General features: G+C 40.5%; 1 protein-coding gene across 14 annotated transcripts; it reads left to right on the top strand.

The window, feature by feature from the left end:
• Positions 1 to 92943: 92943 nt before the first annotated feature.
• BBX (BBX high mobility group box domain containing) lies at positions 92944 to 274301 on the top strand. 14 transcript variants are annotated; one of them, XM_089512346.1, is made up of 18 exons: positions 96980 to 97056; positions 132627 to 132763; positions 147448 to 147544; positions 151617 to 151727; positions 192858 to 193025; positions 194475 to 194717; positions 200458 to 200656; positions 209367 to 209434; positions 213830 to 213910; positions 217430 to 217510; positions 223127 to 223186; positions 225331 to 225411; positions 240389 to 241301; positions 243521 to 243659; positions 245828 to 245976; positions 254077 to 254196; positions 258706 to 258895; positions 268311 to 274301. In XM_089512346.1, the coding sequence occupies exons 5-18, from the start codon at positions 192867 to 192869 to the stop codon at positions 268396 to 268398; spliced, it is 2571 nt and encodes an 856-aa protein (XP_089368472.1). In that variant the 5' UTR covers positions 96980 to 97056; positions 132627 to 132763; positions 147448 to 147544; positions 151617 to 151727; positions 192858 to 192866; the 3' UTR covers positions 268399 to 274301. The 14 variants fall into 14 exon arrangements, with proteins under 14 accessions (XP_089368466.1, XP_089368465.1, XP_089368462.1 ...); XM_089512343.1 differs by lacking the exon at positions 151617 to 151727 and adding an exon at positions 134421 to 134526; XM_089512336.1 differs by lacking the exons at positions 132627 to 132763; positions 147448 to 147544; positions 151617 to 151727 and adding exons at positions 93084 to 93099; positions 95343 to 95433.
• Positions 274302 to 288358: the final 14057 nt, after the last annotated feature.

Raw genomic sequence — 288358 nt, 5'->3', positions numbered from 1 at the left:
CAACAGAATATTTCCCCAAATGTCTTGAAAACTATCCACTTTAAGGCAAGAGTGATCATCTCTGGCCCTCCAAAACTCCCAATATCCCTCAAGCTTAGCTATGCTGTTTAGGGCTAACAGCAGGGACAGTCAAAGTCATCTAAAGCCACAGTTGCCCACCCTTGCGTTTAAGACAAAATTATATATTTAAACAAGTTCAGAACTTATTCTTTTTAGAGCCAAGCAAACCCGAGTCTCTGTGGGATAGGAATCTTTACCAAAGAAGACTCAGCAGCCTTTCCGTTCCCAGGATTCTCTGTGGAAAATCATCAGAGTGAAACTGATACAGAAACACTCTAACAAGTATGTGCAAAAGCTTAGGTTATCAAACCTCTCTGTACATTCTTCCATGTCTAACAGTCTGCTACTGGTACCACTACCACAGTTCTCTCCTTTCAGATTGCACAAATACACCACAGCTAGATCCACTGTGTCAGTACCTTTATATAAGGGAAAAAGCACAGCTGGTGTGATATTACATGTTCCTCCTTCCCTCACAGCAGGGGCATTTCTGTCAGGAGTTTGCTATTTCAGCTGATTCTTTTGTTACTTCTGCATGGTCCTAGTTCTCCATGCTCTTCTTGTGTACAGTGATTTGGTACAGTTCAGTAGATTGTGGAACAGATAAAATATCTATTCATAGATTCACTATATTTATATATTTTGACATGTAATTTATAGAATCCAATAGAATTAAACAAGTTCATTAAATACAACAAAATAGCCAGTTGTCTTTGAGGTTAAAGAAGAGAGGAGCAACAGAAAACAATTCAACAATGCAGAAAGAAATCAGCTGACAGCCAATAAACATCTTTTTAAAGCAGGAAGATGTAGGTAGGTGACTGTTGGAGGTTTGGAAGCCACAGGTATGCACAGAAAACATTGGAAGGCTATCGATCCCCCACTGATTTCCCCCTAAAATGTTTTACACACACACAGTCTGCTACAGGTTGAATTTCCCACACCACTGTTCTCAATAGAAAGGTCTTTAAAAGGCAGAAAAATATGACATAAGGGGCAATATCCTATGTAGCATACGAAGACACAAGTTGTGTTATGCATATGCAATGTTGGAGGTGGGTTTGATGAAATGGTCATATTCAACAGATGGCATCCAAAATGGAGCAATGCATATGGGACATGCAATAACTCATATACGCATGCAATAACTCACTGAAGTACACAGAGTAGCCTACAAACGTGCAATGCTTCTATGCATTGCTGTTTCCATTGTGCATGTCCATTGCGCAATGGGTTATTAGCTATCCACCATGGTTGTGCTATGTTGGTATTCAGCATAGGGGTCAGGTAATGGAACTCTGCCAGCAGATATTTACACTGCACTGAAGTGGTGTAGGATCTCATTCAACTGAGGTTATGTGGTTATTTTGAGGAAGGGAGCTGCCATGGGGGGGGGGGGGGGGAATGTAGACAAGAGAGAAACTAGTCTCTGTGTGTGGTTTTCTTCCATAAATTATATTGTAGTTGGTGATTTTATTTCGGGGAATAGCACAATTTTTTTTTCTATTCTGTTTTAATCCCAGTTTGGCTGCTCTCATACTGTAAAAAAATCTTATAGTTTATTGCACTTAGTACTTTTAAGACGTTTGTTAGCCACTATCAGAGTACCTTTGCGTTAAACAGTGGCTTACAAAGTTTTGTGGGAAATAAATGAAATGGAACACTACACATGTTTTGACCTATACTTTCAGAGATCTTAAATCAGAAATATCTGCTCAAAGAAACAGCCCTTCAGAGTTCTCTCAATGAATATTAATTAGCAGGGTCCAGTATTACAAAAAGAAGTTATAAATCATTAAGCTGAATACGGTGTACAAGCCAACCTTTTGACAAGTTTGTCAGAAGATATTGAGAGCCAGTGTAGTGTGTTGATTTAGCATTGGACTATGACTCTGGAAATGAGGATTTGAATCCCCACTCAGCCATAGAAAACCACTGGGTAACCTTGGACAAGTTACAATCTCTCAGCCTTTGAGGAAGGCAAAAGCAAACTCCCTCTGAAGAAATCTTGCACAAAAAAACCAACCCATGATAGGGTTCCACCCAGGGTCACCATAAGTCAGAAACAACTTGAAAGCACACAAGGACAATTGACGTTCAACTAACCATACAATTTGAGCTTCCAACATATAGATTAGGATCAAGTAGGAATTGGTGGTGGGGAACAGCAAGTTAAAGTTTTCAGTGTTGAGAAGGAGTTTGTTCTGTTTATGCATTGCTCATACATAGTAAAGCGTTGTAAGAAAAAAGATAAAGAGATTTTATAGTACATGAGTGCCTCTATGGAGCTTGTCTGAAATCAGCTATGGTTCTTCATTTGGTCTAACAGAAAACTGGTTCTAAATGGTTAATGTTGGGATGAATACAGAAGGAACACACTCATAACCCAGTGTAGAGAAATCAATAACCTGAAACCAAGTTTCACTGTAGAATTTGTGGTGTTTCAAGTAAGACTAGATTACAGTGCCCTAAAGTGTATGGGGTCAGCATTTCCCTATGAATGCCTTTTCAGCCTAGTGTTCCATGGCTGTCCCAGGAATTCAAAGAGATTTGAAGACAGCTGAAGGAAAGAATTAAAAAATGGCTCTGGGAACTATTGTTCCCCTTTTACAAGCAAGTCAATTTGGAAACTGTATGGAATGGGCCTTTCTTTTCTTTCGTACAATCTATATTCTCTGGGTTAACAACTTTAGCATCTTTGGTCAAATATTGTTGTTGTTCTTTGTTCCCAAACTCTTCTGTTTAGATGGCCTCCAGTCCCTTTAGGTAAGAATTCATTATTTTAAACTCTGTCACCCGAAAAGCTTCACACCCGCCCTCACTTTGAGATACTTTCTCACCTCCCTGGCCTTTTAGTGATGCTTATCTGTGCATAGAGAGAAGCATATGTGAAGTAATTTTATTTATTTGCCAATCTGCTTGCCCTGAGTAAAGGATATTAGGAAAGCTTATGTAATTGCTCTTGCATGTATCACTGGCTTCATACATGGAAGAGCAATTGCATTTCTAATGACATAATGGCCTGCTTTTTATATCTATTTCACAGCATGATGGAAGAAAGGCTATCAGTGGGATTGTCTGGGCCTAGTGATGACTTCATTCAAGCCCCCTCTGGTTATATTACTAGTTATATGACAGTAAACATACAAGGCCACTACATACTCTTCTACAACTCACAAACTAGGAATGGGCAACTCTGGGCTGCTTTTGGGTTTATGGAACTTTTCAAGCTCTGCACCATTTTTAGGGGGGAATCTAATATTATTGTATTATGTTATATAAGTAATGTAATTCATAATTAATGTTACTTAATTAATTCTAATTAATTATATGGCATTCATTAAAACCAGGAACTGTATGGTTGAAATGAGTACACTTCATTTAACAAAGCAGATGTGTTCTTGAGCACTACTTCTTTAACAGAAAATTTAGCACCTGAGGCAGAGATAACACAAAAAGAAAAGAGATCATTTCTTACATCACAAGAAGAGAAGCAGTCCAACATGTTTCAGCCAACTTTTTATTCAAAACCAACAATATGCACATGTGAAATGAAACAATTATGTTGTGTTAAAATTGCACACACACGCACACACACGCACACACTTTCTAGAAACTACTTGAAGGCTTTCTCCAAAATGCATCCAGGGATAACTTTTTGTTTCACCAGTCTCCACCATTCTTAAGATTTCCATTTTGATGCATGAACTTATAGAGCTATGTTTTTTTTCCAACATGTCCCAGGTAGCTGCTAAAGCAACCTTATCTGCTCTCTCCTTTTGTCTCTATTTTGCTTTTCACACATGCTCAACCTTTGGAGGCTGAGTCTGCTGCCCAGTCAGCCGGGGCAGGGGCTTGGGTGTCGGAGACCCTGCCCCTAGGCCCAACATCTGGGACACAGCTCTGGGCTCCAAAACCCAAGACCCAGCCCTGGTCCTGGCTCCCTCAGAACTTTTGGCCGGATGGAGCTGGGACTAGGGCGTGGGTCTCAGAGCCCAGAGGCTCTGTCTTGGGTGCTGAGCTGGGGACAGGGGCTCAGAGACTCGTCTTGGCCCAGGCCCTAGCCCCAGCCCCAGCCGACTCTGTGTCAGGCTCCACCTCCAAAGCCAAGCCTGGGCAGAAGATAGGGAGGGAGGGGCTTTTCTCCCATTCTCCCTAATAGTGGTACGGCTGTGTGGCTGCACCACCATTAAGGACAATGGGACTTGAACATTCACAGGATTGTGGTATCCATGGGGGGGGGGTGTCCGGATCTCCTGCAGATACCAAGGGCCCACTGTACTAAATATACAGTTCTATAGTCCTTTCAAGAATGGATTGGAAATAAATTGTGGCAATTATTACACTAGCCTGGCCAAGTGGTTTGAGTGTTGGCAGTTCTTTTTGGTTTGTTGGAATTTTTTGTTTGTTAGGGGGGTTGAAATATTTCCTTCACATTAAAGCTTTTTAACTTCTATAAATAGTCACAATGCATATTCCATGGAAGAAATATTTTCTATTTGAACAACAAAAAGTGAGTTATATGTGAGGGGAGAAAGTATCAATTTTAAATAGTTGCAATAGAATTAACAGAATAGCACAGCTTTGTTGGCTGTTAAATTCTACTGGGTTCCCTCACCCCTTTATGGCCATCTGTAGGTGAGGAGTGCCCTCTGCTGGAATAGTGTTATTACTGAGAGTATACTTCATATATCATATATATCTTATACACCATATGAAAGCTTTTGTTAGTAATGAATTAGAGCTCCTCTTATAAGTATTAAACATGATCTTCCATCTTACAAGCTTTCCAGCTTTCGCCATGTAGGCAACTGTGCTGTGTAGGACTCTAAGATATTACATACTGAAAGGAACTGTCCTGGGAAATCCTGGGAAATCAATGAATGGTTAGGGCTGCTTCTATTATTTGGCAGAATGAGGCAGTCACTTCAGGTAGCAGGCTGTAAGAGATAATAATAGTAATAATAATCTTTTTATTTATAGCCCGCCTCTCCCCAAAGGAATGAGGTGGGTAACAATTGTAAAAACAATAATAACAACTATAAAACAACATAATAAAATAACATAATTCCCTTACCTCCAGTTAAAACTAACATAGCATCATAAAATACATACAAATTAAAATTAAACCGAATGAAACATAATTACAATGAGGCAGCATGGGGAAAACCAGGCAGTCACATCTGTATCATGGGGTGTTCAGTCTGTCAGTTAGGGAAGGTCTGCTGGAAGAAATCCGTCTTGATAGCCTTCTTAAAGGCATCAAGGGTTGTAATATGATGGATCTCCTCTGGTAGGTCATTCCATAATTTAGGAGCAGCCTATGAGAAGGTCCTCTCAGTAACTGCAGCAAGCCTAGCCTTCCTTGGCTGCAATAGGTTACTCCCAGAGGACCAGAGTGTGTGGGGCAGATTAGATAGGAGAAGGCGCTCCCACAAGCAAGCTGGGCGTAAGACATATAGGGCTTTAAAGGTTAATATCAACACCTTGTACTGCTCCCAGAAACTAATTGGCAGCCAGTGGAGAGATTTTAAAATTGCTGTTATGTGGTCGCCTCTAGATTTTCCAGTGACCAGTCTGGCTGCCATGTTTTAAATTAACTGGAGTTTCCAAACTAGGTACAAGGGTAGCCCCATGTAAAATGCAACACAGAAGTCGAATCGAGAGATTACCAGCGCATGTACCATTGTTTCTAGATCTCCCAGCTCCAGGTAGGGCCGCAGCTGACATATCTGCTGAAGCTGACAGCAAAAGTGTCAAAAGTGTTCTACGCCCCCGATGACCTTTGCACGGTGGAAGAGGATGTCCTCTCACCACTTCTAGTCTGTTCAGTTATTCTAAATGGAATGGAAAAGGCACCACCTTGTTCTTCACGTCTGGCAGCAAAATATATTGGGCCAGGCTTGTGAATGGTACATCCACTGTCAAAGTAAAATGTCAGCATGAAAATCTCTCTTACAGAATTATCCAAGCCTTGGTATCTTTGCACAAATTTCTGGATTCTGGACTCAGATGGGGGAAAGCCCTATAGATTTCAGTTTTGGAGTGGTAGGCTGACCTGTCTGACATTTTTAACATTAACGCAATCCCATACATCTACTCAGAAATGTGTCCCAATATGTACAGTGAGGCTTATGTGTTTAAGAATTCCAGTCTGAAAGTACATGTTCCTGCTTCGATCTGTAGGTACTGTTGTAATGCTTTTAATATATTGGGACTGGGGGGGGGGGGGTGTTAGAAAATTTAACCTTGATATTTTCCTGCTTTTATGGTTAAAGGTGGGTGGTTTTTGTTTTACAGACTTTATTGTAAGACACTGTTTGGACTAGAATGGAAGCACATAGATTTGAAATAAATGCAGTATCAGCAGAAGGATTACCAAAAGAGTTGTCAGACAGTCCGAGATTCAAGGTATCTGATAGGCAGGTCGATAAGGCAGTCCAAGGTCAAGGTTTCCAGATAATCAAGATAGTCAGCAATCTAGGAAACAAAGATTTGTTCCAAGAAGCCACAGGAGCCAGAGTCTTTCCTATAGAAAAGGCAGATAACCACCGGCAAAGAGCCACACGTGCTCCAGCTGCCTAAATAGGCAAGCAGCAGGCCTTCAGGTGTGTCTGATCACAAACACGCTTCTGATAAAGTCTCCATGATCTCCAAAGGCTCTCTCTTTCGGCTCGACACTCCCTGAAGGTAGGCACACTTCCCAGATCCTCCTCTATGTCCACAGCCTCGGCTCCAGGCAGACTTGGCTGCTGTGAACCTCTGGAGAGGCCACATACTCTGCTCCAGCAGAGCTAGGGCCAGCCTCAGGATCCCCAATTACAGGTTCAGGTCCCAGGGGCTCTGGCTCAACCTCAGAGTCCTCCCAGCCATCCTCCAGGCTGGGCATGACATCATCCATCATTAAAATGTTTTTTAAAGTAATGTGTTGCATTTCTTTTTTTAAAAAAAAACAACTTTTAAACAACCTTTAGGACTGAGAAGAGAATGGTTAGAAACATGGGAAATTTCTATCAAAATGCCTCCAGGTGTGCCTAGGAATCCTCAATGACAGTAATTTTTAACTTAAAAAAACCCTTTTGTAATGTGATAGTAGTTTGGGGGCTATACTACAACTCTAGAGACCAGGGTTCAATTCCCAACTCAGCCTTGGGCAAGTCACATGCTTTCAGCCTCAATGGCAAACTTCCTCTGAACAAATCTTGCCAAGAAAAGCCCATGATAGGTTCACCTTCAGGTTGCCATAAATCAGAAACAACTTGAACATACACAACAGCAACAGCAGTGTAACTTTAGTGTACCCTTATTGCCAGGGGCAAAGTAACTCTGTTAATTGTGACTTACCACTTTCAAGGTGTTCCTTCATGCTTCACAGATGAGATCCAAAGTGTGGAGTATTCAAACTATAAAGCCTGGTGTGCCATTTCACCAATTCCAGTTTATAAATTCCAGATTGGCAAGGTGCTATAGGTCACATTATTCAAGGGATGGCCTGCTGCCAGGAATCAGAGGCAGAACAGATTGTCTACTTTGGGGCGGGTTATACACTGCCCATTTGGGGCGGTCTGGACCCGCCCCTTTCCCCGGAGTATTGGGGCTTCAGTGGCTACACCGGCAGCCGCTGAGGCCCCGATCCGCCGCTTTTCAGGCTGCGGGGAAGCAGCAAAATGCCGCTTCCCCGCAGCCTGAAAAGGCGTGTCCTTGGGGCTTCAAGCCCCAAGGACACCCCGCGGCGGTGGGGAGGGGGAGAAAGGGGCCGCTTGGCCCCTTTCTCCCTTACTTCGCTGGGCGCAGCCGTCTGAAGGCTGTGCCCAGCGAAGCAAAGCGGTGCCGCGGACCAGGAAGGAGCTCCGAAACGGAGCTCCTTCCTGATCCATTGAAAGGGCGCCCTAGGCGCCCTGCCGTGGATTGAGGACGTCATGTCCGCGCCGCCCCGTCTAGAGGCGGTGCGGCCGTGACGTCCTCACGGCGGCGGCCATATGGAAGGGCTGCCGCCGTTTAGTGCGTGACGGGCACGCACTAGGGTTAGGGCGGTGCGGAAGCACCGCCCTTTTGTAACCCTAGTGCGTGCTCGTCACGCACTAAACTGCCGGTTTATAACCGGCCTGTGTTTCTGGTTTCTGTGGTGAGCCTAAAGAAAGAAAAAGAAAGCTAGTGACAATATTCCACTAGGAATGCCCAGAGTCCTCCAACTTGGTTTGGAATCAAACAAATAAGAAAAATTCAGAGAAGGAAGGGGACACAAACAGACATGAAATATCACTGAATATTAGATAGAATCAACCAGGTCCTTTTCACACTAGCAACAGCAGCAATAGCAAGTACATTTCTATACTGCTTACTGATGTACTAACTATTCAATTATAGCACTATGAGTCCCCTTTAATGGCCATCATTCCTTCCTATGGAATCCTGGGCTTTGCAGTTTGGAGGGGATTTTGAATTCTCAACCAGAGAATTCCTGTACTTCACCAAACTAGGGCCCTTTACAGATTGCCAAAATAAGGCTGCTTCGGGTCACTTTGGAGGTATGCTGTTTAAATAATGCATGTGTCCTAAGAGTCCGGAAGCTGCACCAAAGCTGTGCTCAAGTCCTTAGGACTGGATCGTGGCTTTGGCATGGCTTCCAGACTCTTAGGACACATGCATCATTTAAACAGCATACCTCCAAAGTGACTTGAAGCAGCTTTATTTTGGCCTGTCTGTATGGGGCCTAGGATTCTACAGGATATTTCCATGGCACTTAAGATGGAATCACAATCCTAGAACTGTATACCGTATACCTAGTCTCTGTTTTTCAGTTTCTCTCTTTCTCTCTATAAAAGGTTTTGATTCTCCACACAGTGTTAAAGACTGAACAATGAGAGGAAAATCTTCCTTTTCTAAAATAAAGGCTTTATAAACCTGAAAGAGTTTGTAAATTTTTTGGAATGTTGCCAAATATCTCAAACTTTGAGTCTGAGACAAGTCCAGGTGCCTCACATGCAAAATTAGGCTTGACTCATAAAATATTTGAAGCAGACATGTTTCTCAATGGCTTAAGATAATGGCTCTAACAGGTGATGGACAAACCTCCCTCAGCTTGATTTAGATTTAGCATATTAATAACAAATAGCAAATAGACTTGGAACGTTTATTGAAGAAAGTCAAGGCAGGAAGTGCAAATGCAGATTTATAACTGAACATCAAGAAAACAAAAATAACTAGAGATGACTTACATAATTATAAAACAGACTGAAAATATTGAGATAGTTCAAGATTTTCCATACGTTGGTTCAAACATTAGTCAGAGCAGAGACTGTAGCCATAGTCTTCTGGACTATGAGCAGCATATATGAATCAACTAGACAAGATTCCTATGTGTAAAGCTATATCAATGAATACTACTGAAGTTAGGATTACCCATGCCATTGTGTTGTGAAAACTGCAGTGAGGAAACTGATGGGAAGAAATCAACTCATTTGAGCTGTAGTGCTGGGGAAGGGTTCTACGGGTATCATAGATGAATAAATGAACTAATAAATGAAAAAATATGAATAAATGGGATCAGAGCAAATCAACTTCAACTGATGGTGACTCTGTGAACATTCCCTAGAAGCTCAGATGATTAAACTGATGCTGTTGTACTTTGGCAATAACACAAGACATGACTCACTAGAAAAGATAATGATGCCTGTAAATTGGAGGGCAGCAGGAAAAGAGGAAGACCACATTCCAGATAGACAGACACATGAAGGAAGCCAGTGCTCCCCTGAGTCTGCAAGACCTGACCAGGGCAGTGGAGAACAGGGTGACTTGGAAGTCTCTCTTTCACAGAGTCACCATCAGTTGAAGTTGACTTGATGGCAGTTAACAACAGTGATAATAACAAACTTTCTTAATTAGTGTTCAGAAAAGAAGTCAGGACTCATCCTAACATTTATTCACAGCTTGTTAATTCTGTATCTCTAATGTGTTATCTGCTCTCTTCTCTCTCTCTCCATATTTGTTATAATATATCATTTATTTTAGCTTAAATTAAATTAAGAAATATAAATGTGTACCTTAAGTCATTCGTCCTTCTCAGTAAGTGTATATTGTCTGACCTCTAGACGCAAAAACTTTGAAATGTCGACTTCTGTCCATTTCTGCCACTAATGAAGAGTTGGAATTATGGGTATCACAAACACTATTACAAATGCAATAATATTATTGATAATCCTACTAATAAAGCAATAAGATGTGGATATTTGAAAGATGAAAACAGACATTGCTGATTAAATCCTTTGTTTCTATTGCTAGAATTTAAAATATTTAATAAGTGGAACAAGAACAAAACATATTAAATGTACCAATAACAATCTGTCACATAATGATAAAACTATACAATAAAATCATTAAAACTCAGGTCATTCAAAATAGATATACAATAAGCAAATAAGCAACAGCAAGCCTTTTTTGGTTACAAATACAAAGAATTAAAGCAAAGTGTGATGCTAGTCAATTTGAAGTAAGAAAGTACTATTTGTAAATTATACACACACACACACACACACACATATATATATATATATATGGACTGACACATGCAACTCACCTCTTCAAGATGTTCAAGTGCTTTTTGATAATCAGCATAATGAATTGTGCATAGATACAGAATGGAAACTAATCTAATGATTCAGATTTTCACCTTAAACAAACAAAAAAGTTCTCAGAGGGTCACATTATGCATTTCAATTTTTCTCTGTAAATATATAAAAATTACATTCACTAGCCCTTGTATGCAGCATAACTGAGAGTAAGAATGCATTATCAAGCAGTTTCACCTCTGTTGCTTCTGGCTCTATTAAGTTGTTAAGTGAGAAACAGGATAGGGCTCCTATACTTTAAATAGCTGAATAGAAAAAGTTTTAGCAGGTGTTGCTTGTCATACAAGCTCCGCCTGCTGAAATTCCTTCTTATAGTCACCTATTCTATTCAGCTATAAAAGGTACAGGAGCTCTGTCCTGTTTTTCATCTGGCAACCCCAAGCCCTATCCAAAGCCATTCATCAAAAGCCATTATAAAAGACTGCAAACATGCAACTTATCCACATACAGTTCTTCCCCCAGTTAATCAAGGATTCTCCCAAAGAATGGAAACCAAATGCATACTATATAGACTCACACTGGCCTGTTACAGACTGCCAAAATAAAGCTGCTTCAGGTCTCTTTTGAGGTATGCCATTTAAAAAATGCATGGGTCCTACGAGTCCGGAGGCCGTGCCAAAGCCACACTCCATTCCTAAGCATCGGAGTGCAGCTTTTGGTGCAGCTTCCAGATTCTTAGGATGCATGCATCATTTAAATAGCATACCTCCAAAGAGACCCGAAGCAGCTTTATTTTGGCAGTCTGTAACAGGCCACTATAAGCCTAGAAATTTTAGTCCACAAATTTACCCAGAAAACCTGAGTCAACTTATCCATGGGTCAGTGTAAGTACTGCATTTTAACTCTTATCAAATAAAGGAACCATCTCCTTCTCTGAGAAGAGTGGCAAAAGGTGGGAGCTTAGTCCATCCCAGAAGCAATGACTCCTTCTACTCTCTCTGCTGCAGTGCCTCTTCTGCCCTTTCTGAACACCTCAGCAGGAAAATGTCAAGGTTGGCAGTTCTTTGGCACTGCCCCTCAAAGGTGCACCAAGAGGAATCATGGTTTGGAGGATGTGAGGAACACATTTGTGTATGCTTGTCAGCTTCTCTGGATTGAAATCAGGCAAAGCTTAACATTAATGGCTGTAATCACTGCTAATGTAGTTGCCATAATCTTTGCTTTTTCATCCTTTTTGATGTCTGTGCATTTTCTTAGCCCTACCTGTGTCTGGTCACCTACTCCATGCATTTTACAGCCACAGTTTACTGTAGTTACCTCCTCATCCATCCAACCTCTATAGTGAGCCAAACAGATAGGCTTGCTGGAATTTTGTAAGTTCTTTGGCGTGATTTTCCTTTGCTTCATCCTTTACATCTTTTGTTACATGTCCCTAAATTTTACTCTTGACTTAGGCACAGGTTATATCAAAATCCATAATTTTAACCCTGAAACCTGCCCTAGGCTGATACATGTCATTGACTTTTGAGACTAGAGTATATATGGTAGATGCTCTCCTAGTGACTGGCTAACATACATCTTACCTGCACAACTTCATTTTAGGGGCCATTCAGACTACAAAAAAAACCTGGGTTTGAAAGTGATTCTTGCATGTGAAGTTCATATTGGATCCGAATCCATCACAATCCATGTCGGGGCTTGCACAAGGAAATGCCCCATACACCAAGGTATCCAGATTTGGGCTAAAATCCGTCTTTTCCCAAAAGACTCAGGTTGCATGAAATTTGAACTTGCCCTCGATCATGATCGGGGCAAATTAGGGAGGGATTAGGGTCAGGGGGTCGGCAGAGGTCAGAGCATTCCCTCCCATCATCAGAAGGGAGGGGGAGGAGGAGGAGGAGGAGGAAAGAGCCGAAAAAAGGGGAATCGCTGGATGCAAAGGGTGACAGGAGAAAGGGGGAAATCAGGGGTGACTTTGGGCTGCAGAAGGCTGTCAGAGAGAGGTGGGGTGTGGAGAAAGTGATGAAGGAGGAGGAGGAGGAAGAGGAGGAGGAGGAGGAGAAAGGAGCTGTGGGAGGAAGGGAGCCATGGAGGGGATCCTAAAACGGAGCAGGAGGATGAAGGAGCTGGGGGAAAGGGTCAGTGGGCATCCCCGAGGAAGGAGAGGGTCTGAAGGGAGGAGGAGGAGGAGGATTTCCAGGGGGAATTGGGTTGTGGGGCTATGTTGGGGCAGGTAGGGAAATCATGCTGCTTGTTCTACTTTCATCTTGCTCCTGGATTATTGTCAGAGGGAGGTGGGGGGTTGTGGAGAAAGCTCAGTGGGAGGTGAGGGTCGGAAGGAAGCAGGATTGCCCAGGGAAGTAGGGCTGTGGGTCCAAGCTGGGGGATGTAGGGACATCAGCCTCTTTTGACAATTTATGCGCATTATTTTTTGGGTGCTTGCTTGTTCTACTTTCCTGTTGCTCCTGGATGATGATGATGATGATTATTATTATTATTATTATTTGTGTTATATGAGGATGCTACAGGAATGCCTGCGCTGCATTTCCATTTTATTCCCAATTGATTCCATGGGTCTACTTTAGTTGGAACTGACAGGTTACACTCTCTCAGCCTCAGTGGAAGGCAATGGCAAAGCTCCTCTAGCAGGAGGAAGAGGGTCAGGTCAGGTCAGGTCAAAGGCAGGGCACGAACGGAGCTCACATCAGGCACCCCCCCCCCTTTTCATATTTTTTATATATTATTTTTGACCAAATATATGCATGATTTGTTTTCTTGAGGCAGATAGAGCAGGGCTAGCAGCTTGTGCACTTTCCCTTTCATCTGCTCGCTTCCAGAAAAGGGGAATGTTACAAATGTTGCAAAAGGCTAGACTTACAATCAATGTTACATTTTTTGCTCTTGTCAATTAGACAAAATGATACATGCTTTTGCTACTGAATTCAGAGGCAGCCCTGAATTGCTTTTAAAAGCAAAAAAAAAAAAAAAAGGAATGCATGACAATTGCATCCTTTTCTGGCATTTCCAAGGTGAGGAATTTATTATTATTATTATCATTATTATTATTATTTCATGTGTAAGAGGCATTCTGGGGGGCAAGGAGTGGGGGATGCATTAGCTTGCATGGGATTGAAAATGGGGACAGGGGCAGATCTGACCCAAATGCCCACACATACACACAACACACAAAAAAGAGGTTTTTAAAAAATTGACACTTGGGGCATTTTGTGCATGGCTCTTTAAAAAAAAGGAGGGGGAGGACACTTCCAATGCCCCTGCAAAAGTCACCATGACGATTGCTTGATTGACAGCAGGCACCTTTGGCAGCAGGCACAGAATGCATTCAATTTAAAATGCCCCTCTTTTTGTAGTGGGCACTTGCTAACGGAGAGATTCGGGGGAGGGGCATCCGAATCAGCCCAGTTCCTTCCAGATATTTGATGCCAGTCTGCATGGGGCCTTAGATACATAGAGGTTCTGTTCGGTTTTCAGATTGACCTGTGGACACAGAGAGAAATCTTGCTTGCCCTCCTGGATCATAAACTTGGATATATCACATGTACATCCATTTCTGAAATTTGATTTGGGTCGTTGTCCTCCTTCTCCTTCTTTCCAGATGTATATGTTTGAAACCATCAATATTTATAGGAAAAACACAAAATTTAAATATGAAATAGGCATAACAGGTGTTTTTTCTATAACCAAATTGCAGATTATAAAAGTTAACTGCCAACATAAGAAGCACTGCAGTCAACAAATTCCTGACTATCTGAAATAAAACTACAGGAGGCTTATTGAAAGTAATCTAGTTTCTGTGCCCGGTTACATAAAATGTGGTAGATGGAGGATTGTAGAACCTGGCAGGAACATTCACTAGGAAGAAGTTGTGGGACTTTGGAAGAATTTCTTTTTTGAGCTGCAACATCAAATTTGGTCATGGCAAAGCTAAGTATTTTCAATGCAGTTGTTTCAGAATTACAGTAGATCTTGTTCACTCTGCTAGAATACTAATGTCATCCTTGCTGTTCTAGATCTTATCGTGAATGTAGTGGTTTGAGTGTTGGACTGTGACTCTGGAGACCAGGGTTCAGATCCTGTCTCAGCCATGTAAACTCACTGGGTGACCCTGGGCAAGTCACACTCTCTCAGCCTCAGAGGATTGCAATGGCAAACCCCCTCTGAAGAAAACCGCAAAGAAAACCTCGTGACAGGGACACCTTAAGGTTGTTCTGAATTGGAAATGACTTGAAGGCACACAACAACAATACCAACACAGGCTGCTCCAAAAGCCAAGCCCTTATATTTTTATTTTAATTACAATTGAATAGAAATGTATCTGTTCATGAAGATGTTTGATGCCGAACATAGAAGCCAGCAACATGAAGCACTCAAGTGGAGAATTTAGACTCTAATGTGTGCCAAAGCATCTGTTGTTAATACCTCCAGTCACCTTTTTGTTGTTATTGTTGTTGTTGTTCTATGCATTCAAGTCATCATTTTTTACTTATAGCAACCCTAAGGTGAATGTATCATAGGGTTTTCTTGGCAAGTATCTTTACAATGGGTTTGCCATCTGAGGCTGAGAGTGTGTGACTTGTCTAAGGTGGGTTTTTATGCTCAAGTGGGGAATCCAAACCTGATCTCCAGTGTCATAGTCCAGCACTCAAACCACTATGTCACACTGGAATAACCTATGTAAGGAGACTACTTAGATACCTCCTACCAGTGGGGAGGAAGTTAAAATTAAGATACAGTACATTCTTGCTGTACTCTTTGGAGTATCTAAACAGTCAGTGGGAGATGCTAGTGATCCAAGCTAAGACCTTCTACATACAAATAATTTATCCTAGTACTGAGTTATTCTACCATTGAACTATAATTCTTCTTAAAATTGCAAGTGAAGGCCAGCTTTAAAAACCAAAACTGAATTCATTTTTAGTGCAGAACATTATATGAACAGTCAGATTTCTGAGGATTCAGAAAGCTGTCATGATATAGTTTATCAACTGTATATCCTTAGTGCATCAGGTGCACTGCCTTGGAAAGACAGTGCAGGCCAGTTATAGAAAAGGAAGTTTGTTGGATTTGACAGTATGGGGGAAAGATATCTTTTCACATCTTCTGGCACTCATTGCAAGATGAAACACATCTCTTACTTGCAGCAAGAAGAAACACAATGTGCACATTTGAAAATGTGTGGGAAATGTGTATGATTGGGAGGGGGTAGTCAATGGGGAAAATGTGTATATTAAAAGTACAAATAAAGGGTGTGTCCACACTACAGAAATAAAGCAGTTTGATGCTAGTTTTAACTGTCATGATCCTATCCTACACAAACCTAGGACTTGTAGTTTGGTGAGGCACCAATATCTCTAACAGGCTACCTCACTAAACCACAAATCCCAGGATTCCACAGGATGGAGTGGTGCCAAACTGCTTTATTTCTGCAGTATGGAAAACCAGTAAGATGCACCTTAGGAAGTCAGTGTCATTACAAGGGGGGAAAACAAAACAAAATATTGCTAGCTAATAGGAAACAAGGGTGGGGAAAACTGAGTTAGAATTCATTGCATTCAGTAAAATGAAGGCTGAAAAATTTTCAATTCCTATGTGGGGCAAAATTGTAAAATTGTATGAAATGGGTTTTCTCAAGTAAAGGTGACATTACACAGGGTTTAGCCGTGGGCAAGTAGTCAAGTAGTCTTAGTAAAAGTTAATCTATACAATAAACAGGCTTGTCTTTTGATATTCTCCTTTTGAAGAAAACTTCACCAGAGATTTATGTACACTATTTTCTTTCAGAAAAGCTCCTCTGGCTCAGTTAAGTAACTTTTCCCTTAAGACAGTTCTGCTGATAAATTTCCTTGCCACAAGGTGGCAGTCATCTCAATAGCTGTGTAATTTTATAAGTCAAATATCTTAACAACATACTTTGATTTTTTAACAAATCTACAATTGTCCAGCATTTTAACCTTCTTATACGTAAATGGAGAATTAGAAAACACTATTATTATAAAATTAACCTTTTTAAAATATGTGTTAATGATTTGAAGGTAAAGACAAAGAAGGAAGTAGATTGAGTCCACAAAAACTTGTGTTAGGAATTTCATCTTCACGATTAGTCTCAAAGGGGTTATCGGTTTCTTTTATTTCTCTTTGTGCTAATACAAACTAACATGGCTATCTTTTTAAATAAAGAATATCGTATTGCTGATTTCTACCAAATTGCTTAGAGTTTCTGTGGACAACTAGGATACTCTACCTGAAAGCACTGGAAACTGAAACCTATCAGAAGTTTATACATCAGCTCTGCCACACAGCTGTTCTTGAGTAGTTTGATATTTCTTGTTAAGCACCAGGGCTTATTTGAAAAGACCTTTGGCTCAACAATAGAGCACATGTTTTGTATGTAAAACAGCCTAGTTCCCCAGCATTTCTAGTTAAAGATCTTGTGAAGCATGGCTCAGAATGACCCCTGCCATAGTTAGAAGAGACAGAATAGGCTACGTTGACCAGCTGCTCCACCAAAAAAAGAAAAAAGAAAATGACATACATTCATATTTCAGAAAGGAAAAAGCATACATTCATATTTCCATTATTACAAATTGCTTGTTTCTAAAATCATGTTATAACTGGCACTGTCCTGTTCAGTCTTTTTTTGTCTGGGGAGATGCTCAGTAATTTTGTACTCTCAGCTGGGCCTAGATGTAGAACCTTTTATCACCATTTAGAGAGGGGAGTCGTGGTTAAAATGAATAAATGAATAACTTGGTTCTTACCAAACATACTTTACTGTGCAAACCTCAACCCTGTCAGTAGAAAAAGTGCAGTTGGCCCTCCATATCCACGGATTCCTTATCCACACATTCAAGCATCTATGTACTGAAAATATTTTAAATATATATAAGTTCCCAGAGGTAAACTTTGATTTTGCCATTTTACATAAGGCCCCCTTTTTGTTGTTAACTGCCTTCATATCAATTTTGACCCATGTTGACTCTGTGGTGGATGAGACATCTCTAAGACTCCCTGTTCTCCACTGCTCTACTTAGTTACTGGAAACTTATGCCCACGATCTCCTTAACAGAGTCCATCCATCTAGCATGCAGCCTTCCTCTCTTTCTTTCCTAGCATTATTGTTTTTTCCAATGAGCCATGCCTTCTCATGATGTGGTCAATGTACAACAGACTCAGTTTTGTCATCTATGCCATTATATTTAATGGACTTGAGCATCCATGGATCTTGTTATACACAGAGGGTCCTGGAACCAAACCCAATGGATACCGAGGGCCCACTGTACTCATGTTTGATAGCCATTAGGGCTGAAGGGTGGGGTATAAATACCAAATAATAATAATAATAATAATAATAATAATTTTAGCTTTTTAAAATCATTTAATTGTTCCACAGCCTTAAATCATTATTCAAAATGTTTTTATTATACAATACCCTGAGATCTTTGGATAGAAGAATAGATATAAATATTTTAATAAATATATATATAAAATAATCAAACCAGATCAGACAAAAAGAATCTTTTCCCTCTCATCCAACTTCACACACACACACACACACACATACACACACAACCCCAAATGCAAGAGTGTAATAGAAAGCCAATCTGTAGAAGAATACAGAGATGCTTGTTAATAAATGAAGGGCTTTTTAAATCTTTCCTTGGTCTACTGCAAGATCGCCAATATGTATTCCATTCCCAAGATAAAAGGCTATGGTAGCTCCAAAAGTATCAAGTTTGGGTTGTTTATGAGTAAACCTCTTCTCCGGATTGTTTTTGTAGTACACAAATACTGAGCCCAAACAAACAAAGTCTGGTGAGAAGCCTCCATGCATCTCTCAGGAAATTTATATCTCAGTGCAGACAATCAGGAAGCATCATGGGGCAGGCAAACTGCAACTCAACACAAGCTCCTCACAAGACCAGAACTTGGTACGGAAAAAGCTGATCATCCTGATCAATTGTATTCAGCACAGTAGATCCAGGACAAGGCCTTAATGTACTGGACACTAGTGATGTGAATATTTTGTTGGGATGGAGAATTTATTTTTTTTCATTCCTGTTACTCGGAACAAATAATAGACTAACACAGTTTGTTGTTGTTGGATGCCTTCAAGTCATTTCCCATTTATGATGACCCTAAGGCAAAACCTGTCATGGGATTTTCGAGGAAGATTTGTTCAGAGAAGGTTTGCTATCGCCTTTTCCTGAGGCTAGAGCATGTAACTTGCCCAAAATCACCCAGTGAGTTTCATGGCTTTGCTGAGAGAGTCAGGATATTTTCAGACATCAACTCTCAAAAGCCCCAAACTAGCAAAAACACTAGTCAGTGATTCTGGGTGATGCAATTCAACAAGAACCAGTGACCCATCAGGCACACATTTACAGGCTTTTTGCAAGGAGGAGTAATACGATTCTACTTCTGTTTGTTTTACTGCTGCTGTTTTAAGGACTTCTTAATTGGTAGGTTTTTCACTATCATTTTAAATGGCCATTTGGGAAAGGAAGGTGGGTTATAAATAGTTTGTTGTTCTTATTGTGTGTCTTCAAGTTGTTTCTGACTTATGGCAACCCTAAGGTGAACCTATCACTGGGTTTTCTTGGTAAGATTTGTTCAGAGGGTGTTTGCCATTGCCTTCAGCTGAGGCTAAGAAGAGACTGTGATTTGTCTAAGGCCACCCAATGCGTTTCCACAGCCGAGTGGAGATTTGAACCCTGGTCTCATAGTGTCCAAGTCCAACACTCAATCACTAGACCATGCTGGCTCTCAATAACTAGTTTGCATTGATATTTACAGAGAATGGTTCCCTCTTTCTCTCTCTTGACCTCCATCTCTCCTTTCCTCCTTCTCTCATTTAAAAAGCCACAATAATTATATTATGATCACAAAAAATAATACATTTTTATAGTTTTACTAAAACACACATGCAGAGAGAAAGAGAGAATGAGAGAGAGGTCTCTTAACACTTTCAAAGAGTTTGTTAGAAGCACCATCAACTCTTCTTAGCTCTTTTTTAAAATATTCATGCAAAATATTAATAGCAACAAATATAAGAAAAAGAGAATTCAGCAAGACAAGGAGGAGGGGGAGAAGTGAAGAGGAGAAACAAATGCAGTGGTTTGTTTTAATAATGTGTGCTCCAATAGCTATAAGAATTCCTTGTGAATATGTTGTAAAGTTCTCATGTCATAATTGTCGTTATTGCTGTGTGCCGCCAAGACGTTTGTTTTTTGTTTTGTTTTTTACTTATGGAGACCCTGAAGTGACCCTACGATAGGCTTTTCTTGGCAAGTTTGTTCAGAGCAGAAGTGTGATTTAGGAAGAAATCTGCCTCTCCCTTGTAACTGTCCTTTCTTTAGATACACATTTTCACAACTTCAATGAATGTGTAACTGTGTGAGTCAGGATTGCATTTACTCTTCCTGCAATGAACTAGATCTATATGTGTACAAGCTGTAGGCTCCATAGATTCTATTTCAGTCTCTGAACACAGAGAAGCTGGACAGTAAGACAAAAAGAGACCATCATTAAGTCAGTCAATAAGAGAGACACAATCTTGCTTCTGAAAGCATTCACTGCATATGAATATTAAATGAACATAAGCAATAATTTCAATGTCATCTATGCTAACTGCATGGGCTTCCAATATGTTTCAAAGCTCAATTTAAGGTGCAGTGGCCCTTGGTATCCACTGGGTTTGGTTCCAGGACCCCCATTCGATACCAAAACCTGTGGATATTCAAATCCTATTTTTAAAAATGACAGAGTAATACTGTGTCCCTTATACAATGGCAAAATCAAGGTTTGCTTTTTGGAATTTATATATTTTTAAAATATTTTTATACCATAGATACTTGAATCCATAGTTTAAAAAATCTATGAATATGGAGGGCTGACTGTACTGGTTCTGACCTACAAAGCCATAAACAACTTGGGAACAGGATATCTGAAAGAGCACCATGTCCCCTATGATCCTGTCTGGAATTTGGATTGTCACTGAATGTCTTATTATGTGCCCCTAGGATTTCCAGGCCAGGAATAGCCAAAGCTCTGACATTGTAGGACCAAAACCTGAGACCTGAGATGACTCCTTGTAATGTCACAAGTGGTGGGTCTTGGTGATGCTACAAGATTGGTATTAAATGTTAAGGAAAATGCAACATGGGATATACAGTGAATGAAATAAAACATATATGTGAGAGTCAGGGTGACTCAGCAGAATCAATTAGGAGCCACACAGGTGTAAAAGGTAATGGAATTAACAAGTCCTAAATGCCAAGGACAGAAATGTAAAGTGGATAATTGAACACACCTGAGAATTGTTAAGTGGTCAAGGCTGAGATGATGAAATCATTAATTCTGGGTAGAAACAAGAGAACCAATGAGAGTGGATGTACACGCCCACTGGGTGGAAACTGACAAGAGTGGGTGGTATTATCCAAGGACTATAATAATGGCTATGAATCCCAATGTATTTTGTGGGTAGCTGTGGAAGAGTATTGGGTAGTAGTAGTGGGTAGTAGTAGTGAGGAGTATTGTTGTATTTGAGTTGTGTTGGATAGTTTTGGAGCTGTATATAGTAGAATAAAGTAGATCTTTTATATAAGACTACTGAGTTGTCTGGTGTCTTGGGTGAAGGTACAAGAGCCAGCTGGATCCTGAAGAAGTGGGAAGACTTCTGTGGAAGCAAGAGTGAGAAGGCTTGGAGAGTTTGTCAGGGTCTTCAGCCTATTCTCTGTAACTCTGCTGCTTTAGAGCAAAGCTTTAACCACTGACCAAAACTGGTCAGCGCCGGTGCGTAACAAGGTGGTGAGTTCGAGCCAGAGGTGAAGAGCTACAACTCCCATCATCCCTGACATTAAAGGGGCATGCTTATTGTTCAGCATGATAAATCATTCATCTACCACAATTATAAAGAGTACTGCATTTGAATTTAAAAAAAAACCATTAGGAAGAACTTCTTGACAGTAAGATCTGCTTGACAGCGGAACACACTCCCTTGGAGTATGGCAGAGTGTCCTTCTTTGGAAATGTTTAAACAGAGGGTGGATGGCCATCTGTCAGGGGTGCTTTGATTGCATATTCCTCCATGGCAGGGGATTGGACTTGATGGCCCTTCAGCTCTCTTCCAACTCCATAGTTTTATTATTCTAGTATTCTATCATGTGTAATTAATGAGGAAAATATAATAATAATAATAATAATAATAATAATAATACTGTTTATTTATAGCCCGCTTTTCCAAAGAGATCAAAGCAGGTTACAACAAGGGTACTAAACAATGTACAATTTACAACAGTATCTACATTATAAAATCTCAAAGCAAATACATCAAATTTTTAAAACAAGATAAAAATTACAAACATTAAAAACCACAACAACAACTAGCTTAAAAGTGCTAGTGTAACGGAGAGAGAGCAGATATCACAACGCCTAGGGGAAAGCCTGTTGGAAGAGGTAGGTCTTCAGCTTCTTCGTGAACAGGTCAAGGGAGGTAACCAAGTGGAGCTCGCCGGGAAGAGAGTTCCAAAGCTGCGGGGCCGAGTTGGAAAACGCCCTCTGTGCAGTCATGGTGTACTTCATATCAGGAACCCTCAACAATTGCTTCCCGGCCGATCTGAGAGCGCGGGGCGGATTATATGGGGACAGGCGGTCCTCCAAGTACCCTGGGCCCAAGCCATTTAGGGCTTTACAGGTAATAACCAACACCTTGTATTGGGATCGGAAGCGAATGGGCAGCCAATGAAGATCTTGCAGAATAGGTGTTTTGTGGCTAGTCCTGGAGCATCCAGTGACTAACCTAGCTGCCATATTCTGCACTAATTGAAGCTTCCGGGTTTGGTACAAGGGTTTGCTCATGTAGAGCACGTTACAGAAATCCAACCGAGAGGTCACCAGAGCATGTACCACCGTTTCAAGATCCCCCCGGCCCAGGAAGGGTCGCAGCTGGCGTATCAGCCGAAGCTGATAACAAGTGCTCCTGAATATATACAGTCAGCTCTCAGTATCCGTGGGAGATCTGTTCTGGACACCCTCCCCCCAAGAATACCAAAATCTGTGGATGCTTGAGTTCCATTGTCCCCAATGGTAGCATGTGCACATGGCCCTGCTGCCATTATGGACAACAGGACTTCAATGGTGGTGCATGCATGTGGCCATGATGCCATAGAGGGCAACAGGACTTCTGTTGTCCCTAATGGTGGCACAACCATGTTCATGTGCCATCATTGGGAACAACTCGGGCTGCCATCCATGGATGCTTGAATCCACAGATGGCAAGTCCACGGATACTGAGGGCTGACTGTACATACACTTTTCAAATTAATGCTCTTGATGCAAGATTCCTTCTCTTCCTTCTGAGAACTGGAGAAGAGGATCCAGGCCCTGAAATCTGAAAATCATAAATGTCTGACCTGTTATATGTCCTACCACTACATTTACTGTAGGAGGGCATCACTTGTGCAACTTCCTCCCATGGGCTTCATTCCTACTGAGCTTCCATCAGACCAACACTACATTGTTCTGAATTGTCTTTGGTCCTAAGAACTGGGATTGGATTTTAGTACTTTTTTAACCATATGCTTTATAAAACTATATTTTAAATATTATTTTTCTCCACTTTCAAAGATGTTATTTTTACCTGTTAGAGATCCCCTCAGGAGCTCCAGCAGTATAGAGTCAATAAAAGAAAATAAAATTATAGGATCAGTAATCTGCATTTGTTGAACAGTCTTAAAATAGTTGGCACATGCATAGTGTATCACAGTAAACTAACCTGGATGTTACCACAGAGTAGACCACTGAAACTAAGTTGTCCCAGTCCATAGTTGGGCTAAATAGAAAGTGGCAGAAGTTACCCATGCCACTGAGGCCATGTGCTTTTAGTGACAGAAAATGATCCTAAAACTATGAATTCATTCCTTCAATTCCATCTAGGGCAGGATGACTGCTAATGTTGTCTGGAATAAGCATTGATTTAGGGCCTAAACAGATGGCTCCAAAGAGGTGGCTTCATGCTGCCCCTTTGAGAGCTGGATTGGGGCTGCAGCAACTTCCCTATCCAGCAATTTGCCGGCTCGAAAAAGAGCAGCAGAAAGCCATTCCTTTTGGAGCTGGCAAAAAGCTTCTCTTCCTGGGGCGGTGGTGGCTTTTCCCCATTTCTACGGTGCAGCATGTCTACTTGCTGTGCTACAGAAACAGTGTGATGCTGCTCACCATCTGGTTCATCAGGTGGCGTGACTGGCATCAAGCTGGAGTCAGGGCGAGTGGTCACCACACCCCCACTCCACCCCAATGCTGGCTCTTTATGCCTGTCTGTATAGCCTCTTAGTGTCTTTCTTCCAGTGAGTTGTCACCAGCTAGGTAAATTTACCACCTTACTTGTGCAATAGGGAAATTAAAAAGACTTGTATGAACTCCAAAAATGTGTAGTCATCACCTCACTCCACAGTTTCACAAAGTCATTCAACTTAATGGGGGATAGGACCTTTTGGAACCATTTGTGGCTCCCCACCTTTGTTCATTAGACCAAACAACTTCCTGAAAGTACTACCTTCTGGCAATGCCAATGGTGTGCATATTCAGAACAACATGCTACATTTCAAGTATGAATCCCAGCTCATCTTTCACATCCATGTTCAAGGAAAGATACAAAGCATGGCAATTATGTATGTCATGTATATTTATAACAAAATTATGATTTACTTACTCTCAGGCTTGCAAACAGAAAGAAAATGCAAAATATATTGGAATGTAATAAATGCTCTAAGAAATTTAAATAACAAACTGCAAGTTGGTTTTTATAATAAAGAATCATAGAGTTGGAAGAGACCACAAGGGCCATCCAATCCAACACCCTGCCATGCAGAAATTCTCAATCAAAGCATTCCCGATAGATGGCCATCCAGCCATTTAAAGATTTCCAAGGAGGGAGACTCCACCCCTCTCCAAGAGATTGTGTTCCACTGTCAAACAGCCTTTACTGTCGGAAAGTTCCTCCTAATGTTGAGGTGGAATGTCTTTTCCTGGAGCTTGCATCCATTGCTCTGGGTCCTAGTCTCTGGAGCAGCAGAAAACAAGCTTGCTCCCTCCTCAATATGACATCCCATCAAATACACTGTATTTAAACTGGGCTATCATATCACCTCTTAACCTTCTCTTCTCCAGGCTAAACATCCCCAGCTCCCTAAGTCATTCCTCAGTTCAAGCTCATGTAGTTCTACATTCAAACTCTATGCCAGGAGTGGAAAAAAGCAACAAGAAAACAAGACCTATCAAATACTGTACTGTCCTAATGTAAAACAGTGCGATCTCTGCATAATATTGATTTTTCAAAATGTCCTCCACGTAGGAGTGTTATTTCCGAATGCCAGAATGTGTCTCTGGAGAAAGAAAAAGGAGAGAATGAATACAGTCATATTGTAATGTCAGTGTGACTGATGGAAATAATTGATTTCCTTGTTCTCTTTACTTGAAAACAGCAACATGTAGTAATCTCATGCTGGAAAGGGAGCACTGCTGATAAGCACTGAGACAGGATCCAGAATTAAATCTCTCTTCTTTGCAAGATTACCAAAGATCAGTTGCTATCACTTTTTTATTTCACATACTGACATTTCATTTTAAGGCCACCTTGAAACATACCATAGCTGGTGCATACTCTCATTAGAAATTTTTCAAGAAAATATATTTTTTTAGCTATGTGAGATTCTTATCTTTCATTCAAGGAAGGAATGAAATGGAGCTATGCATTATTAACATATGGAACTCCCTACCACAAGATAAGGTAATGGCTGTGACTTTTAAAGGGGGATAATTTTAAGCTTTGTGCAGCAGGATTTTTTTTAACAGGCACAAAGTAAGTTCATAGAATCATAGAATCATAGAGTTGGAAGAGACCACAAGGGCCATCCAGTCCAACCCTCTGCCATGCAGGAAATCCAAATCAAAGTATCCCCGACAGATGGCCATCCAGCCTCCATTTAAAGACCTCCAAGGAAGGAGACTCTATCACCCTCCGAGGGAGTGCATTCCACTGTCGAACAGCCCTTACTGTCAGGAAGTTCCTCCTAATGTTGAGCTGGAATCTCTTTTCCTGTAGCTTGCATCCATTGTTCCAGGTTCTGTTCTCTGGGGCAACAGAAAATAAGCTTGCTCCCTCCTCAACATGACATCCCTTCAAATATTTAAACAGGGCTATCATATCACCTCTTAACCTTCTTTTCTCCAGGCTAAACATCCCCAGCTCCCTAAGTCATTCCTCATAGGACATGGTTTCCAGACCCTTCACCATTTTAGTTGCCTTCCTTTGGACACGCTCCAGTTTCTCAATGTCCTTTCTGAATTGTGGTGCCCAGAACTGGACACAGTATTCTAGGTGGGGCCTGACCAAAGCAGAATACAGTGGCACTATTACTTCTCTTGATCTAGACACTATACTTTTATTGATGCAGCCTAAAATTGCATTGGCCTTTTTAGCTGCCGCATCGCACTGTTCACTCATGTTCAACTTGTGGTCTACTTGGACTCCTAGATTCCTTTCACCCATAGTTTCATTCAGCCAGGTGTCCCCAATCCTATATTTGTGCATTTTATTTTTCCGCCCTAAGTGCAATACCTTACATTTCTCCGTGTTTAATTTCATTTTGTTACCTTTGGCCCAGCTTTCTAGTCTATTCAGGTCATTTTGAATCTTGATCCTGTCCTCTGGGGTATTAGCTATTCCTCCCAATTTGGTGTCATCTGCAAATTTGATAAGTATGCTCCCAATTCTTTTATCCAGGTCATTGATAAAAGTGTTGAATAGCACTGGGCCCAGGACAGAGCCCTGTGGGACCCCACTGGTCACTTCCCTCCAGGATGAAAATGAGCCATTGTTGAGCACCCTTTGCGTTCGGCCGGTCAACCAATTACAAATCCATGTAACAGTTACCTTGTCTATCCCACATTTTACAAGCTTGTTTGCAAGAATGTCATGGGAAACCTTGTCAAAGGCCTTACTGAAATCAAGATATACTATATCAACAGCATTCCCTTCATCTACCAAGCTGGTAATTTTATCAAAGAAAGAGATTAGATTTGTCTGGCATGATTTGTTTCTCTGAAACCCATGTTGACTTTTTGTGATTATGGAATTGTCATCTAATTGTTCACAGACTCTTTGTTTAATTATCTGCTCTAGAATCTTTCCTGGTATTGATGTCAGACTAACTGGACGACAATTGTTGGGTTCCTCTTTTTTTCCCTTTTTGAAGATGGGGACAACATTTGCCCTCCTCCAGTCTGCTGGGATTTCTCCTGATTTCCAGGAGTTTTCAAACATTATTGCCAATGGCTCCGATATTACATTTGCCAGTTCTTTTAATACCCTTGGATGGAGTTCATCTGGTCCTGGAGACTTAAGTTCATTTAGATTAACAAGGTGTTCCTCTACTATCTCTTTACTTATTCTGTGCTGAAATTCCCCTATTCTGTCCTCTGCTCCATTATCCTCAGGTTGAGCACCCTTTTCCTTTTTTGAGAAGACTGAGGCAAAGACGTTGTGAAATATTTTCACACACATACACACACATACTGAGGCTTAACAGTAGGGTTAGCATTGTGGTTAGAATTAGGACTAGCCATAGGATTAATGTACAGGTTTTTAATTTCTTAGACCGCATGTGGAATTCCAGTGCCTCCTTCCCAGGGGCCAGCCTACTGACAATCAGAACATATCACTTCTGCTTCTTAGCAAAGCTGTTTTTGTCCCAATATATTTCATTAGCTGCTGTTCTATTTAAAGGTGGCAGGTTCCCAGCTGTGTGCACCTATAATCCAAGAAAACAGAGGATGCACTATTGCAGTAGAAGGTAATATAAAGTCAGGAAAAAGTAAAATCAAGGCAGTACAAGGTCTAGGCACAAAAGGCAGTCTGAGTTGGACCCAACTCCAGTGAGAAAATAACCAAGGAGAGTAATCCAAAGAGCAAGCTGAAGTCTAGAAATTGACAGAGCAAGAAAAATTAAGCAAAGCAACATTCAGGTTTTGGGCTGTAGTTACCAGTAAAGGAATGGTCTTGATTGTGGAGAAAATATTGATTCCCACATGCCTGCTGACATTTCAGAGATGAAAAGTGGGGCACATGTAGCCAAGCAGCATCAAGAAAGAACATAGAAGCTAGAATAGACTAGAGTTTCAGTTTGCCTGATTTTGCAGGGAATGACAAGATTCTGTTCCTTCCTCTCCTCGTCTTCCTGCTAAGTTAACTGAGGCCCTAAACAGATCGGCACTTAGTGCCGGCCTACGGATGAAAGTAGGGCTAGATAGGGCTGGGCATCCACACACACCCAGCCCTACCTTTGCCACCAGTGCACCATGATGATGCACGGGCTTCAGAGCGTCCAAATGGCGCTCCACGGAAGGGGCATCATCATGGCACGTGAGCACCATTATTGCACCCCTTCCAGGAAGCTGCTTCCAGCAGCTTCTTTTTGCTTCTAAGAGGGAGCGGATCATTGACACGGCATGCGGTTTCCACTGCAATGATGCGGGGCAGAAAGGGGCGGTGTCTTGCCACCCCTTCCTGCCCGGCTGTCAAGCCCCTGAGTTCAAACTGTGTTTGCACTTTGAACTCAGTTTGCAGTAACAAAATGCTGAGAACATTTTGAGAACAAATGGGGAAGTGGAAGAAGAGAGAAACTGGAATATTTAAAAAGCATCTGAAAAAGTGGGATGACAGGGAACTGTCCCTGAAAAATCAGTACAATTGGAAGGTATGTTCACAATTTGAAAAGCAGGTTTCACAACAGTCAAACATCAGGAAGAAAAAAGACCAATAAGAATTTTGTTCAATCTTTGATATCTTGAAGTGGTGCCATGGAATTGTTCAGTGAAGGCAATCACATGGATGGGAGATATATATATATATATATATATATATATATATATATATATATATATATATATCTCCATCCTGTATTCTGTACAGAAAATTGGTCTCCTGCACACACAAAATGTGTTTTTGGTGCAAAAACTCCATATATTTTTCTCCACAGAATAAGTTGTCCACAGTACTTTGGGACATTCAAATACAGGGAGATTATAAAGAAGGAATATTTGTTTACTTACACAATAAAAGAGCAGAATGGTGTAGTGGTTTGAATATTGGACTAGGACTCTAGAAGACCAGAGTCAGAATCCCTGTTCAGCCATGGAAATCTACCAGGTGATCTTGAGCAAGTCACATCCTCAGAGCAGATTATCAGATGGAGGAAAAGCCGGGAATAAAAGGCATACTCCTGGAATAATTGCGCAATCGTGCTGAAGACTTCCCTGTGAATGGTTTGTTGCTAGGACATACCTGGATCTTCATGGGATAAGTCTTGGATGAGCACGATGTGCTTGAAAATCTTCAGTGTGATCATGCGATTATACCAGATTATACCATTTAATCTGTACTTGTGTATTTTTGTATGTTTTTATGGTATATTTTCAATTTGTTGTAAGCCGCCCTGATCGTAGGAATAAAAATAAATAAATAAAAATTTTATTATTATTATTATTATAACCTCCTCAATAGGAAAGCAATGGCAAACCTCCTCTGAACAAATCTTGCCAAGAAAACCACGATAGGATTCCCATCTCTCAGAACCTGACTTGAAGGCACGCAACAAATTTTTGAGGATTAACATCTCTATTGGCTGAGCTTTTTCCTGTTTGAGCTTTAGTCTCTAAGGGGCTCGACAGACGTCACCGAAAGGGTGGGCTGAAGGCGCCCGTTTTTGCTGCTGAGGGATGCTACAGCAGCCAAACCGTGTGGCCTCCCTTCGCACCAAAAAGATCCCACTAAAAGCGGGTTCTTTTTGGTGCGTGCAGTGGATGCCATGAGTGCGCCATTGGCGCACTGTTGCACATCAATGATGCAAGCATAGCACCATGATGTGCAGACACTGCACCACACTTGCATCATCATAGCAGCCTGCCATGATGCTGCTGTCTCCACGTGGGAGGGCTTCGGAGCATGCAGTCGCTCCACAATCCCAAGCCCTAAAATCGGCCCCAGGCTGCCGCTTTCCGGCTGTCTGTATTGGGCCTAATTGTCAAAATGTATCACTTCTGCTTCTTAGCAAGAAGTGATGAAGTGACTCAACATATAACTCCACCTCATGGGCTTCAACAGCTGCATGGGATGATCCAGACTCTATTTACAACACTTACAGGAAAAAGCACCAGCATCATTTGTTCCTGACTGCAGCCTGTTATGTTGGACTCTTTCTTTGTCTGAGGATGCTCCCTCCAGGTAAAATATGTCATAGATGTTACCCCAGTGGCAAAATGCAACAAGCCTTTTTTTTTTTTTTTTGTCTTTAAAAAGAACTGTATATGGCATTAGAATTCAGAGACATGGCCATGTTAGTCTGAAATATCAGTATGCAAAGGGATCTTGTTAGCACACCCTACATATCCCATGTTATATTGGGTTACAAATACTTTGTTATATTTTGTTAACAGGGCAATTACATAGAGGTCAGCAGCATGATCCTGGAAAGGTTATGATGCCCTTTAAGTGAACTTCTTGTAAGTGGACACGTAACCCCTGAGGGCATGTGGAAAGAACCTATGTAACTTAATAGCTATAAGTATTCCTTTTTCCTAGACCCCTGCTATGTGCATTTCCTCTTGAAGGTCAAAGATGAAGAAGTCTGTCAGCCTAAAGTACTAAGGCAATCTCACTGCTAGCTCCATTGTATTTCCCAGAACCTCATCCTGTCCCAGATTCCCTGGGGTTGTCTTGATTTTATCACTGCTTAATTAGATCAGTGTCATCACCATCAACCCAAAATAATCCTTATGTAACTCGGAAGTTAAAACCATCACCAGCTGGGGATTCCATTGTTTCTGGAATTCCTGGAAAATTCATTCAAACTGCCTCAAGTACCTTTTGCCCCATAAATATGCCCACTTTTGCACTCCCACTTTAATCCAGTTTGAAATCAGGAAGAAATTCTGTCCAATTCAGCTGGAGGAAGGAGGTGCCCAACTCACTCTCTGACAGCATCTACAAGCAAGCTGGGTGTCTCCTTCCTCCAACCCCTGAGCTGCCTCCCCCACCTTTAATTCCTTGTTCACTCTGCCCACTGAAATGTGCTCTCCTCCTTTGTCCACCCAGTGAGCCCACATTTTCAACTTTTGAGGACCAGTGTGTCATCCCACATAGGGTGTCATCTGGTGCAGCCCACACACCTTAGTAATGCCACTGTGAAGGAATAGAGTCCATGTTCATCAAAGTGAAAGTGAAAATGTTTTTTGCACCAAAATACCTATATGCTATAATAGTGACACTGAGAGCACATTGATGGGTTTTGCCCATCAATAAAAAGATGTACTACAGTACCAGGGCAGCAGCAAGACAGATACGACATGGCCTGATAAGTATGAAGCAAATATGTTTTTATCCTGTTAAGATTCTGCTTTTTAGCATCGTGTGGTAATGTCGCATGATTCTATGTGTACTACTTTCTGTAGCAGGAAATGTGAGTGTTTTCAGAGGTTCAGTGCAATCTTTGAATGTGTTAGGTCATTTGAGTGAATTCTCCATATATAATTATTCACTTGATTAATTAAAGTCAAAGCTTCAGTTCTATGCCCAATTACACGAAGTAAGCACTACTGTATTTAATGGGGCTTTGTTTTCCATAGATATATACAGAGTTCTGCTGTCAAGTTACAGTCTGAAGCACACTTACGAGGGCATAAGCCCTACTTAATATAATATAAGTCTGAATAAACAGCAGAGAATTGTGCTGCTTGTTAACTGATTTTTTAGATTCTCTTAATCTCTGAAGGAGTTGAATCTTTGCTTTTCTTCATAAGCAACAGTAATACTAACATTTATACCGTAACATAGAATCACAGAATGATAGAGTTGGAAGAGACCTCAAGGGCCATCCAGTCTAAACCCTGTCATGCAGGAATACCCAATCAAACACCCCCAACAGATGTCCATGCAGCCTCTGTTTAAAGACCTCCATAGAAGAAGACTCCACCACTCTTACAGGGAGAGTGTTCCACTGTCGAACACCCTTACTGTCAGGAAGTCCCTCCGAATGTTGTGGTGAATCTTTTTTCCTGTAGTTTGAATCTATTGCTCTGGGTCCTATTCTCTGGACCAGCAAAAAAGAAACTTGCTCCATCTTCAGCATGACACCCTGTCAAATACTCACCTTTTCTTTAAAAGGTACTACCAGTATTGTTGAGTCACTAAGCATATACAGTCACAGTCTCTTCTAAATGTGATAGTTGCAGGGAATGGTCCACTGTGATTGTTTTTGCCTACCAATTCTCATCAGTAAAATGCTCTTGAACTAAGGAATCTTTAGTATTGTTCAAGCTTCTTCCATGAACAAGCATCTAAACAATCTATTGCTTTTACAGTGTGCCTTGCCAAAGTTTTATATACTAATATGTTCTCAGTACTATATCACAATTTCCTTATGGTATTTTTCTTTTTAAACAATTCAGTAATACTGCTGGAAGTAATTAATACTATATTCCACACAGATTTATTACAGCAAGTTCATGTAAGCATGCAGACTTGCTTAGCGGTGGGCCCTTGGTATGCACTGGACTCCCCATGGATACCAAACCCGTGGATGCTCAAATCCCATTATATACAATGTTTCTAGGATGAAGGACCATCGCCTCACAAAAATAGTATTCTACGGTGAACTCACCATGAGTCAGCATAAGAGGGGTGCTCCAAAGAAGAGATACAAGGACACCCTGAAACAACATCTCAGGCTCGGCCAAATCGATCACCAACAATGGTCCACCCTGGCCTCACATCGGAAGGCATGGAGACACACTATCCACAATGCTGCAGCCTTTTTTGAAAGCTCACGCCGAATGAATCTCGAAGAGAAACAACAATGCAGAAAGAACCACAACCCGGAAACATCACCCAAGGAGACTTTCTGCTGTGCTTTTTGCAATCGGACTTATTTATCTCGGATCGGCCTTTTTAGTCATCAACGCACTTGTAGAAAGTGCGGGATGAGTCCTTCCTGAATCTTCGTTCGCGAAGAAAAGCCAGAGACAGGAGAGAGACATTCCATCTATGCTGGGTATATAGATGTTATAGATATCACCAGTCAGATGTAATCCACAGAGAATTTATAGATTATTCTGAGTATAACTTGCGTAGCGAGAAATTGTAAAGTTATGGTTTAGAAACTGCACATTATTGTTGTTATTGTAGAACACACACACAAACAGCCAGTGAGGAATGGCAACAAGGAACAACATGAAGCTCAGGTTGGTATATAGCATGTGTGGTTCTCAAAAATCTTCCAAAGGGACAGAAAATTAATAAATTATAGATTTATCATCAAATTCAGAGAAATATGTATCAGCCTTCACTGTAACAATACCGTCTATCTCACTTTTATTATAACTAAACAGGTGTCTGTTGATCACTGATGTATTTCTTTATATGTCCACTTATATTTCTTATTTTCTATAGTTTTTGAATTATGCCTGCCATCATGAGAAGGCATGACCCACTAGAAAAGACTATAATGCTAGGGAAGATAGAAGGCAGCAGAAAGAGAAGAAGATCTTATGCCAGATGGGTAGACTCAGGGAGGCCACAGGCCTGAATCTACAGGACCTAAGCAGAGCAGTAGAGGATAGAGATTCTGGGAGATGTCTCATCCACAGAGTCACCATGAGTCAGGACCAACTTGAGGGCAGTTAACAACAACAAAAAGATATGTCTATGATTGACCACACCTTGTATGGTTCATATGGCTATGACATGCTTTCATTTAATTGGATGGCACCTATAATTAGGGATTTGCTGACAGTTTTTAAACCAACATTTTTATAATTGGAGAGAAGGAGGCAAATTGTTTCCTGGAACACAGGAAACATATACAGTGCGCCCGCATCATACGCGATGCACCATACGCGGCTTTCAGCATAAGCTGAAAGCTGTGAGGGAGTCCGCAGGAGCCCGCAGGGCACAAGAGGTGGCATGTCCCATTAAGACTAATGGGGTGTGCGCCCATGGCGCACGCGCAACACCGCACCATGCACAATCCCCATTATTTTCAATGGGGCTCAAGCATACGCTTTTTTTACACGGGGGGGGGGGGTCCGGAACGGATCCTTCACGTAAAAAAAGGGCGCACTGTAGTTTGTCCCCACCCAATGATTTCTTTTTTTCATGAAGTGTTTGCCCTTCAATTGCTGCCCAATTGGCAGCTGCTTTTAAATTATTTTTAAAAGGGGTTACCCATTTAGATTTTTTTTTCCTCATCCATGATACTAAAATCTGAAGTCATGAAGGAGTCATGGTGTGAAATTCAAGTGACATAATAAAATTACTTCTTCACAAATTGCACCTTTGAAATTTGCTCCCACAATACGTAGTGATGGACACCAACCTGGCGGGCTTCAAAGGGAAATTAGGGAAATTAATAAAAGAGAAAGCTATCAGCAGCTATTAGTCATGATGGCAATCTTTTATTTCCACTATCATAGGCAATATGCCTGTCTATACTAGTTGCTAGGGAACTAGCAATGGGAGGGTACTGTTTTTCTTGTACCTGGTTTCTGCATTTCCGATAGGAATCTGGTTGGAAGGGAAGAGAGGCCTATATTCAATTGTTAGTCTCAACTAGAGTTTACCCACTGAATCAGTGGGAGCCCACTACGTCAACACTTATGTATATTCCATTTATTCATTGTTACTAAAATTGTACATTATGTTCTTACAATTTTCAGAGAGAAAAGCACATCCTATCTGCTATCAACATTCAAGCAACTGGGACCACTGAAAGGCTGCCTTAGGCCCGAGACAGACCACCTGAATATGACAGTCAGCAGGCACCTGTTTTAACTCCGGAGGGATGCTGTAGCCACCGAACTGTGCGACATCCCTCCAGAGTAAAAAGAAACTGGTTCTTCCAGGTTCTTTTTGCGGTGCCCAGGTTACGTCGCAAGTGCGCCACTGGCACATTCATGATGTAAGTGACGCACAGCGATGTGTGGATGCTGCACGTCCCTTATGTCAAGATGGCGGCGCCCGTGTGGACAGGACACCACCATTAGGCTGCCACCATTACACACTAGAGTTCTGGACCGTGAGGTTGCTGCACGGTCTGGAACCCTAGTATCACTGCCACCACACCGCTTTTGGCCCCTCTGTCTCGGCCTTAGACAACAAGCTGATCCAATGGTGTTTTTTTCCCCCTTCCCTTTTTCTTTTTGTATTGTGTCTATTAGATTATGAGCCTGAAAACATGGGCTGTCTTTGGGTATCTGCACAAAACTAAGAAAATGTTAGGAATTGTTTGTAAATATTGTTGTTGTTTCTGCTTTTGTTATTATGTTTCCTAGCTAGCAAGAAATTACATGACCAGCATGTTGACAATACAGTGAGTCCTTGCCTTATGTGGGGGAACTGTTCCAGACCCCTCCATGTAAGGCAAATAGCACGTATGCTCGAGCCCAACTGAAAATAATGGGGCTTGTGCATGACGTGCTGCGCGCGCACCATTGCAACCCCATTGGCGCGGCTTTCAGCCTAAGCTGAAAGCCATGTAAAAAGCGCCAGCGTATGACGTGGGCGCACTGTACCATGATTTTAGCCAATCAGGTCTGGTTATAATAATAATAATAGGTTTTATTTATATACCGCCCAATCACTGGGAATCCGAGCGGTTTACAACAGAGGGGATAATAGACAGTTCCCTGCCCTCAGGCTTACAATCTAAAAGACACAACACAAAAGGAGAAGAGAATGGTGGGGGGAGGGGATTGGGTCCAGCAGTTATTCTCTCCCTCTGAGGCCTGGACCAAGGCAGATGGACCGGAAGGAGGGCTCTTCTTCTTCAGGCTAGCCCTGGTGGAACTGGGCCAGCCTATTCTCTCCCTAACCGGCCAAAAGATGAGTTATGGAGGGAGGAGCCTCTATTTTCAGGCTAGCCCCTGATGACGCTGGGTCAGCCTGTTCTCTCCCTCACAGGCCGAGGAAAGCAATGGCAAACCACTTCTGAGTACTTCTTGTCTAAAAAAAATCATAGGGTTGCTGTACATCAACAAGCAACTTCAAGGCATGCACACACAGACACACACATTTTTAGCAACGTCACAAAGGCTACTCTTTGGTGGCAGGGAGACTCATCCTGTTTATGTTAAAATGTCTGATACAAACACTTTACGGCCAGTACTTTTCTCAGACCAATGCTTTTGTTAATCATGAAAAAGTGTAAATATATATTTTTAACTTGAGATCAGGTAGTTCTGATTTGTTTAATTGTTTAGAGTTTACCTTAATATGTACATTATATTAGGCACTAATTGTAACACTGGTATTTCCTATTTGATGTTTTAATAATAAAATACTTTAATATCCATTTAAAATGAATTATATATTGATAATAAATAACTGACATAACAACATGAACTGAACATACGGGCTTCATGGGTCAAAACATCATATAATATTGTTAGTGCCATCTGTATAGATATTCTTGGACCAATTATCCTAGCATTTTATATAATCTCTGGATACTTGCCTTTTTCTCTGTTACGTGGTAGATACTGGGGCAGCCCAAGCTCTCCCACTGACTTAGGCAGGAAACAAAATGCCACTCCCCATGCTGTGCTACACTAATAATGGCACACCTCTTCTCCACTAAAGCCACATGTAATAACTCCCCTCTGAAGAGGTGAGGCCAAGGTGGCTGCAGGAGAACAATAGCAGTGCCTACTATCCTTGCTTTTCCCCACAAGTGGAAAGAAATATAAAACCATATGAAATAAAACATCCAGGAACAGCTGTAAAATTCATTACATTTTTTATACCAGGCAACATTTTCCTGATTAAACCTGCCTCATTTGGAGCGCTAGAAAGACTCCAGGTAATCATTTTGCTGGTGTATTTTTGTTTATTTTTGTTAGTTACTTTGTTAGAGTCTCTTTACCAAACATAATGGACTGTACGCATCTCCTATGCACACAATTAAATCAGATTAACTACTGTTCTCAGGTTACTACTTCCTGCATTTTTCACCTGCCTCTGTTAAAAAACAGAGGGTGCAGAGGAGGAGATGGAGTCTCAACTCAACCACCCAAAGGGAAGAGACCATGGTAGAGGTGTCACTCCCTATTCTATCTAGAATAGAGACGTGAAAGCAAAGGCAGGCAATGCTCCAACCATTACTATATGTGAGCTCAGGAGAGTTATATTGAATCCTAAGAAAAAGTGGACACAGCTCTAGCAAGGTCCTGGGGAAGAGAGGGCAAATTTACTCAGGTCCAGGCTATTTGGCAGACTGTGGTCTGGTACACACTGCCTGGAAGCAGTGTCCTGGTGGCAATAGGGTTGCCATAATTCTCTACTAAAAACCGGGACAAAATGTAGGACAAAATTTAGACCAAAATATAGGACAATTGTAGGATAAAATTTAGCCAGAAATGTAGGACATTTAAGAAAAATTGAGGACCTTAAATGTCCTACATTTTGGGCTCAATTTTATCCTATAATTGTCCTATATTTTGGTCTAAATTTTGTCCTACATTTAGTCCTGGTTTTTAGTAGAGAATTATAGCAACCCTAAGCGGCAATAGTAGGGCTCAGAAGTGTGCACCAAGTGCACGCTCCTGGACCCTATGAGGTGCGGGCAGCACCATTATTGAACGGCACCACCCACATGGGGGACATGTAGATGATGTGTGGGCATCTGAGCGGCCACATTTCTCTTACAGGAAGCAGCGTCGTAGGGCTGCATTGCAACGCAGCCCTAAAGGTATCACAAAAAGAAGCTGCTCTAGGCGGCTTCTTTTCTGCTGCACAGCGTTGCCCTGTGGTTTGGTTGCTGCGGCAACACTGCACAGCAAAGAGGGTTAGCGTTTCACTGCCAGTGTGTACTGGGGCTGTATCTCCCTGTATGAACTGGCCCAGGCTCTGAGATCCTCAGGAGAGGCCCTTCTCTCTATCCCACCACCATCACAAGCACAAGAAAGGGTCTTTTCCATGGCTGCCCCTAGACTGTAGAGCTCCCTCCTCAGGGAGATCACAATGCCCCCTTCTTTGTTGTCCTTCACTGGCAGGCTAAGACCTTCCTCTTCAGACAAGCATTTAAAGCATAAGGTTTTTAAAGAACAGGCCAAGTGTTGTAATGTTTTAAAGAATATTTAAACACTTTTATCTTTTTAATTATATTTTATTCTTTTTACATGTAATCCATTTCAATAGTGTAATAATTTAATTCTGCTTTAATGTAACACTTTTCTATGTTTTTAATTGTACTGTTCTTAATCTTGGATGCTGCTCTGAATCCCACTTTTGGGGAAAGGGCATGATATAAATAAATACAATAGTAATGATAATGGTTGTTGTTGCTGCTGCTGCTATTTACTGCTCTCATTGCCCTAAGGGAACTTATTCACTGAGTTAATGGCAGGACCAGTCTTAGCATAGTGTACTTCACTAAATTCCATCCTCAGGGAAGTGTCATACAACAGCAGTAAATAAGGAAATACCTCCCTCGTGTCTTCTTCCCAGCAGTGCTGGTGCTGATATCCCACAGTTGCTCCTGTACCATGTAAGCAATTTCAGGCCACATGGTTAGGTTAGGAGGGAATATGTGGTGAGTAACTCTGTGAGTGATGTCTAGCTCCATTAGAATGCACTTTAAAATCATAAGAAACATCTGCCTCTTTGTCATTTCTCCCATTATTTTGATCTTGAGGCCATCTAAAAGGCCACCAGGAACAATTATAGGCCTCTGGACCACAATATAGCTATTATTATATTATTACTATTCCCTCTACATAGGCAGATCCTATGAGTCTGAGTTCCCATGAAAGGAGTGACACAAGAATGTATAACTGCAGCTTTAGCAGCCCATGCCAATATCTGAGGAGTTAATGTTTCAGAAAGTCAACAGATTAGACTCAGTGTCAATAAAAGGAAATGATCTAAAACAATGTCTAAATCATGAAGAGGAGAAATACACTGAGTAAATTGATTTACAGCAGCAGGGAGAATTGCTCTTGAAAGATGACATTTTTGGAGTCATGTTATACAATGGAACAAATAGTAAGGCTAAAGCTGCAAGTCCAATTGATAATAAAAATAAATAAATCCTGAATTAATTCTTTGTGGTGAAGTATACAGGAATAAAGTATACCAGTATACAGGGATAAAGTGAGCCTCTTTTAAAGTGTGTAAGCTTGCTGTACATGCTGCTTTTCAAATTTAATCTAGATCTGAATATACCACATACAGTAGAATTAAGTGGAAATTTGTGTTGCGGTAAGGAAAGTAGCACCTCAGAATGCAGATAGGATATCACATAGTTGTACAACTACTATTTAACTACCATTCCCTGTAAGTTAAAATCTAGAAATCTGGTTTCTCATTTTTCATGTTTTTATATCCAAGACACAATTCATCTACATGAGAATATGTTGTTCACCCAGCATCTATCTGTCTTACACCACTGCTCCTAATACTGAAAAGACTTTATTAAATGAAGACTTTTTTCCCCTGTGGTTAAACTGTCAAAATATTTATAACAGTAGAAAGTACAAGACAGAGAATTAAAAACATTTAGATGGGTTTCAGGTTTTGTTATTTTTCTTTTTGTCTCATGAGATTACATGATTCCTTGGAAAAGACTTGGGGGGGGGGGGAAGGCCGCCACCACTCTGGACATTCTTGAAGGTATACACACACACACACACACACTATATTTTAAAAATAGTTTTCTCACATAAATAATTATGAGAATTACCCTTAAGAATAAAAACATGTATACTGATATTGAAACATTAATTTCCCTTTCATTTTTTATCCAGTCTTAATCATAACTGTGATTATTGTATCTTAAAGAACAATCCTATACCTGACTACTCAAAAGTAACCCCACTGCATTCAGTGAGACTTACTCCAATTAGCTGTTATGTTCTGTCTACTTAAATCTGCTGCAGTCACCTGCAACTCTTGTGGGATGTTTCTCTTCTTGCCTACAGAAGTGGAGAACTTCACATGCACCAAGTGCAAGTTGGTAGCACTCTTGGAGGAGAAAGTGCAGCAGCTGGAATCCAGAGTAGCTACACTTCAGCAGATTAGGGAACAAGAGGATTTCCTGGACTCAATAGAACTAACCATCTTGGATGAGTACCACGCAGAGGAAGATGCTAGGGTGGAAGAGGTCACTTGCCAAACAGAGGAGGCAGACAGCTGGAGGAATGTCACAAAGAGAAGTAAGCCAAGAAGGATTTGTTCGGGGAGCTTGCAGCTAGAGAATCGATTCAAAGCTCTTTCCCTTATCAAGGAGGATGAAGAAGAGCAGCATGGACAGACTTCTGGGACAGAGCAGGGGAGCCTGAGAGTCCCACCCGAGGGAACAGTCGCTGCTAAGCCTCGGAGGAGGCGTGTGGTCGTAGTGGGGGACTCCTTGCTGAGGGGTACAGAAGCAGTGATTTGTAGGCCTGACAAGATGTCTCGAGAGGTGTGTTGTCTTCCAGGTGCAAAGATCCGTGATGTGACAGAGAGGCTGACAAGACTGGTCAAGCCTACTGACCAATACCCCTTCCTTTTGGTCCACGTGGGAACTAATGATACTGCAAGACACAGCATTCAGAACATCAAAAGGGATTACGAGGCGCTTGGTAGGAAGCTGAAAGGAATGGATGTACAGGTTGTCATCTCGTCTCTTCTGCCAGTTGAAGAGCATGGTCCAGGAAGGGAGAGGAAAATAGCAGATGTGAACAACTGGCTTCGCAGATGGTGCCGCCGAGAAGGATTTGGATTCTTCGATCATGGGCTGCGGTTCCATGAGGAGGGACTTCTTGCAACAGACGGGTTGCATCTCACGCCAGTTGGAAGAAATGTTTTTGCCAACAGTCTCAAGAACTTGATCAGGAGAGCTTTAAACTGAGTTCCGAGGGGAAGGGAGACAATATTAAGGAAGGCGAAAGGGATGGCGAAAATAGTCAAATTGACACAGAGGAAACAAGGCAAACAGTGCAAGGACCCAACAGTGGGAGGCAAAAAAACTTGCACAGGCAGCAAGTAAAAGGGAACCATGGTCTGCGATGTCTCTACACTAATGCACAGAGCATGGGAAATAAGCAGGATGAACTCGAACTCCTAGTACAACAAAGCAAATATGATATAATAGGCATCACTGAAACCTGGTGGGATGAGTCTCATGATTGGAATGTGGAAATAGAGGGGTATAACCTTTTTAAGAGAAATAGGCCAAACAAGAAAGGAGGAGGAATAGCACTATATGTCAGAGATATTTACACCAGTGAAGAGATCCTGGACATCAATCATGGAAGCCAGGTGGAGAGCATCTGGATAAGAATCAAAGGGGAGGGAAACAACAAGGATGTTACAGTGGGAGTCTACTACAGACCCCCAAGTCAGACTGAGGAATTGGATGATGCCTTTCTAGAACAGATGACCACACACTCAGAAAGGAGAGATGTAGTAGTGATGGGCGACTTCAACTACCCTGATATTTGCTGGAAGTCAAACTCAGCAAAATCCTCAAGGTCTAGCAAATTCCTCACTTGCCTGGAAGACAATTTCATGGTCCAAAAGGTGGAAGAGGCAACAAGGGGGTCAGCTATTTTAGATCTGATCCTAACCAACAAGGATGACTTGGCTAATGGGGTGCAAGTGGTGGGATCATTAGGTGGAAGTGACCATGTTCTCCTGGAGTTTGTAATACAGTGGAAAGGAGAAGCCAGGCATAGTCAGACACGCATGCTAGACTTTAGGAGAGCGAATTTCAGTAAACTTAGAGAAGTATTGAGGGCGATTCCATGGTCAGAAATACTAAAAGATAAAGGAGTTCAGGATGGATGGGAGTTTCTCAAAAGAGAGATACTGAAGGCACAATTTCAAACAGTTCCAGTGAGAAAGAAAAACGGGAGGTGTCTCAAGAAACCAGGATGGATGACTAAGGAACTTTCAACTGAGCTAAGTTTGAAACGGAACATGTATAAGAAATGGAAAAAGGGGGAAATCACAAAAAAGGAATTCAAAGAAATAGCAGGCATGTGTAGGGGTAAAGTCAGAAAAGCTAAAGCGCAGAATGAACTCAGGCTTGCTAGAGAGGTTAAGAACAATAAAAAGGGCTTTTTTGGATATGTCCGCAGCAAAAGGAAGAAGAAGGAAATGGTAGGGTCACTGCGTGGAGAAGATGGCAAAATGCTAACAGAAGACAGAGAAAAGGCAGAATTACTCAACACCTTCTTTGCCTCAGTCTTCTCAGAAAAGGCAAAGGGTGCTCAACCTGAGGATAATGGAGCAGAGGACAGAATAGGGGAATTTCAGCACAGAATAAGTAAAGAGATAGTAGAGGAACACCTTATTAATCTAAATGAATTTAAGTCTCCGGGACCAGATGAACTCCATCCAAGGGTATTAAAAGAACTGGCAAATGTAATATCGGAGCCATTGGCAATAATCTTTGAAAACTCCTGGAGAACAGGAGAGATCCCAGCAGACTGGAGGAGGGCAAACATTGTCCCCATCTTCAAAAAGGGGAAAAAAGAGGATCCCAACAATTATCGTCCAGTTAGTCTGACATCAATACCAGGAAAGATTCTGGAGCAGATCATTAAACAGAGAGTCTGTGAACATCTAGAAGGCAATGCCATAATCACAAAAAGTCAACATGGGTTTCAGAGAAACAAGTCATGCCAGACAAACCTAATCTCTTTCTTTGATAAAATTACCAGCTTGGTAGATGAAGGGAATGCTGTGGATATAGTATATCTTGATTTCAGTAAGGCCTTTGACAAGGTTTCCCATGACATTCTTGCAAACAAGCTTGTAAAATGTGGGCTAGACAAAGGAACTGTTAAATGGATCTGTAATTGGTTGACCGGCCGAACCCAAAGGGTGCTCAACAATGGCTCCTTTTCATCCTGGAGAGAAGTGACCAGTGGGGTCCCACAGGGCTCTGTCCTGGGCCCAGTGCTATTCAACATCTTTATCAATGACCTGGATGACAGAATTGGGAGCATACTTATCAAATTTGCAGATGACACCAAATTAGGAGGAATAGCTAATACCCCAGAGGACAGGATCAAGATTCAAAATGACCTGAATAGACTAGAAAGCTGGGCCAAAGCTAACAAAATGAAATTCAACACAGAGAAATGTAAGGTATTGCACTTAGGGCGGAAAAATAAAATGCACAGATATAGGATGGGGGACACCTGGCTGAATGAAACTACGTGTGAAAGGGATCTAGGAGTCCAAGTAGACCACAAGTTGAACATGAGTGAACAGTGTGATGCGGCAGCTAAAAAGGCCAATGCTATTTTAGGCTGCATCAATAGAAGTATAGTGTCTAGATCAAGAGAAGTAATAGTGCCACTGTATTCTGCTTTAGTCAGGCCCCACCTAGAATATTGTGTCCAGTTCTGGGCGCCACAATTCAGAAAGGACATTGAGAAACTGGAGCGTGTCCAAAGGAGGGCGACAAAAATGGTGAAGGGTCTGGAAACCATGCCCTATGAGGAACGACTTAGGGAGCTGGGGATGTTTAGCCTGGAGAAAAGAAGGTTAAGAGGTGATATGATAGCCCTGTTTAAATATTTGAAAGGATGTCATATTGAAGAGGGAGTAAGCTTGTTCTCTGCTGCTCCAGAGAACAGGACCCGGAACAATGGATGCAAGCTACAGGAAAAGAGATTCCACCTGAACATTAGGAGGAACTTCCTGACAGTAAGGGCTGTTCGACAGTGGAATGCACTCCCTCGGAGGATGATAGAGTCTCCTTCCTTGGAGGTCTTTAAACAGAGGCTGGATGGCCATCTGTCAGGGATGCTTTGAATTGGATTTCCTGCATGGCAGGGGGTTGGACTGGATGGCCCTAGTGGTCTCTTCCAACTCTATGATTCTATGATTCTATTCTATGATTCTATGATCTATTATGAAGTAGGAAACATACTATCTACGTCTGGAATATTTAACTGACTTCCTTTTTATAGGTGAACTTACTAAAACAGCCACCAGATGTCAGGATGCTTCCTTTAAGAATACCAACAGAAAAGATGAACCAATTTGGTGTGGTCAGTAATTTGAGACTAATGTCCCAGTAATTATACTTCTATTTCATGTGACTAAAATGGGACCTATGGCACCACTAAAACAAAGGTAGTTAACAAGCATGAATGTTTCATGGCTGGCATCCATAGTTTTTTGTGGGTTTTTCAGGCTATGTGGCCATGTTCTAGAAGAGTTTGTTTCTGACATTTCATCAGCATCTGTGGCTGGCATCTTCAGCATCTTTTCTGAAGATGCCAGCCACAGATGCTGCTGAAATGTCAGAAGCAAACTCTTCTAGGACATCGCCACATAGCCCAAAAAACTCACAAAAATCTAAGAATGATTGAAATCAAGAGATTCTGAGAAGGTACCTTTTCATACAACCACAGCTGAGCTCCATAAATGGGCTAGTTAGCCAAGCTGTAGGGAATGAAACAATTAAATAAGAGCTGATTCCAATGTTCAGGAAAGGCAAGTGTTGCAATCCTTCCCAATAATACAGTTACATAATGCAGTAGGTGACCAAATATTTGTATACTCCAGAAAACTTCCTCAATGGTAAGACTTTTGCTTTTTCCTCTTACAGTTCCAAGTGTGTATGAAAGAGTGCGTGTGTGAGAGTGAGTGAGCGAGCAAGAGAGAGAGAGCATGAGATTACAATTGCTATGCTTTTTAACATCTACATGTAGCCACTGGGAGAGGTCTTCCAGAGTTTTGAAGTAGGGTGTCAGCTGCATGCTGATGATACCCAGCTCTATCACTCCTTTCCACCTAATTCCAAGGAAGCCTTTTCTGTCCTAAACTGATGTCTGGCCATTTTAAAGCACTGGATGAGGGCAAACAAATTGAAGCTTAATCCAGAAAAGACAGAAGTACTCCTGGTCAGTCAAAAGACAGATCCCGGAATAGGGATTCTGCCTGTGTTAGATGGGGTTACACTCCCCCTGAAAACACAGGTTCATAGTTGGGGGGGGGGGCACTTCTGGATTCAGCACTTAGCCTGGAAGCCCAGGTATCAGCAGTGACCAGGAGTGCGTTTGCACAGCTAAAACTTGTACACCAACTGTACACGTTCCTATGTTTACCCATCCAAAGCACACCCATTGAGCACCCACTGACCACCCTAAACTGGCATCAAAGCACAGTTGTACTTTTGCACAGGAAAACATAGTACAACAGGAGCAGGGAAAGAGGTTGTGAACACATGTTTGTGGGGGTGGGGTTTTTAATTTTTTAAAAAGTGTTTAAAACAGTATCTCAGGCTGCATCCACACTGCAGAAGGAATGCTATGGCTCAGGGCATATGGCAAAGACTCATAATCAGAAATAAAATGTTTTCCCTTCTTATGTGGTGTGAGTGCATATGTCAACCTTTTCTGTACACTTCATTACAATGATGTCAACTATATTTTGTGGAATCCACAAAGTATATCTAGTAGCCTCCTATGCTTCATCCTGTTTTGCATTGTTGTAAACAAGTTCTGGGGAATATACCAAAACAAGGCATGTATTGTCCTATGCAAACACACACGGTCTCTCACACACATTGTTGGATGACAATGGTGCAAGAGATTATTCATTTTGTTTATTTAAAAGATTTCTACATAAGTTCAGTACCTTAGTAGCTCATAATCAAACTTCAATACCTAAGTAGCTTATAACCAAAGATAAAATGACAGTAATACAAAATAAATAGTCCAATTACAACGACACAAATGGGGTCCCACCATTTGAGCTTAAATCAAATGTAATTTTAAGAAAGGAAAACAGTGCATTCACAGAGTTCTCATGGCACTTCCAGCTGCACAAGCTGTTGTGAACATCTCCTTGCAGCCCAAAACAAGCTATTGTTTGTAAAATTGTTCAAGCATGCAGTTGTGAAATCAGTTTTGTAACTGGAAACTGTATTGGATTCCCTCCTTGTGCTTTGTTCAGAGCTAAGTGTCCTCAAAAAATTGCAACATTTTATGCTCTAATGGTGGAACACCATTGGATATTGGCTTAAGATGCCTGTTGCTAAATCTTAGCACATACAAATCTTCTATAAAGCAGCAAAATAATCTGCATCTTTATTTATCAAACAGAAAGCCTTTTTTATTTCTTGTCTAGAAGATAAAAAGATGTACAGTGGACCCTTGGTATCAACTAGGGTTTGGTTCCAGGACCCCGCGTGGATACCAAAATCCATAGATGCACAAGTCCCATTAAGTACAATGGCATAGTAAAATGGTATCCCTTATATAAAATGGCAAAATCAAGGTTTTTGAAATTTATATTTTTTGTAATATTTTTAAACCATGGATGGTTGAATCTATGGATAAAGAATCCATAGATTGTAGTGTAGTGCTGTAGGCCAACTGTAGTGCTAAGCAAATCTCTATTGCCATAATACTGTCCTGTTAAAGCAGTGGAAGATGGAAGGTCAGCAAACCTATGGAATAAAGCCTGTAATGATAAGCTTAGGAAGCAATTAAGTTTATATGGAGGAGATTTAGATCAAACCAGCACTTTGATTTGTGCATGGAAAAAATCTGGAAGCCAGTGAAGTGTTTATTTTAAACACCAGCAAGATATGTTTCATTTGACCAGTGTTAGTCAGTGAATTTTGAACAGGTTGACATTTCCATAAGCAATGCAAAGGCAGGTCTGTTTATAATGCATTGTGGCAAGTAACCCAACCTGAATATTATCAGAGCATGGATAACTATCAAGATTGGCATTTCTTGGGAGCTTCACAGCTGACATCTGTCCATCTGAGCTGGTAAGTATTTGTCTGGGTCAAGATCAAAGTTGAGGTTCACATCACTGAAAATATTCCGCCAATAAATAAATGAATACAGTAATAAGTAGAATCCCTGCATATAGAAGACTTCAGGGAGAACACTCCCTGTTTTTCTTTGTTTTCTACACAAAGAGGCTTCTGCATAAAGGGTATTCAGTGATGTAACCCCAGACAACTCAGTCTGAAATAGTGCTGCTCAGACCTTTCAGTAAGATCTAGGCCACTGTGAACAAGAAGATCCCAGAAGCTCTGTACAGAGTACATCTGTGCACACTGGGGACTAGACATTTTGTTTCAGGGATCTGTGACTTCGAAGAATCTAAATTACTCAGATATGAAATTGCATTCTTTTCTTACTTTTCCTACTTCCTACACCTTTCCAAATTAATCAGCATGAGGAACTGAGCAAAGGCCCCTCCTCCCTGTCATAAATTTATGAGTCAGCAATAAGGCAAGTAAATTGGGTCACAGCTCATTCTTTCCTATTCTTTCTACATATCATGTGGCAGCAACCAACATTGTTACCCAGACTTTATTCACAGATACTCAATTTCTCCATTTCAATAGTTCCAGAGTGTCACAAGCTAATGATGACTGAGATTTCCAGTTCAAGGACTTACCCTACTGCTTAAAGAAGGAATTTACTCTAGAGGTGGATGAAAATAGAGTGGGGAGGGAAACCTAAGCAAAAGTGAAACTCAGTTTTGAAAAGAAAGCCTTTTATTTACTGTTCTTGAGCTGTCATGACCATTCTGTAAGGATTTTGCATGTATCAAGTGAAATTTTCTTATAGGTTCTAAACTGGAATAAGAATGGTGCTGGTGAGGGGATCATAGATCCTTTTTATTTCTAGATTCTTCTTCAAATCAGGCTTTATCTTTATTTATCTATTCTTATTACAGTCAACAAGGGATGGAAAACACCAATTCAAATCCATAGCACAAGGCAGAACAATCCAACCGTTAGGCCATAATGTTCCAAAAGAAGAAAGTAGCTCTACCAGAAGAGGGCCTTGGAGGACAAACAGGTTCAGGTTTTTATAGCAAGCATTTGTTTTATATACTGCCTGTCACATACAATATATGCAAGCAAGGTACAATGATAAAATTATAATCCAAAAATGCATTATAGTTAAAACAATATAAGTAGTCATGGGTGAAAAATCAAAATGGCAGGTATCCATCTGTAAATGCCAGGGTATTTTATTTTTAAAATGCAAGCAGCAGTATACCAGCCGTATCTAAGGAGAAGATCTAAACAGACAGTGAATACAACAATGGAAAAAGCCCTCTTCCTGGTAATTTTCAGATGGTGATTTTCTAGGCCGACACAGGGGGGCTTCTGATGATGATTGTAGGTGTTGAGCAGTTGTTTATGGGAAAATACATTTCTCTTAAGTACCCGCAGTCCAAAGATGTTCAGAATGTTCTAGCTTTAGGCCTTTGGGGATGGCCAGTGTCAAGATCTGGACACGGAGAGTGTGTCCCTCTTGGTTCTGCTAGATCTCTCAATAGCTTTCAGTATCATCAATGAAGGTATTCTTCTGGGCCACCTGGCTGAGATGGGACATGGATGCACTGTTTTGCCGTGGCTATATTCCTTCCTGAAAGGAGAACCGAGAAGGTATTGCTTGGGGACTACTGTTCAACTTCTTGCCCATGGGCTTGTGGGATCCTTTGGTTGTATTTTGCTACCCATGTAATTTAACATATGTTTGAAATTGCTAAAAGAGTTTGTCCAGAGTTTGGGGGTCTGGAGTCATCAATATGCAGATACCCCTGGTCTACTATTCCTTTTCACTTCAATTCAAGGAAGCTGTATTGATTGTGAATTAGTAGTTATCATCAGCAATTGAGTGGATGGGGGGGAACAGGGACATCGCTGGAGAGGGTTGTGTGTGGACTGTACCAGGTGCTACCTCAGAGAAGGGGTAAAAAGCTGGAGCCCAGGAGGACAGCTAAGGCAGTGCATGGGACCTCCTTTTACTCCTTGGCTACATGAGGGGGAGGTGGCAGCTCTGGGAACATATTGAGTTCTCCCCTTCACTGGAGCAGGAGCAGCAGTGCAGCCCTGGTTGAGTAGCTGCAGAATAAATAAGAGGAGGATGTTTTGACAGTGAAGCCCTGCCCCTTGGACAGCTTCTTTATGGAGACACTGCCTCCTGGAGCTACTGCTGCTGCTTGTGCACAGAAAAAGAGATGGTGGATAGATAGGCTTGCCATATCCCGCCTGGGGGCGGGACTTTCCCGGTTTGGATTGGGTCCACACGGTCCCGCCCCAGTTTGGCCCTGCCCCCGGGATTCCCCCCCAGCGAGGCCCTGGAGGCGGCTCTGCGATCGCGGAGTCCTCCAAGGCCTTGCTGGGGCTTGGGAGAGGCTGTCTCCCAGGCCCCAGGGAGGCCTTGGACAAGGTTTTAAAATGTAGGACCTTTTTTTTTAATTTCCTAGCAAGGAAATTTTTTTTAAAGGTCCTACATTTTAAAACCTTGTCCTACATTTTTCCCAGTTTGGAGGTCCTCGGGGATGGCAACCCTATGGATGGAGAGGTGAGGCTCTAGGCCAGGGTGCAGTGACTGAACTGGGTGCATCCCTGTGAAGAAGAGGGCATGGCAGAGCAGCAGCTTCAACAACTGGTTAGCAGAGGAATGTCATGTGGCTTGCCTGAGTATAAGTTAGAGGTGTGGCTGTCACCAAAGATGCACTGCTGCCTCCTCCTGCTCCTCTGCTACCTCCAATGAGTAGCCCTGGTGGCGCAGTGGTTAAATGCCTGTACTGCAGCCACTCACTCACAAACCATAAGGTTGCGAGTTCAATACCAGCAAAAGGGCTCAAGCTCGACTCAGGCTTGCATCCTTCCGAGATCGCTAAAATGAGTACCTGGATTGTTGGGGGCAATTAGCTTATACTTTGTAAACTGCTTAGGGAGTGCTTAAGTGCACTGATAAGCGGTATAGAAATGTCCTTGCTATTGCTAGGAAGAAAGGGCCAGCTAGTGCTGCCACCACATCTCCTCCTCTGCCAAGGCACCTTGTTTTCACCTAGTTTTCAGTTTTACATTGCCCAGATTTTGAATAGGTACTAAAGGGACAAAGGGGAAACACATTTCCATTGCTGAAGCAGCTCGGCAAATGTGCCCCACCATGCTATACCGCAGAGCTTTGTTCACCCTCTGTGTTGTCAGCCATTGTTGTCCAGGTAACTAGACCCATGTCTTCTTTTTTTATACCCTGGAAGCACATCATCGAATTCTTTCCCACATATAGTTTCACCCCTTTTGATAGTCCTCCTGAAGAATTGCTGGAAGTGGGATGATTTCTGCCAGTGGATAACTTGTTCATAATCACCTCAGCCACAGTCTAATGTTGTCTAAAGCCTGAAACAGATGGGCCAAACAAACCTGCAGTGGGGCCATGCTGGTACCATCTGCAGCAGAGCCACGGCAACCACATGCCCCCAGCCCCGACCCAGGCCATCACTGTGGTGCTGAATCAGTCCACCAAAAAGGATTGGCTTTTTCAGGGGGGTTTTTTTGGGCTCAGTTATTTTCTAAAGATATGGCATCAGTGTGAATTCCTATCTCATTCAGGGTGTGCGTCATCTAAAAGCTATGATGCAAACATGTTGAGAAACCACATCATTTGGCCTGTCTGTTTCGGGCCGATGATGATGATGATGATGATGATGATGATGATGATGATGATGATGATGATGATGATAAATGTTCCTTATTCTTTGAGTACATAGAACATGTTGGACATAGAATATGTTGAAGTATGTGTTTCATAAACGAATGGTGTTTTATTTATGAACATAGAATCTAGATTGATAGCCAATGAATGTCACAGTCATATTTGTGGTAATAGATTTTATTTATCGTTTGGAAATGCACATCTCTCCCATTCACTCAGTTTAATTCAAAAAGTGCAGGGAAGCATTTGAGTCATGATACAAGGACTTTGTAAAGCAGCTTGTGAAGTCCCCTTCTTATACTGTTTTCAATGTTAGGAGAGCTTTCAAATTATTCATACATTCAAAAGCAGACCCATGTTAGAGAAACTGGAACAAACTGAAGGGAGAAGAGAGTAATAGTATTAGTAATAATAATAATAATAATAATAATAATAATAATAATTTATTTATATACCACCTTTCCAATAAGATCAAAGAGTACCCAAAATGAAGCTCTTTCTCTGACAACAGGTGATCAGCACAGTGTCTTGATCAGGTATTAACATATATTGCTATTCTATTGCAGGGTCAATCTCTCCTTCTTCTCACCATGCAGCCCAGTCCTTAGAAGTAGAACTACGTGTTTTGTGAAATTGGCAAGACAGATATGGGAAACAAAGGCTGCTGTCTTGCACACAATATTCTTAATTGTTATGGCCTAACACTGAATCCACATGCAGAGAGCATTTTAGGAACTCCCTAGGGATCCTCACTACCCCCGACGTCTTCAACATCCTGAAAAATAAATGGATGGCTCAGCTGGAAACGGCTTCAAAATACTTCAGAAGTGTTTGGAAGGCTGTTGGGAGGCTCTCTCATCTCAAAAGACCCTAAACCCTGTTAAAAGGCCCTAAAGTTGGTGAAGAGTGATGAGATGTCACTTCCAGTTTCCCAGAATGTTAGGAATAACTTTGTGGGGTGGTCCCCCAGAGTACCAAAGGCAGTCAAAATGGGATACACTGGCTCTCTATGCTCTGGAGCATGCCTATCCTGGTACATTTAGACCATGAACATGGGTTTTCTAGAAAACATAAATCAAAATGATTTCCAATGGCCTCAGTAATGTTATCTAACATGTTTTATTTATTATATGCAAACACATTCAAAGCTTTATGTAGAAATTATTTATTGGATAAAAATAAAGGTAAAGATAAAGGTATTCTCCTTTGACAAGGTTGTCAAGTCATGTCGACTGTAGGAAGAAGTGCTCATCTTTGTTACTAAGCCAAAGAGCCAGCGTTGTCAAATATGACTGTGATTATGTGACCAGCATGACTTCACAGAACACTCTTACCTTCCCACCAAAGTGGTACCTATTTATCTACTTGCACTTTTACATGCTTTTGAATTGCTAGGTTTTTATTTTATTTCATTAGGGTATTTGTAATAATGTAAGGAGAAGAGCATATATTTCTCTTATTATTGTGTGCTTTCAAGTCATATCCATATTATGGAGATCTTAAGGCAAGTGTATCTTGGAGTTTTATTGGAAAGGTTTGTTCGGAGGGGGTTTGTCTTTGTCCTCATTTATGGATGAGAGAGTGTGACTTGTCCAAAGTCACCCAGTGGTTTTCCATGGCCAAGTGGGGATTCAAACACTGGTTTTTAGAGTTGTAGTCCAGCATTTAAGCCACTACATCACACTGGCTCTACGTACTTCCATATATACAGTGTGTGTGTGTGTGTGTGTGTGTGTGTGTGTAGTTGGCCCTTCTTATACATAGATTCAAGCATCACGGTTTGAAAATGTTCAAAAAATTATAAATTTCAAATATCAAACCTAGATTAAAGCCCTAGATGGCTTGGGCCCGAGTTACTTGAAGGAACACCTTTCCCTACACGATCTGCCCCGCACTCTCAGAACTACTGGGAAGAATCTATTGGATTGTCCAAAGACTAGATTAAGATCTACTTCCCACAGGGCATTCACTGTGATGGCTCTCAAGCTGTGGAATGGCTTGCCGGAGGAGATCTGTCTTATTACCACCTTAGATGCCTTTAAGAAGGCAATTAAGACGGATCTCTTCCGGCGAGCCTATCCCCCAGACCTGCTGTAACAGTGTAAGATGATACTCCAATTGGAACATTGATGAGGAATTGGATATGATATTGCACATGTACAGTTTTTTTACTGTGTTTTTAAGGTTTGTTTGTTTTTTGTTTTTTTGTCTTTTGCATAATGAGAATGTGTTTTCCAGCATTATATTTTTGTTAATTTTGTTTTTAATTGACTGTAGATCCTGGAAAATACCCTTATCTTTAGGATTTTTCTTGGCCTCTTGTTCTTTTTCTTTCAGCATTTTCAATAGTTCTTGCTCTTTTTTCCTAGTCTTTCTTTTCTTAATCATATGCTATTGCATTAATATCCCCCTAAAAACCACTTTACCTGCGTCCCAAATTACGTGCATCGGCATTCCCTCTTTAATATTTTCTTGAAAAAATAATTTTATTTGTTTCTTAACTTTGTTAATTACTTGTAATTTTATATTTGTGTTGTTCTTCCGCCTCGATCCACAGGGAGAGGTGGGATGTGTGTGTGTGTGTGTGATTGATTTACCATTTTTTATAAGGGACATTATTTTGCTATGTCATAATATTTAATGGGGCTTGAGCATCCACAGATTTTGTTATCCACAGGGGATCTTGGAACCAAACCCCAGCGTATAACAAGGGTCCACTGTATATACATACACATAGACATATATAATTACGATATCTGAAAGAACACGTTTTTGAAAAGGTCATACACCTAAACAGAGCTGTAGCTGATATAGTTTATATCAACAGTTTAACTTTCTTTCTTTTGCTGAGGTTGTAACTGTAGTGCCTTTAGTCACTCACTTTTTCTACTACTTATCAGTTACATTTCAAATTGAGAAAAAAATTGATTCAGTGTAACTAGTTATAACATTTTATAAATTCACTAAAGGAGGTATGTAAATCTGTGGGCACAGGCAACATATCACGTTTGGCTTGACTACTTGTACTTTTAACTGATTGAGAAGCAAGAAATTTTGTATAATGAAAACAAGCTTAGCAGTGCGTTAATTTGTCAGTCTGTTCTTTTGAACAGTTTGGTTTGTCAATGCTTGTCTCATTAGAAAAAAAGCACTAGAACTTCATATCCTATACTTAGCCCATTTAGCATGATCGACTGCAGTACAACAGGCTATGTTTGATATTATAATTTCCCATGGAAAATTTTCCACATCGTATTCTAGGCGCCCTGACAATAACAATATTGAGGATGCTCAAAGCATTCCAGTGCAATAATGTGAAGGACTTTTCCCCAGCTGCTTCAACAATGAAAAAGACAAATAAAAGTGGATAGTAGAATTTTTTCCACAGAAAAATATAGCACAGGAAAATTCTCCATGGAAAAAAGTCTACTCCACATTTCTGAGTCATAATATCTTAAATCTAGATCACTTTTCTGGAAGGCATGTAATACATAGGGACCAAAATCCCAGGTCAGAATCAGAGCTAGAAAGTAACAAGGTACAAATAAAAATGTTACCTATAACAAGTTAATTTTTGGTAACCAGGCTATGACAAAATTACATTTCAATATGGCATCACAAATAGGAACTACTTTTTCTGCAAAAAGTAGAATTTTCTAGTTACTTTTTAAAAGTTATTTTAAAGACATTGTAGATGCTTCAGAGAATTTTTACAGGGATTGTTTGAGTGTTAAGGCATTTATTTATCAAAGTAAAAGGCTTTGTTAGAAAAATCTAAGCTAAAAATCAATTCAAGTTTAACAGTTTGTCACTGTAATGAATGATGACTACAACTTAATTTTTAAAAAACACGGTGATGAGCAATGGGAATGAACTACTTCTTAAAAGTTACTTTCCAAGGTCTGGGGAAAATACCCATACACATTACTCCATGTCTTCCATCAAATGTCCATGTGAACATGCATCTGTACACATGTGCTTAAACCACTTGAATCTTTGGTGCACATGTGGTAAACAATGTGGTGTGTTGGTTAAAAAACCAACAAAGAATTTTGATTTCATAATAAATATTTTCAGAAAGAAGATTAAGAGCATAGAAAACTGCCTTATACTGGTTAGATCATTGGTTCATGTAGGCCAGCATTATCAACTCTGGCTGACAGCAGCTCTCCATAGGATTATTTTTATGAGTCCTGCTTGCAGAAACTAGGTATTTCCTTGTGATCCCCCATCCAAGGTATGACTCTGCTCTGCTTAGTTTCTGTAGGCAGCCAAGATCAGGTGTGCTCAGGGTGGCATCGGGGGATATGATAGATTGGTTAACACATCTTCCCTTATCTTGGACTAGTACACCATTCCTAATAACAGTGACAGAACAAGAAAAGATGGAAGTGACAGAGCAAGAAAACACGGGGAAGTATGATTTGTCAAAGAGAGAGAGAGAGAGAGAGAAAGGAAGAAAAATGAGAAAGTGGTGAGACAGTGCTTGGAGGACTGAGCACAATGGAGAAAACTTGCATTTCAACACAGAAGGGTTACATTTTGCAGGATATTGGGAGAAATAGAGCAAGTATAGTAACTTCTTACAGAGGAGAAGGAAAACAAAGGGATTCACTTCTTGTTTAGTCAAAGTCAGGTGGAAATTACAGTGAGCTTTCCTTAATCCTCAGGGTTTTTTTACTTTCCTGAATCCTCAGGGTTTCTCTTCACCAGTTCATAACTGGATATCGGGCCAGTTTTCTGTACTGAATGCATAACCACAGTGTCTATGGTGAGCATTGTTTCAAGCAGACAAGGCTGATGCAGCTGATCATGAAAGAACTGTGGTAGGCTGGGACATATTTAGGAATAACTGAGACCCAAAAAGGAGAGAACAGTTAAAAATACATATAATTTAAGGTGGAGTGCAATATTGCTGTGTGTCTCCCCAGAACCTGATTGAAAAATAACACATATGAAGGGAGGAAAGAGGAAGATGCCCAAGGGGACAAAGGAAGGAACTCAGATATCTGTTGGGCCTGCCTTAGGACTCAGCAAAATCATTACAAGTGTCTGTGGAACAGAATCCTAACTAATCAATTAAATATTAATTCATTATTCATAATTCGTTACAATTTTTTTACATTTCAGGAGTCATTTCAATTGCTCAGTTGTCAATGATATTAATTGTCTAAATGAAAGCTAACATTTAATATTACTTTAATTCATTGCTCCTAGGGAGTGAAGACCATTTTTACTCATTTTAATTGAGTGCATAACTTTAAAAAATGAATCACCGGTACATTATCCACAATTAATATAATGTATTCATTTTTTAAAAAAATATTCAATATGAGGATCGATGGTAATGAATTAATTTTTCAATTAACATTAAAGCATTAGTTTTACACAGATGTTCACAAGCTTTGTTCCGCTAAGAGGCAGACTGATGCCATCGCCTCATTTCAGTTCCCTCCCAAAAAAATTCACTTCTCCTCTTTTGTCAAAAATACCTCTCTAGACTGAAACTACAAAGTGAAAGAAAATTAGCCTATCTAGAATTAAAAGAGATTTAACACTCCCCTGCAGCTGCCCATGTGTAATGCAAAGGCTATTTTTCAAGGAAATTAGGGATAGTCGATCTATCAGTTATCTATGTATGTATGCACATATTTATTTATTGAAATATTTACCTCTTGCCCTATATCACAGAATATCAGCAAACAGCCTTGCTACAATGGGTAGATTAACAATGTACATAAATGATAATTCAATTCAAAATTATGAAACAAAATGGAAAAAAGTAATCAAATTGTGGGGAAAGTAAAAGAAAAAAGAAAAGTTAAGGGATTTATATAATAGAATTCAGAAAGAAGGACATGAAGCAGAAAACTAGTAAAAACAGATATACGCCTTTCCTAAATGAAGCTAAGGAGAAAACAAGTAAGTTTGTTTGTTTGTTTGTTTCTGATGATAAAATTAATATAGCAACTGGTGAAGAAATAAGAAGCAAGAACAATTGTTCATTGCCTTAGGAAATGGTATGGAAGATTGTAAAAAGATGAATGGGAGACAATGAGTGTTGGGTGGAAAGGAGGTGATGGGGTTTAAAAGAATGAATGTAAGTATGTGTAAGTTTGTATATATGGAATGTTTGCCTTTTTAAGGTACATTATGGATAAGTGAAATAAATAGAATAGAATAAAATAGAATGACACCCTACAAGTAAAATAAGCAGTTTAATAGATTTGAAAATTTAAAACCACAAAAAACAATGTACAGACTTAAAGCATATTAAACAGTTAACAAGTTAACATAAGTTTAAAAGGTTAAAACAGTTTAAAAACCATATGTATGCCCATTTGGGGATAAATCAATTCAGTATCAATTCTTTAATGGAAACAAATGGTTATATTCAGAGCTGGAATGAAGTCAGCTTGAATTCCAAACAGGCCTCCAAGGAGAAGATGTTCCACAATTGAGGTGCCACAGCTGAGAAGGCACCTGTTCTTTGTCCTCACACAGAGGAAGAAAGACTTGTCCCCAAGCATATTTACAGTATATAGGGAGAAGCAACCCTTTAGTTATCAAGGTTTAGGGGTGAAACAGATGTGTATGAAGGGATGGCTTGAAGCAGCCCTGTCCAAGACACCTTGGCTCCAGGGTGGCTATGTCCTAAAAATGTCTTGAAGCCACCCCTGATTGACTGGGCAGCTTCAAGAAGTCTTGGAGGGTTTGGCATCTAAATGCCACACCCTCAAGCCACCAGGAAATCAGCGTTTAGTTATCAAGGTGTTTAGGGCTGTAAAGTAACCACAAGCAGAAGCAGCTTAATGTTCCCTTCAAACTCTATATGGCCCAAAACAGGTGGGCAGGCCGGAGGGGGGGGGGGTTCAGGCCACTCCATGGTATTTACACAATGCATGCCTCTAGAGCACCCAGAAGCTGCCCCGGGGCCATACCACAGCCATCTGACATAGCCCAAAAATGGCCCCAAAAGAAGCTCCTTCTTTCCGCTCCTTGCCTTTGGGATTGTGGCAAGAGGTGCCCTTGGGACCAGGGTGTGTATTTGCCATGGCCCCAAGGTGATCAGGCTGGAAGTGGTTTCTGACTGCTCCTGGATGCCCATCTTTTTCATTCCTAAGTCTATGAATTCATACCAGAAGCATACTGACATTTCACTTCCTCCCTTCCCATTTTTCTTTTAGTCTTATATTCACCCGCTCCTATCTCTACATCTCAACAACCTAACCGTTTTTTATCTTTCAAATTATCCTGAGCAAAAATTGCATTCTTGTCCATATTTTTCTAAGAGGTCATTCCCACTGGCAGGATGAATTGCTTCCTGATTTGCCCTTGACCCAGTTTGGAAAGCAATTCTAAAAAGTCCCCTGTTCCCACCATTAAAGGGGATCTTTTCCTTACTGGAGTGGAATTGTTTTTTGGTGTGGTTTTTTTTTGGCACAATTGTCGTCCCCACTGGCATCTCTTCTTCAGAACCACCTGTCAATCATCTGTGATGTAAGCGACAGCCCGGCTTGCAAATTTGGGGGGGTGGGGGTGGGGTGGAGGCTGAGAGAGTGTGAAGCTCAGCGAGTAGGCTGGGGAGGATGCAGGCAAGGCAGAGAGGAGGGGGACCCCTGGGGTCCCCAAAAGATCCCTGCCATGTCTGGATCACTTGATCCAGGCATGGTAGAAAGGAGGGGGACCCCCACCATTTTTGGATCGCTCAATCCAGGCATGGCAGGGGTCTTTAAAAAATAGAAATTAATCAAAAAATCGATAGATCGGTCAAGTAACCACCTGCCTTCACAAGTAGTTGCTTGACCAATCTATCGATTTTTGATCACTTTTAATTCATTTATTATGGCACACAGCCAGCACAGCGAGATCACTTTTAATTTAAAAAAACCCAGCATGTGGTGTGACATCTCTGATGGGTACACCCCCTCTGCCATTTGTCCCTCCCCTCAGAAAAAAATTGATTCTGATGTGGCGTTCCCACTTATTGGACACAAGTCAAAATCAATTCTTCAGAAAAGAACCTCTTTGAAAGTACTATCAAGAAACCCCGGGGTTTTTGCATTTGCCCCACTTCATCCCAACTGGAATCAATCCAATGTGGATCGGAAGCAGGTTCAAGTGGGAATGAGGATCATATAGCCCAGATCAGGATTCGCTTCAAATTGTAGTGGGAACGACCCCTAAGTTATGTATTATTGCAACACATGCTTTAAAGCTTTTTCCTAAAAAATAATGGGTTTTATTTATTTTTTACAATATATATATTAGTGTACATAAAGAGACCCAATCATAGTATCCTATATATACATATATTTAATTCTACACTAAAAGAACATCATGAACACTATGAAATATCAATGTAAGTTGTAAACAGATGCAGAGAAAATGTATTCAATAAATATTTCATATTGACACATTGTACATGTTTGTATATCAAGGAAATGCTATAGCCAAAGGGATGCTTACACAAGACTTATGCAAAAGGGAAACTGCTATATTTGTGGTTTTCAAAACATGTTCATGTTGTGGACAATTTAGCTAATGTTTGAGCAGCCTCAGCATCAAAGTCATTGGTGCAACAGAGCACATGCCTTAGCATCTAACATCTTAGTCCTTAAAATGCTTAACAAAGTATGGACTGGGGATTCAGAATGGGGATGTATTAACAGGGCTTTATATTCAAAGAAGTACCCAACATTTGCAATTAAGAGTAGCAATGGAAAAGGTCACTGATGGGCTAATGTGGCATATACATGTAAGTGTGTGTGTGTGTGTGTATTGTCTTCTGCTGGTGGCAAGATTAGTTCTACATTGGCTTGTGACTACTATATATACTCAACTATAAGTCAAAAAAGTTATGCCCAAAAATTGAACCTAAAATCCAGGGTTGATTTATATACAGGTCAATACAGTCTCCATAGGTCCAGATCAACTAGAGGGCAGTTAGCAACAACAACAACAACAAACAGTAATACTACTTAGAAAGGTCCTGAAAAAAGCAGCCCCGATGTCCTACTCTTCATGCCACGGCAGTGATTTCTGAAAGAGTGGCAGAGGCAGGAATATGAATCTGAGTGAGTGTGTGAGAGTGTGTGGTGATTCCTTTGTCAATCTGATGTTAAAACCTCATCTCCCCATCCTCCTCCAGATCTCTCTGACCACCAAACAACCGCATTTCCCTCCACTTCCTTCCTTCTCAATCTGATGTTAAAACCTTCTCCTCCCCTAGGTTTTACCCTCGACTTATCCATGGATCATATCAAACTCCATGATTTTGGCCCTAAATCTTCCCTAGATTTATACATGAGGTCAGTTTGTGCACATACATATGGTAGTATTTTATTTATTTATTTATTTATTTATTTATTTAAGATGATATCAGTTAGATTCTGACTTAGGCCTGGAACAGACAGGCAGGAAAACGCAGCTGGAACCTGCATTTTTCGGAAGCAAGGTGGCCCAAATGCACACAGCCTCAGTGTACAGCACAGTGTCAAGACATGCTGCTGGGTAATTATTTTTTGTTGCCTCCTCAACATACATACACACATACACACCATTGCACAAACACACCACTGGTGACTGCCTGCTGCCTAGATGCCATCCCATTGTGAGGCTGCCGTATTGATCAGCCACACAGTCCCACCTGCAATCCTCCACCAGTACATTGGAGCATCGGTGTGCCCAGCAAAGCACAGTCATGTCCACACCTCATGCCCCCTTTTGGACTGTCTGTTTTGTGTATGTTGTACTTATATCTATTGGTGATGTCACACTTTCACTTTTTGGCATTGCCACCCTTACCACTTGGATATGCCGGCTCTGACGTTTTTTTAATGTGCACTTGCACCGGTGTATTTATATGCAGTTTTAGGGTTAGGGTTAGGTTGGATCACTCCTTCAGAACTACTCTCACATCGGGGCGCTTATATGCAGGGTCAAAGGGGCACATTTTCCATCTTGAGTTGGACTATTGAGGCTTCTTTTTGCTCTGGTATTTAACTATGGAGCACGTCTTCAATCTGGTTTCTGCCCACTTTGGAGGCATGTGTCATCTAAATGCCCCACCTTCAAAGCAGGTGGAAACCGCTTTATTTGACCTGTCTGTTTCACCCCTTAGTCATATTTATCTGATATTTGATATTATATTTTATATTTGATGTTTTTAATTTGTTGCCTACTTATTTTATCTAATTCTATCTTGTATTATTATTTATTGTTTTATATGTATTTTGTTATTATCCTGTAAAATGTACACCATTGGCAGGTTTTATTTTTATTGATTTTACTGATTGTATGTACAGTGCTGTGTAAATCTAGAGGTGTATAAATAAATAAATAAATAATAATAATAATAATAATAATAATAATTAGATTATACCCACTGAAATTAATGGACTTGCATTTGTGGCAACTAATTTTAATACCATTTATTTCAATATGTCTTCTCTGTGTATGATTAAATTTGAATCTAAATCATTGTGTGCTTTGATGTTCTTTGCTTTCTTTCCTCCTCCTTTTCCTCCTCTGGTGTTTTTTTCTTTCTTTAAAGCCTTAATTATTTATTGTTTATGTATTGATTTAAAGATTTTAATATATTACTGAAAGTTATGAACAGTATTATATAATGCCTAGTTAATTAATTTATAATTTCTGATATAGCACTTTTGCTACAGTAAAACCAAACTGCAATTCTTAGTTCAGTGTCCTGTCTCTCTGAAAAACAACCATCCCCATGAACTGAATACTCAACACAAATAATTATACTGAGAAGATAAAGGCTTGGTTTGGATATGCCACAAATTCTCTATTGACTGCCCTTCTCTGTCTTTGCTCTAGAGAAAAGCAAGTCTGTCAGAGGGCAAGTGTGAGAACATGCATTTCATGAACATCACTGCAGAATAGTGATGACCATATTAACTTCCAACCATAAAATGACCAAATGCCCCCTCAAAAACCCCATCTTTTAAGTTTCAAAGCTGCCAACACAACAATTGCCAGGTTGTCAGAGAGCAACGGGATCAGTGGTGACACGTCAATCTATTTTCTTTTAGTGGGATGAGCTGGAGGTTCCTGCTAGTGCCTATCCCAGTGCATCTAACTAAAAGAAAACAATGCCCACCAATCTTCTTACTCTTTGACAACCCAGATACGACTGTATTGGGGGCCTGTGTGGTTGACAAGGTGGGTTTGGAAGGATAACATCAGGAGACACAGCTACATGACAGACACATGTTTCATGATGCAGCATCTTGGTCATGATTCTAATAAGAATAAAAAATTAAAATATTTTTAAAATTTTTTTCTTTAAAAAAAATATTGTTATCAACCCTGATTTTTAACAACAAAATTGCTTTAATTGTAGCACCAGTATATTTGTGACAGGGGTGCTGCTAAAATAATATCATAATCTGGAGAAAATGCAGGTTGCACGCATGCATAACATTTTGTAACCTTCATATGGTGCTGGTTTTTGAAGTTTTAAGGATACGTATATAGTTTTATTTTTATTGTTTTAATGTGTTTTAGTATTTTAACTGTTTTAATGTGTACTGTTCATAATTGCTTTATTCTTTTGACTGCATTTTATTCTTTTCATGAATGATATTTTAATATTGGAATAGTTCAATTCTATTTTAATGTGCACTTTTGTATGTTTTTAATTGTACTGTTTTAATTTGTAAGCCACTTTGTGTCCCAATTTGGGGGGGGGGGGGGGAACAGCAGGAAAAGAGGAAGAAGAAGGGGAAAAAAAGAAAAGAAGAAGAAGAAGAAGAAGAAGAAGAAGAAGAAGAAGAAGAAGTTGCTGTTGTTGTTGTTGTTGTTAGTTCCATAGCTAACATTTCAGAATAAAGTATCTATAGAAAAATTTGAGTCCATCCACAGGTTTTCAGATTCGTTTTACATATAACCCTGAACACAGACCAATGCTATGAAATATGTTTATTCTCCCAACCATGGCACCACAACCGCTAGAGCTGCAAACATCTAATATGGTGAATAGCTAGTATTAGATGTAGTCATGGTGTGGCAAGGGATACCTGTCATCTCTGAACAAGTGAGCACAACAAAGCCACTTTGCTTTTCTCTCCCCACAGTATCAGTTACCTATAGCTGAGAGTGCTGGAAACGATAGCAAAAGAAAGAGGAGGCAATCATTAATACTATCCCAGAGAGATTCAATTTATAGCTAAATCACTATCATTGCCCAGCTTGTCAGGAATTGGTCATGTTAACAGGATCACAGTATGTGAAGGTTTTGTTATGAACTGCAGAGGATGACATTGTAGATAAGGAAGGGAGAGATGCTAGACACACCAGTGATACATCAGTTCCCTGAGGTCCTCTGCTGTTTGAAACATTCCTGATGCACAAGATATCACCTTTCTTATTGCACATGAAAAATCTGATTCTATAATTCCACTTACATTTTAAAAATCAAGATGCCCCTTCCCCACCACCACTCCCTTCTCCTTTTGTGTTGTGTCTTTTTAGATTGTAAGCCTGAGGGCAGGGAACCTTCCAATTAAAAAGATTGTATGTACAGCGCTGTGTAAATTTACAGCGCTTTATAAATAAAGGTTAATAATAATAATAATAATAATAATAATAATAATAATAATAAAAGCTACCTTGTTTTGTAAGAGCAACTAAAGTTATTTTTAGTGGTTTCTTTTAAAAAGTGACATGTTACCAGATTGTGCAAGCCTTTGGTACAAAACACACTTGCTGTCCACCTTTTCATTGCCTTAGCCCTCACAACAAAAAAGTACTTGAAAGGTTACAACTAAATTATGACAATTATAAGAAATATAAATTATATTGTAGTAGTGTGTTTGGAGTGCTGCTTTTTAAACTTTTTATTAGTAGTTATGTTTTAAATGTGTTTTTAACCGTTTTAACCATGGTTTTTAAAATGATAAAGATAATTTTAATTATAAAGGCCTGAAACCTGTCCTGATTAGAGTATACCCATTCAATCAATGAGATTTACTTATGGCTTGACTCATTATTTAGCAAATGATTGAATTTGAATAGATTCTGGAGACCAAGGTCCAAATCTCTGCTCAGACATGGAAATCAAGAAAATCTCTCATCCTCAGAGGAATGCAAAGACAAACTGCCTCTGAAGAAGTTTTGCCAAGCAAACCCTGTGACAGGTTTTCCTTAGGATTGCTGTAAGTCAGAAATGTCTTGAAGGCACGCAACAACAATCAACAGGATGCCAGCCATTATTATTTAATTCTTTTTTTTAACTTGTGTAAAATAAGATTTTAATTTATTTTTTTAATTTTTGTTTAATCTGCCTTGGTTCCGATTCCAGGGGGGATCCTGTCCTGTTGGAACAGTGGGATAGAATAATTCAATTATTATATTATTAAATTAATACAGCGATACCACAAAAAACAAAAAAGCCTCAAAATTAGCCTGAATTAACAAAAGGGGATGAGACTTTAAGGGCTTTCTGAGAGGTCCTAAGTTGCAATTTGCCCACCCCTGTTGTAATGGAAATATGTTTATTCTGGGGGAAAAGAAACTAATTACACATACCTACACATTTTTAACTAGGTCCATCAAAGTTTTAGACATACTAGTGTTGTTATAGAGACCTGGCGGCCGATACAGCAGCCACAACATTGTGAGTTCGATCCCAGGGGTCCAAGGTTGACTCAGCCTTCCATCTTTCCATCCTGGTAAAATGAGTACCCAGCTTATTGGGAGCAATTGGCTTACAGATTGTAAACTGCTTAGAGAGTGCTTAGTTCACTATTAACCTGTATAGAAATGTAAATGCTAAATGCTATTGTATACTGTTACACTGTTACACGCAAAAACCAAAGAAAGTGCTGCAACCTTAATATTGCAAAATTAAAAATGAAAGAAGCTAGTAAAGCCGTGTGAGTTTCACACTTGCCATCAGCCAGAGTTCTGTATTCTACAACCCAATGCAAAAATATTTAGGAATAAACCATGTTCCATGCGGAAGAACATACCTTCAAGTGACCAGCCGTAACATACTGTGTTGATAGTCTGTGGGCATTTGTTGATATGGCACTCAAATTTATTGCTTTATGATTTATCCCACATTTTCAACACTTACATGGACTCAGGATGGCTTACAACTTTGGCTCATCCCAACCAAGTATTACATTTTAGGTAAGGGACTAGTATATCCTTGTAAGATAAAGAAAACAGGTCTTTGGACAGCCTTTAAACAATTGGTTGAACTTCAGCAGTTAGATCATGCATTAAAAGGCAATTCTAACCTCTGTTTTTATTTCTGATTTAGTAATATTTTAGCCATCTTTATTCATGTTGGTTTACGAACTGTGTTTATTATTTAACACAAAAGCAATCTGAGGTCCAGTTGTAGGAAAAAGCAGGCTACAAATCCAATAAATAAATATATGTCATGATATGTTACTCTGATTGTTAACAGGTTCCTGTGCCCACACACGAGATGTCAAGGCCATTAAGGTCAGCCAGCCAAGATGGTTTCACTTTTACATTCAAGATAACTCTACCTTGATGTGCTTGCATTTTGAATGCTTATGTGTTCTACTTTTCTTAGCAATTTCTTGTACTTGTCCCCATTTTACTCTGGTTCTTTTGGTATAGTATTTATTTATTCAAAAAGGTGTGAGATGTTATATTTGAATACTGATAACACACACACATATTCATATATACCATCTTACACATTTTGGGTATGCCCCATGTCATATCTTGGTAGCTTAGGTTTTGTTTTCCTAGCAACTTGGCATTTAGCATTGAGGTTGACTTCAGTGATTGTTTTTCAATAGTGTATGTGTGTGAAAATCATCTGTCAGCTTATGCTGACCTCATGAATTTCATAGGGTTTTCCTATGAAAGGAATACTCAGAGGTGGTTTTACCAGTTACTTCCTCTAAAATATAGCTTATAGCACTTGGTATTCATTTATGGGCTCCCATCCAAGTATTAACCATGGCTGACCTGCTTAGCTTCCAAGATCAGATGGGCTCTAGTGCCTTTAGAAGCAGAAATTTCTTTTTTTCATAAGTCTTTATTGAATATTGTGAAAATTATACAGTAACCGATGGTGAAAGAAAAACCATTACCTACAATATAAAACTTGTAAATTATATTATAAACATCCATATGAATCTATCTTGTTCAACAGTCTTCAGATCTGGACTATATTAATCCAAACCCTTCCTTATCAGTGTTATAGATACCACTTAGTCCGAATATCCTGATTTTGTTTATCTTAAGGTATCTATATTTGGTGTTAAACCTTACATTTCTTTATTTGCTTGTCTAATTCCCCCTCCGAACATACCTTGCTATCAGTATACCGTTTCCTTACAGTTCCATTTCCCATCTTGTGGCTAAATGCTTTTTAACTGGGTCCCATTCTTTTTTCCTTTCAGTTATTTCCTTAGAATCATCATTAAGTAATGCCGTTAAACAGTCCATACCTTTAACTTCTAAAACCTTTAGAAACCAATCGTCAGTAGTGGATATATAAGATGATTTCCAGTTCTTTGCCAACAGAATTCTGGCGCAAGTTACTAAATTCAGTATTATCCTCCAATAATGTTTCTCATTCACAGTATCAATGATCGAGGTCATGTTAAATACAGTTCAGTTGCAAAAGAGTAGTCAATTTTTAGAATTTGTTTGATATTTTTATGTATTTTCAACCAATTTGTTTTATATTTTTATGTATTTTCAACCAATAATTTTTTATTACTGGACATGTCCACCACATGTGAAAGTAAGATCCTTTTTCTTTTTGACATTTCCAGTAGTTGCTATTTCCCAATTTATATAATTTGGCAATTCTTGCTGGCGTGTAGTACCACCTGTTCATAACCTTTCTCTTGATCACAGAAGCAGAAATTTCACCCACTGGTTGTTAAGTAATGTCAAAACAGCTTGGTTGAATGAGCAATAGAAAGAGAAGGTGGAAGAGGAAAAGAAGCAAGGAAGAGAAAAATGGAACGCTATGGAAAGTGGGAAGGGAAGGATGGTACACATTTCCTTTCAGCACTGTAACTTCACAGTTTCATCCAGTTTCTGGAATTCTCTTCCTAGAGAAGTTACTGACACCCTCTGTACTTTTCTTTCACAGACAAGCAAATACTTTTGGGTGACTATATAAGGCCCTTCTCACCAAAACAATGTGCTAAACCCTGTTAATTGTTGGGCTGGTGTGTGTGTATGTATGTGTGAGATGATATATGTTTTAATCTGGTGTTAGCAACACTGAGATATTCTGAGATTTTGGTGTTTGTAATTTTCCACATGACCCCAGATGTACCCTGCCACAGTCCACCATAATCACCAAAGCGAGGAGACATGTACACACCACACCCAGGCAAGGTCAACCTATTGTGACCTTTTGGGAACAATGCCGCTAGGACAGGTTCAGCAGGTAGTTTGAGAGTTTCTAAATGGGACAGTAACACTTCCATGATCAGAAGGATGTCTCACCAGATGAGTCTGACGGGCTTAATCAAGCACCCATTCCCATTTTGAATAATGCCAGACCATGACTTCACCCACCGATGTGGAATCACTTTTGAGCAGAGGCTAGATTTGGCCTATATAATGTCCCTGAAACCCTTGCTTAGTGTGTTAATTTGCATTCTATGGAAACACTCTGTCTCTGTGAACCCCAACTAGCTCCAGCGCACTCATTCATCTCTGCTCATTGGAATGGCCGTGTTCCACTCCACATCAACCAAATGAATCCAGAAGCAAGCCTCGTGTTTGCCGCTAGTTCAGCCTCCAAACTTTTCCAAGCTAATTCCTGATTTCCCGAGCCTTGTCTGAATTTGTGTGTGTGTAAGTAATTTGCTGTGTGATTTCCCCCAATAAAGAAACTTTTAATTATAAGAATTCTGCCTCTGCACAATTCCTTCGAATCTACCTTTCCCTTGGTATACAAAAGGGAGACGGTCTCAAGGTTTATTTGTAGCCTAACCCACTTTGAGCTAAAGTAAAATTCCCCTACATAGATTTTGGGCTACACTGGTTTTAAATTTGTTGATTATTTAATCTTGTTTTAACTTTTGCATTTTGTGAATTTGAAATGATGTGTTTTTAAAAGAATTTGTCAGCTGTTTTGAGTCTCAAACTGAGAATAAGGTGACATGAAAATTAAAAATAGTAACAACTCAGAAGGTCAGGTCCCCCCTAATGGTGGCCACAATTATTTCCCATACTCCACACATCAGTGTGACCACCCAAATGATTATCAATCCATGTGAAGCACTATTACATGTTTCCTACATTATATGAGTATATTGGTGGTTAATTCCATTACAATATTTCCATGATGACTGCATTTTGAGGCTCAGAGGTGTATGTATCTCCCTGTTGGTCTGTGCACAACAAAGAAAGAAAGAAAGAAAAGCAGAGAGGTATATGGGGGAGCATGAACTAAAAAAAATGCAGATAGGAGTCCTCTGGTGGTTGAAGGGAGTAGTAATTCCTCTTCTGCAGCTGCTGCAGCTCACTGGGGTAAGAGTCCTTATTGAGAAAGACCTCTTATGCCCCCGGTGTTACTGATACAGAATTACATTAGGGTTAGACTCAGATATGGAGAGAGGCTTACTTGGTATTGTCATAGCCAATCTGTCTGCATTTTCCCTCAGCTACAGTATTCACATCTGTTCAAATGCTATGCAGTTGTTGCATGTCTATTACTATCACACTGGGCTTGAGACAAGCAGCAGACCACTCTCCCAAACCTGCAATACTTTACGAACTTCAAACAGCAACAAGGTTTGTTGTATACTTTCCAGTTATGGGAAACCTGAATTGTAGTTCTCATCCTGCCCCACCCCCTCAGTCTCTTGCCATTTTATGAAGCATCATTTGCAAGGCAATAAATTATTCCCTGTCTCTGTAGACATTTTCCAGTGTGTAATTCAAGGACTGCTGTGTGTATCCTGCTTTTGTTATATAAAAAAACAAGTTCTTATACTAGTATTAATTATCCTGTCCTGTGCAGCAAGGTTACCTACTACTGTGAGATATACATGAAAGGAAGATGCTTGATTAAGGAGGGAGAAAACTATTTAGAGCAAAGGGTTCTTTTATAGGATCTTCATCCAAAGCAGGATTTCTTTACCTGGGCTCCATGGACCACAGACGTGAAATAGTCCATGGATATATTTCAGCCGTGCATGAACCTGAAAAAAAAGCTACTTTCTTCTGTTTCCTCCCTGTTACTTTGCATGTTTCCTTTCAGTGGAATTTTAAGGTAAAAATTTAGTATTTTCAAGTGTTCATTGTAACATTTCTTTCCAGACTAGCATGTGTGAAAGAAATCAATGTTCTGTACACTTTATGCAAAATTTTGTGTTTATGTGCATTTTTCTGAGAAAGAGTCCACAGCTTTAACTGGATTCTCAGAGGTCCATGATGCAAATAAAATAAAATAAATTATGAACCACTGATCTAGAGCCGGAAAGATTACTTGCAGGACTATTGCTAGGAGAGAGAGAAAAGGGGAGTGAAATGAAGTAATCCCCAGGAACATTAGTTTAGTTGTAATGAGGAGACCAATCACACAAGACAAGACCTAGCTAGTGCAACTTATCTGTCTCAACCACCAATTATCCTTTGGTGACAAATAATTTTTTGGACCTTTCTCCACATCTCGAAACCACCACCTGGGATTTAGAGCTATTTATTAGTGCTGGTTCACCTACATAATACTAAAGGGGAAATCGTTTTGTTGCTTTAAAAATAAACAGTCTGTAAAGGCCTTAGATCTTTTCTGTGAAGCTATGGCTTTACTGTCATTGTCAACTGGTACATTTTTGTCATTTCTTTCTTGCTACTGTCTTCAGGAGACAATTATGTCTGTCAGAGTGCTACTGAATCAAGAACACAATTAAGACTATGTTCTCATATATATATATATATATATATATATATATATATATATATATATATTTAAATATTTTCAAGTCATGGATGATTGAATCCTTGGATAAAGAATCCATGGATATGGATGTCCTACCATATATGCTGTAGCAAGGATTCTTTTATTAATGTAAGCAACGTGCCATGAAACTATCAACTTTGTTCATATTTCTGCTAATAGACTGGAATCTGTGAATATAATTCAATTCCACTGTTTCTCTTCCATTACAATTTCCTTGTTCAAGGACTGCAATCTGTAAATTCCTTACTGTGTTCACTAACAAAGGTAAAGAATCTGTGGATACAGAGGACCAACAGTATGTACAAACATAACATGGATTGGAAACAAACGGATCTGATCATTACTAACTTTGTAATAACTTTGGCTCTGACCATCATCTCAAAGTGGTTAAATTCAGATGTTTGAAGAATTACTTTTTATTTATTTAGTTGATTTTTATCTCACTTTTCTCCCAAAGTGAGACCCAAAGCACAGTGGTATTACTAGGGTTGGCATCACCCAGTGCAGTAACAAAAACAAAACAAAAAACAAATTGCTTCATTTATATTCTGCTTCATACTGAACTAACAGTGTCTAAGTGGTTTACAACTGTAAGCTAAAGGTGTCATCCCCCCTCCCTCAACTGACCTCATATAATACCACACCATACAGAGTCCTTAGCAATGTCTTTTTTTACAAATATTACCCATAAGTTGTAATTCCCATATATCACTGAATATAATGGTAATAGTTGTGACATAAACAACTAAAAAATTAAAATTACATATTTTAATTATAATATCATATACACAAACTACGTGCATTTACATGTACATTTACATGGTAAGATGTGACTTTTTAAAAGAAAATTTTAAAATAATATTTTTTAAAAATTAAAAATATAATTTAAAAATCAAAATTTTAAATTTTATTTTTTTAAAAAACAAAAACCTGGAGCTTCTCCTTTTTCCTTCCACTGAGCCTCATCCCACTCCCATAATCTCTTGGTGTATTAAAGGGATGCAAATGAATGCAACAGCCCATTTCTGCTAAAAGGCAGAAGAATATATGATGTTACCTCCCGCTTTAGGGTGTCACCTGAGGCGACCCACACACTCTGCAGCCCCTAGTGATGACCCTGCCAAAGCAGCTTATAATGTTAAAATAGCATTAAACAAGCAATCCAATTAAAACATTAATAAAATATTAATTTAAAAAGAATTAAAATGTAAAATACATATTACATATTAAAACAACATACCTATGCAAGTTTTTTTTTTGGGGGGGGGGGGCAATACAACTCACAGCATACATTCCCCATTCATGTTAGATGAGGGAATTAAAAAAAACTTTCCCAAACTTTGATTAATTGGCCAGATGATTTATTCATAGATCAAGATAGTAACAAAATCCAAATTCACAAGCACATATATCAGCTGGAGGCACTTATTTTGACTAATTTGGGGAATCGTTAAACTTTTGTTAAAAAATAGGGATCTGACACAGATTGTTTTTAATGTGTACACTAAAAACTAAAATATATTAACAAGTGCACAAGTAAACTAAGTGTGTGGGTTCCAGCTGAGAATTTCTGGTTGTGAAAGGCCACTGTACTGACAGTGGGCAAAGGAAAGTATTACAGGTCAGGGAAACAAGCAAGACTGTGGATATGTCACATAAGGGGAAGAAAACATTGTAAAGATAAAACATGTGTTCCTCTAGCAGCCTTATAGCGTTCCTTCTCCAAGAACACAATGGCTCTTAATGTAGCTGGCCATGGCAGCAGCTCATATACAAGGCCTGCAGGCTCAGCAGCAGCTGTGCAGCTAATGCTACACATCTCTCATCGTAAAGCATGCAGCACTACCCTAAAAGTTCATGGCACTACAGAGCCACCAATGGCCACCTCTGCCCCAGGCAATGTGCTGAAAGGATAGAATAATAAAGCATCTCATAAATGCCTTAGTGAATTTAATAAACTTTAATCTGTGAGGATTTTTCCTTTAAAAAATAATCATGTTTATTTCTAAAGGAAATTGATATAATAGAGAAAGAAAGATACTGGAAAGGACAGAAATTAAAATGAAAACAGGAAGTGGGATGTTGTCTGCCATTACACTGGCAACATCTTCTCCATGTGAATTTCCTTAGTATCTAATAGTTATAGATGGGTTATATAATCAGGATTACAGTGTTTCAAGTCTCTGAAATAGGAATTCCAAATTAAAAGCAAGCATCTGGAATTAAATGTTACTAAAAAGAACCCCAGCATCCCCCCCCCCCCAACCTTTAGATGATTTGGATTACAATTTCTATCATCCCCAACTACTGAGCATGCTGGAGGGAGACAATAATACTTATAGCCCAAAATATCTGGAAAAAAGGTAAAGACTGCAGCCTGTGTGCTATTGCTACCTGGCTCTGACTAAAACTGCCATAGCCCTTACCCTTAAACATATTTCGTGTCAAAACTAATTAGGTATGAAGAACTAGGTGGTTCTGCTCTTCTTGGTAACCATCTCCCTTTGTTTCCCTTTGTCTCCTGGTCATTTATGGTGGATCTGGATTGGACATTTCTTTTAAAGGTCCAAAATACTGGCCAGATAGAATAATCAAGTCAATTCACAACAGATGTTTTAAGAAAACAGTATTACAGATGGGATCATCAATAATGCAGATATAATGTGTATACTCATGTATAAGTCTAGAAATTTAGGTTAAAAATTGACCCCAAAAACCTGAGTCAACTTATCCACGGGTCAACATAAATGCTGTATTTTAATCCATATATATTAGAGTTCAATCTGTTCTGGAAGCACTGACCTCTTTCTATTCTCTCATCCATCCAGCCTTTGGTATGTGTACAAGTAAGTTATGCCTGCTGGAATCTTGTAAATTCTTTGGAATTGTTTTCCTTTATTTTGTCCTTTACATTTGCCAAAACTCTGGTCCATGCCCTAGTGGTTTCACGACTAGATTATTGTAACCTTCTTCTGACAGGGCTTCCTTTTTCACACCTGCATCCTTTAATCTCTGTCCAGCATTCAGCTACCCTTACTGTCACATCCGCTCGCTGCTTTGACCATGTTTCTCCTCTTTTGTCCTCCCTTCATTGGCTCCCCTTCCCCTCCCACATCTGGTACAAGCATTTATTATTGACTTTCAAAGCCCTCCGTGGATTGCCCCCCCCCCCTATTTATCTGACCTTCTTTCTCCTTACATTCCTACTCACACCCTCCGCTCTGGTAGTCAAGGTCTCCTTTCCCAGTGTAGGATTACCACTGCCCCCTCCCGAATTCGTCCCTTCTCACTTGCTACCCCTTACTCATGGAACCTTCTTCCCCCACATGCACACCTCATCACTTCTCTACCCAGTTTCAAAACTGAGTTAAAGACTATATTGTTTAGAGAAGCATTCCCAGGGGCAAGCCCCTCTCTGACCCAGGATGCCTCCTTTTAACCATCCATTAAGAAGCCAAGCCCTTTCTCTAGTCCATCTGCCTTGGTCCAGGCCTCTGAAGTGGAGAAAAACTGCTGGACATGATCCCCTTCCCCACAACCATTCCTTCTTCTTTTGTGTCGTGTCTTTTTAGATTGTAAGCCTGAGGGCAGGGAACCATCTAACTAAAAGATTGTATGTACAGTGCTGTGTAAATTTACAGCGCTTTATAAATAAAGGTTAATAATAATAATAATAATAATAACAATACATCGTTCATTAAATGCCTCTAAGTGTCACCCTCAATTTATCCACAGGTCATATTAAAATCCATAATTTTGGCCCCCAAACTTGATCTCAACTTATATATGAGGTCAACTTATAATCAAGTATATACGGCATATGTCTGCCATAATAAAGCTTACCAAGGGGCTGAGCAGACAGTCCTCAGATTTTCTGGATTCAGCTTGAATCCTCACTGTCCACACAGCCTGCTCCAAAGGCAGGCCAAACACCCATGGGCATCATCCAGCGTCAAGCTACGCCACTCAGGTTTTTTTTGCTTCCCCCCATGCATGCACTATTGCAGTCAAAGGCTTTGGTATAGTCTACACCATCTGTTACTGCCAATTACCTCCCTTGTCCCACCCATCTACCATCCCACTGGACATCCTATGTGACTGGCCACACAGTCAGATGAGCTATAAAATATCTGTACAGTGCATTGATGACACATTGGCAAAGCACAATCATAGAGGCCCCCCATCAATGCCCTTTCCACCCTTCATCCCTGTTGGACTGGCCAGTTTGTGTATGTTAGTATTACATACATTGCATTATTGGCTACCTGTGGTGTATGTTGTAATTTTGCTTCGTGGCGTGTGTGGTGGCTCGTTGGTGTGATGGCTTGATGGTGCATCTGGCCACTCGTGCACCTGTAGCTCAGCAAAAGAGAAACAGAGTATGGTGAGCAATGGTGCCGGAAGCTGCATTTCGCTGGGTCAAGGGTGCATGCTCCAGACTGCTTCCTTAAGCTGCTTGGGCCTTCCCACCCTTGTGTCATTCTTTTTATATGCCAGTGTGATAATGCACACTTTCTGAGTGGTGCAAAATGGCTTTATTTTCCTCTGGTTTTTCACCCCAGAGTGCAGCTTCATCCCAGTTTCACCCCGTTTCGGTCTTGCATGTCATATAAAGAGCTGAGACTCGAAACAGGATGAAACTGCATTTTTTTTTCTTTTTTTGCCAGTGCAGACAGGCCCGAGTATGCTTAAACTTAGCACCATTGACTTCATGATCTTAGCAGGACTAAGTCTACATCTAACCCTACATTAAAAAATTTTTAAATAAATATAATATAAATATAATTTTAATTCTGTGACAATGAATGGAGAAAATTCTAACTCTTGAAACTGAAAACAAGGCAAGATTCTTACAACGATAATTCTCCTTAACTTTTTACTGCCAAAAGAAGAGATTTAGGTTTCTCACTAAAACATTGTAATCATTTTTCTTCAACCCACAGCATTCAGTGGTACAAGGTCATTTTATAAGATGGATATAATGGTGTGGGGGGAGGGCTTTATAGACAGCCATTTGTATTACACTAATTAGCATTTTGTTGGATGAATACTAGTTCTTGAAGCCTGATAATGTGGACAGGATGTTTGGTGGAATGTTGTGTGCCACAAGTATATTTTGTACTTTATTTAGACCTAGATCATCTTTATATGAAGATGAACCCCAAATTCTAAAAACTGAGGTACAAGCTGCAATACAGGAAATGGCAAAAAACAAGACTCCAGGGACAGATGATATTCCAATAGAACTGTTGCAATCTACATTGACACAGTCAACTCTAGTGCTAAGTTAACCAACATCTGTCAACAGATATGGAAAACAAAACAGTGGCCAACAGATTGAAAGCAATCCATATACATCCCCATCCATACAAAAAAGAGACACAACAGACTGCAGCCACTATAGAACCATAGCACTAATTTCTCATGCAAGCAAAATCATGCTCAAAATGCAACATCGGCTCCAACCATACATGGAGAGAGAAATCCCAGAGGTCCAAGCAGGGTTCAGGAAAGGAAGAGGCACCAGGATCACATTGCAAATAAAAGATGGCTAATGGAGTGTAGCAGGAAATTCCAAAAGAAAATCAGCATGTGCTTTGTAGACTATACCAAAGCCTTTGACTGCATAGATCATGGAATGCCCTTAAAGACATGGGAGTGCCAACACATGATAGTCCTGATATGGAATCTGTACTCAGGACAAGAGGCTACTGTCAGACAGAACATGGAGAAACAGAATGGTTCCCAATTTGCAAAGGAGGCAGACAAGGCTGCATCCTATCACCCTACCTATTCAACTTATATGCAGTACATATTGTAAGGAAAGCAGGCTTGTACATGGAAGAGGGAGGAGTGAAAATAGAAGGAAGAAATATCAATAATTTGAGATATGCTGACGACACCATAATACTAGCAGAGAACCTCACAGGCCTGGAGCAAGTACTAAGGAAGATCAAAGAAGAAATACTGAACATACTGAATATAATGAAAACAAAAATAATGACCACAGAGAACTTAATTCAAACTAGACAATGAGGAAATAGAAACAGTAAGAGTTCTCACATCTGGGATTAAACATTGATCAGAATGGGGACTGCAGCCAGGAAATCAGAAGATTCAGAATGGGGAGGGTGGCTATGAAAGAACTAGAAAAGATCCTAAAATGCAAAGACATACAACTCAGCACAAAAGTTAGAATCATACAAGACATTGTATTCCCTATTACCATGTATGGATGTGAGAACTGGACAGTCAAGAAAGAAGATAGGAGGAGTATCAGCTCATTTGAGATGTGGTGCTGGAGAAGAGTGCTGAGAATTCCATGGACAGCCAAAAGGACAAACAAATGAGTCCTAGAGCAGATCAAGCCAGAAATATCCCCAGAATCCAATATAACAAGTCTTAGACTGTCACACTTTGGACACATCATGAGAAGACATGAATTGCTGGAAAAGACAATAATGGTAGGAAAGGTGGAGGGAAGTAGAAAGAGAGGAAGGCTACATGCTAGACAGATAGAATTTACTAAAGTGACCACAAATATGAGTTTGCAGGAGCTGGGCAGAGCAGTAGAGTACAGGAGGGCCTGGAAATGTCTCATCCATAGGAGCAGGTTAGGGAAAGTGGGCGAGGGGGAGGCGTGGCTGTGGTCCATAAAAGCCACATCATCTTGACCAGGAATCTGGTTCAGAAACTGAGACACATCGAGTGCATTTACCTGACTCTGAAGGCCAAGGACAGTCTCCTGGCCGAGCTGACACAGCTGGTCTCGGAGCTGGTGTTGGAGTCCCCTAGGCTCCTTGTTCTGGGGGACCTCAACATCCCCTCCGAGGCCAGCGCATTAGATCTAACAGGTGCGGCTCGGCTGTTCATGGATTCCATGACAGCCATGGGCCTGTCCCAATTGGTCTCGGGTCCTACACATTGTGCTGGTAATACACTCGATGTGGTCTTCAGCACGGACCGTGAACATCCGTGGGTGGAAATAAATGATATTTCCCCCCTGTCATGGATGGATCATTCTCTGGTCAAGGTAGGACTGAAAGCCACGACCCAAAAACCCCTCGGGGGTGGAGGACCCATTAAAATGGTCCGCCCTCAAAAGCTGATGGAACCCAAAAGGTTCCAAGAAGCCCTAGACCAGTGATGGTGAACCTTTTAGAGGCCGAGTGCCCAAATTGCAACCCAAAACCCACATATTTATTGCAAAGTGCCGTGTCCCTCTGGCTTTCCAGTAACAAACTCTGGAAAACTCTGTGTTGGGGCTACGGCACATGTGCCCACAGAGAAGGCTCTGAGTGCCACCTCTGGCACGCGTGCTATAGGTTCGCCATCACTGCCCTAGAGGGTGCTATGTTTGGGAACGATGGCGATTCTGCCAAAACCCTGATTGAGAATTGGAATATGAACCTCACCGGGGCAATAGACAGTATCGCCCCCGAGCATCCTTATCAGCCCACTCCAAATAAAAGACCCTGGTACACTAAAGATCTTCACCAGATGAAGCGGGCTGTGCAACGACTAGAGTGCCACTGGCAGAAACTTCAGAACTTATCTGACAAGACACTCCATGAGAAGATATTATGTTCCTACGGAGTGGCAATTGATGCAGCAAAGAACTCGTTCTGTGCTGCATGGATTGAGTTGGCAGAGTCTCGTCCAGCAGAGCTGTTCAGGGTGGTTAGGGAATTAACTCAACTCCCGGCCACCCTGAACCCTTTATAAGAGCCAACTACAGCCTGTTGTGACGCTTTTAATGACTTTTTTGCTGATAAAATCTCTCAGATAAGGGCTGATCTTGATGCCGGCTTTTCGACAGAACCTACAGTAGAGGCATCCAGTGACTCTGGAAACAAGGTTATTCTGGATCGTTTTGAGTTTGTCAATACCAAGGACGTGGACAAGCTTCTTGGTCGAGTGAAAAGGACGACCTGTCCTCTCGACCCTTGCCCTTCTTGGCTGACCGTTCAGGGAGGAGATGTTATAAAAATAGCATTACATCTTATAGTAAACATATCTCTTCGGGAGGGTAAATTTCCATCGGCCTTAAAACAGGCAATAGTTAAACCACTTTTAAAGAAACCCTCCCTTGATCCCCTGTTGATGTGTAATTATAGACCGGTCTCTTTATTACTATTCTTGGGCAAGGTGATTGAGAGGGCAGTCACCTTTCAATTCCAAGCAGTCTTGGATGAAGCTGATTATCTGGACCCATTTCAAATTGGCTTCAGAGCGGGACACGGAGTCGAGACTGCCATGGTCGCCTTAGTCGATGATCTCCGTCTGGGCATTGACTGGGGAAGTGTAACCCTGTTGGTGCTCTTGGACATCTCTGTGGCCTTTGATACCATCGACCATGGTATCCTTCTGGAACGCTAGGTATTGGGGGCACTGCACTCCAGTGGTTCCGATCCTACCACTCGGGAAGGTTCCAGATGGTGAGGCTGGGGGACAGCTGCTCTCGGAAAAGAGAGCTTACATCTGGCATCCCTCAAGGCGCCATTCTGTCCCCCATGCTGTTTAACATTTACATGAAACCGCTGGGAGAGATCATCCTGAACCATGGAGCACAGTGTTATCAGTACGCTGATGACACCCAGATCTATCTCTCCATGGCTCCGAATGATACAGTGACTAAGGATGGCACCTCCCCTCTGGATGCCTGCCTGAGGTCAGTAATGGGCTGGATGAGGGAAAACAAACTCAAGCTGAATCCAGAGAAAACAAATGTACTCGTGATAGGTACCCCAAGTCCAGACAGGGAAATTTGTCATCCTATCCTTGATGGGGTCACGCTCCCCCTAAAGGACAAAGTACACAGTTTGGGAGTACTCCTGGACTCATCTCTGCAGTTATCATCTCAAGTAGATGCGATGGCCAGGAGTGCTTGGTACCAGCTTCGGCTGATACGCCAACTGCGTCCCTGTCTGGACCAAAAAGACCTTGAAACAGTAGCACTGGTAATCTCTCACTTGGATTTCTGTAATGCGCTCTACATGGGGCTACCTTTGTACCAAGTTCGGAAGCTTCAACTGGTCCAAAATGCTGCAGCCAGATTGATCACGGGAACTTCAAGATCTGACCATATAACACCTGTACTAAGATCTCTCCACTGGCTGCCAATTAGCTTCCGGGCGCAATACAAAGTGTTGGTCATCAGCTATAAAGCCCTATATGGCTTGGGCCTGAGTTACTTGAAGGAACGCCTCTCCCTACATAATCCGCCCCGCACTCTCAGAATAAAGGGGAAATATTTACTCGAACAACCCAGAGTAAGATTGACATCAACTTACCAGAGAGCCTACATGGCAATAGCTCCATCCCACTAGAATGCACTCCCGGAAGAGATCAGACTCAGTCCCACATCGGAAGCCTTTAAAAAGGCACTGAAAACCCATCTTTTTCAGTTAGCATATCCTTCCAACTCTATATAGAGACATAACACCCCAATAAGACCAGGATGCCTAGCCAAAACTGATAGCGTGACTGTTTGATATATTGTTTTTAAAGTTTTTAATCTGTATGAAATTTTTGATGTATTGTACTGCATTGTATTGTAATATGTTATAGCTATGATATATGAACCGCTTTGATCTGGAGGAAAGGTGGTATACAAATAAAAAAGTTTTATTATTATTATTTAATACATTTTGTTGAACCTGTACATGAATCTAGTGAGTGAGATCATCCAGATGTTTAGAATGAGATGCTATCAGATGTAATACACTGATAATACTGAGTGCTATACCTGCTCTTTTCATGTAATTTAGATTATAATGCAAGGCTCTATCTGAATCCACCAGGGTCTTGTGAGAGGGCTTTCTCTCAGTCCCACCACCATTGCAGGTCCCTTTGACAAGGTCATAGGATGTAGCCTTTCTGATGGCTGCTCCCAGGGTGTGGAATTCCCTTTAATAGGAGGTTGGGCTGACCCCCTTTTCTCTTAGAACAAGTGGGAAGAATTTGTTGGAAATACCAGCATCCAAACATGTTTCTACTTCCCTGAAGGCATTCAGTATAGCTGCCCCAAGACTTTGGAATGGGCTCCCAGAGGAGACCCGCCTTGCTACATCCTTAGAAACCTTCAAGAAGGCGGTAAAGACAGAGCTCTTTTGCCGCACTTATCCTCCTGACCTTCTGGAAGACCACTAGCATGGAAGGAGACCAGCTAACCCCATGATTGATTGTTGTAAATGTTTTCAGGTTTTTATGTTCTTATGCTTTTATTCTTTTAATTGTGATTTTAATGGTACAGTAACTAATGCTGCTATACTGTAATTGTAATTTAACCTTGTTGTGATCCCGCTTTGATCCATTGGGAGAGGCGGGAAGATAGAAATAAAAATTATTATTATTAATATAATTATTATTCTGCTTTACTTTCACCAGCACACAAATAAATAACTTTTCATTCAAACAGGCTTTGATGATTAATAGTTGCAAAGTGTCTTTTTATGGTGGGTAGGTGGGAATTGTATTTTTAATCTGTGCTGTTATGTTTTAAAATGATTTCACACTTTTACAAATGTAATAGTGTTTTAATATGACAACTTGTTTAATTGTGTTTAACTTCATTATTATCAGATTTCTTAGCTTATCTTGTTTTAGCCTTTTTTGAAGCTGCTTTGGGTCTCATACCAGTAGAAAGAAACCATATTAAATAAACAAATAATGCTTATTGTTTATTTTTTTATTGAACTTATATCCCACCTTTTTCTCAAAATGGGATCCATATTATTGTTGTTCTTAACTGGAGTTTAACGCCATCAGCTTCTCTTACGTGACTGATACAATTCCATATAAGATACTGAAATTTACAATATTTCTGCTACATGCATACTTTTAAATATTAAAAGGTATGTTGTATAAGGCATCTCACCACTAAAACACTTGTTTCGAATGTATGAAAGTTCATTTTTAGTCTTCTATGTCAGTGATTAAGGGACAGTATACAGCACACATGCCAAATCCTTTTTTTGCAGCCTGAGAATGTCATGGGAAGTCAAGATTGATATGGCTAGCCTAGATGGATCATTTGTCTGTTCACAATAAGGGAGCTCTGTATGTCTAAAATTATGACATTAAGATGTATAAATGTGCTTTTTGGATTCTAGGGAAATGTCTGAAGTTAATGTTTCAGAAATTATTCGGCTGTGCGTGTCACCAATTCCCATGGAGATGGCTCATTTATTTGGCTTGTTCACTAACAAAAAATGAACTTTTTTTTATTACTACAGAAGCACACGGTTTTCTTTTGTCAAATGTCACAAAGTATGTAAAATAGTGGGCTGATTCAGATGTATCTATCATTTAGCATTACAGAAACAAGCTTACACAAACCTTGGACTGGCACAGTGTTCCCTTCTTCTCCTTCACATATTAAGGGTTCACGTCTCAATATGTCAAGGTGCTTCAAGGAACATTTGAGGCTCGCTGTGTTCTTTTGATTATCATGTGCTACTAATGCTCCTGAGGTGATGCATTTTCAGCTAAGGCTTAAGGAAAGACTTCCATTGTGTTAGGGGTTCCAACATAGGGATGGAACCTTGGCCAAAATATTCCTGTTTGGGAAACACTAGGCACAGTGGAGGCACCACCTTTACACTCAGCCAACTGTTCCCTCGACAACTGGATGATCTTGTGACACCTGAACTCAGGAACTATGGTACATTTCAAACACTGTTAGCTAAAGAAAACAAAAAATAATAATAAAATAATAATAACATTTATTTTTATCCTGCTCCTCTACACAATGCAATCGGGGGCTTACAGCATTAATATATACATGCCAAATCCCCAAATCCCCCCTTAAAATACTATTAAATGGTTTACAATATAAAGCATGATTTAAAAGTAATAAAACAACAACAGTGAGTGCAGTGAAAAATCAGGGTCCGACAAATGATATTTTTTTTAAAGGTTGCAATAGGTTCCTCCCAGAGGACCTGAATGTGTGGGGTGGATTGTGTGGAAGGAGGCGGTCCAGACGATAAGTTGGACCCAAGCCATTTCGGGCTTTAAAGGTGATAACCAACACCTTGTACTGGGCCTGGAAACTGATGGGTAGCCAGTGTAGTGATCTTAAGATTGGTGTTATATGGGCTCTTCTAGATGTCAAAACCCTTTTTATATCCTGGGCTACTAAGCTTATTTGAAAGGTCCTTCTCAGTGACTGTCCGCAGATCCTCAAACTCCTCTTCTAGGGAAGTTAGGGGTGCATGTATACTGCAAAAAATAAAGCCGTTTGACACCACTTTAACTGTCATGACTCTGCCTTACAGAATACTGGAATCTGTAGTTTGTTGACGCACCAGAGTTCTCTGATAGATGAGGATGAAGACTTCATCAAACTACTAATTACAGGATTCTACTGGATTGAGCCATGACAGTTAAAATGGTGTCAAATTGCTTTATTTCTGCAGTGTAGAAGAACTATAGAATGGCCCCTTTATTTAGCCAGTGTAGGCTACCCCTATAAGGAGTATTTTTCTCCTACAAAAAAGAATTTTACAAAATTTTACAAAGGATAATTTTGACTTATTTTTTCAATAAAGGTTTGCTTGTTGAAATATATCTATGATTCACATTGGTGCAAATATATATGAAGAAATCAAAAAGCAAACAAACCAGGCTTCTTCTTCCTACCACTAATCAACTTCAAATAATCACATACTTACTATTTATGTAGTCAAATCTGAGAGATTTTTGGAATCTTATTTTCTCCTATGCATTAAATTGATCCACAAAAATTAGTTGAAAATATAATTAAGTATATAATATAAATATAAGTTAAAATGTATTTAGATGAGTCATAGATTCTAAAATGTCAAGCTAAAGTTTCAGAACAGATCAGCCATTTTGGGGTGCCTGGTCTTCTGTATGTCCAGCATGGAAATCTTACACAGGTTTAATTTTCAGAATGCTGATATCTCACTATTTTTGATTAATTTGTTTCTTCTGAAAGTTAAGAATGAAAAATTCAGATTAGATAAATATATTTTAGATTTGCTTTTTTCTTTTCTGTTTCTTATCCCATATTAGTGATCCCAGACTAAATGCATTTCTAACATTTTCTTCTCCAAAATAACACATTTAAAATTCATATACAAACTATATGATCTATTGGTACAATATATATGTCTTGAAATTAAAATAATATTGTATTTACTTGTAATTTAATATATTTATCACATTTAATATACTTGGAGAGGTATACATGTGATATCAAGTTAGACTGATAGTGTAATATGCAACATATACATGTTCACTTACTGAACATAATAATTTTTCTAAGTTACACTGAAGATAAAATCGGTATGACATATTCCATAAAATCCTAGGAACACTAGGTACATTCTCACTGCAGAAATAACCCAGTTTGACACCCTTTTAATTGTCATGGCTGAATGCTATGGAATTCTGGGAGTTGTAGTGTGTTGTGGCATCCAAGCTCTCTGACAGAGAAGGCTAAGTGTCTCACAAAACTAAAATTCCATAACACTGAGCCATGGCAATTAAAACGATGTCAAACTGGGTCATGTCTGCATTGGAGATGCAGGCACGGAGAACAGACCACTGAGTTAATATTACTTTGCTCTCCAGCTGATAAGAAAGATATTAATTTTAGAGGAGAATCTATATTATTTATTTATTATTTTATTTATTTCATTTCTATTCCTCCTTTCTCCCAGAAAGGGATCTAAGGCAAATCACAAATAAAATATTTTTAAAACTTTACTTTAATTTAAAAAAAACAATTAAAATAATCTAGCTAAAACAGTATAAAAGTGCATGAAACATAACTGGAATGCACAGCCAGTATAAAAGCCTCCCTGACAATGATTAAATACTAAAAATTGATTGACTGCTTGCTTGATTTTATATCCCGCCTTTCTCCCAGGCCAGGACTGAAGGCAACTTCCATATCACATTAAAATGTTTACAAAAACTTAAGTCTGCTACAATATATTAGTCTTCTACAGAAAAAGAGTCACCTTTAAATATTATTGTGGTATCATATTTTGTGGACAAGAATCCATCTTTAAATCTTTAAGTATCACATGTTTCTTTCTACAAAATCTTCAAATAAAAATGGTGTGCAGTGCTATGTAGATTTTGTCATACTTAATGTGTGTGAGTCAAAACAGCAACCTGGACCTAGGCTTGCTGTTTTTTCTTTTCTTTTGATCAACCTGCTCCTAACAGAAAAAAATAGTAGGTTATGTTTTTGCCATGACTCTACCTAAGATTTCACTTGCACTATTCCTACCAGTTAATTTTTTTTAAAAAAATACCACTAGTGTTTACTATTTCAGGTACTATCTCAAAACGAGCCGAAATCACGCCTCGCCAACCATGGTTTTGTAATATAAGAAAACCTATTGATAAGCACTTTGCACTACGGCTCCCAAAGTCCTATATCATTGGCAATGTTGGATCAGTTTGATGGGTACAAAACATCTGGACCAAAGGTACTCTATCCGGATATATGACAGCCCTCTTTAAATGTCAGCATGTGGATCTTAAGCAGTTGTAAAGTGACATGCATTTATCTTTAACCTTCCTTTCTTTCTAGCCTCCATTACTGTGTAGATACAAAGGAAAAACAGTTGGACATTTTTAAAAGCAAATGGTCTGGATAAGTTTTCATTGTGCAGTAGGATGTTCTTATTCCAAATTGGAACGACTGAAGGAGTACTTAGAAGGGGAGACGTTCTGTAAATTTGGCTTGTAACTTAACATTATTATAGGACATTGCTGGAAAGTGTACATTTAAAGATATGAAGAACAACTTAAGGTATGTCCAATAGGTTATTTTTTCCCTTTAAAAAAAACAAATCCCTTGGAAAAATCATGAACTAACAACCAGTAGATTTCAAAAGCACTTTCCAGGTTACACCGGGAGCTTCTGTTGAAGAAATATTGGCAGCTAATGTACCTTTGGGGTTGGACTCTGTCAACTCTAGCACAAATGTGACAAACACATGTGTTGGTTTTGTCAGTTGTGTACAGATGAGGGAACTAGGATTAGCTCCTTGAAACAGATACAGTCAGTGGCAAAACAACTGTTTCTGGGGCTTAATTTGTGAAGTGGCCTATAATGTGGCAAAGATGAGAAAAGCCATGGATGTGAGGCCTTCAGGGATCCCTATTTCTTCTACTCTTCCTTATCTCTCAGAGTAGAAAAGAAACAAATTGCTACACACTCTTACATGCTTCCAGTTTCCATCCAGAATGCAATACCAAATCTAATGTTTACAGCCAAGCCCAAATTCCTCTGCTCAGACCCTCAAGACAGGGAGTGGTCTAAAAAACACTGCAGAAATAATCCAGTTTCAGACCGCTTTAAATGCCCTGGCTCAATGCTGGGGAATTCTGGGAACTGTAGTTCTGTGAGACATTTAGCCTTCTCTGGCACAGAACTCTGGTGCCAAAATAAACCACAAATCCCAGGATCAGGGCAGTTAAAGCAGTTTCAAACTGGATCATTTCTGCAGTGTGGTTTTGACCAGAGATTCAAAATTCTTGGATTTACAACAGGCGATTCGCAAACTACAATACCTGCCTAAGGAGGCGAGGAAACAAAAATTGACAATACAAGAGTAATACCAGGAACCATTTACTACAAGAAAGACCAAAAGCACAAAATAACAGAACTCCCTTAGTAGTCACCTACAGTCCCAAACTGAGACCAATCAAACACATCATCAAACACATCTGGAGAATAGCACAATCCTCTCAAAAGTGCTATCTCCCTTGCTACTAGACTCTTGGGATCATCTGGAGAGGCCCTTCTTTCTGTTCTACCACCCTCTTAGGCTCATTTGGTGGGAACAAATGAGAGGGCCTTCTTGATGGCCGCGCCTTAGCTCCCTGAGAGGCCAGGATAGCTCCATCCCTGCTCTCCTTTCAGTGGCGGATAAGAAGATTTTTGTGCCATCAGGCTATTTCAGACTGACAAAGGTTTAAATGCTGTGTAATTCAGATTTACCAGTAAGTTTTATTTAGAGTTTTTAATACATTTTAAATTTTAAAGCATAATTGTTTTAACTTTTAAAATTGTTCAATTGCTTTTTTTTAATTTTACATTTATACATTTTTAATGTTAGTGTATGGTTTTAAATTGTGTTGTTTTAGACTGGCTACACGCATTGAGTCTCTCTATATTGGGAGAAAGTCAGGATATAAGTAAATAATAATAATAAATAATAAAAGCTCTGGGAGGCAGACCTTTATTTGCCTACAGACAGCCTCCAAATCTTAAACAATTACAGTGGTTCCTCCACATTCACAGGGGTTAGGGGTGAAGGACCATTGTGAATGTGGAAAAACTACAAATAAAAAAACACTATTCTTTTTACCTGAGACAACACTTCTCTAGGAATCTCCCAGTCCTCCAATGCACTTTGTGGTCAACATCTGCCAGAAGTGATCTTGGGCGCGTTCCGGACGGGCCCTATGGGGCGCCGTCGTTACGCGCGAGGGGCTGCGCTTCCTGATGCGCCTTGTCCCTTGCGCGTAATGAGTAGGTCAAAATGGCGCTGCCACATACAGATGGGCGCCGACATTTTGACGTCGCGGACGTGCAGCGTCTGGATGTCACGCGCCGGAAGTGCGTGCCTCACACCTCGCAGCGCCTCTTCCGGGGCGCTGGAAGAAGCGCCATTTTGGCGCTTCTTTCTTGCTGTGCTCGGGAACTGCGCAGTTTGGCTGCTGCAGTTCCCAGATGCAGCAAGCGGCAGCGGCGCAAGACCACCCGTTTTGGGCGGTCTGTAACGCACCATAGAATCATGCTGGGGGACCTACAGATGTCTAAGCGCTTTCTCTAGGAACATCTAGGTTCTCCAGCACAATTCTCTGGTCAGCTTTTGGCAGAGTTGTGCTGGAGGACCTAGAGATTCCAAGAGAAAACATATTATAATTGGCCCTCCCTATCTATGGATTTGCTATCCATGGATTCAAGTATCCATGGCTTAAAAATATTTTAAAAATATAAAACTTCCAATAAACAAACCTTGATTTTTGCTATTTTATATAAGGGACACCATTTTACTATACCATTGTATTTAATGGGACTTGAGCATCCATGGATTTTGGTATCAATGGAGGGTCCTGGAGCCAATACCCGGTGGAAAGATCCCACTGTAATCAAAACCACAAATAATCAAGTCTAGAAAAGTCAAAGCTTCAAATGTTGCGGGCCAACTGTACTCACTTACAACAGGCTACATAACATGGATAGTAGGATAAGACCCTGCTACAGACACAGATGCCAAAGCTGCACCCACATCTCCTCTGGGAGCAATATTACAGGGTCTAATAACATCACTTGCAACCTCAGAGGTACATTTTCTTGCCCTTCCTCCAATGTGAACTATACCATCCTATTCCACTACACTCTAAATGGGACAAACAGGACAGTCCCTATGCAAGAGGATTAATGGACACAAATCTGACGTTAGAAACTGCAATACCCAAAAACCAGTTGCAGAACATTTCAGACTTTATGGACACACAGTAAGGAATTTATAGGTTGTGGTCCTTCAACAAGGAACTTAGAATGGGAGACTAAAATGAGAAATAGTTGAGTTGAATTAGATTCACAAATGCCAATCTATTAGAAGAGGTATGAACAGAGATAGTGGCTTCATGGCACACTACATACATTAATAGAAAAGTCCTTGCCACATACACTACATACAGTCAGACCTCCATATCCACAGATTATTTATCCATGCATTCAATCACCCACATCTTGAAAATATTTTTTAAGATATATAAATTCCAAGTATCAAACCTTGATTTTTGCTATTTTACTGTGCCATTATATTCAATTGACTTGAGTGTCCATGGATCTTGGTATCCACGTTAGGGGGAACAAAACCCCAGTAGATATCAAGAGCTCAAAAGGAATAACAAAAGTATGGTATAACAAAAGGAATCTTCTCAGAGAGTTTTGGATCCTGGGAAACTGACATTTGATAAGCAGGTTTGTTGCTTTTACACATCAACCCTAACTAACCACTGTAGAGATTTGAAAGACCTGTATCACCTCACATAGCTTTTTGAAAATTTAGGGTAAGGGTCACAATTTGCATATTTCCGGATCCCATTAAATTCTATCCCACTCCCACAACTGTTTATGTTTTATAACTGTAGCCTTAATATCACCTAGTACTGTACCTGAAGAAATGGGTTTACAGTGGACCCTTGTTATACGCTGGGGTTTGGTTCCAAGATCTCCCGTGTATAACAAAATCCGTGTATGCTCAAGTCCCATTAAATATAATGACATAGCAAAATGGTGTCCCTTATAAAAATGGAAAATCAACGTTTGATATATGAAATTTATATTTTTTTGGAACATTTTCAAACCGTGGATGCTTGAATCCGTGTATAAAAAATCCGTGTATAAGAAGGGCTGACTGTATATTCATGAAAGCTCACACAAAAATAAAAACCAGTTACTCTTAAAGGTGCTGCCACATTTCTTTTTCTCTCACCATTCTTTCCTCCTTTTCAAAAGCCACAACATTTGGTATTCTGGACAAAAAAAAAAAAACAAAAAACCTTAAATGTGCAACTGAGCAAATTGTATAAGGCATACACTGTGTAATTTTAGAAACAGAAAACACTTTCTGTGAAGAGAATTGCCTCTCACACCCCAAGATGCAGATGTACTTTTGCAAGCTGAAAGTATATGAAGTGGAAATGAAGAACCAATACATCAGTTCCTAGGCCTACTGCTGGTGCATGTTGATGTTACCTGACAATATTTTTGAGAATATCTACATTCTACAGGTTTTGGAGAGAGAACACATGGCATGTTTAAAATAAGAGAAGCTATGGTTTAATTGCTTCTAGTTATGCTTTTGGATGCTTTTCTTTGGCTTAAAAATTGATTCAATGGATCTACTCTAGTTCTGAGTCTAACAAATGGTTTTAAGTTAAGACCATTTGTTAGTCAGACTCAGAACTAGAGTAGATCCATTGAATCAATTGCTGTATGGTTAATCAACAGTTATGTAAATTCCATTGATTGAAATGGGCTAGTACAGTTAGGAACTAGCAAATGTATTTAGGTCTGTATTGTATTTTAAATGTTTAATTGTATATATTTTAATTTGATTTTACCTTTATTAACTGCCTTGAGTGCCATTTGTTGGCAAAAGTTAGGCTGTAAATCAAATAAATAAATGGATTAGCTTTGTAAACTGGTTATGAACTAATTACTCAGTGTGTTTATCCACGGATTCACCAAAATCCATGAAAGTCCCATTAAAAACAATGGCATAATAAAATGGTGTTTCTGCTACAAAACGGCAAAATCAAGGTTTGCTTTTTTGAATTTATATATTTTACAAATATTTTCGAGCTGTGGATGCTTCACTCTGTGGATATAAAATATTTTAGAGGCAAATATTATTTATACAGTTTATTACTACCACTCTGGTACCTGTGAAATATACAAGGCTATCTCCAATATCACACTACACTGTTATAGAACTATTTATTCCAACTTTAACTGCTATGGCTGCCTCCTGTGGAATTCTGGGATTTGTAGTTTAGGGAGGGGCATTTATAATTCCCAACCTAAGTACTGTTAGGTAGGCCTCATAAAACTACAAACCCCATGGCACGCATATGTTTGGTATGATAAAGCATCAGTTCACAGTGAATTTAGATATCATACCATTAAAAGATCTCTCTTACAAATCTGGGAAAAATTAAGAAGAAATTCCTTTATGGGTCTCTCCTCATGAGGCTGTTTTAGGCAGATTGAAATCTCTTGATACTTGTCTTACTTATAAAGATATCGTAATCAAAACTGACTCCAATAAATACGAAATGAGACCGGTAGAAGAGTTTACCCAACTGGATTCCAAAATGCATTGTCTTTTATATATACAATTAAAAGAGAGATTTAAGATGGATCAGAAATTCAGAGAATTTGGGGACAAACAGTCTGAATTTGACAAAATATGGTTTAGTTCAGATTGCAAATGAGTAACAAAAATCTATAAGCTTCTCTGTAAATACAAACAAGGAGAAGAAGTAATGATCAAATGGGTGACAGATTGTGGCAGACGTATTGATTTAGAAAACTGGAAATATGCCCAGACTAAAACCCAAAAATTTGCAAAATCACAAAATTTGAAAGAAAACTATTGGAAAATGGAACAGAGATGGCATCTGACCCCTCACAAAATGGCGGAGATTTATAAAGCTGTCCCAAATACATGTTGGAAATGCCAATCTGCGATCAGTACATCATTTCATGTTTGGTGGCGTTGTCAGAAACTTATAAGATTTTGGAAGCAAATACATATGAATATTGAAAGTATGTTTCAGGTTAAGTTTGAATTGAGACAAGAAATTTATCTTCTGAACATGGTGAATAAAGTCCCAACCCAAACTGAAAGGAAATATTGGCGTATTTTACTCTATCTGATAACTGCGGCAAGAATGATATTAGCAAAGAACTGGAAAAGCAAAGAAACTCCAAGTGTAGATGACTGGCTTATGAAGTTGTCAGAAATGACAAATCGATAAACTTACTAACCTTCTGAATTATAAAGATATAAGGCAGACTGAGGAAGAGTGGTCTCCGATTATAAAATTTTGTAGACTGAGGTGGCAATAAGGTGCGTGATAGACATGAAGCTTAAGTGAGTTTATAGGCTCCTTGAGATCTGTGTTTGTAAGGTATAACCTCCAATTTCTGTATTGTTTCTTTTCTTTTCCTTTCTTTTTTATTAATGGAAATCAAGATTGTATGATGACAAGATGTTATAGGACCTGCTATTGTGGTGACATAGGGAAGTTAAATAATGTGATATTTTGATTTGAGGGTTAGTCTATGTAATAATCTTTTTATTATGTATCTGAAGAATTGGTTATTTTATGTTTTGATATTATAAAAATAAAGATAAAAAAGAACCCTACAAACCCCAGAATTCCACAGGAGGCGAACACAGCCGTTAAAGTGGAACAATAGTGCTTTAGCAGTAGAGCATTAAATATATAAAAGCATTAAATATATGATCGCATTAAAGGAACTAGTATAGTAGCTGATTTTTACGCTTAGTATTATTGCATTGTATGGGATCCCATAGGCCAGTGAGTCCAAACTGAATATTTTAGCATATGGTGCAGAAAAATAGATAGCACAGAAGTATCTTCCATCTAATGTACAAACCACATATAACACTGGCATACATACAAACCCAAGAGAAGGAGCTTATTGGAGATATGCATAAATTGCACCCAAATTGTTAGCTGCATTTTAAACCTCAGTTTTATTTAATTTAATTTTATTTATTTATACGCTGTCTTTCTCCAGAGACAGGACCCAAGGTGGCTTCCAGGACAACAAATTAAAAACATTTACAAAAAGTTTTAAAACCAATTTACAACCAGATTGGTATGGAGAGATTTGGCAAATAGCAATTAATGATAAGTTAACTAGTGAAATTAAGTTTAGAAGAGGAATAATCAAGAGAAATGATTTCGAAGCAATATGGAAAACATTTGTACAAAAAGTTTTAAGAAAAGAAGGAGGTGTTTTACCACCAGAGGAAGAGTTACAATTCTGGAGATAGAGTAATAAGAAGATAAGCTCGGGTGATGGGGAGCACTTGGGGGAAGGGGGGAATTATGAAAAATATATGATGAAAAGAAATATGAATTAAAGTTAGATAAAGTAGTAAAGAATGGAATATAAAGGGATATATTATATGTATGGGGAATATAATGTAAAAGTCTTTTTTATATATTATTGTAAGGTGAATTTAATCAATATTTTATCAATTTCATTCTACCAATAAAATAATTTAAAAAAAAAACCAATTTACAACCAAGTTATTAAAACATAAAATGGGTTAAAATCATTAAAAAAGTTAAAACATATAAAACATACGTCTATATTAAGAGCCTTCCCTACTTAAGCATTAAAAAGTTGCTTAAATAAAAATGTTGTTTGCCAGCAAAAGGAAAGCAGGGAAGGAGCCAACCTAGCCTCAAAGTATATTTGTATAATATACATGCCAGTGTATAAATAAAAATCACTACACATCATCCACAACTTAGTTCACAATAAACCAAGTTTTACAGAACTCCAAAACATGTTCCGGAAGGGATACCAAGCATGGGCCATATCATACTGTCACTACTGAATGGAAATATATATAAAAATAAAAATAGTAAATATATTTCCATTCAGTAGTGACAGTATGATATGGCCCATGCTTGGTATCCCTTCAGGAACATGCTTGGTATCCCTTCCGGAACATACATACATACATATACATAGCAGACCCTTGATATCCCCAAGGGTTCAGTTCCAGGATCAACCATAGATACTCAAATCCATGGATGCTCAAATCCCATTAAATAGAATGGCATAATAAAATGGTGTCCCTTATATTAACAGGCGAAATCGAGCTTTTTTGAATTTATATATTTTAAAAATATTTTCAAGCAGTGGATGCTTGAAGCCGTGGATAAAAAAACCCCCTGTGAATATGGAAGGCTGAATTTTTCAGCATGTTAGTCTATACAGAAACAACAGACCCCTTCCCTTGAGGCCACTTTAACTGCCCTGGCTCAGTGCTAGGGAATCCTGGGAATTGTAGTTTGTTGTCAGAGCTCTCTGACAGAGAGAAGGCTAAATGATTCACAAAATTACAGTCCCCCAAATTCCCTACCATTGAGCCAGAGCAGTTAAAGCATCTCAAACTAGATTATTTCTGCTGTGTGTTTTGGACCATATAGTCACAGCCATCTTGCTCATTGGAAGTTCTTGGGAATCGTGGGAATTGTAGTTTTTTGTGCCCTCAGGGCTTTCTGACATAATGGAGAAGGTTAAAATGTCTCACAAAAAAACTACAGCCCCCCAAATCCCCTAGCACTGAGCCAGGGCAGTTAAAGTGGCCTCAAGATGGATTATTTCTGCTGTGGGGAAGCATTTTGGGGCGTCCTCAGCTCCTCTTTTAGGCTTTCTTGGCCTCTTAAAAGCCGCCTCAGGAGCAGCCACTGAAATCTTGCCCCGTGGCAATGCGTGACCATTGGTTTTTTATTGACAAACGATGACACAAAGCCTTGTTTTTCTGTGGGGCAGGAAGCCTCAGGAGCCCAACTGCCCCATTTTGGGGTCCAGGGGACTTGGGGAGTTTGGGGCCACACACAAAACACCCGCAAAAAGTGTCAGTTAACGGACACCGCCAGTTGGGAGCTGCTCTCTCCTTCCTCGTTTTTAAACCTGAGTTTGCTTTTTATTCCTTCCCAACATAATACACAGACACACACACACACTACACAAAATGGGGGGGGGGGGGGAGACAAGACGTGAGGAATGCCGACAGGTTTTGGGAAACCACGATTTAAAAAGCTATTACAATACGTGATAACATTTGCCACTGTGTTGTTTCATTGTGTTTGTGTTAATATCTATGCGTGCGCTAATTTTTGCGTGTACATAGATATAGATATATAGATGTGTGTGTGTCTATGTGGGGGGTGTTGCGTTCTCTTCTCTCCGGCTGTAACAGGCCCTCTGTATGGCTGGCCGAGCTGTCACTCAAGGCCGCGGGCCAATGGCAGGCGGCCTTTTATAAAAACGAAGGCTGTCGGCGCTCTCTCTCTCTCTCTCTGGGTTACTGTATGGGAAGGAGAAGGAGAAGGAAAAGAGGGTACAGCGAGAAAGAGAGAGAAGAGTGGGGCTTCGGCTGGGAGCTTCGCTTTGGCATCCCAGGAGACGCTGGGCACTGCTTTTGGCCAACACACAACACAACACCACCACCACACACAACCACACACACACAGTGGGAGGTAAGTGGACACACAGCCCACTTTCCTTTCCCTCCCCTCCCATCTCTGCCTGCCTTCGCCTCAAACTTTGGCTCGTCTTCGGAGGGGGAGGCGAGGAGAGGAGGAAGGAGACGCCGAGGAGGAAGGCGGCCAGAGGTGAGTTGTAGTGCAGCAACGCCATGCCTTTTCATAAAGGGGAGAGGGGCACACTCACAAACAGATACACACAAATATATACATAGGGCGATGTGATGGAGGAGGAGGGAAGAGGTGAGTTGTGCAACGCCATGAAGTCTGATGGGGGAAGACACACACACACATATATGTGTGTCTGTGTGCATATGTGGTGGAGGGGGAAAGAGGTGAGTTGTAGTGCAACGCCATGGATTGTAGTGGGAAGTGGAGCTAGAGGGATGAGGTGAGTTGTGCAACGCCATGCATTCTGAAGGGGAAAGATATATATACACACACGTAGGGAGATGTGGAGGGGGAAAGAAGTGAGTTGTAGTGCAACGCAATGCCCTCTGAGGGGGAGAGACACACACAGGGCCATGTGGTGGAAGGAAGGTGAGTTGTAGTGCAACGCAGTTATTTCTGGGGGGGGGGGAAGGAGAGACACAAGGGAGGGTGATGGAGTGGGGAGGGAGGGAGAGGTGGGTTGTAGGGCAACGCAGTGCTTTCTGGGGGGGAGAGGAAGACAAGACGAGTTATAGTGCAACGCAATTCATACACACACACAAATGCATACATCCACAGAGGGCGAGGTGGTTGGTGGAAGAGGCGAGTTGTAGTGCAACGCAGTGCATCCAGAGGGGGAAAGAGAGACATAATACACACACAGAGAGAGACACACAACATCCAGAGTAGGCCAGCCGGTGCCAGGCTGAAACCACCACCTCTCTCTTTGCAAAGAGCAGCCGAGGCTGGTGTGTTGGGCATGGGGTGTGTGTGTATATATGTGAAGATGTGGGGTGTGTTAATGGGAAAGTACCCCCCTCCAAAGTGCCTTGGGGGACAGTAATGCCCCCTATACCCATCCTGGCATAGAGGGCGAGAAACGAAACTTCATTGTAAAGAGTGGCTGGGGTTGGGCTCTTGTTTTCAGTTTTACACCGAAGTGGGCCAGGGAGGGGGCTGTTGGAGGGTGTGGGAAGGCTATGGGGTGTGTAAGTGTTGCGTAGCAAGCCCCCCCCCCCCACACACACACACCCGGGTCGCTTTAACCAGACGGACCAGTTGGGAATTTAAAGAGAGAGAGAAAAGATGTCTTGCAATGCACTTTCCCCTCTGCTTCCCTTTTTATTTCCACCCAAACAACAACAACAACACAAATGTGCCTTTAGGAGAGGGGAGAGAGAGAAAGAGGGTAGGGACAGTGCAAGGAAGAAGAAAAAGAGATGGAGGTGGGGGGGGGGGGAAGAGAGAGAGAGAGAGGGAGGGACGGAGGAGGAGGAGGAGGAGGAGGAGAGAGGCTGTGTCAGGATTTTGCATGAATGTGGGATTATGTTGTGTCAATAAGTTTAAGGTGGAGAGAGAGCGAGGCTGGGGGAAAGAGAAGGCCTTGGCAGTTTAAAGTCCTGTTTCTGGAGGTAAGGGGGGCATTGAAGGGTCGCGATGACAGAAAACTTCCCCATTATCCACTTGGGGAGGAGGAGGTGCCTCTTTGGGGAGGGTTTTTTCTGACCCTCCAGCCAGCAGATGGGTCCTAAAACTGTTCATTTCCTATTTTATTGTAGATCGCGTCGCTGGTTTAAAAAAAAAAATACACAGCTTTTCCTCCTCCCTTTTGGTGGCTTTTTATTCCCAGAAATGTATGAAACTTGGCCATGGCTGGATCAGGCGCTGGAGCTGCCTTCCTAGGCTTGGTTTTCCTAAAAAATAATCCCTTTTTTAAAAGAAAAGAGTACAATTTTGCAAAGAAGTGGGGGGAAGGGAAGGGAGGAGGGTGAAGCAGAGAAACGTCTCATTAATCCCAGGATCTGGAAAAAGCACTCGGTTTTATGTTAGGAGAATATATATATATGTATATATATATATATATTCTATAGATATCTCTGTAACAATCCATTGCTGCTGCTGAGAGAGGGAGGTAAAGTGAAACGATGCAAAAAGAAGCTGAGACAACATGTACGACAGAGAACAGGGGGAGGAGGTGGAAGCTGGAAAGGAGAGAGAGAGAGCCATAGATAAGCTATTTTTTAACCCTATATTTATATTTTCCAGTTGGAGGAACTAAAATAAGTGGTGGTGATGGTTGTGATGGTGGAGGCGTGTTAAGGGAATGGCCAACTTGGGGACACTCTTGGCTGCTGCTACGGCCCACCACCATCACCATCCTCTCTTCTTGCTCCGGCTGTCTTTCATTCCTCCTTTCTCTTTCTCTGTTTTTTCCCTAAAAGTGTGAGAGGCAAAATTAGAGACTTCTCGCCAGTCGACCCTGTTGGAAAGTTTGTCACACAACAGAGAGAAAAGGGATCTACGCCTGTATGCGTATGTATTATCTATCTTATAGGGAAGGGAAGAGCCAGGATGGTCACTTGGCCTGGGGCTTTTTCTGAAACCATTGCCAGCCCTGCTCACCACACGTTCCTGGTGGGGAAGAGAGAGAGAGCAGGCTTGGCACCCATTTGGGTGGCTTGTTGTTGTTGTTGTTGGGATGACAGTGGGGATTTTCCTCTGTGCCAAACCTTTCCCACTTCCCCCACCCCAAAGCTAGAAGATGGAGCAGCCACAAGGATTCTGGGCTTCCATGTGGCTCCAGCAGCGCCTCCTTCTCCTCCTCTTCTTCAGTGGCAACAGCCGCGGGATCATGGCTGGGGCCCACGCGAGATGGAGGGCAGAGGAAGAAGGGGGGCACAAGGGAGGCAGGAAGGGAGATATGTATGCTTGCTGCCGGTCCTGATTCACCAGATCTTGCAAAAGGTGTGGAGGAAGGAGTGGGGCAGCGCCTTCAATAACAACCCCCACCTCTCCAAATTCCTTCCCCATCCTCCTCCTCCTCCTCCTTCCTCCTTCTCTACAAGGTGTTGTGCAGACTTTTCCCTCGAGGAGGTTGTGATTTCTACATTGCTGCTCTCCTCCCACTGACAATCCCCCCCCTTTTTGCCCAGCAAGATGGACTCTCTCTCTCTCTCTTTCTGTCAGTCTTAAAGATCGACATTTTTGTAACTAAGATGCAAACTTGGTGGTGACCAGAGGAAAAAATAAAGGTGGGGGGGGGGAGAAGAAGTGGGGGTGGGGGAACTCTGCTCTTCCTTCCTTCTTGTGTGTATGTACTCCATGTTTAATAACCTTCTCGTTCACCCCCAGACCTCGGGAGCCCTGCCTCCTCTTCTTCCTCCACTTTGCATCGTGGGGGTGGGTGGGTGGTTTGCAGCAAGCAAAGGCTCGCTTCCTGATTCCCCCATGTACTAGAGGCAGGCAGACAGGTTTGTCTAATGTATATATTTTCCTCCCTCTTGGGTTGCAATGGAGGAGGGGGAAGAATCTTATCAGGGAGGATCTGCAGCTGGGGGATTACCTGAAACTAAGCTACAAGGTTTCAGGGTCTCATGCAAGACTATTCTCATCTGCAGGCTGGGTCTCCAGGTTTTTATTTGGAGTGAGGTTGCTGAAATTGTTCCTCCCTACCCATTGAGCGATTGCATGTGCACACCAAAGGGGCTTCCTGTTTTGATTCCCATTTGCAGTTTGAATTCAGCTTTTGCACTATTTGCCTTCTTGGGTCTATTATTATACCTAAAAGGGAGAGAGATAGAAAGAGATAGAAGCCCACCCTTCTGGTGCCTCCCCCCATGATTTGTTCCACTTGCTCAGTCCCAGTGTTAACATGGGTGCTATCTTTTTGTTTGCCTTTTCAACTTCTTAAGGAAGGGCTAACGTTTTAATAAGAACTTGCTGGTGGATAGTTTGAAGGGGGGAGGCAAAATTAAGTTGCAAGTCTGGGATTCCTCTGGCCTCACTGCAGTTATGGGCCAGTTGCAATAATGTAAAATTATGGTGTCCTGATGATATGCCTTTATTTGATATTTTATAGGTCACTATCACATGACAAACGCTTGGAGACAGCTTAATTTTCCTCTGCCTGCCTGCAATTTCCATTTGCCTTTCTGGGTAAGTTTGTAAACTGTACACACACACAGGCAAAGAGTGTCATTGTTATTAATAGGGGACACCCTGCTTTGGGTCTGATGGGAGCTGATTCTTCTCCTTTTAGCCCTTCCAGAGAACATGTCTACCTGGTACTTTCAGGAAATGTGACAGTATGCAGTGTTTGTGTGCGTACAAACACATATGTAGGGAGTGATGCCCTGTTGATATGTGTGGCTTGTTAATGAAGAGATGAGAAGCCTTAAAACTGTGCAGTGCTTGTTGCCAACATTTGGTGTGTTAACATTTGTTAATCATTGCACTCCCCACTCAACAAAAAATTATGATTAACATCTTACAAAAGGAACTATAGTTTTATAAAATGTGCAAATGAATTTGTGGTGTATAGAATACTGTCCAACCTTTGTTAGAAGAGATGAGACTAAGCTAAGAGTAATGTGTTTTTAAAATAGTAGATAATAGCAGAGGCACTTTTCAGAAGTTGAGTACAAAGTCCATCTTACTTGAACTTTGAAGATACTTAAAGTTTTTCCAGTTCTCGTTGAAAGATCTCCTTATATTTATTTCTCTCTAAATATTGAACATAGCTAAACTAAATAGTAACTAAGCTCTGTGTATTCTCATAATAATTTTAATATTGTAGATTTTTAGGTCAACCATGGAGAGATTTTGGGGGGAAAATTATATACTGTGAAATTTAACATTAGAATTTGTGGGTGCAAGACCATTTAGGTTAAACATATTGATAATGTTTGTTGTTGCTGTGTGAGTTCAAGTCATTTCCAGATTTGGGGGATCCGAAGGCAAACCTATTACAGGGGTTTCATGACAAGATTTGTTCAGAGGAGGTTTTGACTTTGCCTTCTTCAGAGGCTGAGAGAGTGTGACTTGCCCAGGGTCACCCAATGGGTTTGATGGGTGAGTGGGGATTCAAACCCTGTTCCACATAGTCTGATGCTCAAACCACAACACCACACTGACTCTCATGTATTTAAGCACCAGTGCTGCAAAACAAACAGAACTGTCCTACGAGTTAGAAAATAACATGCAGTTAATATATGTGTGTGTGTCTTGTGAATTTTACTGTTTACATCTTATTCGCAGTACTCACAAAAATTAGTGATAATTTATAATTGACAAATAGCTATGTAGGAATAGAATCTTCTGGGGCTTTTTTGTGATTTGTGTAATGGCTTGAGAACTTATCCAGATGAACTTGATAATTAAAAAGCCCTTCCATGAGGGCTTAGAAAGAGTGAGGGGCTGGCCTCATGCTGAGGCTGATGCAGCCTATGTGTGTTAACGTTCCAGTTAGACAGTACAAACCTGCATACTCTTATTAAACTAGGAGGCAGGAAATCCTCCCAACTTCTTTCCCTAGCAGAGATCATTCTTTATATCTGTTTTATTAAGACATGAGATTCACAGAAAATATCTTGAGTCCTGAACTGTTAGAACTGTGCTTAATACAAAGCTATATATTATATATTAAGGGTCAGTTGTGGCAGAAGTATAGGTCTCCAAAAGTAGCAGGTGTGGATATAAATGGCCTGCCGGATATTGTTTAACTGCAGTTCCCATGATACCTCATCATTGGCTGTGCTGTTTGGTTGCTGGGAGTTAAAGACTAACAGCGCTACATGTTTCCTTGCCCCTTTTTAAGGACATCGTTGGCCCTCCTTATATACAGACTTTTTATACACGGATTCAAGCATCCACGGCTTGAAAATATTCCAAAAAAGTATAACTTTTAAGTATCAAACCTTGATTTTTCCATTTTATATAAGGGACACCATTTTGCTATGCCATTGTATTTAATGGGACTTGAGCATACATGGATTTTGTTATTCACAGGGGTTCCTGGAACCAAACTCCAGCAGATAACAAGGGTCCACTGTACTTTTTAGATTCAAAAGAGTGCTGATTAAAACCTATGAGATTGTATTAACAGTAGAAATTTAATCAGAGCATCTATATACCAATATTTATACCATGCAGCATGATGGCGTTTAATGCATAAAAGACTGAGTTACATGCTAGGAATCTTACCTCTGCACTCAGTAGGATTAACCACTTCCTCAGTGTTTTATCTGCAATATTGGAACAAGAACAGATCTACTTTATAGGGTTGTTGTAAGGATTACAAGGAGAAATATGTGAGGAACTTGTATAAATGTATGTCAAGCACATTGTATCAAGCCCTTGTTTTTAGGTTACTTGTTAGGGGAGGCAAATTGAGATTATCAGCTCTGCCCAGAACTACTGTGACGATGAAATTGTTTACATAATTTTTCAGAATAGAGTTGAATTTTAATTGTATGGTTTAGGTTTGACATAGTTGCATGGTAGGAAAAGTTGTTTTCTGTGGGTGAGTCTAGGTATGTGTGTTTTTTGTATAGAGTGCATTAGTTAAACTTTTCATAAAGTGCTAAGCACTGAAAACTATTACAGTGAAATACTGTCTACTATCTGAATCTAGATTGCAGTGGTATAAAGATACAAAAATTATGATTATTATGTATCATTAATGACATGTGCCTTACATGGAAAGATTTTTTAAAAAATAAAATAAAATATGTTCAACGTTGTAGAGTAAATTTAGAATTTAAAGTTAGCTTGGTTCCTACTAATATCAACACCTAAAATGACGAGGAGGAAACAAAATAAAATTTCCAGGAGAGAAAATAATAATAATAAACCTTTAAATAAAGCACAAGAATAATTTACTTTAAAAATGCAGGTGTATTAGGAAAATGCACCTGCCCCCCTCCAGTTCTTACCATACACAGGTACAAACATACAGAGAGGGATAACTTTGTGTCATGTTTCTAGGTCGTAATTGAAATATAGTTTTTAATCTAATGAGCTTGTTTTTAAAAGCAAAACCTTCAGATAAAGTATCCAGTCCTTTTGACTTTTCTACATTTTATTGTGTTACAACCTGAAATTTAAGGGGATTTAATAGGGATTGTTACCATTTGATGTACAAGATAATCAGCACTGTGAAGGTACAAAATATTTTTGTAGCACAAACATGAAGTAAAAAAACTTGACACTTGTTAGTTGCATAAGAATTTACCTCTTGCTCGGACATGGTATGCAGACTCTAGTGCTGCCCACTGTTTCCAGGATTCATGTATGTAGTTGAATGTCATCTCTCTGTGTGCAGGTCCAGTGCTACCTGATCTCAGATGAAGTACAAATATTTCTGGAAGTCTCCAGAGTTTGTGGCACAACATATCTAAACAAACAGCATGAAATATCAAGGATATATCAAAACAATGTAAAGTTGTGCAGTAGCGCCAATCATGATAGGGTTATTAAAAAGGTCAGAAACTATGAACATTTTCTGGACCACTGTTAAATTCATTATTATAAAATAGAAAGAATATGGTTCTGCCTAGAGGAGACTATCCAGCAAAATTCCATAAGGGCAATAGTGAGAGAAGCAACCAAGAGGTCAGTGGTAGCTCTGAAAAAGTTAGAGAGATTTGTGACTGAGATGGCAGAAGCTATCCATGCGACAGGTATCATGCAGTTGCTCCACAAAGCTAGACATGTAAGGAGATTATCACACTAGGCTCATTTTTGGCACAATTCCGCATTTATACTGTTAACGATACAATTTGTGCAGTGGTGCCATATCTTTTCACACATTGGCATAATGATGCAACAACAATAATATTGCGCGATCACATTTCACATCATGTTGGTATTTCGCACGATTCTTTCGTGACTGGCCAGATTTGTGCATGTGTACATGGAATCAGAGTGGTTTTCTCTCTGGTGTCCCCAGTGTCAACAGTTATGTAATTGATTATGTGCAGTCTCGCATCTGATCTAAAACATAATCTGGCAGTATACTTTTCCCATGGATCTACAGTGGGCCCTCGGTATCCATGGGGGATTTCTTCTGGATCCCCCCCCCCCCCCGGATACCAAAATCTGTGGATGCTCAAGTCCCATTATCCTTAATGGTGGCATTGTTGTGCTGCCATTAGGGAGAATGGGACTGGATTTCCTCCTTCCTTCCTTCCTTCCTTCCTCCCTCCAGCCAACAGCGCTTTGGGGGCAGTGCTTGGCTTCAGAGCCCCATTGGCTGGAGGGAGCCAGGGCCTGGGCTTGGGTCTATCCTGTATGCTGGGCTTGGGGACAGGGGCTCCAAGACTCAAATCCTGACTCCGGCCCCGGCTAGCTGGGCACCAGACTCCACCCCCAAAGCCAAGCAAAGGCAAAAGTCTCGGAGGTGGAGAGAGGAAGAAAGGAAGGAAGGAAGGAGAAAGACTTTTGTCCAATTGTCCCCACTGGTGGAGTGGCAGTGTGCACACCACCATTGGGGTCAGTGTGGGCTTGCCATCCCCAGATGCTCAAATCTGCAGATGGCAAGTCCGCAGAGAAGGAGGGCCCACTGTACATGTAAACAGCATAAATCTCAGGTGAAAGTAATGATCTCATGAGTCCTTGGCCCGGCCATTAAACATTCTGTGGAAGTCCCACTCCAAACACATACCAGTGTCGTAGTATCCACCCCCCATTAGAAAAATATGAGGGGGAAATCAGGAGATAGACTGGAATAAAAAAGAAATTATCTGAAAGAAACACCAGGGAACACAACAAGAAAGACCCTCATGGCAGCTACTGTGAAGTAATGCTCTTGGGACAGCGAAGCGACACAGGAAGTTAAGATGCCGAACAACACCCTGGGATTTTGGTTTTTTTCCCCCCCAAAAATGATGACAGCACAGCAGTTGCATGATTTCATCGGTGTGACGTTTCGCACTTTTGCAGTTGCACGATTATTGTGCTGTCGTGAAACCATTCACAGGATTTTCCTATCAATCGTTTGTTGCTGGAGCATTCCTGAATCTTCACGGGATAAATCCTGGATGAGCGTGATGTCTGAAAATCTTCAGTATGATCGCACAATTATGCCGGGATTATGTCTTTAACTCCCGGCTTTTCCCCCGTGGTGAGAAGAAAGCCATTCCTGAAACAAAGACAAACTAATGTCCATTTGGAGTTTGCAAAAAGGCTTGTGGGAGACAACAGTAAACATGGGAAAAGTTTCTATGGTCTAATGGGACTGAAATTAAACTTTTGGACGTTGCTGAAAATTGTTGTGTGGAGTGTAAAAGGTGAATGTGTTCTCTGCAGTGGACCATTATGCGGTGAGAGTGCTTTTCTTTAGCTGGCATTGGTTAGGATTGAGGGCAAGATGGATGGAGAAACATAGGAGTTTCTCACATGAAGGAGATGGGGAGTTTATCCAGTGAATATCCTGGAAAAATAGTGCAATTATGCAAAATGATTTCACCTGATGTCGCACAAAATGCGCTGTTAAAGTGGTCATAAAGAAGCATTAACGTGCATCTTTGTACTTCGGAATTTTAGTGACAATGAATTTCTAATAACACTTTATTTGTGCAATTGCATGTGATAATCATTCGCGCAATTACTCGCCATTGTCGCTTTATTTTCAGGATGCTTTAAATGTGCTTTTATCTTCTTTAATACTGAAATTAGCCCCAGTGTGATAAGCTCCATACAAGATAACTGTAAAGAAAAATGTATTCAGTCTGCAAGGGACCTGGGACAGAAGCTCACTTTCCATATACACAGTGACCCTAAACACACAGGTAGAGGAACAGTGGTTTAAAAGCAAACAAACAATCAAATGTCCCCCTCCCCATATATTTTAGAATTGATTACGTGTCTCTGACAAGACTTGGAAATTACAGTTCACCAGCAGTTCCATCCAATTTGACATAGCTGGATCAGTTTTGCTAAAAACAGTGTGCCCAAATAACAAAATCCAGATGTGTGAAGCTAATAGAAAGTTAGTTAAGAAGAATAACAGCTATTATTATTGCCAAAAGTGCCTCTATCAAGTATTGACCGGGGAGCAGGGAAGAATACCTGTGAAACCAATAAGTTCCAGTTGGATTTTGTTTCCTTTGCATTTGTCTCACAATAAAAATGATTTGCACATTTCCAGTGGTGAAAATCTTGTACAATCAGGTGGTGGTAATATAAGTTAAATCCACTTAAATTTCAGGTTGTGATACAACTAAATGTGGAAGGGTGTGTACTTGGTAGTATTTCTGGAAAGCACTGTAAATCTCACAGTTACCTCAGTTCTTGACAACTTTTACATTTAGTTCATAAATGGATATGAATTTTATAGTGTCACATCTACTGGAATAAATGCAGAGAGGATTAAGGATACTTAGGGTCAGTACAGACCACCCCGAAACAGCGAACTGGATTCACCTGTTTTAACTGCAGAAGGATGTCACAGCTGCCAAACCGTACATTGCCCTTCTGCAGTAAAAATAACCCAGTTATTCCAGATTCTTTTTGTGGTGTGTTGTGTACGTCACGAGTGCGCCATAGGCGCACTCGTGACGTACGTGATGTACAGATGCTGCACGGTGGCAGCATCATCATGGCGGCGCCCGTGTGGACAGGACACCACCATGATGCTGCTTTTTGGTCTGTCCCGCTCCATGGGCTGTTTTTGAAATGGACGCCAGGGGTTTTGGAAATGGGACCAAGGGTCTTATTCTATAATACTGTGTCTAATTAACAGAAAGAGCTGCTAGATAGTACTTAAGTGCTACAGGCAAGAAGGTAGCACTACAGCTGTATGCTCAGTGGTGGTTAGATATACAAGAAACCAATAGGGTTACACCTGCTTGTGGGACATAATCAGTCTGGGCCTTTCTTCTTATTCAGAATAGCTTGAATCAGCACCCGCCTGCCCTCAAGACAGTACCGACCAGTCTTTGTGTCGGTACTGTTCTGCTTGTGCAGAGCTATCTGCTTACTGCCACCATCCTTAACAATAGCACTGGCGGGATACAAACCGCCGCTTTGCGGCGCTTCCCCGCCGCCGCCGTTTGCTCTGCGCGGGAGCTGCAGCAGCCAAACCGCGCGGCTTCCGCGCGGAGCAAAAAAGAAGCTCCATTTTGGAGCTTCTTCTTGCGGCGCACTGATGACGTCGCAAAGCGCCGCTGGCGCATTCGCGATGTCATAGGCGCCGCGACACGTCTGGATTCTATGCGTCCAGTACGTAAAGATGGCGGTGCCCATGTGGAAGGGGCGCCGCCATCTTGTACGTATAGGATACGTACTAGGGTTATGGGGGTGCGGAAGCACCGCCCCTTCCTAACCCTAGTACGTATCCTATACGTACTATATGGCGGTTTGTATCCCGCCTCTGTCTGTTACACATATGAAAGAACTTCAAGAGTCATGTCCAATCTGTGGCAAAAAAAGTAGAAAATAATGTATGAATATTGGTACACTGGGTGTGAAGAACCAAGGGGGAAGCTAGTTATTTGTTTTCCTGCTTTAAAAATACAGCCTATTCTTAGTTTTTTGTGGGTCTTTTGGGCTTTGTGGCCATGTTCTAGCAGAGTTTCTTTCTGACGTTTTGCCAGCATCTGTGGCTGACTTCTTCAGAGAATGAAGCCTATTCTGCTAGGCCAAATGGGTATTGAGTGATAGCAAAGGCCATTCGACCACCACAGAAGTGTAAATTTAATGTGCTACATTGATGAAGCAAATTATGCAGGGTCTTGCAGTGAAGTATAAGTAGGGATGGTTTGAGCAGATGTAGGCAGAGAGGAGTGTGTGCCAGCCATAAAAGATAGACTGAGGATGCAAAGTGTAGTCCTACTCCTGTGGAAGGGACTGTTAATTCTTCTGAGGCAGTATGACAGCTGCAGTACATGAGCACTTACAGTAGAAAATGCAAACAGTACTCATAGAGCAACAACGAACAGTTGTGACAGTGATGTGAAGCAGATTTACTGCATATACAGTCGACCCCCCTTATCCACAGATTTTTTTATACACAGATTTGAGCATCCACGGCTTGAAAATATTCCAAAAAAGTATAAATTCTAAATAGCAAAGCTTGATTTTCTGTTTTATATAAGGGACACCATTTTGTTGTGTCATTATGTTTAATGGGACTTGAGCATCCACAGATTTTATTATCCATAGGAGGTCCTGGAACCAAACCCTAGCGGATAACAAGGGCCCACTGTATTTTACATTTTAGAGAGTCCTGGTGGTGCAAGTGGTTAAATGCCAGTACTGCAACCACAAAGTTGTGAGCTTGAACCTAAGGGCTCCAAGGTTGACTCAGCCTTCCATCATTTCGTACGTCAGTAAAGTGAATAACTAGCTTGTTGGGCACAATTAGTTTACAGATTATAAACTTAGGCGGGTTACAGACCGCCCGTTTGGGGCGGTCTGCACCCGCCCCTTTCCCCGGTGTATCGGGGGCTCAGTGGCTAGACCAGCAGCCGCTGAGGCCCCGATCCGCCACTTTCCGGGCTGCGGGGAAGCGGCAAAAGGCTGCTTCCCGGCAGCCTGGAAAGGGGTGTCCTTGGGGCTTCAAGCCCCAAGGACACCCCGTGGCGGCGGGGAGGAGGAGAAAGGGGCCACTTGGCCCCTTTCTCCTTTGTGCCACTGGGTGCAGCCGTGTGAAGGCTGCGCCCAGCGGCGCAAACCAGGAAGGAGCTCCGAAACAGAGCTCCTTCCTGCTCTGCGCTAAGGGCGCACTAAGCGCCCTGGCGTGGAACAACGATGTCATGTCCGTGCCGCCCCGTATAGAGGTGGCGCGGTCGTGACATTGTCATGGCGGCGGCCGTGTGGAACGGCCGCCGCCATTTTGTGCGCGCGGAGCGCACACTAGGGTTAGGGGGTGCGGAAGCACCGCCCCTTCCTAACCCTAGTACGCGCTCTGCGCGTACTATATGGCCCGTCTGTAACGAGCCTTCAAAAGTGTTAAGTTCACTGATAAGCAGTATAGAAATGTACATGCTATTGCTATATATTTTTAAATTTTATTCATCTACAGCTTGTAGATATATAGCCAGGTATATAAATATTTGTAGTGATAAATATTTATGGTGATGGTTGTTGTGTGTCTTCCAAGTCTTTTCTGACATGGCAACCCGAAGACAAACCTATCACTGGGGGTTCTTGGTAGGATTAGTTTGTTTAGATTTGCTTTAATTAATTAATTTGTTTTATTTATATACCGCTATTCCAAAGATCATAGCGGTGAACAGCAAGTAAGCTAATTCTTTTGAGGCTGAGAGATTCTGTTTTGCCAAGAGTCACCCAGTGAATTTCCATGGCCAAAGGGTTTTGAACCCTGGTCCCCAGAGTTGTGGTCCAACAATCAAACCACTACATCACACTGACCCTCCTTTAGAGTGATAGTGATACATAAATATTTGCCACTAAAGAAATAAGAATGCATCAGTTGCGCAGCTGACTGACATAATCAGGCATAGACCCCTAGTGGAGCAAGTATTCCCAGGGACTTAAAAATGCAGGGCAGCAAACAGTGGAATAATACACTGGCTGTTGCAGCAGCAGCCTTTGGTAACCAATAACAGATTGTGCTGTTAATATAATTACTCCTAGATTTGTAACAAGTATTCTTCAGTTATATTATTTTATTCTGTTTCTTCTGTATTTGTGATAAATGATTTTCAGGCACTTTTGGAAGCTGTGACTTTAATTGAGCTAGTATTAAAATCTTCAACTAAATTGTGGATTACTACTGTTGGCTTTGTAGTTACAGATATTTCATGCTTCAGGTGTCTTTGGGCAAAATCCCTTAAAGATGGGCACGGATTACACTCTTGCCTACCTAGACTTCTTAAACGATTCCACAGTTCTCTCTATAACATTCCTTCTCCATTATCTATGGATTTGTAGCTTATGTATGTGAACTTCCTGAACTTGCCTGTTAAATTAAGTATAATGGGTTTTGGATATTTATTTTATTAATACTGATCATCTAGGCATTTTTGGTGCTTTTTGCTTGTATGATTTAGTGCTTTCCACATCATTTTATCCCATCTTTGGGGCATTTGGCCATTTGTTACACTGGCATCCTTCCATGAAACAGTAGCCCCAATGCTAGAAGAGGAGATTTCTGTGGTATATAAGCATATATTTGGTATGCATGCTATTGCTTGAAGATGTCATAGTCCTGTGGAGCCTCAGGGGATTCTCCCATCTTTCATAAACAGGTTACACACTTTAAATCAGTCAACATTATAGCATTTTTAAAAAAGGAGTGCAATAGCTTCCCCCCTCTGACCATGCACTAATGTAGTGATGCCATTGTTCCTCAGACTCCATTTGATTTTAATTTGTTGTGCCATGATTGTAAAGTGCTTTGTGCATGTGAGTGGTAGGACAGTGTGAAAATGAAAGCATGCTGCCACTATTGGAACTAGCAATACTATTGCTTCCCCCTCCCCAGTTTCTTTTCTTTTCCTTACCTTTCTTTTCTTTCCCCTTCCTTCCTTCCTTCCTTCCTTCCTTCCTTCCTTCCTTCCTTCCTTTTTTTTTTTTTTTTTTTTTGAGGCATGGCTTTAAAAATGTAAATCTCTGGAAAAATTTAATCATTTTTGCGGTAAAAGGAAAGCAGGAGTCCTGCAACAAGTTTTATGCTAATGTAACTAACTGAATTTTTGATGAAGTCCTTTCCATTGCACTGTGTAGGCAATGCTTCAGGGCAGCCAGAAATTTCAAAAGTCCTATAAACCTACTGACACAGTATGGGTGCAAACATGAGCAAATGAAGCTTGACTGAGTCCCACTGAAATAAGTGAGATTTAACATAAAATAAGGTTACCAATGAATAAGGTTGGGGTCCTATGTACCATCCTATGGAAGGAAGTAGTTCAAAACTCAGTCGTAGCCCACTTTTCTAAAATATGATATATGCATATAAAATAACCGAATTGTATCTACTGTAGGTATGTATATTATTTATATACGAATATATATGGATTCATAGAGACATCTTTGAGGTGTGTTTAGGTAAGATACAATTTAAGATTAAGAGTGGTTTAGTGAAGAGAATGGTAAGATTTCAGATTATGTAAGATTTATGTTCAAGGCAAGCACTGCTGCCCGGTATAAATTCTATGGCATAGCTGAGAAAATTTCAGAAGGGCACTTTACTGACAGCTGACTTAACTTTTCGCTGGACAGCACTGAAAAACTTGTCTTTATTTTATTTCTGGGTTGAATCCACACTAAGGCTGCAATCTTATATCAATTTATCTGAAAGTCTCTTGGAATTTGTTGTTGTTGTGTACTTTCAGGACATTTCTGACTTTAGTGGGGCTTATTTATGAATAAACATATCTAGGATAGAGTGTAAATTAGCTGAGTTTAATACCCATTGAAATCAGTGGGACATAACTTGAGTCATGACTAATTTTTCATATTAAATTCATTATGACCTGAGATAGTAAAATCACATACGGAACCTAGGAGATCATCTAGCTGTGTTGTCCTGTTGTCACTGATTTTCTTCCTGTCATTTAGAATTTTAGTGGCAAATCAAAGGTATGACAGCAAAACCTCTGGCAGTTTTGCTTTAAAACAAAGCATGCCGGAGACACGGACCTTGTTTTAAATTTATTTGTACTCCTGGAAACTTTCTGGGGCAGCAACATTAATACTGTGGTTGGTGAATACAGCTCCTTCTGGGTTCAAGGTGGCAGTATGTTTCTCCTTAATCCTCTGCTTAATTCAGATGTACATCCAGCATCCCTATAGCTAGCATCTTGCTTTTCCTTAAATAGTTCAAGTAAAATAGAAAACCACATTTAGAGATGATCTGTGGTTGAACAACACTTACTGTGAGGGAGCTCTCCTCATTAGCTGAAATTTGCTTGCATGTAGTTTTCACCCACTGTTTCCAGTCTTGCTCTCTCAAACAACAGCTATCAGCTTCATTTTCTGTAGTCTTTCCGATATTTGTAGATTACTTTTGTGTATCATCAGATTCTTCTTTTCTCCAGGCTAGAGAAATCCAGTTCTTTCAACCATTCATCATAGGTCTTGGTTTTCAAATCCCTCACCATTCTGTTTGCCCCTCTCTGGATATTCTCTAATTTGTCAATGTCTATTACAAAATGAGGTATCAGAATTTGACCAGTATTCCACATACAGCATAATGTAGGATAGGTTGGAAATATTTTTTCCTGTCACCTAGACATTATGTTTCTATTAATGCATTGCAAGATTGCTTTCGTTTCTTCAGCTAAGGAATTGAGAGCCATTGCCCTGGCTCATAATCCGTTTGGGACCCACTGTGAGACTCTTGGGCCTGTTACAGACAGCCAAAATAAAGCTGCTTCGAGTCACTTTGGAGTTATGGTATTTCAATGATACATGCGTCCTAAGAGTCCAAAGGCCGCACCAAAGCCACGCTCCAGTCCTAAGGACTGGAGTGCAGCTTTGGTGAAGCTTCCAGACTCTTAGGACTCATGCATCATTGAAATACCATACCTCCAAAGTGACTCAAAGCAGCTTTATTTTGGCTGTCTGTAACAGGCCTGGGATCTTCATCATATGTACTACTCCTAAGGCAGGTCTCTCACATCCTTTAATTGTGTCTTCAATTTTTATACCTTAATGCAAAATTTTACATTTATCTCTGTAGCATCTGGTTTTGTTAGTTTCAGCTAACAGTTCCAACCTGCATAAATCCTTTTAGATTTTGATTCTTTCTTCTGTGTTGGCTGTTTCTTCTACCTTTATTTCATGTGCAAATTCCACAGACATAATCTGGGTCCAATCCTATAGATGTAACAGTGAAAAGTCAATTCTTAAGTCTCTAATCCTACATATACCTGTACGTTTCATTGAATTAATTGAGCAGGTAAGTATATATTTGTATTATAAGTTATGCAGTACACCCTTTTTTTACGCAGGGGATCCATTCCGGACCTCCCTCGTAAAAAAAATGCATATGCTCAAGCCCCATTGAAAGTAATGGGGCTTGTGCGTGCGCCGGTGGCGCAATGGAGCAATGGTGAGCACACGCCACCAGTGCGCACCCATTGATCTAAATGGGACATGCCGCCCCTTGCGCCCCGCACGCTCCCTTAGTGCATCCACGTATGATGCGGGCGCACTGTAGTAGCAGTTCATGGGTGCAATGGAGCTATTTGATAAGATTCACATTATTTTAGTGACCACACGCACTAGCCCCCCTCCCAAATATGGTTTTTTCCTTTTATCAACTGTAGTTCATAATTTACATAGTTGCTTTCTATTAAGAGCTTTGGGTCCTTGATTCCTGATTAATCTCACTCCCCAGTAAATTCCATGAAACCTACACAACTCACACTCGTTTTCTTTGCAAGAATTCCTTAATATTTATTTTCCCTTAATACCATTTCTCACACTTTAAGACAATTCCATTTAAGAATATGAGAGAAACCTGTCAGATCAAGACAAAAGTTCCATCTAGAAGCTATTTCTCTTGGCGTCTCCGCATTTTGTGTTCACATATTATTGAGGAATCCATATTGACCCTCCAAGTCACCGTGTCTGTTCATTACTTTACATTTAGTTGCATTAAACTGTATTTCCCTTTGGGTGGAGGGGGGGCTGTTCATATATAAAAAAAAATCCTTTTTTGATTTCCTTTAGACTGCTTTGGTTTTCACTAAATGAATCCTCTCAATTATGGACCGCTTGCTCCTCATCCCTTATTCCAGTGCATTTATGGGTCAGTTTAAAAAGCTGTACACAGTGTGTCTTTTTGGAGGATTCCTCTTCTTAACCTCCTGTACAGAGAGAAATGTCCATTTATTTCTAATTTGTTTTTTAAACAGGTACTGATTGAAAAGGGATTGACCCACAAGTTTTATCCCGTATGCCTCCTAGGTTTGCTTAGAAGCCTTTAATGAGGAACTTAACAACAACAACAACAACAACAACAACGATAATAAATTTATTTATATCCCGCCTCTCTAAGCAGATTGAAGTGGCTAACAATAATAAAACATTAAAATACAGTAAAACATCATATCCCATAAACCCTCCCATCCACAATAAAAATACATTTTAATTATAAACTAAGCAGAGTCAATTCAGGGGCAATTGATGGGAGGCCACTGAGAGGCTAGTCTGGGAAAGCCTACAGGAAGAGATACATCTTGACTCCCTTTTTAAGTAAAAAATATTTTGAATGTACGTAGAAGTATGTTGTGTCTGCTGGACTGTCTCTTTCAACATGCTTGATGATAAACTGAAAAAAATCTAAAATATTAATAAGATAGGATTTACTTTTGCCAAAGGTCATCTTCTTCAATAACTGTTTTTTCTATTCATGAGAGTCTTATCATAAATAATTATTTCTATCACATTTACCCAAAACTGATGTTAAGGTTATTGGCCTTTTAATTTACATTGGCTTCATTTGATTTTTTGAAGTGGGTTTGGTTGGGTACACTTTGGTATTAGTAATCCCTTCATTTATAGTTGTTAATAAATTAGAATTTAGCCCCTAAAAAGTCAATTGAGTAGACAGATGCAAAGGTGCACTGATCTTTAGCTTCTGTAATACATCCTGTCAAATCACATTTCAATTTTATTTTGCTTTGCTTTTTGCCATGGTATGTTTCACATTAACATTATGATATAGTTTATTTTGTATTTTATATCACTTCGCCTCTATTACCTCTTCTGGTTTGTCAATGATAATTTATAGGAGCACTTGTTATAAACACATTATTTACAATCATTAAAGTCAAAGATAGTATGTCAGTGCCACTAATTGCATTTCTAAGGCTTTTCCTGGTTGCCTGGTGCAATATATAGGCAGCTTGACAATGTTCTTACAAAGACTGTAATTGTATAACTGCTGTGAAGATACTGGTAAAATCTGATGAGTTTTAACTTATAGGATGCTTCTTTTTTTAAGAAATTGGGACAGTATCTTGGTATATTGGCCCAGTGAACTATTATAAGAAGAAATTAAGTAATACAGCATAAATAATGGAAATAATATGAGGCATAGTGATTTAGGAAGCACAAAGAAGAGAAATACCCAAATAGAATAATTGATTATATAGTTCAACAGTGTCTTTTGGGCTGGATTCAGAGCTTGGGAGATAATTTTAAAAGTACAATTACCCCTCCCTTTTTGTGGACTTGAAATCCGTATCCCTTGCCCATTTGTGGGTGGCAAATGGAGAGGGACAAAATGGGTCAATAATACGGCTTAGTATACTTTGACAAGGAATCAAAGCAGATTCCAACAGTATAAATCAAACATCAAACAATTAAAAATTACAATTTAAACACCCCCAACCCTCCCCCAGTGATAAAAACAGTAACCAACCTATAAAAAAGATTAAACATCAAAAATTTTTTTAAAACTATCCAATAGGAATACATTAAAAATTTCAGGCAGATTAACATAAGAAATGAATCTTCCTCTAGAGGAGGGGGTGATGGGGGTGATGATATCAATCAATTTTGGTGTCAGTATTAATAGAAGATGGAGGCAAGTCTAATGGATCTAATGAATCTAACCTAGTCTCAGAAGGCCTGCTGGAAGAGATCCGTCTTAATAGCCTTTTTAAAGACTTTTAAGGTGGTAATATGGTGGATCTTGTTCGGCTGATGAGAAAGTCCTCTGGGTCTAGTCTTCTTAGGTTGTTCCAGACTCTTCCCAGAGGACCAGAGTGTGTGGGAAGGATTGTATGGAAGGAGGTGCTCACGCAAGTAGTCAGGACCCAAGCCTTGAGCTCCCTCTTGGCCGAACAACTGTCCCCAAGCGACACCATCTGTAGGGCTTTAAAGGTTAAAACGAACACCTTGTACCTTGCCCAGAAGCTGATTGGCAGCCAGTGGAGAGATTTTAGAACCGATATAATATGGGCAGTTCTACATGTGCCCGTGACCAGCATGGCTGCCATGTTTTGTACCAGTTGAAGTTTCTGAACTTGGCATAAGGATAGCCCCATGTAGAGTGCATTGCAGAAATTGAGTCGAGAGGTTACCAGCGCATGTACTACTGTTTCAAGGTCTCCTGGCTCCAGGCAGGGTTGCAGCTGGCGTATCAGCCGAAGCTGATAGCAAGTGCTCCTGACTGTCACATCCACCTGAGCTGTCAGTTGAAGTTACGAGTCCAGGAGCACCCCAAGCTGATATAACTTCATTCCCAAATCAGGGGTCCCTATTTCAAGCTTACCTGGATCCAGCTTGAGTTTGTTTTCCCTCATTCAGTCAATTATTGAATTAAGACAGGCATTCAGAGGAGAGACGCCATCCTTAGCACTGCATCAGTCTGAGACATAGAGAAATATATTAGGGTGTCATCAGCTACTGATAACACCCCGCCCCATGTCTCCGGATGATCTCACCCAGCGGCTTCATGTAAATGTTGAACAGCTTTGGGGATAGAATCACGCCTTGAGGGACACCCGACTTGAGCTCCCTCTTGGCCGAACAACTGTCCCCAAGCGACACCATCTGGAATCTGCCCGAGAGGTAGGAATGGAACCACTGGAGTACAGTACCTCCGATTTCCAACTCTCTCAGGCATTCCAGAAGAATACTGTGGTCATTGGTATTGAAGGCCGCTGAGAAGTCTAAGAGCACTAGCAGGGTCACACTTCCCCTGTCGATTCCTAGACAGGGATCATCGACTAAGGCAACCATGGCAGTCTTAACTCCGTATCCCATCCTAAATCTGGTTTGAAATGGATCTAGAAAATCCGTTTCTTATAAGACTGTTTGGAGGTGAATGGTAACTGTCTTCTCGATTACCTTGCCTAAGAATGGTAAAAGCGAGACTGGCCTGTAATTGTTTCTGTCCAAGAGGTCAAGGGAAGGCTTTTTTAGCAGTGGTTTAACCGCAGCCTGTTTAAGGCAGGATGGAAGACAGCCTTCCCTAAAGGATGGATTGATTAAGTTTTTTAACAACATCTTGATGGTATCTCCCCCCTGGACGGCAAGCCAAGATGGACAAGGGTCGAGTTTCATACTACAGTCCGCCCTTCTCTTACGCGGGGGATCCGTTCCGGACCCCCTCCCCCGCATAAGAAAAAACGCGGATTCTCAAGCCCCATTCAAACAAATGGGGCTTGGGCCTGCAGTGGTGTGCGGGGTGCGCGCCATGGGAGCGCACCCCATTCATGCGAATGGGATTCGCCGCCCTGTGCGCTTCTGCATGGCTTTGAGCATATGCTCAAAGCCGCGTATAGCACACCCACTTATAACGTGGGCACACTGTACCAAGGAGCTTGTCCACATCCTCAGTACTAACCGACTCAAATTGATCCAGAATAACAGTATAGGCAGAGGCGCTGGATACCTCTACTATCACCTCTGTCATAATGCCAGCGTCCAAGTCAGCTCTTATCTGAGAGATTTTGTCGGCAAAGTGGTCCATCTTTATATTTGTTAGCTACATATTCTCTCTAACACTGAAATGAATAGAATGAATTTTAATTCTGATGTTAGTAGTAGCATAGAAGTCGTATAGTTGGAATCAGTCTTTATCTTAATTACTTTTTAATTTCTTTTTCTTTTTATGGAATACGTAAAACATGGTGGCGTGGTTAATTAGATTCCATGTTGGGAAACTTTGTTGATGGATTTTTATCTAACTGATTTGCGTTGTTGATGACTTAGGAAAGAATCTTGATCTTTACTTTTACTGATCGTGTTCCCTGAAGGACACATTTTATCTTGCTGAACTTATTCATTGTTCTACAATATTATTTGATTTGATACCCTATAATCAGTCTTGCTTATGGTGTGCATGATCATAGACTACAGTCGTAGAATGATTGTCTTCCCTACAGTTTTGATTATTGTCATTTGACAAATTTCAAGTGCTGGAGGTGCCCATAACCCTTTAAATGTAGAGTATGGACTCTGAAATTAATTAGATTACAAACCTAACCACATTTACTAGGGAGGAAATGTAATTGAAAACAGCAGAATTTATTTATAAATAGAGATGCACAAGATTGCATTGTTAATCTTATAGTTTACCTATACACATAGATAGTGTGGGCATCAGAGCCCATATTTTCCTGAAAAATGTGTTATGCACAGGATGAAACAAAATACAGTCGGCCCTTCATTTTTGTGGATACTCGCCAATATTCAAGCCATAGGCTTGAATAGGGCAGTGTGCACCCCTTTGACAAGAACAGAGGTCACCCCTCCATTAATATCCAGCACTGCGGATCTCAAGTCCACAAGAAAGGAGGGGTGTCTGTAACAGCAATGTTTGGTAAAAAAAAAATTCCCCTCAATATTGTACATTTGACTGTTGCAAAATTATCTCTTTAAACAATCACCCTCTGTTTCAACGATTAATTTATTCACGTAGGCCATTAAAGTGAAAGCTATAATACTGAACTATCCTTAACACCAACAAAACCATCACCCCAACATCTTTGTAGAGTGAGGCTCTGAGAAAGTTTTTTGTTCGCTAGTGATCGGAGCTAATAAAGACAGTAGATTTTATCCTTATTTTAAATACTTCATTAAAATTTACTTATACTTTAGTTAGGGTTGCCATATCCCGGCGGGGGGGACTTTCCCGCTTTTGGACCGTTCTGCACGGTCCCGCCACGGTTCTGGGCGCCCCCTGGGTTTTGTTAGGGTGCCGCGGCGGTGGCGCCTTTGGCTGCTCTTACCCACGGCCACCAATGTGGCTGCTCCTTTGGCTGCTCTTGCGGCCGCTGCCTCCGCCACCAATGTGGCTGCTTATTTGGCTGCTTTTGTGGTGGCGGCCACCGCCACTACCACCGGCACCAAGCAAGCCCCCAGAGATCCGCGTGGGCACGCGCAGGGCTCAATTAGAGGCTGGAGCTCCTCTGGCAGGCTGGCCAATAGCGGAACAGCCTGCCCCCTGCTTCAGGAGTCTGTGACTCCTGGCAGGGGGCGGGGCTGTTCCAGCTCTCTGCCCCCATTGGCCGCCCAGCTTAAAGAGTAGGAGCTCTCCTCTGTTTGCTCCCTGCGGGCCGGCGAGGAACTTCTGAGGAGGTGGGAGGGCAGCAGCGGGCAAGCGGGGGTAAGGGAGGGCAAGCGGGGGTAAGGGAGGGCAAGCGGGGGTAAGGGAGGGCAAGCGGGGGCAAGGGGGAGCAAGCGAGGGCAATATTATTGTTATTAGCACCCAAAGACCTAGCTGTGTGACGTCTGTTTGCAAAGGGACCTTCCATGGTTATCAGTATTATTGTTATTAGCACCCAAAGACCTAGCTGTGTGACGTCTGTTTGCAAAGGGACCTTCCATGGTTATCAGTATTATTGTTATTAGCACCCAAAGACCTAGCTGTGTGACGTCAGTTTGCAAAGGGACCTTCCATGATTATTGTTGTTATTATTATTATTATTATTATTATTCAAAGACCTAGCTGTGTGAGTCTAGACTAGAGCAGGGCTGCCCAGCAGATGGGCAGGCCTGGTTGTGGCCCAGGGGACTGGTCACCCTGCAAGAGGTGGATTGGGGAGAAATCTGTGTGTGTGGATGATGGCTGTGGTGTGTTTGTATAACTTGATGGCTGTGGTGTGTCTGTGTTGTTGCATGCTTTCCAGTTGTTCAGGACTCATGTCACACTCTCTCAGCCTCACAGAAATGGGGATTCAAAAATGGGTTTTTTCTTTGCAAGATTTCGCTTTGCCATCTTTCTGTGAGGCTAAGACAGTGTGACATGGTCAAGGTCACCCTCTGGATTTCATAGCTGAGTTTTCATTCAAACCCTGATCTCCATAGTCATGGTTCAGTGCTCAAACCATACATGACACTGTATGGCAAGAGGCCATGTTAAATAAAGCCATGTTAAATGCCCAAATGTGTGTCGTGTGTGTTTTGGAATGGAGGGGGGAGGTTTGGCCAGAAAGGGAAGTACATTTCTGCCATCTGTCTAGGAATAATGCCAAAATGTCCTCCATTTTGATCATGCCTAAGAAACATGCATTTCTATTAACATTTTTTTAAAAACAGCAATTTTTTCGTGTGTCCTCCATGTTTTAAAAGTGTCCTCCATTTGAAAATCTTGTCCTACATTTGACCCGGTTTGGAGGTCCTGACTTATGGCAACCCTAACTTTAGTATTTACTTAAAGTTCTCAGGGCAGAGTACAGATAGCAAAACAGTTGGACACAATATGAATCTATTTAAAAGTTAAATTAATGTTTTCAAGTGGTGTTTTTAATAATCACTGCTTTACAAACCTAAATCAGCACTGTTAAGCAGCCCTCAGGACTATGCAGCAGCAGTTTTTAGCCTTGATAAATTGCAGCAGTTTAGGCCAAACTTCTCTAACCAGATAGTCAGTGCAGAATACCGTGGTCCCTCCACATTCACTGGGGTTAGGGGTGAAGAGCCCCCCCGCCAAATGTGGAAAAACCGCAAATAAAAAAAAAATTTTTTTAACCTAAGAGAACACCTCTCTAGGAATCTCCAGGTCCTCCAGTGCAACTTTGTGGCCAATATCTGCCAGAGGTTGATCACAGAATCAAGCTGGAGGACCTACAAATGTTTAGAGAAGCGTTTTCTCTAGGAACTTCTAGGTTTGCCAGCAGAACTCTGTTGTGGTCTGCCTCTGGCAGAGTTGCGCTGGAGGACCTAGAGATTCCTAGAGAGCACATATTAATCAAAACCGCGAATCAAATCTGTAAAAGTCAAAGCTGCAAATGTGGAGGGCCAACTGTAGTCTCACCTGAGTCTTAGTAAAATGTGTGAGCCAGCCAGCAATAATGACATAGAAGACTTTCTGTGATACATTGTAAAATAATAACATAAAAAATCTCACTCTTCACACATTTGCCTCCTTGAAGCAGGAGGGATAACTCATGTTTGTTAAAAGTTTCCACGAGAAACCTGTTTTGATGTGTATAGAACATTCCAACCACCTTTGGGAGCAAAATTATCCTTGCTAGAATGGCCTTTAAAGCTACTTAATCCGCAAACGTGAATATCAAATCTGGCCAAACTGTTTCAGTTGCTATTGATTTTTTTAAAAAATTCCCATTGTGCCTTCAAAAATCCTTGGCCCTTGTGAATGGCCTATTGAAATTTTCAACTGTTGACATGTGCAATAAAATTTTATTTGTGTTCAAAAATATACTTTTAGAGAAAGGTTTATTCATTCTTGATGTGTGTTGATTTACAGTTTGTGAACCGCCTTAGGGGGGCCCTATACTAAGAGAAGAGAAGCATATAAATACAATAAATAAATAAATCACACATAGAGTGAAACACAGTCTTAATTTACAGATGTGTGTTTTTGTATTTTAATACGTGCTTGCTTTTATTTGTCGAGACCTGCGTTCTTGCTTTTGTACAGTGGAGCACCATAGTGGTTAACTAGTCTAGGTAAAGGTATTTCCCCTTTGACAAAGTTGTCAAGTCATGTTCGACTGCAGGAGATGGTGCTTATCTCCGTTACTAAGCTGAAGAGCCAGCGTTGTCTGAAGATGACTCCGGTAGTCATGTGGCCAGCAAACTGTACAGAAAACTGTTACCTTCCCACCAAAGTGGTACCTATTTATCTACTTGCACGTTGACATATGTTCAAACTGCTAGTTAGCAGAAACTGGAACTAATGATGGGAGCTAAGTCTGTCTTGCAGCATTGGGCCTTGAATTGCAAACTTGCCGATCTTGCAGTCGTCAGAGTCAGCCTCTTAACTGCCGAGCCACCTCAATGTCACAGATGTATTGTTGTTAATACAGTTTATTTATAGTTTCTCATATGTTTTTGGGTCCTAAGTCCAGCTGGAAAATTGAATTAATGATAAAGCCTTCCCAAGTCAGTTTGTCAGCTGAGGTGAAGAATAGGCTAATTCCCTCTCTGTCCTTTGTACAGAAACCAACATGTAGGGCCTGTACCCACAAGCCAAAAGGCCCATGCTTCTCCCTGGCCTGGTGTTGTCCTGTATGCCGATCTTCAGTTCCGGCTCAATCCCGGCTCAAAGACACCCACTGTTTGCTCTAATCCAGCATTGATGGTACCAGTATGTGTCACATGAACAGAGCAATACATGAACACTGTGGATACCTGCTAGGATACATGACTTAGAGGGTGATACAGGCGAGCAGAAAAGGATGGCGAGACCATATGTCACTGCAACGATGCGCCCAGAAAAAGGAGCCGTGTGTGCGCCAAAATGGTGCCTGGACAGTGCGGTAGGGCTCGGGAGCATGCGGACGCTCCACTCTCCCAAGTCCTAAAATCTGCCCCAGGCCAGCGCATAACACCAGTCTGTACCGGGCCATAGTCTAACTACCTTTCTGCATGATTGCTTCATGGTGCTTTTGGTGATGTTTTGGGAGAATGGAATGCCGACAAATACACTCGTCCCTCCACATTTGAATGTGGAAAAACTGCAAATAACAAAAACACTCTGTGATCAACATCTGTCAGACATTGGCCATAGAATTATGCTGGAGGAGCAACAAATGCCTAGTGGAGTGTTCTCTCTAGGAATTTCTAGGTCCTTCAATGCAAATTTTGGTTAAAGTTGTGCTGGAGGAGCTAGATAAACCTAGAGAGAACAAATTAATAAAATACATGAATAATCAAATCCGCAAAAGTCAAAGCTGCAAATGTGGAGGGATGAGTATAGACTAAATTATTGCTACTGTAAAGAGGCTTGAAATATATGGTGGTGGAGGCTCAGAGGGAGGAGCGGTGTCTGGATCTTCCAGGTATGGTCTTTCAGATTCAAAACACAGCAAAAAGTACTCAGAATTTAGGGATGGAAATGTTTACTAATGTTATTGTCAGAGTAATTTTAGTAATTTTTTTTTCTCCGAGAAAGTCCTGGAAGGTTTATTTATTTATTTGTGCAAGTTAAAAGTACTTGTTTGGAACTTTTCTACACAAAAAACTCAGAAAATTTGTTTGCTGCACAGAAAACCAAGCAACTATTTCTTCCACCCAAAGTTAAATCACAAACACAAAAATTATCTTTAAAATCATGTTATCCCATTTCATTGGCAGTGTGGCTGGTACAGAAAGCTTTGTAGCTTCTCTTTGCTTAGTTAAGTTTGAGTGGAAAATATATGGTATTCAAAAGAAGAAAAAGAGAAACAGTTGTTCCTCTGTATCCACAGATTCAACTATCCATGGCTTGATTTAAAAAAAATCCAAAAAAGAAACCTCAATTTTACTATAAGGGACAACATTTTACTGTGCCATTGTATATAACTGAACTTGAACATCCATGGATCTTGGTATCCATGGGGGGTTCAGGAACCAACCCCCAGTGGATATTAAGGGCCCACTGTATGTTCCAAATTATCATAGATTTGAAAAATCTAAACTTTTGTCCTAAAGAATACTACAGTCACTCTCCCCCCCCTACTGTTTTTATGAGGGATCCGTTCCAGACCCACAGAAACGAAAAATTGCCCCATTGGTTTGAATGGTGGTGCATAACCCATTTTGTCCTCTTCCGTCTGCTGCTCATAAATGGGCAAGGGACGCCCATTCCAAGTCTGCGAAAACTGAGGGGCAACTGTATTTGCAGCTAAACCATAGGTAAGGAAAATGTGCAAGATGGGGATGTGAATTGGCAGTGCGCCACATAATCTGGTCTCTTGCTTTCCTTGTAGCATAGTCCAATTTCAAATCAATTAGATTCCCAATTCAGTCATGTCCCATTTTGAAGAAAGGCTTGTGCGGTGGGGACTGAACACCCTGAAAATGGTGAAATGACTAATAGCACCTGCCAGAGGTGGGGTAGAGAACTATTGACAATGGACCAGATTATTTCTGCAGTGTGGATGTAGTCATTAGTAAGCAAATGATAGGCTAGAGATGGGATTGTTAGTTCTGATGGGACAGTCTTTCATTGGATCGAGGGGGACACAGTATATGAATATGTGTATATTGGTTTTGGTGGTGTCACTATCCTATATTCATTGGAATGCCTGGGAAGGCAACTTGTATCTCCAGTAGAAACAGCAGTTTAGGAAAGATTTCCTTGGTTTCTCGAGTTTATTCTAGCCTGGAGGAATTGAAAATAAAGTAATACTTTCTCATATAAAGTCTCTTTAAGTCAAAAGTATGTTTTGAAATGAAGCTGCTGTATGAGCATATGTAAGTTCTATGTAAATTGATACCTGCTGATTTCCTTTGGTTAAATACCACATTTAAATACTTGAAAGAATAGTTATATACTTAATACATATTTCTGCAAGAAACTAATGAACTGCCATATTTGATGACACTAGTGGTTTATCCAGTCTGATATCCTGTCCAGAACAGCAGCAGGTATTGAATGCTCCAGAGAACGAAACCAGGGCAGTTAGGAAATGACTCATGCATTGTTGTTCATTTCTAGCTTCTTGCAATCAGCAGTTAAGTGTTTGGGGATGCCTTGAAAGTGAGCCTACAGTCTCTCTGCAATGTGTAATATCCAACACCTATTGGTATATTTCAGGAATTGGTATAATTTTTTTTAGATCTCAATTTTGTTTTTACCCATCACAATACATTGTGTATAAAAATAATTCTGTTCATTTGCCTGCTACTTTATAAATTTCTTCAAATGACTCATTCTTTCTGTAAGTAGACAAATCTTACCTATATCTGTTTTGAATTTCATTGATTTTCTTCATTCATTGCTTTATAAAGTATGGTATGGTAAAAATTACACAAAATTTGCTGAACTACAAAGAGAATGGCTGTGGAAGAATTATACACAATTTTTAAAAAAAGGCACTTTAGATTAAATCAATATTAACTGTCATATTTTATTAAAAGTATTCTTTGTAATGCCAAATAGTGACTTGCTCTACCACTGAAGTTTCCATAGGCATTGATCACTGCTAAAGCTAACATTATCTGTAGAAATCACCATGTAAAGTTGTTTTGGGGGCTTTGTTACTAGAACATATGTGAAACACAAAGCCTATATCCCAACTAGAGTAATATCATTGAATCAGTAGAACTTAAATAACCATAAAGTTATCAAGTTCTCAGTGATTTGATCCTGTTTTTGTTAACAATTCGATTTAAGCCAAAGTCCACATGGGTGTATCTTTAGGTGATAATTTAAATTGTTGCATTGCATTGGCCCTGCTCTGTCTCCTGTTTTACAGGATGACAAATGAGCATGTTGAAAATTACCCTGGCAAGCTTACTGTTCATTCTTTTGTCATATACTCCTTATGTTAAGGGGCATCATGTATTTCAGGGGTAGGCAACTGACAGAGGAGCCATAGTGGCCCGCTGCAGGAATTTGGAGGAAGGAACACAAACTTCACTTCAACCCCAACTCCTTGGGGGGTGTTGGTGTTGGTGAAAAGATACATTGTCCAGGCCATAAAAAAGGTGAACCCCCCTCCCCCACAAAAGGGGTGAATGAAATGCCTCATAACCCCCCTGGGACTTTATGAGTGGCATTGGTATTTGAAAGACAAAACAAAAACCAGGAGTAAGAAGACTTGGAAACCATGGTAAGGACAGAAATGTCCTTGTGGGGAAATGCTTTCAAAACAAGGATCACATTTTCTCCGTCTATCTTATTTGAAAGTGTTTCACCTCTATTTCAGACCATTGCTTCCTCTGAGAACATAATGAATCCTTTTAATGGTGCCAGAAGATAGTTTAAGAGGGTTCTGTATAATAGACATCACAGTTCCACAATGTCCAGTATGTTTGTTATGTTGATCTGGTGGAAACACAACTTTATTGTGCATATTACAGCAGTGGTGCTTTATGAGAGAAGTGGTCACCAAAGATGGGACATAATGAATAACAGCAATTACATTTTCAAAGGCAAGGAAGTGAGTATACTTGGTATTTAAAGAATGTGAACTGACTTACTCCCTGAGGGATGTTGTCTCTTCCATCAAATATTTTCAAGGCTTTCAGTGACTTAGAAGATCTCAATCCATCAAGCAACTATATTTTAGGGATTTATGCAGTATCCTTCAGTATTAGTTTATTCAGTTTCAAAACACATCAAAAGCATAATATTAAAACAGAATATACATTTATTAAAATCACTAGGAGCACCATAAAACAAGAACCCAATCAAGATACAGTATGTCAAATAAAATTTAAAAGCCTAAGAAAGTAAAAAGGCTTTTATAAGGAAATTACATGAGAGGAACCTCACTCAGGAAAGCATTGTTTGCTGAGTTACTAGGGAACCTCATATATGGGTGAAAACAGGAAAGATGACATGTGGAGATACCCACACCACATGTTTAACAAGGTACATGTGTAGATTTGAATCCTGTTGGTTGTACCAACTAAATTAGTGCTATTGATGGGATGTACAGAATTATTGAATTATCATTCAGCAATTGATTCAGTGGATTTAGTCTATTTGGGACTACTGAAAAGATTTAGGCTTTATAGGATTTATATTATGAGTTCACATAGGTCAGTAGTTGTGTACTTGGATAGCCCATCATTTCTCAGCAGCAGCTCTTTGAAATTCAAATACGAAGATGATTGTCATGCCAATCATGATTATTATAAAATGAGCTAGATAATGATTTAAAGTACCTTATACATTTAATGTATTACAGTGGTACCCCGGGATACAAAAGCACCGCCTTACGAAATTCCCGGGATACGAAAAAATCCCAAAGAAAAAAACTGTTCCGGGTTACGTTTTTTTTTCGGCTTACGAAAACATTTTTTGGTGCTTTTTGGCGCTATTTCGCACGAAATCGCGGCTTTTAGCGCTAGCGCCTATGGCATTTTGGCTTGCGAAGGCTTTTCGGGTTACGAACGGCGCCGCGGAACGGATTAAATTCGTAACCCGGGGTACCACTGTACATATGTCAATATTTTTGTAAGTATTCCTAATAGATATAGGCAAAGAATAGAAGGGCTACATACAGTAGTTTCCAAAAGAAAGAATAGTAATCATTTGTACAGTGGGCCCTTAGTATCTGCTGGGGTTTGGTTCCAGGTCAATTGTGGAGACAAAATCCATGGATACTCTAGTCCAGTGATGGTGAACCTTTTAGAGGCCGAGTGCCCAAACTGCAACCCAAAACCCACTTATTTATTGCAAAGTGCCATGTCCCTCTGGCTTTCTAGTAACAAACTGTGGCAAACTCTGTGCTGCGGCGACGGCACACGTGCCCACAGAGAGGGCTCTGAGTGCCACCTCTGGCACACGTGCCATAGGTTTGCCATCACTGCTCTAGTCCCATTATAAATACAATGGCATAGTAAATGGTATGAATAAATGCCCTTATATAAAATGGCTAAATCAAGGTTTGCTTTATGGAATTTATTATATATATTTAAAATATTTTCAAGGTGTGGAAGGTTAAATCTGTAGATTAACAATCTGTGGATATGGAGGGCTAACAGTACATGCTATACATCATTCTCATATTATCAGTGTTGTTAATAACTAGCATTCTGTAACTGGGAGATGTTGTAAACACCAGCTCTTGTAGAATCACAGTGCTGGAAGAGATTTTTGGGTTAATGTATTGTTGTATGGCTTCAAGTCATTTTTGACTTCTGGCAATACTAAAACAAACCTATCATAGAATTTTCTTAGTAAGATTTGTTTGAGGGAGCTTGCCTTTGCCTTTCTCAGGGGCTGAAAGAGTGTGATTTCCCCAAGGTCACCCAGTGGGTTTCCATGATAAATAAATAAATAATAAAACTTTAATTAATATCCCACTTTTTGTTACCACAATCAAAGCAGCGTACAACCTTTAAAAAATACAATATATACAATTCCCCCCTTAAAAAAGGATTAAACAATTCTATCCATTAAAATTACAAACGATAAAATCTAAAAACAATAATACGATAATAAAATAACGGTGGGCAGAGTCTTTGCTTATATATGTCTGTGGGGGGAGCGTTACATGGCCAGGTTCTATTCCGGGAAGGCCTACCGGAAGAGATCCGTCTTGATAGCTTTCTTGAAGCTCTCTAGGTTGGCAATTTGATGGATCTCATCCGGCAGGCCATTCCATCAAGTGGGAGCGATTGCGGAAAAAGTCCTCTGGGAGGTTGCCGTCAATCTAGTCTTTGTGGACTGCAACAAATTCCTCCCAGAGAATCTAAGGGTGCGGGGCGGATTATACGGAAGGAGGCGATCCCTTAAGTAGGTTGGGCCCAAGCCATGGAGGGATTTAAAGGTAATGACCAACACCTTGTACTGTGCCCATGAATGAATAGGCAGCCAGTGGACTGATTTCAATATACACTGGTGCCTCGGGATACGAAATGATCGGGTTACGAAATTTCCGGGATACGAAAAAGTTGGATTGGCAAAAACTGTTTCGGGTTACGAAATATTTTTCGGGTTACGAAATTCATTTCGGCGCGAAATTCAAATGCTGCAAAGTGCAGCTATAGGCTTTCCAGTGCTAACGGATTATTTTTCGGGTTACGAAATTTTCGGGTTACGAAAGGAATGGCGGAACGAATTAATTTCGTAACCCGAGGCACCAGTGTAGGTGTAATATGGTCACTCCTAGTTGTTCCTGTAATCAATCTGGCTGCCATATTCTGTACCAGTTGAAGCTTCCGGACTAGGCACAAGGCCCCATGTAGAGCGCATTGCAAAAATCAAGTCTTGAGGTTACCAGTGCATGTACTACAGTTTCAAGGTCACCCCGTTCCAGGAAAGGGCGCAGCTGATGTATCAGCCGGAGCTGATAGCAGGCACTCTTGACCGTTGCATTCACCTGATCTAGCAGGGATATGAACACTGGCGTCCTGGAGGGCTAGGCCAACTGCTACACAATGCTGGCTCTTAGTTTAAATTATCTAGGTTAATATCCAGCTAAATCTGCCTCAATAGATGGTGTCAAGACTCTTTAAAAATCGTTAGTGAGAGAGTGATTTCTCCTCAGGTAATTTGTTCCATTATCAAATTCTGATGTTCAACTGTAATCTATCCTCTTGAAATTTAAACCCATTAGATTAATCCTGCCTTCTTCAGTGTGACATCCTTCAGGAATTTGAAGAGTGGTGTCATGTTCTTCCTCAGTCTCATACTTCCCAGCCTTTTTCTCATAGAACATGTTTTCCATATTCCTTGCCATTTTCATTGCTTTCTCCTGTTCCAGTTAATATTTTATATGTTTAAATATATATGTTTATATATGTCTGTGTGTTTCAATTTATACTTCAGAATGTGATGCTTAATGAAACATAGTATTCCAGATGCAGTTTAATTATTAGGAATAAAGTGTAAACTTTACTTCTTGTGACCTGGAGAGGATGATTTGTTTAATGCTGGTTAAAATCACATTAACTTTTTTGGTAACCACATCATATTGTCCTGTTTTTAGCCTGAAATTGGAGTACTGAAGTAATTTTCTCATATACTACTGCCAAATTAAATATTCCAATATCCTGAATCTTTGTCTCTGATTATGCATTCAGTTTTCCCAATTTAAGGTAATGCTAGTTGTCTTCTGACATTTATGAAATTTCATGTGTGTAACTATACTTATAATGTCCATATTAATATTTTTAAATGAGATGAATTTCAAGTTTCTCTTGCCCCTCCCCAAAAGTTGAAAGTTATGCTCCTAGAATTTAAAAGAAATTCCAGACAGATAGAATATTTAAATCTAATGAAACATTGGCAAACTAAGCCTTTATCTTCTGGGTAATCAAGATGGTTTGTTTTAATGGTGTCTCTCTCACTCCTACATATGGGATCTTCCTTCACCTGTGCAGAACATTTGGAGCAATGTAGAGCTGAACTAGTGTCATCTATCCAAAATTCATCTGTCCATTTCTTTCAGCCTCTACTGCCAAGACTCTGATCCATGTCTTAGTGGTCTCGCAACTAGATTATTGTAATCTTCTTCTGACAGGGCTTCCTCCCTCTCACCTTCGTCCTTTAATTTCTGTCCAGCATTCAGCTGCACGTATTATTACATCCACCCGCCACTTTGACCATGTTTCTCCTCTATTATCTCCTCTCCATTGGCTCCCCTTCCCCATCCGCATTCAGTATAAGCTTTTGTTGTTGACATTTAAAGCCCTGCACGGGCTGGCCCCTCCTTATCTATCTGAATTTCTCTCGCTTTACATTCGTACTCATTCCCTCTGTTCTGGTAGTCAAAGTCTCCTGTCCCAGCCTAGGATTTCCACTGCCCCATCCCGGATTCGTCCTCTCTCACTTGCTGCCTCTCACTCATGGGGCAGCAAGTGAGAAACCTTCTTCCCCCATGAGTGCGGCTCATCACTTCTCTAAACAGTTTTAAAACTCAGTTAAAGACTATATTATTCAGGGAAGTATTTCCAGGTAGTGTGTGACTGTTTTTGTTTGACATCTGATATTTGACCTGATGTCTGTTGTTTGATGTTTTTAACCTGTTGTTTGCTTATCTTATTCCAGCTTGTATTACTATTTACTGTTATATGCATTTGTTATTTTTTACATTGTACACCACTGGCAGGTTTTATTAGTTTTATGATTTTTATCCATTCTGTATACAGTGCTGTGCAAATTTACAGCACTTTATAAATAAAATATAATAATCATAATTATTATCTAAGTGGAGTTATGCACCTTCTAACAGGAACTCTGCATGTCAGTGCCTTTTTTCTCCACTTCACCTCACTTCCCTTTTGTCTGCCAGTTAACAGCATTCAAGCACCTTCTCTGTCTTCATGACTGTCCGAGATTTTCTCAGTACGTTCTCTTCTTTGATTTTCCAGTACATAGGCCTTCTCTGTCCTGGGTTCCTACTCTCTTTCACTCATCAGAATTATTAATAGAACCTAGTTTTGTTGTTGTTGTTGTTGGAGCGCCCCCCCCCCCCCCTGTTTTTTGCTGGTTGCATTTATTTAATCCATGTCAGGGCTTGTGAATTTGAAGTATTTGTTCAAGAATTGCTTCTCTTGAAAAGTTAAAGTCTCACCCATAGATGTACAGTCCCAGTGTTTACTCTGTTTAGGAGAAACAGTTGACATAGATATCTTTGAGCACTATCAGAGCCAAAAGAACAGAGTATTCTGCCTTCACATTTTATTTTGGACAGATTTGGTGTTTCATTGGAAAACTTCAGCATAGTCAAAGGCCTTGAAAACAGTTGCCATCTTCTGAAGCCTTCTACCCTTGCCCATATTACTGAGGACAAACAAAGGCAGGCTCTCTCTCGCTGAACAGCTAGACTCAGTTGTCAGTATTCATCTTCTGTCAGTATTGATGACTGACTGACTTGATACCAAATGTCTGTGCTAGCTCAGTGCCACAAGAAGGGATCATAAACAGCATAAATGAAGAGGAGATTCCACTTCAGAGGTGTCCAATAAGTGATAGAGGATCTTGAAACATGAACCTAAGAAGTCAAAAAATGTTATCCATATGAAAGAACCTAGGGAAAGAAAAGTAGCTAAGTAAAGGTGTGTGTGTGTGTGTGACTGAAACCATGGTGGGGCAGACCGACAAGATTTCTTGACCCAATACATAAAGTAACCCTAAGGTTTGTGAGAATTTTGTACAGCATTTTGAGTAACCAGTGGTTCACAAATCTGTCATCTTCCGGCCTGAGAGGGAGTGATCAGGCAGACCCAGCTCCACCAGGGCTAGCCTGAAGGAAGAGACTCCTCTCTCCATAACTGTCATCTTCCGGCCTGAGAGGGAGTGATCAGGCAGGCCCAGGTCCACCAGGGATAGCCTGAAGGAAGAGGCTCCTCCCTCCTTAACTGTCTTCTCGCCTCCTATTCCCCTCCATCCATGCTCTGGCTGTGTGGGGGAGAGGCTTGCATACCCTAATGAAGTTGTGAGTTATGCTGGCGGTGGTATAATAGTCACCAGCAGGGCCTCCCACGCCAGACAGGTCACAACCGAAGGGTCTGACCAAGAACGCCAAAGGGCAGGATGGGCTCTCTAGCCTTAGGGCAACCATCCTAGGAGAAGGAAAACTCTAATCCCAAACCTGGGCAGATGATGCTTGTCTAACCCTGTAAGGTCAACCATCTAAGAGAAGGAAACTCTACGACCCGAGGACCTCACTGCCACCATCCATGCTTGTCAAGGCCTCAGCAGTTGAACCTCTGGTTTAAAGGGTGAGGCCAGTTTTGTGCACGCTGCGCTCCACCAGAAAAATCCATTGCACAGGCTCGAAGGATACATCCAACGTCATCAATGCGCTTGTAGAAAGCACGGGTGAGTCCTTCCTGAATCTTCGTTTGCGAAGTAAAGCCAAGAAGAAGAAGAAGAAGAAGAAGAAGAAGAAGAAGGTTCACAAATCAACATAATGCATTGGGGTTTTTTTCCAAGTAACAATGAATTTAATAGTAAGATGGTCAAAGTTTAATGTTTATTCAAGTGTACGAAACATGAAGTGAAATTATTGCCTTAAGATGAAATGTTCTGATAAAGTTGAAGCATAGCAAGTATTATATAGAGAGAATAAGTCTGTTTTATTTGTTATTAATTACTATTGAGCCTACTTTGACTTATGGTGACCTTGTGAATGTGTCATGTCAGCTTGTAATGTGGCCGAAGTACAATAGCCTCATTTTGATCATTTTTGCTTCTAAACAACTATAGTATAATAGAAATAATATAAATAATTATTTCCTGAATGAAATGGTTTTTTAATTGTATAGTTCTTGAGTCTGTATTCCCAAATTGGCAAAGCCCCCTCAATACTTTAGAAAATAATACTAATAATCCCAGAATGATGAGGCTAGGGAAGCAACAAGCTTATCCAATAATGATTTCAAAATGTACTGTAATTCACTTTCTAAGTTTTTATGCAGTGATTTATTACTCTTTGCCTTCTCTGTCCTTGCATATCTTAGCCAATGACTCTTTCCTTTGGAAAAGAATATAACTGAAAATTCTCCACTGGGGATTCCTAGCAGTTCTTTTCCTTCTGTGTTACTGCAAATTCAGAGCTTTCTGATAACTTTTTAACTAACATTTCAAAACTAAATCTTAATTTATGTTATATATCTTTTATACTGAAGTAAGAAATACAATGATTTTATAGCAGCATTGTCATATACCACATATACTCGACTATAAGTCAACCTCATATATACGTCAAGGGCAGGTTATGGGTTTTGATATGACCTGTGGATAAGTTGAAGGTAAAATTTAGGGACATGTAACAAAGGATGCAAAGGATAAAGTAAAGGAAAACAGTGCCAAAGAACTTGGTGCACATACTAAAGGCTGGATGGATGAGAGAGTAGAAAGGGGTCAGTGCTTCCAGGACAGATTAAACTCTTGCCTTTCACCATATATGTGTGTGTGTTTTAAAATACAGTACTTACATCGATCTGTGGATAAGTCGACTCAAGTTTTTTTGGGTGAGTTTTTTAACCTAAATTTCTAAACTTATACATGGGTATATCCAGTAGCTTACATCACCACTAACAAAAGGAATTGATGTCAGCTATGTACTAGCTGAGCGTCTGTTGTAGTGATTTGGGATTGCCACTTAGCATTCTGGAGAGATGTGCCCAATTGTGTTTTGGTACCTACATTCTGGTCAGTACTATGGTCAGTGGTTCTAGAGAGCAATTATTTTTTTAGGGTGTTTAGCAATTTTCCTTCTTTGTCATGATCTAAACATGGATTTATGCACTAACCAACATGGTGCAGTGGTTTGAGCATTGAACTATGACTCTGGGGGATCAAGGTTCAATTTCCCGCTCTGCCATGGAAACCCACTGGGTGTCTTTGGGTGAGTCACACACTCTCAGCCCCAGGAAACTCCTTAGGTTCACCATAAGTCAGAAACTACTTGAAGGCACAAAACAACAGCAACAACATATGAGTGTACTGAAGTTACTTGTTACTGAAAAACATGTTCCTTTGAGTTCCTCCTTATAACATTTCCTGTGATGGCATGTCCCTAGCATTAAACTATTTAGCATTAAGCTATTTATTGATACTGTCAGCAATAGTCAAAGTATGAGAGAGACCACCTCTTACGGGGATTCTAGTACAGAGACAAGCAGAAGGTAGAACAAGCTCTAATGTAAATTTCTAGGTGATTTCATTATATCCGGAAAGAACCCTGACTCTCAGTGGTTGAATGATTGTGATAACAAAAGAAAGATGTTTTCTTCCTAACTAAGACTTCTGAAATCAGCAAAGCAGGAAAGCAGCAGAGACAAAAATTGATTTGTATAGAAGAATATATTGGTAAACAGAAGTGCTAGTAATAAAAACAAAGCCCTGGATTGAACCTGGGGTCAGAGGCACCTTCCTCAGTTCTGTGTCCCCCTTTTGAGCCACTGTTTTTGGCAGTTGTTCTGTCTGTTGGGTATCAGGTTTAATAAAAAACAAAAGTAGGTACTACATGTCTAGTATTCTATCAGACTTTCTTTTCTTTTTTCCCCATGGTTTCTGGGTGTAAGGTACAAGGGATATTGGCCCAAGAATGCTCTTTACCGTCCTTACTTTTTGGGGGAGAGTGTCACATTTTAAAGGCATATACTGGACACACACTCCCTATTTTAAAAGAAGACCCATAGAAGGTTTTAAAAAGTGAGTAAAGGCCAGAAAATGTCCTCAGTTGCCGAGGAATGGCCAATAACATCCCCAAATGTTTTGGAGATGCTATTGGTTATTTCAAGAGGATGAAATGGATGAGCTGAAAATGTGAGCCCTCTGAGACCTTCCAGAATCTTTAAAGGTGGCAGTGTCGCCTCCCAGTCTTGCTGTCAATTTTCCACTACTGTTTTAAATAATAACTGATGTTTCTCCCTGTAATATTACACCCATTTCCCTGGTTGTAAGATCCATTGGAGAGCCAGTGTGGTGTAGTGGTTTGAATGTTAAATCGGGAAACTGGGAGACCAGGGTTCAAATCCCTGCTTAGAAATTTGTAGGGTGATCTTAGGCAAGTTACATTCTCTCAGGCTCAGTAAAAGGCAAAGAAACCTTAGGATCATTGTAAATCAGAAATTAAGTCAATATATTTATTTATATCTTGCCTTTCTCTTGATCCATGTACTCAAGGTGGCTACCAAGAAATTTAAAACAGTATAAATTAAAAACAAAACAAAATCATTAAAAGGTATACATATAAAATTAAAAAATTAAAACATTACATATTAAGAATATTAAATATATTAAAAATTATATACAAAATTTGACATCTGAATTGCATGGCATTTAAAAGCCCAGCCCTCAACAGTTTGAAAACAAACAAAGCTCCATTAAGCTCACATGTAGTTCTGCACATGTTTATAAGATTGCTCTGTTAATCTTTAAAAAACAAAACAAAACCCTGAAATCTGGTAATACTGGTATACAAAAATAACTGTTGCCAAGTGTGCCTCATGGTGTAGTTTTAGTTATGGTCTAGTCTTTTGTGGGTCTTATCATAATGTGAGGTTACTACTATGTCCTCCTTTTCCCTTCCGTATTCTCTTTTTCAGAGCTAAAATTTCTGTCCAGGGAGATTTTTAAAATGTCTGGTTTTTCTTACAAGGTCCCCTCCCCCCACCTCTGAATCTCAGAAATTAGCAGCTTTTGTAATTATTGCAAATCTACAGGAGAAATTGAATCACTGCGTAAAGAATATCCTATCATTAGGGTTGGAAAAGATGATAGCTTGAGAATTTAATGTCTTCACTCTGCATCAGTGGGACTCACAGAGGAAGACAGAAAGGGGAAAGGAGAAGGGTAGTGTCAGCAGTTCTTGGCAAGGAAGGCGTTGCGTGAGGTGGTTCTGGGTATCTTCCCTGTTTTCGGGAATACTTAGATATTTGTCTCCTCGCTCATCTTCTCAAGACCCTCCATCTGTTGTCCATTTTGTCATCCATAGCTCTTCTTTTTGGTCCTCCTGGGAGTGTCTCCTGCTGCCACCCTATTTATTGTGGGAACCTGCAATGATGGAGTAGTGGAAGAGCAGATACAAGGGATTGGCCTCTAAACTCAAGGTTGTGTGGGAATATTGCTGAGGTAACCAATTTTTGGTATTATTAAATATCACTAAATAACCACTTAAAATATAATTTGAATACAGTGAAGGTTAGCAATATTTTAGTAGCACTTGTCACAGCTCATCATGTGTGTGCGTGCCATTAAGGTGCCTGTCAACTTATGGTGACTTAATGAATTTCATATGGCTTTCTTAGGCAAGGAACACTAAGAGATGGTTTTGCCATTTCCTTCTTGATATTTGTGGGCGGTCTCGTCAAAGTGCTAACAATGGCTGACCCTACTTAGCTTCCAGGATCAAACAATCTGGTACCTTTAGGGTATTTAGACCTACCTTACATAGTAGGGATATTTAAAATGAGAGTGGTTTGAATATGCAGTCACTAAATGTGCCCCCCCATCCAATAGGTAACCCTATCATAATGCCTGGGCCTGAGAACTAGGCTGTTAACTGTGAATTTTAAAGTTAATTTTAAACCTAGCCAAATGTGGAGGGAATGATTCACTGGGAAAGAATACATCAGGCCTCTGTATGAAATCATGCATTTTGCCTGAAACAGACAAGTGGGTCTAAAGCAGTTCTCAACCTGTGGGTTGCAGCCCCTTTGGGGGTTAAATGACCCTTTCACAGGAGTTGCCTAAGACCATCGGAAAACACATATTTTATATTATTATATTAATAATTTTATTGTTGGAAGGTCACCACAACATGTGGAACTGTATTAAAAGGTCGCGGTATTAGGAAGGTCAAGAACCACTAGTCTAAAGGATATAGAAGTCCATTTCTGATTTTTAAAACGCACCTTTATTACCTAACCACAGTATTGCCAATCAGCCCTCCATATCCATGGATTTTTTTATCACGAATTCAAGCATCCACAGTTTGAAAATATTTTAAAATGCATGAATTCCAAAATTCCAAAAAGTAAACCTTGATTTTGCCATTTTATTTACAAGGGACACACTTTTACTGTGCCATTGTATTTAGTGGAACTTGAGCATCCACTGATTTTCGTATCCATGGGAGGGTCCTGGAACCAAAACCCAGTGGAGACAAGGGGCCCACTGTATTAGTGTTAATAGTAGGTTTACCATATGCTAAGTACAGTATATGCTAAGTAAATGCTAGGTTCATAACTCTGAGTGGTCTAGTATTCATATTATGCAAGTTGTGCAATATTTATTCAGAGAGTGCAAGTTTTAGACATTTAAAAATGCCTCTTCTCTGTAGCAGATCAGTAGGGTTGGTGCATGTGCAACTGAGCACTGGATTTGGACATAGGAAATAACTGGAGTGGACTTGTGTACCATAAGGGTTGTTTGGGGATGGGATGGGAACAGAAATCCAGACCTTCCTTAGCCTTCCTTGGATGTCAAAAGTGCACTGTTTCTCAGAGCTGTTGTAAGCTGCTGTTTTTGAGCTGCATTTTCTCTCCCAAACTTGCAATATGGAGGAAATAAAACTATATTTATTTAATTACACACACATTTTCATAAATTGTGTCATTTTCTTAAATGATGCTGAGGCTAGTTACCAATGATGCAGATAAAGTACATCAGAACAAAACAGCAGCAAAACAAAATGTAAATAAAAAACAACAACAAACAAACCATGTGAATAAAACACAGGAAGTTTATAACAGAAACTCTTTTCATTTATCTTAATTTCCATTATCAGAAACCTCAACTGGACCCAAGAACCTTCCTTCAATAGAGGGACACTGTTTAGATTCAGTTGCATGTTGTTGTTGCTGCCATTTTTGCCAAGGGGGAGTACTACAGAGGTATGGCAAAAGCTTTAATTCAATCATTCATTTCTCTGAGCAGCTCTCACATTCACATTGGTAGAGCAGAGGGAACGCTTCAAAAGGCAGTTCTGTCACCAAACAGTTAAATTGTGACTTGTGTTTTCTTCTCTTTGTGAATATCACTGGTCCATTGCATGTCAGTTACAGCAGTGATTTCCAAACTTGGCTATAATAATGAGACATGGGAGGATGTCTATTTCTAATAAAACAGCAGCTTCAACATGTTGCTTTTTTATTTTTGGTTTTCTATGAACTGTATACTTACCACAATAGTAAAGCCTAGGAATCTTGGCCAGATGGTGGTGTGGACAGGATCTAGGCAAAACCCAGCTGAGCCATATGGCAGCACTATTTAATAGTTAATAAGGCAACATTTTATTATGTTTTTGTATAGCTTCAGAAGAGGAATGTTTAATGCAAATAGAAGAAAAAACAATGTATCTCCTAAACTTTTTCAAGTTTCCCCCCACATCTCTATATGTAACAAACATAAAATTTCATTTAATGAACAGTGGGATGAACAGACACCGAGGGCTAGGTGTGGCCACCAGATCCTCAGTATCTGTCCATTTTTGCATTAGATAAATGTAATTGTATGCCCCACTGTGCCTTCCCCCAGCCTCAACAGGCACCCAATCCTCCTGCTTTTTAAAGAACCAGATGGATGTGAACGGCTATTTGAGGCCTAAAACAGAATAGTGTAGGAAGAATAGCATTTAAATGTGCAGTATTGCCTCATGAAGGTTTTTTTCCGGGGAATGGTGTTGGTCATTTTTAGGCTGAAAAAGGTTTGCAGTGGGTGGCATGTGGATTGTGGGGGTTACACTTGGGGTTCTATCACGTTGCATATACCTGGCAGCTTACACATTTCTCACACCTGAATAAACACATCAGTAGGGCTTCAGTCTTTTCTAAGGAGGAATGAATTTGTGGCACCATAAACCATGTGAATCAGGGTCAGAATTCATCTTTGTTGCAGCTACGCACAATTGCTTATGTTACAGGTGCAGGGCATTTTCTCATATTTGATAAGAAAACTCAATTGCTTATGCGAATAAGGGAACCAGAGTTTCAAAGCTTCATGGGATTCTTGTTTGCCTAAAGATATAAAGTCTTGTAGTACAACACAGTAGTTTGATTTTTCTTCACGTGACTTCTGGTATGCCATTGTCTTACTGGTATGCCTTTGTCTGGGATGACAGAGTTTCAGACCTTGTTCTGTATTGAAATACTTTGTTCTTTCCTCTTGCCTGGAAACAAAATATTTTGTTATGAATTTTCTTTAATGTACAAATTTTTAATCATATTTTTAAAATGTATACATGTGTTTTATGTGTTTTCTCCATTGGCTAAAGCATGTGAGTCTGCATTTTTTCAAAGGTACACCTTTCTGGTTGTGCACCTTTATTTTCATATAATTTGAACTGCAACACAAGTATCATTAAAATAAATCTGACCATCACAGTTTCCTCCCAGTGATGAGAAACCTAAAGATCTGCACACATTTTCTTTATTAGTCTTTCAGACTATTTATTGGACAAATTCATTAAAAAAAATTGTGAATACAAATTTCTTTTCCATTCATAATTCCATAATTAAAGATTTTTACTTTTAGACTAAAAATGTCAAAATAATCAAGTCAAATAGAAATGTGCTTGCTGCCTTATATTCTGTTTCTCAGCCAGGATTTACACCCTTGTTTGGTACTACTAACAACTGATTATGTAGCCACATTTCCTTCGGTTGTGAAAGTGTAACAGAATTTATTATTAAACTTATATCACATTTTCTCACCACAAGCTGTGCTCTTATACACTTTTTTAAAATTTTAAACCAGTTGAGCAATCAAATCAGCTTAAAACCAAAAATACAACTTCACCTGTTGACAGAAAGACACAAAAGATGGATCTTACCTTGTCTTCCTTTGCAAAGAATACTACAATAAAGTTGCAATAGCAGAACACTGGCCTGTCTCAGTAGAATATTGTTTTTACAATGTGATAATACTGTTATGTCTTTTTAGGCTGCAATGCACATTTCCCTGGGAGAGGGGTCCAGAGAACTTAGTGAAATTTAGGATATAATTGTACTTTACATGAAGCTGTACAATACTTTCCACTCAATCCATAAAACAGTTAGAATATTTTTGCTATACAGATCGTAAATTAGTCTAAGGTGGATCCAATCTAAGTTTTATCTCTAAATGGTTTGTAGATGACAGTGAATAGTGGCTTGCCTAATATTTTAGAGAAAGTACAGCTAGCATGCTATAGAGGTTTGAGGGTTTGACTAGGATTTTGGAGACCAGGATTATTTTTTTTTATTGTATTTTTCACACTTACAAATCTTACAAAAATTGTAACAGATTATAACACGCAAATATTAAAATTTACACTAAAGATGAAATAGCTACCTATTAAATATACCTATCTTTTCTCATTACTCATATTTCCTATTAATAAAACTATCAATCATCCTCAGTATATATCCTCTAAAATCACTTCCACGGGCTAAATTTCCCCAAAACGTACGGTTATCCATTTCTTCTTTTCTTACTAACTATTTTTATATTATAGTATATTTCATCCGTTATCTCCTATATATTAACTCCCTTATAAATACCTTAGCTTATTTCCTATATATCAACGATATTGTCTCCATTCCTTTCACATCCCTTCCCTTCTATAAGTGTATGTGCATTTTATATCATATTATATATACTCTAGTATCCCTTTTTCTTCCTGTATATATTTTTTCCATGGTCTCCAGATATCGTTAAATTTCTTAATAGTATTTTTATTTTTACTCATCAACGCTGTCAATTTTTCCATTTCACATATCTCCATCACTTTCAGTCTCCATTCTTCCAATTCCGGTGTTTCTTCTTTCTTCCAGTATCGAGCCAAAACCATTCTCGCCGCAACGATCAGGGAGGACAGTAGTTTGTCAGTGTTATTATCTAAATTTAGGGTATCCGAGATGTTTAAAAGATACAGTTTCGGGTCTACTTTTCCCGTCTCTTCTATTATTTTCGTAATTTCTTTATGTATATTCTTCCAATATTGTTCTACTTTTTTACAACGCCACCAACAATGCAAATATGTCCCTACTTCCACTTTACATTTCCAGCACTTGTTACTATTTTGCTTATACATTTTGGATATTTTATATGGTGTTAAATGCCATCTATATAACATTTTATATATATTCTCTCTTATTAAGACACAAGGGGAGTAGTTAATTTTTCCCCCCACAATTTTTCCCATGTTTCTAACTGTATCGATTCATTCAAATCTCTTGCCCACTTTATCATAAATTCTTTCACTGTTTCTTTTTCCATTTCCAAATTCCTAATTAAATTATGCAATCTCGTAATTTGTTTTCTGGGATTTTTCCAGCCCTTCCTCCATCGCGGCAATTCCTCTTTCCTTCCTATCTACTAAAAATCTCTCCTTTATCTGTCTGTAAGTGAACCAATTGCAGGATAATCCTTTCCTATTCAGTTCACTCTGGGATTTTAGCATTCTTTCTCCTTTGGTCATAGATAACAAATCTTCATAGGTCACCCAATAATTTGTTTTTAATACTTCCCTCTTGTATATAGCTTCATTCGGAGAGGCCCAAAGTGGTATATGCGGACACCAATTTTTTAAAAATTTAATCCATATCCTAAACATATTTTTCCTTATTAGGTGGTCGTTAAATTTCCTATCCAGTTTAACTTTGTCATAGAATAAGTACCCATGGATGCCAAATTTTAAATTAATTTTCTCTAAATTTATAATTCTTTTCTTTTGTAATTTTACCCAATCTATAATCCAATCCATAACACATGCCTGGTAGTACCACCTGAGATTAGGTAGGGCTAAACCCCCTCTCTCTCCTGAATCTTGCAACACATTCATTTTTATTCTTGCTCTTTTGCTATTCCAAATAAATTTGCTGATATCCTTCTCCCATTTTTTGAAGGGAGAGTCGTTATTAATTATGGGAAGATTCTGGAACAGGTAAAGAATCTTAGGTAGTATTGCCATCTTAATTATTGCTATTTTCCCCATCCACGAGATTTTCAGTTTATCCCATCTTTGTAAATCCACTTTTATTTTTTTCCACAGTATTTCGTAATTATCTTTGAATAATTTCGTTTGTTTTTTTTAGATAGTGAGATACCTAGATACTTTACTTTATTTACTAATTGGAATCCCGACTTCTTTTTTAAGCATTCTTTTTCTTCCTTTCCCAAATTTAACGTCATAATGTTAGATTTCTCTGTGTTAATTTGACTAGGATTTTGGAGACCAGGATTTTAATGCCTGCTTAGTCATGGAAACTCACTGGGTGACCTTGAGCAAGTCACACTCTCTCAGAGTAAGGCAAAAGCAAACCCTCCCTGTGCAAATCTTGCCAAGAAAACCCATAAGTCAGAAATTATTTGAAGGCACACAACAAGAACAAAGATTCTTAAGGCTTACAGAGGTGGGTTACAGACGGGCAAAAAGGGGTGTGTTCATGACGTCATGAAGGTATAGCCTTTAGACGGCCCTTACCTGAATGCCGTCATGAACGCGCCACCTGCACACCCCAAGCGGGAAGAAGCGGCATTAAAAAGGTGCCGCTTTTTTCCGCTTCTTTTTGATAAGCGGCGTACGTGCGCATCTCCGTATATAAGCTGCTGCACCGGTACGCCACAATTGTCACGCCGCAAATTTAAGTTGCCCATTTAAAAGCTCCGTGTCTGCTGCGTCTCATAATGTGTCGGGGTCCCGGGACATGCGCGGTTTGCAGTCAGGCTTTAATTGCAGCGTCAGATGCCATGCAGCTGTGGAAGCTGCGGCGCAGATGCACTCTATTTTAATGCTCGTAACCCTAACCCTAGAGCAACATGTACGCATGCGCTGCTAGAATCGTGGAAAGTTGTAAGTTTTGCTGGTGGATGTTTTGGCTGGAGAAAGTGATAAGGGAAAGTTTGGAATTTAAAGTGAACCCCTACACACATTCCTGCGCCATTTTCACCTAACAATAAAAAAACGCTAAAACTTTAAATATTTACATATGTACAAGGGAGGTGATGGGGGATGGCAGGGGGACAGCGGTGGCAGTGGCGACAGCTGTGGCTGTGCATTGCAGATTCAGCAAGAGCACGGGGATCAAAGGAGAGGAGGCATCCATGATGCTGGTGACACTGGCAATGCGCACGCGGACAAGGATGCCAACACCAGCTGATCACCAGCTGGCAGGAGGCCACCTTTGTTCTTGGGTAGGGCGGGGGAAAAAGTTTAAAGGGGCCTGGGCGCTTTAAATGTGCACATACGCTTTCTGCCGCCGGTGCTGACCGGCGCAGCTGTGCATCCGCCAGCCGGCAAAAGAAAAAAAGCCGCGTTTGCGGCCGCCCATGCGGAAGCTGCCTCTCTCTTTGCAGCATCCTGCGAGGCAGCGGTATGGAAGCTGCGGGTAAGAAACGGCCCCAGGTGAGGCATCTTCACTGCCCCCGGTGTGGAAGCCCCATACACCTGAGCCACACCCCCGGGGCGGGCGGTCTGGAGGCTCCGTATTCAGGGGAAGACACCTTCAAGACGTCTTCCCCTGCCCGTCTGTAACCCGTCTACGTGTTCTTTTTATTACCCTTCTTTGACCAGAAACATATAGCTGAGTGATCACAAGAAGACAGTACAGTGGACCCTTGTTATACGCTGGGGTTTGGTTCCAAGATTCCCCATGTATAACAAAATCCGTGTATGCTCAAGTCCCATTAAATATAATGACATAGCAAAATGGTGTCCCTTATAAAAACTGGAAAATCAAGGTAAATTTACACTTTTTTGGAACATTTTCAAACCGTGTATGCTTGAATCCGTGTATAAAAAATCAGTGTATAAGAAGGGCCGACTGTATTTCTAAGCACATGTTAGTTATATGCTGCATGATGAGCCTTGTATCATGCTGTAAGACTTCTGTCACCACAGATATGCTGATCCCAAATAACTGATCATCAGAAGTTATTAGCTAGCTCCCATTCCGATAATAATGATAATAATAATAATAATTCCCATTATAAGGGAAACCCCTACGAAAAAAGAACTTCTGTTTATATAAATTTCTGGTCATATCAGTGTTTTGGATAATCCAGCCTGGCCTTACATACCCACCTTCCAACAGTTTTATTGCATGAATGTCTCCTTATTCCATTGCTAAAGATTCTTTCTTAGGGCTTTTAAATAACTAAACAACAAACCTTCTATTTTTCAAAAAGTTAGCCAGTGATAGAGAAGGCACTTGTATTTTTCTGTAATTTACCTGGAAGTATATTTGTTATGCCCAGATTTTAAGGGCAACCTGTTTATCCTGAGAGCGTGTAGTGGAAATCTCCCTCCCAGTAAATTTATCCACGACAGGGCTGACACAGACAAAGAGACACCAAATTTGGTTTTAGGCACTATGTATGTAACATTTATTGAAATACACAGACATAGACAGATACAAGTACCAAGAGAGCTCTCACACACACCATTCACACAATATCGATGTAAAATGACTACATATAGAATATACCTTCAGTTTTACTTGTGAAATGATGTTTGTCCTTGCTTAGCTATGGAACTCACTAGTTAGCCTTGGGCAGGTTATTTGGATAGATGTGATGTGTAGAGATTCACCTCTGAGATCCTTGGAAGCAGGCAGGAATATTGACACAATAAATAATATTTTATTACTCTTTACAAACCAACATTATGTCCTAATGATATTTATACTGGAGACAGAAACAAATTTATTTCAGAGAGCTGAAGATTTCATAAAATGGTCATAATTGTCTATCATGTGCACTATAATTTTTATCTCCCACTTGTCATCTTAAATTAAACATTGTGAAACCTTGCAAAACCTGTCTTCCAGAGACAGTGGTGCCCTCTACCATACCACCTTCAATGCTAAAACAACTACGAGGAAAACGAGTGTATTTTGGATTCTTCGATCATGGGCTGCAGTTCCACGAGGAGGGACTTCTGGCAACAGACGGGTTGCATCTTACACCAGTTGGAAGAAATGTTTTTGCTAACAGTCTCAAGAATTTGATCAGGAGGATTTTAAACTGAGTTGCGTGGGGGAGGGAGACAATATTAAGGAAGGCAAAAAGGCTGGAGAAAAAATAGTCAAACTGACATATAGGAAACAAGACAAATACTGCGAGGCCCCAACAGTGGAAGGCAAAAAAACTTGCACAGGCAGCAAGTAAAGGGGACCCATGGTCTGCGATGTCTCTACACTAATGCGCAGAGAATGGAAAATAAGCAAGATGAACTCGAATTCCTAGTTCAACAAAGCAAATATGATATAATAGGCATCACTGAAACATGGTGGGATGAGTCTCATAATTGGAATGTATTTTAAGAGAAATAGACCAAACAAGAAAGGAGGAGGAATAGCACTATATGTCAGAGATATTTACACTAGTGAAGAGATCCAGGACATCAATACTGGCAGCCAGGTGGAGAGCATCTGGATAAAAATTAAAGGTGAGGGAAACAACAAGGATGTTATTGTGGGAGTCTACTACAGACTCCCCAGTCAGATGGAGGAATTGGATGACGCCTTTCTAGAACAGATGACTACACACTCAGAAAGAGAGGTAGTAGTAATGGGTGACTTCAACTATACTGATATTTGCTGGAATTCAAACTCAGCCAAATCCTCAAGGTCTAGCAAATTCCTCACTTGCCTTGAAGACAATTTCCTTGTCCAAAAGGTGGAAGAGGCAACAAGGGGGTCAGCTATTTTATATCTGATCCTAACCAGCAAAGATGACTTGGTTAATGGGGTGCAAGTGGTGGGCTCACTAGGTGGAAGTAACCATGTTCTCTTGGAGTTTGTTATACAATGGAAAGGAGAAGCCAGGCATAGTCAGACACACATTCTAGACTTTAGGTGAGCAGATTTCAGTAAACTTAGAGACGTAGTGGGGATGATCCCATGGTCAGAAATACTAAAAGAGAAGGGTGTTCAGGATGGATGGGATTTTCTCAAAAGGGAGATAGTGTAGGAACAATTTCAAACAATTCCATTGAGAAAGAAAAATGGGAGGTGTCTCAAGAAACCAGGATGGATTACTAAGGAACTTTCAACTGAGCTAAGTTTCAAATGGAACATGTATAAGAAATGGAAAAAGGGGGAAATTACAAAAAAGGAATTCAAAGAAATAGCAGGCATGTGTAGGGGTAAAGTCAGAAAAGCTAAACTGCAGAATGAACTCAGGCTTGCTAGAGAGGTTAAAAACAATAAAAAGGGCTTTTGGGATATGTCCACAGCAGATATGTCCGCAGCAAAAGGAAGAAGAAGGAAATGGTAGGGCCAGTGTGTGGAGAAGATGGCAAAATGCTAACGGGGGACAGAGAAAAGGAAGAATTACTCAACACCTTCTTTGTCTCAGTCTTCTCAGAAAAGACAAAGGGTGCTCAACTTGAGGATACTGGAGCAGAGGGCAGAATAGGGGAATTTCAACACAGAATAAGTAAAGAGATAGTACAAGAATATCTGGTTAATCTAAATGAATTTAAGTCTCCGGGACCAGATGAACTACATCCAAGGGTATTAAAAGAACTGGCAAATGTAATATCGGAGCCATTGGCAATAATCTTTGAGAACTCCTGGAGAACAGGAGAAGTGCCAGCAGACTGGAGGAGGGCAAATGTTGTCCTCATCTTCAAAAGGGGAAAAAGAGAGGATCCCAACAATTATCATCCAGTTAGTTTGACATCAGTACCAGGAAAGATTGTAGAGCAGATCATTGAACAGAGAGTCTGTGAACATCTAGATGGCAATTCCATAATCACAAAAAGTAAACATGCTTTTCAGCGAAACAAGTCATGCCAGACAAATCTGATCAATTTCTTTGATAAAATTACCAGCTTGGTAGATGAAGAGAATGCTGTGAATATAGTATATCTTGATTTCAGTAAGGCCTTTGACAAGGTTTCCCATAACATTCTTGCAAACAAACTTGTAAAATGTGGGCTAGACAAGGTAACTTACATGGATTTGTAATTGGTTGACTGGCCAAACCCAAAGGGTGCTCAGCAATGGTTGTTTTTCATCCTGGAGAGAAGTGACCAGTGGGGTCCCACAAGGCTCTGTCCTGGGCCCAGTGCTATTCAACATCTTTATCAATGACTTGGATGACAGAATTGGGGGCATACTTATCAAATTTGCAGATGACACAAAATTAGGAGGAATAGCTAATACTCCAGAGGACAGGATCAAAATTCAAAATGACCTGAATAGACTAGAAAGCTGGGCCAAAGCTAACAAAATGAAATTGAACACGGAGAAATGTAAGATACTGCACTTACGGCGGAAAAATAAAATCCACAGATACAGGCTGGGTGACACCTGGCTGAATGAGACTACATGTGAAAGGGATCTAGGAGTCCAAGTAGACCACAAGTTGAACATGAGTCAACAATGTGATGCGGTAGCTAAAAAGGCCAATGCAATTTTAGGCTGCATCAATAAAAGTATAGTGTCTAAATAGTGCCACTATATTCTGCTTTGGTCAGGCCCCACCTGAAATACTGTGTCCAGTTCTGGTCGCCACAATTCTATAAGGACATTGAGAAACTGGAGCATGTCCAAAGGAGGGTGACTAAAATGGTGAAGGGTCTGGAAACTATGCCCTGTGAGAAACGACTTAGGGAGCTGGGGATGTTTAGCCTGGAGAAGAGAAGGTTAAGAGGTGATATGATAGCCCTGTTTAAATATTTGAAGGGATGTCATATTGAGGAGGGAGCAAGCTTGTTTTCTGCTGCTCCACAGACTAGGACCCGGAAGCTACTGGAAAAAAGATTCCACAGGAGGAACGTCTTGACAGTAAGGGCTGTTCGACAGTGGAACAAACTCGCTCAGAGTGTAGTGGAGTCTCCTTCCTTAGAGGTCTTGAAGCAGAGGCTAGATGGCCATCTGTAGGAGATGCTTTGATTTAGATTTCCTGCATGGCATGGGGTTGGACTGGATGGCCTTTGTGGTCTCTTCCAACTCAACGGTTCTATGATTCTAACCTACATATCTGAGGCAGAAGCCCTGATCAATATAAGAAGAGTGTCTTCAACAGGACATTTTCAAGAGTTACCAGCAGAATGTGTTTTTTATGAGCAACAAAAATTTACTGTCAAATGAAAGGACTGGTGGGTTATTTTTGTTTATGTTAGCAGTAGTACTGGTATGCCAGCAATGTAGGTCTGTTCGATTGTGCAGCTAAGCATAGACTACAAGTGTTGAGTCTTGTTCCTGCTTCATTCTTTCTTTAGTCAGTTGCTTCTTGCTCCACCCCATTCTTCTCTGTGTGGCTGAGATCACTTTCCTGCGTTTCATGAAAGCCGTAGTCGGAAGTTTCCACTTCTGAAATGATTATTTCCATAGTTCTAGCAGCTATTTTTTTCGTATTGGGCTGGTCTCTCTCTTTTTCTTTCAAAATATATCAGGATTGGGAAGCTGTTCTTATGACATTGAGTGTGATAGTGATCAGATCTGTAGAACTGTGCACCAAAATATTTTAAAAGGTTATGCATCTGAAAGATAGATAGACGGGCAACTTGTTGATTTTGTATTTATTCAGAGATCGTAATGTGGTTATGTCTGCAATCCACTTACTACAGAATAAGCCCTAATGAACTCAGTGGAACTTATTTTTGGATAGGCATATATAGGATTGTCTCATATGAAAAGAAAGTGAGCTGTTCGTGGTTTTATATCATTAATATAAAGATTAACATTGATCTTTTGAGCTTCAGCACATCTCTACTAAAACATACTTACGATAGTTCAAGCTTTTGTCTTCTGTTGGTATTTAGCTTTTTATTTAGCTTTATTAATGTGGTATTCACTGTTAAGTACACACTTTACAGTGGTAACTATCTCTGGCTTGATAAAAGAGTAACACATTTGCTCATGTGTAGGATTTTGTCCTTAGCTTCACAAATAGCACAACTCACCCACAAAGTGCATTGTGGAATAAGCTGCTTAAACACATATGAGTGTTTTGGTTTGTTTTTTTTAAAGAGAAATAAAGGGTTTTTTGTTCAGTTGGTAGTGGTATGTTATATGCAGTCTGCCACAAGCATATCTGGATTGTGATCACTGTAGTTAAGCTGCAGTCCTATATACATTTACTGAGAAGTAAAACCTATTGAACTCGGTGCACTTATTTCTGGGTAGACATATATACGATTGTTCATATAACAGTTCTACCCTAATCATGTTGAAGTATTCTCTGGTTAAGCTACTGTTGTCTCAGCCTCAACCTCTGCTATCAAATAAGGAGATAGTATTACTGACACACAGTATAGTTGTTGTACATCATCACTACCATTATCTCTGTCACTACTACTGCTCTACCACCACCACCACCACCACTCCTATTACATAGCAAATGTTCAATCCATTTTATTTATAGTAATAATACAGATTCTATACTTGAAATATGTTAATTAAGTATTGTTATTGTTATTACATATACATCAATGGTACTATATAAAGTAATATTAATTATTATTTTATATTAAGTGCACACTTTAGTGGTAACTGTCTCTGGTTTGATAAAAGAGTAACACATTTGCTCATGTGTAGGATTTTGTCCTTAGTTTCACAAATAGCACAACTCACCCACAAGGTGCATTGTGGAGTAAGTTGCTTAAACAGATATGAGTGTTTTTTTAAAGGGAACTAAAGGGGTTTTTGTTCAGCCACAGATGCTGGCGAAATGTCAGAAATAAACTCTTCTAGAATATGGCCACATAGCCCGAAAAGCCCACAAAAAATTATGGATGATGGCCATGAAAGCCTTTGACTTCCTCATTAATACTAATTATGTTTAAGAGAACTGTTTCAATAGTTTGTAGTATAGTAGAGAGAAAATAAAGAAAAACATCTGGGTAGTCACGTTACTAAGAGATAGAAATGTAAAATTTTGTGATTTGGAGAGAAAGCTAACTTGACATTTTTGCTGAGGTGGAATTATTGAGTGTACAGAGCAATCCTGAGTGTGAGGGAGATTACCCACTGTTACAAAAGCCCTATGGGCTCATCACAGACAGTATAGAAGATAAAGGGACAGCTTTACCAGACCCAAAATAATGGGGAGAGTCTAACTGTATAACCAGTATACCAATGTAGCAGAGGAACTAGATTCAGAGGCCTCTTGATATGGACTCACTTTCGGGTCTTCCACCAGCAAGAATGATGTATCCATGCAGGAATGATCTGTCCATGCTGAGTTTTTAACAAATCTCACTGCTGCTGATGGAAGGACACCACACCTCCAGTCCACAGATTGTGCTGTAGTTACTGTGATTTTAGAACATTGATTTGTTAGTTTAAAGTAGTAAAATGTTTTAATTTAATGCCTTTTTAAAATCAAGTTACTCAATCAGTGACAGTTGCAATATTCTGTGATTTTACATTGTGACGAGCTGCTCTTAAAAAAAGGTTTCTGGCAAAGTGAATAATTGGTAACTACTTATCAAATATAAATTGGATGAAAATGTATAAGAGAATGGGCACAACTCAAACAATGTTAAATGTCAAGTAATGCCTTGATGATTTCAGTAAGAGAACTAAAAAAAATATTAAAATTATCCCGTTGAATATTCCTGGATTTTAAAAGCCCTTAACATAGGTTGTATCATTTTCTAGTAGAGGTGTATTGCTGTTCAGTGCTCTTTTGAAAGTATAGAACTGCATATTATTTCAGAGTGGGCAAATTCAATGTATGCATAATGAGGGAGATGGGATTTGGGTTCTTCCCTGATTACCTAACTATTTTTAAAAGATTCTTTAAAATCCCATTCTGAAATTATTAGCTTAAACTTTATTCTTTACCAAGGACAGATATTAACAGTAAGAACTTTCCAGGGTAGTGAACTGTAATGTTTGGAAGAAGGAGACTGAAGGTGAGAGGATGCTTCAGTAGAAGAGAGGATAATGATTGTGATCCCAAATCCATATGCCTGTAAGTATTTGATATTTATTTCATTAAAAGGTGTTCATATGCAGTTCTTTTTAGGGCTGGAGAAATATTCTGTCTATAAACTATTCCCAATGTTACAGGTCAATAATTTGGAAAGCAAGGCTCTCACAAAAGGTCACTTGTAAAAGAATATTAGGGATGAAAATCTTTGCTTGTCTCATTACTGCATATGATAACAAGAAACCAGAACATTTCCCCCAAAACTGAATTTATTCTTTCTGTTCTGCCCACAAGGCCTGCTAGCACCAATTCTTTCTGGGCTTCCCTCTTAAAGTGGCAGTACAGACTGTTTACTTCTGATGAAACATACTGAGTGAGCAGGTCCTGGCATGTTTAGTAGGCCCCTTCCTGTGGTTAAGCATATTGGAGAATTGAATCTTTGTTGTATGTTATATGTCACATTGTTGTCAGTATGTAGGTAATATGTTGATGGTATCCATTGTAAAAGAAAAGGGCAGGGAATACAAATTGTGAAATTTTAAAAACCAACAAATTCTTTGCAGCATAACTTTTATAGACCATATCTCATTTTCAAACCCAAAAGACTCTGTGTTGTTTTTGTTGCAAGTGACTAAAGCAGCTACCCCCTTGGGAAGTTGGAACAGTACACTAGTGATGATATCACTGAAATATTAAGTTAAATGTTTTTCCCCCACCTTCTTATTCAGTGTTCACTAATTGTTAATTATTCCAGCTGTTGCCTACCTTTCTTTAACCTCCTTTAGAGCTTACAATGCAGTTTTGTATCGCTGTGTTTTTTAAAATATATATATGTAATTTAGGCAGCATGCCTTCTTAGAAGTATACCTATTGACTGTAGTGGGACCTTCCATGTAGAGCTTCAGTTTTAGTGCTTTAAAATGTATGTACTGCATAATTTTGATAACTTATACTAATATTCTTGTGTCTGTTATTTATTCATTCAAAAATGTTGATCCTGCTTTTGAGACATTTAGTCCCTCTCAAGATGATGTAATATAAAGTTTTAAAATATATAAATCAACAAGCAAACAAACAAACAAGCTTCATTTATATACCGCTTCATAGTGTCTAAGCAGTTTACAACTGTAAGCTAATTTGCCCCCAACAATCTGGGTACTCATTTTAGCAACCTCAGTAGGATGCAAGCCTGAGTCCTTTTGCTGGTCTTGAACTCGCAGCCTTGTGGTTTTGAGTGAGTGGCTGCAGTACAGGCATTTAACCACTGCGCCACTAGGGCTCCTTGTGCCAACTGCATGCTTGCCATTTGTGGTTTGACCTTCTATGGATGGCAAGCCCCGGTCTTTTCAATGAGTGTGTGCACATGCGGTGGGAATTAGGGTCCCACATTTTTTGCTATCTGTGGGGGAGGGTCTGGAACAGATCCCCCCGGGGATAGCAAGGGACAGCTATATAATAACAGTTGCAGTTTAACCATTAGTTTAGACACATTTACTTTAACATTCACACTGTTTGGAGTTAAGAACTGCTCATTAATAATTCATATGCAGCCTGGGGTGTAGCCACACTGTAGAATTAAAGTGGTTTGACACCCACTTTTAAAGCCATGATTCTATCCTACAGAATCCTGTGATTTGTAGTTTAGTGAGGCATCAGAGATTTCTGACAGACCAGGCCGAATACATCACCAAACTATAAGTACCAGGATTCTGTAGGATAGAGTCATTCCAGTTAAAGTGGTGTCAAACTACTTTAATTCTGGACACCCTGAAATGTAAAAGTCTGTAAGGTTTTTTTGTAAAGCACTAGCGGCAATGAGAGCCAGAATGATGTATGGTTTGAGCACTGGACTGTGACTCTGGAAACCTGACTTTGAATCCTGGCTCAGCCATGTAAACCACTTGGGCAAGTCACACACACTCAGCCTCAGAAGGATGGCAATGGCAAACCTCATTTGGTCAAAATGTTCCAAGAAAACCACATGATAGGTTTGCCAGGAGGCTGCCACATGTTGGAAACGATTTGAAGGCACACAACAACAATAGCACAACTAGTGACAAAGCTATACATGAATCTGGGAAGAGGGAATTCCAAGGCTGTGGAGTCACCACATTTAATAATATATTACAGAAGTTAGGAAAGTGCTTTTCCAGCTGTTAATGAAATAATGTTAGAATTGGTAATTCTGATTTTTCTTGATCTACATTATGTATCAACAAGTTCAGCTTATCTATATGTCATATGTAATAAACACTATTTCAAAAGAGCTTGGAAAAATTAAGAGTACTGATGGCTACTTAAACATGTAGAGAGGGCTGGAGAGACCATCTTTGGATGGCTGATGCTCTGTCTCTAGAAAGTAGTATCTAAAACCAGTGATCATGTGACTGATCCAAATTCCAAAGAGGTGCAAGCACTAAGTTGCATCATACACTTGCATCATGACATCTTTATAAATTGCCATGTTTTTTCCTTTTAAATACACAAAAGTAGGGCCCAATCCTTTGATACTTTGCTTGTGTGTATTTTAAAGGGGAAAATGGGAATATATATAAAAATATGATACCTATATGTATGCTTCTGTATTTGATGTTGAATTAGGATTCTAAAAGAACAAAGTTTTGAATTCTTCCTAAGCTGTGGAAACACACTGAGTGACCTTGTGCAAGTTGCATTCTCTCAGTTTTAGAGAAGGGCAATGGCACTGCTCCGCCCGTACAAATCTTGCCAAGAAAACCCTGGGTCAATTTTCCTTAGGATTCCCATTAGTCAGAAATGACTTGAATGAACATAAGAACAACAATTGGAACTTTAAAAATGCTTTCATAATTTTATTGGATTTTACAAAATAGAAATACAAAAAAGAGTGTGAGGAGATAGAAAAAGATAAGGAGAGAGAAATATATAGAATATGACTAGGGACTAGCATATTTCTTTAAATAAGATAAATCTATCTCCAAAAATATTTTGAGTTGCCATTTGTTTATAGCTAAAGCAGAAAGATATTGTGGTCACTCTGTGATGAATGGTGACTATTTGTTTTTCTAGCCTTCATGCACGGGTCTTTCAGATACAACGAGCATGCGGGATTCAGTCATTTAGACTGTCAGTTAAATCCCAAGTTCTGTGAACATAGTTAAGAGTACATCTACACATATAAATATCAAAGATTTTTCTAATATAAACTTCATATACAGTGAGATAGCAATCACTACTCGACATTTCCACATCATATGCCCCAGTGAAAGGTTATCTGTATTAGATCATCAGCACTGGTTTCTTCCCTTCTTTCTTTTTGATATGTGTTATTGAGCCCTGAGACTTCAATTTTGCTGAATAGGCTAAATAAATTCCAGATATTGAACTAGGCGATTTTCCATTGGTTGATCTGCATAAAGCAGTAGCGGCTCAGGGCCACTGTTAAGTGGGCAGAGGGCAAAGTGAATTGGTCATCAAAGACAAAACCAAGTAGTCCTAATTTTGTATTTTGTCTTATCCTGGGATCATGTCTTGAGATCTCTCTCTCTTGAAATTAAACAGTTACTATGAGAGTATACTTTAACTTTGGAATAAATTCTTTCAGTCAGCAACTTGTAATTGAGAAGCAAAAATGTCCTTTCATTTGCTAGGCATGTTTATTTATTTTTTCTTCACCTGTACCTCATTTTAAAGAAAAGTACAAAGAAAACATTAAGGCCTTATCTCTAGAAGAAGCCATTATTGGCACACATGAATGAAAATATATTAGAATATGTGGGAAACTTTTAGGCTTATGCTGCATTTGAAGGTATAGAGAACAATAAAACTTGAAAAGTTTTCCAGTGGAAAATTAATTCTATTGTCTTGCAAGTCAGTCTAGCACTAATCAGCACAATCTCTCGTAGTTTGGGTGAATTGATTCTTAGCCTTGGAATGGTTCCCTAGATAATTAATTCAAAGCTAGGTTTTTGACACATGATTCAGTGAAATTCTTATGTAAATGCAATAGTAAAATGTCTAGCCAACATGTGTTGTTGTGGTGTAGAGGCAGAAAACATTTCTTTGAGGATATAACATTAAAAAATGCAATGCAACACTTGAGTAAATCACCACTACACATCCACTCTCCATCCAGGGAGATTCAAGCAATTAGAAGCAATAAACAGTCCTACAGCTTGGAAGAGGTCTAACTACATTGAAAGCATCAGATCCCATTTGATCTCAGAAACTAAGCCCATCGTGCCAGGTTAGTATTTGGAAGGGGGATTGGCAGGGAATATCAAGTGTTTTGTGCTTTATACATAGGACGGCAATGGCAGATCACCTCAGCACATTCCTTACCTAAGAAAACCCTATGAAATCCATGAGGTTACCATAAGTCAAAAGGTAGCCTGAAGGGACATGTTTCAGTTTGCTTTCTCAATTAACAGTAGATTAATATGTTTCAACTTCCCTCTCTTCTTTCCCAGTTCAGAATTCTCCCAGTCTTTTTCCCTGTGCAAAATACACACAGAGAAGTGTAGAGCAGAGCCATGATTGGAACATTGCAGAGCTGTGTGATTTTTGTGGGAATCCTGCACCCATACCCTTGCAGTTCCTACCAAGCTATCTTCCCTTTGTTTTTGTTTTTTTCCTGCTGTTTGTGCAGCATAAAAAAGAACATTCTGCATACTTAAGTTCTCAGAGCTGAATGATTGTAATATTTGCTGTACAGTCAGGCCACCCAGCTGCCATCTGTGCATTGGATGGATTTGCCCCATTCTCCTGAATGGCAGTGCATGCACATGACCACACCAGCTCAGCCATGCACACAGCGTGCCACCATGAAAACCAATGGAACTTGAGGTCCTGTGGTTTTTGGCATTTTCTGGGAGGTCCGAAACGGAACCCCTGCAGATACAAACAGCTGACTATATATAGCTCCAAAGATAGTATTTAACTATAACAGTTGTTATAGTTTTTCACCAGTCTTTGAATATTGTAGAATTTGATGTGTGTTGATGGCTTCACGCTGAAGGAGTACGTATGGCATTTACACCATTATTCAAACTTTGTAGCTCCTTGGGAATAAAACTGTTCCCCCACTTAGGCATTCCAACTGCTTGTTCTATCTGGGAGAGGAACATAAAGTATGATTCTGGCCCAAAACAGATGGGCTGGGAGTGCACATGATGGACAAGCTGCATGAAGAGCATACATGAGTCTGGGAAAAGCCAGATGAAAAAGAAGCAGCAAAAAGCCGCTCCTTGCTGGTGGTATATTCAGGGCTGCCGGCTTCAGGACCGCAGCGCCCGGTCACCACAGTCCCATGCAGATCCAGGTCCAACTGGTGCTGGAGCAGCCAAAGGCCACTCCAAGTTGCCAGTCTGCGTGACCCTTCTGTATGATTGTGTAGGTTTTACTAAGCAAAGCCTTAAATTAAATTAAAATGACATGGCCATTTTTGAAGAGACACTGAATTCTATAGATTTAGTAACAAGGAACCATTCCTTGAATACTACTAGCCTTAGAATTAATAAAAGATAATCATCTGCATCATCTTCTAATGATACAGTGTTGGAGCCACTGGCAGATTCAGTATTGATCCTGATGGCTTGCACCATTTGAGGGACAATATCTAATTCCACCTTATCAACTGGACCTGTACCACTGGCTGTGTCTTTGGTTTCAACAGCATCTCTGTGGTCAGAGACCTGATAACATTCTCCATTCATCTTCAGGGCATTAAACACCACCATCAGTTCCAGATGAATACCTTGAGAAGTTGAATAAGCATTCTTCTAACAAGAATAGTCTACTTACTACTTTGCTTCGGGTTAGAACGACAAAGGGCCCGAACAGACAGGCCAAAATAAAGCTGCTTTGGTCACTTTGGAGGTATGCTGTTTAAATGACGCATGTATCCTAAGAGGCCGGAGGCCATGCCAAAGCCATGCTCTAGTTCTAAGGATTAGAATGCAGCTTTGGCGACACTTCTGGCCTCTTAAGATGCATGTGTCCTGTCTGTTCGGACCCTAAGTCCCTAGCACCAGTCTCAAACTTGGTAACAACTGAATTTCTATCATACTTCAAGATCAGGTTTAATAGGCAAATCCTCCAATTAAACTTAATGACATTTATATTGTTTCTTTTGATTACTGTTGCTACATATCCTGGACAGCAAGAAATTACCAAATTTGTATATAGAATATTTCCCCTTGGCATCAAGTTGCTTCTGCTCAGTAGTGAGAGATTGAATATTCCCCACATCTATACAGATGTCATAGAAACATTTCAGGTGAATTTTCAACTTTCTTCATGTACTCTGACACTGGCATCAATAACAATAGGCATGCTCAGGGGGTAAATACTGAGGATGTGCAGCTAGATTCTTGCTGCAGTTACTTAGCTTTGGAATGTTCTGATTGTGGTTTTTCACAAATGCATGACTCATTTCTGTGAGTTCACAAATGACTACTCTAAGGACCACAATTACATGTAAGCAAACCTGTTCATATTGCCATACTATGCCAGCCACTGCAGTATTGAAAAAAGAGAAAGGCTTGATCTTGCCTTATCAGTTGATGTAGCCTATAAATCCCAGTCAGTCCATTTCTTCCATAAAAATTGTTACACAGTTTTCAAATTAGGCTTAACCCATACAGTTATATAGGGATGAATGTAGCAATCCTGTTGTAGTCGAGAACTCGTGTGTCAGACCAGCTTGGCTGAAAAAATTTCAAGGAATGTTATCCCTTTCTTCTCAAAATTGATGTAACTCAAGGGAGTCGCAACAAAAAGTGGTACTAGATAGGTTTCATTCAAAAACTTCTCATGGAGGCATGTTGTATTGACACTGATCACGTGTCCCTGCAACCTTTCCCACTCTAGGTTTCCCAGATCTTGTAGGACTACCTCCAGAAACATGCAGAAATAATAAGTAGAAGATAGTAAAACAAGTGGAAAATCACCATTCTGCGCAAACACTTTTAAAATGAATATACTGTACTAAGAACCTGTAGGATAACAATATGGACTGTTGGGGTTTTTTAAAATGAAAATAATGGATCTACACAAACCTTGGAAGTGAATTTTACATGATGTAAGACTACCACATTTGTGCCTACTAATTTGAATTTGAATGTATAAGTAAAACTGAGTTAACTGTATTTCATTTCACCCCCAGAATGTTTTGAAAACGGGAAAGGTTAAACTCATAGCTTGAACTAACATCCTCCCCCAACAGAGTTGTAAATTTTGCTACTAAACATTGGATTAGTTTACAGAAGCACACTCCTCTGTCCCATCTCATCCCACTGTCTCTCCATTCATCCTCAGCGGTACACAGAAGGTTGGCAGTCTTGTTGAATAGAGTCAAATATGATGATGGGTGGGACCTTGCAAAAAAAAAAAAACAAAAAAAACCTCTGTTCCCAGCACCTGTTTTTGGAACTGTTCATCTTTTTAAACATACAGTAATCTCAAATGGCTATGATACCCTACTGCTCTTCATTGAGGCACATAAACAAGTCACATTTATTAACTTCTAATGCACAGAATGTAATGAAAATAAAATAACATCTATATTCAGAATTACTAGATAGGTGTCACTACATTTATGTTCTGTAGGCAGAACATATATAAGAAAGGTAGCTGTATTAACCTGAAGATAAAACCACAGCATTGTGGTATCTTTGAGACTATGTTATGTGTTAGGATGTCAGCTGTCACAGTCCCTACTTTATGAAATTTCACAAAATCAGAAGGGAAACTAAATGGGCAGCAATAGTTTCTTTGGCCACTAGAGGGCCTTTCTTCCCTTCTGTTCTGGAGAACTGAAGAACATGCCGATTTCTGCCCACACAGAAAGGAATTATGCTGGTTAAGCCTGATACCATTGCTTTCTTGGGAATCTCAATTCAGTCAGGCAGTTTGGACTGCATAACTTCCCTTTCTTTAGCATCTTGGCTGGGAGAACTAATGCATCTCTGTACTAGATGTGCCTGGTTAAAAACTGTCTTGTGTCTTTGTACTAGCTGTCCAGAACATATAAAACTCTCCACTAAATATAACATCCCAACTGATAAATTCTCCTGAGTGTGATTGTTTACGCAAATCCAGTTGAAGAGCTTTTACAGAGCCTGGGTGATGGTTGAATATGCATTGTGGATGGTAATTTTTTTGTCTTGACATATCAGTTGACACTTAAGTATATATTACAGCAGTTGAACACAAACACACACATGTATTTGTATACACACACACACACACACGATTTTGCAATTCCAATCCTTCCGCCTGAGTACCCTTGTTAGCTTTGCTTCATTCTTTTCTTTCTTCCATTTTTCCTTTTCTTTCCAAAGTATCTCCATGGGAGAAGGATTAGTCTGTCTGTCTGTCTGTCTGTCTGTCTCTCTCTCTCTTCTTTCTTTCTTTCTTTCTTTCTTTCTTTTTTGGTGGCATGTGCTTATTTTATCCCATAAATCATGGTGCGGGGGGGGGGGGGGAGATTTGCAGTGTATTTCAGAAAATCACAGGGAGCCAGTATGGCGTAATGGTTTGAGCACTGGAATACGAATCTGGAGACCAGGGTTCGAATCCTGACTTGCCCTTGAAACCCGCTGGGTGACTTTGGGCAAGTCAGACTCTCTTAGCCTCAGAGGATGACAATGGCAAACCCCCTCTGTAGAAACTTGCCAAGAAAACCCCATGATAGCTTCACCTTAGGGTAACCATAAGTCAGAAACCACTTGAAAGCCCACAGCAACAACCAACAACAACAACAGTACTGCTACTGTTATTATTTAGTTTGATGTTTTGTTTGCATTTTAGCAGAAGGAGGGAGGGCTAGGGGATTGGGATTATGTTACTACTGTTTTAAAATGTTAAATTGGACTGTTGTTACCCGCCTAGATCCTCGAAAGGGAAAGGTGGGATATAAATAAATATTTTACTATTATTTATTATTGACAACAACAAGCAGAAAATTGCAGATGCCACATTTAGATTAGAAAATGAAAAGAAAGCTAAAAAAGTTTAGTAAGTCATAAATGCATAAAATAACACCAAGTATCCCTGCTTACCATTTCACCCCTAGAGACTTGCCTGGCGCCTGGCACCCTGCTGTGTCTGCTTTCCTCCTCTCCAGCTACGTCCAGTACTATAAGGCTCGGCATGCCATGTGATGACATTACAAAAGCAGTGCTTCACTTGTGTTCCTTAGCCTATAGACATATGAATATAATAATATTTCCCACTTCTCCCTTCGGATCAAAGTGGGATTACAGCAGTAAAAACATCATAAAATACATACATAATTCAAAAACATCAAAGAAATAAAAATAAAAGGGAAAAGGAGAAAGTTGTTACAGTGTTGCTCAGTCGTAAGGATCGAGTCATATATTCAGATGTACAAATCAGATTAGAGGAAATCAGTTGGATAGGCCCGCTGGAAGAGATCCGTCTTCAGTGCCTTTTTGAAGGCTTCCAAGGAAGGAATAAGATGGACCTTTTCCGGTAAATTGTTCCAAACAATATGTACGTTCCTCTACCAATGTTAATATTACTCCCTATTGACTCTTACTTCTGAATTCTAGATTTTTGTTTTTTGTTTTTTTGGAAGTGTTTCAGTAGTCTTCTTTCAGGTGAATTTATAAGTTACTTATTGAGTATGTGTTGAAAGGGAAGGGAAGGATGATGTTTTAGTGTTCTTTGTAATTTTCCATCAAGTGTCTTTGGAAGTATTTGGATATCGTTCTCAACAATATTCTTAATATTTAGCAATTTGATATACACTTTTAAAGTTCCTGAAGTTAATTGGTTAAGGACAGATCTTCTACCCTTAGTAGTGGTTAGCAGTATTGCAGTCTGCTGGCTTTATGTTTGTTGCTTGACTGTGAACCAGCAAGGGAGACAGTTTTAAGAATTCCCATTCTGTAAGGGCATCGCTTCCATATTTTGGTGCTTTTGAGTCAGAGGTCTCCTTTTGCAATCAAATAAAAATGTTGACTCTAACCAGCAGACATTAATCTGGGAATTTCAATAAAAGTTAGCTGTCCCAGTGGTGCTTTGCATACAGTATTGTGATTGCTTCACAGTGAAGGAAGGCAAAACATTCTGTAAAATGTGCACACTGTGCCTGAATTTGGTGAGTTGTTAACGCAAGGAATATCTGTATTAAAAGATTGAAGCAACAAACCTATAGATACATACTTAGAAGCCAGTCCTATTGAAAACAAAGGAATTGACTTCTGAGTAGACATGCAGAGGGTTGCATTATAAGAGCCTTAGACTTTTTATGGTGGGTCCAGCATCATAGGGGGAACAATACTAGAAAACCTGTTCTGTGTATCTGCACCTTCAGCCCAAATGTAACAGTTGTGTAGACTGAATATGGAGAGAGTATTGTACCTGTTGCCCTGTGTCTGATCATCAAAGGTCATGGGTCTTGAGCATGCACATATTGGGCAATCAATAGCCACAATCATTTACTTACAATTATATTCATTGGGAACCAAACTATGCACAGAAAGCTCTTGATATGCAGCAAGAATAATCAAAGTCTTTAAACACATAGCTGTAGAGGGAGAAGTAAGCAAGAATTTGCAGAGGTAACCAAAGCACATTTCTAGTATAGCTTGGGATCAAAAGAACCTTCTTTAGGGACACAGTTAAAATTTTGCTTACAGAAGTGGAGTCTATTCCAAAATATTTCTGGGCACTTTCGAAAATGATCTGACAATTTCTAAAACAGGGTCAGGACACTATTCATTGTTACCTTGTCAGTTATTTACTTTGTTTTTAAAGCTTCAAGCAGCTTGCTAAGTTGCATTTTCCTTTACTGAGGAATCTCTACATACAGCAAAGCCAGGCTTGGAAAAATTACTTTTTTAGACTGTGTCCTAGGGCCTGGACTAGACTGGCCATACCGGCTGGACAGCACAGGTAATTATAGTCCAGCAAAGTAACCTTCTCTAGTTCTGGAGCAAAATAAGCATTTTTAGTGATATGTCCGATACTTTATTTTATACACATGGAGGTATTCCTTAGAAATCGGTGCTCTTAATGGGGGAAGAAAGGGTCAGACTTGAATTACAGAATGCACATCACATTCCCCAGAGTGAATTTGAAAGCATATCATTGACAAGGGTCCCCAAAACATATTGCAGAAATCATCCAGTTTCAGACTGCTTTGACTGCCCTGGCTCAGTGCTAGGAAATCCTGGGAATTTTAGTTTATCATGGCACTAAAGCTCTCTGACAGAGAAGGCTAAATGTCTCACAAAACTACCCAGAGTTCCCGAGTATTGAGTCAGGGCAGTTAAAGTGATCTCAAACTGGATTATTTCTGCAGTGTGTTTTGGACCAAGAGTGAGATGTATTACCAAAACTGGGTGGGTGGAAATGGTGGAGAGATTGCAGTCCCTGAATCAGCTCTTCCTAACCCGGTGGCCTTGAGATATTTTGGACTGCATCTCCCATCAGCTACAGTCAGTATAGACAGTGGTCAGGATTATCTCAGTATATGCAAAATATTATGCAACAGTTCTGAAATAACTGAGCTGTCATATCCTATGAACTCAGTTGATCTTTCGTACCAAAGCCTGAAACAGGAATAATAAAACTGATATGGCAAATTTGAAACACAGTTTTCAAAGGAGAAATGATTGCTACAGAAGAAAAGCATGTCTCTTTTTGAGAAACATTTAAGTGTAAAATGATAAATAATGGGAGGACATTTTTATATCTCAACTATTGATTGAGATCACAGTTCTTTGGCTGATAAATCTGCAGATAATTTTAGATGGTTGACCACAAAGTTATTGATTTTGTTAACAGTAACAAGTCATTGAACACTTGCACATGAAATCTGTGAACTTGGAACTGATTCAGATCTAACAGTCCTGATCTTGGAATGAACTGTATTCCTCCATGCTCTTTCATTGTTCTTATTCCATTTTTCTTTGCATGACTGAATTCCCTGTCTACTTTATTAGGAGAGAATAAACCACAGCTTCTATTGATCTGCACTGGAAAGCTAGTTTAAGAGATCTCAACAACTAGATCAAAATACAGTGGACCCGTTTTGGATCCCCCGCATAAGGGAAAATCTGCCTATGCTCAAGCCCCATAGGAAATAATGGGGCTCATGCATGTGGGCACGCTGTATATATACTGTATATAATTGTGTACAAGTCGACTTCATGTATAAGTTGAGGGAAGGTTTTAGGGCCAAAATCATGGATTTTGATATGACCCATGGATAAGTCAAGGGTAGAGGAGAAGGTTTTAATATCAGATTGAGAAGGAAGGAAGTGGAGGGAAATGGGGTTGTTTGGTGGTCAGAGGAAGTCTGGATGAGGAGGAGGATGGGAAGAAAAAGTTTTAACATTGGGTTGGAAAGTGAAGGGAAATGAGGTGTTTGGTAGTCAGGAGGATCTGGAGGAGGATGAGGAGCGAAAGTTTTAACATCGGATTGAGAACACGCACACACTCTTGCCTTGGTAGCTCTTTCAGAAATAGCGTGGGGCATCAGGGCTGCTTTTTAAGGAGCTTTCTAAGCAGTATTAGTGTTTATTGTTGTTAATGCTGTTAACTGCTCTCCAGTCGATCTCAATCCATGGCAACTGTATTGACCCAGATATAAGTTGACCCTGGATTTTACGGTCAATTTTGGGGCATAGTTGTTGTTGTTTTCGAGTATATACAGTATGAGTTGTTTATTTAGTTTTTCCATGCATTCAAAAGTGGTATATGGCTGTTACTTATGTTTTCCGTGACCAAAGTTCATTTATAAGCTGAATAAAACCTGGGTTCCACTTTTCAACCAATTCCACTTTCTGACAGTGCTCTGGTCCCTAACCCATCAGATAAGCAGGAGCTTACTCTCTCTATATATTTTTTTTAAAAAATTAACTGGATAACAGTGCAGTCCAAAATAACTTTACTCAGAAGTAAAGCTCAGTGGCGGTTACATTTACTCTGTTAATATGAGGGGATGCTGAAAAGTTCTTGGTCTGGACCAAAATCCAAATGTAATGTTGTCATTTTAGCATAAACGGGTATGTTTTGGGGTTGGTAAATTGCTAGTTTGCAGAATTGCAGTTCAGATTTTAAAAAATCAGATTATTGATGGAACCATGTCAATGAAAGTGTGGAATTTTATTTTTTCTTTATTTTTATAAAACACAAATCTTAAAATACATAAATAAAGCATCATACAAAACATCTTCCAATGTTCTTAGTTAGTATTCTTTGTTGTTCATTTTAATACACATTCTATTATCTACCTAGTTTTAAATTTGTACTTCCTTTGGTTTATCTGATTTTTAAAAACATCTTTCATTTATTTTTATTTTTTTTATTTCAGCTGTAGTTTAGAATGTTTCAAGAAGTCTCTCTGGTTTGTTACTTACTTCTTAGCATTACTGACAACATTGTACATAGGTCCCTCTCCCTACGCGGGGGATCCATTCCGGATCCCCTCGTGTAAAGGAAAATCTGCCTATGCTCGAACCCCATAAGAAATAATGGGGCGCATGCATGTGGGCTCTAGGGCTGACGAAATTCAAGACTCAAAGGTCAGTAGGAAAGGTCATGGCCACAGTTTTGGGATAAGGAAGGTATTTTGATGACTGGTGATCTTCAGAAAGGCCAAACAGTTAATGCAGAATACTACTCTAAGTTGCCATGCTGGTTAATGGAAACTTTGAAATAAAAAGAGCAAAGGAAACTGGAAAGTTGTTATCTTTTTGCAAGACAATACACTTGCTCACAGAGCTGGCAAAGACGATGGATATTTTGAAGAATTTCCAGTTTGAGTGCATAGACCATCCACCCTACTCATCAGATCTTGCTCCATCCGACTATTTTCTGTTTTCAGACCTTAGAAAGAGTTTGAAAGGAAGGAAATTTTCGAATTATTTAGAGGTGATAGCAGCCCCAGAGCACTTTTTCAGTGATCTAACATCAGAATTGGGGGTGGGGGGGGGGGGAAGGATGTTAAAGAAATTTGAAAAACAATGTGCCAAGTGTGTCACACTTTGGGGTGAATATGTGGAATAGCCTATACGTTTCATGGCTCTAGGTCGTTCCCTTCTTGATTGGGCTGAGAACTTTTTAGCACCCCCCCCCCCCCCCCCAATGCTTACTGTGTGGATGCTAACCTTGGGCACATTTATCTAGAGGACAGTTCTGTTGAAAATCAGCTGAAAGCACTTTTGAGAAAATGAAAAAGATGCTGCTATCATTCATTTGGAAGCATCCTGTGTTTTTGAAAATAACACTAGAGGGCAGGCTGGAACTTAATTTAGTAATTATAGTTACAGACTAGAACAGTGTTGGAGCAATTGATATAAAATGTAAAGTACATTGATGCATGACTAGAGTAGCTGCTAGTTTGAATTTTAATGGGCCCAGTTATAAGCTTTTCCATTTAGGTAAGTTTTTAAAAAACCAACCCTATGCAAATCACCCTAGAAGTAAATGCTGCTTTGGTGAGACTCACTCCCAGATAAATCTGCATAGCATTGGATGTTGTAATTTGATGTTTAAAATATTGTTTTCAATCAAAACTAATAACATTTACTGTTGCTGGCTATTTTAATCCTTGAGGGAAGATCCATACTCTAGGAATCCTGGAATAAGATTTGTTAGGTGGTTTTAGTTTTAATTTCACTGTCTTATTTCAACAATCTGTGGATGTATAATGGCACTACTACTTATCTCACTGCTGTGATCCATCATGCAGCTCATTTTATTCAATTCTAAGATGAGTGGAAATAAGAACAAATCCTGACAACTTAGGTGATGGTGATGACAGTGTTTGTATCTCTCCCCCCCCCCACCCCCCATCTAAAACCAGCAGAAGGTCAGAGTGCTGTAAATGATTCCATTACTTGATAAAGTCTGAATTTCCGGAACTCATCTGTCTGCTGTACTGTGGAATTGATGCTGCTGTTTTAATGTCAGGCATCAACTCTTCTTAATTAGAAACAAACGTAGCAGGAGGTAGCGAATGACGCCTAAGTAGTGAAAATGGTATTAAGGGGCTAATTCACTTTCAGAAACAAGTTCAAGGACTTCCCCTGACTTCAGCAAACTACCACTTTTAAGTATAATCCTAAGTACCCTGAATTAGAAATAAAGGATTAATGTCTGCTAATTGGTGATCATTATCTGCTGGGAAAGCCCCTGACTCATTGGACTATGACTTTGGTTTAGATCCTAGCACTGCCATGGAAACCCACTGGGTAACCTTGGGCAAGTCACATTTTCTCAGCCTCAGAGGAAGGCAAAGGCAAATCACCTCTGAACCAACCTTAATAAGAAAATCACATGTTAAGGTTGGCTTAGGGTAGCCATAAATTGGAAATGATTTGAAGACACACATCTGTCTGATTTGTAAGTAACAGCTTTGAGATTTTTAAACCCAGTGGTGCTTATCCAAAAGGTGGACTTCAAGCTTTGCTTTTTAAAAGCCAGTTAAATAGTATTTCTGTCTTCTTCTTTTGGAAACTACAACAGTCATTCTTTAAAATTCTTAGCCTGTTTGTCTCAAAGCCATGCTTCTTTTTCCTAAGAACAGATTTATTATTAAAATATGATAATGGGAATTGATTTTCCCAACTGTGTCCTTTGACCATAAAAGAGGGCCTGATTTATTGTATGTTACTTCAGAATTTTAAAAGAAGCAGATCAGCCTGTACATATAGTGAAGGAAACTCATTTCGCAAAATTAGACTTGAGGGGGGGAAATGATGAAAAAAAATATTTTTTCTGGCTTTTGACATAGTTGGTACAGCTCCGAAATTAAGTCATTTGTCTAATTGGCATAAATCTAGCGGCTAGTTCCAACTAGAGTAGATCCATTGAGTCATTGGGAATTGCATAAGTATTTACTGTCATTTAGCAGTTGAGTAGATGGCTTTCCTGTATGTGGTACCAGGAATTGGATTTTGACTAGTAAGTTCAGTTCACAATAATTAAATAATAAGCTTTACAGGATGCCTTTAATTTAATTTGTAGTGTCTTTTTCTTATAGAAATGTGTCTTTATTTCCTCTTGGAATAGTTGAGATAAAACTGAGATTTCACTAGAGGTATGCCTCACTTAAACAAAGTAGATGTGTTCCTGGGCATTATTTCTTTAACAGAGGTAGAAGTAACCTGGAAAGAATAGGGTGAGGTTTCTGTACCACAGAGAATAAAAATATTGAAAACTTTCCAGCTGACATTTTATTCAAAACTAACCATATGTATGTGTGAAATGAAACAAGCAGATCAGATAAGCTAAAGTGCATTCAAGGATGACCTATACATTTCTCAGCCTCTATTTTCTTGCAATTGATTTATAGGTTTGTGCACTTTCCATTGTTGGGGTACCACTTCTCCCATTCCTCTCTGTTTTCCTGTGCATTTATACTCAGTAAGGGATTCTGAAGGCAGCTACTGTTTGCCTTTCCTGTTGGAGGCAGGGTCACCAAACTACAATTGGATGGGCTAGAGTAAAATCCTATTCTTTCCTAACTCTTACTTTGTTGCACTGATTGATGCAGACACACTGTCAATTCCTGATATCAAAAGTCTGTGTTTCTCTAGCTGCCTTTCATCATCTTTCCAGTGCAGATGCTGCTACACCAGTACCCAAATGTTGGTTGTCCAGATGTTTTAGGATTTTAACTTCCAGAAGCCCCAGCCAGGCTTGCCAGCTGTCATAAATTCTGGGAGCTAAAGTCCAAACATTTGAGTGACAAAAGTTTGGGAATTGCTGTGCAAAAAACCCCCTGCAGAATGAGGTGGAAAAGGGCCTCTGCATGCATAAGGATTTAAAGAGAGAGAGAGAGAGAATACTCCTCCATCAGGGAATTTGTTAATTAAGGTGTACTTATAGTTATATTAATAAAATATTTAAACCCTAGAATGGTTTGTTCCTCAGATGCTTTTGGTACATCAGAGAGGAATATTATACCCCCATTGTCTTAGTCATTTTCCTTGTACAGTAAATACATTTTCTCAATGTAGCATGTTCAGTCTGTGTTGTATTGGTGAGTGTAGCATACAGTACAACTGGAGAACACCAGTAGGATCCAAGGGTCATTATTTTTTTAGTAAGTACATTTTAATCCTGTCACTCCATTGTACTTGCAGTAGCATACATAGGCCTTTTCTGCACTGACCAGGATAGTCTAGGAGCAACCTGAAGTATCCTTACATCACAGCTTCCCTGACTTGTCTCTTTACCTGACCCTCTGGTGCATCTGTGGCTGTCTGCATGGGCATCTCACTGAACTACCTAGCATATCTGTCACCCTTATTCTGACCTCAGAATGAGCAATCCACTATGACGGTGGATGTGCTGGGAGGACAGGCGGGAAATGGAGGGCTCCAGATCTTCCTGGGAGATCTTTAGTAACAGGTAAAAAGGAGACACAAAAGACTGCAGCAGTTATAGGACCAAATTATGCTCAAAATTCTGCAGCATAGACTCCAATCATATATTGGGAGAGAATAACAAGATGTCCAAGCAGTGTTTACAAAAGGACTAGGAACCATATTGCAAATATACAATGGATAAGGGAGCAAGACAAAGAATTCCAGAAGAAAATTAGTATGTGCTTTATAGACTATAGCAAGGTCTTTGATTGCATAGATCATGAAAAGCTATGGCATATTCTTAAAGAAATGAGAGTGCCACTACATCTCCTAGTCCTGATAAAGAATCTGTACTTAGAACAAGAGGCTACTGTAAGAACAGAACATGGACAAACAAAATAGTTCCCATTTGGCAAAGGGGTCAGGCAAGGCTGCATCCTTTCACCCTATCTATTCAACTTGTATGCAGAAAATATCATACGAGAAGCAGGCTTGGATACAGAAGAAGGAGTGAAGATAGGAGAAAGGAATATCAACAACCTCAGATATGCAGATGACACCATACAACTAGCAGAAAACATCACAGAAATGGAACAGTCACTAAAGAAGGTCAAAGAAGAAAGTGCTAAACTTAAAAGAAAAATAGTGACTACAGGGGATTTACATAAATTGAACCATATATTGAGAAATTAATTTACTCTTATGTATAGTATGCCAGCACATATGGCCAATTCAACAGTTAATTTAGATTTAGAATAATTTTAGTAGCTTTTATATACATTTCATATTTATTATTTATGGTGATGAAACACACTGCTTAAAAACAACAAAAAGCATTCCGAAACCTTGCAAAATGACTAATGTGGACACAGACATTTCAGTGGTTTAAACATACTTTAAAACTCTTTAAGTACACTTAGTGCGCCTATAGTAAATTTTTCTAGGTATGTTCTTCATGCTGCTTTTACTTTAAAAACAATCAGTTAGAACTTATATTTTGAGTAAAACCACTGAAGAATTTATGGCTGTGTTTTAAAAATATTGGCACTCTTACTTTTCTCTCTTTGATCAGATAAGGTGGTGTTCTAGAATATTGAATCTGAAGTATTCTAGATCACAATGTGCAGGGCAGTGAGGGTTCCTGTTACATTTACCTGACTAGATTCCTCCAGACAAGCAACAGATCAAGGCCTCTGGTTCATGAGTATTGACGGGATGAGTCAATATCATATGAGGAGAAGAAGGAGTGAAGATAGGAGGAAGGAATTGATATTGACTTCATGAGGATTGATGGGATCCCAGAGCAGATTTTTTAAACTGCTAATCCTGCTGAAATATACTTTGTAGCATTAGGATTTTAAGAGGTATTGCTTATTTCCTTTATTTGAATATTTTCTGTCCAGAAGGTATGACTCTTTGCTGTCTTTATGAACAGCATTGTAAAAAGAAAAATTAGTAGGTTATAAGTTCTGCTTTTATGTTTTTCTTGCTGAAATAGAATAACAAGCCCACTGAACTTCAGAATAAACATGCATAGGATTTGCTATAGGGTATGTGTGTGACAGAGGGAGAAATACTGTGAAGATAATGAAGTTTTAATAATAGAAGATTTGATTTCAAATTTCTGCTCCGCCCTGAGGCCTCCCTGTATAGTCCACTTCTCACTAGTTTGGTAATCCTTTTCAAGGGTACATAAGAATTATAAAGAATTCTGAGAGGAGCTACAGAAATTATTGTTGTGACTGACAGATGGATTCTGAACAAAAACAAAATGCCATTTGTGAAACCCCCTGAATGTTTAGAAATCCATCTGAAATAAATTCAGCGAAACCATTTCTACATTACTGACCCAGGGGGATAGGAGTGTAAACTCAAATCTTTTTATATCTGTACATGGAAAATGAAAAGGATATTTGTTGTTCAAATATCTCCCCTTAAAAAAAAATTATGTAAGACTTCAGAAACATACATTTGTTTCTGAAGTGTAAATACCTAAGTAGGTAATTAGAATGTAAAGAACCAGAATAACACAATAAGCAGTGGCGTTTTTAAACTAACAGATGCATTGTAAAATAACATCTCCCACTCTGTCAAATACAACTGACAAAGTGTGTGCTTGTGTGTTAACATGCAATTTTTAAAGGATCAAACAATTTCCTGAATTCCAGAAAGGATGCAGATAATTATTTAAAACATCTATTTATTAGGTTGACTAACAAGACAAAGTATTATAGCATGATATTTTAGCTTTCATCTTTTTCAGCTGCTCTGAATCAGTGTGCTGTAGTCAAGGTGGCAATTACAGAGCCACTGCTGTAACACATTTTGTTTTTACTTAAACTTGCTGCCTCTAAAAATTCATAGCAGCACTAGTGTAGCAGCCTAGAAGGTGCTACTTAAAATGTTAACTTTCTTTGCTGTGATTCACAGGCTGTGCACTGCTATGAAGGGAAAGATAGAGTGTGTTGCATTAACTCCAGTGTCCTCCTGAATTGGTGCATGAAAATGGGCAGAGCAACCCTAAACAGAACCAATGGGGAGTGACAGGGAGATTACCACCTCATGATTATACCTGTCAGCTCATACCAGCCCTGAGAGAAAAATATTTTGGGTGAGAGAGTACTCAATGGACTTTTCAGCTCAGCAGAACTAGGATTGTTGTTGTTGATGTTTTATCATTTTCCTCCCTTTGGTAGAAAAGAGGAGGAATTTGCTATGTCAGCTCCAGGGCTGGCATAGCTGTTCAGCCCGTATTGGGCCCAACTGTGGGAATGGAGTGGCTTTCACTGATGGAGCACTCTGTTTTGCAGCTTTCTATCTGTTACTGCTTGCCAGTGTGCCATTCTAACACTCGCTGCATCCACACTGCACAAATAGTCTGGTTTGACACCATGTTAATTGCCATGGCTGAATGCTGTGGAATTCTGGGAAGTATAGTTTGTTGTGACACAAGAGCAGAGCTCCGGTGCTACCACAAACTACACTTTCCAGAATTCTATATCATTCAGCCATGGCAATAATGTGGAGTCAAACCAGATTATTTCTGCAGTGTGGATGCAGCCACTGTCTAGTCATCAACTGGGGTGGCAACTGTGGATTTTGATAGGATTGTGGTCAAATTTCCTTATTTCCTTTGTGGTGAATAATTCATCTTTTCTTAAGGTTTTGACATCTAGGATAACGTTTTCATACGCTCTGTTAAATGTTTTGGAAGGGGGGAAAAGCTACTGTAAACTTTGAAATGCTAGTCCTGGATTAAATATAAAGACGTTTTAAATACCTTGTTTAAGATTGCTATGAGTCTGAAAATTATGTCAAACATTGTGGTTAGACATTTGTTTGACTAGACTGCAGTAACAACCTCTGTAATCAACTCTCCTGTTTGCAGCTTGTTCACCATTTGGCACAGCTGATACTCCTGTTTTTCCTTTGCCCATTGTAGCACGTAGTACTGTAAATCTCAGCCATTCTTGTTTAACTGCTTTGCAGGTGTATTAATTTAGTTGTTTGTTTAGTCTTGCAGATTTAGTTCAATTCTTTTTTTTTTTTTTTTTTGGTTTTTTTTTTTTTTTTGGCACAAATAGGTTTGGAACTGCTGAAGTGTATATATTTGCAAATATTACCTATTCCCTCCTTGGATTCTGCCTTTGCTATTTTGAGGAAGTGATTCAGTTTGCTGGTTCAACATTCTCTGTTCATTTATTCATTTATTTGATGTGATAATCCTTTTCTTCTTTTCATAGAGCCTTAGAATTCAGTACTTATATTTGGAGTAAATAGTAGTTCTATACAACCAGTCACCTATTTTGGAGGTGGATATATAATGACCATTATCTACCAGCAGACACACACGCACACAAACAATGAAAAACACTGAAATGAAAATTTCACAAAAATATTACAAGATAAAAATTTGGGAAATGAAAGGATTTTATTTTATTAAAAGGAACTCAGTGAAACTAAAACAAAAATAGGATATTGTCAGCAGATTGTGGAAAGCTAATAGCTGTATAGTACAGTTTTTCATAGACCTACTGGTAACTTTCCTTCCTATTAATTCAGAATCTGAATTTCAGTTCAGTTAAACTGAAGCATGTGGACTTAAGCCACTTCACATAAAATTAGAAGGTTACAGGAAGGTTGCATTTATTTACGTATGTGTGACCAGGTTGTGACTGATATTTTCTCTAAACAACCATCTGCCCTACTCAATTAGAGAAAGCTAAATAGATCTGAGATCAGGGGTGGGCAAAATGCAGCCCAGGGGCATATGGACTTACCCATATCCATCCTTGTGCCTCCCAAGGCTGCTCCTCCTCCTCCTCAAAAAAAAAAGTTTGCCATAAAATACTCCCACGAGTCTAGGGTATGCAGGGGAGGTATTTTTGCTACATTCTCCCCCCCCCCCGGGGGGGGGGCATTAAAAAAAAAAAGACAGGAAAAGAAAGATACATGAAGTGACAGTTTTATTAGGAAAATTCTGGTGGTGGGGATGCAGCCCTCCAAGTTCTCCTGGGAGCTAATGCAGCCTCCTGGTCGCTCACAGTTCTGTACCCCTGCCTTGGAATGTTTTCCCAAAAACAGCTTCCATCATTGTGCTATCCTGCAACAATGTGGGTCAGTTACAGGTATAACCACTGTGTCAGTCATGTGCAATTAATACAATATTGGTATTGCCTACAGGTGGTCTGACTGGGATTGGTTTCCAGTGGTGATTTTGCTTGTAAGATACTATGCAGGAAACTGCCTTCTCTGTATTTTTACTTGGGACCACTACACTCTTAAAGTGTTGCTATTCCGCTTTAACTGCTCTGACTACCTCCTGCTGTATTCTGGGATTTCCAGTTTAAGGAGGGGCATTTAGAATATTCAGCCAAAGAGTTCTTAGGCCGCACTGAACTACAAATCCTAAATGTTGTATATGTTTTTGGTAGTTGCCACCAGCCTGGCAACGTTAAGCCAGCTAAATCCTGGGTTGCTTTGCAGTATCAGAATAGTTCAAAGGATGAACAAACCAGTAAGAATTCTGCTGTCCCAAGTAATTAAGATCACTTTGCACCAGAGCTGGGGAGTAGTGGTGATTTTGGGGTTGCTCCTTGTCCTAGTCTGGAGTAAGATATTTCTTTTTAATGTTATTCCTGCTCGTACTCCTGTAAAAAACCTCTTACTCCTTGCTCCTTACTCCTACTCCCCAGCCCTGGGGAAAAGCCCCAGTTGCTTTGCAAGGCTGGTGTGTGTGTGTGTGTCTTTGCCTCCCAGTCCCTTCCCCAGTGCAATATAATAAAATTGTTTTTTGGTGTTTGCATGTACAATATAATAACAGGAATAAGGAGTAACAAATATATTTTGTTACTACTTGCTCCTACTTCTACTCGTACTCCTGTAAAAACCACTTACTCCTACTTCCCAGCCCTGCTTTACACATGCACATAAATCTTTTGGTCATAATTTCTGGCTCACTTGGAAAATGTTGTGTTTGGTTTTAACCTCTACATCTTTCTGACTTGAGATAACTTTCTTGATACTGCTTTCATAGTCATAAACATGAATATGTGAAACAAGGCAACCTTTTTAAATAGCATTTGCCTTTCAGTTAGACTGAGTAGTAGATACCTATGTAGGCGAAAGCTATGGCAGATTGTTTTATGTTGAGGAATAAGCTTCAGATTTTCTGTTTGCATCTGACAACATTACAAATAAATCCAAGAAGTTACAGTGATATTTGTTACGTGATTAATTAGATAATTAACCTACAAAGAAACAAGTCCTATAAAACTTTCCTTCTATATGTGACTCTACCAGGAAAGTGTCGTAAAAGCAGATGAATTGTAAATAATCTCTCAGTGATGGGTGATACATACTTCAGAACCATCTCACATATTAACTGGAAACATAAGGGCTTGAACCCTACAATGTCATGGGTGGAATTCCAACATTGGATACTCATTCTGGTAGAATATGGAATAGCTTTTCCCTTGATGTTCCAGTGCCTCCATAAAATCTGCTCTGGAGGGAGTTAGGTTTTCCTCCAGAACAGGATGGGAGTAGCATTGGACCTAGCATGGGGCAAGTAGGATCAGCAAAAACAGTAGCCTTTCCCCTGCCCTTCTTCTGCCCTGGGAAGCACTATAATGACCAGTGTTGCCAACAAGCCTCGAAAATAATTCCCGAAAATGTTTGTCCAAAACACACTGAATCCCCCCCACATCACACGGAATATTCAGTCACAATTCCCGGAAAATTCCCATAATGTTAAAATGGCGGATGTTTTGCAAATAAACGTAAACATAATTGAATAAAAATAATTGTAACTTATTTCAACTCTCAAAATCACCATTGAACCAAACAAAGAATCTTTCAGTCCTTTTAAGATATTTATTTTGACATGAAGGGGGTTCAGGAAGCTTTGTGCCAAATAGAAACGTGTTCGGCTGCAACCGCACTTCAGAAATAAATCCAGTTTGACACCCTTTTAATTGCCATGGCTCAGTGGTAGAGAATCCTGGGAATTCTAGTTTTCGGAGACATTTAACCTTCTCTCTCAGCAAACTCTGGTGTGACAACAAACTACAATTCCCAGGATTTCATAGCACTGGGCCATGGCAGTAAAAACGGTATGAAACTGGATTGTCTCTGGAGTCTGGGGTGAAGATGCAGCCTGAGTTGGGTCCAAGACACACTGCACAAATAATCCAGTTTGAGACTGCGTTAACTGCCCTGGCTCAGTGCTAGGGAACCCTGGGAAGTGTAGTTTTGTGAGACATTGAGCCTTCTTTATCAAAAAGAGCTCTGGTGCCACAACAAACTACAATTCCCAGGATTCCCTAGCACTGAGCCAGGAGAGTTAAATCGGTCACAAACTGGATTATTTCTGCAGTGTTTTGGACCTTTGTTATTAAAAATGCTCAAGGTCCAATCCGTACTGCAAAAATAATCCAGTTTGAGACCGCTTTAACTGCCCTGGCTCAGTGCTAGGGAACCCTGGGAATTGTAGTTTTGTGAGAAAGAGCTCTGGTGCCACAATGAACTACAATTCCCATGCATCTGAGGAAATAAGCTTAAGTCTAGGAAAGCTCATGCTGCCAACTTTTCTTTCAGTGAGACTCAAAGGTGCTACAAGATCTATCTCTCTATCATCATCACCATTATTATTATCATTATTAAATCCAAATGTAGCTGAAGAAGTGGACTTAAATTGACTATTTCTCTGGGGCTGTGATCTGGAAGCGTGGAGGCAATTCCCTTGTCAAACCAGGGAATCCTGGGAATTGTAGTTTGTTGTGACATGTTGAGACACTGCTTTTACTGGCAGCCAGGGCTCCATGCATGAAATTCTGGGCTTGGTGGTTTGTTGTGCCCAGAATCCCATCATCGCAGGGAGCCTTGCAGTTAGAAGCAGTGCCAAACTGGATTATTTCTGCAGTATGGATGGCAATGGAAAAGAGAACGAAAAAGAGAGCCACAAAACAAAATTCTTGGAAAACAGGGCAGGGATGCCAACTTACCAGGTGCTCTGCCCATGCTCAGAGGCATATTTAATCACTAACACACACACACACACACACACACTCTCAGGGACATCACATGCAGCCCATGGAAGGGAGGGAAGATTGAGATAAACATCTATTTTTCTACCCAGGTGCTCAGCCCATGCTCAGAAGCACCTTTCCACCTCTTTTTCTCACATCTCCTCTATTCTTCTACTTTTCTCCTCCACTAGATTCTCCTCCCGTCAACCCAAATGGTCCACCTCACAGTACAACAACGACCCTGAGAGGTAGGCTTGGGTCACTCTGCCCAAGCTCAGGAATTCAGAAATTCAGATGTCACTCTAAGGCACACACAGCAGTCCACAACGTCAAGTCATGATACCATTATCAACTATTGCCTTTGTGTGCCTTAAAACTTATTTCTTACTTGGAAATCCAAGGCAATTGGGAAGCCAGCCAAGATCCCTCACTCCTCCTGGGCAACATTTTGTGCCTGGTTGCCTGCCTCCTTGTCTCCCCTCCCGCCACTTTGCTTTGCCCTGGAGAGCCTGGGGGGGGGGGGCAATCACTGTCCTCTCTCTAATTGGCTGAAAACTGTTAGTGTGATTCCTCCAAACAGTTGGTTGGTTGGTTTGCTCTTGCTCCGTCTTCGCTCTCAGAGGGAGTCAGGAGAGAGAGAGAGAGAGAGAGTTTTTTCTCCAGCCCTCTCTCTGATTGGCTGAAAACTGTTACACTCCAAAGGGTTGGTTGCTCTGCAGCCGTCTCAGGCTGGAGCTGAAATGGGCCAAAGTCGCCGAAAATGCACTGAAATAGAGCCAGGCACGAAAATCACACGAAAAGCTCTGAAAAGTCGCCGTTTTCGTGTGAAAGTCGTGAAATTGGCAACACTGATAATGACCCAGGGAAGCACTAAACATATACACTGATTCAACTGGTATGTCATGACAAGGCAGTGTTCTCTAGAATCCTGGCTTGTTATTCACAAGCAGTGTGTGTGGGCATGTGGTGTCTGATCCCTTCTGTTTGTGGTGGGAGCGGCTAAACAAACCTATCTTGAAGTCTATGCCCAGCAGGTATTGGTGCTCTGATTAGTTTCACTCCCACCAAGCCACAGCTCCGTTAGATTCATTGACATGAAAAACATTTTACTTGTTTAGATGCAACTGTGCACAGTGGTGGCAGGAACCAGCACACTTCTTCATCATGATAAGCCTCAGTTACTAAAGACCCTTGGCTTGGTGCACTAGCCAAATATGTTCAGTTGCTTCAATTTGCAAAAAAGACTACAACAAAAGGACTTTTCCTGTTTACAGCAGAGACTGGATCAGAGTTGAATCAGTGTATGTGTTTGAAGGATGTACAGTGCATCAGGGTGTCCACAAACACTGGCTTGATTTATTGCTCATCTTGATTGTGCAGTCATCACCCGTTCTTCCCTTTCTGCAAGTTCTCTGGTTTGTGCAGAAAGCTTAGAAGTGAATCAGGCATTTCTCTTGTTTCTCTTCCAGTTGTAAGGTAACACAATATATGACAAAACGTAGGGCCAAAAAACACTGCTGAAATAATCCTGTTTGAGGCCATTTTAATTGTCCTGGCTCAGTGCTAGTGAATCCTGGGAATTGTAGTTTACTGTAATAATAAATAATAATAAAACTTATTTATATCCCGCTTTTTGTGAAAACAATCAAAGCGGCTTATTTTTACAAAAAGCGGAATATAAATAAGTTTTATTATTATTTATTATTACAATAAACTACAATTCCCAGGATTCACTAGCATTGTGGCACTAGAGCTTTCTGACAGAGAAGGTTAAATGTCTCACAAAACTACAGTTCCCAGAGTTCCCTAGCATTGAGCCAGGGCAGTTAAAGCGGTCTGAAACTGGATTATTTCTGCAGTGTCTTTTGGCCTTAATTTCCAGTTTCCCTACTTTTTAGAGTATAAGTGTGTTATAACTGTTGCCTTTAACCTGGAGGGTTTTTTTTATTCCTTGAATGTGTTACTTTGTTCAAATGCATCAGGAATGCTCAGTGTTTGTTAATGCAGTTTATGTACACAGGGGAAAAATGCTTTTGGGGTTGGTCATGTGGATGGATATTGCTTTCTTTGGTTTTGTGCTCAGCCTTTCTAGATTTTATTGTCGTCACTGTTATTATGTTGTCGTTCGTAGTTAACAGAGATATTTACTCTGAGAATTTAATAGCATGTTCTGCCAAGTTTATTATTAATATTAAGTGTCTGCTGTTGCTGTAGGAGTTTCTGCTGGATATTCATTTTCAGACTGGCAATTTTTTGAAAAAAGATGGATGTTATTTTGGTTCCCTTTGTTGAGTTTGGATCCTGGAAAGGTAAATGGGTTATTTTTTATATTTATAACCTGTTGTTCAGATTCTTAAAGATAATTAAAATCAAGTAGTGTAGTAGAATAGCCATAAAAGCTGCTTACTAAATTATTTTAAAAAGGAATAAAAAGGCATATAAAAGCAGTAGAAATCGATCTTCTTTGTCAGCATACTATTAAAAAAACCTAATGGCATCAAATTGTTGGGTTTTTTTTTATTAGCCTTGTAAAAATCCCAGCAGAGCAGGACAAATGAGTAAACTATTGAAGGTAAGTCAAAAGAAATGTACCATGGTACATAACTTTTTGCTCCTTGTTAATATTGGCCTATGTCTGTGTTGATGGAGAGATTTAACAAGGCCATAACTTAACTATTCCTAAACTGGAAGTCTCTAGGTTTGTTGTACTACATCCTGACATGGCCATGCTATCTGTAGGTGAGGGATGCTATTGTCCAACACATCTGGCAGGTGCTTGGTTGGAGAAAATGAATACTTTAATTGAAAATACATGTATATAAAGGTAGGGATGCTTCAGGAGTTGAGCACTTTTTTTCCAGAACAAATTTACCTGCTCTACATCTATTGAACTTCCCACTTCCATCTCACTTATCCTTTGCGCTTCACCAAAAAATTGTTGGAGAAAGGTGGGATATAAATACAAAAAAGTGAATTTGATAGAACTGAAAAGAACACATTAATTGCCCCACATTTCAGCAGTCACATTTCTGGCACTTTCTTATTTTTGACATTTTAATCTTATAGAAGACCACTATCACCAAATAAACTGCTGGATCTTTTTATTGAATTACGGCAGTGGCCAGAAGTGCATTTTCACATTTAAAACTAGTGCACCAGCTGCACATATTCCTTGTGATGTTAGATCTAGCTATGGTGATGCATACCTTGATTACATCTCGTTTAGACTACTGTCACACACTCTACGTTAGAATGCAATTGGAAACTATTCAGAAACTTGAGGGGATCCAAAACACTACAGCCAGAAAGCAGAAAGTCTGGGGTCAGTTACAGGGAGCATATAACTTCCTTGTTAAAACAGTTTCACTCGCTATAGGTTTGTTTCTGGGCACAATTCAAAGTGCAGGTTATGACCTATAAAACCCTATACGGCTTAGGTCCGGACTATTTAGGTACTCATATGGACCTACCAGAACTCTAAGATTTTAAGAGTACAGTGGTACCCCGGGATACGAATTGATCGCGTTACGAAATTTCCGGGGTACGAAAAAGTTAGATTGGAAAAAACTGTTCCGGGTAACGAAAGATTTTTCGGGTTACGAAATTCATTTCGGCGCGAAATTTAAATGCGAAGCGCGGCTAGCGGCTTTCCAGCGCTAACGGAAAGCCTTTTCGGGTTGCGAAATGTATCGGGTTACGAACGGCGCCGCGGAACAAATTAATTTCGTAACCCGAGGTAGCACTGTACATCTTTCAGTCCCTCTAGTATCACTGGCTCATTGATGTGAGGACATGAGAGAGAGCCTTCTCAGTGGCTGCTCCCACCCATTGGAACGCCCTCCCATGAAAAACCAGGCTGACCTCCATGCTTTCTCTACCTTTCGCTAACAGGGAGAAACTTTTATTTTCAAGAAAACTTTTAATATGTAATTGCACACAGGGAAGATTCTTAGTAGTTTGTTTGCTTTTATATGTTTTAAATGGTTTTATATTTTAAATTTGTTATATTAATATAACAATACTAATAATGTTACATTATTAATGTGCTGTTTTTAATTCTGTTTTACAATTGTAGTTCTTAAATTATATTTTGCGAGCAGCTTAGGGTCCAATTTAGTGAAAGGATGACATATAAGTAAATGAAATAAAAGTCCTTTTTTATTGGAAGGATTTTAATGTATTTATTTATTTTTGTCCATACTTTATTCAGCTGTAATTAGTGAGGCTAAAACTTTATTTATTTGGAAGCAAGTCCTTCTGAGCTCAACAGGACATGGCTTGTTAGTATGATGTGCTTGAAGGGTCCTATAGATGTTCGCTCCTGGGAAGTCATTGACCTGTTATTTGTTTGTAAAAGTGAGGTATCAATTGAGTTTCCCAGTAGTGTGGGAAACCCCATGTTGGGAATCACAGAATAAGTCCAATGTGGAATGAACATTTTAACAGGGTCCAAAGTTAAGACTTCATAGAGAATAAATGGAAGGCCATGGTAGAAATTGAATGGAGTGTGTTGGGGAGGGTTGTAGTGGCTATCTGAAACACTGAAGTGGAATGCTCCACAATGTAATGCTTTATTGCAACCCCCACTTTTCTTACTATTTTCAAATTACCTTCATCATATGATGGCTTGATTCAGTGTTAGCAAATTAGCATGGGAGTTGCATGTCAAACGAATTCAAGCATAAATGAGAGATCACTATATCTCACAAAAATAACCACTAGGTGGCATTAAATTGTCAGTTAATGAAATGGATTTGCTTTTATCTTTTCTTTCTACTGTTACATTAACAAAGGAATTTTCTTGGGCTGTAAGAAATTGTTGGAGATGGAATACTATTTTTAAAAATCTGTATTGCATGCTTTTCTATTATTCCTCCTTTGAGCAACCAATGTATAGCTTTCTGGAATAATTTGCAGTCACTAAAAATAAAAACAAAAAACACCAGAGTGTCACACACTTTTACTACAGTTTAGTACAAAACAGTGTTTAAGTATATTAATTTATTTAAAATATTTGTATATAGCTTTTCTGTACCCCAAGGCCCTCATAATGATGTACTACAATAAATTATTGTAAATAATTAAATTAAATTAAATTATGTAATGTTTAATTCTTCTGTAAGTTCATTGCCTACAGCCTTGCAGCCCTCTTGTTCCATCAAGAGTAGGGTTGCCTTAACCCGGCTGCAACTGGGTTTTTCCTGGTTTTGGCGGCACCTGCCCGCTCCCGGCACGGGTGCCATCCAAAAACCGGGTAAAGCCCGGTTGCAGCGGGGTTGCGGAGCAACCTGGGGGGCCTCGCTGCCCTCCTCCTCCTCCACCGTGCATGGCCGCGCAGAGGAAGAGGAGGGCAGCGAGGCCTGGGGCGGAGGAGGCTGCAGCGAGGTGGCGCCTCCTGTGCGCAGCCGTGCCAACCTCCCCGCCTCCCTGCAGCCTCCTCCCTCCTTCCTGGCCTCCGCGGAGGCCAGGAAGGAGGTGAGGCCCCGGCGATCACGGGCAGCCTCGCGCCTTCCTCCGCAGCCTCTGCGGAGGCCGGGGAAGGAAGGGAGGCCTCGGCGATCGCCCGAGGCCTGGCCCTTTCTCCGCGGCCTCCGATCGTGGCGAGGCCCGGGGCCCAGGCGGGGAGGGAAAGCCTCCTTAAGTGGAGGCTTTACCTCGCCGCTTGGCCTCCACTCCCCTCCGTGGCAAAATGTAGGACACAATTTTCAAATGTAGGACACATTTTTCCCGTTTTGGAGGTCCGGAGTTATGGCAACCCTAATCAAGAACAAATATTTTGGTGTGGCAAGTCAGGGTCCCCAAAGCTAGATAACAGTGGATTCAGGAAGAACTAAGATCCCAGTAGAATGCGATGCTGTAGTGCCCTTCCTCAAGCCCTTGGATTACTGTACATGCTGCCCTAGCCCTAGCCCTAGCCCTAAATAGGAATTACCCAGTGCCTCCTGGGTGCAATTTCACCCAGTTTTTTGCCTTCTCTAGATTATTTTATGCTCAGGAGAGGGCTTTTTTAACAAGAAGTGATACAGAATTTGGTAGAAATTTTTTAAAAATCCAGAAAATGTGGGGAACCCATAGGCAACAAAATATACCTGGGGGGGGGGGGACATGTAGCCCATGGGCTGCACTTTTTTACCTATGATTTAGCACTCAAAGGAAAGGGGGTTTTATTTTATAGTTTGACTACGTTAAAGAGAAGATTAGAGTAGAATGGGGAGAAGGCTTTACGTATGACTTTGGATTGAATGTATCTATTTTCATTTTCATTAAAGAGGAAGGGAATCCTTGATCATGTCCTTGTGCTGATTTGCACTTGGTGAGAAGGAGAAAAAGTCTGTAATATAAGAGAAACAAAAGCAGAAGGAAAATATTTTTTTAAAGCACCCCAAAATGTGTTTGCTCTAAATTAGGAGGGAAATAAAGATTGTGTTAGATGTATGGGGAACTCTAAAGATGAGGTAGACATGATGGCAAACAGAGAAGTCAAAAGTGTTTTATGTTACCCATAGAATAGTAGGGGGAAAGGTTTGCTGATGTTATAGTCTGGCAGCAGCAGGAATGAGAACCTGAAGAACAAGATTTTTGCTGCATCTGGGATTGGATCACAAGGATATAGAGTGGTATGCTCAAGATGTGGTTATGTGCTATCAGGTTGACTTTTACTTATGGTGAGCCTGGCAATGAAAGACCTCCAGAGGAACTTCTTATTAACAGCCCTGTTCAGATGTTGCAAATGCATGTGGTGAGAGTTGAGTGACATGGTGGGAGTACAGTGGGCCCTTGGGCGGGGTTTTGGTTCCAGTACTCCCTGTGCATACCAAAATCTGTAGATGCTCAAGTCACATTATATACAATGGAATAGTAAAATGGTGTCCCTGATTTTTAAAAATTGCAAAATCAAAGTAAACTTATGGACATTTATGAGTATTAAAGCTGTGGATGGTGTAATCCATGGGTACAAAATCATGGTTTAGGAGGGCCAGCTGTTTTACAACTTAAGATCTGCTTAACAACTGGATTAAACTGTGTTCCTCCACATTTCCATGCCCAACTCTCCTTTCATAACTGTCCTCATCACACATAGTATGTGCTGAAAATTGTCAGACTGCCGAACAGATGAAGAAATGTTTAAAGTCTAGGCGCATAGCAAAAAAACAAAACAAAAACCTATTATGCGTAAGTTCTCTCTATCTTTCCTCTTCCTCAACCATACCTGCGCATGTTTTCTCACCAGAAATCTCAGGGGAGCTTACTCGCAAGTATGTGTATCTCACAAAGGAGCTGGTGTCAAAGTCTTTTGTGAATGAATTTTGTGGGGGAAAGGCAGAGTATAAATTGAATGAATGAATGAATATTGTTGGATAATTTGTAGGGTGTCTGCAAGTGGATGAAGTTCCTGTGTTTGTTTATGTGTCATGTATAGCATAACTTCCACTGGTTCCACAGGTTTGGTGTCCTTTGAAAATTTAGGGAAAATGCTGTACAAATGGAGTAATAGAATAATAGAGGGCCATCCAGTCCAACCCCCTGCCATGCAGAAACTTTCAGTCAAAGCATCCCCAACAGATGGCTATCCAGCCTCTGTTTAAAAACTTCCAAGGAAGGAAATTCCACTACACTCCGAGGGAGTTTGTTCCACTGTCGAACAGCCCTTACTGTCAGGAAGTTCCTCCTAATGTTGAGGTGGAATCTCTTTTCCTTTAGCTTGCATCCATTGCTCCAGCTCCTAGTCTCTGGAGCAGCAGGAAAAACGCTAGCTCCCTCCTCAATATGACATCCCTTCAAATATTTAAACAGAGCTATCATATCTCCTCTTAGCCTTCTCTTTTCCAGGCTAAGCATCCCCAGCTCCCTAAGTCATTCCTCATAGGGCTTGGGTTCCAGACCCTTCACCATTTTGGTTGCCTTCCTTTGGACACGGTCTAGTTTCTCCACATCCTTTTTAAATTGTGGTGCTTCTGTTTTCTTTTAGATGGCTTCTTCCCATAGTTTCAAGTCATAGGACTGAAATCATGTCAGTGGTGAATACTAACTGTGGCTTGTATGGATGAGGTATGAGCCAAAAGGACTTTTTGTGATGCATTCATTTGATCCTTTTGTCGCAAGGCACTTACTGTTTCTGTCTTGCACTGTGATGCTCTGGATTATGTAGATCAAGGGTTCCCAACCTTTTTGACTTGTGGAGCCCTTATTTCTATGGTGTTGCCTTTAAGAGGCCTACCCTGTGTCTTACAAGTTAATGGTGTTTAGGAGTACAGTATATATAAGAATATGTTTGCACTCTTTAATTTCATTCCATTTTTATTTCTTTCATTAAGGGTTCCTTGGAGCATAGGCTGAGAACCCCTGATGTAGACCATTGGGATAATGATGAGGAAATTATCCACCTCCTGATGAGATAATACAGGTTTACCTTTGTTAGCCAAGTAAATGTGTTCCTGGCCATTATTTCTTTGACAGAAAATTTATTAGCAGAGGCAGAAATAACATGAAACAAATAGGGATAGGTTCCTACACCACAAAAAGGAGTTTCACATGTTTCATTAATAAATAAATAAATTGTAAAACCAACAATACAATATGCACATGTGAAATGAAACAACCAGATTAGGTAAACCTTGCATAAGTCAACAAAAGCATTTTGAGTATACTAGAGAACAATTGAAAGTTTTCCCCAAAATTTACTCATGGATTCTTTTTTCCAGAAAAATAATATTTTTCTTATGATTACCATTTTAGTAGCCACCCCTACACATCTGTGCTTTTTTAACATGTTAGGGGCAGCTTGTGAGGCAGTCCAATCTGTATTCTCCCTTTCTTTCTGTTTTGTTGTTCAAGTACTGTATGCTCAATATGGGATTGTGGAGGTAGCTGCTGTTTATCTTGCCTGACAGGAACAAAGAACTACAGTTTGCTAGAACAGAATCACATTCGTTCCCAGTTCAAAATTTCCCAGCTGCTGCAAACTTGCACTGAAATTCTGTGTTTCTGCAGCATTCTTTCACCATCGTCCCAAATGCAGATGCTGCTTAAAAGATTCTCACTAGACAGAGGACAAAGGGGAAAGGGTGTAAAAAGACCATTAAAAGGAGTTTATTGGTCAGCACCTTTGTTAACGGAGGTATGCCTATACTTTAAAATGTTTGTTCAGTCATACTAATTGATATTTTTCACTGAGAAATGGAATTTTCCTGGATAGTGACTGTGCTCCTAAGTTCTGTTTGTTTTTCTTAATGGAGATGTGATGGCTTGATTTCCCTGTGTACTATATACCATGATTGATATAAGTGTCACAATTTTTACACAGATTCAAGCTTGAAGTCATTGCTTACATGAAAACAGTTTGTTACAATGTTACCCTAAAAGGTGGGGGCATGGGAGTTCCCACCAGCAGTGGCAGTGTCTTCTTGAAATTTTGGGGAAATTACAACTCAAAAGGAGGCCTGCAAGAGGAGGGTAACTTTGGAGATCTTTTCACCTGTGTATACCAGAAGTAAGAGCAGAGAGACTTCAGTTTCATTGAATAGAAGGGTTTTTACTTAGAAATGTGAAAGAGTGTGTACAAACATACAAAACCAGTGCAGGCTTATGAACCATAAATGTCTAGCAGAAAGAAATGTATTTATATTCTATTTCATATTCTATTTTATATTCTATTTCATACCCCTCAAGGAGTTGATGTTACCACATGGTGTAACAACGGCTTTGGTAATTTTCCAATGCAATTGACAAAAGGTGCTGGATCGGCTGGTGCCTTTAACTCCAGAGTGATAAAACATTGGTTCAGTTTGAAGTCAATCATTGGAAAATTGGACAGGAAGGGTGAATAGTGACACAGCATGAGGTCAGGTGGCAGTTATGGTCTTTGAGTATTTTTGTGATAGGACTTCCTTTGTCTCCATTGCAAAAGGAAATGCAAAGAGTCGGGGGGAGTGATCAGCATACCCATTTAGTGTTTGTTTTAGTCCTATCTAGTTCTCCCACATGTTCTTAGCACGACTCCTTACATGTGTAACTTCCTAGTCCTCACAGGTCATCATGACCTCTCAAAATATACCTGATGCTAGATAATAATTATGAAACCCTATATCCAGAAGGACGGGTGTAGGGTATGCTGACAATAATGAGGTGTACTGACATGTCCAGCACACTGAATTAATTTCGTTCAGGCCAAATAGTGCATTCCTATTTATCTCCTGAAGAGTAAGTCCTGTGGAGTTCAGTAGGAGTTACTCTTAATGTGTGCATGTATAAGATTGTAGCTCAAGGCCTAGTTTCTGTTTTAATTACCTCTTCTATCAACTTAGCCTTACAGTACCCATATAAGAATAAATTAACAGAATGGATAGGCTGTCTGTCTCTTTGTCATGGGTAAAATAAATCCTCCAAAGCATGAATTGATCTAATTCTGTATCTTTAACAAGAATGTAAAATACACTGTAATTAAAAGCACATTAGAAACTACTTACAAACAAACCTAAACGTTGGGTGACATTAAGCAATATCTGAGTTTTCTTTCAGTACAACAGTGAAATTTATTACAAACTTTCTTTGCATTAACTTTGTGGATTTTATTTCAAATGTCTGTCTGTCTTTTTTGGCCTCACAGCTTTTCAGGGTCCATGTCACCCTTAGTGGGCATATTCCAGAAATGAGCACCTCTCGATCAATACTCTGTGGCAATTCTTAAATAATTAAGAGTTTTCTTGTGAGCATGTTATTTAGAAGACAAAAATAAATAAATAAAAATTGGTGGCATATACTTGTGGCCTTGGTAACTATCTGGAGTGGAATTTATCTGGAAATCCCATTATGCTATTCTGAGCTGTTAAGTTGGAATGAAAATTAAATGCAGTTCATGAAAACAGCGCATAGAGAATTCGATAGCAGCTCCTAAGATTGGGATTATTTGATCACCTACTGAGATGTTTCATCCTTTATGAAAGGCCCATTGGAATATCAAGTGAACAAATCACCCTTTTTGACTTTCATTTGTTAAGAGGAATGAAAGCAATAATACCCTGTCTGTGGAAATGAGAAACAAGACTTGGAGAAGGGGGGAAAAATCAAGGGAGAGTTTTGCTCAGCTGTTAGTTACTTGTGACAGTACAATTTATAGTAAATCTCTGCTAGCAAATTGTATTCCATTTGCTCACAGCATGTTCCCCATTAGACCACTAATTCTGTGAAAGTTAGAAATGCTCATTACTAGCTCTCTGCTGTGAAATAGTACAGAATTGATTCACTATCTGACCAGTAATTAGTGCCAAGTAAATGAGCTTTTTTCCTTTCATATTTCATAGGTTAAAATTCTATAACCCAGTTATCCAAGAGCCAAGAACCCAATTAAAATTCTAAGCTATCTAAAGTTTAAATATCTCTTTTCCCCACTAATCAAAACAGCAAGGGAAACCACATGTCAAATCATCAATCCAAAAGATGGACAGCTCAGAGATCTTGCATTTTGCTACTAGCACATTATTTCTCCCAGTCTTTTGGGGAGATACTTAAGTACAGTATCACTGCATTGGTCACACCATCCCTTACTACTTTTGCCCCCAGTCAGTCCCTTCCTCATTGTAACCCGGTTCTGGGTCACTTCTCAGCAGAGTGCCACCTGGTGGTCCTCTTGAAGAATGGTGGTCCTATGGAACAGATTGGGGACCACATGGAGATGAAGTGGGCAATATAGCAAAAGGAAGTCTACTTGTGGTGCTGGATAAAATCCAGTGTTAGTGGTTCAGTCCGCATACTGTTGTCACTAATGGATAAACTCTGTATTTATTTTTATGGAATTGTTTTGTGCTTGTGTCAGCAGATAAGTGCAGAAGTACATAATTCATCTGCTTGATAGTCACTGGTATAATTTCAAGTATCAAGTATAATCTGTATATTTTTAAAGAATTCTGTCACATTTCACCCTGAAAGTCTCTCTTTTGACAACTTTAGAGAGTGTCTGTCCTAGACTAATCCTCTGGTGATGTTTCACAGTGCTTAGTTTATTATAATATCTGCCTCGTTTTATTGATATCTTCCAGTGTAAGAAGAGTATGAAACAAAAGCAACAACAACAAAAAACCCTAGTTTTGCAAAATATGACTTACACACTTCTGATATAAGTAATGCAGGAATCTTAAAAATTTAATAAACAATGTTTGTTTAGTTTAGTTTAGAGAATATTATCCATACTTTTGTATGTTAGAAAAGTTTTTCTTTTCATCCTTGTGTATATTACTTATTATGTATGCCCTTGACAGTTCCTTGATCTTTAAAAAGATTCCAGGGAGAATATGTTGCTTCTAATTTCCTCTCAGTCAGCATATCAAAATGGCTGATAAATCTGATCAAGTCTTTTCAGACTTATGAGTTGGAGCAAGTATAGGAATTCTGCTATTACTGTGCAAGTTTTTCTTCTTTTGTCATTTGCATGTATTAGAGTAATTTATATTTTCTTATATACATGCCTTTTTTAAAGTCAAGTGATAGATTGCATAGAGCTGACATTGTTTCATATTCTTAGCAAAATCCATCTGGTTAATGTATTCACAATTCAGATTCTATATAAGAAGAGCACATCAGTGCTGCTTCCTAAGACCCAAGACTAAGGTCCAAAACACACTGCAGAAATAATACAGTTTGAGACCGCTTTAACTGCCCTGGCTAAATGTTAGGGAATTCTGGAACTGTAGTTTTGTGAGACATTTAGCCTTCTCTTTCAGAGAGCTCTGGTGCCACAATAAACTGTAACTCCCAGGATTCCTTAGCACTTAGCCAGGGCAGTTAAAGCTGTCTCAAACTGGATTATTTGTGCATTGTGTTTTGGACCTAAGTCTCCCTTCCCCTGTCTGTAGACTCAATGGGAGGAAATTGAGTTGGACAAACACTTTGCCCAGAAGCTGGCAGTCATCTTTTCCCGCAGCTTTGGAAGCTATGACTTAGCATCATCCTGACAGGAATGTCTTGAGGCGGAGGTGCTGTTCTTCCCTTCCCCTGCCTCTGTAGTCCCATAAAATGATGCAGTCTTGTGACATAGTAGGATTCTTGACAGCTTGGAGGTGGAGGGAGAGAAGCTGGGGAAAAGACAGTGAGTTTGCCCACTGTGAATTTTATCCCAGTGTCCCTGGATTAAGTGTTGGGAAAGTGAACCCATCCAGATGTTGCTGAACTGTACCTCATACCTATCTAAACCAGTAAAGCCAATATTGAGGGATGAAGGAGTTGTAGCCCACTGTCATCTGAGAAGCAACACATCCCTCCTCATCCCTGTTCTTGTGGCAAAATTAAAATAAAAACAAATTCAGAATCAATAAGATGTCATATTTAGATACTAGAATGAGAGAATGAAAATAAAGTGTTTAGTTCCCACTCAGACTTAAAACTTTCTGGATGACATGACTCTATCAGCCTGATTTATACTGTTATGAGCATAAATTGGAGGGGGAGAGTTCACTGTCTTACCCTCCCCGGGAGAAGAGGCAGAATTTAAACATAACAGGTTTTTTTGATGTCATGTACTTTGGCTGATAACACATATACTCAGTAAAGGCATAATAGATTGCATAAGGTTCTGTTCAGGTGTAAATCCCATGTTGTGTCATGTGTGCTACAATGTTTAGAAGCTTACCAGTAGGCTGCAGAAATAATCCAGGTTGACATCTCTTTAACTGCCATGGCTCAATGATATGGAATTTTGGGATTTGTAGTTTGTTGTGGCACCAGCACTCACTGACAGAGAAGGCTAAATGTCTCACAGAACTACAAATCCCAGAATCCCAGCATTGAGCCATGGAAGCTAATGTGGTGTCAACCTGGATTATTTCTGCAGTTCTAGTTTGGCTCAAGACTTGAGTTCAGTTTCTCACTTGCATGAAGCTCACTGAATAAGTCAGTCATTCTTTCTTCTTGTACTTAGTAACAATTATTAAGCAGATTTTATAGTTTTTGTGGGGTTTTCAGGCTATGTTGCTGTGTTCTGGAAGTGTTTATTCCTGATGTTTTACCAGCATCAGTAATAAACTCTTCCAGAACACAGCCACATAGCCCAAAAACCCAACAAAAAAATCTGGATTCTGCTGTGAAAGCCTTCACACAGAACAATTTAGTTGAAGCACAGTTGCTCACATGTGGAAGCTGTGGACAGAGAAGTAACAGGAAACAACAACAGAAAGTAAGATGTGGTAAAGATTAAAAGGCATAACTGAAAAAGTAAAAAAAAAAAATTACATAAAAAGTTTAAAAAAAAAAACCCAAGGATATGGATGGTTTTAGGAAGGCATTATAGGGGGTTGAGGATGGGTAGCAAGTAATCTGGAAATGAAGAAGGGGAATGATTCTGACAAAATATATGTGAGCAGACGTTATAGTCAAAGTATGATAATTTATGCTTGCTTACAACTGAGAAACCTGCTTATTTATTACTGACAGTGTATGGTAGGGAACAGTAAAAAATCAAGAAGTTAAAAAGGGAAATAGATTACTCATATTAATACCTATGAATAAATTCTAGTTTGCCATCATAACACATCGTTTAACCTATCTCTCTCCTGAATTAAAGTTTGTACATTAGTGAAATCCTTTCCCCTCCATTCTGTCATAACCGTAGTGAGAAAAATGGATATAATTCTATATTGAATAGCGCTTAAGTTCATATTGCAGGCATTTACCTCCTTTTGATTGAACTGCCTTATTAAAACACTCTAGATAATGAACTGTAAGGGCAACATAAATCACATTTTTATAAAACTAATGAACTAAATAAATTTCAGAAAATATAATTTGCATATTTTGCCCATTCAGTGAAGTGGAGTAAAATATTTTACTCAGTTAATTGGATAATTAGGTAATTCACATTCAGTCAACCTGGAGACAAACATAAACAGTCATTCATAAGGCAGAGAGTATCAAATAAAGACGATGTCATTGTAAATATCTTCCTTTTGGATTTGAGGAGTACTATTAAATTTCCATTTCCACTTGGTTTTAAGCAGCATGTCATTCTGGAAAATTCTCAAGTACAATAGAGTGCTTAGAATCATGCTGGGGGATTACTTATATTCCTTGAAGATTGTCTTAATCCTATTAAAGCTGTGGGTAACAGAATGGTGCCAGTTCTAGTTGGTTGCAAAATAGTAACAAGTTCAGAATGTGTGCCTGCTTGTGTGTGTGCATGCATGTGCACACACACAAATTGCACTCTAGTTCTTAAACATTTCTCTTCAAACCATTCAATATTCCTTCAGAATAGTTGGATATTTTATAACAACTGCTATATTGACAACAGAAGTGTGATTATAAACATAAATAAAACATGGGGGCTAAGCTATTTGTCAAGTGATAAATATCCAGTCCATAACGAAGTAATCTGGCTGTGCTGTGATCATAGTATTCTATATTTGATTTTTGATATTTCCTTTTCATCTGTATTCTGTATACCTGCCTTGTCCCCAAAAATGTCCTTAGTATCTTACTGTTCTTTCAACTCTTTCCAGTCGTGCACATCTTTTCATTCCACAACATATGAGAAAAGAAAAGAAAAAAAATCTAGGGATCTGATTGTAAACTTGTGCCGTACAAGAGTTTATACTAAGGCTACAACAAAACAAAACAAAGCAGAGCCATATGAAACAAATCCAAGAATAGAAGCACACATCTTGACACTGACAGACTTTCTAGAAGATGAGGTTAGGTTCTTTAGTTGTACTCTCATCTGACCATAATGTATGACAATCTGTCACTGAACAGATTGTGTTGGATCTGTATGGAAGGTCTCCACATTGTGAAGAGTTGGTTCACTTGGAGGGCAGTCATCAAATATCTCTGTTGCATCTCATCTCCGATCTTTTTTCACATGGCAACTGTAATAAGGATACAGAGATGTTCTACAAAGTTAGTCTTAGTCAGCATATTCTTATTATAGTGTACCTACTGGGGAAACTGTTCCTCCAAAAAATGTGGGTGTGATTAGTCTCACTCCTTCTTAAACCACTCCTGCTACACATTTCCATCTGTTCTCCCATACAAAGTTCCTACCTCCTTGACCCTTTCTTTAGTTGTCATAACTAATGGGTGTTTCCATCTTCAATAGTAGTATCCATATCAGATGTTGGAAATTACACCAGTGGAACAGTATCTGAGTAAGAATGGGCTCCAGACATCAAAGCCTTCACATTAGTTCGCCTTCAGTTAATTAACCCCCAAATATTTAGATCTGAACCAGAGCCCCTAAAACAATTTCCTTTCAGTTACTGAACCAATTTCATTGGCTACTATTATAATTTTGGACTAATGCAAGTTCCTTGTTTTGTCCCAGTGATGACTCATTGCAGCCCCAGTGCAAAACATCAAGTGAAAGAAAGTGAAGCAAACATTTAACATCCATGCACGTTTAGCAACAGAGTACAGATCCCTTCCCAAGCTTCTGTGGTTAGAAGACTTAGGGCTTGTCTATACTTGCCCCTGGAGCATTCTGGCCCTAGAATTCCCCTGAATTCACTCTTTATCTTGGGCTCTCTTCCCCAGTGACCATGGGTGGCTACTTTCCCACATAGTTACATGGCAGTTCTGCTGAGGTAGGAATGATGTACCCAGCCACGCTATCAATGCTAGGCACCTCATTCTTGCCTCCGAGTGACTTGTGTCCACAGTAGCAGCACTAGGCAATGAAAAGGGACCACAAATGAAAAGTGGATGAAATTAGAGGAAGTGAAGACGTAATCCAAGGGTATAAAATTAAGCATGATGTAGAGAAAGTGAACAAGGAGAATTTATTCTTCCTCTCTAGGCTGGCCATATGTACTGTTTAAACTGGTCAGTACCATTTTTTCATAACTTCAGACTGTCCCATCATTTTAGTATTAATGTCAATTTAGTCCCATTTTCAATAAAAAAAATGTCATGTTACATTGCAAAAATGGTTTGAAGATCCCAGTGGTTGTCAAAAAAAATGTGTCATGGAATGTGAGAAACTGTTGAAAGACTGAAATTTGCTGTGTAAGATTACTTCATTGGAGGACTATTTATGGTATAGTTGTGGTGAAATACAGTTCTGCTCTATATCTACCTAAATTTTTGTATCTGTTCTGTCACTGAAGAATAATTGTTAGCTCAATAAGTTCACATAATAAAATTTCTGTTTCTATTCTCCTTTTTTAATGAATATGGAATATTACATAACCCTATCATGTTTTTACCATCCCATTGTCCCTTTTTTGTCTTACTAAAATATAGTCAGCCTATTCCTCTCTCTAAATATGAAGGCTGAATGATTGGAGATTCAGGACAGATAAATGTGATGTTCTCCTGACCAAAATGTTGACAGTCTTGCTATTCTTTAGTTGAAAAGCAAAGCCAAAGAGGCATCCAAAGAAGGAAGCATTGTAGCTAAAGGGTAACATCAACTATCTGTACATAGATTGATTACATGCATAATCTCAGTACAACAAAGTTGCACATTTTAGTACTCTCTGTAACTTCATAATTGAACAGCTAGTCACTGAACTGACTAGTAGTGGTGTGCCTTCAAGTAGTTTCTCACTTAAAGTGACCTTAAAGCAAACCTATCCTGGACTTACTCATAGGTGCTGCTGGCCAGAACTTAGTGCAAAATATGAGCACTGTTTAACCCAGGGGTAGGCAGCCCACGGGCCGGATGCGGCCCGGCGAGGCCTTGGGACCGGGACCGGCCCCAGCCCTGTCCAGCTGCCGATTACCGCCGGGGCCTTTGGCCTCTCGCGCGCGGGGGCAATTGTCTATAGACGCCTCAGAAACATGCATTTATATTAACATTTTTTAAAAAATCAGCAAACTTTTTTGCGTGTCCTCCACTTTTTTTAAAAAAGTGTCGACCATTTGAAAATGTTGTCCTACATTTGTCCCGGTTTATTTATTTATTTAGTTTTTAGTTTATCACACGTGAGGAATTTCTCTTAATTTCAAATGAAAAGAAAGTGGGGCCAGAACGCATTTACGTGAATTTGCTAGTTCAGCGAATTTACATTAATGCGAATTGCGTTCAAACTGGCTTCCCATTGCCCGAAATTAGCATGCCATTGTCCAAATTTGCATGTGATCACCTCTCACGCAATAACGTGAAACCCCATGATTGCGCTCGGACTGACTTCCCGTTGCCCAAAATTGCATGTGGTAGTCTATCACACAATAACATTAAACCCCATGATTGCGTTCGGATTGCCATTGGATTATACTTCCAATTTCCCTTGTCTGATAACGTCCATAGAGGTTTTGTATTACCTCTATCAAGCCTCTGTACACAGCTTCTGGAAAACACAAGCTGAGGAATGCTGTTGCCCTTCTTGTGGTATCTAGAAGCAACTGGCTGGTCACTGTATGAGCCCAAGCATAAACAAGATAGGCCTTTAATAAATCTAATTGTTTTGTCCTCTTAACAGCTTCAGTTAGCAGAATAGGAAGAGGACATTCCTCTACTCCTTGTTGCCCCCTCAAAATCTGATCCAATGTGTTGAAAGATTGTGGGAGGGGAACTTTCAGGGCATTCCAGAAGGCAGAGTCCTTGTGCAAATCTACTTTTATGATTTTGAATTTGATAGAAAACCAGAGTATTCAAAGAAGTACCCAGAGGTTAGCCAGTGTTAACTGTGTTAACACTGCCAAACTGAAAAATTATATTACTGTTACACTTACCATTTTACTAATCAGGTGTGCTTTTTTCCCCTTATTTTTGAGAAAGGCATGAATGCATGCACTTGCATACACACAAATCCGGCTTATAGGCTAAACAGGCAGTTTTAAAAGACACAGTATGTGCTACAGATAATTAATAGTTTTATGGTAATATAATGTTAATATGTCAAAAGGCTTTCAATTAAAATTGCATAGGCAATTAAATGGTACAAAAATAAAGGTGGTAGTACAAGGTGGAGACAGTTCCTAGGCAACAGAAGCGAGAAAGTGTTTCCCTTGTTTCTATCTGAGAGTTTAAAAATGAGTTTTCTAATACTCATTTATGAAAGCACCAACTTCCCAAATTCTTGGTGCTAAGGAACTGGCAAAACCACCTCTGAGCATTCCTTGCCTAAGGAAACCCTATGAAGTTAATGGAATAACCATAAGTCGACAGGTGACTAGAAGGCACATACACATTACTTTGTGACCTGTTTTTTCTGAACGAGCTCTGTTATGTATCTTTGCTGAAAGTTTTTGCAGGAATACTTAATCAGTTGTTCATGTCTTAAATCATATGTTGATATCTAATGCCAAAGGTCCTGAGGGGACATGGACTGTGATTTCCCTAATGCCATTAACAAGGTCAGTAGGTACTGAGGTTCTTCGCTCCACAGGGATGAATTACAACAGCCAAAAAAGTAACAAAAATAACAATCAGCTGTGCACAGGTGTTATCTGTGAAACAGTATAAATAAATCAGAAATGCCAAATATTAAAATATTTATTTTGTTGTTTACATGCAATATTAAAGTGTTAGATTTTTACTGAGAATGATTGTCCCAGTTCCTGTGTTGCATAAAGTGGCATTTGCTATACTTCTTAATGTATGAATCCAAACCAAACTATCAAATGCCATTATCTGACAAAAGCCATTTCCACTTTAAATAACAAGACAGTGTTATTTGCAAAACAACAAAAAAGGGAGTTTAACTGAAAGGTAACATTGTAAAGTTTGACATATATCTTTCAGAGAACTTTCATTTCCTTTGTAGCTGACTGAAATTTGAGTATTCCTTTGAATAAAACTATAGTGCAAACACCTTTCATCTAGTCCAGGAAGTGCAGCTGCAAAGGGTGTGGAGGATCTTTCCCCCCTGTGCCTCCCCAGAGGAGGTGCTGGTCTTCCTTCCACAATTGGAAGTAATGTGACATAATTCCCAGTTGCATTTGGTGGGTTTTTAGATGATGGGGGAGAAATGGTTAGAGGTCATAATGAAGCGTAGAGATTCAGGGCTGTTTGGAGTAAAAAAAAAAAGTTGCCTGTGAACAAAACATTTTTAAAAATGGAGAGCTTGGGAGGGCACAAGACGGGGTGTTGCTATACTATCTACCTTATATATATCTACTAACATAGAAGCATACTGTGGCCTGCAGGATTTATCCATTCATACATCATAGTAGAATTACATCTTTCAGTATCTTTTTTGTGGCCTACTGAAAATGGAGCCCTGGTGGCACAGTGGTTAAATGCCAGTACTGCAGCCACAATGTTGTGAGATTGATCCGAGGGATCCTAGGTTGACTCAGCCTTCCATCCTTTTGTAGGTTGGTAAAATGGGAACCCAGCTTATTGGGGATAGTAACTTTACAGATTGTAAACCGCTTAAAGAGTGCTGAGTTCACTATTAAGTGGTATAGAAATAGAAATGTTATTGCTATGCTACTGTCTATTGAGGATACAGATTAAAAGCATCACTTACAGATATTACTTGGAAAATTGGTCAGAAATATATGTGTTTTTAATATAAGCAGTTTTAAATGTTTAGTAATTCTCTGCCGCCCCCCCCCCCCCCCCAGGTCACAGTAATGAAAGGCAGCAGTAGGAATAAAGACCATTCAACAGACGGAGAGGGGACTGGAAAGCGACCAAAGAGAAAGTGTCTCCAGTGGCATCCGCTACTTGCAAAGAAGATTATTGACTTTTCTGAAGAGGAGGAGGAAGACGAGGAAGAAGAAGATATTAAGGTAGATGTATCACATCAAAAAATATGATATCTCGTAGAAAATTGTGTGCTGTACAGGCCTTTCCAAAACACTTGTGGCTATCAAGTCCATGAATTACAAAAGGCTATTCTAAAACCTAGGTAACAAAGCAGTGGCATATGCAAAAGGTTTTTCTAATCTATACAGTTGTATAGTGCCTTAAGGATGAAAGAAGGTGGCTCATACTCTGTGTCCTTGCAGTCCAGCATCTTCTTTTTAGCACTAGCCAGCCAGATGTTTCAAACATCCACAAGCAGATCATGAAAGCTCCCATTTAGCTATGCAGAAGCTGGTATTCAGAGGCATGTTTCTTCTCATCATGGAGGACCCTAGCTATCATAGTGGTATACTAGGGTAGGCAACAGCGATTCACAGTCTGCATGTAGACCCTCAGGAACAATAACTGTAGCCCCACTACTACCAATGGCTAAAATCAGTTGAATAAGTTCCATCTACTCTTAAAGGACCATGACAGATAATTTTGAAGACTTTTCTTCCATCCTACAGCTATTCAAAACCTGAAGGGACTCCCCTCCCCCCCTACACACACACAATGGAATTGACTTCCAGGTGGCAAATGACTTCTTGGTTTGAAATAGCCAGAGCAGCCCAAAACCTGGTGAATGTCTACTCTCCACGGTCACTAGAGAGTCTAGGGGTACTTTTTCATTTTTTAAAAAATATATAGGGGTGACGACTTTCCTGTGGAAGACGTGTAATCCTCATACCTGAGAACTTGCCAATCTTGGTACAGGTAAAACCATAGGTAAGATCTGTTCATGCCATATTAGTTAGTAGCCAATGCCATACATCTCTGCAGCAAATCTCAAAAGTTAATTATATTTTGTGGAAATTAACATAATTTATATTGCTTTTTATTTTTAAATTCCTTCTGTTTATTTAATACCTTCCTTCATTGCTCAAGGCTACAAACACTAATAAACTAAAATAAATAAACTACAGGTGTACATCCTGGAAAGGAAATAAAGCCACTTGAGTATGGCAAGTTTAAACACAAATTAGTACAGATCCATAAAGCCATGTCCCAAAAGCCATTCCAAACAGGTAAATTTTTATCAACTAATGGAAGGACATTAATTTGAGTTTGTGTGCATATGCTCACTTGTATGAGAACGAGGAAGACAGAAGGAGACTTTTGCAGGGTAGGGCACTCGATGTGGCCTGATTTGTTTAGCTAATTCTTGTATATTGATAGATAATTTTCTCAATAGAATCTGTCATTTTTCCTGTGCCTGGTTGTTTCTGAGTTTAAATGATGATTGATGTGCTCAAAGATTCTACTAAACAAACCACTCCCAATACAGAGTATTTGCAAGTTTTATGCTGAATCTCAATTTAGATTTTGGAATGATTAGCTAGTGGGTGTGACAAGAAGTACTTGTCAGTGACATTCTCTGTATATGTAAATAGGTCCATCTTCTTAGCACTGATGGTCTTGAGCACGATGCAGACGAAACAGAAGATGAAGAATCTTCAGAGCAACGAGCTCGCAGGCCAATGAATGCATTCCTTCTCTTTTGCAAACGTCACCGCTCCCTTGTACGGCAAGAACACCCCCGTCTGGACAACCGTGGCGCTACCAAGATACTGGCAGACTGGTGGTCTGTTCTAGACCCTAAAGAAAAACAAAAATACACAGACATGGCCAAGGAGGTATATAGTGACATTATCACTTATAGACTTGATGTTGCTTCTCTTATATATGTTTTATTGCTCGTACTTTATGTTTAAAAACACCATAGTACTCTATGTTTCTCCTCCTGTTCTTTCTTCATTAGTTTGTTTATGATTACCATGATTATTTGTCCACTTCTTTGTCTTTCCAAACATTTCTGGGAATTCCTCCACCCTCCATTCTGGATTAATCAGGCTGTCATGGAATAGAGGTTGGTGAAGGAGGAAGGATTTGGGCTCAGATAAAACTGTGTAAAAGTATACAGTGTGTGTGGGGGGCTCAACCTTGGCCAGTTTGTAGAAAAATAAAAAAATTCTTGTTATTATAGCAATAATACAATAATTGCTATGTTCTCCATTATATGTTACATTAAATGTCTTAGTTATTAATACTTATTATGTGCTCTTTCTTAATTCTCAAGGCTTAAATAATTCTATTTAAATAAAAAGTAGGAATAGCAAAGTTTTGGTTGAGAAAAATCAATATAGCCTCCTACTTTCAGGAGAACAACTGCTCCCATTTTAAAACCAGATGATAGGGTGGCAAATGTGCTATTTCAGAAGCAGAACTATTTTACTTTCTAAGATTTTAAATTCAAAATGACTACCACTGAATGAAATAGACCGGGAGGGTGGATATATTTTAATTAAGGAATTCTTTGAGGATTGCTATTTGCTGATAATACACTCTAAATTCTAACTAGCTTTTTCTTTTTAAAATATTATAAAACACCACCAAGTTTAGGAAGTTACCCTTTTAACTCCTTGTGATTTGACCTGTACAGCAAATCAGTGACTCAATGAATAGGCTGCCAGAGATTCAGCTAAAAACTAAAATAGAATGCTCTTTCAGTAAGCTATTTAAACACTGCAGTTTTACAGATTTAAATCTAGACCTTCAAAGAATCAAACAAGAATCCAGACATCCATGTTTTATTAAATTAGACACTACCATCTATAGTTATATGAAGATAACACCTATCACAAGCATCACTGTGGTGTGATACTGGTTTTCAGCTTCAGCTCTCTGAAGAGATTATAAATATGCATACAGTTGTATTTATCTTATCTGTCAGAGCTTGGAAACATTGCGTTTTTTGGACTACTCTCCAATTCCCATAGCTAGGTGGGATATTACAGGAGCTGTGGTCCAAAACATTTTCATGCTTTAATGCTCTCCCCCCACCCCACCCCAGTGCATACTATGATGCCCAACCTTTTTGGATCAGTGAACACACACAGAAAATACAGTCCAGTGTAGTGATTAGCATTTAGGTGGCGTGATCTGGGTTCCCATCCTTGATACAACTTAAATTTACACTATGGCTTTATGAAAGTCACAGTTTAAGGCCTACCTTACAAGAGTATTATTAGTATAATATGTGGGTATATTGGGCATAGGCCAAACCCATGTATTCCCCCCTGAACTCAGTGGAGAATACAGATGTCCCATTCAGTTATACAGCTATTGTTTTTAAAGACAAAGGGGACTCATTTTAAGCAATTTTTGTACCACTGTGTTACTTGGTCGTAACATATGGCCTTCCAGGTATTGTTGCACTACAAGTTCCAGCATCCCCTAGCTGGTGTAGCCAATGTTGAGAAATGCCAGGAGCTACAGTACAACAACATCTGAATCATGGAAGCTGTGCTACTTGAAGGTACACCTACACACACACACACCTTGCAATCTCTTTAGCTCCTGGAGCTTATGATCTAAGATGGCCCCAGAAAGCACCAGGCAGGCTAGACCACCAAAACCCACTGGGTGACCTTGGGCACTGTCTCAACTTCAGAGGAAGGCAAAGGCAAATTCCCTCTGAACAAATCTTGTCAAGAAAACCCTGTGATAAGTTTGCATTAAGGTTGTCATAAGTCAGAAATGACTTGAAGGCACACAACAACAACAAAGCTAAACTCATGTGAGAGACAGGCTCAACTGCACTCCCTGCTGTTTAAATACTCAGCTTAGTATTAGAGCAATAAAACCATCCAGAACATAAAATTTCCAATGGATGTTACTGCCCTGTTAGTTCATTTGCAAATAAACCATCTGAAGATTCCCACACCTGGCCTGAGAAGGTGGCAAATTTCTCAGCTCGTAAATAGAAATTTAACGGGTGCAAGAAAACAAAAATCTATGTTTACCAAACTTCAAGGAATGTTTGTCACATCCCTATTCACAACTATGCTAACAGGTGTTTTTTTTTTTTTTTGCCTTATTAGCATCATGTTGTAAGTTAAATTAAGTCAAATTAAACAGTACAAAAGCAGTAAATAAGACCCAAAATCAATTAATTAAAATATCCTCGCCCCTAGCATCTAAAAGATAGCAGTGCTGGGATCAGGTGAACCTCTCTGAAGGAGAACATTCTGTACTAGGGGCGCCACAACTACAAAGCACTGCAGATGCATCCAGAATGGCAATATGGGATAACATCTATCAGACTTTAATATGATTCCTTGCTAACTGAGAATAATCAGAGGGTTTTCTTTAATTTGATAGCAAAGTAAAATGAAATACAATAGATAACTAGAAAGTAGAATTACATATAATTTTATAAATTATACATAATTTTTAACTTTTGCTCGTGATGAATTAAACTTTAGTTCAAGATGGAAATTTTAAAAATCCCCAGATACATTTCCCCTCTTTTAAGTAATAACTCAGCTATGTTCACAGCAGAAGAAGAAGAATGGTTGCATAGCACTCCTGTGAAAAATGACAGATCAGGAACAGCTAATAGTAGTGTGTTCAAAACCCTGCCTATAATGTTATAGTACCATTTTCTTAGTTCCTGAAAGCAAGACTTGCATTCTCTGTTGAAAAGAAACAATATAGCCAAGCATGTTCATAGAACCATTCATTCCAAGAAGGTATGTGAGACATGCAATTAAGTATATAATTTTTATTCTTTCTGTAGTTTGGGGTTGTAGCAGCAGTAATTAGCAATATAACCTTAGCACTGGGCCTCTTTATCACACTTCTTGAAGAAGTGGTGAAGAAAATACATATAAATAATACTTTTATTTTCATTTTATGAAATGCTTCATTTTAATAATAATATAACTTTATTACAGTTGTCCAGACATAACATGTAGCTTAGTGCAGCTCCCATATAATGTGCATCTAAACTAGTTCTCACATTCAGCATATCTGCCAACGAAAAGATCTCGGAACCTTTCCTGGCTTTTCAGACTTTGCCAGTGGGAGACAGTCACATATTACACAGTTTCGTCCGATGATTATAAGCCTTTGGTCCAAAACACACTGTAGAAATAATTCAGTTTGAGACCATTTTAACTGCCCTGGCTCATTGCCAAGGAATCTTGGGAATTGTTTCACAAAACCACAATTCCTAGAATTCCCTAGCAGTTAAAGTGGTCTCAAACTTAATTATTTCTACAATGTGTTTTGGACCTTTATCTTTAAATATCATTGTGAAATTATGATAATTAATTAATTGTTGGTTAATCTAATGTAACATAAAATTGTAATAGAGAAAGAAAAAGTTTCATACCAATAGACCAAAAAAAACTGGATGTATATTAGACTAGAGAGAGATAAAAAGAAACAGGAACAGCTCCATTATGCCTTGGTCCAGCAGCTGAAGAAAGCCATTGCTGTGGCCTCTAGAGGGAGAGAAGAACAGACAGACAAAGTTCTATCAAGCCTAGATCCACCCTCCAAATGATGATGAAAGGCCCTTGTTCCATATTCCAGCTACCAGTTATGTGTCCTCAGAACAGCAATCAGCATCTATGGAACGTAATCCCTTTGCCCATTGACATCTCGTTTTCCTTCTGTATCATGTTGTTTTTTTAGAACCTAAAATGCTGTGTGCACTGATGGTGCTACATAAATTGATGATGATGATGATGATGATGATGATGATGATGATGATGACGACACCCAGAATCTTGTATCGGCTACTTAGCTAATACTAAGTAACTTCTTCTTCCATGTCCCTCCCCCCTCCGAACCTGGCAGAAATGTCATTGAACCTTGCTCTGATTCCTGTTAAAGTAGATTGTGGAGGGAGCTATGATTGTGGCAGTAGTGTCAAAATTGTGACTGAGTAGTGTTTGTGAACATGAATCAGTTACCTAGGTTTATTAATCTCTTTAACTGTTTCATATTTGTAATTACCACTTAAACATGATTTTAACACTGGTACAGGATTCTGGCTAATAATAACAATAGTGATGGTGATGATACACTCTGTTCAATTGCCCTCTTCAATAAAAATACGAATTTTGTCTGAATTTTGAAGTTTCTGATGGTATTTCGTAGTAGTATTATCCAGATTTTCTAGCCCACATTTTCATTTGTTTAGTATGAAGTTAATATTCACTCTCAATACATAAGTAAAAGTTGAGTCACTGATCCCTTATGTTTCTGTAACTTCTCAATCTTTGTAGTTGGTCCATAGAGTCATACATTGCCATACATAGAGGATGTGGTAAAATGTTACAATTTATATTCTTGTAACTACTATGATTGTATTCAGTGACTGGTGTGACCAAGATAGTATAAGGTCTAGAAGCTGAGCCCTGTGTGGAATAGCTTAATGAGTTGGGTATGTTTAGCTTTGGTGAAGAGAAGGTAGAGAGTTGACATGATAGCCATCTCTATACGAAGGGATGTCATGTAGATAGAAGACGGGATGTGCTTGTTTTCTGCTGCTCCAGAAACTGGTGCTGCATCCGCACTGCAGAAATAATCTAGTTTGACACCACTTTAATTGCCATGGCTTAGTGGGAACTGTAATTTTGGGAGACATTTACGTCTTCTCTGTCAGAGCTCTGGTGCCATAACAAACTACAAATCCCAAATTTCCATAGCATTAAGCCGTGGCAGTTTCTTCCGTGCAGATGCAGCCTGGAACACAAACCAATGGATTCAAATTACAAGTAAAGAAATTTCACCTAAAAATTAGGAAGAACATGTTCACTGTAAAAGCTATTTGAGAGTGGAATAGACTATCTTGAAGAGTGGTGTACTCTCCCCTTTTGGAAGTCTTTAAACAGAGGTTAGATGGGCATCTTTTGGGAATATTTTAATATGTATTTCTGCACAGCAGGAGGTTACACTTGATGACACTTGTGGTTCTTTCAATTCTATGATTCTGCTTATTTTACATACATTTTTTGTTTAACCTGTGCTTATACAGTTTGAAACATAGTTAAACTGGAATGTGATTTATCTAATCTAGATGCATCTTTTTCTTCCCCTTTTCATTATCTGCATTGCTCATTCTTATATCCTTTTGTTCAGCAACGTCTATTTGTATGGACATAAAACTGAACATGTAGGGTATAATATGTCACAGTGAAACACTGAAAATTGTGAGCTGCATACAACACTAAATGTGGTGCAGTGGAATCCTCTTCCAGCTGCAGCCTCCCCAACATCCAAAAAATCTGCTGTGGAGGGCTGAGAAACATTTTGGGTGCTGTTAGGGTTTTGCAGCAGACAAGGGAAGAGGGAAAATCCATAATGTGCACCAGATTCACACTGGACTTAGGCCAGTGCCTGGAATCCAGTGAACATTTAACTGAGAATAATCCCAAGTGAATGTGGGGAGATGTGCTTTTGAATGAGTAGACATTCTTTGAGATTGCACTCATAGATTTAAATTCATATGTAATAGAAATATATTCCTGTGGTTTCATACAAAATAAAGTTGTGCTTTAATATCACTTTCCATCTTTATAGTACAAGGATGCATTTATGAAAGCAAATCCTGGCTACAAGTGGTGCCCACCTACAAGCAAACCTGTGAAAACCCAGTCATCCACTGTTACTAACCGAAAGAAGCTGTGGGCATTCCCATCAGAATCTGCAAAAGATTTGCCAAGTCCCAAAAAGTTGGTGAAGAAAGAAGAAATGCCTCAGCTGAACTTTGCAATGGCAGGTGAGTTTGAGATCTCTGTTGGCATAATTCTCGCAGTTTCTGTGAGTGCTTCTTAGTGAGGATTTTTATTATTATGTAAACAATCTGCTTCATTCATTGAATTTAGATGGATAAAATAATAATAAGAGAAGTAAAGTTCCTGAAGGCAGGGCACTTTTTGTTTTTACAATTTGGAGGAAATCAACAGCATAAAATCATAGGAGGCTCCTGTAATCGTATTACCAGATGCTGGAAAGGCTATGCTCTGATAAGACCATTGACCATTTCCCTGTAACATTTCACTTGGCCCCCACCACATATCAGTGTGTATCTGAGGAAGTGGATTTTAAACCATAAAAAGTTTCTGCTAAAATAAATGTTAGTTATAAATGCACTGCTAGACTTTTTTTACCCCAAACTTTCTTTACTTTTGTGCTGAAATAGACACAGATATTTCTTTGAAAACCATCTTCCATTTCTAATTCTCCCATTTTGCCCGCCATTTCTGTCATCTATCTTTTATTATTTTTGAAAATCCATTAAGGAGAAAAAGCCAGAATACCAGCACTATTACGTTTAATTTTTTTAAAAAGGGGGAGGGGGTAAATACTGTATTGTATATGCATCGTGTATTGTATATTGGTATTGTTTTAACATGTAAGCCGCTTTGATTGCCCTTCAGCAAAAAAGTGGGATATAAATAAAAGTTTTATTCATTAATTTATTATTTATCTTTTGGTTGGTAACAGTAGTAGTTGCACACCCAACATTGCTGAATAAGGCCTAGATATCACTAGATCTGTTTAGGCGAGACTGTACTGTAGTTCATTGTAATATTAGTTGTGTAACATCAGTGGGCTATTCGATTGATTCCCAAAATAATTTTATAATGGAACACGATAAGGTTATAGAAACATGGACATTATTTGACCTGCTATGTTACCTTTTTATAACATTTGCATTCCACAAATATGATCCAGCAGGATGCTGTAGCACCTTTGAGACTAAGGAGTTTATCAGACAAGGGAAATTGGAAGTATAATCCAATGGCAATCGGAACGCAATCATGAGGTTTAACATTATTGCGTGATAGACTACCACACGCAATTTCAGGCAATGGCAAGCTATTTTCGGGCAATAGGAAGTCAGTTCGAACGCAATTTGAATTCACGTAAATTTGCTGAACTAGCAAATTCATGTGAATGCGTTCTGGCTCCACTTAAGAGAAATTCCTCCTGTGTGATAAACTCCTAACTGAGAGAAATAAGTTTTTAGCATAAGTTTTCATAGATTGAGTGTACTTCATCTAGCCTCAAAGAGGCTATGGGATCCCTTTGCATACAGATAAAGACTGATGCGGCTGTATCTTTGTACACAAATATGACGTCTCCTAGTTACAAATGGAACATTTCTATGTAAACACTTGATTTTGCACATTTATGTAAATGATGATCACAGGTTTAATATTCCTAGGAAATGATTCAAAATTTACTATTTTTCCTGAAGTAAAATTTTAAACTGTAGTGCACAAGCAATGCACATTGTATTTCTGTGTATTCCAGCCTTAGCTACTGTACTTGATCTCCTCAGGAATGCTTACACATTATATTTGCACAGATACAGTCTGTGTATTTGTTTACATAGATTATTGATCTTTAATCATATGAAAATGTTCACATGTAACTTTCAACACATTTCCACTGTATCCAGATACAGGGCTGGTATTCGTGTGTAATAGAATGTACATGGATTTATACTCGGCTGTCTGGATTTACATCCCTGTTCCAATAGTTAAGCTTCGTGATTAACAGATAGAAATAAGAAAATTGAGGAGGTCTTGTGTAAGTTGACTTTTTAAAAAATAAATAAAAATTAAGCAGTTATTCATAAATGTGCTGCTGCTACCCTACCTGTAAAAATAAGTCTAGAATGTTCAGTGGGGCTTGATCTCTGAAAAAGTTGCTATTTCTACCGAAATGATTATAAATATGAGTACTGTAGTTCAGTTGTTTAGAGTGCTTTTTTAATTTTTCCTACTTTCAGAATGCTGTTACAATGCTCTGAAAAATAAAATATTAAAGTAAAAATACTTGCTGGTAAGAATTTATTAAGGAAGAAAAAAATAGGAAGAAAGTTCAGATCTGAACATCATAACTCTCAAAACAAAACAGAATTGAATCTGATAAAGCACACATTCACCTTGGGTCTCACTCCTGTCTCATACCATAGAAGACCCATGTTTGTTTCTGAAAACAATGGGATTTGTGCATAAATTGTGTTTTTGTGCAAACTCTCATTAGTTGTACAAAAAATATTGGAAGTTTGGTGCAAAACTCTTGTTTTGGTGATAAGGACTCATTTCTATCCCCCCTCCCCCCCAAAAAAAAAATTATTCTAGAAACGTGTGGGATTTTTCTCAAAAATTGCACAGGGTTTGCACAAACAAACCCCACAATTTTTGCACCCACATCCTTTGTTTCTGGGGGTGGGGCGTGGGGGCTGGAAAATAAATTTTCTGTATGCAAATTGTTTTTCATACAAACGTATTATTAGTCCTAACTAGAACAAACCCATTGATGCAGCTGGATTTACCTACATGTATATTCTCCAATTAAGAATAGCTTTAATGGATCTGCACTTGTCCCTTAATATCCGTGGGGAATCTGTTCCAGACCCCACCCCTGACAGATAAGAAAAAAGTGCAGGACCTCAAGTCCCATTGTTTCCTGTGGTGGCATGACATGTGCATTGCCACTGGCACAGCCACATGTATACACGTACATTAAAAACAATGGGGCTTGCCATCAGCGGAAGCTCAAATCTGCAGATGTCAAGCTCACGGATAAAAAAGAGCTCACTATACTTTAGATAGGACCGACTTAAAAGATTTAGACCAGCGCATCCTACTCTGATCCCACAGATCCAATAAAAAAGAATACAGTGGGACCTTGTTACCCACTGAGGTTTGGTTCCAGCATTCCCCATGGTGCTCACATCTCATTAAATATAATGGCAGAGCAAAATAGTATCCCTTTTATAAAATGGAAAATCAAGGTTTGCTATTTGGAATTTATATTTTTTGGAATAATTTCAAGCCGTGGATGCTTGAATCTGTGGATAAAAAAAATCCATGGATATGGAGGGCCGATTGTACCTTGATTAGCAGTATCACAAGCCACTGAGAAGAGCAGGAGGAGCAATAATACAATGCTTCTATTGTTTTTCATCCAGACATTATTATTAGTCCAAACTATACGATATCCTCATATGAAACCAGAATGAAATAGACCCAGATAATCCATTCCCTCCAAGAATGTTTGAAATTACTTAGCCACCAAATACACTATAACCTTGCTCCCCCTCCAAAAAAAGAGAGATATCACTGAGGGAGATGGTTCATCACAGCCTTCTTCAATACTGTAGGTACCTTCCTCTGACATAGTGAAGTATTAACACCCCCACCAACTGACCTAGTTAGCCCCCATCTACTGGATCTTAAGAGCCTAAATCAACAAGGGTCATGTTTACACAAGGAGGGAAGGACTTATTCAAGCATCTTGCCCATATCATCAGGCTATAACTAAAACTTTCCCAAAAACCTGACCAGGTGGAAATCTTGATAGTTCTTTCAGGCACTATGATAATGGCAGCATCAAGTTTTGTGTGAGTACAAGCAATTTCCTAGCAGACAGATTAGTAACATCCTGAAGTCTGAGTAGTTCCTCCTTTTTGCTCCTATAGACAGGAAAAACAAAAGCAGACAACTCGATGCCCAATAGGGAGGAGCTAGCCCCCCTTGGAAGCCAGTCATTTTCCTACCTACACTCATAGCAGGATGCGTTTGTGAGCCAGCAAACTTTTTTCTAGTCTCAATGTTTTTGGTACTTTGTGGGGGAAGCGTTTTTGCGAACCTTTCTCCTTGCTCAGCGTTCCTGAAGTGACTCCCCTGCCTTCCTAGCCTACTATGTCTCCTTCAGGTGGTTATTTCAAGGGAAGAGCCCAAGAGTCCATATCCTCAGCGCCCCCCCCCCCCCCTTTTGCCTTAGGACTGCGACAGCCAAAGCCACAAGAGACAACGTCTGTGAGAGTTCTCCGGCACACAGATGGTTAACTGGTTCAGCCAGGGGAGGGGTTCACCCTCTGAGTTGCTGATGAGATCCCTTCCCTCCACCAACCTATTCAGGGCCAGGGTTCTGGGAGGTGAACCCGCCGACAGTCATCCCCATGGAGACAGTGAGTACTTTGAGTGAGCTCGCCAATGCTACCAGGGCTCTTTTGCTCAGGAGGCATTTCTTGGGGGGGGGGGGACAGAGGCATTCCCAGGGAGGTATATGAGAGACCTCCTTCCCAGCCTCCCCCAACCCCACTCCAGCACGTAACTAACCTGAGGACGTCTAGGGTGATGCCAGAGCTCCCTCCTCCCCAGGGAGCTCCCATTTGGGGAGAGACTTAGGGGCCTTCTCCTTTTCAGCCTCAGCCCTCGTTTGGTTGCGGAAACAGCCTAGACCTGACCACTGGGGCAAGTGAGGGCTGGGCTTGCCTGCCCTTAGCAGCATCAGCCCTGGAGTCAGGCTGAATGACCTCCTCCCTATGCCTTGGCATGGCCAGGGAGGGCTCGTTGTTTGCTGGCATGTAAGGCAACTGGTATGTGGGCCACCATCTTGAACACATGGATGGGAGCTGCCATCTTGAACCACTGAGAGGGCCGCTATTTTGACTCAAGCTATAGGGGATACCATCTTGGAAAGCGTTTTGCCCAGCACATCATAGTGGCCAAAGCTTAATCTTGAATGCTTAATCATATATGTTTAAAAACCCTAATAAAATAATAATATTAATGATGATGATAATAAAGATAATGTTAAGGTTGGTAACAAAAAACAAGAGGTTCCAGATGGAGACTCTCCCACCATCCCAGATAGAGCTCAGCCTGGGGATGGTGTCTCTCTCCATTGGGCCCTAGCAATGTGCTCGTCACTTTCAGTCTCACCTGGGTTGTAACCGAGGCCTGGGCTTCACCATTGGCATCAGGCTCCGCCAGTTTGAGCCTTACTTTGTGGCTACCAGTGGACTCTTAGATGTTTGTCAAGTGTATGGTATCACTGGTGGTTTACTAGATTAAGAGGGGTCTCCACATCCGTCTCCTGCCTGGTTAACCTCCAGTTGAGTCAACATCGAGACACCAGGTATAGATGGAAGGTGCTTCAGCCACAGAGGCAGCATGGCTTCTTTGTGATCCTTCACAGTCGACTCCCTGTCTCTTTCTCCGGGCTTCTAGGGGATGTGAGTGCCATTTGCCACAAGAGGGGTCCCCCCCCCCAGTCGCTAGATTGACTCAACTATCTCCACGTCAACTTTTATAATCCTCGGACAGCCAGGACCAAGGTCCGTTCGTGTCAGTAGCCTTCCTCTGGGATTTGGATGAAGTGATACTCAGCCTCCTCCGGACCAACTTCTGTGTCAGATTTTTACAGGACCTCTCCTGTCTCACCAGAAGGCCATCCCACTAAATACCTGTCACTTAACCCCAGTCCCCCCCGTCCCCCCCGGGATACAGAGTCTTTGAGCTTCTGGACCTCCCTGTGCATCCTTAACGGACATCTGATTGGGGACGAGGAAGAGCCCAGATCTCACCAGACACAAACATGATATGGGGGGTGAGTGTGGCCTTCACCTGGCTCAGGTCAGATGGCCTCAGTGAAACATCTAGTGACAACTGTCTATCTGTGGTCAGTCAGGAGGGTCCTACTTCTCTATGTCTGGGGTTCCTGGTCTAAGCTTTCTGAGTCCTTTCCTTTCCAGGCGGATGGCCAGGATCCTGAGAGTCATTTTAAGTGTGATCCTGGTGGTGGTGGCACACTTGGCTCTACCACCTCGCCAGAACTTCTTGGCTCAGGACCCGATTCTTCATCCAGACCCGGAGTGACTTCATCATCGCTCATACAGATTAACAGATGCCAATACTTCTCAGAGGTGGTGGATTCCATCTTAGCTTCTAGGTCCTTCCACCAATCTCACCTGTGGATACACTTCAGATTGTCCAAATAACATTACATTCAAGCAGATAAAATGTCTCTACTTTTGGTCTCCAGCCTCATACAATTCTTCCAAGATGGCATCAAGCGTGGTGATCCAAGACAACTGACAACCAAATGGCGACTATCTCATCCATTCTGCCTCAAAGAGGGCAGCTAGGTTCTCTTCCCACCCTCACATCAAGAGTTGGCTTAAGGGCATTTTTCCATCAGGACCCCACCGACTGGACTTTGTTCCCTCCGGTGGGTTTCATTCAGTCCTCAAGGTCTGGACGGTCAAGCTTTTCCGGCCTCCTCGTGAGGCTTTGTTCAGACGTCTGTCTTTGAAGGCTCCTTTTTTCTGACAGCCGCTACTTCTGCTGCCACGTTTGGGAGCTCGGCACACAACCTTACATCTTCAGACCAGACTTGGCAGTGCTTCACCCGGATCCTTCCATTGTCCCAAAGGTTAACTCAGCATTCCTTGTTATGCAGAATATCTTGCTTTTGGCATTTTTTACCTTGACCAACTAAAGGGCTACAAAGATATGGCACATGCTGGATGTACACAGAGCGCTATAAATATACATTAAATAGACTTCCACTTTTAAGACCTCAGAGGTCTTGCTTGTCTTATTCCACCAGGGGACCCTGAGACAGTTTTGCCATCTACCCTGAGTAGATGGATCATATAATTCATATGAGAGTGTTACCAGGTTCTAGGTTTGACTTCTAAAGGATGATGACTCACTCCACCGAGAGCACAGCTACTTCAGTACCTTGGACATGAGTGCCTCTCTGGCAGAGATCTGCAGAGCAGCCACTTGGAAGTCTCTTTTCACCTTCTTAAGAGGTTTTAAGCTGGACATAGTTCAGTCCGCAGAGGCAGCCTTTGCTCCAAGAGCCCTACAGGAGGTGGTGCCAGACACTTCTGTCACCTTAGCAGCACATTCTTCCCTATCCTAGAGGGTGCTTTGGTTAATCTCAAACTTCATAATGTTTCAATCCTGTCTGCTGGGAAAAGAAACGTTGGTACTTACCTGTGATATGTTCATTTCCAGCAGAAAGGGTCCTAACATCCTACCCACCCTTGGGTGCTGACTGTGTGATCTGGCTCCACCTGATGGATATCCTTTGGAGTTCTCCAATGAGATATGTGTTCTTGATTCTAGTTTATAGGTCAGTTAGTTATTTGTTTTAATAACTGATGGTACTTTGATATGGATGGCTATTGCCTTTCTTTACATTGGCTGGCTAACGACTGGCTTCCAAGGGGGCTAGCTCCTCCCTATAGGGGACCGGGTTGTTGCTTTTGTTTTTCCTACTTATAGGAGCAAATGGGAGGAGCTACCCAAACCTCGGTTAGGACCCTGACTGCTGGAAATGAGTGTATCACAGGTAAGTATCAACATTTCTATTTCTCCTTGAAGCGCCCAACAGATTTATCACAGTAGGTAACCAAGGATTGTACTTTTAGTATCTCTGATCCTGACTCCAACAGGACACTCACCACTTGGAACATCTCTGCTAGGGAATATGTCTTTTGCCATCAGTAGGACCATTCTTATGGACTGGCCTTGTCCATCATGTACCCTGGAGACATATTTTCCCCTCCCCAATTGGGAGTGGCAGATATGAAAGGATAAAAGCCCTGATCTCTGTAGGGTAGGAGTGGGGAAAGTATATGCAAACTCCACTTTTCTTTCCTTCACCTTTACAATAACCTTCCTTCCAATTTAATTTGCTGTTTGGCATCTTCTTTAGTCACTGTTTGTTCCAAAAGTGCATGTAAGTGTGATAGTTTAACTCCCCCTCAAAAAATATTTGTTTTGTCTGAAAAATAGTCCAAAATGGCAACCAGAAGTGATAAGATAGCAGTTCCAGCAGACAGGAATGTGTGTGTGGTCCATCGTGGGGTGGGGATGGGGTTGCAGTGTAAAGTTTCACACTTAAGATACAGTTCCAGATCATCTAAATCAGGAATAGGTCTACAATCACAGCTCAGTTCCATTCCTCTAAGGGCCCTCCCTCCAGTCCATATGCCATGGTCCAGACTTCAGAGGGAGTGAAGATCTGCTGGACTTCCCCCCTTTCCCACTGCCATTCTCTTTGCCTTTTGTGTCTTGTCTCTTTAGATTGTAAGCCTGAGGGCAGGGAAATGTCTAATTAACAATTTGTAAGCCACTCTGATAGCCTTTTGGCTGAAGAGTGAGGTATAAGTAAATAAATGTTATTATTATTATTATGTAGAAAAAATTGATGGATGGCATTTCAAACCAGTCATATGTATTTTTTGCTTTTTATTGTAATATTTAAAGCTCTTAGTAGTAGAATAGTTTTATGAATAGCTTATTGTTGTAGTATGATCAAGTTTTCCCTCCAGTGAGGCATCCACTGTTGGAATTGTTCATGTATTCTGTTTACCCGTTGGTATTATTTGTGCCTCCCCCCCCCCACACACAGTTTTAATGGAACAAGGTGGATCAAATTGCAGTAGAAAAATATACAATTTTTGGAAAATAGTAAATAGGTGTTTAGGAAAAGGCAGAAGCATTTTCCTGCAATATGATTCAAAACACATTCTTTTCAAGAACTGCAGTCTTTATCTTCAGTGTTGAGGGCCAGTACACTTAAGGCATTAAAACGTGCACAAGCCCACTTCTCAAAATAAACATTTTGACTGAGATGTTTGCATATCTATTTTTCTTTCTCAACAGATCCTACACAAATGGGAGGCCTCAGTATGCTACTGTTAGCAGGAGAACATGCCTTGACTGCACAAGAAGTAAGCCATTATCTTTCCCACTTAATCCTTTCATTAAAGGAAAGAATGTTTCACAGATAGAAAGGAGAGTGATATAACTTTTCTTGGCAACTATTTGATAGGTTATTTATCTGGAGAAAGTGACATAATTCTACCATCTAAGAGAAATAAAAACTTACATTTTATGTCAATTGAGAGGCATGAAATACTTTCACAATTTGAAATGGTTTCTCCATAATGAACTAGGAAATAACCGATCCAGACTGATAGTTTTGTTTATCCTTTTTATCTCTGCGTTCCTCTACATTGTCCAACCACTTCGTTGCATTCCTTCTCCTACCCAATTGTATTTTCTTCTGTCACAGCCTGTCGATATTCATTTCATAGACTACTAGTGGTTCAGAGTTGTGGCATTAATTTTATCCCACTGAGTTACTATTAGACTTTATTGGGAAGAGAGTTATTCATAGACAGTGTGTGTTTTAGTGACCTTCTCATAAGCACATGGAAATGTGGACCAATGAATTTACAAACTTTTTTTTAATTTTTAAAAGCACTTAAAATGTTTTTATATATACTATTAGATCCTAATTTCCTAATCAATACAAGGATCTCAATGCAAATAGATACATTCAAGAGCAACTCTTCTGACTGATTATTTAATAAAAAGTTTATTTCTGTGGCCTGAACCAAGAAAATAGACTTTCAAGTGTTAACTGCTTATGATGTTTAAAAGTGTCTGGTGCCACCCCAAAGAAAAATGAATGTATAATAACACAGGCTTTCAGGAATTATTATTACAGGATCTACTTTCATAAACTAGACCCAATTCATTAAACACAGACCTTACATTTTGTATAAAAGGCCTTGTATAGGAACAAATTTGTTATTCTTTAAGGTTCCCTAATATAGACCAAAATGTCAACCCTATAGAAATTGTTACAATACCAGTTTACAGTACTGTTTTGTGAATGTTTATTAACAATGGATGAATTTAAAATTTACTGTAACATCTGACAATCTTTCTCTCTTGCATTTGTTTCATCTGTAACCTTAATGTTCACCCAGCTCTACAAGTGTGTGTATGTGCATGTGTGTATACGCATACACATGTACTAACTTTACGTATGTCAGTTGGATTCTGGCCTGCATTGTTTATACCATGATAAATACTGTATGTTCGATTCTGTGGGTAGCAGTACAATTTTTTCCCCACACTTAGCATCATATGCAATAATGTACTGTTGGGTGTGAGGGGAAGAATTTGGGAAGCTTAACCCTAACTCTTAAGCATTTGTGCAATCCAAATTACCAGCAGTGCTAGTTTAAGATGAAATCCTGTTGGTGTATTGTACTAGTATATGCACTTTTCCAGTGTTGCAAACAACAGCAAGAGAGAAGGCATCTAAAATCGTCTTGTTCTAATAAGCTTATTTCTCCAAGGCGTCAACCGCAGAATGTTATTAGCAGAAAGGCCCAATTTGGCATTCCTGATTTGCATTTAATAATCCATTGAGAAGAATTATGTAGTATTCTGTTTTATTGAGAGCATATTTCTTGAACATTGATTGGTCATAGTAGTTATTCATCTAATAAACAGTTGTTAAATTCGAAATTCAGAATGAAGACTCATTCACTTATTTATTGGAATTATTATTATGGGAAAGTTGCTTGCTTAAACAAATGCTCTGAGTAGGTTGCCATGCTTTTATAACATTATAGCCACGAAGGGAAAGTGGAGTATCAGTGTTGGCATTTACAATTTTTTTAAATTTGTAGCGTGCATGTTGCGCATGACTTGACTTCAGTAAGGCCTTTGACAAAGTCCCCCAAATAAGGTAATATAATGTGGGCTAAACCATGCTACTGTTAGGTGAATTTGTAATTGGTTGAGAGTACTCAACAATGGCTCCTTTTCCTGGAGATACATGGCTAGCAGCATGCCACAGAGCTCTGTCATAGGCCCTTTGTTACACAATATCTGTATCAATGACTTGAATAAAGGAATAGAGGGCATGCTTATCAAATTTGCAGATGATGCTAAATTAGGAAGGAAGCCAATAGCCCAGAGGACAGGATCAAAATTCAAAATGATCTTAACAGATAAGGAAGCTGGGTCAAAACTTAACAAAATGAATTTCAACGGGGAAAATGTAAGATTTGGCAGTAAAAATGAAATGCACAGATCTAGGATGGGTGATACTTGGCTTGAAACCAGTACATGTGAAAAGAGTCTAGGAGTCAGCAATGTGAACATGAGTCAGCAATGTGATGCAACAGTTAAGAAAGCCAACGCAATCCTAGGCTGCGTCAATCAGAGTATAGTGTCTAGATTGAGGGAAATAGTAGTACCACTCTGTTCTGCTTTGGTCAAACCTCAGCTGGAATACAGTCCACCCTCCATATCTGCGGACTTGAGCGTACGTGGATAGCAAGCCCGCGGGGGGTGGTGTTGACAGAGGAGGAGGAAGGAGAAGGAGAACGAGGAAGAGTGGAGAAGAGGAGGAGGAGGAAGCAAAGGAGGACAAGTGGCGGCAGGGCAACAAGGGGGTAAGAGGAGGAGGAGAATGTGGAGGATGTGGGGAGGAGGAGGAGGAAGGAAAAGAGGACGAACAGCAACAAGGCAACGGGGGGTAAGAGGAAGACAAAGAAGGTGGAGATGGCAAGGTAAGAGGAGCAGGAGGAGGAGCAGCAGCGGTGATGGGGAAGAAGGAGAAGAGGAAGAAGAGCGAAGAAAAGGAAGAGGAGGAGGAGAAAGAGAAAGATCCGAGGCAGCGATGACAGGAGAAGAAGAGGAGAGGGAGGAGGCAGGGAAAGGAGGAAGAAGAGGTACCCCCGTGCTGTCTGCCACAGTGAGAATAGCAAGGCTGGCACCCGGGATGAGGCGATGGCAAAGTGCCATTGTCCTCAATGATGGCGTGCCATCATTGAGTACTATGGGATTTGAGCATCCACGGATTTTGGTATCCGCGGGGGGGGGGGTCTGGAATGGATCCCCCACAGATACCAAGGGCCCGTTTTATTGTGTCCAGTTGTGGACACCACAATTCAAGAAGGATGTGGGCAAGGTAGTGTGTCTAGGTATGTGAAAGGTTTGGAAAACATGCTTTTTGAGGAGATGTTTAGGGAGCTGGTTATATTTAGCCTGGAGAAGAGAAGGTGATGAAATGATGTGAGCCATGTTTAAATATTTGAAGAGATGTCTTACTGACGATGGAGCAAGCATGTTTTTTGCTGCTCCAGGGACTAGAACGTGGAGCAATGGTTTCAAGATACATGAAAAGAGATTCCACTTGAAGGACTTCCTGATTGTAGAGCTGTTCCACAGTGGAGCATGGTGCCTCAGAGAGTGGTGGATTCTCCTTCTTGGAGCTTTTTAAGCAGAGGCAGGATAGCCATCTATTGGGAATACTTTGATAGTGTCTTCCTGCATGGCAGGAGGTTGGACTTGGCAGGAGGTTGGACAGGATGGCCCTTGTGGTCTTTTCCAACTCTCTGATTTTATATATTGGTGAAGTCTACCTCTGTTCCAAGCTGCTTACCTTGTTTCTTTTTCATACACTAGCTAATCATTGGAAAACGTTACTCTGTACACCACCCCATTCTAAATGATATCTGCATCCTTGTATCCACTGTACAGAGAACTGCACAGGATTTTAGACCTTTTTCATTTTTCCACACTTAGATTTGAATCCATTCCATTATTTTCACTATATGGTAGATGAATGGAAGGTGATCTTGTATGTACATTTTTTGTTTCACTCTTTCCTCTGTGGTGTTATAGTGTTGCATATGATTTTTTTCAACTGGCAGTATTCAGTTGGCACTTTTTTAAAAACTCATAATAGTTCCTTTGCATATGAAGCTTTCTATTCAAAGTTTTCAGAGTTGAGCATCTAATGCCTTTTTATCTAGCCTTCCAATGTCTTATCTTATATCTTTGTTTTATTTTAAACTCGTTAGTTCTCATAGCCTATTCTAGACCTCATATTTTATGTTTCTTTATCCCCTTTTCTGTTAAATTGGTTTCCATTTCTCTATAGAATTCAATTTAATTTTTTTCTCTTGACTTAAAAATGTTTTCATACTCTTTTTCCTTCTTACTTTCCAGTTCTTTTGTTTCTTTCCGCTTCTTTTATTCATCGTATAATTCTTACCAAACCACATTTTCCATTCTCTCCTCCCCTTATTTTGGTTGGATATTCTTAGCCTCCAGCAGTAATTTCTTTTATCTCTCCTGTAACATTTTGATTTGAAAGTACATTGCAGATGATGATGGTGATGATAGGGGAAGGGAAGGAGGAACATACTACTTAGCAGTAGCTACATACAGCTGTACATGAATTACAGACAGGTTTCAACATTCTGTTCGAGTTTTAACCCCTAATGTTATTTTTCTGCTAACTTTTGTCTTAGGTTTCTTCAAGTACCTGCTGTTCTGATTCATCTAACTCTACTGAAGGATGTATAAAGTCTCCGTTGTTTCAGTTTGCAGAGGTGAACATTAAAAAAAAACCTTAAAAGCTTTAAAATGAATTCTAATGTTTTAGATAATTTATTATCCATTTGAATAGAAGTAAGATATGTATTTCCTACTCTACTTTATTCAGCTACATTTAGAGATGTGAAGGCTGGAGGTTGAATTGAATGGAGGCTCCCCACACACACATCTGCATTTTCCAAAGATTCTGGGCTCCTGATGGGCAGGAAACCAAAAAGGAGATCCTAAAATATTTTAGAAAGAAAAATACAATGTTTAAAATAAGATGCTCATTTATCACTGCCTTGCCTTTAACTACTATTCTTGTTACATGCCTTCAAGTTGACTGATATATTGGGAAGATTTATTTAAAAGTGGCTTCCCATTGTTTTCCTCTAATACTGAGAGACTGGGACACTCGGTGTATTTCCATGGCTGAGTGAGTAATCAAACCCTGGACTCCCAGTCCTAGTCCAAAACTGAGACCAATGCACCTCAGTGGCTCTCATATCTTTCCTGTGCCAAAATAATTTCTAAGCACATGTAAAAACTGATGTTCAAAAGGAACTTTCAAGTATTGTAAAATACAGAACTTTCATAAGTATTTGGTCCAGGAATGCAGTCTGACGTTCTTCCAAGCATATCATCTTCACCATTGCTTTTGCATGAAACATCTGTTGACTCCTCTTGTTTTTCACTTGCTTCACATGTCCTTTAGCACACACAATTAATTTGCCTATATTTGGAAGCACATGAAATCAAAAATTAAACTGAAATGAGAAAAGAAAGAGACTATCAATAGTGGCTGTATTCCAACCACAGTAGAGCTGCATTCTGCCATCCCCATCTTAGACCGCTGGTTATCAGTAAAGGCACTTGTTTCATTTCATGCATACTTTTAATTTTTAGACATTCATGAAGGTGATTAAAAAGTATAGCTCAGAAGAAGCAGAAACTGGTGACATGCTGAGACTAATAACTATGGCGCTAAACAGACCAGCTTGAAGCACTGACAGGGACACATGACATTCTGATGCCGGCATCACACCACATGCCCAACGACATAGATATGCTGTGCTAAAGGAGCACTGTAAAGCCACCGTGGTAAAGGTGCCTTTTTGCTGGTGCTAAAAGCAGCAGCGTTTTGCCATTCTTTTTATCGCTGACAAGGCACCGGATCAGGGCTGCAGCATGCATTTAAGTTACAGATAAATATATTTTATATTCCTTAAGTAACTTCAGATCTCTGAAAAGCACTAAAAGATAAGGAGCCCTGGTGGCTCAATGGATAAATGCCGGTACTGCAACCACAATATTGTGAGTTCGATCCCAGAGCTCCAAGGTTGACGCAGGCTTCCATCTTTTCGTAGAACAGAAAATGAGTACCCAGCTTGTTGGGGGCAATTGGCTCATAGATTGTAAATTGCTTAGAGAGTGCTAAGTTCACTATTAAGTGGTGTAGAAATGTAAATGCTATTGCCATTTCAGCCAGAATTCTCTGCCACAGTTTGAATTGCATAGTTTTCTATGTAGTTAGCAATGTAGTAGAATTACTAAGGAACCCTGCCTGAATTGCAAAAATGTGTAACAGGACATTGGCAAGGCTGTACCAATGCACATAGGCACTAGCTAGTCTCCTGTTGTGCATTAGTCTTGATGCCCAGTGAACCCATTGTACATTGGTTACGATGTGCAGTGATCACTTTTCTGGCTTTCCTACATAGAAACATATTTGCTGAATACAGTCATTGTGAAACTGCTACATTCTGTTTCCTGCAGATTTAGTGCATTTCTTCAGATTTTCCAAAATGATCTGGAACAAAATATATTACTCCCTGTCTTTACCATTGCTTCACAATTTCCAGACAGTGTATATTTCTTAGTACATTATATGATCTTACATAATTATAGAAAACATGTCTTTCATACATTATTTTAAAAGGCAGAAAACAGTGCCAGCTAAAGAAACATAGGCGGGATACAGACCGCCCAAAACGGATGGTCCCCGGCTGCCCTGGTTTGCTCCGTGGGGAAGCTGCAGCCTCCAGACTGCGGGGCTTCCCCACGAAGCAAAAAGAACCCTTAAAAAGCGGGTTCCAATGGCACACTTGCAGCGTCACAAACACGCTGGGACGTGCAGATGCTAAGCATCTGTCGCATCAAAATGACGGTGCCCATGTGTACAGGGCGCCGCCATTTTGACGCCTCTGTCACGTGCTAGGGGTGAGGCCAGTATGGGCAGTGCACCCCTGGCCAACCCCTAGCACGTGACGGGTGCACTTTAGGCCTGCCTGTAGAGGGCCATAGTTAATTAATTAAATGCTAAAACAGAAGCTCTGTTCTATTTTATACTATAGTATTCTATTCTATTATGTTATTTATTCATTTGCATCCTGCTTTTTCCCCTAACCTCGGACTCAAGGCAGCTTGCCCATGCATCAAATCCTGACAGGACTGGCATTATTTTGAAGAGGTTACTCTTGAAGTTGAAATGTGTGAACACCCCTTCAATGCTCTATCATAAGGGCTAGTCTCTATCGTCTTTGTATGTTAAAATCTAAGACCCACTTTTAAAATTCTGCTTTAACCATAGTTTTAGAGAATCATATCCCAGATGATTCTGATTCTGGAAGACTAGATAGAATTTGAGAGCTTACTTTGTTTTTATTTTCAGGTCATATGATAGCACCAAAAATGTTAGAAATGTGTGCTATCAAGGTGCTAAAACTGAACTACCCAAATAATTTATTTGGATGTACTTGTGTTGTTAGACTGGCCATTTTAAAATCACCATTTACTTCAATAGGAAAGTGTGTAACTTTAAGCCCCACTGATTTTATTTTAAATGTTGAGCATGTACTTAAATCTTACTTGTTGAAATCAGTGGAATTTACAAATGTTTAACTTTGGTAGAATCATGTTCATTATTGCCTTAAAAGTATTTCAGAAATTCATTATCTTCCAAATGAGTTTTTCCTAGACTGCAAAGATTGCTATTAATTATGCGGTAGGATATAGATTCCAGCAAGCACACCTAAGCTTTCTAGTGCTGAAAAATCATAAGGTTCTACTTGAATATGGGTTCCTTTGTAGCCGATGAGGTTTACTTCCAACTAATTGATTTTGAAATAATATTGCACATTTTAGCCTAGAAATGTTGATTCCTTCATTTAGCATAGCATTTTAGTGCATTACCTTGTTAGTTAAAAATCTTAATTTAAATTCTGGAAACAAAAAGAATAAAAGCCTTTGGCTTAGTTGCAAGCAATGTGATACTTTCTTTGGAATTACCTTTGTGGCTTTTCTTTCTTTTGTTACATTGATTCTAGCAAAGGTTTGCATGCAAAATGTGGTGTTGATATTTTTACAGTTTGCCATTTACTAGTCCCTTAAGAAAGTGGCTTTTTCATACTCTTTTGTGTCCTGAGGAGGCACAGATACAAATAGAATTTCCCCATATTTCAAAGGAATACTGATACTGGTTGTGTTGTCATTTGATATTCAAATGTTTGCCTTTTTTAATGTATTTCCTGTAGATTTCGTCTAGCCCATCACAGCTAGATGCCCCTGCGGATTCAAAAGAAAATGATGAATCAGCTCTGTTTCATTTTTCAGAGGTACAAAAGTTTTAACTTTTTAAAAGAAGAGTATAGTGTAGTGTGACACTACAGCCATCACGGCAGACTGGATTCAGGTGCTACTTCTGACAATGAAGTCCTCAATCCTCCTAGACAGTCCCAACCATAGGTTATTACTCTAATTGTGATGAGCAATAGGATTTAAACCATAATGTGCTAGAGCTGTGTCTATATGCATACAAATTCTAAGATAAGAGTTAGATAAAATGGACTCTTTTGGTACTATCCTGACCTTTTTTGTGAGCCGTACCTTGATATGGTGTGTATGTGTGGAGGGAGAGAGAATTTTATTGTCTCCTTACATTCTTTTCCCACATAATTGTCTCCCTTATCATCCATTTTGCTATTTCAACATTCATTATTCCCTAACAACTTTCTTTGTTCTTCTTTTATGTAACTGATTTGTAAATTTGCAACTAATGTAATGTTCTTTCATTTAATGTGGTAACATAGCCATTTCTTCTTATTATAACAGTTTTAATTTGGCCCCTGTGGACCAGTTCCTATGTGACTGTGGTAGAAATGGGTAGATGCAGAAACATAACTTGATATTGAAGTTTGTTTTGAGAATGAAATAATTTCTACTTCCTATCAGTCATTCTTTCCTGTTACTTTCTCTCTCCACATAACTACTTAGAATCTATCCCCTTTGGGGATATTTCCCAACAATATTAATAAAACTCAAGGATCAGAGAGCCAAACCTAATTTAAAACTGCCCCTGTAATTGTTTTATACAATGTGCTCCCTATATTTCCAGGTTTTATCCAGATTAGAAAGCACCAAAATGAAAATTTCAAAATGAAAGACTTCACACACACACACACACACACACACACACACACATCCATCCTCCTGCATTTGCCATTTCTCTTCCACAGGTCTATTACTCACCACTGATCACATCTGAATTGAAACAGTGAGGCATCATATAAACTTGTGATGCTTCATAATTTTAATTCAGATGTGATTGGTGGTGAGCGATAGATTTATGGGAGAGAAATGGCAAATGCAGGAGGAAATATATAACCCTTCATTTTGAAATTTTTATTGTTTGCCTTATAACATATAGTCTTACTTTGAGATGCTAGCTGAATTGAACTACTCTTAAAGATTGGTCAGTAGCAGTAGCCCACTGTAGAGGCTGAAAGGATTAAGTTAACTGAAAATTAAAATTATGTTTATTTCATCCTATAATTGGAAAATAACTTTAAGTCACCTCTTGATAATATGAAATTACAAATGGTACCGTCTCAAAATTGCTTTGTAGCCTGGAGCACTAAGCTCGTTCGTCACTAAACTAAAAAGATTCTTTATGAGCTGCTTCAAGGTTAATTAATACAACACAAATAAGTAGTCCAACTGCTGTCACAGGACTTTATCCTAAGTCAGGAAGAGTTAGAGAGAAAATGGTTTCTTGTACAGACTACTGTGAGTGGTCTTGAGGCCAGAGGATTTACTTTCTTAGTGGTTGTACTGGCAGGTGGCAGCAGCCAACTGAAAGAGAAAGCTGCCACCTATGTGCTTCCTGTTTCTTGAGTGCCAGCCTTTGGGGTGCTGGGAGAATGAAGCTATGGCAGTACGGGAGAGGTGGTTTGGACAATTTTCTGTTTCATGATTACAGTGGGCCCTTAAGTTTGGTTCCAGACCCCCCTATTGATACCAAAATCCATGGATGCTTATATACAGCAGAGTAGTAAAATGGCAAAATTATGGTTTGCTCTTTGGATTTTAAATATATGTGTGTATATAATAGGTATATTTAAACTGTGGATGGTTGAATCAGTGGATGCAGAATCTGTGGATACAGAGGGCCTACTGCATTGATCTTCTTGTCAAGGAAGTTCAGTTTTTCAAGGAACATCTGCAAGCACTGTGTAAAATCCTTTAACCATGAATACTCAGCATTTTTCTTTTTAAATTAATTTCCCCATGATATTCTTGCAAACAAGCTTGTAAAATGTGGGCTAGACAAAGTAACTGTTACATGGATTTGTAATTGGTTGACTGGCCGAAGCCAAAGAGTGCTCAACAATGGCTCCTTTTCATCCTGGAAAGAAGTGACCAGTGGGGTCCCACAGGGCTCTGTCCTGGGCCCAGTGCTATTCAACATCTTTATCAATGACTTGGAGGACAAAATTGGGGGCATACTTATCAAATTTGCAGATGACACCAAATTAGGGGGAATAGCTAATACCCTAAAGGACAGGATCAAGATTCAAAATGACCTGGACAGACTAGAAAACTGGGCCATAGCTAACAAAATGAAATTAAACACAGAGAAATGTAAGGTACTGCACTTAGGGCGGAAAAACGAAAAGCAAAGATATAGGATGGAGGACACCTGGCTGAATGAAACTACGTGTGAAAGGGATCTAGGAGTCCAAGTAGACCACAAGTTGAACATGAGTCAACAGTGCGATGCGGCAGCTAACAAGGCCAATGCGATTTTAGGCTGCATCAATAGAAGTATAGTGTCTAGATCAAGGAAAGTCATAGTGCCACTATATTCTGCTCTGGTCAGGCCCCACCTGGAATATTGTGTCCAGTTCTGGGCACCACAATTCAAAAAGGACATTGAGAAACTGGAGCATGTCCAAAGGAGGGCGACTAAAATGGTGAAAGGTCTGGAAACCATGCCCTACGAGGAACGACTTAGGGAGCTGGGGATGTTTAGCCTGGAGAAGAGAAGATTAAGAGGTGATATGATAGCCCTGTTCAAATATTTGAAGGGATGTCATATTGAGGAGGGAGCAAGCTTGTGTTCTGCTGCTCCAGAGACTAGGACCCAAAGCAATGGATGCAAACTGCAGGAAAAGAGATTCCACCTCAACATTAGGAGGAACTTCCTGACAGTGAGGGCTGTTCGACAGTGGAACAAACTCCCTCGGCGTGTAGTGGAGTCTCTTTCCTTGGAGGTCTTCAAGCAGAGGCTGGATGGCCATCTGTCGGAGATGCTTTGATTGTGATTTCCTGCACGGCAGGGGGTTGGACTGGATGGCCCCTGTGGTCTCTTCCAACTCTATGATTCTATGATTTTATTTATTTTAAATAGTTTAATACAGAACAATGGGCCTACCCAGAGCCTGAGAAATTACTTCTTAAAAATAGTCTATAGTGTAGTTCATTATATGAACATACCTTCCCAATAATTCATTAATATATTGTATGTGATCTCTTTACATTATTTAGTACTTTTTATTTCTTGCTTATTGGGGGGGGGGGGGGGATCTAAAAAATAAAGCAATGGCCTGAAGAAAGCAAGCAAACATTAAGTAGTATATGAAAAAAGTTGGTATTGTGAGTCATTATGTTATTTTGCTGAAGGACCATTGTTATGTATTTTTAATTCCAAAAGTAATGCAGTATAGGTCACATAATTACTGTATTACCTGCAAGATCTTGTCCTACTAACACTGAGTTCTCTTCAGAGCTTTGAAGTACAACAAGCAGCAGAAAGCAGTGAATATGCTTAGAAAAATTAGAGGTCATCATATATATATATATATATATATATATATATATATATATATATACATACATACACACACAACGCTTCTGTTGGAATGTTGAGTTTATAAGGTATTTTCTATTGTGGAGCACTAAAGGACTATTTCATAATGAAGGAGAATCCTTTTGTGCCAAGTTCAGTTCTCTTTGGAAGTAGAAAACAATAATTTTCTCCAGATTAGAGCATTCAGAGGAGTGTGTCGCAATGCTTAAATGCTAAAAACAATGTGAAGTCGAAAGCTTTCATGACCGGCATCCATAGTTTTTTGTGGGTTTTTTGGGCTATGTGGCCATGTTCTAGAAGAGTTTCTTCCTGACGTTTCTCCAGCATCTGTGCCAGCCACAGATGCTGGCGAAACGTCAGGAAGAAACTCTTCTAGAACATGGCCACATAGCCCAAAAAACGCACAAAAAAGCTAAAAATAATCTTGAACTTCCTTACCAGAGCTATTCCTTTTTTTTTTTTTTTTTTTGGGGGGGGGGGGGGCTGGCACCTATGCATCATTAAGCACACTAGACTCACACTCTCATCTTTCTTTGCTGGAGAAGAGGTTGTTTTTACCCTGAATATGATACAGGATATTGAGGTAGACGAAATTTTAGCTACAATAGATTTATAGAAAGATGGAGTCAGTTTGGTCACTAGAATTATGTATTTTGAATTGAGGCCTGGAAAATGTAAACAGGAAAGTAAAGCAGTAAAGGGCACAGGCTGACCTCAAGTGAAGGACCTGGAATTCTCTGGTGCCTGGAGCTAGCTGGGAGACATAACTCATGATAAGGTTGGGGGGGGGGGGGGGCTAAAAGTAAGGAGGGTGTGGGATGTAGCTTAAATGGTATTTTAATGTATGCATGTATCTTTGCCCTGATTGAATGAAAGTTTTTGTACGTTTGCACTTTGAACCAGCAAATAGAATACATTGTTAGGGACCTCATTGTTGGAATTACCTATATGAACAGCCATTTTCTTTGCTTCTGGGCCTCAGTTTTTGGAACTTTGAATTCCACTGAGGACATTTTTCCTTTGCCGGCAAATTGGAATAAACTTTGAATTCTCAGCACATTTTCTGGATCCTCTGTCACCTTGCTTCGTCAGATCTGTGACTTAGTGAGAGAAAATCTTGGTTCCTGAGATTTCTATAACAATATGTACTTTTAGATCATTTGAGAAAAATACTCAAATTTTTAAATAGTATCTTATGTATTTATTTTATCTAGTAGCACCCATGTTACTTCTTTAGAGCAAACATATTGTTTCTTCCCAAAAGCTTTGGCAGATTTCCCTATGCCAAAATTATGTTTTCCTCTTGGTTGTTTTCCTACCCCCTCCCACCCTCCCAACAAAAAAGTTGTTGTTTTTTTGTTGCTGTTGTTATACACTTTACAAATGTCATACTGAGAAAAGTATTGCTTACATTGCGAGACGTAAGCAGCCAGTAGCAGTCACTCAGTGAAAAATACCCAGTGCCTGTAAATATTCAACTATCCAGTAGCACAACAGTCTTGTGTGATGATGATGCTCATTGCACTAGAGTCCATGATGCCTGGGGATTCTTGGCAAGCATCCCAGACAGCTTTTCCTTTCAGCCTGGGTGTTCTTCATATGTTCCCTTTCTTTTTATTCCTTTCACAGCAGGAGAGAATAATATTGAATCTTTGTGAAAGGAATGATACCATCAAGTGTATGTATCATTCATAATGGCCAGCCTTTAGCCCAGGCACAAAAGTCCCCTGTTATTCAGACACAATTCATTATAGAGCATAACACTCTTCACTGTAGACCTACTATGTTTATCACTTCTTTGTTTATTGTTTTTCTTAGTTTGAAACAAATTATGCGACTAATGGAGAAGGTGTTCATTCTTCTCTTTTTGAAACATGACTAGTTCAAGCAGCAGAGTACTGTGCACTGATGCCTGTCTCCTGTGAAATCTCAGAATCCACAGTAAATCCATACTAAAATCCCAGGACATTTAGGATAACCGTGGCAGCAACTGTATGGGTTAGTTGGTACTGACTAATTGAAATCTCCCAAAAGGCTACCACTCCCTTCATTAGTCTAAAAAGTATTATCTCTTGCATCATAGCTGGGGAGTCCTGAACATTTGAAGCACTGCAGGAAATCAGCACTCTTCCAATTGGCTGAGGTAAGGTCCCCTTCTTATTTCAAAAATGTGTATTTTTATTGTATTTTTCAAATGCAGATTGCAGAAACTTGGCATCAGAAATGTCAACAGCAAACATGTAATAGAACTAGGAGTTATACAGTGAAGCATGGAAATGCCCACTTTAACTGTCCTGGCTCAGTGCTAGGCAATCCTGGGAACTGTAGTTTATCGTGGCACCAGAGCCTTCTGACAGAGAAAGCTAAATGTATCACAAAACTGCAGTCCCTAAAATTCCCTAGCACCAAACCAGGGCAGTTAAAGCTGCCTCAAACTGGATTATTTCTACAGTATGTTTTGGACCATTGTCACTAATAAACTAAGTTGTATAAGAAGTCTGAAAAATTAAATGTTTGTCAGATGATTTTGTATATGATAGGAAATACCAGGCTTCCACATTGTCACAACTTATCATACTGATTTTCTTCTGTAAATTTGCAAAGGAGCTAGGCGGAGAGCAGCCTTCCATGACATAATACCCTCCAGGTCTGTTGGCCATGCTGACATTGAGATGAGGGCAACTGTTGTCCAACGTATTTGAATGGTACCAAATTAAAGAAGAAAACTGTACAAAGATTGGCACCTTGTAGTCTTTTTCTGACTACAGCTCAAACTACATATGTTTCATGCCTTTTGTTCTGTACACTGTGTATAAATGATAGAGAAAAGAATTTATTGAACATGCTGTCAAAATACAGAGAGTCATCTTCTCTGCAGCATGTGAGGCAATCCCACACATTTGATAGGACATACATTTTCTGTATGGTCTCCTTCATGTTCCTGGAAGTCACACAGGGACAATAATGCAGAACTATTTTGATGTGACAACCATGCTGAAGTGTTAGTCTTCAAACAAGGACTTATTGCAATAGTTATTGAATAATTAAAGAGTTGATTAAGGGCAAACTATCTATTTGGTCTGGGAACTTTGGATGCCTCTTCTATATTGAGAAGTGTAGGAAGATGTCTGTTCTTCACAGACACAGATTCAAATTATTACACTCACTCACAACGCTTTCACTCTTTTTTTCTCCTCAAGCTAGGCTGTACAGATGCCTGCTGTTTCAATTTAGAAAAGTAGCAGAGATTTAGTGTAGGCTCTATATAGAAGGGAGAATCTGGTTTATTCTGCTGAATGTCTACACAGCATTGAATTAAAAATGCATAAATTGAGGCAAGCTCTGTCACCCTCATTTTACTTTTCTGTGGTGAAAACATGACATCTGGCAAACCTGTAAGTGGTCACAGTAAAAATCAGCTCATTTGTATACCACATTTTCCACAACACACTCAAAGCGGTCCATTTTTTAAAAAATGCAACAACCATAGTTACAGTTGTAATACATCATAATGTTAACTTAAGTTCAATTCACTTAAAACATTTCAAGTGTTTAAGTAAAAGCAACACGTGTCAACAGAACAGTTAACAGTATCAAATACCAGCAATATTAACAATATATGTATGTCACATAATATGCTTAACAATTCATGGAATTCAATTAAGAGTTCATTAGGGACAGATCTTGGAAAAGTTACTTTTTTCTGCTATAACTTCCAGATTCCTTGTTGGCTGAAGGAGTGCGCAAGAAGTAATTTTAAAAATTACATTTTGATGGTCTGATTAATTAGTCAAGGGCATATTCTCGTGCTCAGCAAAAGAATAAACGTGATGAAAATGTTGCAAAATCATACTTGTCATTTAGCTCTTTAATATCCTTTTTACCTTCAAGTACAAATGAGACAATTTAAATTGGTTGTCATTAAAATGTAAATAATGTGGTCAAGATTTTCTTTAAACTGACACAGCTCTTTCTTGCTAAAATAGTCAGTGATCAATTATCTGTTTATATCTTGAGAAACATTTGTTCTATATTTTAACAGTCTCCTTAGAGATGGTGTGGTTCATTTAAGTTTAACCCAGAAACTGAATACCGCATCTGAAAGCCAACTGACAGTTATTTTTTTATACAATACTCATCTGGCTGTCCAGTAGTTTAATTGCTTTTCCAAATGTAATAATATGAAATTTCCTTTGACATTTTGTGTTAAGCTTGAAGCCACAACTTTATCAGTGACATTGTGATATTATCTTCCACCACCCTTTACTTTCTTTCTTTCTACTTTAGATTTCGTCTAGTACATCCCATTCAGGTCCTCCTGAATTAACAAAGCATTGTGGGACATCGGCATTGTTTCAGTTGGCAGAGGTAGTATTAAAATCCTGTGGCTTAATTACTACTGGCACATATGGGGAAGAGTAACTGAATGATGCTGGTTGCCAAGGTCTGGGGAAAAGAGCAGTAATACAGTCATAATTAGCATTGTTGTTTATAGAACCATAAATTATCACATTGGTGCCAAGGATCGAGATATACCTTGTCTAACCATTAAGCACATAGTATTTCTATGATAAAGCCAACAAGTTTAGAATAACTGACTTGCACAACCACAGAGAAAACATAAATAACTCAATTTTAATTAAAAGATATTCAGACTGTAGCCATGTTGACCATACAGCAAGTACAGACATATCCAGACTTCACAAAACAGTGATACCTTTATTGGGGGGGATGCACAAAATAAATGAAACAAGTTTTGAAGTTCCACTGACTTCTTCATCAGGCAAAAGTGTTAAAAATCATACAAGAGGAAGGAAAAAATGGTGTTGGAATCACAGACTTACATTTTATCAAGATGTCTGTTAAGATGGTGTGGTATATCCATGTAGGCAGAGTGCATTCCTCTCTTTTGCCATGTAGGCTCTGGGAGTTAAAGGTCCAAAACACACTGCAGAAATAATCCTGTCTAAGATGGCTTTAACTGCCCTGGCTCAGTGCTAGGGAATCCTGGCAGTTGTAGTTTATTGTTGCACCAGAGCACAGACAGAGAAGGCTAAATGTCTTACAGAACTACAGCTGCCAGAATTCCCTTGCATTGAGCCTGGGCAGTTAAAGCAGGTTCAAACTGGGTTATTTCTGCAATGTGTTTTGGACCAAGGAACCAAGAAAACCAAAGAAATAAAATTTAAACTCCTTTAGTAACACAAAAAGAAACCTTCTTTGAGATCCAACGGTCTGTGTCCTATGCAATGCTACCCATTTTAAAAAGTTTGTATCGTAAGTGGTAAAATGCAAAAATATGATAAGTTGCTTGCTTGCTAGTGGTTTGGTGAGGCTGTGACAGATATAACATACATGAGCATAGCATATCTGTTCTGCATGCAGAACTCTGCTACAAATCCCTATCATAACCCCAGGACTCGCAGTTGCAACACACATAGACCTGAGCTATTCTTCTGCTGATGCAGATCAGGGGATGGAATCAGAGAGGTATCTAGCTATGTCCCTGTAGCCTGTCACAGACTGGAGGACATCCGTTGGAGTTCTTCAGTGGCCTCTGTGGATGAGGTCATCAGTCTGCACCTGGCAATGGGATCTCCTGCCCCTTCTGCTGTCAGGTAGTGCTCACTCTCTTCAGTTCAGTAAACCAGTCTTCTCATAGAATCATAGAGTTGGAAGAGACCACAAGGGCCATCCAGTCCAACCCCCTGCCATGCAGGAACTCTCAATCAAAGCATCCCCAACAGATACAGATGGCCATCCAGCCTCTGCTTTAAGACCTCCAAAGATGGAGACTCCACCACTCTCTGAGGGAGTGTGTTCCACCGTCAAACAGCCCTTACTGTCAGGAAGTTCCTCCTAATGTTGAGGTGGAATCTCTTTTCCTGTAGCTTGCATCCATTGTTCCAGGTCCTGTTCTCTGGGGCACCAGAAAACAAACTTGTTCCCTCCTCAATATGACATCCCTTCAAATATTTAAACAGGGCTATCATATCACCACTTAACCTTCTCTTCTCCAGGCTAAATATCCCCAGCTCCCTAAGTCGTTCTTCATAGGATATGGTTTCCAGACCCTTCACCATTTTAGTCACCCTCCTTTGGACATGCTCCAGTTTCTCCACATCCTTTTTAAATTGTGGTGCCCAGAACTGGACACAGTATTCCAGGTGAGGCCTGACCAAAGCAGAATAGAGTGGGACTATTACTTCTTTTGATGTAGACACTATACTTTTATTGATGCAACCTAAAATCGCATTGGTCTTTTTAGCTGCCGCATCACACTGTTGACTCATGTTCAACTTGTGGTCTACCTGGACTCCTAGATCCCTTTCACATGTAGTCTCGTTCAGCCAGGTGTCCCCAATCCTATATCTGTGCATTTTATTTTTCTGCCCTAAGTGCAGTACCTTACATTTCTCCATGTTGAATTTCATTTTGTTAGCTTTGGCCCAGCTTTCTAGTCTATTCAGGTCGTTTTGAATTTTGATCCTGTCCTCTGGAGTATTAGGTATTCCTCCTAATTTCGTGTCATCTGCAAATTTGATAAGTATGCCCCCAAGTTTTTCATCCAAGTCATTGATAAAGATATTGAATAGCACTGGGCCCAGGACAGAGCCTTGTGGGGACCACACTGGTCACTTCTGTCCCAGATGAAAAGGAGCCATTGTTGAGCACCCTTTGGGTTTGGCTGGTCAACCAATTACAAATCCATGTAACAGTTACCTTGTGTAGCCCACATTTTACAAGTTTGTTTGCAAGAATGTCATGGGGAACCTTGTCAAAGGCCTTAATGAAATCAAGATATACTATATCCACAGCATTCCCTTCATCTACCAAGCTGTTATCAAAGGAATTTTATCAAAGGAAGTAATTTTATCAAAGGAAGAGATACGATTAAACTCTAGGAGAACATGGTCACTCCCACCTAAGGATCCCACCACTTGCACCCCATTAACTAAGTCATCCCTGTCGGTTAGGATCAGATTTAAAATAGCTGACCCCCTTGTTGCCTCTTCCACCTTTTGGACAATGAAATTGTCTTCAAGGCAAGTGCTAGACCTTGAGGATTTTGCTGAGTTTGAATTCCAGCAAATATCAGAGTAGTTGAAGTCAACCATCACTACTACATCTCTCCTTTCTGAGTGTGAGGTCATCTGTTCTAGAAAGGCATCATCCAGTTCCTCCATCTGACTTGGGGGTCTGTAGTAGACTCTCACAATAACATCCTTGTTGTTTCCCTTCCCTTTAATTTTTATCCAGATGCTCTCCACCTGGCTTCCATGATTGATGTCCTGGATCTCTTCACTGGTGTAAATGTCTCTGACATATAATGCTATTCCTCCTCCCTGTTTGGCCTATTTCTCTTGAAAAGGTTATACCCCTTTATTCCTACATTCCAATCATGAGACCTACCCCACCAGGTTTCAGTAATGCCTATTATATCATATTTGCTTTGCTGTGCTAGGAGTTCAAGTTCATCTTGCTTATTTCCCATGCTCTGTGCATTAGTGTAGAGACATCAATGCTGCCTGTGCAAGTTTTTTTGCCTCCCATTGTTGGGTCATTGCACGGTTTGCCTTCTTCCCTCTATAACATTTGACTATTTTCTCCAGCCCTTTTGCCTTTCAGAATTCTGTCTCCCTCCCCCACATAACTCAGTTTAAAGCCCTCCTGATTAAATTTTTGAGATTATTGGTAAAAACGTTTCTGCCAACTGGTGTGAGATGCAACCCATCCCTTGCCAGAAGTCCCCCCTCATGGAACCGCAACCCATGATCCAAGAATCCAAACCGTTCTTGGCGACACCATCTACAGAGCCAGTTGTTTACATCCGCTGTTTTCTTCTCCCTTCCTAGACCATGCCCTTCAGCTGGGAGAAAAGATGAGATGACAACCTGTACATCCATTTCTTTCAGCTTCCTACCCAGAGCCTCATAGTCCCTTATGGTATTCTGACGGCTGTGCCTTGCAGTATCATTGGTTCCCACATGGACCAATAGAAAGGGGTAACAGTCAGTAGACTTGCCAAGTCTTGTCAGCCTTTCTGTTACATCATGGATCCTTGCCCCAGGGAGACAACATACCTCCCAAGACATCTTGTCAGGTCCACAAACCACTGCTTCAGGACCGCTCAGCAAAGAGTCCCCACCACCACCACACGTCTCCTTCTGAGGCTTAGTAGCAGCTGTTCCCTTTGGTGGTACTCTCAGGCTTCCCTGCTCTGTCCCTGAAGTCTGTCCCTGCTGTTGTTGTTCTTCATCATCCCTGATAACAGAGAGAAGTTCAAATCGATCCTGTAGCTGCAAGCTCACAGAACGATCCCTGGTTTCCCTGCTTCAGTGTATGACATTCCTCCAACCATCTACCTCTGTTGTATGTGAAGTGAACTCCTCCTCCCCAGCAACTTTTCTCTGTGCGTTTCCCCTCCAAGACCATCCAGTCCGTTCTGGTCAGGAAAACCTCTTGCTCCTTATGATGCTGAAGTGTAGACCAGTTCTCTTACAGAAAAGGCTAAATATCTCATAAAACTACAGCTCTCCCAAAGGATAGGACCATTTCTGATGGTTTGAAGTTACAGGAGAGTAGATTTCAATCATGTATTAGAAGGAACATCTTGACAGTATGAGTGGTTTGGCAGTGGGAACCAATTGTCTAGAGACATGTATGTCATCTTTGAACATCTTCAAATGGCATGGCATACAAGGCATGTCAGCGCAACGCCCCAGGGCACAAATGGTGCCTTGGCAGTGGCGCAGGAAAAAACCTCCATTTCAGAGCTCCTTTTTCCAGCGAATCATTGTCGCAGCTGTACAGTTGCTGCGGCCACCCCTTTCTACTAATCTATACCGGTCTTCAGTTTCCTCTTTGCTGGCTCTCCAAAAACAGAAACAAGGCTGAACAAGCAAGTTCAGCAAGAATTTTTTTTTTTTTTTAAAAATTAATATGTGTTTTTGAATTATTGGTGAGAAATAATGGTTTTCTGTCCAGAACCCTGGTGGTGCTCTGGAGAACAGCAGAACCACTTGAAGTGATGAAAGGTATTTATTTTCTGTGGTAACATTTAAAGATGGTTAGCTAACCCAAGATGTACATGGACAAGGGAGTTTGCTGTTGATTCTGATACAATGTATGCTGCACCAGGTGACAGTGACATTATGTAACTGTCTTCCATGCAAAATTTTCTCAGAATTTAATTTTTGAAAGTCTATTATCTTTTTAACTTGTTTTTTTTTTTTAATATTTTACTTTCATTTCTTTTCTTCAACTTTCTTATTAGCCATTCCATCTTGGGTAGGTAGACAGAGTGTAAATCCAGTGAATATATAATAAATAAATGCATAGTAGTACTTTTTCTAGGGAAATGAAATCTCTATTGAGCTAGCAATAAAACATAGCTTGAAGACTTGAGAAATGAAATGTTGTATCATCTCAAGTAAATGCTATCATAAGAGAAGCTGGTTGGATCCTATGCAAGAAATGAGTTGTGTAATGAAAACCTGATTAATGCACAGCCTTATTTCTTTTCCTATAAACAGTATGAGGAGATTTTCAAGATACCAAACTGCTACTCGTTGCCATTGTCCACTTAGTTTGTCTCTTTTTTTTTTTCTTATGATAGTGCCTATTCAAATAGTTTACCTTGGTTGAAGCAGAGCTTTAGACAAATAAAAATCACTTACTTTGTACACTTGTACACTTTCTTTTTGGGACTGTCACAACACCAACATCCCTCTAAACCAAACTGATTATTTAGTTGAGCACTGATGTGCAGCAAGCTGAATATGTTCCAGAAATAATGGTGACTGCTCAGTATCTGTTCAGTGTATTAAAGTCAGAGTTCTTATATTAAGAAACAAGAAAAGACACATTCCAAGCAGACTGAAAGAGCTCTATTTCCAGGTATACATTTTTAGTTTTTCAAAGAACTTAGATTCACCCACTCTAGACTGAAATATATTATAAGTTGCCCCTACACATTTCAATAAATGTGGTATAAAGTTGGTACAGAAGAAAGTGCATATGTCATTCTCCACAGTGAGTCTAGTGCTGAACAGCCCAATCTAGTACTTTAGTAGGTCTCTCTGTGTTTTGCTTACTTATTTATCACATTTATACCCTGATCTTCCACAAAGTTCTGGTTAGTCAACATTGTGTTACCCTTTCTTAGAAAATAAAAATATGATTTACCCCCCCCCCCCCCCCACAGCTCTAGTAATGGCATTACAGATGCATGTTCTATACATGCAGAAGAACTGCCAAAAGGCAGAGGAAGTTTTCTTACTTATAAAATTCTTACTGCAACTTTTTCCAAGATTAGCAAGTTCCCAAGTTGTGTTCCTACTGCAATCCTTTGGCTAGAAACATGACTAATGTCAGTTGAGTCTTGTATTTGGCTGCGTAAATTAAATATCTGGCTAAAGATGCTCTTTGAGCCAGTTGGTTTATCACTGTTAATACTAACTGACACTTACCAATCCAACTGGAAGAAATCTTTAATTAAAAAATTATCTGCTATAGGTTTTTTGTTTACTTATGTTATAATGCTGGGCTAAAATAAAGCAAAGGCAGTCATTTCCCAACGTATTAAAGATATCAACCTTCAAAATCATAAAAGTCAGATAGCTTCTTCTTCTTCGTGGTCTCTGCGAATCATACAAATGGGTTGTACTGCGCCTGCGCAGTGCCTTCAGAAACTTCTGGAATCACTAGGCAAAGTACACTTTGCAACATGCTGAAACTTTTTGGCGGTAACCCCGCCCATCCCCTATAAAACCTCCGTTCCCGCTCTTTTCCCCAGTTCCTTTTTTCCGCCGCGTTTGCTGCCACTAGGAACTTCGCTCTCTATTTTAGAAAGGAATCACTGGAAAAATTGACCTCGGACCGTTTTTTGACTCTTCTCTGCCTAGCCCTCGAATTGACTTTGGATATTTAGACCCCGGACTGTGTTTTGACCTCGCACTTGTCTCTCCCTCGGACTTGTTTCCTCGCTCGTTGCCAAACCGGACCGTCTGACCTCGCTCTTCGGATCATGCCATCAGTGCCCTTTAAGAAGTGCTCCGTCTGTGGGGGTAAGATTCCCGGCCAGGATCCCCATTCCTCCTGCCTTCTGTGCTTGGGAGAGACTCACGTTCCGGCCTCTTGCGCCTTGTGTAAGTCTCTAACCCCTCAAGCGAGGAAAAATCGGGAGACCAGGTTGAAGGCTGCTATTTATACTAAAGTCTTCACCTCGGGGGCAATGTCTTCCGTGGGAGCTTCGTCTTCGGCCGCGGCCCCCCTGCCGACCCTTGCCGAGACTCCAATTCAGCCGCCACCGGTTGACCCGCCGGCCCTCTCCGGGGATGGTCCATCTGAACCCCAGGGCCCGACTGAACACATCCCCAAGCCTCCCAAGAAGGACAAGAAGCATAAGAAGGGTCCTAAGGAGAGCCGGACCATTGATAAGGACTCGAGCTCCCATAAGGGTTCTGCCTCGAGCTCCTCTGTCCCGAAGGCACCCACTTCTACCACTCCGAAGTCGGGTTCCGCTTCGAGGCCTTCGTCTGCTAAGACTTTGAAGTCTCCGGGAGCGGCTAAGTCTCCATCTCTAACTGGAGTCCACGTTTCATCTAAAAGACCCCGATCTTCTTCTTTGGACGACGACCATCAGCCGTCTAGACGACATCTTTCCTTGGACCGAGGCCAGGAGGGCACTCCACAGGTTCGCCCAGAAGTCCGCTCCGACACCGTACGCAGGCACTCGGATGCCGACCGCAGGCCGTCGGATGCCGACTCCCGACCATCAGACCCGCGCCTGGCGGCTAAGAGGGCAAAGACCTCGACCTCCGGGACACACGGCACAGATACCAGCCGTGGGGACCGTCCTCTTGATCTGGCCTCAGGATCCCGACCTCTGCCTACCTTCCGTCACGCTTCCGAGGAGGCTGTTCAACTCCTCTCGGAACCGGCTTCTCCTGCGGGCTCCAGGGATGACCGTCGCTCCCCGACTCCGATGCCTACCCGCACACGTCGGGTTGTGTCACCGTCCCCACCCAGAGACCCTCAGCCGGAGTATTACTACGACTCTGAAACGGGGAGGTACTACAAACTAATCACTCAAGAGGATGTAGAGCCCTTCCTCGAGCATCGAGATCGGAGACCCAGACCAAGAGCCTCTTCCAGACCCTCTAGGGTGTCTACATTTTCACCCCACCGAGTGGAGGCCGTCGCCGACCCGGATGTCGTGAACCTCGAGTCGGATGAGGAGACAGCTTCCCAAGTCCGTTATCGCCCGAGACACGACTCACTCTCTTCCCGGGAAGATGACTATCAGTCGGTCAACCAGGACTTTGCCCAACCGGGTGCAGTTTCCCCGTCCGACGACGTCCGAACCTTTGCGGAGCACGTCATCAAAATGAGCAATGCTCTGGACATCAAGATCTCTCAAACTGAAGAGGAAGCCTCGGACCCGATCGAGAGACGAGTCCATGGTAGATTGCCTACCCCGCCAGCAATACCTCTTCTTCCCTCCTTGGAGAAGTTGGCCAGGCGCTCTTGGGAGGCCCCTGCATCCACGGCATCCAACAACAGGAAGGTCGAGTCCCTCTATAGGATCTCACCGTCGACTCCGTCTTGGCTGTTTGGACACCCCAAACAAAATTCAGCCATCGTAGAGGGCTCGCAACGTGCGTCCACCCCGAAGGCTTCCTTGATGCCCTCCGACAAGGAGGCTAAGAAGATCGACGCCTTGGCCAAAAAGGCTTACTTCTCTTCGGCGTTGGGCATGAGAGTGGCAAATTACAACGCATGCATGGGCGCGTACATACAGTGGCTCATGGAAAAAGTGTCCCCTCTCATTCCGGACTTACCTGATGAGTCCCAGGCTATCCTCTCGGAAGTCCGCGACGAGGCCCACTCGATTGGAGGATGGCTCATCACTTCAGCGAGACATGCCACTGACTGTTCCGCTAAGTCTATGGCGGCTGCCATAGCACTCCGCAGACACGCCTGGCTAAGGTCTTCGGACCTAAACCAGAATGCTCGCTCGACCATCGAGGACATGCCCTTTGACGAGGACGGCCTCTTCCATCGCGAGACTGACGAAAAACTTAATTTCAAGTATAGGATGAGGACCGCTGCTAAGAAGCACGGTATGTCTTCTTCCCCCCAGTCGTCTTCTCGCAAGCGCTTCACTGCTGTACGCCAGTGGTATGGCCAGGGCCAGAGGCCCTACCAACAGGATCGGCCTTTCCAGCGGGATCAAGCCAGACAGCGCTTCCCGTCCCAGTCTTCCTCCTCCTCGGGCCGTCGGTCGGGTCCCAAATACAAAAAGAATTACAGGAGGCAAGATTCGGACCCGACTAAGAAGAGGAACTGATGGGACGCAGCGTACTCCGTCGCTTCTCCTGTTCCTTCCTTCCTGGACAGACTGAGGCCCTTTTCTAACACCTGGGCCGCAATCACCACCAATTCTTGGGCCCTCACCATCGTCTGTAGGGGTTATGCCCTTGAATTTGAAGAGCTCCCACCAACTGGAGCTATCCTGTCCACTCCCCCCTCAGACACCCTTCTCGACGAAGTACGCACCCTTCTCGCCAAAGGCGCCATCTCCACTGTCGATCCTGTCGACGTCCCTAGATGCTTCTTCTCCCGTTATTTTACGGTCCCGAAGCCTGATGGGGGAATCAGGCCCATACTGGACCTTAGACAATTGAATGCTTACCTGTCTTATCGCCGTTTTCGGATGGTAACGCTTGCTTCTATTTTACCTCTGTTGCAGCAGGACCTGTGGTTTGCAACGATCGACTTAAAGGACGCTTACTTCCATGTCAGCATCCGGGAGTCCCACCGCAGGTTTCTGGCGTTCGCAGTCGGGACGGACGTCTACAGATACAACGTCCTCCCCTTCGGCCTATCTACCGCTCCTCGCATCTTCACCAAGTGCATGGCGCCCGTGGTTGCTCACCTACATCGCCGCGGCATGAGAGTCTTCCCATACCTCGACGACTGGCTCCTCGTGGCCCCTTCACGTCAAGAGCTACAACGACACACCTCAGAGACACTCGAGCTCTTATGGGACCTGGGCCTAGTGGTCAATCTCGAGAAATCCCAGTTGCCCCCCACCAGGCAGATAAGGTTCATCGGGTCCATCCTCGACTCAGACAGTTGTATGGCATTCCTGCCTCCGGACCGTTTCCAGGCCTTGGCCCGAGCCGTCAGCAGGTGCACCACTCGAAGGCGGGTTATGGCCAGGGACGTCCAGGTGGCGTTGGGCCACATGGCGTCGACAACATTTGTCACTCCGTGGTCAAGACTTCGTGCTCGACCACTGCAGTCATGGTTCCTGTCAGTCTTCGATCTGGAAAGAGACCCCCCTTCCCGCAGACTTACCGTACCAAGACCAGTCATACGCTCCCTCCGTTGGTGGCTCGACTGCCAGAACGTCTGCGCCGGCATGCCTTTTTCGCCGCCTCAGCCAGAGTTGGTGTTGACCACGGATGCATCGGAAGACGGTTGGGGTGCCCACGCCTTAGACCTATGGGCCAAAGGCATCTGGTCCCTGGACGAGAAGACACTCCACATCAACGCACTAGAACTGTTGGCGGTGGAAAAGGCGTTAAAAGCTTTCGAGTCCTCACTGTCGGGAAAAGTTGTCCAGCTCAGGACAGACAACACCACGGTGATGTACTACCTGAACAAGCAAGGAGGCACCAGGTCACGCACCCTCCTAGACATCACGCTCTGACTTTGGGACTGGTGCATTGCCCGGGACATTTTACTTCAAGCAGTGCACTTGCCGGGCACCGAAAACTCTCAGGCGGACCTACTAAGCAGGTCCCCCTCGTCATGCCACGAGTGGAGGCTCCACCCAGAGACTGTACACGACCTCTTTGCTCGATGGGGAACCCCAGAGATAGACCTGTTCGCGACCGTGTACAACTCCCATTGTCCCCAGTTCTGCTCCCGGACGCCGGACGACCACTCCCTCGGGGATGCGTTCGGGTTTCGATGGTCGGGGATAGCACTCTACGCCTTTCCCCCCTTCCCATTGATCACCAGGACGGTCTCCAAGATGATCTCAGAGGCGGCGGACGCGATCCTGATCACGCCTTGGTGGCCGGGACAGCCCTGGTTTCCTTGCCTTCTTCACCTCTCTTGAGCCAACTTTCTCCGGCTCGAACCCAGGCCGGATCTCCTCACGGTTCAAGGAGGTCGGGTTCGACACCCGGACATCGAGACCCTTCCCCTGGTGGCATGGAAAATCCATCCCTAGCCCAGCTACCGGCCTCGGTACGGAAGGTCATCTTGGCTGCCCGGAAGCCGGCCACCCAAAAATCCTACAGACTTAAGTGGAACAGGTTTCTGCGATTCCTGTCTGACAGACGCCTCTCCCTGGCCCAGGTGAACACACCGGTGGTCCTGGAATTCCTGATGTCTCTAATTGATGCGGGCCTCTGTATCACATCTGTTAAATGCTACCTATCGGCTATCTGCTCTTCCTTCCAGTTTGATGGTAAGCCCTCCTTTTTTAAGGACCCCCTAGTCAAGGGATTCCTAAGGGGCTGCAATAACTTACACCCCCAGGTATCTTTGCCGACTCCGGCCTGGAGTCTCGCGACGGTGTTGGGGGCCTTACAGTCTAAACCATTTGAACCTCTAGCCACCACTGACATTAGACTTTTAACTTGGAAAACGGTGTTTCTGGTGGCTATCACCTCTGCCCGCCGTGCGGGTGAACTTTGTGCCTTACGTCGGGACCAACCCTTCCTTAGGTTCCACTTGGACAAGGTAGTTCTCAGGACAGATATTTCCTTTTTACCCAAGGTTGTTTCCCCTTTCCATATGTGCCAGGATATTGTTTTACCGACCCTGGCACCGAGCCCGACTACCGATACCGAGCGGGCCCTTCACTCCCTGGACGTTCGTAGGGCTTTAGCCTTTTACCTGGACAGAACTAGGGACTCGAGTCGCTCTGAGAGATTGTTCCAGTGCTACTCGGGACCGAAGAGAGGACTGCCCGTGTCCGCCCAGAGACTCTCTAAGTGGGTTTCGAGTACTATTGCCCTATCTTATGAGCTCGTGGGCAAGCCCTTGCCGACCAGGATTCGCTCCCATGCCACAAGGGCGGTAGCGGCCTCTTCTGCTTTCCTGTCTGGTATCCCTTTGGACGATATTTGCAAGGCTGCCGTTTGGTCTCAACCTTTAACTTTTATTAAACATTACAGGTTGGACACTAGGGCCAAAAAGGACGCAGCTTTCGGGAGGGCTGTCTTGGTATCAGGACTACATTGATTATGTTTGGCTGTCGACTGTGTTCCATACCGGCAGCTTACGCCTGAGTGTTCTTGAAGGACTCAATGTTTGGTTTCGAGGTCCTCGTTGGGCATGTTTTATGAGGTGGGATTTCTTTGCAAGTATATAAACAAACCATTTATTCTTATACTTGTATTCAGTTATCTTTATTGACCATTATTTATTGGTTTACTGAGGTGTCATGACACTCCCGCCTCCACTGACCTTAGCTTGCCAGTCTCAACCCATTTGTATGATTCGCAGAGACCACGAAGAAGAAGGACAGGTTGCTTACCTGTAACAGTATTTCTTCGAGTGGTCATCTGCGAATACATACAAATCCCGCCCATCCTCCCCTCAGTGTCCTGCTCTGATTGGCTCTGTTTTTGTCGCCTACACGGCGGAAAATTGCGGAACTGGGGAAAAGAGCGGGAACGGAGGTTTTATAGGGGATGGGCGGGGTTACCGCCAAAAAGTTTCAGCATGTTGCAAAGTGTACTTTGCCTAGTGATTCCAGAAGTTTCCGAAGGCACTGCGCAGGCGCAGTACAACCCATTTGTATGTATTCGCAGATGACCACTCGAAGAAATACTGTTACAGGTAAGCAACCTGTCCTTATCCTATATGCGAAGAAGTTGGAAGAGTATTCACATGCACTAAGTATTTTAACAACTTGAGTATACCCAAATTAAGAAGATCCTTCATGCTAGCCAGATTGAATACCCTTCCATCTGCTGTATTGGATGGCAGATATAAAAAGGTACCTTACTTGAGCCGGTTTTGTCCCTGAGGCTCAGATGAAGTTGAGTCAGTTAGCCATGTTCTTCTTTACTGCTCCTTGTATGAAGATATCAGAGCTTCATTTATAACTCCCCTTATTCAACATTTTCCAGATAAAGATAAAGATTTTCCAGACAAGATAAATTTTATGTTGAATATATTCTTCCAGACCTAAATGGACAGGTAACTGACAAAGTTGCCAGATTTTGTGCAGCTGCTGTTGCTTGTCATAGAAATGCACTGAAATAATACTGTCAGTCATTTTGGTCATCTGTCCTTACATAATTTATTTTTATTGTGGTTGAAGTGATTTTATTTATTTAGTGTATATCACCTCTGGCCGATTGTTTTCTTTTACATGATTAAACAGGTAATTGCAGAAGAGTCCATATGGGACGACCCTATAAAATGGGCACATGTTGCAGTCTGCTAATTGCATAAATGAGTTTACATTTTTAAGTAGGGGATGTCAAATCAGGTTTTAGCTTACTAAATGATTCTGCAAAAGCTATTAGTTCTTAGTCTTTAATCGAATTGTTATTAGAGATCTCTGGGGTAATATTTAGTTGTGAGGTTTAAGATTTAAAACCATGAATGGATGCTTTCCTTCTTTTTGGAACATAATTTACTTGTATTGATGCCATGTAACACATGTATTCTTTTTTCTATTCTGGCTATGTGTCATAATAAATCAAATCAAGCAAATAGGAAAGTGACTTCATATTTTGTGTTTTTTTTTTGTGGGTTTTTCAGGCTATGTGGCCATGTTCTAGAAAATTTTCTTCCTGACGTTTCACCAGCATCTGTGGCTGGCATCTTCAGAGAATGCTTTGCCTGGAAAAAGTTGGGTGTATATATACTGTGTGAGCCTGGGAATGTAGGACTGATTTGCATATATATTGTTCTGTGCTGATGGCCAGCCTCAGGCTGGGAGGCTAATGCAAAAGAGGATTAATGTCTGCTAATTGGTGATCATTATCTGCTGGGAAAGCCCCTGACTCTGAATGGTTTCCCATTTGCATTTGCTCAGTCCTTATTTTGCTATTCCTCAGGACTGGTAGCCAAATTATTATTATTATTATTAACCTTTATTTATGAAGCGCTGTAAATTTACACAGCGCTGTACATACAAATTTTGTTCACTTCAAGGGTTTCTTCTTTCCAGTTGAAATTATCCAGATATTTGTGGATTTCAGTGGCTTCCCTGTGCATCCTGACATGGTAGTGGTTGGCATGGTCCAGAATTTCAGTGTTTTTAAACAGTATTTTATGCCCAGGATGGTTTGTGGCATGTTCTACTACTGCTGATTTTTCTGGCTGGCCCAGTCTGCAGTGTCTCTCGTGTTCCTTGATTCTTGTTTGCACACTGCGTTTGGTGGTCCCTATGTAGACTTGTCCACAGCTGCATGGTATGTGGTAAACTCCTGCGGCTGTAAGAGGTCTTTGGCTGAGCGAAGCATTTGCTGGATTTTCTTCGTCGGTTTGTAAACCATGTTCAGGTTATGCTTCCTCACCACTTTGCCTATTCTGTCTGTGACTCCTTTGATGTATGGTAAAAAATACCTTCCCTTTGGGTAGCTGCTTATCTTCACTTCTCTGGGTTTTCCTGGGCCTGGCAGCCCTTCTGATGTCTGAGCTGGAATAACCATTAGCCTGTAGACCCTGGTCCAAGTGCTTCAGTTCATTTTCCAAGAAGTGGGGTTCGCAGATGTGTTTTGCCCGGTCTACCAGTGTTTTGATTGTGCTTCTTTTTTCTCCTGGGTGATGGTTGGAGTTTTTGTGCAGGTATCGGTCTGTATGTGTGGGTTTTCTGTATACTGTGTGACCCAAACGTTGGTTCGGTTTGTGGACAAACATCTGCATAATTTCAACTGGAAAGAAGAAACCCTTAAAGTGAACAAAATTTGGCTACCAGTCCTGAGGAATAGCAAAATAAGGACTCAGCAAATGCAAATGGGAAACCACTCAGAGTCAGGGGCTTTCTCAGCAGATAATGATCACCAATTAGCAGACATTAATCCTCTTTTGCATTAGCCTCCCAGCCTGAGGCCGGCCATCAGCACAAAACAATACATATGCAAATCAGTCCTGCATTCCCAGGCTCACACAGTATATATACACCCAACTTTTTCCAAGCAAAGCATTCTCTGAAGATGCCAGCCACAGATGCTGGCAAAACATCAGGAAGAAAATTTTCTAGAACATGGCCACATAGCCCAAAAAACCCACAAAAAAACATGGATGCCGGCCATGAAAGGCTTCAACTTTACTACTTAATATTTTACCCTTGTTTCAGATGTGCCTTGCATCCGAGGAAGTAAAGGTGAGAGAACCTGGGATAGTTAAACTAGAAGCATCTAGGATCATCAAGGCCTTTGAATCACCTGAGCAGATAAAAGTTGAAGAACCAGAAAAGGTCAAAGTAAAAATAGAAAAATCTCTGAAGACAGAGGGCCATGAACATGAAAAGACAAACACTGAAGTGTTGGAGGAGATGGCAAGATGCTGCCTGGCTACAGATCCTGCACTGGACAACACAACACTAGTTGCACGTGACAGCTCAACTGCCAAGGACCCTGCATGCTGTTCCCAAGAGCTTGCAATGGCCAACATCAGCACCTTAGGATTAAGCAAGCCAGAAAAGCTAAAAAAGAAAAAAAAGAAAAATAAACTGGACCGACAAGAACTTGAAAAATGTACCTCTAAGAAAGCTTGCAAAAAAAGGCAGTCTTCTGAATCAGACATTGAGAGTGTCATTTATACTATTGAAGCAGTTGCAAAAGGGGACTGGGGAGCAGAGAGACTCATAGAAGTGCCCCATAAGAAAATCCGTCCTCCTTCAACAGTGAAGGGGAACATCTTGGACACAAAGTCACCAAAGAAAAAAGTGAAGTCAAAACAGAAGAAAGCACTGAAGGAAAAATGTGTAGATACCACCAAAGAATCAAAGCCCCATGATGTTAACATTACAGAAAACAAGGAGCTGCTATGTGAGGCACCTGAAAACATCAAAACAGAACGGCTAACACCAATGGAGGATGTAATGCCACAGGGTTTACCAGAGCAAGTCAAAATTGAGGATAGTGACTGTAACAAAAAGGCAGAGACATGTGGCGCTAGAAAATCAGAGAGAGCTTGCAAGGGTGCTCTGTATAAAACTCTGGTGTCAGAGGGCATGCTTACATCCCTCCGTGCCAATGTTGATAGAGGTATGTAACCTTTAACATGTCCATATGCTAAACAAAGAGGAGGGGCTGAAAAAGGACATGCAGTTACTATTAGCTGGTTGTTACCATTTATGGTTCAGAATTGGCATCACCCTCACTTTCCAAACCCCAGCTTTCAGCTGCAAATGTCCCATTCCAACATGGGTATTACCTTACCAGTGAAGAGAGGGGGCAAAGGGTACAGAACAGCACCCATCTGTATTATTGTCACACCACCTCCTCCCCACTTTCCACTGGTGAGGCAACAGTTGTGCTGGAAATGAATGATTCTGGCTGAAAGTTGGGGTTTGGAAGGTAAGATAGGATAGATACCTTGAACCCACTCAGTGGAGCTTTAGGGTACCTCATCCTGCTCCACAATCTATTAAAGATTGGAAGTTACAAGACTCCCATCCCATATCTAACCTAAAAACCCTATTCATAATTGTTTGCAGTTTTAGCATGTGTACTGTGCAGTGCTATGCACAGGTACTCGGAAATAAATCCATCCTTCTGGGGTTTGCTTCATATCAAGGAAATCTAAGATCTCAGCTGTAATCACATCTATCCAAGGCTTCATCTGCATTGCAGAAATAATCCAGGATGACACTGCTTTAACTATCTTGACTCAATGCTGTACCATTCTGGGATCTGTAGTTTGTTGTGACACCAGAGCTCTGAGAGAGACAGCTACATATCTCAAAACTACAGATCCAAAAATTCAATAGCATTGAGCAAAGGCAGTTAAAGCAGTGTCAGACTGAATTAATTTTACCATGTGATTGCAGCCCCCGACATCATTCAGTAGAATATGTTTATTTCAGTTATACCCCCAGTTTTGTATTTCATGAACTCAAGTCATATCCATGGAGTTTGCCTTTGAGAAACTGATGAGATCCGCATCTACTTAGTTTCAGTCCTGTATCAAATCATGTTCCTTTTCAGCTGTATTGTGGCCTGGAGGTAGGAAAAGATCCTCGTAGCCATTTGACTGAAATGATGGAAGGTCAATCTTAAATTACACACATTTGTTGATCATTCTTGCTTATTTTCAATCTCAGTGGGGAAGACAGTTCATAGCTTTACTTTTTGTTTGCTTTTTTTTTTGTATCTGCTCAATGAATTTCATAGGGGGATTGATGTGAAGAAGAAATACAACTTTTTAAATGTACCTTTCCATTGTTTTATATATGATTACAGTGAATACACAAGAAATTTCACAGAATTTGAATTGAAGTCTCAGATATGTAACACCGAAAACATGAATGATTTTTAAAAATTCTGAAGCTATCAGGTTGTTTCACTCTGATATTTTAGGAGATCTGGGACACTGTTCTGTTAACAAGGGCCCTGTATAGACGGGCCTTTAAGTACGTCCTGGCGACGTACTAGGGTTGCCTTGGGGCGTTGCTTATATATGCCCCGCAACCCTAGTATGTCGCCAGGATGTCAAAATGGCTGCACCCTGTCTACATGGGCGACACCATTTTGACGTAACAGCCACGTCGCATCCAAATGGTGCGGCGCAGCCGTTATGTCTAGACACCACTTCAGGGCGCTTGTGGCGTCCTTTCAGCGGCGCCGGAAGGAGCTCCAAAACGGAGCTCCTTCCACCGCTTGTGTCACTGGTGCAGCCTTTACACAGCTGCACCAGCGACACAAAAGAGAAAGGGGCCAAGCGGCCCCTTTCTCTCTTTCCCTGCCGCTGTTGGGGTGTCCTTGGGGCATGAAGCCCCAAGGACACCCCTTTCCAGGTCACGGGGAAGTGGTGTTTTGCTGCTTCCCCGCAGCCTGGAAAAGCGGCGGATCGGGGCTTCTGGGGCTGCCGCTGTGGCAGCTCAGGCCTCGATCCGTCAGGGAAAGGGGTGGGTGCAGGCAGCCCCAAAGGGGTGGTCTGTATCCCGCCATAGTTGCATTCTTTTGGCGATTTGGCTAATTTAATTTCACTACTTTTGCAAATATGTAGAAATTTTGCAGTTTTAAATAGTGGTATAACAAGAGGTGGTTTGTGGTCCAAACAAGAATGAGCCTCTCTGTAGTCTAGTCCATCAGATACTGTTAACTTAGAAGAGTTTTGTGACTCCTGCCATAGTTGTCCACATACTGTAGCATACCTGAGTTAGTTCGTTCCCAACATAACTAACTATTTTCAGATTTCCTACCAGTTTCCCAGTAAAAAGCCAAATATCTTTCCCCTGTTTTCCTTCTAATATTCTTCCCAGGGAAACGAAGCTCAGGAAAAGGTAGCAACTCTGATCATGAAGGATGCTGGAATGAAGAAAACTGGGCATTTTCCCCAGTGGGAACAAGTGGGAACAAAAAGCTTAAAAAACCTAAGCCAAAGGAAGAAATTGTTTTGGGGTAAGTGACATAACTTGTAAGTGTTTAATTATGGGTTCACCATTCTCTTTCAAACTGTATCTATGTATGTGTATAATATATGCGTTTTACCAAATACATATTCATAATTTATATGTCCCTTCTGTAATTTTAGGGGAAAAAATCTGCTACGCAGTCCTGCAGTGAAATTGCCTAATCAGAATTCAGTTTTGATTCCATATTAGTCATAACCCATACAAGAAATACTGAACAAAATACATAAGATGATCAATGATAAAATCCATGTCTTACAGTTAGTATAGTGGACATTAATTGTCATTACTGCAGTCATTATAACAGCTCACAACATAGAGTTCAATCAACATCAATAAGAGAGCTAGATAGTGCTAGTGCATTTGATGGTGGCCAAAGGTTCCCTCTTTGGCACCTGTTTGTCTTTTGCAGAGCTGATCAACTTCAGTAAAGTTCAGATACTTGAATTAGGTTTAGTTTCAGTCTACTGAGGATATAGATGTCTTGTTCTTTAAAAGCAACAACCCACAAGAACAGCAGAAGGCTTCATATACACAGCTACATATTGGATAAACATCTAGCTGGTAATACACAAATACTTGGATAAGGAATCCCTGCAGAATTAAACAGCAGCTGAAAGTACCAGAATGCGGGTGTGGTCTTTTTTTGTTACCTCCATTGTATTATCTTTTTCACAGCTGATACAGTAGAATTTCTATTCCTTCATGGGAATTGCTGGATTGGAGCTAATTAATCTTTGTATTTAAACATTATTACTGAGTTCACAATATGTATATCTTGACAATTGTAGTGAGATCCAGTAATATATAACCTCACTTGAATAGATAATATTGATTAATTTGATTTGATTTGATTGCTATTCCTTTTTTCCTCAAAAAATGGGATTCAAGGTGCATCATATCCAGATTTAACAAACTGAAATACAATTAAAACACTGACACATCAGTAAGGAAAGGAAAGGAAAGCATGCAATGCCCACTTCATAACCACATGCTCTTTCTCAGCAAGTAGTGAATATCTCAAAGTGAGCCTGATTAAAAAGCCTTAAATAAAAAGAATTAAATGGGGACATTGATCCAGAATCATAGAGTTGGAAGAGACCACAAGGGCCATTCAGTCCATCCCCCTGCCATGCAGGAAATCTAAATCAAAGCATCCCCGACAGATGGCCATCCAGCCTCTGTTTGAAGACCTCTAAGGAAGAAGACTCCATCATACTCGGAGAGAGTTTGTTCCACTGTCGAACAGCCTTTATTGTCAGAAAGTTCCTCCTAATGTTGAGGTGGAATCTCTTTTCCTGCAGTTTGCATCCATTGTTCTGTGTTCTAGTCTCTGTGCATTTCATTTTTCCGCCCTAAGTGCAGTACCTTACATTTCTCCGTGTTGAATTTCATTTTGTTATCCTTGGCCCAGCTTTCTAGTCCGTTCAGGTCACTTTGAATCTTGTTCCTGTCCTCTGGGGTATTAGCGACTCCTCCTAATTTGGTGTCATCTGCAAATTTGATACGTATGCCCCCAATTTAATGGAGCAGGCTCTTAGATGTACTTCTTTGTGAGGAAGATTTCATTTCCGAAACATATGTCAAGTCTGTTAAATTAAAGGTAAGCAACATTTCCCTCTCCTGAACTTCTAACGGTTTTGATAAGGGATTTTGATTCTACCTTACTCTCAAATACCTCAGTTGCCAGCAATTGGCGACCTTCTGTTGAAAAGAGAAAGAATCTATTCAGCAGTGTTTTACTGCCATTTTCTGTATGAAGAACAGTAAAATACAGACATCGGTTTCTTATTTCCTCAAATCAGTATTACTGTGTACATTTTAATAATCTGCAAGAATATTCCAGAGCCTTTGTAATCCTAAAGGTTTCTACTATATTAATGACATGTCATTTGCATTTACCATGTCTTAAAAATGAATTTTATTTTAAAGGTTGTGAGCTTCAAATTGTCCATTGCTTTCCATGAAAGCTCCATATGTACTTCTGGACTGAGATCTATTCATCTTCTTCTGTGCATATAGGCTGTTTTTGCTCCAAGTATCCTGTCAGGGAGAGGGCATAAAAGTCTTGTGGCAGGCTATCACCCTAATTATGTGGGTTTTCAATCCATTTATTTTAATTTATTCTGTGTTGATTTTCTGCCTTCTGTTTTCTAGCTTAGCAAAGCTGGAAGAAGAATTTGAGAAAAAATTCAACAGCCTTCCTCAATTCAGTCCTGTCACATTTGACCGGAAGAGTGTGTCTGTACCAAGAAAAAAGAAAAAGGTTGGGAGCTACTCAGCAGACCAACCAAAATCTAACAAAGGTAAGAGGCCCTCATCATTCACATCCACTTGGTATCAAATACTGTGCAAGGTCAGAAGCTTTTACTGTCTCACTTAGCTTAATGCTTTCCAATGTAGTATTGTTGGGGGGGGGGGTGTGTGCGTGCATTCTTGAGCATGTAAGAATTTTAACATGTTCTGTTCAATGCTTTTCCATTACCATTTCTAAAGGATGAAGAGAGGCAAATTTTATACCTGAAAACTAGGGCTGTTGTTTTATTTAATGTATGTCTGTTGAGTGGCTCTTAAAAACAGCATTGTGTAAAACTACCAGTAGTAGCAAATTTTATTTTATTTTATTAGTAGCACTTTAAAAGACATCTTTCTTTTCATGCAAGGGTAAGAAAGTACCAAGCTCGGCTTTGGCTTTATTGTGTGGTCTTCAACAAACAGTTATCTCTCATCTTGAGATTTTATTTATGAATTATAAACAAATAGTTCTTCTTCGTGGTCTCTGCGAATCATACAAATGGGTTTTACTGCGCCTGCGCAGTGCTGTTCGGAACCTTCTGGAATCACTGGGCAAAGTTTACTTTGCAACATATAGAAACTTTTTGGCGGTAACTCCGCCCACCCGTTATAAGGCCCCTGCCTTCCCGCTCTTTCCCCAGTTCCTTTTTCCGCCGCGCTAGTTGCTGTTTGGAACTTCGCTTGTGCTCATTTCGGATTTCACTGGTACTTTGACTCAGACTGTTTGACTTCGGCTTTTCCGTCTTCCTCGTTAATCTGACCTCGGACTGTTTTTGGACTTTGCTTCTTCCTTGACCCCTCAGGATGTCTCCGCCGTTTAAAAAGTGTGACATCTGCGGAGGAAAGGTTCCTGTTCAGGACCCTCATTCGTCTTGCCTTTTCTGCCTTGGCCGGGACCACGACCCCAGGGTCTGCAGCCTTTGTAAGTCGATGTCGTCTCAGGCCCGCAAAAATCGGGAATCGCGGCTGACCTCCGCTATTGCCCAGGGCAAGATTCGGGAAGGGGACTCTCGGCCCGCCTCGGCCCCTTCGGCCTCTGCTCCAGCTCCCCAGGCTCGTAGCGGGCCTTCAAGTGTGCCCCCTTCTACTTCGCTGGCGCAGGACTCCGAGAGTTCGGACACTGCTCGTCTGCCGGCCCGGGGCTCCACTAAGTCCAATGCCGCTTCCAAACCCTCAAAGCACCCCCGCCTGCCGGGGTCGGTGGGTTCGGATTCTGCTCCCAGCCGCAACGAGGGAGCTTCCTCCGAAACATCGGAGAGGCCCCGGGCATCCTTGGATAAGAAGTCCTCTTCGGGATCCTCCGGCTCCAAGAGGCCCAAATCCAAGTCCGGATCGTCGGACCAATCCAGACCGGTCGGGTCCGATGACCCCGCACCGAAGAGCTCCGTCTCCGGGGAACCCTCGGGCTCGAGGGACTCCACCGCCCGTGCCAAGGATCGTGCCGGCCGTGCGGCTACCATCTCGGAGTCCCCGATCCAATTTTTTCCTCCGGATGCGCCGTCTCATCACAAGTCTGCCAAGAAGAGGCAGCCTCAGCCGGACACGTCTTCATCTTCTTCGGCTAAGAAGGCTAAGTCAACTTCGAAGCCCAGCTCTCACTCAGGCTCCCCTTCCAAGAAGCGCTCGGACGACGCATCCGGTTCCCGGAAACCCCACCGTGAGTCCCGCCGTGACCGCCCGCGTCCCGGCTCTCCAAGACTCACTGATCCCTTGGCCACACCGATGGTGGACAACCATCCGCCCGCGCGGGACCTTGACCACCCTCCGGCGAGGGCCCACGACCGGGACGCCACCGCCCAGGCTGTGCCAGCCCAGGCGCAATCGGCTTCGACAACGCTCCCCTTTCTGCTTTCGGATGACGAGGACGTTGCCGACCATCCACCGAGATCTCCTTCCCCGGCCTCGCTGGCTTCACGTTCTCCGACTCAAATTGATCCTCAGTATTACTATGATTCGGAGACTGATCAATTTTTCCTCCCAGTCCCTAGAGAGGTGGCTCTAGCCAAGCCCGCCCGAAGTCGGGACCGTCCTCGTGATGCTGACCAGTCCCGGGACCAGGAATGCCGCCACCATGGGCGCGCCGATCGTCCAGGCCCGTCGACGGCGATTCCCTCTCTGGGTGCAAACAGACCTGTGGAACACCCCAGACCGTATACCACTGTGGACCTGGTGGCGTCAGACTCCGAACCAGAGCCCGTAGCCTCAGAATATTCCTCGGATGAGGACGGCCGGGCCCAGAGCTCCCCACAACTTCTGCATCATCCTGAGGCAGCCTCGCCTACCGACGACGTTAGGTCGTTTCTTGAGCATGTCATCAAGATGTCCAGGGCTCTGGACATCGACCTTGCATTCCCTGAAGAAGAGGCCAAAGACCCCCTCGAGCGCAGGGTTCGCAGTCGGGCCCATTTAACACCGTTGGTCCCATTCATGCCGTCCCTAGAGGCCCTGGTCAGACGCTCGTGGGACTGTCCTTCCTCGCTCTCAGGCCCACCGCGCAAGATTGAGTCCCTATACAAGGTCTCTGCTCCGGCGGCACCATGGCTCACCTCCCACCCCCGGCAGAACTCAGCCATTGTTGAGGGCGCTCAACAAACCGCAACTCAACGCCAGGCTTCGGTACCGTTGGACAAGGAGGCTAAGAAGATCGACGCCTTAGCCAGGAAGGCATATGCGGCCGCGGCGCTCGTGGTGAAGGCAACCAACTACACCGCGTGTATGGGGGCATATATACAAACTCTTATGGAAGGCATCTCCCCCATTGTGCCCGACGTTCCGGACGAAGCCCAGCGAACCCTCACTGAAATTAGGGATGAGACCCACTCCATCGGCGCATGGCTCATCACTGCATCCAGAAACGTGGTAGAGTGCTTGGGCAGAGCCATGGCGGCGTCTATCGCCCTAAGGAGGCACGCCTGGTTGCGGGGATCGGACCTCAATGCCAGCGTCAGGTCCACCATCGAAGACATGCCGATAGATGATTCGGGTCTATTCCATGCTGAGACGGATGACAAGCTGAACCGAAAGTTCAGGCTCAAGGCGGCGGCGAGAAAGCATGGTATGTCTGCCCCCGCCCCGGCTCCCTTCCATAGGAGGTTCCGCCCTTGGCAACAGCAGCAGGGCCAATTCAACAGGTCCTCCTACCAGGACCGGCAGTTTCAACAACAGGGCTCTCAGCGCCAGAGATATCCGTCCCAGTCCCCATCATCCTCTGGCCGCCGCAATCAGTCTTCCCGGTACCGCAGGAACCGACGGCAAGACCCTGACCAATCCAAGAAGAGGGCATGAAACCTCCCCGCGCACTTCGCCTCCCCTAGATGCTTCTTGGACATTCTTAGGCCCTTTGTCAACATATGGGCTTCCATCTCCTCCGACTCTTGGGTGCTAAACATCGTCCGAAGGGGCTACACCCTCGAGTTCGAAGAGCTCCCCTCCACCGGAGCTTTCATTTCCACCCCACCCTCGGACACCCTTCTCGACGAAGTGCGCGCCTTACTGGATAAAGGGGCTATCTCCCCTCTATCCCCTGCTTTCTTCCATACTGCCTTTTTCTCCAGGTACTTCACGGTACCGAAGGCCGATGGTGGCATTAGACCAATTTTGGACTTGAGAGACTTAAACCTTTTCCTCCAATATCGCCGGTTTCGTATGGTAACCCTGGCCTCCATTTTGCCTCTTCTATACCAGGGCCTATGGTTCGCGACGATCGATTTGAAGGACGCCTACTTCCACATCGGAATTCGGGAGTCCCACCGGAGATTCCTCGCCTTCGCCGTCGGCTCTGACGCTTACCATTACAATGTGCTTCCATTCGGTCTTGCCACAGCTCCACGGGTCTTCACAAAGTGCATGGCCCCGGTGGTAGCTTATCTCCACCAAAAGGGCTACAGAGTCTTCCCTTATTTAGACGACTGGCTGTTTGTTGCAGACTCCCAGCAGGACCTTCAAGAGGCAATTGCTTTCACCGCCCGGCTGCTGAACTCTCTCGGGCTGGTCATCAACAGAGACAAGTCACAGTTCACTCCGTCCAGACAGGTCAAATTCATCGGTGCCATCCTCGACTCCGAGAGATGCTCCGCCTTCCTTCCGGCAGACCGCTTCCAAGCACTGGTGACATCACTGAGCCCCTGCATCTCCCACAGAAGAGTGAGGGCCAGGGACGTCCAGGTCGCCCTGGGACACATGGCGTCGACGACCTTCGTGACACCGTGGTCGAGGCTTCGCCTACGCCCACTCCAGGCTTGGTTTCTGTCGGTCTTCTCTCCGATGGAGGATTCCCCGTCCAGATGGTTAACGGTACCGAGGCCGGTGGCCGCCTCCCTGACTTGGTGGCTGGACGAGTACAACGTGTGCGCGGGGATGCCCTTTCACCAACCGCAGCCACAAGTGACGTTAACGACCGATGCATCCCTAGACGGCTGGGGCGCCCACCTCCTCGACCTAGTCGTCAAGGACAAGTGGTCAGACTCAGACAGTCTCCTTCACATCAATGCCCTAGAGATGCTTGCGGTCGAAAAAGCTCTGAGGGCGTTCGAATCCGCGGTGACAGGCAGGGTGGTGCTGCTGAGAACAGACAACACGACGGTGATGTATTACATCAACAAGCAGGGTGGCACCAAGTCAAAGACTCTCCTCGAGATTACCCTGCGCATCTGGGACTGGTGTATACAGAGACAGGTCCTCCTTCAGGCGATCCACCTGCCAGGGGAGGACAACGATTTGGCAGACCACCTCAGCAGATCACCTACGGTGTGCCACGAATGGAGGCTCCATCCGGAAACGGTCAGCGTCTTGTTCGACAGGTGGGGAACCCCCCAGATCGACCTCTTCGCTACCGGCTGGAACAGCCACTGTCCCCAGTTCTGCTCCAGGAGGCCGATGACCGGATCCCTCGGGGACGCGTTCGCCTTCCTGTGGTCGGGGGAGCTCCTTTATGCCTTTCCCCCTTTTCCCCTCATCATCAGGGTCGTCTCCAAGATGATGCTGGACCATACGGACGCGATCCTGATCATGCCATGGTGGCCGAGACAGCCTTGGTTCGCATCCCTGCTGCATCTTTCCAGGAGGTGCTTCCTTCGCCTCGAGCCTCGCCCGGACCTGCTGTCGATCCGGGACGGACGGATCCTCCATCCGGACATCGACAGCCTACCACTGGTGGCTTGGAGAATCCTACCCTGACCGCCCTCCCGGAGGCTGTAAGGTCGGTGATCCTGGCTGCGAGGAAACCCTCTACTCAGCGTTCCTACGCCTTCAAGTGGAGGAGATTTTGCCTCTTCCTTGAACAAAAGGGCTTGTCTCCTGCACAGGTGTCCACTCCAGTGGTGCTGGAGTTTTTGCTGGCGCTTTTGGATGGTGGGCTCTCCCTCGCATCCATCAAGTGCTATCTGTCTGCCATCTGTGCCAAATACCAGTTCGGGGGGAGGGTGTCTTTTTTCAAGGACCCCTTGGTGAAGGGGTTCCTGAAGGGTTGTGCCAACCTTTACCCTCCTGTCTCGATGCCGACACCGGCTTGGAACTTGGAGTCGGTGCTGTCCGCCCTCCAGTCCAAGCCCTTTGAACCGATGGCCACAGCGGACTTGAGACTATTGACTTGGAAGACCGCCTTTCTTGTGGCCATCACTTCTGCCCGCCACGCGGGCGAACTCTGTGCTTTGCGGAGGGACCAGCCTTTCCTGAGGTTCCACAGGGACAAGGTGGTTCTCCGTACGGACATTACCTTCCTGCCTAAGGTGGTGACCGCTTTCCACATGTGCCAGGACATTGTGTTGCCCACTCTCGCGTCCAACCCGACGTCGGATGAAGAGCGGAGCCTGCACTCTCTTGATGTCAGGAGAGCTCTGGCATTCTATCTTGACAGAACTGCTGCCTCCAGTCGGTCCGAGAGACTTTTCCAATGCTACTCGGAACCGAAGAGGGGGTTGCCTGTGTCTCCACAGAGGTTCTCCAAATGGGTGGCGGGTACCATCCACCTCTGCTATGAACTGTTAGGCAAGCCTCTCCCTGGTAGGGTTTGGTCCCATTCCACGAGGTCGGTGGCAGCATCCTCTGCATTTCTGTCAGGGATCCCCCTCGAGGATGTCTGCAAGGCCGCTGTCTGGTCCCAACCTCTGACTTTTGTAAAACATTACAGGTTGGACACCAGAGCCATTCGAGACGCAGCTTTCGGAAGGGCTGTGTTGGTCTCAGGGTTGCATTAATTGCACTACTGATGGTTGTGTTTTAGCACTTATGTACATATGTTACTGTGTCAATTTGTTGAATGATAATTTGCACAATTTCCATGGGTTTGGTCTTGCACGACCTCTTGTTTTCTTCTCAGGTTTAGCAATGATATTGCTATGTTTGGTCTGTGTATCAACAAAAGACTGACTCCTTTTATGGTTCAAGGTGTTTATTGTAATAAATATGCCTTTGGTTTACCATAGCTATGGTCTCAGGACACTCCCTCCGCCGCATACCTAAGCTTGTCAGTCTAAACCCATTTGTATGATTCGCAGAGACCACGAAGAAGAAGGACAGGTTGCTTACCTGTAACAGTATTTCTTCGAGTGGTCATCTGCGAATACATACAAATCCCACCCGTCCATCCCCAGTGTCCTGCTCTTATTGGCTCTTTCCATCGCCTGCTTGGCGGAAAAATTGCGGAACTGGGGAAGGAGCGGGAAGGCAGGGGCCTTATAACGGGTGGGCGGAGTTACCGCCAAAAAGTTTCTATATGTTGCAAAGTAAACTTTGCCCAGTGATTCCAGAAGGTTCCGAACAGCACTGCGCAGGCGCAGTAAAACCCATTTGTATGTATTCGCAGATGACCACTCGAAGAAATACTGTTACAGGTAAGCAACCTGTCCTTACTGATATGGTTGACAGAAGGATTCATCAACACTAAACATTTCAAGCACATTAAATGTGAATGCATGAAATATACATACATACATCTACACACACACCTCAAGAGAGAGAGAGGTTGCAATGTATGTGCTTGCACACACATACACACACGTGTGTGTGTGTGCTCTTTAGAACTGCAGAAGCATTGCTTTCTAACAGTTGGCTAGAAGCAGAAAAGCTGCTTTGAAAGAAATGATAAGCAGCATTTTAGCACTGCTTTCCTGAGCCAAAAATGATGATGCCTCAAGTTTGTTCAGTCCCCCCAACCCCACTTCCTCCTTCTCTTCCTCTTCCTCCTCCTTGTCCTGCACAGCTGGGACACATACTTCAGTCATGTTTAGTTACACCTTAAAAATTCCAATTCATTTCTTCAGTAGCAATTGCATTCTAAAACAAAGTCAGATCCCCTCCTGTTTTAGTTTGCATTTTCAAAAAACGTTTTTACTTAATGAAACCAGAAGTGGATTTCTGACCATCTTTGGCTTTGAGTGGTGGCCTGGACTAGTACTTGATGAGAGCATTTGGCCCCTGAACCTTTAGAGACTGCCCACACTGACCTTGAAGGTGATCAACACTGCCACATTCAACAGGAGCAGTTATATGTTATAGAGTTAAATACTCTTCCAAAATAAAGTAATGTTCACACAATCAATATAAAATATATATTTGTGTTTTCTGTTAACATGAGGATTTCTTCATGAAGCCTGATTCTGATATATTTCTCAGCTCTTATGCAAAAGTCAGGTGTATCACCAGAGGTAATAGGGTTTCATCATACACAGAGTTTCACAGCTGTCAAGATAAAGGATACATGGTTAGATGTTTTCCCTTGTGCTCTGTACTAGCTTCTTCAAGGCATAAGTCCAAGAAAATATCATTGGAATAGGCTCAAGAATACTTCTGACATTATGTCACATGTTCATAGCACAGGAAACATGTAGCTCTCCATTGTTGGACTACAATTCCAATCAAACTTTTAGCAGCCTGGCCAGTGATAAGAGAAACACCTTACCCATGTCATAGTTGGCATGACATAGTTCCCTAGCCTTGCCCTGATTGTATGTGCTCCAAGGAACCATGTCAACAAACATGGATCTCAACAAACAGATCTTTGGCTAGCAGTTCAAGTGGATTATTTCAGTTTAGCCATATTCTTAGAAGAAAGAAGAGACATAGTGAGTCAGCACAGAAAAGTAACAGTTTTGTGTCTCTGCTAAATGCTTCAGAGTCTGCAGCAACACAAGAACCCTTGGTTGGCAGCCAGAAAAGAAAAGCAAGGAAAACCAAGATTACACATCTAGTCCGGACTGCAGATGGCCGGGTCTCGCCAGCAGGTGGAGTTTTAGGTATGAACATGAAATGATTTCTCTTGTTTATCCCATGGCTTGTTTATTTGTAATTAATTAAAATATTTACTATATAACCCATCCAATATCTGATGATTTCAGGGCATCCAGCCAAATAAGTGTGTATCAGCACAGTTTTGCATTACATTATATAAAGTATGGTTTTGCAAGACAATACTGTGAATGAAATTCAGATTATGACAGTGCATATTTCCAATGCAGAGATCAACAAACAGATTGCGTTAGAAACTCATATTGTGCAAATACATCCCATAATTATGGGCATTTCGTATCTTCTGGGGTTTGTTTCCAGGACCCACCATGGATACCAAAATCCAAGAATGCTCATGTCCCATTAAATACAGTGGCATAGTAAAATTGTGTCCCTTATATAAAATGGTAAAATCAAGGTTTGCTTTTAGGAATTTATATTTTCAACCTGTGAATGGTTGAATCTGCAGATAAAGAATTTGTAGAGTGCTGGCTGTGCTCCTAAATTTCAGTGTGGAGTAGGTTGCAAGAGGGTAGGGAATGAAAGAATATTTGAAAAATAGTTTAAAAAAAACTGCTTTCTTGAATGTTGGAGAAACATGATGAGGAGAATCCTGGATGTGTAAAAATCTTTGCACCTCACTTTGTGTGAAAAAATGTGGTGGCGGGGATGTAGAAAACTAGTTCTACACAATAAATGCTGTTTAATGCGAGGGAAACATGTTTTGTCTACAGAAAATGCACACAGTGTGTACATTTTTTACACAGAACAAATTCTTATTATTATTATTTTATTAATTTTAATACATAATATACATACTCAACTTATATACATACATAAAATACATAACAATTATTTGTTTACATAGATAGCGTGAATTTATCTTATATCATGAACGGTTAGATAACATTGGCCCGTTACAAACGGGCGTAAAGTACGTCCTGGGGACGTGCTAGGGTCAGGGTTAGTGCGTGCCTTACGCACGCACCTAACCCTAGTACATCCCCAGGATGTACAAAATGGCGGCACCCGTTCCACACGGGGGCCGCCATTACAATGTCACGAACACGCCATATCCAAATGAGACTGTGTGGATGTGACGTCTTTGCGCTGCGTGAGGGCGCATAGAGCGCCCTTTCCGCGGCACACGAAGGAGCTCTGAAACGGAGCTCCTTCCGCGGTTTGTGTCGCTGGCGCAGCCTTTAGACGGCTGCGCCAGCGACGCAAAGGAGATGGGGGCTGAGCGGCCCCTTTCTCCTCCTCCCCGCTGCCGTTGGTTATCCTTGGGGCTTCAAGCCCCAAGGACACCCCTTTCCAGGCCGCGGGGAAGCGACCCTTTGCCGCTTCCCTGCGGCCTGGAAAGCGGCGGATCAGGGCCTCGGAGGCTGCCGTTGTGGCAGCTGATGCCCCAATCCGGCGGGGAAAGGGCCGGATACAGACCGCCCCAAACGGGAGGTCTGTAACTCGCCATTGTTTCTCTGTTATCCTCCATGATTTGGTCTTGCTTTTATATTCCAGCATACCAATTATATCTTGAATCTGTTGTTTCCCCTCCCCCCAACAAAAAAAAAAAAGAGAGAGAAAGAAGTATTACATATATTAATAGTATCTTATAAATTGTATGGGTGGTTTTAACTTAATTATTTTATCTCATTTCTGTAGCTATCTTTAGTCCCATAGTTTGTTCACTTTTTCCCATTTACTTTGAAATTTTTGCTCTGTTTTCCCGTTAATCGTCATAGTTATTTTGTCCATCACCATTAGTTCATTCACCTTAGTTACACATTCTTCCTGTAAATTATTACTTCCCCCTTTCCACCCCTTTCCAATGTTTTGCAGAAACAATTCTTAATGTGCAAACAGTGCAGTTTTTTATTATTTGCCCTCAGTAAGGATAAAAAAAAATGTTCTTGTCCACAAGAACAAAATTGGTGATGATCTCCATCCCTGTGAGGTGGTAGAGTGACTCAGAAAATTGCACAAGCTTCTACAAATGTAAGAAAGAGAAATCTTTTTCATCTGCCACCCCTAATTCTTTTTAATATCAGATTAGCTCAAAAATTTGCTTATTCCAGTTCCAGACTGCCTTCACTTCTTTATTTTTCATCAAAATTTAACAGTGAAACCTAATAATAATAATAATAATAATAATAATAATAATACTGTTTATTTATAGCCCGCTTTTCCAAAAAATGATCAAAGAAACCTTCCAGTGAAAAGATCCGTTAACATGCAGGGTTTTTTAAGGGCTTTTGGTCTGTTGACAAGCTGTAGCTCTTTAAGAATTCTCTGGAATAATCTTGGGAAGAATGAATCTGATCTAAAAGAAGATTTCACCAGCATCATGACATCATGGTGTCAATTCAGTGCCAGCATGATGGAGTTTTTTTTCCTTCATTATTCCCCTGCAGACCTTTGAGCTGCTCTAAACCCAGTTTCATAAAGTTTTCTAGCTATACAGAGCAGGTTTTTGAGGTTCACCAAGGACGGGTCTGCACTGAAAGGCAGAGATGAATCCCCTTCCAATGTTACGGTGTTTGCAGTTCCACCAAGGGAAGTGCATTTTGAATCTTGCTGAGAGACCTCACTCATCTTTACTTGCAATGAATATGAAAGATCCTTTTGTTTTTTTTAGGTTAAAGACTTAAGAACAATAGATACCTTCACAATATGTGATTAGAGAGGTTATAAATAGTCAAAATGCTATACAGTCGGCCCTTGACATTCACGGCTTTGACATTTGAGGTTTTGACTATTCACAAGGTCATTGCCACATGCGTGCACACTCCTCCTCCTCCTTCCCAGGCTTTCCCCCCGGTGGGGTGGGAAGCCTAGGAGGAAGCGAGCAGCCGGGAAGTGTGCATGCGTCAACTCCACCACTTCCCCATTGTGATAACCAGTTTCCCACAGCCAGCTCTTCCACCAGGGAAGGGAGAGGAGGAGCAATTGTACCCCCCCCCCCCACCTTCGCCAGTGGAATAGTTGCCTGGGGAAGGCAGGGGTGCTATTACTTCTCCTCCTTTCTCTGGTGGGATAGCTGCTTGGGGGAGGCAGCTATCACATGAGAGAAGGTGCAGGGTGGGAGATCACTCCTTCTCTCCCTTCCACGGTGGCATAGCTGCTTGGGAAAGTAAACTATCCCACCAGGGAAGGCGTGGGGAGCCAGTTAAAGGGACAGGAGCATGGGAGAAGAAGAGGAGTGCCCAGGCTTGCTCCTCTTCCCTGCCTACCCGTCCCTTTAAACTGGCTTCTTCTTGGGGGATATTCACAGTTTTTCTACATTCGCTGGGGTCTTGTTCCCCAAACCCCCGTGAATGTGGAAGGCAGACTGTACAATCTTATCCACAAAACTTATCCACAGATTCTGCATCCATGAATTTCAATATCCACAGTTTGAAAATACTCTCCCCACCCTAGAAAAAAAATTCAAAAAGCAAACCTTGATTTTGCCATTTTATATAATGCACAGTGGGCCCTCTCCTTACATTCCAGATCACCCCATGTAAGGGAAAATCCGCCTGTGCTCGGGCCCCATAGGAAATAATCGGGTGCATGGAGGTGGTGGAGCGGCGTGCATGCACGCCACAGGCACACACACCATAGTTTCCCTCCCCAAGCAGCGTCCGCGTATGCTGGAAGCCGCGTAAAACGTGTCCGCGCATGGCATGGGCACACTTATATAGTGAGACTTAAGCATCCATGGATTTGGGGATTCACCGGGGGGGAGGGGTCCTGGAACCAAACCCCAGCAGACACTAAGGGCCCACTGTATAACATGTTAAGGATAATTTTGTATTTTTAATAATACATTGTCATTGCAATTTTGTTAATATATTTATTACAACAACAACAACAACAATATGTTTTTTTGAGGGGGTGGGAACCAGAATGGACCCGATCAAAAATTAAAATGCTATATTAGAAATCAGCTAAAAAAATTATGTAAAACATTTTATTTTACGTACACTTGCACTGTAAAAAGTAGAATCACCATTAAGATGAGTACAGTTGGCCCTCCGTTTTTGCAGGGGATTTATTGTGCGCTCTGTGCGCGCGCCATTGCAAATAGTGGAGGTCACCCCTTCGTGTATTATTCAAGGGTGCGGATCCCAGATCAGCGCATTAGGAGGGGCGACTGTATCAGCGGTCAGGAAAACTACATGTATACAGACAAACTCTTCTCTTATGAAAAATGGTTAGGTAGGTCTTTTTGTATTAGAATTTGAGCTGCCCCTGAAAAAGGTTTATTCAGTGTTCCACTGTACACTTGGATTAAGTGAACAACTGTAGATGAAGATTTTTGTACTCTGAGTAAAACTATCAGTTTGAGGTCCCTGTTTGCGTTTTGGGGAGAGGGTTTTCTTGAAATGAAACCAACATTTTTAGGAGAAGCACTGCAAGGCCAACTCTGAGTTAGGAAACCTGGAGGAATTGTTGCAGCTTTAGAAGTTTAATAAGCAGATATGTTTGATAAGTAATTTATCTGTTTATTTTTATTGATTTGTCTTCCATACAAGAAGAGAAACCAAAGGAGCAACTGCAGAGTAGTCTTCAGAAAGCAAATACGGGAACTGACTGCAGCGAAGAATCCTCCCAAAACACTGAATTGGAGGAAGGTCATAGTATTACACCAGACATGCCATCTGTATCTGCCTTCTTTAGCTTAGCTGCTCTGGCAGAGGTGGCGGCAATGGAAAATGTACACAGGTTAGTCAGTACATGCTTTCTTTTCCTGTTCGGCTAAAAAATAGTCTTTCTGTACCTATTATAAGATTTTCTTGGCCAGGTTTATTCAGTGGGATGATGATGGTGATGATGATGATTAAGGTTTATTTATAGAGCACTGTAAGAATGTGACTTGTCCCAGGTCATTCAGTGGGATTCAAACCCTGGTCTCCAGAGTTACAGTCCAATGCTCGACACCAGGGTCTTGAGAACAGGTTCAAATCAGGGCTTTACCTCTGGCACCTATTTGTGATGGGACTAGGAAGATATGTAAAAACAAAACTTAAACCCTGCACTATAATAACTTCTCTGAACTATGAATATGAAATTTGGTGTGTACATTTACAATGTAATCCTATGTGTGAAATTCATACGTGCAGTTGTTTTAGGGAAATGGTGGTAAAGGAGACAGAAAATACACACATTTTGCTTAATTGTTGTAGCCTTCATATTAACTTGGTTGTTCAGCATTCCATTTGCTTATTGTTGCTTTTAATGATTTTGCTTGTTAATATGTAATGTATTGACATTGGAATAATGGGATGAGCTTAGAGCATATGGTCAGGAAACGGTTCTTCATGAAGTTCAGACAAACAGCTGATCCTCTTTTCAAGGAAGGTTGAGAAAGCCGTATAGTGTGCTCTTTGTATCCACTGCGGTTTGGTTCTAAGAGATTCCATTGATAATAAAATCTGTGGATGCTCAGGTCCCATTAAATACAATGGCATGGTTAAAAGTGTCCCTTATAAAATGGCACATTCAAGTTTTGCTTTTGGGAATTTGTATTTTTTTTAAATATATTATCATAGAATCATAGAGTTGGAAGAGACCACAAGGGCCATCCAATCCAATCCCCTGCCAAACAGGAAATCTCAAGCTGTAGGTAGTCCATAGATTTTTAGGACGAACTGTATAAACCTCAACAATGTGTTACTTCCTTGAAGACTAAGATCAGAGAATGAAAGTTGACACATATGATGGTGATGGTTGTTGAATGCCTTCATGTCATTTCTGACTTATGTTGACCCTAAGCTGAACCTATCATGGGGATTTCTAGGCAGGTTTCTTCTGTACATGTATGTACAGGACACAAAATTCTGTTTTATATTCAGAATTTCACCTTGGCTTAAACCTCATGTGCAATTTAAAGTGAAAGTTTGTAATACAATACCTGAATAAAGGCTCTTCAAATAGTGCCTTCCTAATTTATTTCATGCATTTCTGAGGTGATGTGGTGGTAAGAATCCTACCTCTGTAATTTATATTATCAGCATCATCATTTCTTTTCCAACTCTTTGCCATTCTGTCTGAAGATAAATTCTGAAACAAGTTCTAACTGATCTAAGAAAATGTTTCCATGTTTAAGGCTTGAAACCGCACTAAGGATTGAAGGATAAGTCAGGCACCAGACAGCTGAATTTCTAGAGAAGTTAGCCATCAGTCCAAATGGATCAGAATAAGATGCATAAATTAAAAACAGGAAAAGCACCTGTGGCTAATGTTGCAGATAAAACAGCACACCTCCCACAGTGGAATGTGGGAGTGATGTTCCAAGGTAGAAATGTGGGCCACAAGCAAGTGCTATGTTGACACCAGCTCAGAGTAAAGATGCAATGTACCTGTTAGGTCCTACTATCACATCCTGCTTTGTACTTCCAATTAATTACCCTGCCCTAACTCTGTTCTTGTTCTTGAGAAAATACATTAGACAGTGAAACACAAGTATTTCTGTGTTTCTCAGGTTCTAGTTTAATGCAAAGGCATGTTCTCTTGTGTTCAAGGCCCTGGGACAAAATCTCACTGTTGCATCCACAAAATTTCATAGGATGTGGATAACAAGCCTCTAGATGCAGGTAAATAGTTCATAAATATCCTCTAGCATAGCTTACATTTTAGCTTTTTTTCATATCTTCATGGCAGTGCAAGTGCAGACTAGACTGATTCTCTACTCATGGATCTGTTTTTCCAGGAAAGTCTGTATCTCTCTCAGTGTTTTGACCTTTAAAATTGGCAACAAAAAGATTGGTGTGCCTGAGCTGGAGATCACATAGTGCCGACTCTACTGCCTTACTTCTTGTGGCAACAGCATTCCAATTTTTTGTGTAAACCCACCAAATCGGAGCAATACTCTTCAAATGTGCACTCTTCTTAGTGCTCTTCTTAGTGCTGTTTCAATCTTGCCTGCAATGCCACCCTGCTTAATTATACAGTAAATTGACAAGGGCCAGTCCCTAGTCACCCAAGATATGAAGTCTTAGCCTCAGAGGCTGTTCAGGTTTCTTAACAAGTCGTGTGTAAGTAGGCTTCACCATCAGAAACACACAAACACACACCATACTGCTGTATCTTAACTATAAATACAAATAATCAGATTTAATGAATGAGATGGAATTTTATATCTGTGGGAAGGAACCTGTGTTCCACATTTGTACTGTCTCCATACACACAAAAAAATTGTGCTTGATCTCTGCTAATACTGTTGTCAATGCAACTCCTTTGAAATCAAGTCCACTATTCTAGCTAGCATTCATCTGTGGTGGATTCTCTTCATTCTTCAGCTGTGCTTCACATGTTAGATGTTTTCTAATTGCAGCATAGCCATGTTCATGTAAGGGAAGTATTAAGGATAGCATACTAAGAAAGCTCAACAGAGCAATTCTGGGAATATGGTTGAGTCTGCAGGCCAACTTTCAGACAAGAAAGAAGCAATAGCAAGTACTTTCTATACTGCTTATCAGTGCACTTGAGCACTCCCTAAGCGGTTTACAATGTGTGAGCTAAATGTCCCGAACAGGCTGGGTACTCATTTTAGCGACCTACGAAAGGATGCAAGGTTGAGTGGACTATGGAGCCCTGCCTGGGATTGAACTCACAACCTTATGGCTGTGAATGGCTGCAGTACTGGCATTTAACCACTGCTCCACCAGGGTTCCTTTGTACACTAGAAGCCATGTTTCGTTTCTTCAGCAAAGGAATGATCTTAATAGTTTCCAAAGAGACTTTGGAACATTATACATCTTTTCTTTTCAAGGAACCTAGGAGTGTTTTAATTTCCAATCACATGGAGCCTTTTTATATATATTAAAAAATCTTATGACTTTTGAAAATGTATGAAACTGCAACTTGGTAAATATGTGAGGCATCAGACATTCTGCCTAACCCAAACATTCATGTTAAAACGTTGGCATTCTTATCATCATACCTTAAATAGAAGCTTAGCAAGTCTTCTTTGCTGCCTACATGTGAGTCATTAGTGCTAATTTGAAAGGGAAAAGAGGGTATTATTAAAAAGTGAAAGTAACCGAAAAAGGCATCTTTCTAAGAAACTTAAGCAGGTGAGTCTTCTTATTTTTCAACTTCAGTGGAAGAAACTTGCATTAATTTGCAGTCATCAGAAGCCCAAGCTTCTCTACCCACTTATTTTAGGAAAACAGCAGCAATCCTGAACAGTTCTGTTGCTAATTAGTGAAAATTTTAGGAGATGATATTTTAGGAGTGGGGTGAAAGAGGGCAAAAAAGATGTTCACCTAAAATTACCAGTTGTTATACAATATACGGCATTTGAGGGGTCTTTCAGATAATGTTTTCTTTGTAGTGGAATGATGTGAATGACCTCACACATTCCGGGTTTATTATTCATGCTATGGAACTGCATCTGTGTGCATCTGAGGGAATTTGGTTGCTCACACGTGCCAGACTCAAATAAACATGGAGTCATGTAGAGTTTAATCCCGAATTATCCTGGGTCTGTTCTCATTTGTTATTCACACTGTCGACTGTGCAAATTGTTTTTTAAAAACACTCAGGGATAAAACAAGTACCAATTATCCCTGGTTAAGGGGGGGTGGGGGGTGGGAGCCCCCCCCCCCCCATTTAATCAGGTGCATTCGGGATGCATGTGGACAACAGAGATTCAATCTGGATTCATCCTGGATTATTTTCACCATCTGAAAAGGGCCTGAGCCTAACCCACATTTTCTCCCAAATAAAAGTGAAAGATGTAAGAATTTTTTTGTTCCAAGAAATAGCCCAGTGTGTTTTGGCTGAGAAATATTTGTATGGCTTTCCACAGGGGCTGTTCAAAAAAGAGGAAGACACTATATATACATTATTTTCTAAAATATTTTTAAATGGGACATAAACTCAATAAGAACAAATATAGTGTAAACACATATACCTCATATTAACTTACACATAAAGTAAAATCTATGAAAATTAATAAGTAAACTGACTAACGCTATATACTTGTAAAGTAGGACTCTTTATATACTTACAAAAAGTTATATACAGTTGGACCTCTGTATTCATGGGGGATCCATTCCGGACACACACACACATACCCCATAGATATAAAAATCTGCATAGGCTCAAATCCATTAAAAATAATGGCGGCGAACTGTGCCCACACCCACTAGTGCAGTCGCTTGCACGCACCGCCATTAACCAAAGTGGGGCTTGCCATCCACAGATGGTTATATCTACAGATGGCAAGTCTGCCGATAAGGAGGGTGGACTGTAAAACCAACTGGCAAGAGTTTTAAAAGACTTGTTTCCAAATCTTGTGAATGTCAGCTAATATATTTGATGATATAACTGTGTTAACTAATATTTTTTAAATTGATGATATAATCCAAAGGCTACAGATTAGCATTAAAAACAGCACATACAATGGCATATTTGTGAGTGTGAAACCCCCAGTTTCCTAAGCTTGCTTACATGCTGATGTCCCCAACCCCAGTTTTAGTACAGTGCATGTTATGGTAAAAACCTAGTCAGGTAAGGGGCAGTAGAATGCACAAGAAATCAGATGTTGCTGTAGTCATTTTATAAAACATAATTATTTCTTTAATAATATGTTTTTCTTCATGTTGGATAGTGCCCTGCCCTGTATAAGACCCTGTCGAGAAGGAAAATGAACTTGATGTTAAAGACTGGAAATCTGGTTTATTCCTCTAATTTAGGGTTCAGATTTTAACACTCTCCCTAAGCTGCCTTTCTGCTGCCAAGTTGCTGTGCACAAACTGCTTTGATACACAAAGAAAAAGATTTGTAAGACTGCAGCGGTTTATTCATCTTTGGAAAAATATTGGCTACCACTCAAAGATCTAGAGAAATGTCATTGTAAAATCCTGCAGGTCATTTTTCAAATAGCTTTGTATGTACAGCTGGCCCTTGGAACTTGTGAGGGAACCATTCTGGACCCCCCCCCCCTGCAAGTTCCAAAACTCATGCATATTCAAGCACCATGGGCTTGAATGGGGCATGTGCATGCAGGGTGCGCACCACGGGCATGTGCCTCATTGATATCAATAGCAATCACCCCTCCGTGGATTTAGAAGTCCACGAATTTGGAGGGGCGACGATATACAGAGACTCATCTTACATCTGTGTATTGTGATCTGAGTATTGTACTATGACTCTGGAGATTAGGGTTTGATTCCCCACTCATCTGTGAAACCCACTGAATGACCTTTGGCGAGTCACATACTCCCAGCCTCTTCGGGAAAGCAATAGCAAACCTCCTCTAAACAAATCTTGTCAAGAAAACCCCATGGATAGGGTCACCATAAGTTGGAAATGACTTGAAGGCACACAAGAACAGCAACCAAATCTCTATTTGGTTTACTCTATTAATGCTCACAAATCATCATATTATACATTAATGTGAGACATGGGTAGAATCATCGAATCAGAATTGGAAGAGGCCTCATAGGCCATTGAATCCAGCCCCCTGCTCAGTGCATGCACGTGCACATGCACCTTCTGTACTTATTCATTTTATCACTTACTTAAAATTAGTGTGTGCTCATCATTCCCTCCCCCCCCCCCCCCGCCATACATACACACCTGTTAACAGCCCCTGAAGAAGCCATAGAAATGTTTCTTGGCCAAAACATAGGTTGTTCCTTAGAATAAAACTCTTTTTAACATCCTGAATTTTTTTCCTCTCCTTCACTGCACCATTTTTATGACCTCTGCTAGTATCTTTGCTAATCTGTGCTGCTTTGAAGGACACAAAGAACTCCTTCTGTACCTCTCATGCTGTCTCTATTCTTGCATCTGTCAATGTGTTCCTTTTTTTAAAAAAAAATTAAAAGTAGAATCCTAGAGCTGGAAGAGACTTTTTCCAGTTAACCTCCTGCTATGCTTTTACTGTAAGTGTAAAGGTAAAGGTAGTCCCTTGACATCATCATCATCATCATAAAATTTATTTGTATTTTCCTGCCTCTCCCAGGTGGATCGAGGCAGAATTACAACCCAACAGTAACAATAAAATACAAAAATAAAACATACAATTTCAAACATTGATACAGTTAAAAACAGTGCAGTCAACATTTATAAGTTAAAATGTTCTGATCCTGGATAGAAGAATGAATTATGTCGTTACAGAAGATTGGGTGAATAGGTTTGCCGGAAGAGATCCATCTTAAATGTCCTCTTGAAACCCTCCAAGGAGGGAATAAGACAGATCTGTTCCGGTAGGTTGTTACCTAGTTTAGGAGCCACTGAGGTAAAGATTCTTTGGAAAGTTGAGACCAGTCTGGTTGGATGTACATACTTCCAACAGATTTTTCCCATGAATGTCTAGTCTTGTTGCTCATCTCCATTTCTAAGCCAAAGAGCCAGCGCTGTCTGAGGACTGCTCTGGTGGTCATGTGGCCAGCATGATTGCACTGAATGCTATTACTGTCCCACTTAAATGGTACCTATCTATCTACTTGCATTTGCATGCTTTCTAACTGCTAGGTTGGCAGAAACTGGGAATAGTGACAGGAGCTCACCCCATCATGCAGCACTCGAACTGCCAAACTTCTGATCTTCCAGTCATCAGAATTGGCGTCTTAACCACTAAGCCACCACATCTCTGATTAGATTACCTTTGATATTTAAATTTTTAGATCTAATCCCTTTGATTAGATCCCTTTGATTAGAGTACAGTACTCTACATGTAAAGCATGGCTGTATGTATTCTTGATAGGATATACACTAGATGGTAGTAATTCCGTGAGTCATTTATCTGGATTACAATAAAAAATTTGATGAGGTCTTCCAATAATATTTAAATTAGGAAATTGATTATATGTGGAATAGGTGGGAGCGCTGTCAGATGGATCCATAATTGGTTGGAAAATTGTGCTCAAAGAATCGTCATGACACATCACACTGGAAGGAGGCGTTGAGTGGAGTGTCTCAGGTCTCTGTCTTAGGGCCATTACTTCTTACCATTTTTTTAATTAACTTAGAAGACTAGGTGGGGGGGAATCCTTATCAAGGATGCAGATGACACAAAACGGGGGAAAATATGGCGAACACAATGAAAGATAGGAACAGAATTTAAAAGCACCTAGGTAAACCAGAAAACTGGGTAAAGATTAAAATGAAATTCAATAGAGGCATAAGCAAAATTCTACATTTAGGCCACAAAAAACAAATATATAGCTACAGAATGGGGGTTATATAACAGCAGTACTACATGAAAAAACTGGGGAATTGGAATTATTGTTGATCATATTGTTGATTTAACATGAGCCAGCAGTATATGCTGCAGCAAAGAACTATTTTAACCTGCTTTAATAGGAACATAAGCCTGGGACAGACCACCTGAAAAGGGCAGCCTGCTGGCGGCCTTTTTTCCTCCAGAGGGAAGCCGCAGCCGCCAAACCGCACGGCTTCCCTCCGGAGGAAAAAGAACCGAGAAAAGCGGGTTCTTTTTAAGCTGCAGGGGCAGCATAACAAGTGTGCCACTGGTGCACTCGTTATGTAAGCGCCGCATGGTGCTTATGTAACAATGGCAGTGCCCGTGTACACAGGGCGCCGCCATTGTTACACTGTCCATATGTTCTAGGGTTAGGGACCGTGTGGTTGCCGTGTGGTGCCTAACCCTAGAACTGGCACTGGTATGCCACTTTATGGCGGTATGTACTGCGCCATAGTTTCTTAGTTGAGGGAAATAATAGTCCCACTATATTCTGTGCCTCATCTGGGGTACTGCAGTTCTGAACACCTCTTAAGAAAGATGTGGACAAGTTTGAGCAGGTTCAGAGAAGGGCAGCAAGGATAATAAGAGATATAGAGTACAGGGCTGTTCGACCGTGGAACATGCTCCCTCGGAGTGTAGTGGAGTCTCCTTCTTTGGAGGTCTTTAAGCAGAGACTGGATGGCCATCTGTTGGGTATGCTTTGATTGAGATTTCCTGCATGGCAGGGGGTTGGACTGGATGGCCCTTGTGGTCTCTTCCAACTCTATGATTCTATGAAACATATAAGGAAAGGTTGAAATAGTTGGGCATGTTCAGTTTTGCACAGGATTATCACAGAGAGAAGAGAGCAAGACATCTGTTCTCTGTTGCCCTAGAGGGTAGGTCTAGGTCTAATGGATTTAAGTTACAGGAGAGTAGATTAGAACATTAGCAGGAATATCTTGACAATCAGAGTAGTTTGGCAATGGAAGCATTTGCTTAGAGAAGGGGGAGGGGCTCTTCTCTGGACAACTTCAAAAAGGGGTTGGACAGCAACCTACTGGGGATGCTTTAGCTGGAGATGCTGTGTTGGAGTTGATGATGCATGAGGGCCCTTCCAACTCTATGATTCTCTGGTTCTGTGACATTTGAGTTAATTTGTAGTTTAATTAGCCGAAAGGGCCAATTACAGTGACATGCAAGCAGCACTTAAATTTAAAAATGGAAATGGAAATGACAGCCTTTGTGGTCTTAGAATCCTTTCTCCCTGATCCCTAATGTGTGTAAAATCTGTAGCTGTACTTGATGAACAATTTGGTAACATACATGATTGAAAAGCAAAGTGATCCTATCATTGTCACTGATCACACTGTGTCTTGCTTGGAAAAGTTACTTCTTCATAGCGACCATGCCATCTGAGGGATTTTTATCCAGGGAAAACTTTACCTCATCCAGGTGGGGATAAACAAACAAGTTTGATTCCACACATACAGAGCTCCTGGCTGAATCAGGGCAATGTTGTTCCTAGAAACAAAGTATGAGTTATTATTAGCATTTGACATGAAGCTACACATTCAGCACAGGATACTTCTCCCACAGCAGAAGATGTTTCCCTGCTGTTGATGTTAGTAGTATAAAATTTACTGGAATACAAATATTGTATTTTAAGTGCATGTGCTATTTGGGAATAGAAGAACAATGTTGTTATTGTTGCTGCTGTTTGTTTGTCCTGTCTATGATTCATCTGATTCAATAAAGAAAGTCATAACCCTGAGTTTGTAAGGCCTGAGCAGGAAGGTTAATGGACTGAGGTTTATGGAGGTCTTTCATTCATGGGTGTGCCATAAATTGAAGCTAATTTGACAGCAAATAACAACAGCAACAAAAGATTGAGAAGCATAATTGTGGGTTAACATTCCATTTGTTTTTCCTTTACAGGAATCAGAGGACAGCACCTCTCCCTTGTGATGGACAGCCAAAAGAAATGTCTCAGGCTCCAGTGCTTATTTCCTGCGCTGACCAGTGAAGCTCTACCCTATTGTAAAACATTGTGCTTTACCTAATATCCTAGCCTTGTCTTTACCAATGGACGCTAGTCAGTCCATGTGATGGAGGAATCCATAGACTGAAAATGAGTGGTTCATGTTCAGTGTGGCACAGATTTCACTGATACCTTGGGACGGGTCCCTTCCAGTTTGGGGCCCAGAATATTATAAGGGGGATGTTATTTTTCTGTTAAGAAACAGAAATGAAAAGATCTGGAGTTTTATTTTGTATTGAAGGTTTTTAAAGTGGTAAATGTATAGTTACATGGAAGAGGCAGACTTTACTGTAGCTCACACAGCATCTGTTTTATCAACCAGACTTTGGAAAGTAGTTTCATATAATAACTAGTTATTCTAAACAAAAATGCAGAGGAGGAGATGGGGGAAAGGGGAAGAAACTGATGCACTGCACTAGTTACTAGATATTCTTAGTCCTTTTTGTACATGAAGATTTATGTTCTGAGATGGTTTATATAATAGGTTATGCCTACATTTATATTTTAGAATGAATTTTAAGAACCTGTTTGGAAAATCCAAGAAAGCATGGGCAGGTGTGCTATTGTTAGCGGTCTATGTGCCGTTGTATGGCCCAGGAGTTCTGCACTTTTTTTGTATTTGCCACCAGGGGGGTAGAGTTTATTGGCAAAAAATGTTGACAGGCTTTATTTTGCTTGGTTTTTAAAAAAAATTAAGCATAGAATAATGAGCATGATTTGCATTTGAAAGAAAGGTTTGACATATTGATAAGAACAATACTACAGATTATTGATTTGTCTTTCAAGCCTTGCAGGGTTCATTTATTTTTGGATAGAAGTCTAAAATAACTATGTGGAAACTAAAGCAGTGAAATGGGTGGCGGGGGGGGGGGGTACTATTAATATGTTGTTCAGAAGTGACCTTAGTATTACTTCACTCTTTGGGGGGAAACAACCTTTTCAATTGACATGCACACTGATGTACATATTTTGCATTTTACAGACACTGGAATTGTCATAAATACTATGCACAGTCTAAATTGACTTCATCAGTTGTATGAAGTGCTAGTGCTAGTTTGAGAGGGTAAAGTGCTGAGTGTCACATTAGTAAGGGATGAAGGAGAAATGAAGTTACAAAATTAGGCTGTCAAAGAGATCCTTTTCCAGTTCATGTTTTTTGTCTTGATTCTATGTTGTATCTTACTCCCATGCACACATCTCATGCCATGGCAGAGTCCAGATTATTCTAAAAACCATTTCCTTCTGTTTATTAACCCCACACTGATCTCAGTTGCCAGTCATCTGACACAGTACACATGGAGCAATTTTGGCTGCCGTTGCTCATTTACTTTTTCAAATCACAATCCCACTGATCAGCTGCCTGTTCTTGAAGAGCTGATTCATAGGATTTCCCCTTCAGACCTACACCCCCATTTGTTGGACCAGGAAGGGTAATTGTGTAGACAGCAGCACCTGTTTGTATGCACAGTTCCCTGTCCAGCTAAAAGTACACAAATGGAAGCCTGCTTCCACACACACAAAGCCCCTGGCTGGATCGGGGCAATGTTGTTCCTAGCAGTAAAAAATGAATTATTATTAGAATTCGACATGAAGCTACACACTCAACACAGGGTACTTCTTCTACAGCACAAGATGTTTCCCTATTTGTTTTGCATCATAGCACAAAGACTTCTTAACCAAATGCTATTGACCAGACCCCAGCAATAATTTTCTATAAGTCGTCTTGTCTCTGGTGGAATTTTGTGATAGCATTCAATTCAGCAAGACTCTTTTTTATTGATTAGGCTCTATACGATGAGAGTTTACACAATTTTATCAGGCTTTCTTAATTTATACTTGACAGAATTGATAAAGGATGTGTGTTTTGGGGTTTTATTTTTTATTTTATTTTTTGTAATTGGATTTAATAGCCATATGAAAAGTGACTCTTAAAACCTGCTTGGATTAGCCTTTAATTGTTGTAATCAGTGCATGTCTTTCAGTGTCTGTGTCAATCTCAGACAATTCACATACATTGTAATAACTGGAGAAAATGTCATTTCAACCCATGTAAAAATCAGAGACTTACTCACAGATGTAAAGGTTGAAGAAGTGGAAGAAGGAAAAATGCAAGAAAGAGAAAGTTACATACTTTTAGAAAATTTAGGTAGAAGAATATTCCACATGCCTCTGGAGCCTGCCATACTATTTTAATAGCTCAATTTTCTGGAAATTTTCTAAATTATTGTGTCATCATGCCATATTCTTGGGCATATATTGTTATAGTTTTAGAATTGTAGGCCCATGTATTAGCTGTGGTTCAAACCTTTAAGTAGCTGAAATCTAAATCCTATATGGTTCAGCCTGTTCAGTACCACCATCCTTGCACCATTTTAAATTTGAGTATTGTTTCTAAAACATCTCTTTATATGAATGGTGCCTTTTAAAAGATGCAGACAGTTAGGGTTTTTCTTTCCCCTATGTGAATTAATTCCTTGATTATCCTTCTTTCCTAAACCACAATTATTATTTCTTAGACACGGGACTGAATTTGGATCAAATTTACTGACTGTGAGTGTTTTCTGATGCTTGTAAACCTTTCTGTAGATCTGCTTATTTTTTTAGCAATTAGGCACCGAGAGCAACAGAAATTTTACTTATAGTACATTGGGAGCACAATTCATTTGGATATTGTTCTGCCCAAACCCCATGGGAATGCGCATTAAGTTTTTACACAGATCCCATTCCTTTCAGTGGGGTTTCTTCAAGATAATTTCCAGATAGATTGTGCACTCTGGCTCCCCTCCCCCCCTTTTTTTCTTGATTCTCTAATTGATGTCTTGATTTCAGTAGGGATATTTACAGAAATTGTTAGAATGGATATCCCTAAGTTCAAATTGAAACAATTGTTAGCATAAAAAAAATCAATCCAACAATGTACTGTTTAAATGTCTGTTTTTGTTTTTAATTTCCATTATTTTGTGTTTTTCGAAAATGAATTTCTGTGGCATGTATATACCAGCAGTGTTGCCCTTCCATATATCCATGAATTCTTATAGAAACAGCAATGTTGCACCTTAAATATTTCAAACGAACCAAAATATTATGTTATCCGCTTTAGTGTTTATTCCAATATTGTTATATTATAGTTTACCAAACCCATTCTAACTTAGCAAAAGCTATCAGTATTTATGCATTTAACAATATTCTCTAGATTTGAACCTGTGTATGTCTTTTTTTACAAGAAATTTAAATAAGATAAATTATTCTTGCCCTCTTCTATGGTTTCTTAATGAAAGTGAGGATATATTTCTCAAGTGTAAAATTTAGCACTGTCCCATTTCCATTGTCGTTGTTTATTTATTTAGTGACCTTTGATATTTCATATAGTTTTGAGGTATACACATAGTAGCTGATACTGCAAGCAAAGAATCAGCTGGGAGAAGGATACTGTAATGTCATGTTCATGAATTTGTGTTAGTACTGTATTAGATGAAGGGATTAGAAGGAAATTCTGCAAAGTATTTAACATGTACATTTGATTTTGATTTTCCTGTTAGGGTGTTTTCCATATACAAGACCAAAACTGATGTAAAATCTTGTGGAGCTGATATCATGCTGTTGTACTTATGACAGTAATTTTCTCTGGATTGTACTGTGATTCCAGAAATAGGATATATTTATTTAAGAAGAAATAGTGTGCTTTTTTTACTAATACATTATACAGAGCAATGAGCCAAGGAGTTCATTCTTTGCCTCACTGTCCAGCTTATAGTTCAGTCCCCAACTTTCAGAATTGACTTTGAAATTGTTGTGGTATTGGGATAAGCAACAGGGTATAATGGGCTCCAAGTTTTTTGTTTTTGTTTTTTGTTGTTATTATTATTATTATTATTATTTGATAGTGGACTTGGTTGCTGCTTCTAAATAACACAAGTAGCATACATGTAGCTGCTAGTTACTTGAGAGTTGCTTGCTCTGTTCACTTGCAAACCCACAAGAGTTGTACACTGTGTGCCACAACAAGGAAAGACATAATACAAAGTGTTTGCCTTTCAGAAATGGTGTATCCCTAAGTTGATTTGGCCAATATATAAAGATAGAGTGAGAGATGCATTAAATTTTACCTTTCTGCAGAGATATACAAAGGCATAGTTTGGATGGTGCTTCCTACCATCCACAGCAGGAAGAGTAAAGTGAAAACACACACTGAATTCATATGATGAGTGATGAGAAATTTTATAAATGTAGCCAGAGATGTATGTATCCTGCTACATTTGCAGGCTTCTTGATAAAGAGTCAGACTGGCACAGATTAACCTTGCTGCTGGGAGTGGAGAAAATCCTCATACATGTCTTGTTTATGTGGAGCCTCAATTGCAGATTTGGGGGCACCAGCATATTGTGACTATAACACAATACAATACAATACAATCAACTATACAGAGGATTTTCAACCAACCGTGTGAAAAGGACTGTAGGAATGTTTTCTAAATGAACAAGGGGAACACCTTCTGTACCACATTGGGGATCATTTAGACAGCTATCACTGAGTTATTAAGTGATACTTTTTTCAGTCATTCATGGAAGGGAGAGAAGATGCTGGTTTAATATAACCTTAGTATGGAGCATTAGAATAACACAATTTTTCATGATTGTGTCATGTTCAGCAATTGTAAGAAAAGTTTTCATTTTAAAGATAATAGCTAGGGAACTGGGTTAATCAAAAAGGCAGGGTTTTCAGGTTTTCATTTTGATGGGAGAGGGGTGGGGTTCATATTCTGTGAAGGAAAAGAAATATGGTAAAGACTATAATGATTGTTGGGCTTGCCTTGTACTTTTGTGTATTTATGCCTCTCAGCAGCTCTCTGTTCTACAACTAATTCTAATAATGCTACCTCTATTAAAGGCTACTGCAGTTGACTTCCATTTGTTTTCAAGATTCCTCATGAAATCTTCCTGAGCTAATGGATATTTAGGTTGAATTACTCTCCAGTACATTTTTATTTCCTAAGAACAGCAGCAATTCTGTACAGGGGACAGTGTAACTCTCAAAACTGATATCTATAGTATTCATACCTTTGATCCCTAACAAGTGAGGCATTTGTTTGGTATTAATGAGGCATTGTTTTTCTTCTGTATACATGACAATAGATGTTGCTTTTAAAACACTTGCAATCTGGTGTGGACACACAAACATACATACATGTACCACAGTGAAAAGAAAAATGCTCCTCTGCCCAAAAACATTTAATAATTGAACTGTATATTTATCTTCCTTTTGAAAAACTGAGACAATATCTCACATGCAGAATTCCATGCAAACAACTGGATTTATTTTGTGATAGTCTGGACTCTATCCATAGTTTACAATATCATTACTATGGCATATAATTATATCTTGTACATGCATAGTATGAAAACATGATCTGCATTAGATGCTGTTTGTTTTTCATTGTTGTGGGTCAAGATACTAACTTGTAGAGCCCTTAAATCTATCCTACCCTTGCATTCCCCCCACACACTTTTGTACAAATTTGGCATCTGCACATATCACAACATAACACATTTCAGTAAGCTGCAAACTAAGGCACAGATTTCATGTTTCTGATGACTTAAATAAAACTAAGTTTGTTCTTCTCATTTTTGCCCAAGTCTTAAATAGGTTCTCAACATTGTTTATCAGAAGGCATCCACAGCATATCTGGGTTTTTTGTTTGTAAGTTTTAGCTCCTAATCTTATAGGCAACAGTCCAGATAGGACTCTTTTCATACCACTATTCCAAAGAATTGATTTCTAATGAGTATCTTAACAGTTTTATATCGGGAATCAACATGCACCAATATACTGGGATTGGAGACACTATAACTTATTTTATAGATTAAAATATTCACTCTATAAAGTAGGTTATTTTGAGTACCATATTGTGTAAATAAAAAAACAACTGCTTTCTTAAACCTGTGCTTAGGATTTTTTAAAATATAATTTTAAAATAATTTTGTCCTGCTTTTCACTAGCTTTACAAATACAACCAGTTGCTTTGCTGTTTTCAAATCAGCACCAAAGGGCTTTGAAGACAACAAAAATATGTGTATGTGATACTTTTCAATTTAACTGCCCAACGTTTAACTCTTATTCCTTTGAAGCTTTTCTTTAAAAGTTAACCTGGACTGCATTTCCTTAGGGGTGCAGTCTACCTAGTGACTTAAATATCCTAAAGGCACCAGATCCCATCTGACCTTGGAAGCTTAACAGGGTTGGCTCTGGTTGGCTCTGGTTTGTACTTGGATGGGAGACTGTCGGTTAATACCAAGTTCTGTGGGCTATATTTCAGAGGAAGGAACTGGCAATCTAAGAAACCACTATGAACTTAATGGGGTTGCCGTAATTCTACAGACAACTTGAAGGCACACACACACACACCCGACACACAATCAAGCTGGAACTTTGCACTGTTAGTTGTGTTTGTGCACAACACTTTCTCCACATGACTTTGTGCAAGAGAGCTTATCTGGATTATGAGCTAAAGGTCATCAGAGTCTGCATGGTCTTTATTCAGTATGTTTGGCAGTCTGCTACTATTTGCTATATGCTTGTATGGGTTTTTGTGTGTATGATGGAGTCTTCTGTCTTGCCAGCTGATACTGGAAATCATAATCTTAAAAAGTAACTTTTTCATGTCAGGTTCTTTGCCGGTAGTTCCACTGCATTCTGACTCAGAATTTGATTTGGTTTGAGAAAAACAAGCAAATAACTTCTGAGTAAAATGTGTCTCATAAAACTCTTTCCTCCTGGTGGTTCAGTAGAGCTATTGCATTTTAGCTGGCATAGTTCAGTTTATAACTATAAATAAAATGTACATCTAGTCTGATTTACAAGTGCACATGTCAAGTCGTGTGTATAACATACTGAAAGGCATCATGATACTGATTCTGGGGGGGGGGGAATTACTAGGCTTGATTTGTTAAAAGACTTCTGAAGATATTCACATCTACATTCATATTTTCAGCTATTCAATGTGAACTAAAGAGTAATTTTAAAACAGAATGAATGCAAACATTGTAAGTAAAAGCAGCATATATTATATTCTGTTTATGCATACATTTAGTGGCAGTACAGAGGTAACCAGTGCATGTAATTTGTTAAATTTACTGTTCTAGAGTAAGAGTGAAATGTTAGAAGTAAAAATGCTACAATTGAAAGGTATCAAATACACATATTCTTTATCTTAGAAACTCTTTGTTCAATTCAAAATTAGTTGAACTTAAGCGTGCACATGTACTAGCAACATCAGAACATCCACATACTCTCATCCTTGCAGCAGAGTGTTGCATCATGTATGAATCTTCTAGCACTGTGTAGTATCATGTGATATAGGGGCTTAAGGATTGCACTACAACTCTGGAGACCCAGAGTTTGAATCAGTTATGTAAACCTACTGGGTAACCTTGGGCAAGGCAAACACTCTCAGCTTCAGAAAAGCCCCATGATAGGTTTGCCATAAGTCAGGAATGACTTGAACACACCATAACAACAAGACCCTGACTCAGTTAATGGGAGCATGCACTGAATTCATGCACACATAAATAGGCATGGAATTATATTGCCATGATATGATCTGTATTGCTTGGAAATATGTGTGAATGTTCAATCCATATAGGCAGAGCCCATTGTGTTAGTCTTTCCCACCTGATCAGCACTCAGCCAGAAACCATGTTCTAGGTAAGACAGATTTCTAAAATTGTCCCTATCCACAATCTTCCAGTAAACACATTATCTCTCACATGCATTCTCATGAGACAGCTAATCCCATATATCTCAGTGTTTATAGTAAGGACCAGAAAGCCTTTGTTTATTTTATTTTAATAAAATAATAACAATTTTTTATTTGTATCCTGCCTTTCTATCAAAGATAATTGAGGCAGCTGACGTATTAAAACTCCATACAAAATCCCCAAAACCCCTTCCCTCCCTCCCCTAAAACAGAATTATTAATGAAATACTAAAATAATCTACATTAGAGTAATCTGATTAACATAAACAGCGTAGGATTAAGCACAGGGTAGCCAGTGTGGTAAACATATTAGGTGTGTGGCCAGGATTGTTATTTGGGGAAGGCCTGCTGGAAGAGATCCATCTTGACGGCCTTTTTAAACATGTCTAAGCTAGTAATAAGACAGATCTCCTTCAGCAGGCCATTCCATAGCCTGGGAGCGGCAGAAGAAAAGGTCATTTGGGTGGTTGCAGTCAATCTGGTCTTTATAGGTTGCAATAGTTTCCTCCAAGAGGACCTAAGTGCGCAGGGTGGATTGTACAGAAGGAGGCGGTCCCATAAATAGGTTGGACCCAAGCTATGTAGGGCTTTAAAGGTCATAACCAACACCTTGTACTGAGCCCAAAAACCAATAAGCAGCTAGTGAAGTGATTTTAAGATCAGTGTAATGTGGCCACATCTAGATTTTCCCATGACCAACCTGGCTGCCATATTCTGCACTAACTGAAGTTTCCAGACTAAGCACAAGGGTAGCCCCGTGTAGAGCATGTTGTAGAAGCCGAGTTGTGAGGTTACCAGAGCGTGTACCACAATTTCCAGGTTCCTTGGTGCCAGGAAAGGACACAGCTGGCATATCAGCCAAAACTGATAGCAAGCACTCCTGACCATCACATTTACTTGATTTGTTATCTGGGGTGACGAGTCAAGGAGTACCCCCAGACTGTGAACACATTCCTTAAGAGGGAGAGTGTGACCCCATCAGGACTGGAGATTGTATCACAATACTTGGATTAGGAGTCCCTACTGTGAGTACCACTGTTTTGTCTGGATTCAGTTTTAGTTTGTTTTTCCTCATCCAGTCCATTACCGCTTCAAGACATTCATTGAGAGAAGAGATGTCATCTGAAGTTGAAGCTGAAGACCGAGGCATGGAGAAATATATCTGGGTGTCATTGGCGTACTGATAACACCCTGCCCCATGAATTAACTGAATTTAATTTAATTGATTGTGTAAAACTCCACTTTCTCTCAATATGAGACCCAATACAGCTTATAGTATATGTTAAACTACATAATGTCTAGTACCATTTTTTTTAAAAAAATCATTCAATCCAATTAAAATATTCATTTGAAGGAGTTATAATGAATTCAAAACACTAAAAAGATTACACTATCATTAAACTCCCAATTTATAAAAAAAGTTAACCACAACCAACTTTCAGTTTTAGCAGTAACTCAGCAGTAGGATGACAGTCTTAGGTTGGACATGTAATTTCATTATTTCTGGGGGATTCACATTTATTATAATTAATGACCAAATGTGATCCCCAAAACCTACCTACCCATTTATTTACATTTAGAGTATTTATACCTTGCTGTTCAGCCAGAAAGGCTCTTGGAGTGGTTTACAGATTGTTAATTTGACCATTCCCTGCCCTCTGGTTTACAATCTAAATAAGACAGGAAACACAATGAAAAGGGAATGACAGGGGGAGGGGGTGGATATTAAGTCCAGGAGATGCTACCTCTTCTACTCTCCCTTCGAGGCCAAGGCAGTGGCAGCTGGGGTGGAGGGAGGGCCTAGGCATGATGGAGCTGTGCCTTTGTCTTGTCTCCCTCCAAGGCCAGGGCAGTGGTAGTTGGGAGGGCCTTTCATCTATTTCTAGGCCTAGGCATGGTGGAACTGTGCCTGCTTCTTCTCTCCCTCCGAGGGTAGGACAGTGGTAGATTGGAAAATGGGAGAGCCTTTTATCTGTACCTGGGTCTAGGAAGCATGATGAAGCTGTGTCTGCTGCTTCTCTTGCTTCAAGACCAAGGCAGTGGCAGTAGGGTGGCAGGAAGGCCTTTCATTTGTTTCTGGGCCTAGGCATGATAGAGCTGTGCCTGTCTCTTTTCTTTTCTTTTCTTTTCTTTTCTTTCTTTCTTTCTTTTTTTTCTTTTTTTTCTTTTCTTTTTTTTTTTTGGCCACCTTGCTTTTCTCTTTTTTATTAATATTTTTTTTGAAATTTTACAAAACAAAACAAATTTAATATTCTTTCCATACATACATGTACTTTTGCATCTTATTCATTTTTTTAAAAAAAATCCTAAATATCCCCTCAGTGCTCCCCTTTCCCCCTGGAGCCATTCCCTTCTTTATACTGCATCCAAAATTTTAACTCCTCCTGTGGAGGTAATTTCCCATCTCATTTTCGTAGTATATTTTCAATAATTTTTTCCATATTTCATCAAAATCATTTATTTTCCATAATCCTTTTTTTCTTTCAATTTACATGTTAATTTGTCCTCCATTACAATATACCTTTAGTAACTGTTTACTTAATTTTAATTTTAATTTTAATTTTACTGTTTACTCTGATATTTTTAGTGGGATCATTCTGAATAAATAATTTAATTTTGGTAAAATTTTCATTTTGACTAATTCTGTTCTTCCAAATCATGATAATTGAATTTTCTTATATTCTACTAATTTTTTTCAACTGCTTTCCGTAGTACTATAAAATTTTTCCCTTCCATTTCTTTTAAGTCTTTCGTTATATTAATTCCTAAGTATTTTATATTACTTTTTATTCTTATCCCTAACTCTTTTTGTTTCATAAATTCCAATTCTTCTTTTTTGTATATATAATTAAATAATATCATTTCTGGTTTATTCCAGTTAATTTGAAGTCCTGTTACCTCTTCAAATAGATTTAAATGTTCTTTAATTTTTCCTGTTTTGTCCTTTAAATCTTTAATAGTTAATAACGTGTCGTCGACAAATATACTGATTTTATGTTTTCTTTGCAATCCTATTCCTTCCAAACAACTATCTTATAACATTTGCAAACATTTCTATAACCACTGTGAATAATATTGGTGAAAGCGGTCATCCTTGTCTAGTACCTCTCATTACTTTTATTTCATTTGTAATTCCATCATTAACTATTACTTTTATTGAATTATTACTATATAATTGATCTATTAATCCCCTTATTTTTTCTCCCATTCCAAACTTTTTCATAATCATTTTTAATGTTGACCATTCCACACAGTCAAAAGCTTTAAATACAGTGGTACCCCGGGATACGAATGCGCCGCCTTACGAAATTCCCGGGTTACGAAAAAAAATTATTTAAAAAAAACTGTTCCGCGTTACGAAAGTTTTTTCGGGTTACGAAAAAACTTTTGGTGCTTTTCGGCGCTATTTCGCACCAAATCGCGGCTTTTCCCCATTAGCGCCTATGGCAATTCGGCTTGCGAAAGCCTTCCGGGTTACGAAAAGGGCAGCGGAACGAATTAATTTCGTAACCCGGGGGACCACTGTATATCTAATGCCAAAAGTCCTGCTTTTAATTTCCCCCCAATTACATGTATTTTACTCAGAACCCTTCCTACTAAATTAGACATTTGTCTTCCTTTCACAAATCCACATTGATCTTTTCCTATATATTTTTACATACATTTATTCATTCTATTTGCTATTATTGCTGTTAATATCTTTGCATCCTGATTTATTAATCATATAGGTCTATATGACCCTGGATCAGTTAAATCTTTATCTGTTTTGGGTATTAATATTACTAATGATTGATACCGTGATAGAGGAATTTTCTCTCCATTTATTATTCCATTATATAATTCTAACAACTTTGGAATTACTATCTTTTCAAACAGTTTATAGTATTCAAGTCCCAAACGGTCCATTCCTGGAGTTTTCTCATTTTTTAATTTTCTAATTACCTCCATTATCGCTGCCTTTTCAATAGGTTGTTCCAGTAGTTCTTTATCTTCCTCCTTTATTGTTTGTCCCCAATTTTCTTCTCTCAAGTTTTCAGCTTGGCAGTGTACCAACTAAAAGGTTTCAAAGACAGTGCAGAACAGTGTGCAGGACATGACATCTACAGCGCTCTCCCAGTCATATTGGCCATTGAGACAAGCAGTTGGTGCAGAATGGCAAGGGGTTTCTCCAGCTGCCTGTTATCATGTGTCCTGCAGCCAGAAGAGCACTTCTCATCATTTCCCAACACCCTGAGCTGCAGCGCCTTGGAAACTTCAATTCAGGCACTGCCAGGCTGAAAAGATGGGGCGGGGGATTTGTCACATATAGCTGAAAGGACAGAGTATAGTTATCATTGTTACACCTGATGATACAGGATATTGGCCGCAGTCCTTAATTTAAATATGTGTCCAACATTATGACACTGAATGTAGTGTCAAAGCAATATCCAGTTCTTCTCCCTGCCAAATTCCCATTTCATTTGAGAAAGCATCATTTCAAATTAAACACAAATTGAAAAATGCCAGAGGATCACATATTTAAGAGAATAATCAATTGTAACATCATGCTTTCATAGTGTGATAGTACTAAAACTCATAGGCTTAACAGGGAATTAATGAAACCTGTGGATACTTCACACAAATTCCTTCAGAATTAGTGAGGTGAGGTTTAGATCCTTCTGCTACCTACTTGCATTATTTCAATTTAAGCAGGGCCATGCAGTGACAAGCAGGGGGCTTATGTTTTGTTTTGAAATCCTCAAGAATTCTGTCTTCCTTTCTAATATACCAGAGGTGCTGAAGCTAAAGGAGACCGTATGGTTACTTTCTCCAAATTGTAAGAATCATCTCATTAGAAAGTACAAGTCTTCAGATGCTTCACGATCTAGGTTTGCACGTAGTACAGTGGGCAGAGACAGATCAGAGGTTTGGGACCATACTGCCTTTGTAGCATTGATGGCCACAACCATATTGGGATAGAGAGAACCAGAAATGCTGCCTTGGCAACAGCCAGTCAGATGCAGTGTAATGTCTTATATGCAGTATAAAAAATAAGTAAGAAAAGGGGGGTCTATCCTACGGGCTAAGGTTGCCTATCTCACAAATTGTAAAGCTATCCTGGCATTCAGGAACCCAGTTCCATTAGGCAAACAAGCTGTGCACTTAATCTTTGGTTATATACTGATAATCTGGTTGCAACCAAATGCCCCCTCTCCCCCCCCCCCAAAAAAAACCAACTTTTTCTTCTTCTTATGCTTTCTTCTGCCATTATTGCTGTGCAAGCATTGGTATAAGCTTTATTTGGTTTTGGGATTTGACGTCTCACAAAGGCTAGCATCTTCCCTTTTTATTATTTGAAAGAGCACAGAGATACAGTCTGGAATATACCTAGTGTGGAAGGACCTGCCACGTGGTAAACTCCACTACAAGCAGAACAGGAATTCTGTCTGAGTGAGTAGATTCATCAGAATGCAGTAGAACTCTACAAATTTGTTTTTAAAGCATTATATCTGGCCACTTCACACTTTTAGAATCTAGCCTCTTCATGGTCATTCAGTTGTGTTTTGTGATCAATTCCCATTCATTGCAGAGTAGTGTAGATGGGCTTCATCTACAGTGGTTCCCAAACTTTGTTCCTCCAGATGTGTCCCTGTTAGTAAGCATATGTTTCCTTAGCTGTGTTGGGGCTCGAAATAGGTGAGAATTTGGTTTTGGTTCTCTCGTTCGCTCTCTCTCTCACACACACACAACATGCCAAAATCCATACATTTTATCTGGGGTGGAAAGAACCTTTAAAAAATCAGATACGGTTAAAACCAAAACAGACCTAACTGTCTAGGCAGAGGGCTTCAGATACAATTATATATCCATGATGGAAGTATTTGTATCTGTTGAATTTGGCTGGCTGGTGCAAAAAATTAATTTCATATTTGAAAAAATAATAAACATTTGCAGATTTGTTCATATTTAAAGTGGAAAGTATTTGAAGTGTAAAAATTCAAATGCAGGACAAAAAAACTAAGAATTATAAGTGGGAAAGGGAATTATATTCAGCCCAATTTTTGCTGTCATCTAAAATCTAAATACCAAAACAAAATGCAATATAATTTTATATTTCTCCAGGCCAGAAAATGATGGGAAAGGAGTGTTTGTGAGTGTGTGTTCATTCATACTTGATTTTCTAAGTGTTAAGCACTAGTTGTAGCTGTATTTAGCCACTTTTAAAATGAAGTTTTTGGTCCAGGATGAGCCCACTCACTGAAACTGCTAACATCAGTTGACCCAAATAATGAATGAGTGACATCTTCAGACCTGACTTCCATTTTGGTTTGCTGAGCTGGTAAAAGATTATTTTTAGAAGTAGTGATCTGATTCTGCATGTGACAACTGACATAAGCAGGTCTGCACAGTTTGTCTATCACACAACAGTGATCTCCTAAGCTGCCTGTTACATAGGGTTCAATTGGTCCATACAACTATACGAATCTGGAACAGAAAGTCCTAAGATCTCATTATTTGTTCTGAGACAGGCTTCTTTATCATCTAATGCTACTAAAGTTAGCCTATGATATCAAGGTTAGAGTACGCCACTAGCTGGAAGGAAGAAATGACATATATCAGCACAGATGTCCAGATATGTTGAGAGAAACACATCCAGATTCCTGCCTCAAGCAATCACAATGAAAAGCATGTGGATTCCTTCTTTGCTGGCTGACATCCATGAGCAGAAAGCCAGAGTAGTGACTGCTAAGCCCGCTCATTTTCACACAGCTTGTAAGGGTGTGTAGTAACAAGAACAGAAAAACATGACAAGACGTATCCTGTCCGTTCATCAGCAACATTCACCACGGGAGATGATCCTTTTAGGTACTGCTGCTGTGCAGCCTCTCTCCATAGTGGCAAGAGCAAGAATCCTGCACATTCCAATGAAATAACACAAGACAATCAAAGAGCATGACATAGCCAGTTGCTCTTATGGTCCACTGGATTGTATGGGTTTAAAAATACTCTGATTAAAGAAATTTTCAGCAAATAAATCACTCGTATGTTTCCAGTTTCTTCTGTTCAAATGCACGATACATTTGAGGTTTAGTCAGTTATTTGGCTAGGTGAGTATAAGGTCTTCCTTGACTCTAGAGTCTTGCTGTTTGCCCATTCTTCTTGTTTTCCTTAGGCTTCTCAGATTCACCTCTCTTGCCTGGTTTTGTTTTCCTTCAGTCACTCATCTTCACTGTATTCCGGTCTTTTGTCCTAGACTTTCTCTCAGCCTTCTGGTCTTCTCAACTCCTCGCATCTTTTCTTGGTAATCCCTCGGTTGTTTGTTTGTTTGTTTGTTTGTTTGTTTGTTTGTTTGTGCTCCCTTTCACTAAGACCTCTTGCCTTTCCTTATCATTAATCTCAGAGCCGTTCAACCAATGTCAATTGATGCTGTGTTCTTCCTTCTGTGATGTTAGGGCTGCTCAACTAATCATTGCCAGAGGCGTCACTATCATTACCATTAGCACAGTGCCTGACTGCTAGCAGAACAGAGTTCATCTTTGTCAAATTGAACCTCCTTGCTTCTTATTTTTCTGTCACTCTCTGCCACCCCCTTAAAATATGCTCCTGGAGTTTGGAGAACTTATGATACAATGTAGGGAGCTCTAGGTGGAAGAAATTGCCCCCCTCCATTTGAATGGTATAAGAGCTTAGGATCCAAGCCAAGATATTTTACCACCCTGAAATTCTAGTTGAGAAAAGCGTCCGCTGAAATTCTTTATATAAGTAGGTGTTTTCCTTTTCACTCTGGTATAGTGTTGGAGGGGAGGGCAGGATTTAACCTTTCTACTCTTCTCCCTAACTTGACAGACATGCAGTTCAATGAAAAGAGAAACCTGCAGAGACATGCAACTTCACATGTTTCTGAAAAATGACATACACAACTATTGGTGAAAAGGAAAAAATAGAGGGAGATCATCTAATGGATGACAATGCCAGGAATTATCACTTATGAAACTGTCTTGGTCAAGGCAGATGATAATGAGCAGAGCCATTCACTAAAGCCTATTCAGAAGAGCACACCATGGGTTCTGTACAAATTTTGGAAAAGTTACTTCAGTGGACTACAGCTCTCAAAGCTACTGGTACAGATCTACAGGCTAACCGTGACAGTAACATAGTTTGTGTTGAGTAGCCCAGCCCTTTGCAGTTACATGTGCATTGTGGCCCTCGTGTATGGCTGTACAAGTGACAGCTCTTCCTTGCAGATGATCATTGTGTAACCAGATGCTGGGACAAGGTTTGTCACAACAGTTCCACTCCTGTGTGGATAGAATATGTGAGGGATTCTGAAAAGGTTTTGACAGCAATGTAGCCCCAATACATTTTCTATCTTGAGCCAGAACAAGGCACATCTGCCCCCTCCATCCAAATCAAGGTACATTGTACCCAAAGCCAGCTGAATACATAACACAGAAAATCCCATAAGTTATTCCTGCTGATTATACATAAATACTTTGATAACAAGAGTACAATCCTCCCTCCAGTCTTGTGGTTTTGGAAACCACGTCCCTTGCTTATGCGCAAGGGATGAACAGAGGGAGAAATAATGGGGCGCATGCCCGTGCTCCCGCAGCCATGTGCCTATATTCAACCAAATGGGGCTTGAATATAAGCAAAACTCCATTTTCGCGGAATGGATCCCCTGTGAAAAAGGAGGGGCGATTGTAGATCAACAAATAATATCATTCCATACCATTTTATGGCAAAACAAAAATCAGCTGCCCGAGGTGGACTCTTCTCTGCTTAACAGAGCTAGGGCATGCAAGAGAGAACTCAGCATGTGAGTGTTTAACTGTATTTGAAACCAAGAGAAGTTAAAAAGTGGTCCGCTTGGTATTTCTCAGCTAGGCTGGGGTAGGAATGATGGAGCCATGACTCCAGATCTCATGTCATTTAAAAAAAAGCCAGGGGGTGAAGTCCTCATGTAAGACAAGTTTTCCAATTCCCACTGTTGTGCTTTGTTTTATCCTAAATATTATTTTGTGAAAATTAGATTAGACTTTTCATTAGAGGGAGCTGGTATAGTCCAAAAGAGTGTGGGAGCTGTAAAATAGCTTCCTCTACACTTCCTAGGGAACATTTTGGGGCATTTAAGAGCAAAAAACCCCAAAAAACCCCAAGGTGATCTATAGTCTCTCTTTGCCCACTCCATTGTAGCATGTTGAGAGAACAGCATATGAGTTACATCTCTCTCACACACACATAATCTCTCACGCACACATAAACATTTGATGCAGTTTGACCTTCACATTATTCAGTGAGCTTAAAGTATCATAGTCTGGATGAGTACGTTCCATTTTTAACTCACTTTGCCTAATGTTTTTGTCACCTTTCATGTAATTTATGCAAGAAAACATGCAGCTATAACAGCTTGTAATTTTTCCAAGCTTTGATTAGGCACAAGGAAAATACAGCTCTCCAGTTTTAAAGATTGTGCATTTGATAAATAAAAAATAGCAAGCACTCTGTACACCTCATTAGGAAAAAGAGCCATACTTTGGACATTTTCATACAAGACAAAAATGCTCCTGCTCAAATCAAGTCAGTCTCTATCACTAGAGATACTTGTGGGTTGTTCACAAGCAAATGTTCATCGTTCAGCCCATATGCTGTGTCTTTACCTCTCCCTAAGTCCTACCTGTTGTAGCCAAGTAGAATGCCGTGCTTGCTAGATCAGATCCCATTTTGGGAGAAAGGTGAATATATGTGCAAAAAATTAAAAATCACACATACACACAGCTCCGTGCAGTCTAGTCAGTGAGCTGAAGACAGCAATTTATTTAAAAAGTTGCCGATCCAGATGTCAGCATTCAAACTGAGCAATCTAGCACCAAGGATAACAAACACCTTACCATTTATAGCACAATTTGGGAAGTTTACCCAGCAACAGAATACAAGAACGTATAGCAAATCCTAAGAGTAAACTAGATTCGTTAAACAGTCATTTAGCCATAACGGAAAATTGGTGAATGAGCACCAAGTGAAAACAATTCATGTTGAAGCTTTCCTTTACATTTCAGATTGTTGTTATCAGTAAAATGCACTAGCCAGTGATAGGGTTAGGGCAGGGTTCTGGAAATATATAAGAGTTTTTTCCTGGAGATTACAAAGCACTTAACTTTGTGGCTATATTGAGAATACTTTGGCCTTACAGTCACCCTCTGGCTTTTCAACCACACGAAGGAGGCTCACTTCTAAGTGGCAGATTAAGGTGCACTTTTTACTGCTTTTACCAGCCACTTTACATCCCAGCTTTGGGGGAAAGTTGGGAGTATAAATAAAGTAATGGGAAGAAATGGGAGTGTTTAATAAGCAGGAGGCCACAACTGAAATGGCCCTCTCCTTTGGTGCCATCTAAGACTGCATCCACACTACAGAAATAATCTGGTTTGACACTACTTTAACTGCCATGGGTCAGTGCTATGGAATTCTGGGAACTGTAGTTTGTTGTGGTACCAGGGTTCTCTGACAGAAAAGGATAAATGTTTAATAAAACTAGAAATTCCAGAATTTCATAACACTGAGCCATGGCGGTTAAAGTGGTGTCAAGATGGATTATTTCTGCAGTGTGAATGCAGCCTAGGTTTCTCCAGGTTTGGCCATAGTAACATTTCAGTTAAGTATAATGAAATGCTACTGTACCAGGCCCAGGTGTTAGGCAGACTGCACTAGTCACCTTGGGCGACAGAAGTTGGGAAATTGCAACCGCCTGTTCTAGTTCCCTCTAAGTGAACTTAATACCTTCTGGTACAGTGGAAGATTCTGTCTTACCCCTACTTTTGGAGAAGATTAATGCCAGTCTAGTTGACTGTATACACAAAATGGGAGAGGATGTCATTGTATTTCTAACTTCAAATAGCAACATACCTTGGTTCAGCTCTTGACTATCTGGTACATGTTTTTTAAAGCAGGGCTGCATAAAAAAGTTGACTCATTCTTTTTTAGTTCTGTTTGAGATTTGAAGGCTTGGTCCACATCACTTGAGCAACAGCCTATCATCCAGTTAAGGGCAACTTAGCTGCTTGTATGAGTTTGGATTTGCTAAACAAATGTATATACCTTTGGATGTCAATAAAACAGTAGTTCTGGAGAAAAAAAGGCAATGTTTTTCTAAGATGATGCATGATGCATTTGCTACAATAGGCACCATTTAGCAGTAATGCCCCTCTGGGATGGTGTGTGATGTATGTTATCTAAAACCAGGAGAAGGATACTTTTTAAAAGTCACCCTGATGATCGATATGTACTGCACAATTGCAGCCAGGAGATTAGGGTGTTTTGTGGGAGCCTGTCGCCTTACATCTGTAGCTCCCCTGAGTTTCCTGATATTAAATGTATATACGTGTTCTATTATAGCCAAACAAAAACAAAAACCCTAAAGTGAAGCCAGCACATAGTTTAGAAACAGCTGCCATGGTTTTGTTTCTGCACTCAGGGCAATAATTTTTCCATCAGGAAAAACACGCAACACACAAGTGCAGCACATAGTTGGAGGAAAAGCTGCAGCTTTGTGATTAAATATGTACTTGGCTCATTGAGTGATTGCAGTTAACAAATGCATTTGTTTGCATATTTCATAAACAAAATCAAGAGCTTACTGCGGTTGTAATTACAGCCTAAGCAAGTTTTATATAAGAGACTTTCTGAAAAAACGCTGTGCTTGGAAGGCAGATGGTATCTGACTTGAAATGGACTAGGTGCCTCCATGTGCTATTTCCTATTGGTTTCCCATTAGAATTTGGGCTGATAATGATAGAGCCCAAAGGGACCAGCTCTGATTACTTCATAATAAAAAGGAGTGATGATGGCTAAGCTAGAGCTAAACTAGACATAATGTCAAGTGCATTATTCGACTTATCCAGAAAGAAAAAGTCTCTAGAAGTATTGAGACTTTCCATTCCTTTTTGTTTTGATTATACCAGCATATTCATGGTTTTGCATCCAAATTCTTTCTTGAAACATCCCAGATTGCACTTACTCCTCTCTCCTGTGTGTTCTTCCTCTTCCCCCTCACTCTGATCATATGTCACAGTTAGACTCAGGCAACATTTCAGAAACTGACTTTCACAAATTTCCATTGAGTGCTTTTTAATTATTATTCAGGAGTTATAGTCAAAGTGTTAAAGAGTTTTAGCAATATTACTCTAGTTACAGAGTATTGGAATCATTTTT

The sequence above is a fragment of the Sceloporus occidentalis genome, unplaced genomic scaffold (genome assembly GCF_023333645.1).
Source record: "Sceloporus occidentalis isolate IW3139 unplaced genomic scaffold, rSceOcc1.0.p SCAF_2, whole genome shotgun sequence".
Classification (NCBI taxonomy): Eukaryota; Metazoa; Chordata; class Lepidosauria; order Squamata; family Phrynosomatidae; genus Sceloporus; species Sceloporus occidentalis.
Note: the sequence above shows the minus strand (reverse complement) of the source record. Positions and strands in the feature narration are given on the sequence as shown.

Excerpts from the sequence above, each read along its gene's own strand:
- BBX (XM_089512336.1), top strand. Across the intron at positions 97,057-192,857 it reads ATTTCCATTTGCCTTTCTGG|GTCACAGTAATGAAAGGCAG; the intron begins GTAAGTTTGTAA and ends CCCCCCCCCCAG. Across the intron at positions 213,911-217,429 it reads CGTTGTTTCAGTTTGCAGAG|ATTTCGTCTAGCCCATCACA; the intron begins GTGAACATTAAA and ends TATTTCCTGTAG.